Source organism: Capra hircus, chromosome 6 (genome assembly GCF_001704415.2).
Source record: "Capra hircus breed San Clemente chromosome 6, ASM170441v1, whole genome shotgun sequence".
In the NCBI taxonomy this organism is placed as follows: Eukaryota; Metazoa; Chordata; class Mammalia; order Artiodactyla; family Bovidae; genus Capra; species Capra hircus.
In genome coordinates this window covers 103,071,049-103,358,093 of record NC_030813.1, presented here as the reverse complement: position 1 = coordinate 103,358,093, position 287,045 = coordinate 103,071,049, and the positions used below count along the sequence as shown (strand labels likewise).

General features: G+C 50.3%; 4 protein-coding genes across 5 annotated transcripts in view; 3 read left to right on the top strand and 1 right to left on the bottom strand.

The window, feature by feature from the left end:
- LOC102188840 lies at positions 7,967–32,155 on the top strand. The gene is made up of 9 exons (XM_018049711.1): positions 7,967–8,042; positions 9,032–9,155; positions 12,023–12,149; positions 16,879–16,937; positions 20,311–20,419; positions 25,167–25,370; positions 26,395–26,486; positions 28,261–28,390; positions 31,946–32,155. The coding sequence occupies exons 2-9, from the start codon at positions 9,111–9,113 to the stop codon at positions 31,948–31,950; spliced, it is 771 nt and encodes a 256-aa protein (XP_017905200.1). The 5' UTR covers positions 7,967–8,042; positions 9,032–9,110; the 3' UTR covers positions 31,951–32,155.
- On the top strand, positions 58,189–89,805 carry WFS1 (wolframin ER transmembrane glycoprotein). Its single transcript, XM_018049710.1, has 8 exons — positions 58,189–58,365; positions 66,111–66,307; positions 75,511–75,593; positions 76,057–76,201; positions 78,140–78,310; positions 80,045–80,125; positions 81,004–81,149; positions 87,030–89,805. Exons 2-8 carry the CDS (start codon positions 66,112–66,114, stop codon positions 88,836–88,838), a joined length of 2,631 nt encoding a protein of 876 aa, XP_017905199.1. The 5' UTR covers positions 58,189–58,365; position 66,111; the 3' UTR covers positions 88,839–89,805.
- PPP2R2C (protein phosphatase 2 regulatory subunit Bgamma) lies at positions 103,399–268,249 on the bottom strand. 2 transcript variants are annotated; one of them, XM_013964782.2, is made up of 9 exons: positions 267,951–268,249; positions 163,601–163,698; positions 161,087–161,252; positions 156,891–157,003; positions 151,412–151,589; positions 133,040–133,204; positions 122,274–122,443; positions 116,525–116,616; positions 103,399–106,214 (listed from the first exon to the last, which is right to left on the bottom strand). In XM_013964782.2, the coding sequence occupies exons 1-9, from the start codon at positions 268,018–268,020 to the stop codon at positions 105,923–105,925; spliced, it is 1,344 nt and encodes a 447-aa protein (XP_013820236.2). In that variant the 5' UTR covers positions 268,021–268,249; the 3' UTR covers positions 103,399–105,922. The 2 variants fall into 2 exon arrangements, with proteins under 2 accessions (XP_013820236.2, XP_017905198.1); XM_018049709.1 differs by lacking the exon at positions 267,951–268,249 and adding an exon at positions 267,874–267,940.
- The window catches only part of LOC102189848 (epididymis-specific alpha-mannosidase), a 61,578-nt gene continuing 56,061 nt past the window's right edge, over positions 281,529–287,045 (top strand). Inside the window, 1 exon segment of the mRNA XM_018049925.1 lies at positions 281,529–281,595. Coding sequence (XP_017905414.1) covers positions 281,529–281,595 — 67 coding nt within the window.

Genomic DNA, 287,045 nt, shown 5'->3' with positions numbered 1-287,045 from the left:
TGTGAGACTAGTTGAGACATTAGGGCCCAGCCTCCTGGAGCTTTTAATACCAGGCTAAGGGGTCTGGACTTCATGCCAAAGTCAGGAGGAGCCATAAAGAGATGTGAGCAGAGAGGGAGGTGGTGGGATTATCACCTGTGGGTCCAATGGCAGGGATCCTCAAGAGGAAGTTGAGTCCTGCACTGCTGTGGGCGTAAAATGGATCCAGCCCTGTGGAAGGGTATGTGCCATCCAGAGTCTATCTGAATTAGAAACACACATGCCCTTTGACCCAGCAACCCAATTTTCTAGACAGCCCATTGCATACATGAAATGCTATGTGTGCAAGGCCCAGAGGAACATGCATTTCTTACTGGGTCTGCTAACTGCTCTGAGACCCCTCCTCACAGCAGAATTCCAGGCCCCCTTCACCAGAAAATGCAGCAGCTCTAAATGGGCTGGTGCAGAAAGTACTCAAAGACATAGTCAACAAAAGAAGTAAAGTTTCAGTGCACCCAGTTTGCCATTATGCAGGGTACAGAAATGTTTGTAAATGCACAGACTAGCTCTGGAAGGGCCCATGAAGAGCCTCCTAATGTAGCCTCCAGGGAGGGGACTGGGTGCTGGAGGACCAGGGAGAGGTGCTGTCTGACCTTTACCATCACCCATGGGAGGGCCACCCCTAGTTCTGAGTCATATCCACAAGTTATGATTCAAAACAAAAATACCATTAAAAAAAAAAAAAACAAGAATAGTCCTAGTGATGGATTGCAAGACTGGATCAGGCTTGGCCATGTGGATACAAGTCAAGGAAAGTTCTGGAATGCTGGGTTTTGTCATCACTCTGCTGTATTTCCCCTTCCTAGGAAGCTGAGAGGGAAGTCAGTGGACACCTTATTGTCTTTCCTCAACTGCAGACAAGTCAGCATCCAGAACTTCTGGAAGGGTCTGTTTCCTGCATTGTGGTGGTTAAGTAATACTTACCAGGACAGAGGATGAGATGGTTGGATGGCATCACCGAATCAGTGGACATGAGTTTGAGTAAACTCCAAGAGTTGGCAATGCGTAGGGAGGCCTGGCATACTGCAGTCCATGGGGTCACAAAGAGTCAGACATGACTGAGCGGCTGAACTGAACTGAACTGAACCGGGATACCACTTCAGAATGGTAACTTGAAAGCTGTTGCCTTCCCCTCCCCATGAGCAAGCACAGGGGGCGCAGGTTGGAGGGAGAGGACAGACCTCGGACTGGCAGCCAGGACGCTCGGGTTCAGTCACACCTGCCTCTCCCACCTGTGTGATTCTAGGCGTCTTTCAGGAATCAATCTGCTTCCGGGTGCTTCATCTACAGTCACAGCGACAGTCAAGTGTGTGTGTGGGGAGGGAGGATCGTGTATTACATCTAACAGATTTGAGCTATTTGTTGTTCATCTGCTCAGTCTTGTCTGACTCTTTGCGATCCCATGGACGGCAGCACACCAGGCTTCCCTCTCCTTCACCATCTCCCGGAGCTTGCTCAAACTCATGTCCATTGAGTCGATGATGCCATCCAACCATCTCGTCCTCTGTTGTCCCCTTCTCCTCCTGCCCTCAATCTTTCCCAGCATCAGGATCTTTCCCAAGTCAGCTCTTCACATCAGGTGGCCAAAATATTGGAGTTTCAGCCTCAGCTGAAGCTTCAGCCTCAGATCTGAGCTATCAGGTGTCTCATTCCCATCTCCCTCCCATCTGTAAAATAGGATCATAATTACCATTCTTCCTCCTTCACAGGAGGTCAGGAGTTTATTTGACTGCAGACAACATCCTCGACATTCTCAGAGGATAGATTTCTGTAAATGCACTGATTTAAAATGTCAGTAAAATAAGTGACTTTACTGAGAGCCTACTAAGGACCATGTGGTGCTCTGAGGACTCTGTAAGTTTGGGTTTAACCCCCCACCCTCACAATGTAAACTCCAGGGGGACTGTTGGTCAGTTCTACACTGTTGTCTGCCACACCCAGCATACAGTTGGCATCCTGTAAATACCTGTGCTGTGAATAGACCTTTCAACAACTCTGTCAAGTTGGTCTGAAGTTTGTCCTGACTTTGTGAAGAGGAACCCATGGTCCCAGCAGGGGATTGTGTTGCTGATGGTATGAAGCTAACTCAAGGGACTTGGGGGCTGAGCCAAGAGAAATGACCATCAACTCAGGTTGTAGGCATTTGCTGTCACTTGTGGGCATTTGAAACATAAATCACAGAGTCCCTGTGCTGGACAGACTCTAGGTGGGATGGTGATTTCAATATCTCAGACCTTATGTGGCTGTTTCTTGCTGTTTTAGTACCCACAGAATTCCTTTTCCCACCTCCAAATGGGACGGGCAGCCTACTACCTGGGAGCTCTGTGATCCAGACCTACTGCCAGGACCTGGCATCTCTGCCCATGCAGCCCATTAGGCTGACTGACCCGGGGGACCCAAAGGAGCAGGACTCAGAGGAACCAAAGGCAAGTGCAGTCCAGGCCAAGCTCGGAGGGCCTCCCATGCGGCAATGTCGTGGCATCATAACACGAGTGATAACACCTGCATGTTAAACATGTTCTGTGCTCCAGGTTCTGGGCTGGCACTCCTGGGCATTATTTTTTCAAACCTTCACTACACTGCAAAGCACAGAGAAGTCAAGGAACTTGCTCAGGGTCACATAGTAATTGGCAGAGCAGGATTTGATCTTAAAGAATTTGGCTCCTGAGCCTGACTACTCCAGGAAACTTGGGGTTTTGGTGAAGGTTCTGGGGTGATGTGAGCAGTTCTTAGCTGGGGGATGACCTAGTCCATTTTCTGTGTGGGAAAGGCAGTTGGTGAGGCTTGGCATGGAGGGCACCGTGGTGGTTAAGTGGTGGCTAAGTGGGAAGAATGTGGGCTTGGAAGGCAGACAGATGGGTATTGGAAGTGTGGCTTTGCCATCTTCTAGCTGTGACACTTTGCACAAAGTGCGTTAACGCTTCAAGACCCAGTTACTTCTTGGTGAAACAGGGATAACATTATTTGTGTGCACGCTCAGTCATGTCTGACTCTTTGCAGCCCATGGACTGTAACCTGCCCCTCTGTCCATGGGATTCTCCAGGCAAGAATACTGGAGTGGGTTGCCATGCCCTCTTCCAAGGGATCTTCTTGATCCAGGGATTGAACCTGTATCTCCTGCACTGCCGATGGATTCTTTACCCCTGAGCCACTGGGGAAGCCCTATAACATTATCTACTTTAAAGGAATTTCTAAAGACTAAACAACTGTTGCATACTGAAAGGTCTGGTCCGTAATAGGTGCACAAAAAACCTTTTTTTTCTTTTTACTTTATTATTGTGAAAGTACAGCTAGACATAACCAGGTCTGCTGAGAAATACCAAAAAGAAGCAGTACTCTGCACCAGTTAGGATTAGGCTCAGCTTCACATAACTAAAGACTCCCCAGATAATAGTACTTTGGGCTTTCCAGGTAGCTCAGTAGGAAGAATCTGCCTGCCAGTGCAGAAGATACAAAGACATGGGTCCAATCCCTGGGTCAGGAAGCTCCCCTGGAGAAGTAAATGGCAGCCCCACTCCAGTATTCTTGCCTGGAAAATTCCGTGAACAGAAGAGTCTGGTGGGCTATAGTCCATGGGATTGCAGAGGTGGACATGACTGAGTGACTGAGCACACACACACACACACACACACACACACACAAGCACACAGATACCACAGTCAGAAGAGACCCAGACTCAGACCCACCTCACTGCTCCACCATCCTTAGCATAATGCCTCACCATCCTTATCATGATGCCATATGATCCATGGTGGCTGCTTGAGCACTAGCCCTCACATCTGCATTCCAGCCAGCAGGTAGGAGGAAGAGGTTAAAAAAAAAATAGGTTCCTTCCTTGAATGATATGTTTCAGAAGTTCCATACTATACTTCAGTTTACTTTGAATGGACAGAACTTAGTCACATGGCTGCCAGTTGCATGGGAGGCTTTATTCCAGGTGGCCTTGCCCGGCTGAAAATGAAATTTCAATTCCTAACGGAGGAGGGCAGAATAGATGCTAGAAAGATGACTGGCAGCGTCTGTCAGGCCCCCAGAGAAATGTGCAATGAGCTTAACTCAGGACCTGTTCATCTCTTAGAGACAAGGCTTAGTCCCAAACCATGGCACTGATTTGGGAAAGTACTTTCCTTTGCAGAGATCTTCCCCAATGACCTTCTCAACAAGCCAGCTCCACTTACCAGGTGGAGGAGGACTCAGAAAGGACTAATGACTTTCCTGGGGTAAGAGGTGCAGAAGGTGGTAGAGCAGATTTAGAATGCAAGAGGGCTGCCTGTAATAACAATAACAGCTACCCTAACAGCTGGGTGCCTGACCCCACTCATTTAACCTTTGAAGATACTGGGGTAGGAGCTGGTATCTCCATTGCACAGAGGAGGACACTGGTGCACAGAGAGGTTAGGTCATGTGCTCAAGATTTCAGGGCCAGCACATGGAGTCACTGGGACTTGAATCTGGACAGTCTTACTCCTGAATTCATGCTTTCACCACCATGCTCCGCTGTGCTTAGAATCATTACCTCTCTGGCTTTAGTCTGCAAACCTGGTTAAAACTGAGATGAGAAACTAGGCAACAGGATGCTGTAATGTCTAATAATCCTCATTTTAGAAAAACAGAAAAGTATTGGGTTGGCCAAAATGTTTACTTGGGTTTTTCCATAAGAACATAGAAAAAAAAAACCCAAACGAATCTTTGGTCAGCTCAATATTTCGTTTGCAGTGTGTGTATTTCAGAAACAAATGAACTAGAATTTTGTTTTAAGTTAGGACCATGATATCCAAAGGTGGGAAGCCAGCCTTTGATGGTGTCTAAACATGTGATGCAGATAACATCTTGTAATAAACATCTTCAGTATTCAGGTGGGAGTGGGGGATGCTGCATGCCCCTCAACAAAGCTCTGCCCACATGAAAACCACCAGGACTTTTCTGGGTGAGTTGTAAAACCACTGGGGCCAAGATCCTTTTCCTACTGTGATTATAATCATCAATTGAGCTTTGGTCTGGTTCCCAAATGGTTGACACGGTTGTTACATACAGGAAAATGTTCTCCTGGAGACCTGCTCAGTTGCCTTGTAGAATCCAGTTCATTGATGCGTTCTGGAGTTTTTCCTACCTGATCGATAAAGAGAACACGTGCACTGAGCGCTGCTGTGTGCCGAGAGGCCCTGGCCCTTGGCAAACACCAGCTCACCTACTGCACTGCTACCTTTTTCTGTGTCAGTTAGGAGCTGCGAGGTGATGGGGGCTCAGGTTCATGGTGCGTCCAATCCAGGGACTCAGCCCATACCTGTCACTCCAGCCCCCACACTGTACCTTCTGCCTCACCCTGCTGACTCCCAATGGACATTTTCTTTGTAAAAGAAAATTTGGTGTATAAAACCAAATATCCAAAATTCCCTGTCTGTTGCAATCTGAACATGAAAGGTCCGTGCTGGTCAAGAATCCTATTGAGATGGATTTTATTTCCCCCTTGAATTTTGCCCATCCGTTGATCTTCTGCTCTCCTGCTGATTGCACTTTTTTGCAATGTCTTTCCTTGCTCAGCCATGTTCTACTTCTGCTTTTCCTTTTAAACTAACGTACTCAAGTGTGTGGGAAATGTTCTCCCTGTAGTAACACCCAGTGCTAATGATCAGCTCACTGTGGACGTGGCTTTATTTAGGGCAGAGTCAATTTGGTTTAAATCCTGTGTGAGAAATTCAGCGAGAACAAAAAAGCTTCAGAGAAAAACATCCCCACAGCCTTTCCAAGTGTCTTTGTCTCTGTAACTATGGTTTCTGGACAAATGCAGAAAACGCTCAGGAAGGATTTTCTTTGAATAAAGAAGCTGAAACAAAGGGCCAAGGATGGCAGTAAGATGATAAGCACTTTTATTTTGATTTTTGATTTGGGAAACTAGGATATAGAGAAATAACAATAAATATATGAAAGCGTTTCCTGCAGTTAAAAACAAGCAACTTTCCTTGTGTGCTTCAGCAGAGGAGCTGAGCAGGCAGACAGGAGGAGGCTGCTGTGATGCAGGGCACAGGTGACCTGGTGTATCTCCCATGTGACTCCAGGCAGCTGTGGGGTCTCCCTCAGAAGGCACAGCTCTAACAGAAGCTGCGGTGTGCGCTGACTCTCAGCCTGGCCATTCGGTGGCCAAGTCATGTCATCTTTCTGAGTTTCTTCCTGTGTTGTGGGGTGATTGAAAGAGTTCCTTTGAGCAGGGAATGTGAGACTCAAATTCAGGAACGTGTGTGGAAAGTTCTTGGTAAACTGGACGGTAGCAATGGTTTCAGCCTTTATCACCAGAAGTCAGAGCTGACCACAGGACCCGGGAGCTCTCCAGGGTCCTGAAAGGCTTGTCATTCCCTTTCTGACTCCGGGAATCAATCACATGGGAGTGAGCGAAGGCGAGTGTTGTTTATTGTGTACCTAGTACATGCCTGGTGCATTGCTAGGTGCTGTGCAGAATTCTCTGTCTTAACACGTGTGGGTACTAGCCTGGCTCTTTGCCTCTGCATGGCCTGAGCTCTATGTTCTTGTTCCTTAAGTCCCCAGTGCCAGGTGCTGCCCTGACCTCCTCTGTCCTGAGGCCCCCAGCACATGTGGCCTGGCTGTGATGGGATCAGATCCTCTCCCAGCCAGCCTGCTGGGCCGCTGACCAGCTGTGTATCTCCTGCCCCTGGGAAGGCTGAAATGGGCATGTCTGGGAGGGAGTTTTGAAAACTGGAAAGCTGAAACAGCTGAAACAGAGGTTTTTAGGCCACATTTGGATTATTTGGCACCTGTATGTGTTTGATTTAGGAAAAAATTGAAACTGAGCACTGAATGTAAGGGTGTCCAGGCTGTCATTCTGTAACACTTAGTCCCTGAAATGAGTTGTTGCCATTATTTATATGCCCCAGACCTTCTCCATCAGACTGAGCCACTTGAGGGCCAAGCCTGTGTCTTATTCAGCCCTCTAGCCTCCGAGCATGGCCCAGGATCCCAGTGGCAGCAAGGGTGCAGGCACTGTTGATGAAGCAAGAAACACACTCAACAGAAGAGAGAGCTGCAGCTTGGCTCTCCCTCCTGAGAACTGGCTGCCACAGGAGGGGTCTGCATGTCACCATGGCAGGCTGCATTTAGTGAGCACCTACTGCTTGCCTGGCTCTGTTGTAAGAACTACATGATTATTTCCACATTTAATCGTCATCACAACCCACAAGGTTCAGGCTATTATGATTCCCATTTTACAAGTGGGGAAACAGAGGCACAGGGATATTACTAATTTGCCTGCAGTCACATGACAAAGAAGTGGCCGAGCTGAGATGGGAACCTAGGCTGAGCTGGTCAAGCTCAGAGGTTAACGCCCTGCTTCCAGTATCAAGGCCTGGCCCCATCCCCACCCCCTCACCTTGAACCTAGTCACCCAAATCTCATGTTGCTTTCTTGTTTGTGCCCAATCATATGGCCACATGCTTCCTGGTGATTGGGCTTCCCTGGTGGCTCAGATGGTAAAGAATCTGCCTGCAATGTGGGAGACCTGGATTCGATCCCTGGGTTGGACAGATCCCCCGAAAGAGGGCATGGAAACTCACTCCAGTATTCTTGCCTGGAGAATCCCCATGGGCAGAGGAGCCTGGTGGGTCCATGCGGTCACAAGGAATTGGGCATGACTAAGTGACTAAGCACATACGGTAATAACATGATGGGAGGGAACATCCCTGGCTCTCGCACCTGCTGGGGACACCCAGGCAGTGATTGCATTCCTCCAAGCCTTGGTTCCCTCATCTTCAGGTCACGACTGTCTTTACCCTGCAGAGCTGCCAGGAGGTCAGAGGTCACGTGGGTAGAGTGTGGCGAGGACTCTTTAGTGTGTTGCCGTATTATGGGCTGTGACTCAAATATGGTCAATCATTGTTGACAATCCTGAGGTCTTCCTGCATATTACTCTTTCAGAAAAGGAAAGGAGGCTGGCCTAAAGGCAAGAAAAGGAAGCCCCCGAGGGATCTTGCTATTCCCCGTGCTCCTACAACAGGGTAAGATGGGGAGATCACCTGACCCACCGCTAAGGTCGCATCACCACATGGCCTGTGCTATGTGCTGAGCCTGGATGGCCTCTGTCGCATCGCAGCCTTTATCTGTTGTTCAGGATTGTTACAGAGTCTCACACCACGGGGAGTGAGAGAGGGTTGTTTAGTTCTTTAAGCTGGAATAAGGTTCTGATACACAAAGGAGAGCTGGGCTTGAGTCACAGACAGGAAAGTGGGTGGCCATGGGGCCAGTGTGTCTGGTTTCCCTTCCAGGCTTGTGATACCTGGGGCTCCACGGCCTTGGGTGATCTAGTGAACCTTCCTCAAGGCTCAAAATGCAACCCCCGGGTGCCCTGAGACCTGTGCCTCATCCCCTGGCATCTTGGGCTGCAGAAAAGAGGCCCCAGGCCAGTCACTTCCCACTGCTCTGAGGGTCACCTGACTCTTCTGGAAGCTTGAGTGGTTTTCTCTTTATCCTCAAGGTTCACACGTTTCTCAGGGTGAAGGTCTTTTCTCGGTTTTCCCATAACTCCAGTGCACATGGCCTTTGGTCCAAAGACTGGTTTGTCTTACTCCAACACCTGCAGACTTTCTCCCTGTGCCTTGACACAAATCCTCCGTCAGGAGGGTGGGAGGGCTTGTACCTGGAGCATTTGAGCCACAGAACAACCCCGTGAACAGGTGATATTATGTCCATAACACAGAAGGGGAAACCGAAGCTCAAGTAGGCTTGGGCAAGTTGCCCACCCAGTCTTCATGCCCGTCCTGTGGGAGGGGAGAAATCCCTCTTAAGTCTTCCATCAGTCTCTGGATAAGTCAGCCATTCATGTATTTCCCCATCTTCAAATAGCCCCCATTTCACTGGTTAGATTGAAAATTACGGGCAGACTCATGGCTGCTGGTTTTCATGAAACCCTGAACGCAGGAGTGGCTGCAGCAGGCCTCCCCTCCAGCAGCAGCTCAGCACCGCTCTGTGTGTTCCATTCCTGGCGCAGTTACGCGATTTTCCTGAACGAACAGAGGAGCCGGCTGAGGGCCCAGCACCCCAATCTGCCTTTCCCGGAAATCACGAAGATGCTGGCCGCTCAGTGGGCTCAGCTGCCACAAGAGAAAAAGCAAGTAAGTCTTCTTCTGCGTGGAGTGAACAGAGAACTGGGTCTGGCTGTCTGCAGCCTTGATTAGGGGCTGCTCCCCCCCCTCCCTGGGCCATCTTTTCATACCAGAGCCAGAGGGAATGTTCCAGAAGACAGGCACGAGGTGCCTCCCACCTCACCCCTTAAAAGCAATTACTGGTCTCTGCAGCTTTGGCATCCACTATCTCCCAAACTGTCAGGCAGAATGGTGAATCCATGAAAAATGGCTAAATTGTCCAATAAGTTTAGGAAATTCTGGAGCAGACCAAGGGAAATAGATTTTTTCCCTCTGCGGGGCTTTTTGGGAGCCTTTTGGTATAATTTGATTCACTTAAAATAGTTCAGATGAAGTCCATGCTCTCCTGGAATGAGGTGTGAAGGGCGAGATGGAGCACAGCACTCTAGGGCATGAAAATCTCTGCCACCTCTCGAGAAAGGCTTTCTCAAAGTAATCAACCATGGAACCCCTTATGCAGAGCTCCTGTTAACCTCCTATGGAAGTATGTTCTGGGGTCACAGAAGAAGCAACACTAAGTTAGAGGATAGAGTCATGCTTTTATCATGGCATTTATGTCCAATGTCAACTTCTGCCACCTCGTCCCCCACTGCATTTCAGTCACCCTGATCAAGCCCTGCCTGCTGTGGCATCACCTCCTACAAGAAGCCCTCCCAAACTCCTTCTAAGTATGTCTGACCCCAAAGCCTGTACTATTCCCAGAAAAGCCTGCTGCCTCCAAAGTGTCATTTCTTTGGGTCAAATGCAAAAACTCTGAGATAAGCTTCTTTAACCCCTGCACTTCCAACTTTTTTTGCCATAGAAAACCTTTGGTTCAAGTGAACTATTACAGAGAAATCCTAATCTGAGAGCATGGTGTCAATTAATAGCGTCCCTCCCTTTGCTACTCAGATCTTCAACCACTCAGGAAGTAGATCCAATAGCCAGTCAGACAATTGGACAAACCCTGGCCATCACAGTCAGGGCATGCCCCTGACTCTGGCCAAGAGCAGCCTGGGACCCTGGCTGTCTGTCTCCGTCAGGTCTCAGGGGAGGAGACAGGAGGGGCCTCACGGAGCATCTCTGGTTCTGGCTCCCAATTTACCCTTCGATAAGCCCCTCCTCGCACGTGGAGGGGAGGGTGATCCTGGAGAGGCCAGCAGGATCAAGCTCCCCCCCCTTACAGAAGGAAACATCAGGAGTGGGAAAGAAATGTTCCCACCACACACCCCTGCTAACGTGTAAAAGAGATCAAGGCAAAACTACCGTGACTAAGTTGGGTGAAGATGGTTAGGGTTAGTCCCCACCTGTCACAGTGGCTTAAGCTGCCAACATTCCAGTCTGAGCAGCTGAGACAAAAATGACAATTGTCTTTGGAATAAGCATGGTGATTGCAAAGCACAGGACAGCTCTTATGGGTCAGGGAGAGGCAGAACCTCTGATCCAAGATTTTAAGGAGTCTCTGAGCTACTTTCACGATTTCAGAAATCCCTCCCTCTCTCCCTGCCCCAGCCGCTGTGTCTGGAGCTCTTCCAAGTCATAGTTTCAAAAGCCCTGCTACAGCATTGTCAGCTGTCTCCTTGGCAGAGTCAAGTCCCTGCAGGAATGGGACAGAGGCCGTGCACCACGTGCCCGGTGGAAAGAGGCTCCAGAAGCCCAGGGAAAGAGGCCATGCTCAGCTCCTTACTTTGTTAGGACCAGTTCAACACATGCATGCTAAGTCGCTTCAGTCATGCCCAGCTCTTTGTGACCCTATGGACCATAGCCTGCCAGGCTCCTCTGTGCATGGGATTCCCCAGGCAAGAATATTGGAGTGGGTTGCCATGCCCTCCCTGAAGGGATCTTCCCGACCCAGGGATTGAACCCACATCTCTTGCATCTCCTGCACTGGCAGGTGGGTTCTTTACCACTAGTGCCACCTGGGAACCCCCCAGTTCAACACATCAGTGCTTTAAAAGTTTTTTTGCTTAACATGATAATTTATTTCAAATTACCAGGTGCATAAAATAGTCACTGTGAATAATAACTACTTGACAAGCATTCTTAGAGCAAATTTTGGCTACACTCACACACACACCAGTCCCTGGGTTACACCAGTTGGTGCCAGCCTCTGTGACTGAAGGTGAGTCCAAGTCCCTGCTTTGAAGGAGTTCATAGTGTAGGGGGTCGGGACCTCCAAAGTGAACACATATAATCCAGTTTGAGGAGTGCCTGGGACAGACGTTTCTACCCGGGCCAGGGGGTGGTATCCAGGAGGTATCTAATCCAGTGTGGGACTGCCCGAGCCAACCTGGGGGCATCAGATAAATTCCCCAGGAGGTGAATGTTCTGTGATAGATCTTGAAGGATAAGTAAGATTTGGCCAGGGGAGGAAAGCTGAGACAAGTGTTCTAGATGGAGGGAAAACAATAGCAGATGAGGTAGCCTGGGGCTGGATCTGATTCATCTCTTTATCACCTGTTCTCCACCCAGCACCCTGCACAAAGTTAAGCGCTGATGTCTTAAGCACTGCCATAATTGAATAGAAGTGTAAGGTCCCACAGTGGGGGTGGAGCCACTGATAGTGCTACCCTCCTCTGCAGTCATCAGACCACACCTGACAGTTGTGGTGAAAGCCAGAGGGAGGCAGTTTCTAGCTGATTGGAAGGAAGACCTTCCCTATGGTCTGCATCATTCGAACAATGAGTGAGCTTGCTCTTAGGTACTGAGGTTTCCATCCCTGGAGGTATGCAAGTAGAAGATGAGCAATAGCTTCTTGGTAGCATCCTAGAGAGACTGAGGCAAGTTGGACAAGGGGACCCCACCAGCCCCCTCCAAATGAGGGAAGTCTCACAGGATCTCTGTGCTCCTTCTTCCAGAGGTATGTTTGTGAGGCGGATGAAGACAAGCAGCGCTACATCCGCGAGCTGCAGGCCTACCAGAACTCTGAGGCTTACCGAGCCTTCCTGCGCAGGCGGGCAGCGCAAAAGGTGCAGGCGCGGTGCGGTGAGTGAGCCTGGCCAGGGTGGGCTGCAGCTGCTGTCTCCCAGGCTTGGGGCTATGCGATGCTCTACAGCAGATGGAGGGTTTGGAGAGCTCCCTGTTAGTCTCAGCCTCTGTCAACACTCACATCTTTATGTATCTGGGGTGTTAACCCCTTGTGAGATGTACAGTTTGCAGGTGCCTTCTCCCATTTAGTAGGTTGCCTTTTCATTGTAGTTTGCAGCGCAGAAGCTTTTTCGTTTGATATAGTCCTACTTGTTTATTTTTTGCTTTTGTCGCTGAGCTTTTGGTGTGCTATCCAAAACACCATTGCCAAGACTTATGTCTGGGAGCTTTTTCCTGATGTTTTCCGCTAGGAGTGTTTTTCAGTTTCAGCTCTTACATTTAAGTCTTTAATCCATTTCAAGTTCATTTTTGTGTGTGGTGTTGTGTCCAATTTCATTCTTTTGCATGTGGTTATCCAGTTTTCCCAACATCATTTATTGAAGAGACTGTCCTTTCCCCATTGTGTATTGGATTTGCTGAGAGTAGATCATAAGTACCCACTCAGGAGACACACGTTTGATCCCCGGATCAGGAAGATGCCCTGGAGGAGGAAATGGGAACCCACTCCAGTATTCTTGCCTGGAGAATTCCATGGACAGAGGAGCCTGGTGGGCTACAGTCCATGGGGTCACAAAAGAGACTTGACTTAGTGATTAAACAACAAGATCACAAGTGCTCTCACCACAGATACAGAAAAGACTATATAAAATGTAACTTGATTGTGGTAAGGTATGCTATAGCCAGTCATCGGAACACTTGAAGTATGCGCAATTTTTAATTTGTCAATTATACCTGAGCAAAACTGGAGGAGGGGAAGGAGCCACGCCCCCACACAAAGCAGCTGGCGTCATCCCTTTGTGGCTCTTTTTTTGGGGGGGTTGAGACACCTTGTGCCTGATTATGGAGGAGGCACCCCACTCCCTCCCCCTCCTGGAGAATGTCAGAGTGGTGCTGGGCCAGCGATTCCATTTTAATCCTTAGAAGGAGAAAAGCAACCGGCAGTTATGGAACTCAGTTATGCAAAGTGCCCTGGATCACCCCGAGGCCTTTTAAAATGCAGGTTCTGACCCAGCAGGTCTGGGGTCTGCATTTCCAACACACCCCTGATTCAGTCCATGCTGCTAGTGTAGGGACTCAGCCTTGCCCAGCCTGAGTCATGCCTGATGTGCCAGGAAGTAAGACACTGAACATCCCTAAACCAGTGCACACAAGAAGGGCAACAATGGCGGATAGACCTCAAGTCGCCCCTACCCGCCTGGCTGAAGTGTGTCCCATGCGCCCTCTAGAGGCTTCTGGTGGGACTGCGCCCTGTTGACTGCTGGCCTCTGCTCAGCGAGGGCCAGCCCCACCCCACCCCTGCACTATTGGCTTTCCCCTCTCCCTTGACTCACTTCCCCACTCCTCTACCAGCATTTCCTGGGATCACTGTGCAAAACAAAAACAAAAAAAAACAATGCTTTCAACAAAGTCCTTGTAGTGTGCCTCTGGGGGATGCAGGCCTAAGGCAGAGACAGGAACTCCACCCTACTTGCTGCCTGTTCCCCACCAAGGTGCACATGACCTAGAACAGCGCTGGGCATTCTCACCAGGGCTCATCCTAAGGGTTCTTCCTCATCCCGCATGCTGGGGCTGACCAGCTTCCCAACAGAGCCCGTCAGTTCTCCACTTTCTACTTCCCACCTGAGCCTGGCGGAAAACCGTCTCCATAGAGGTCAGGTGTGGGCTCAGTGGGCCAAATGCCTGGGGTCAAATCCTGGCTCTGTCACCTTGCACAAATCATTAAAGCATTGAGGGCCTCAGTTTCCTCATATGGAAAGTGGGGCTGTAATAGGACCCCCTGCATTGGCTCTGGTGCTGATGGAGCAAGTTAAACCATAAGAGCAGCTTGGTACTCAGTGCCTGGCATATAGCGAGTTCAGCAGATATTAATACTTTGTACCCTTAGTTCTGGGGCATGAACCCCCCACCAGCTTCATCCAGATCAGGGATCTGTGAAAGGACTAGGTAGTAAATGCTTTACTCTTTATGGGTACCGTGGTCTCTGTTGCAACCACTGAACTCTGTGGTTGTAGCAGGAAAGCAATCATAGACAATATGTTAACAAATGGGTGAGACTGTGTGCCAATAAAACTTTATTTACAAAAACAAGCAGAGGGACGGGTTGGTCCACAGACAGTTCCACTCTGGTCCATTGTACTTCTTGGGTTTCCACTTAATATTTGTTTTCAGTGAAGCACCTCCAGATAAAAATAATCCTCTGAAAACTGCTGGTCTAGGCACCCTACTCCAGTACTCTTGCCTGGAAAATCCCATGGATGGAGGAGCCTGGTAGGCTGCAGTCCATAGGGTCGCGAAGAGTCGGACAAGACTGAGTGACTTCACTTTCACTTTTCACTTTCATGCATTGGAGAAGGAAATGGCAACCCACTCCAGTGTTCTTGCCTGGAGAATCCCAGGGACGGGGGAGCCTGGTGGGCTGCCGTCTTTGGGGTCGCACAGAGTTGGACACAACTGAAGTGATTTAGCAGCAGCAGCAGCTTATAATTGGCATTAACAAAGTGGACTGTCAGATGGCTCCGAGGGAGTTGTGAGGCCTCTGGTCCTCATGTGCAAAGTTAAGCAGATCATGCCGAGACCTCTAGCTAAGATCCCCAGAGAGCAGTTGTCATTTTCTGTTCATGTATTTCTCCCTAAAAATGCCATTTGTCAGACTTAGCAGAGAACACCTCAGTTCAGTTCAGTTCAGTTCAGTTCAGTCGCTCAGTCATGTCTGACTCTTTGCGACCCCATGTATCGCAGCACACCAGGCCTCCCTGTTCATCACCATCTCCCGGAGTTCACTCAGACCCACATCCATCGAGTCCGTGATGCCATCCAGCCATCTTATCCTCTGTCGTCCCCTTCTCCTCCTGCCCCCAGTCCCTCCCAGCATCAGAGTCTTTTCCAATGAGTCAGCTCTTCTCATGAGGTGGCCAAAGTACTGGAGTTTCAGCTTCAGCATCAGTCCTTCCAAAGAACACCCAGGGCTGATCTCCTTCAGAATGGACTGGTTGGATCTCCTTGCGGTCTACAGGACTCTCAAGAGTCTTCTCCAACACCACAGTTCAAAAGCATCAATTCTTCGGTGCTCAGCCTTCTTCACAGTCCAACTCTCACATCCATACATGACCACAGGAAAAACCATAGCCTTGACTAGACGGACCTTAGTCAGCAAAGTAATGTCTCTGCTTTTGAATATACTATCTAGGTTGGTCATAACTTTTCTTCCAAGGAGTAAGCGTCTTTTAATTTCATGGCTGCAGTCACCATGTGCAGTGATTTTGGAGCCCCCAAAAATAAAGTATTTCACTGTTTCCACTGTTTCCCCATCTATTTGTCATGAAGTAATGGGACTGGATGCCATGATCTTCGTTTTCTGAATGTTGAGCTTTAAGCCAACTTTTTCACTCTCCTCTTTCACTTTCATCAAGAGGCTTTTGAGTTCCTCTTCACTTTCTGCCATAAGGGTGGTGTCATCTGCATATCTGAGGTTATTGATATTTCTCCTGGCAATCTTGATTCCAGCTTGTGTTTCTTCCAGTCCAGCGTTTCTCATGATATACTCTGCATAGAAGTTAAATAAGCAGGGTGACAATATACAGCCTTGACGTACTCCTTTTCCTATTTGGAAGCAGTCTGTTGTTCCATGTCCAGTTCTAACTGTTGCTTCCTGACCTGCATACAGATTTCTCAAGAGGCAGGTTAGGTGCTCTGGTATTCCCATCTCTTTCAGAATTTTCCACAGTTTATTGTGATCCACACAGTCAAAGGCTTTGGCATAGTCAATAAAGCAGAAATAGATGTGTTTCTGGAACTCTCTTGCTTTTTCCATGATCCAGCGGATATTGGCAATTTGATCTCTGGTTCCTCTGCCTTTTCTAAAACCAGCTTGAACATCAGGGAGTTCACGGTTCACGTATTGCTGAAGCCTTGCTTGGAGAATTTTGAGCACTACTTTACTAGCGTGTGAGAACACCTCATCTTGTTTAATTCTTCAGCCATGTTAGTCTCCTATTGCCTTCTTATTTTTGTGATTATTTGTAGATTGTCATCACACAACAAGTTGCCATATTACAAGGAACAGGTACTCCAAAGAACTTGGTTTTTAAACAAGATGTATTTCTGCCTTATTGAAAACAGTAAATTTTAAAAGCTTACCATATAAATATAATCATAATGAATATTTTTAAAAAGACAACCTAGATTCTGCCATGCTAATAAAAACTGAATTGTTTATATTTTTCCTTGTTTCTCTCTAATCTTCATTTCATACCTGGCTAGATGTTTATTATAAATTGAAGTCAGAGGTATGTGGTGTTTCTTCTTGGTTTATAATAAGGGATTTTAAGACTTCTTTTAAAAAAAAATTTATGCATTTTCCCTGAGGTTTTTAATTAATTGATTTTTAATTGAAGGGTAATTGCTTTACAATATTGCCTTGGTTTCTGCCATACATCAACACGAATCAGCCAGAAATTGAGCAACTGAAGTCAAGTACTGATCCTCCAGCAGGAAACATGGAGACCTCTTAGGATAAGTGTTTTCGTCCTCAGGAGGCACCTCTGACCCTTGAATTGATTCTCTCCTGACACGGCTGAGGCCTTTTCTGACACAGGTGCTTTGTAAAATGATGCTGTTTGTCTATCAGGAACAGGTGCAGCAGGACATGAATTTGAGGGCAAGGACCTTGACTTCTCGGCAGTTGATGTAAGTACTGGGGGAGTGTGGTTTTAAACTAATCAGCCTCATTTGGTGTGGGCGCCTGAGAAGTGGTACCTCTCAAAGGAGAGCTGAATTCTAATCCCTGGGGCCTGTGAATGTTACCTTATATAGCAAAAACCGGGGAAGTCCTTGAAGTTGTGATTAAGTTAAGGATCTTAAGAGAGGGGCATTAGTCAGAAGATAAGATGGTTAGATAGCATCACTGACTCAATGGACATGAATTTGAGCAAACTCCAGAAGATCATGAAGGACAGGGAAGCCTGGCATGCCACAGTCGGACATGACTTAGCGACTGAAAAACAACAATTTTATAGTCATAAATGTCCTTACAAGAAGGAGATGGAAGGAGATTTGACACCAAAGAGGAGGAGGCCACGTGACCACTGGCAGAGACTGGAGTGATGTGGCCCCAAGGTAAGGAAGGCATCAGCCACCCCAAGAGGCTGGAAGAGGTAAGAACAGCTTCTCCCAGAACCTCCAGAGGGAACTAGGCCCTGCCCACATCATAATATTGGACTAGTCAGGTTGATTTGAGACTGCTGGCCTCTGGAACTGTGAGAGAGTGAACTTCTGTTATTCTAAGCCACTCATTTGGTGGCACTTGGTTATGGCAGCCCAGGAAACAGAACGTCTGGGCACAGGGGTTCATGCATCGCTGGAGCGTGGCTCACACATCAGTCCCTTATGGAGGCCTTTCTTTGCGGGTTCCTTGGGCAAGTATGTATGAAATCCAGCTCAACGGGAGGAGGGGCACCAGACTCAGGTTGCAAAAGTGGGTGAAGTGAAGCGCAGCCCCACGGCTCCTGTCCAGGCAAACTGGCAAGTGTGCAACACTACGATCTGCTGTGATAGAGACGCGTGCACAATGAGATGGAGCCCACCCGAGGCTGTCCGGGCCAGTCTCAGGGCAGGGGGTTCCGAGATGATGCTCGTGAAGAAGAAATGGGAAATTCCTGGAGAAAATGCTAGCCAGATGGAAATGAAGCAAAGAGGGAGCGCTAGGCTAGGGAACAGGACGTGCAAAGGCCTGGGGGTGGGAGGCAGCACAGGGTGTGTGGGGGCCGTGAACAGTTCTGGACGCCTGGAGCAGACAGTGTGCATATAGGGTCAAGGACAGGGTGGTGGGGACCTGGGTTTTCAGATGTCCAAGCTAAGTTGTAATTCATAGGTGCTTCCCCTTAGAGTTTTGAGTAATGATGAAATAGATATTTAACAAGTGAAGAAGAACTGAAAGTAAATCTTAGGGGCCAGACAGATGCATTTATGGGGCTTCCCAGGTAGGGCCGTGGTAAAGAACCTGCCTGCCCATGCAGAAGACGCAAGAGATGTGGGTGGGTTCCGTCCCTGGGTCAGGAAGATCCCCTGGAGTAGGAACTGGCAACCCACTCCAGTATTCTTGCCTGGAAAATTCCTTGGACAGGGGAGCTTGGTGGGCTACAGTCCATAGCGTCACAAAGAGTCAGACATGACTGAGCAGCTAATCACACACACACACAAATGTGTTTATATCAAAACATTCTGGAAGGCTACACAAGAAGCTCTTGCCTACAGAGAGTAGAAATGGGATGTTGGATACCTTTTACTTTTTACGCATCCCTTTTCTATTACTTTCAACATGTATTCATAATAACTTTAAACATTAAGTATAACATTCTTTATCGTTAGACAATGATTCGAGACTTAGAAGGTGAAGGACTTCCTGAGTTAATTGTCCACCTGGAATGGTCAGCCCCTCTGTGACCCAGGCTGGAGCCACGTGAGTGGAGTTTGCCCCCCAGCAGCCCCTCCCCCTGGAGGGGCCTGCTCTGTGCATCCAGCTACTCTCCCACCAGCCCAACCATCCTCTCCCTGGAGCCTGCACTGGCTCCCAGTGCCTGCCGTGACTTGGTCTCCATCTCCCTGCCGGGCTCACATCTTCACCATTTTCCCCACCTGCCATGGATGAATACCAGCAGGGACTATGCTGTTCCAGAACCTCATTTTTTCTCCTTCCCCACCCTATGACCTTAGTCCAGCACCTGTAGTCTGAGGCTGGCCTTCCTCATAACTTTATGTAGCTCAAAGCTTGATTATGAGAGGATATTAAGAGCCGAAACTTCAGGCCTGTGCTAGGACCCATCTCTTGTCAGATCTTGGCAAGTTTTTATATCTCTGAATTAATACGTTAATCAAATATGTATACCTCTTTTAGTTTTCAGTTAAAAATAATACATGTGCCTGGTTTTAGAAATGCAAACAGTGCACAGAGGTTTACAGTGCGAGGTGGGTTCGGCTCAGCCAGAGACCCAGTCCCTCCCTCACCCGCCCTGTCCCTGCATCCCCGGGTGTCCACTATGACCAGTTTCTGGTGCATCTTCCAGAAGTGGCCCATGGATAGGCAAGCACCTACAGGTTGGTGCATATGTGTTTTGATAAGAAGACACATCTTTGTCATTTAGTCATAGTTTGTTCAGCATTGCAAAGCAAACCCTTTGAATGTATGAAAAACTCAGAATTGGTCATGGACTCAGATAATACCACTGTCTCACTAATCGATGAACCCAGGGTAGGCAAGACGCGTGCAGGGAAGTGGGAAGACAATTCAAGGAACTGTGGGACCTGCAGACATGCTCTGTTCTCTCAAGGCTGGTGCAACAGCAAGGGACGTTTCAGGTGGTGCTTATATAAGTATGCATGAACAAAGGTGGTGCGTGGCCAAGCAATTGTATCATGTTGCATGTGTACAGTCCTGTGGATGGTCTCAGCCGTTACATAACCCTGAAGAGTCATTGTTTACATGATGTAGGGTGAAAGGGAAAGGACATGGGGCGAGAGAGCCTGGCCACCACTGTCCTGGCTAATTGCTATCCCTCTATAACTGCCAATTCTCAAACACTCCCTGTTGTACCCTGTTTGCCGCATGCCTAATATTCTCTCCCACCCAGTGACACAGACCTTGGGATGAACTGAAATTCTCAGCTGTGCTCGGAAAAGCCTCAAACCGGCTGGTGATTTCACAGGTGGAAAAGGGACTAGCTGGACCCGGTTGGACCCCTTGAAGCCCATGTGCCATTTTAAGCTAATTTTATATTCAAAGAGGGGGCTTCCCTAGTGGTTCAGATGATAGAGAGTCTGTTTCCAATGCAGGAGACCTGGATTCAATGCCTGGGTTGGGAAGATCCCCTGGGAAGGGATTAGCAACCCACTCCAGTATTCTTGCCTGGAGAATCCCATGGACAGAGGAACCTGGCGGGCTACAGTCCACAGGGTCCCAGAGAGTCAGACACAACTGAGCAACGAACACTTTAACACTTATGTTTGGAGAAGGCAGGATCCCTGTGCCGCCTCCCTGCTCACCAGGAGCTCTCTCTGTCCACAGGGCGATGAGAACGATGACCTGTACTGTCGGACCTGCCGGCAGTTCTTCAGTTCCCTGCATAACAAGAGGGAGCACCTGCTGGGGAAGCAGCACCTGCAGACCCTCACAGGTAACCAGCTCAGCTGTTGTTGTTTAGTTGCTCAGCTGTGGCCAGCTCTTTGCCACCCCATGGACTGTAGCCTGCCAGGCTCTTCTGTCCATGGGATTTCCCAGCCAAGAATACTGGAGTGGGTAGCCATTTCTTTGGCCACCTGATGCCAATACTTTGGCCACCTGATGCGAAGAGCTCATTTGAAAAGACCCTGATGCTGGGAAAGATTGAGGGCAGGAGGAGAAGGGGACGACAGAGGATGAGATGGTTGGATGGCATCATGAGTTTGAGTAAGCTCAGGGAGTTGGTGATGGACAGGGAAGCCTGGTGTGCTGCAGTCCATGGTGTCGCAAAGAGTCGGATACGACTGAGCAACTGAACTGAAGCCATTTCCTTCTGCAGGGGATCTTCCCAACCCGGGGATCGAACCCACATCTCCTGCACTGGCAGGCAGATTCTTTACCGCTGAGTCACTAAGGAAGCTCAGCCAGCTTGATGTGGCAAGGCAAACGCACACCTTGACTCCATCTACGCTGGGAGTTCACCAACCCACAGCCCAGAGACTCCTTGTCATTTAAATTTAATTTTAAGGCAGGCTCTGTTCAAACACTCTTAATGCTAGGTGGGTATGTGGGAGGGGAGTGGGTCTTCCAAGGAAGCGCAAATAGACTTGCCTCGTAATTGACAAGGGCCCTTCTGCTCTGGCCCCGCCCCTCAGGACCCTTAGAACCTCCTGGAGCCCCGCTGCCTCCTTAATGGCTCCCAGACCTTGCCACCGTCCTGTGCGGCCTCCAGGCCTGAGCACAGCATCCTCTCTGCCTGTAGCACTCAGCCTGTCCCTCTCGCCTCCCCACTTCACCTTCGTCTTGTTTAACTGACCTCTTCCCCAGGAGGCCAGCCCTGGCCATGCTGCACACATCCTGCCCCTCCCAGGGCCCCTCTCCAGCTTTCTCTGTCTCCCTGATTCCATCATCTCCTGTTGACCTCTTTTATTTGTCCATCTTTGCTATTGTTTGCTGTCTCCCACCAGCATACAAGCCCCTCGTGTTTGGGGATTTATTGCCCGTTTCAGTCACTGCATCATCCCCCGGATCTAGAGCCATGCCTGACACTCATAGTCAGTACTCACTGTGTATCTGTAGAATGAATGAATGAATATGTTCAACAAGCAACTCCTGGGCACTTATTCCTTCCTGGCACTGAGCCAGGTGCTAGGGACACAGCAAGAATAAGGCAGAGCTCTGTCCCAAAGACATGGAAGTATATGGATTAATACAACATCTTTCCATTAAAACATCTTGCACTGAAGTGAAAGGAGACCCACAGAAGACAGAGACCCTGTAATGACTGGAACTGCGCAAGTCAGAGGTGCGCTCTGGGACTAGGGAAGATGCTCAAAGAAGGAAAACCGTCGTGTCAGGTGCAGAACTAGGGGGTGACATTCTTTCCCACCTATTTAATGTTGTTAAAACAGAAATAGATCTGACTTAAGCCTGTCTTCTGCACCTTGCTTGCTGAGTGGCCTGGGGCCAATTGCTTAACCTCTCTCTGCTTCCACTACCGCCTCTGTAACAGAAAGATGAACTGCTCGCCTCACAGGGCTCTTCCGAGGATGGGCATCAGAGCCTTGTGCCCGCTTGGTGCAGCTGAGATGCCACCTCTCCTAGAAGGTTGTTCCTGGTCCCAAACTTGGGGGGAGGGGGTACTCCTGAGCCTCCAGCGTGTACCCTTTGGTTAGAAATTATCTTCCTCTTCTACTGTTACCATCGCCCTGTGACACATATGTGCACGTGCATGCAGAGACACAAGACACGCTTACACACAGACATGCCAACACACACAGACACACCCTCATAGACACACCCACACGTCTACTGTCCTGGAAGGACGGAGCCTATGGTTTAGGACATATCTCTTGCTAGATTCTCGATAGACATTTGATGAAGGAATGTACAGATCTGCAGGAAGCTGACCTTCGTCTGGGGTTTGTAAGGCAATAAACCGTCTTCAGTAATGTCTTGTTGAAGGTGAATAATGGCAGTGAAGGTGAGAAGGCATCTCATTACTTGCAATTGAGTATAACGCATGAGCTCAGATACCTAGAGTTATACCGTGTAAATTACCCACTGGAGAGGTTTACGGCTCATTTCAAAATCTATAAAATCATGTGCTGGGAGACGTGAGGCTGTACATACATGTGGCTCTGATTCCGAGTAACTCTCCAAGGACCTCTAAAGCTATTTATAGGGAAACGGACATGGGCACACCTCGCTTAGTGTTCCCCCTAAACAGCCTGCAAGTTCTATGTTGACGGTCAAGCTCTTGAGAGCGTTTCCACACCTGCCTTTACTGCTGTGATATTGCGGGAAAGCAGGGCCTTGGGCAGCCGCACTGTCTGAGTCTCTGGGTCTCTGAGTCTCAGTGCTGATGGGAGGGGGTGTTAGCCATGTGTCCCTTTGGAGCTGGATCTCACATGGTTCACAGTACCCTTCGAGGCAAGTGTGAGCCCAGGGATCGCCTGCTCCAGCCCTAGAAGAAGCTGTCTCTTGCCCAGCTCTCTGTTTCCGCTCACCAAAACCAGGACGTGGCACAGATGGGAAGCCAGGGCCCAGAGCTCGTTTTAACCGTGTTGCTGGAATCTAAGTCACACACCATAAAACACACCCACTGAGAGTGGTTTTCCGTATATTCCCAGATATGTGCAACGACTACTGCAGTTCAGTTTAGAACGTTTCCATCAGCCCAGACAGCACCGTACCCGTGAGCAGTCACGCCCCATTTCTGGGCAACTGCTAGGGTGCCTTCTGCCTCCACACGGGGCTCTGGGGGTTTAATACTTGGTGTTTCCTTTCTGTGATGATAGTAGGCATCCCCGCCTTTGTGATATCTTAGGTGGGCAGAGCCCTGTCACCACGAATGACCTGAGTTTGCCTCCCTCCTCCACCACTTACTGCCTTTATCACCTTGGTTGAATTTTCTACCCACTGCCTTCTCTTTTTTGAGTGCAAAATTGGGACTAATGATAATAATACTGACCTCACGGGCTGCTGTAAGGAAACAAAATAATTCTGTGATGCTTGGCACACTCTGGGGTCTACTATTATTATGATGAGCTTGGGGGCTGTAGCAGATAAGCGGACCAGTTCCCTACCCCGCTTACCTTCCAGGAATCTCACACTGCTAAAGGTCCCCATAGCTCTGTACTCTGCAGTTTCTTTGTCTCTCCCCTCAAGTTGTCCTTCTCTAGGAATGGCTTTCCCACCTCTGTGCACCTGGTCTCCCTCCTGTTCATCCTCCAAAGTCCTAACAAAAAGGTGAATAATAGCATGTTTGGAGAAGATGGAGAGGAATCGTAGCCCTGATTCACTGCCAGTGGGAATGTCAAGTGGGGCAGCCACTTTGGAATATAGTCTGCTGCTGCTGCTAAGTTGCTTCAGTCGTGTCTGACTCTATGCGACCCCATAGACAGCAGCCCACCAGGCTCCCCCGTCCCTGGGATTCTCCAGGCAAGAACACTGGAGTGGGTTGCCAAGTGAAAAGTGAAAGTGAAGTCACTCAGTCGTGTCCGACTCTTAGCGACCCCATGGACTGCAGCCCACCAGGCTCCTCCGTCCATGGGCTTTTCCAGGCAAGAGTGCTGGAGTGAGGTGCCATTGCCTTCTCCAGGAATGTAGTCTGATAGTTCCTCAAAAGGTTAAGCATAAAGTTACTATTGAGTTGGCAAAAAAGTTTGTTCAATTTTTTCCATAAGATGTTACTGAAAAACCCGAATGAACTTTTGGCGCACCCAATATAGGATCCAGCAATTCCACTCCTAGGTATGTACCTAAGAGAACTGAAAATGTATGTTCGCACAACACTATGAATGTGCGTAACAACATTATTCATAGTAGCCCCAAGGGGGAAGCAACCCAAACATCCATCAGCTGATGAATGAAGAAACAAAATGTGGTCCCTCCACGCAGTGGAATATCATTCAGCCGTGAAAAGGAGTTAGGTACTGATATGTGCCGTAATGTAGATGAACCTTGAAGACATGGTAAGTTAAAAATCCAGTCGCAAAGGACCACTTGTAGGATTTCCTGTATATGAGTTGTCCAGAATAGGGAAATTTGTAGAGGCAGAAAGCAGATAAGTGGCTGCCTAGGGTTGGGGCTTCCCAGGTGATGCTAGTGGTAAAGAACCCACCTGCTGAATGAAGGAAAAAGAGATGCGGATTCGATTCCTGGGTCGGGAAGATCCCCTAGAGGAAAGCAAGGCAACCCACTCCAGCATTCTTGCCTGGAAAATTCCATGGACAGAGGAGCCTGGCGGGCTACGGTCCACGGGTCACAAAGAGTCAGACACAAGTGACTTAGCACGCAGGGTTGAGGGAGTGGTTGGGGATGGGAGGTCATGGTTAAAAGGAACCAGGATTTTCTTGGGGTGGTGATGAATATATTCTAAAAATGATTGTTAAAACCCATTGAATTATACCCTTTTAATGGGTAAATTGCATGGTACGTGAATTAGATCTCAAAACTGTTTGGAAAAAAGATACCGATCTCTGTCTAGGACCCCCTTCTCCAGGAAGCGTCCCCTGCTGGCCTCCACTCGGCACCAGTCCCAGTGCATTCTTCTTTTACATCTGGGGACCTGGCACTCAGGGATGGGGGCTCAGGCTGGACGGGCTTGCCCACATCTGAAGAGAGGGCCAGGTCCAGAAGAGCTGCTCATCTTGTGCTCAGGGGCGGACCTTTGACATGGAGTTTCTTTGCTTTTTTAGGGGAATTTGAAAAAGACTCTGCTGAGTGCTTGAAACATCTGGAGCTTCTGGAGGGAGAGGAAGGTCAAAATTTGAACAAAGGGGACTCAGAGGAGGAAGCTGAGTATCCTGACCCGCTTCTTCTTGGAGGCCTGATTCCAGAGAATGGTTTTGCTTCATTTGACTTGTGTTTCTTGCAAGAGTTCATCTTTAAACTTCTGCAAAGTGAGTAATCAAGTTCTACCATTTGCTAGTAACTTTGGTGACTAAAGATTTTATAATCCCAGTAAAAGTAACCTACCTAATAGGTTATATTATAATATTAAGTGGGAAAAATGAAAGGTTGTTATTAATATTAGGAGAATAACAATAAATAAAGATAATCAGATGGAAAATAGCTGAGACCTTCCAACGAATCAGGCACAGGTCTAAGAAGTTTACATTAACTACCTTTTAATTGTCATAAAGGTACTGTGAGGTCGGTTATAGTATCACCTCCTTTTAAAGATGAGACAAGTGCAGCACAGAGAGGTTAAGTAACTTCCCATGGTTGCACAGATAGTGAGCTGATATTTAAACCCAAGTCCTTGGGTTCCAAGACCCATGCTCTTCATAACTTCCTTATGATCTCAACTATATAAAACTACGCATATGTGAATCCATGCAAATGTTAACCATGGTTATCTCTGGCAGGCAAGAGGAGGATGTTTTTCTTTATTCCTTTTTATATCGGCCACATTTCCCCCAATGAATTGATGTCCTTTCTGTTATCAAAGGACAAAATTAACTCTATTTAAAAGGGTTTTGAGGTCACCTGCACATATCAGGGTCTCAAATGTTGCCTATGTGAAGTAAATGAAAGTCACTCAGTCGTGTCTGACTCTTTGAGACCCCCGTGGTCTATACAGTTCATGGAATTCTCCAGGCCAGAATACTGGAGGCCTTTCCCTTCTCCAGGGGATCTTCCCAACCCAGGCATTGAACTCAGGTCTCCTACATTGCAGGCAGATTCTTTATCAGCTGAGCCACAAGGGAAGCCCAAGAATACCTGAATAGGTAGCCTATCCCTTCTCCAGGAGATCCCCCTGACCCAGGAATCGAACCATGGTCTCCCGCATTGCAGGCGGATTCTTTACCAACTGAGCTGTCGGCGAAGCCTCCGCCCATGTGAGGTGTGGTTCAAAGAGAAGGGAAGGTTTTGGATGGAAAGGAACAGATAAAGACGGCCTTCTCTCTTTCTTCCTTCCAGTCAAAGAATCTGAGCTCAGAGAGCTCAGGAAGACTCTAGAAAGGGCGCAAGCAGAGCAGGAGGCCCTGCAGAGGCAGCTGCTGGAGTTCCAGGTGAGGCGTTCCAGAGGGAAGCAGCCAGTCCCCATCCCTGTAGCCCCCTGCTCAGCTCAGGGCCCGGCCTGGTGGGTCAGGAAGCTGGAGAGGAAGACCACGTGGTCCGATTAAAAGAACTCTTTGCAAGCTGCAGTGCCGCTTCCCTCCACACGGTTCCTGCTAGAGCACTCTTGTTGCATATTCTTGTAAAATACGGAGTGTCTGTCTGTAAAATACAGACTGTTTCCGAGGTACAGAAATCATGCCATTGAAAGGTTGTTGTTGAATCATGACGCCGGGCTTCTAGGCCCCCGGAGGAGAAGAATTCAATCCGGGGCCAGAGACAAGGCTTGATCGCTCAGAGCTTTTGTGTAATAAAGTTTTATTAAAGTATAAAGGAGATAGAGAAAGCTTCTGACATAGGCATCAGAAGGGGGCAGAAAGAGTACCCCCTTGTTAGTGTTAGCAATGAAGTTATATACTCTCCAATGAATCCAAAGGTTGTTAAGACCTCACCAGACCTACTCCATTTTAAGATAACAGAATTAGCCAGAAGGTTTAATCCAGAGACTGTCCTCAGGCAGAATACATTATTGTTATATAATCCTAAGGAATGTAGAGAAGGAAAAAAAAGCTTGTCCTTTCTTCCTCCTTGAGAATTCCAGACCCCTCTCTCCTTGGGGACCCCTAGACTTCTTATCAACCTGCCTAGGAAATGACTCTCTCACCTGCTGGCTTCACTCAAGGCTCTGTGGTCATCCACCCTGCCCCGTGGCATTTGGCCTGCTATTTCTGCATATCCTTGGCCCGCTACCCATGTTGTGGCCCCTGGTTTGCCGCACTCCTTTGAGTGTAGTTTATTAAAGAACAGTGAGTATTTAAAACAAACAAAAAAATAAAAAGAAACACCCCAGTTATTGTGCAATGGTCCACCTGACACAGGTCCCTGGATGTCAGCCCAGCCAGGTCCCCTGACTCAGCAGCCTGGCTGGTGGGGAGGGTGTGAACCGTGGGGCCGGGAGGGGGTGTCCCTTACTGTCTGGGACCTTCTTAGCAAAGTGGCTCACTGAGCTCCCAGCCCACATCTTAGAGGACAGCCACGTCTGCCTCGCCAGGAATGTTGGGAGGGGCCGAGGGCCTGGCACACAGTCACACTTTATCTGCAAATCCTGCCCTCGCCCTGGGGCTGCCCCATCCTGGGGCATCCTGGCTGGGGGCCCTGCAGATGGGAGCCCGAGAAAGACCGACTTGGAAATCAGGCCCAGCTGTGGGTCTGGGCTCCTCTCCCTGGCTGTGGGCCTGGGGCAGCTCCCTGACCCTTAGGGAGCTTACGCCCCAGGCCTATTTATATACAGGAGGCAGGGACACCACCTGGGCAGGAGGGCAGGTGAAATGCTGAGAGATATAAAGAGTCCGGCACCAAGTGGTACTTTTAACAAGAGGAGAGGGTGGTGCTCTGTCAGTGGGACAGCTGTTTTATTCCTCGGACTCAGGGAGGGGAGATTGACTATGTTCATGGCCTCTGTGTGTGCCCTACAAGAGCAGCTGCAAGACCCTTTTTGTCTAATTGTTTGCTTATTTGATTACTTATTCACTTGGCGCCTATTTATTTACATGTATCCTTACTTCCTTATAATTATGTACTTATTTACTGGTTCACTTATTTACTTCCTCACTTATATACATAGTTATGTATTTATTTATTCACTGCTTATTTACTCATTCATTCAGCTATTCATTCATTCGGAAAGTTTTGGGGCTAGCCACATGAACACCTTGGTGTTCCTTTCAGAACCGACAGCAGTGGCTGGAGGTGGAGCTGGCCAGCCTGAAGACCTATGGGGTCGTCCTGGAGAAGGAGTTTGAGAGCCTGAACATGGTCATCATGCTGCCCCACTTTGGCCTGCGAGTAATGGACACAGGTGAGTCCCTCAGCCCCTCCTCTGGCCTCACACATGCTTCCTCCAAGTCCTCACTGGTCGGTGAAACTGAGGCCTAGAAATTCCTGTGCATTCACTTAGCCATGCCTGCATCCCTCACTTCTTCACTTAGCCTACTTCTTGCACAGCCAGCGAATCCGAGCTTGGTGCTAGGTGTGAGGGATGTGGAGATGAATGGTGACGCTGTCACCCTAAATCCAGCATCCACTGGGCATCAGTCCCTGATCTGGGTGCTTCCAGGGGATGAAGATATGGAGAAGCCCCTGGCCTCAAACTCTAACTGCCTGGACAGACCCTCGGTCACTAGACTGTTGGGGTGCAGTGTGTCCCAGAGGAGAGCTGCCCCCCATGGACAAGATGCTGTGGCACTCAGGTGTGAGGCAGTTCCCTATCTCTGCGAGGTGGGCTTCTAGAAAGACTTGACAGAGGAAGGACCCAAGAGGACAGTCCCAAACTCCTGAGACAAAGAGGGCCCGGAGGTCCTCCTGGTGGGGAGAGGTGAGCGAAGGCACAGAGCATGTTCATGCTGCGTCTCACGCAGGCCTGGTGCCAACACCCTTCTCTGAAGAAAATGTCACGAGTACCACTTCATTGTAAATATTTGAACATGACTGTTCGGGGGAACATGAAATGTGAACATTCCTCTTCACTCCCCACGCCCCTGCCCAATCCCTTCCCTGGAAGTTTTTACTGTTCACATCTTGCCGTTTCCTGTTTATGAATGAGGTGGTGGTGAGTGCCTGTGTCCTAAGTCACTTAAGTCGTGTCCAGCTCTGCAACCCCATGGACTGTAGCCCGCCAGGCTCCTCTGTCCCTGGGGTTCTCCAGGCAAGAACACTGGAGTGGGTTGCCATGCCCTCCTCCAGGGGGTCTTCTGGACCCAGGGATTGAACCTGCATCTCTTATGTCTCCTGCATTGGCAAGTGGGTTCTTTACCACTAGCACCACCTGGGAAGCCCGAGGTGGTGGCAAAAGTCATTAACAAGGGGGAACTTCTCCGGACATGGCTGCCATGTTGCTATATTGAGGCAAGGGGAAGGGGGCAGTTCCGAGGCAGTTAGGGGCCCTAGGAGAGTGTCTGTGTACCAATCCGTCTGGCAGATTTCAATACTTTCAGACCTGGTACCACCTCACTGGTGCATTACTGGCTAGCTATCAGCACGGTGCCAGCGAGAAACAGCTGGACTTATTCATTAACAGCTTATCTGTTTCCTACAGATGGGATGGCACCCCAGTCCCCTGCTAATTCACGCTGAGGTGGGGGACCCCTGGGGTTTCACCATCACGGTGGAGCAGTGACTCCAGTCCCTGCTCTATAAATAGCTGAGCCTCAAGGCCAAGGGCAATGAGAGAAATGGAGCAGGTCCTGCTGCTTCAGGAGCTTGGAGGCCCCTCCCCTTCTTCCTTCCGTTCTCCTCTCCTCCCCATCCTTGCCTGAGAGCATTTGCCCCGGCCTGCAGAGTCAGACACGACTGAGCAACTGAACAACAATAACACGTAAGTATCAAAATTCACATGGATTCAGTCCGGGGCAAATGCTCTCAAGCAAGGATGGGGAGGAGAGGAAGAGAGAAGGAAGAAGAGGTGAACAGCCACTGTCCCAGAGCCCCTCACTGCCTAGAAACTGCCCCACTCTCCTCGTCCCAAGCCAGCAACCTGGCAGCCATGTCCAAAGAACTGATTATATAAGTGAGATTTAGGGAGAGGTGCCAGGGGTGAGCGTGCCACCTGGTACCCGATGTGGTATGCTCTGGAATCACAGGTTCACCGTGATGGTCAAACCCCAGGTGTCCCCTACTTTGGGGTGAATTAGCAGGGGACTGGGGTGCCGTCCCATTCGTAGGAAATAGACAAGCTGTCAGTGAACAAGTCCATCTGTTTCTCGCCGGCACCGTGCTGGTGGTTAGCCAGTAATGTACCAGTGAGGCGGTACCAGGTCTCAAAGTGTTGAAATCTGCCAGACTGATTGGTACACAGCCACTGTCCTAGGGCCCCTAACTGCTTAGGACCTGCCTCACTCTCCTTGCCCCAATCCAGCAACCTAGCAGCCATGTCCAAAGAACTGATTATATAAGTGAGATTTAGGGAGAGGTGCCAGGGGTGAGCGCTCCATCCAGTGCCTGATGTGGTGTGTTCTGGAGTCACAGGTTCACCATGATGGTGAAGTCCCACTTCAGTGTGAATTAGCAGGGGACTGGGGTGTCGTCCCATACATAGGAAATAGACAAGCTGTCAGTGAACAAGTCCAGCTGTTTCTCACTGGCACCATGCTGATGGTTAGCCAGTAATGCACCAGTGAGGTGGTACCAGATCTGGAAATATTGAAATCTGCAGACTGATTGGTACACAGCCACTGTCCAAAGGTCCTTAACTGCCTAGGACCTGCCTCACTCTCCTCGCCCCAGTCCAGCAACCTGGCAGCCATATGTCCCAAGAATCAATTAGACAAGTGAGATTTAGGGAGAGGTGCCAGGTGGTGAGTGCTCCTAAGGGAGAAGGGTTACCCAGGCTCAGGTTCCTGTTGGATGAGGGAAGCAGGTGGGAGGCGTGTTCTCCAGTCTTGATAAGCCCATGGGCCCCTACTCTTTCTCCCTCCCTGTGGCCTCTTCCTTACCTTGTGAATCGGATCCTTTTACTGCAGTCACGACACCAGCAACTCTGGGGAACAGACAAAAGATGCTGTGGGGTTTGGTTAATGCCCAGGTGTGTTCGTGTGGGTGTCCTTCCGAGGGAAGGCATGGTGGAAGTCATGGGACGTGGTGCCTGTGTAATGTGTGTGCAGGATACAGTATAATGTGAAAGAAGGTCGGCTTTCAGAAAGCGTTTCTTGATCATTGGCTCCAAATTTGTAATGTCAGGTAATGTCCAGGAAGCCGTTTTGCAGGTTCAGCAGCTTCTCTGCTCCTGCCACTCACTCTCTGCTTCCTGAAGTTCCCCTCGGCCCACTCAGTTCACTCCATCCCGAGATGTCCTTCGAGCCCAGGGCTCAGTGCTGGGAAGCCAGAAATTCAAGATGTTTTATGACCTCACAGAACTCTGGGTCTCAGAGGGTGACACTGGGGAGTAAATCAAGGCTCATGGTGTGACCTGCTTCCCAGGTGGCACAGTGGGAAAAGAATCCGCCTGCCAGTACAGGAGACATGGGGGATAGGGGTTCGATCCCTGGGTCAGGATGATCCCCTGGAGAAGGAAATGGCAACCCACTCCAGTAGATTCTTGTTTGGAAAATTCCATGGACAGAGGAGCCTGGCAGGCTAAGTCCATGGGTTCACAAAGAGTTGGACATGACTAAGCGCACACACACACCATGATGTGACTCAGCCATCCTATCTGAACCTGAGCTGTGTGCATGGGGTACCAAGCAGGCCCCTCTGTCCAGGACCCTGTCCCACTTCTCCATCTAGGACACAGTTGTCTGTCTAGGAGCATCTGGGATAAGCAGAGCAGACGTGGATTGGGCTCCATCTGAAGCAGCCCTTGGGCTCCACAACTTTTTCCTGATACTAAATGGTCTTCTCTCCCTTCCCAACTCTGCAGCATAAAGCAGTGCCCACCTTTCACCAGTGGGGACCCCAGGATGCATCCTGGGCGCACAGAGGTCAGCTTCCAAAGGGCCATCTCCCTCAGTGGAAGAAGAGTGGAGGATCCTGGGCCCCTGAGGATGGGGCAGCAAGGATGAGTCAGGAGAGCCATCTGCTCTACTGACCCAGGAGAAAATAAATCATGTGAGTGTGTGTGTTTGTACAACAGACTCAGTCTATCTTTTGTCTCGGGCTTGGCAGTGTCTGCCCTGTAAGTACTGCTCTCAGGAACTGTAAGCCGAGCGGCTTTGATCTGAGAAGATGTTGGTGGAGTGTGTCTGCCTCTGCAAGCACCGAGAGTGAGTGCCGCACACACCTGCTCTTGGAGCCTCGTGCCCAGCGTCCCTGAGCCTGTGCCCGCCCCTCCCTCTCATGGTCAGTCTCCGTGGTACAGGAGCACTTCGGTTTCCTCTCCTGAATGATAAGGACACCAGCGCTGCCCACCAACCACAAGGGGTGGGGTGAAGACGAAGTAATACAGCCAGACCCCAGAAGCTGACTTACAGGCAAGCAGGTTGTTTGGGAGGTAACCCCAGGTAGATGAGTAGGGAAGTGAAACAGGGAGGGGAGGACAGATGTGAGAGGGTACGTTGTCCAAGCAAGATACTGTGGCTGAGCCCCTGGGGAAATTCTGGGAGCCAGGGTGGGACACATACCTATAAGCATCCCACTCTGTGGCCTGGGAAATGGGGGAGTTATCCAACAACTCCCTTCAGACTCTGCTAGAGGATGACTTCTGGGAGGGGTTAATTCCTTTTTCCTTCCTGCCAGCTATGCAGATGACATGGGGAACACAAGAGACCAGAAGAGCCTTGGGCAGGGAAGGCTAAGGTTAGAAGGCTGGCCCTTGGGGTGGCAAGGACAAGGGGTGAAAGTGGGACCCAACAGTGTTTGTTATGGGGCTGCTGTTGGGCTTTATAGGCTATTAATCAATATACAGCCACAAAATAGGGGCAATCACGGTGGTTCCTGCACACAGGGGTATAGACATCAGGGATTAGGTCTGCCTACCTGCAACAAAGATGTGACCACAATGGCCTTACCACATAAGAAATGGTCCAGTGGTGAGCAGTGGAGACTAAGACAGCAGTTCTTGTGTGTACATGTACTGCCCACAAGGTAGCTCCCCAACCTCCAGCACTGCTTCTGTGCTCCAGGCAGGATGGAGGCAAAGGGAAGGACAAAGAGGGGAGGGTGACAGCTGGTCTGCCTCTTTTTACAAAGAGCTTCCAGAAAGTCCCAATAAGAGTTTCCAGAAAGCAACTTCTATTTGCATCTCAGGGACCAAGGTGGCAGCATTTGGTCAAGATAGCTGCAAGGGAGTCTGGAAAAATGTAGTTTTAGCTGAAAACAGGGGTGTCCAGAGCAAAGCTGGGTTGGGTTAGTGAGGAAGAAGTGGATAGAGAAAAACTGGTGGGGGGTACAGAGGGCAGTATCTGCCCCAGTGGACACTGTTTCTAGAGGAGAAAGCCAGCTTGTGACCCTGCAGAGGTCTGTGTGCAGTCTGGCTGGAGTCCTGGCAGAGGATCCCAGTGTCTTTCTCTCTGCTCAGCAAACATTGATGGGGTGTCTCTGAGCATTTTTATGGCAGGTGTTCAGCCAGAGTGATAGCTACTACAGTAGTGCTGCTGAAGGCCTGCTCTGTACACACGTGATGTTTGGCAACTCACTCCAATATTCTTGCCTGGGAAATGCTATGGACAGAGAAGCCTGGTGGGCTACAGTCCATGGGGTGGCAAGAATCAGACACAACTTGACAACTAAGCTAGCACTACCACACACATTCAATCAAGTTGTGAGGCAGGTCCGCTTGAGCCACTCACAGATGGAAAGAGAGAAGCCCAGTGATTGGCCAGAGGTGCCATCAGCAAGGAGATCAGATTTGGTTTCCATGACAACTGTATCCTATGGAGATTCAGCTCTTTGCTTTGACCACATGGGCCTACAGGATGGGTAGCTGCTTTGCAGGAGGACAGTTGTCTTTCTCTTTCAAACCAATCAGCCTCTCCCTCCCTTTAATGACCCTGTCCTGCACTAACCTACGGCCAAGGTTACACTTAACAAAGTTTGCTGAATAAGAATACCTGGATTATCCAAATTAGACCATGAAGAGGCCTTCCAGATTTAGCAAATTAAAATACAGAACACTAGTTAAATTTGAATCCAGGTAAATAAGAACTTTTAGTATAAGCATGTCCCATGCAGTATTTAAGAAACACTGAAAAATGGTTTAAAAAATTTTAACCAGACACCCCATATTTTATCTGGCAGCCCTAAACACGAATGCCTCAATGGTTGTGTAACTCATCAAGCTCAGCCCTTTATTTCATCACAGGAAAATCTGGATTTCTCCTGGAAGGGTGTACAGCACACTGATAGTGACCCCTAAGCTATATCCAGGTCCCAGGGTCTCAGGCCCTGACCTTTGGACGAAACAAACCAGAGAAGCAGGTAGTGGCAGGTTCTCAGTGAGGCAGAGTAGGCCCAGGTGTCTCGGGGTGAGGACGACTCTTCTCGGGTGCGGGTGGAAGGCTTCACCATGGATGGTGAGCAGGGTTGATCCTCGCCTCAGCTTTGCTTCCGAAAACCTGCAGGGCCTGGAATCCATCCCTTCATCTCCGTTTCCTCACTTGCCGCAAGAGAGCTGGACGAGCCTGCATCTAATAAAGTGAAGTTGCTCAGTCGTGTCCAATACTTAGCGACCCTGTGGACTGTGTCCATGGGATTTTCCAGGCAAGAGTACTGGAGTGGGTTGCCATTTTCTGCATCTAATAAGTCGAGTCCAAATGCCCAAACATACTTAGACGTGTTATCTCCACTTAGCAGCTGTGGGACTCTGAGCAAAGCACTGCCTCCATGAGCCTCAATTTTCTGCTCTGTAAAATGGGGATGTTGACACCTAGTGGGGTCACTGTCGGGACTGAGGAGTTGTGCCTTCTAAGTCACCCTGCACAGGACTGCGTGCTGCGGGGACACTGGATGTGGGTGTGCCTGTTGTCCCTGACAGCTGTCCTGCCAGGATCCGTCCTGTAGCCACAATAACACCTGGATCGCCTGACAGGTGCTGAGCGGATGCCTGTCTCATGCTCATCCCCACGGCCGAGCCTCTTTGCTGGAGTGACTCCATTCCCCAGGCACCGTGGGGACCGGCTTGGGTTTAGGTTTCTCATGCCCCTCATGGAAGCTGAACTCCATGCCACTGTCCTAGATGGAATGTGGAACTGGGGTGGGAGATGATGCTGTTGGGGTGGTCCTGATGCAGAGAGGCCAGGTCTCAGAGCTCGGTGATGCCTCCTTTAAGAAGCCCTGCCCTCCACAGCCAAAGCCTCATCTGTGAAATCTGACTCCCTCCAGATCCAGTTACCTATGCTTCTGGGCAGTGCCTCCACCGTTCAGGCCCAGCCTTTGCACGACGTACCCCAGGGAAACCAAATCGCTGGGGGTGCTGGGGCTCACAAGGGGGCCACGGTGCCCTCAGATGGCAGGAGTGGCCTTTGCACTTCTGTAGCGTGCCTGGGTGGATCCCTGGGCCAGGGGAGCTGAAACATAATTATCTGAGATGGGCTTACATTCAAGGAAGCACAGAAAGAAAGAGAATTGCTGTGTGACCCAGCACATACAAACAGAATTAAAACCAAACTCTTGCAAAGCAATAGTCACCCTACTTCAGAGGTGTACTCTGACACTTTGTCTTCTATTTCGTGTTTTAAAACTACTGGGCACAGCCCCCTAAATTGATTTCAGGGCTTTCTAATAGGTGATGACTATTATAGTTGAATAGATGACTATTAATAGTTGAATAAATCTGGGGCATCCTCATTACAGACCCCTTACATTTGATTACCAGAGTCTGTGACTGAGCAGGTTGGAGTTCTGGCCTGAACGGCTTCCTCTCTTCATGCTGGGAGATAAGAAACCTGGGCATCTAGCTCTGCCTGCCTGCTGGGATGGGCCAGAGTGGGTGAGAGGCTGAGGACTCTGAGAGTAGAAATGGTGGATAATCCTCCTGCCCTAGAGTGAAGTAGAGTAAACTGTACAGCTGATGTGTTAGGAGCACTGGCTCTGGGGCCAGACTAGGTGCCCGGACAACTGCCGCTTGCTAGCTCTGTGACCCTGCATAAATTGCTTTACCTCTAGGATGCTCAGTTTCCCCGTCTGTAAAATGGGGATGATAGCAAGACCTCATCAGGAACTACATGGGTTCCTAGACCAGGTCTGGCATGTGGGGAGTTCAGTTAATATTGGCCAGGATGGTCAGCAGAGCTGGCTTCACAGATATGCATCTTCTCAAGTCTCACAGAGCCCTGCTCCCAGAAAGACTGAGTTTAATGCTTTGCGGTCTCCATCTTGAAAGTCTTAATCAGTTTTTCTTTGAACCTGTGCTTTATAATTGACATCTGACAGGACGATAGAGCATGCTCAGGGGATGTGCCAGGTGGCAGTGCTGCGCTCCAAGCAGTCAGCTTGGTTGCTGGGCTACAAACATACACACACGCCTGGGGAGGCCTGGGGCACTGTGGGGTCCTGGGGAGGTTGTGACCGGGGCTGGGACCTAAGCTGCTGGTGGTGATCATGGTGGCCAGTGAGACCCTGGAAGAGAGGAGGAACTTCATGCCAGGAGTCTGTCCTGGGGGGAACCTATATAAATATTGACTCTCAGGCCTGAGGGCTGGAGTAGGAATTGCTAGGGCTCCAGCAGGAAACTTTGTCAGTAAATTATTACAAAATTGTACACAGGGACACTGCAATATAGCATGCCAAGAGTTATTAGAAGTCTTTAGTGAGCTTAGAATCTCTGGTTTTGAAAGCTATTGCAATACTTCAAATGTTCAAGGGCTTATAAATAGAAATTAAATGTAAAGATTGTCACTTTTGATGGGAAAAAAAAACCATTATCTCCATATCAAGCTTTGATGAACCAGTGATTAAAGAGGAAGACAATTTTAAAATAAATTTTCCTTGTAATTAAGATATAGTGAAAGAATGCATAAATAGGTGATCGAACTATATACAAGTCATGAAGTCACTTTTGCTTTCTGTTATAACCTCCACAAATCGGGAAATGAGTATGTCAAGACTAGATTGTCACCCTGCTTATTTAACTTATATGCAGAGTACATCATGTGAAATGCCGGGCTGGATGAGGCACAAGCTGGAATCAAGATTTCAGGGAGAAATATCAATAACCTCACATATGCAGATGACACCACCCTTATGGCAGAAAGTGAAGAGGAACTAAAGAGCCTCTTGATGAAAGTGAAAGAGGAGAGTGAAAGAGTTGGGTTAAAGCTCAACACTCAGAAAACTAAGATCATGGCATCTGGTCCCATCACTTCATGGCAAATAGATGGGGAAACAATGGAAACAGTGACAGACTTTACTTTCTTGGGCTCCAAAACCACTGCAGATGGTGACTGCAGTCATGAAATTAAAAGATGCTTGCTCCTTGGAAGAAAAGCTATGACCAACCTAGACAGCATATTAAAAAGCAGAGACATTAGTTTGTCAACAAAGATCTGTCTAGTCAAAGCCATGGTTTTTCCAGTGGTCATGTATGGATGTGAGAGTTGGACTATAAAGAAAGCTGAGTGCTGAATTGATGCTTTTGAACTGTGGTGTTGGAGAGGACTCTTCAGAGTCACTTGGACAACAAGGAGATCCAACCAGTCCATCCTAAAGGAAATCAGTCTTGAATATTCATTGGAAGGACTGATGCTGAGGTTGAAACTCCAATACTTTGGCCACTTGATGCGAAGAACTGATTCATTTGGGAAAGACCCTGATGATGGAAAAGATTGAAGGTGGGAGGATAAGGGGACAACAGAGGATGAGATGGCTGAATGGCATCACCGACTCAATGGACATGAGTTTGAGTAAGCTCTGGGAGTTGGTGATGGACAGGAAGGCCTGGCATGCTGCAGTCCATGAGGCCACAAAGAGTCGGACATGGCTGAGCGACTGAACTGAACTGAACTGAAATGAACTCCACAAGTTACAGGAAATGTCAGACAGTAAACATCAAAATACCACTGTATACAATTACATTCAAAACTAGATTCAGGCTTACAACAAACCGATGGATGTGGGGGCCACTGGCTTTCCAAGGTCCTCAGTGTAAGTCCCACGCTCACCAGCTGTGTGTCCTCAGGGGAATCACATCTCTGCCTTTTCTCTGGTATCAGGGTGGTGAGGTAGCACATGGAAGCACCTCTGTACTCAAAGGTGGGTAAATCAAAGTTCCCCATCTCTTCCCTCCTCAAAATTCTGCCTTAGGCACCAGCTGCATAAACATCACCGGAGAGCTTGTCATAAACGCAGAATCTACAGGCATGTGAGAGTCTTAGTGTCACAGCCTTAGATAAACTGCTTGGGGAAGTTGTCTGAGTTCTTTGTCTCCTGAGTTTAGTCCTTTTGTTTTTGTTGACTTATACTGAGGACCTTGGAAAGCCAGCAGCCCCCACATCCATAGCAACATGTTAGAAAATACTAACTAAGCCCACTACAGTTTACCTGCATTCCCATCACTTGGCTAAAAATTTTGGACCCAGTGAAAAATAAAAATGTTCCCAAAGCAGGGGAAAAGTGCAGTTGTTGCTGTTTTTGTTGTTCAGTCACTCAGTCGTGTCCAGCTCTTTGTGACCCCCTGGACTGCGGCACGCCAGGCTTCCTTGTCCCTCACCGTATCTCAGAGTTTACTCAAACTCATGTCCATTGAGTCAGTTGGTTTCCATCCAGCCATCTCGCCTTCTGTGGCCCCTTTCTCCACCTGCCTTCAATCTTTCCCAACAACAGCTTTTGGGAATTTAGTCCCCAAAATGGCAACCCACTCCAGTATCCTTGCCTGGAGAATCCCATGGACGGAGGAGCCTGGTGGGCTACAGTCCACGAGGTCGCAAAGAGTCAGACACGAGTGAGCGACTTCACTTATTGCTATTAAAAGTGTGTCCAGTAGAGGTCACCAGAATCAAGTGGTTAGTTGATTTGCCTACCATCTGCTGGCAAAGACTGATGGCAAAAGAAGAAGGGGGCAACAGAGGATGAGATGATTAGATAGCATCACCAACTCAGTAGACATGAATTTGAGCAAACTCCAGGAGATAGTAGAGGACAAAAGGGCCTGGTGTGCTGCAGTCCATGGGGTCACAAAGAGTTGGACACGACTTCACAACAGAACAACAGCAACCATTTCCTTGGAAAAAGAAAAAAAAAAATGTCAGTAACAAGGCTGGGAGTAACCAAGAAGAGTCAAATCCTCCTGCACTCCCACCTCCCTCATACAGAAACTTTCTGCCCACCTCCTCATAGGCAAGTTTAATCAGAAATCTGCATTTGTAGAGAGCCTGCCATCAGAGGTCAGAGCACTGGTCTTCAGGTGAAAACATCTCAGGAGGGGCTGGCCTGGTGGGATGGTGGGGTCCAGGGCTGGGGTGCTGAGTGCTTATGCTGCCCCCACTGCCATGGGGTGACCTCAGGCAAGTTACTTCCGCTCTCAGCCCACAGGACTCCATCCATAAAGTGTAGGCCGTCAGACTACAGATTCCCAGGGCCCCCTGAGCTTGGATGATGTGGGTCTCTTCCTGATGCAGCTTTCCATATTGTGCCCCAGAATTTTCCAAGGAAATAGAGCCCATCTCCAAACTCCTGTGTCTACCCCTAAGCTGCCTTTCTGGCTGCCACAGCCATGCCATCCAGGTTATCTGGCCGGCCTGGAGGCTTAAGGCACCCAGCATTCTAGAGGTAAAGACACATTCTTCTCTGTGATGAGTGGAGTGGATTCTGAGTGTTGGGAGAGACGTGTAAGATGATGGAGGGACAGAGCTGGACGCTCCAACCATTTCACAGATGGGGACTCTGAGGTCCAGGGAAGCATGTGACTCTATCCCAGGTCCCAAGAGCTCAGAGTCAGTGGCGGAGCTGGGACTGGAATACAGGAATTGCTGGTTGAGAGGGCTGGAGGATGCTTATTTTCATGGCTCACTTCCGTCTTTCTGGTATTCTCTCAATGACTATAAGCACTCCTTTTGGTTTGTTTTCAGAGGTTTAGTTACTCAAGTAATATCCTAGGCTGCCCAGGAAAACCCCTATGAGGGCATGTGTAGTCTTGTCTGGCCCAGTGCATGAATGTGACAAAGATTTGTTAGGTGACCTGAGAAAGGTATTGGGTTTGGCAGGGGAGGGAGTTGACTTTGGTTAAGGCAACTTAATGGCTGCCAGGTTTTGTGCAAATCACTTGGCATGGTTTAGTAACCTTTTACACTCTTCACAACGACCTCTGAAGGCACGTGTTACTCCTGTGTCATAACCAAGGCTAGAAAAACAAGAGATACTTGTGCAAGGCTAGGTGGCCAGTGGAGCTGTAGACTCAGGTTTGTCTGTATGTCAGTTAAACAGTGCTGACTGCTGTAGCAAATAATCCCCAGACCTCAGTAGTTTAACCAGTAGAAGGTAGTTTTTGTTTTCTGACAGTGCTATCTGGTGATCCTGATTGGTGGACACCCTTCCTCCACAGGGACCCAGGCTCTCCCAGTCAGTGGCTTCACTGTTTCCCTGGCTTCAGGGACCTCCTGCCTGGCTGGCAGTTGGAGAATGAGTGTGTAGAGAAGGCACATGCTTCTTTATACCCACAGCCTGGAAGTGACATCACTTCTCATGCATTTCATTGGTGAGAAGTAGTCATATGACCACACAGAGAACCGGGGGTGCTGGGAAATACAGTCCTTGCCTGAGCGGTGGCACTATGGAAAGAGGGGTACACGTTTTCGGAGGATAGTTTATCATCACTGCCAGAGTGTGATACCAAAGGCCATGCCCCACCCCTGCCTCTCCAGGCCACCATGCACTGGGCTGGAAGGAGTGTGGGCACTGCCCTCTGGGTGTGACTGGCCCTGCAATGTTGGTTGTGATAATAAATCACACAGCCTCAGGATTAGAAAGGCTCTTAGATTCTGCTCATCCATCTGAAGCTCCTCGACAGAGTCCCTGGCAAGATGGTGACACAGCTGTTGCTGGGCACGAGGCACAGATGCCCAGTGACCTGGAGCTCCCTGCTGATGAGGCAGCCACCCATGACCAATGTCCCTGGGACACTCCTGTCCTCTCTCCACCAGCTGAACCGAGGCCTGACTGCCAAGCCCACTGGGTCAGTGAAATAAGGAGATGTGGGAGCACGCTGGCCCCTCTTAGTCACCACTAGTCCTTCTTCCTTTTGAGTTGAAATCTTCCTCCTTGACTCTTGCCCCATGTCCTGTCCTCTAGAACATTCCAGAACATACATGCTCACTCTCCATCTGGAGAAAATGGTCATCTGGATAATTCATTAATTGAGTCATTCATTTAACAAACACAGTGGACTGCTTGCCAGGGATAGTGGGTGTAGAGGGTTGAATTAGCATTGCCCCCTTCAAAAGTTATGTCCACTTGGAACCTCAGAATGTGACCTTATTCGGAAACAGAGTCTTTGCAGATGTAATCCAGTTAAATTGAGGTCATCCTGGAATAGGATGGGCCCTAATCCAAGGATTTATGTTCTCTTATAAGGAGGGAGAAACCTGGACACAGACACACAGAAAGGAACGCCAGGTGAAGATAGAGACTCCCGGGGAGAAGGTCATGTGATAACAGAGGCGAGGACTGGGTGATGTCACCACAAGCCATGGTCACCGAGGACTGCAGGCCACCCCCAGAAACTGGGGGAGGGGAGGGTGGGTGGACAGTGCCTGGAAGGATCCTCCCACTGAGCGCCCAGGAAAGCACCTTCCTGCCAATACCTTGATTTTAAACTTCTGGCCTCCAGAACTGTGAAAGAAGAAAATTCTGTGTTTCAAGCCCCCTTGCCCCAGCCTTTTGAGGGACTTTATTAGGCAGATACAGTGGAGTAACTAAAGTTCGGCTCTGACCATCAATCTACCTGCAGGCTAGTAAAGAAGAAAGATTAAAAATACAGTTCACAAACAAATAAGGGATACTTAGAAGAGCCTGCAGCAGGGTCAGTAATGCATGGTGTTGGTGGAAGAAGCATGCTGTGAATATAATGGTCTGAGAGGAAGAAAGGCATGGAGCATGAAGAGTGACTGGTCAGGGAGGGGAGTGTGGGCAGAGGGAACAGCGTGGGCAAAGGCCCTGGGGTGGGAAGAGCTTGGTACCCTCTCAGAACAGAGGAGAAGTCAGAGTGGCTGAACAGGTGGGAACAAGGGAGATGGGTGTGAATTCAGTGGGGCAGTACCACTTCAGGGGCCAGGACAAGGAGTGAGTTTTTTCTTCTAAGTGCAGGGGTGAGGAGGTCTTTGGACAATTTTTAAGAAAGAGAATGATATGACCAAACATGTCACTTTGACTGCTCTGTGGAGGATTTGAAAACATTTTGCACTCCATTCATTTATTCATTAAATGATTAATAATACAAATAAACAATCTGGAACCATTTCATCTTCAGTCTTGCAGATGAAATGAAATGGCCAAGAGAGTACCCCGGGTGGTCAAGGTGGCCAGAGATTTCCACCATGGTGTAGATTTAAAAAAATATTCACAACCTAAAAGTTGAGAGTGGTATTTTATTCATTGGGAATTTTGGGGACTTCAAGCTGGACAGGCAGCATCTCAAGTAACTCTGAGAGAACTGCTCCAAGGAAGGGAGGGGAGGAACCAGGTTATACAGAAGTTTTGTAACAAAGGACAGGTAATCTGAACATCAAAAGATTATTGTGAATTAAAGGAAAACCAGATATCTCAAGTTAAGGAATTTAGTGCTTTTTTATTATGGGAAGATGCACATGGGCTCAAAGAAATCATTCCTTCGCTATGCACCTCAGCTACCTAGGGCCAGTATCTGGTGTTTTCACATCCTCAGTTTCCTTAGCGCTCTCTGTGTGGAGTGGCTGCAGTCTGATGGCTGCTAGACAGCAGGTGTTATCTTCCTTCCTGGGTTTCCTCCGAGCTCAGCGGCTCACATGGAAGGCTGCAATTGTCGATGACTGTGACATCCTTTGTTACTGATATGGCAGGAAAGATTCCATTTCTTGATGGCGAGATGAGCTTCAAGCAGAGACCTGCTCTGCCAGGAGAGGGTCAGGGGACGGTGGCCCTGGAAGCAGGCAGAGTGGATGCAAAGTCTGAACCTGCTCTTGCTTCCACAAGCCATCTCTTCTCCAGGCTGGATGTGGCAATTCTTGCAATTATTTCTCATAATACTTTTTTCATGTTGTAATAAATTCCTGAAATGACACTGTCAGCTTGCTATCCAAGAGCTCAATTGTTCCACAGGCCTTACTAATCAGAAAGTTTATCATAACAAGTTTTTATAAACACTTTAATTTGCAGAGCCCTTTTGCAATTCTGATCAACACATCCTCCTGTGGCCTAAGGTGTGGGGAGAAGGAAGACATGCAGACAGATCTTATTTCACCTCCAGAGAAATCTCATTCCATTCGGTCATGCAAGATAACTACCTGCAAGCTCCAGAGAGAGGCATAGATAAAGACACACATCCAGGGGCTCCAACATGAGGGTTCAATTGTCTTTGAGTGGTAACAGCCATAGTGCCTAGAAGGCAGCAGTCTTTGAAGACCATAAAATCTGGCAGGCTTGATAAAGAGCTGGCTATCAGGGTGTGGACTCAGGCACAGAGCCCCCAGCCAGGAGGAAAAGACAAGGTCTGGTCCCTGGCTCAGTGGCCTGGAGCAAATCTCTTAACCTTTCTGAGCTTCTGCTGTAAAAGCAGGATGTCATTTGAATTGCACAGAAGGACTGAGAGGAAAGCACCGAGTGGTTGAGAGTGAGTCAGGCTTGCCTCTGCCACCAGGATCTACATGACCCAGGACATATTACTTAAAGACTCTCTTCCTCCGATCGTAAAATGGGGGAGGGGATAACAGCACTTGTTCCATGAGGCTGTTGAGAGGATCAAATGAGACAGTAGATAGTAAGTGCTCAGTGACTACTAACTAGCACTATCCTGGTTTCAAGATGAGGAAGAGAGGTGAAGTCCCTAAGTTACTTGGGTATGTTTCTGCTCAATTTCCTTGTTGATGATAATGGTGATGATAATGATGGGATGGTGGTGATGATGGGATGGTGGTGATGATGGGATGGTTGTGGAGATGGTGGTGATGGCAGGATGGTGGTGGTGATGGTGAGATGGTGGTGGTCATGGTAGTGATGGGATGGTGGTGATGGTGTGATGGTGGTGGTGATGGTGATAGAGATGGTGGTGATAGTGGGGGTGGTGATGGTGATGGTGGGATGGTGGTGGTGATGGCGGGATGGTGGTGGTGATGGTAATGATGGGATGGTGGTGGTCATGGTGGTGGTGGTGATGGTGGGATGGTGGTAATGTTGATGGTGGTGGTGGTGATGGTAGTAATGGGATGGTGGTGATGGTAGTGATGGGATGGTGGTGATGATGGGATGGTTATGTAGATGGTTGTGGTGATGATGGGTTGGTGACAGTCATAGAGATGGTGGTGATAGTGGGGGTGATGGTGAGATGGTGGTGGTGATGGCGGGATGGTGGGCTGGTAATGATGATAGTGGTGGTGATAGAGACGGTGGTGATGGTGGTGATAGTGGTGATGACGATGGTTGTACTGGTGATGGTGGTAATGACAGTGATAACAAATGGGTTCCTGTGTGCTGGAATAGTGATTTCCTCAGCACTAGGATCCACTACTGCCTGGGATGCCTGGAGCCTTTGGGTCGAGTGAGCTCCTTATAGGAGCAGCCTCACCCCTTTTCTCTAATCTGCATAAGTACCATTTTCTCTGTGAGCTGTGACTTCACAAAGGCTGGGAAGCCCTGTTTAATTTGATGCTGTTCATATCATTCTGCCTTATATTTGTTGCTTGGTAACACTGACTCCCACTTCTTTTCTTTTCTTTTTTTTCTCCAAAGACAAAGGCTTCCCACTTTGCTCTTTTAAATAATTTCTGCAGACTCTTTAAAAGGTCTCTGGACACTTGGTGGAAGGAGAAAATCAAAGCCCTGATCCCAATAACTTGTCTCTTTAGATGAAATATCTTCCTTTTTTGATAAGTGGCTTTGAAGCCTGTGTATTGAGGAAAGACCTCTGGCCAGGAGCCAAGGACTTGAACCTGAGTTCTGATTCTCCACTATGTCAGCCTGACACTGAACTGGTTACTTAACTTCCTGGGGGGTCCCATGACTGCAAACTCTTCATCACCCATCGTGTAGAATGTGGGCTGACTCCTTGTGAATCATTTTGAACAATAGCTTGTGAACATATGATGCAAAGAGATGTTCATTTCTGAGGCTGGGTCTTAAGGAATGTTCAGCTTTCGTCCCCCTCTTGGACCTTCCTTCATGTAACCAGCTGCCACATAAGAAGCCTGACTGCCCTTGGCCACCATGCCAGGAGGAAGCCCAAGCAGCCACACGGAGAGACAGAGGCCATGTGCAGGAGCCCAGTGTCCACTTTATGTGAGTGAAGCTGAGGTAGGAGATCAATGGGTTCCAGGTTAGACATTTACAACTGGGCCTCCTGTTTGCATTTCATGGTGCACGAAAAGTTGGCTTCAGGCTGGATCCTTAAAATTGTTAGCATTTCCTGAGACAGTGTTCTCCAGTTAAGGCATTTACAATCAGCCTCCTGCTTGCCCTCTGAAATGGAAGTAACAACAGAAACAGGGTGAATAGCCATTCTTTATCTCTTATAAGTACCTTAAGGTAATAATCTTGGCAAGGACAAAGAGGGGCAAGATCCTGTCTGAGTAAAGGATTAAGGGACCTCTGCTTCCCCTCTTTTTGAAACAAGGAAGACACTATACATGTGCAGAAAGGGAGTCAAAACGTAGTGGCTAATGCCAGGCCATAATGAGTCTTGCTCCTCCCAGAAGCCTTCCCTTTGAGATCTATCTTGGCTGGGCATGCAGGCACAGCCAGGGAACGGTCCCAGGATAGGTCAGGTGTGGAGAAAGAAACCAGATAACTGGCTAAAGGTAAACAAAGACCCGGAAGAACTGACCTGTATCAATGACTTAACTGCCCGTTTCCTGCTCTCCTCCTCACTGCGGGGACACCCACACCCTTTCTCTCTGGGGTGCATCTCTGCCTTCCATCGTAACTAAGCGAACCATTTCACTGTGTGTTCTCCCACTTGTTGCTGTGCTGTATCTCTGATAAACTTTGTAGCTGCGTTCACAGTTTTGGCCTCCATGATAAATCCATTATCACCAGGGGCAAAGAGCTTCTAACCTCTAGCCCTTGCTGGTCGGGTGACTAGGATTCCTGGTTTTCATCCAGGCCCCCCAGGTTCACTTCCTGGGCAGAGAATGAAGATCTTGCTTCACGTCATGGCTCACTACTGCCTTGCCGAGATCAAAGCCTTCTTGGACCTTCCAGCCCTGCTCAGCCGCCAGCAGAATCCTGCCAAATGGAGGACCCCAGCTGACCCCTCACTGCCCCCTGCAGTGAAAGAACCACCCAGCTGATTCCTGCCCAAATTCCTGACCCAAAATGAAGGGCAGGTGAACTGGTTGTTTTCGGCCACTGAGTCTGGGCATAGATTCTTACCTCTTAGTAGTTAACTGATTATCATGAAACATGCCTTCTTCCTCTCCAGGGGACCACTTTGGGACATCGGGAGTTGGGGAAGGGGTTGCTATTCCTTCACCAATTGGGTGATCTGCAAACTCCTCTGAACTCTTCACCATCCAGCCCTCTACGGCCTCCTGGGCTGCTGCTCCCACCCCCTTGGCTCTCATCAGCCGGGATCTCTGCCTGGCTCAACCCTGCTCTGTCTCTTCTCCATGCCTTTGCATCCATCCTGACTTCTTCCTGAAGAGCCTTTTCCTCCTCCTCTCCTACAGCAAAACTCTGTCCCTCCTTCGGGATCTAACTCAAATGTCACCCTTTCTCCAGCTGCCCCCAGGCTTCCTCTGGACCCCACAGGCCCTCATGAAGACGTCTGAACCTTATTCTGAAAATAACACTGCTGCCCTTGGTGGGGCACATCCTGGATCCTGGTGTTTCTCCAGGCAGACTGTACGTGCAGACATCAGGCCAGACTGTCCCTCTTGGCTCAGGGATCAAGTTGGATGTGCTCTGGGATGGCAGCTCGTGGTCCCTGTATCAGGGCAACACAAAGACCACCTGAACCATGGCTAACCACCGATACTCTTATTTCCTACAGGAAAGAAATTTCAATTCAACACATTCGTGCAGCATTTCGGGTGCCACACAGTCTCAAAGAGCCAAGAGGATCTCCTGTACCCAGGCTCCTTTCTTGTTCTCAAAGTTCTTTTGCAAGTCACAGAGCAAGTCGCAACCACAGTCTGACAGCTTCCATTGTGTCAAAAACTTCGGGAAAACAATTATATGCGATCACAGTAAGCTCTCTGGGTAACTTATATTTCTAACAATTGTTAAAAACAATATCTCTTTTTCTAAACTGTCCAAATTGCTCCCACAAATATCAAAAGTGCTTTTTTTTCCCACCCAGCTTTCTCTGCCAATCTCCGCGTTGACACATACCTATGGTGTTCCTATCACTGCTAAGTGGGTGTCTGGAAAGTTTTGGGGAGGATTTCGAATTGGGTAATGTTCAGCACTTCTTGACATTGTTTGAGTGCTGTGTGCCTAAGTTTTCTTCTATTGTTTCGTGCTAAAGTGAGTGATAAGTTCCCTCTCCCACTAACTCTGGGTTTTGTAAAGATGACAGCAGGGACTCAGACTGAGCGCTTGTCACTTCGGAAGGGAGGGAGGAAAAGCCACACTCCCTCCCCCAGGAAGGCACATGAGGAAGTTGGGAACTTACAGACTGGGGGTGTTTGTTTAAAAGGGCACTTTTGGTGACACGTCTTATCTTCCCTAAAGCCACCTGACCCTCTGCCCAGGTGAGCTTGTTAGGGTTCAGACAGGGGGTCTGGGGGTAGTGTGGCATCATAGCAGGGATTGGGGACAATCAGACCAAAGAGGTGTCATGGCGTGACCTTGGTGGAGGTCCCTCCACCTCTCAGAGCTTCTGACTCTCTGTCTATAGCCTGGGGATAATACACACTCTCAGGGTCAAGTGTGGATTTAATGAGCCACCAGGTGTAGTGATCCTTTGCAAGGGGTACTAATTATTTCTGTGATGATGTGCAGGGGGCCAGAACCCATTGGTCCTTCTGTGCACTGGCCCTGTACTGGCTACTTCCCACAGGTTAGTTCGTGGACCTTCCCAGCAACCTGTGGGGTAAAGTGTGCTCAGAGAGATCCCTGAATCTCCTGGGCCAGGCTTACCTAAGGACCCTCTCTGCTCTGTTCTCCTATGTCAGGCCTGCACCTCTTGGGAGCAGCCATGATGTCTTTCAGTAGGTGATGGACAGGTCAACTGACACATCCTCACCTAGAATACCATGCAGTGCTAAAAAGAGATGAGCTATCAGGGGAGGAAAGAACATGGAGGGACCTTATATGCATATTACTAAGTGAAAGAAACCAATCTTATAAAAACTCCCTACTATGTGTTTCCAATTATATGACATTCTGGAAAAGGCAAAACTATGGAAAGAGTGAAAAATCAGTGGTTGCCAGGCTGATGACGGGGGCTGGGGATGAATGGATGGGGTACAGAGGATTCTGAAGGCAGTGAAACTGCTCTGTGTGATGTTATAATGGTGGATACATGTATTTTAAATTTGTCTAAACCCACATAAGGTCTAAGACCAAGAGTGAACCCTCATTAAACTATAGACTTTAAACAATATAATGACATCATACTACAGGTTCCCATGTGGCACTAGTGGTAAAGAACCCACCTACCAAAGCAGGAGATACTAGAGACATGGGTTGGAGCCCTGGGTTGGGAAAATCCCCTGGAGAAGGGCATGGCTACCCATTCCAGTATTCTTGCCTGGAGAATTCCTTAGACAGAGAAACCTAGGTCGCAAAGAGGCGGATATGACTGAAGTGACTTAGTACAATGCAAGTTCATTGATTATAACAAGTGTACCACTCTGCGGGGTAGGGGTGAGGGGGCTGTTGACAGTGGAGGGGGCTCTGGGTGTTGAGGAGTAGGGGGTATATGTTAAAAGTATCTGTACTTTCCGTTCAGTTTTACTGTGAACCTGAAATGGCTTTAAAAAATAGAGTCTGCTTTTTAGAAAAAACAACAATAACTAAAGTAAAGTCAGCACCTCCTCCAGGAAGCCTTCCCTGACTGCTGCAACTAGTGGCAATTTCTTCACGTGCTGGGAATCTGTAAGCCAGCACCACTTCTCCCTAGTTATCTCTTCATTCCTGTTCTCTAACAAGTAGCTGGTATTTTCCAGCTTCTTGACCAAACCAGTCCATAAGCCCCTCCAGAACAAGGAAGTGGATACACCTTAGACTCTTCCATCTCTTGCCGCTGTGCCCAGGAAGGGAACAAGCAGGAGGTTCTTGGCAAATGTGGCCACTGCTGCTGGTGACACAGAGCCCTGTGGCTTGTTGACTGAACCATCTGTGGCCCTTGAGCTGCCTTCAGTGATGCCATGGGCAGGCCCCATGTTGGTGGCTTTTGCGGTCACCTCTCCCCACCCATCCCAGGGCAGCAGGCTGGGCCCATTTCTCAAGTGAAGGAGCCAACGCTGGGGGAGTGGGTGCCCCTCCCCCCACCCCCCCCCCGCCCCGGCACTGCAGTGGCTGTGATGGTTAAGTTTATGTGCCGACTTGCCTGGACCAAGGGGTGTGCAGAGAGCTGGTAAGGCCTTCTTTCTGAAGGTGTACATGAGAGTGCTTGAGTTGGGACTGAGAAAGGCAGATCACCCTCCTCATTGTGGGCGGACACCCTCCATCTGTTCAGGGCCTGAATAGAACAGAAAAGGCAGAGGAAGGGCAAACCCACACTGCCTGAGCTGGGCTGTCTATCTTCTCCTGTCCTTGGACCTTGGCTCAGGCGCTCTGACTTCAGTTGGAACCACCAGCCTTCCTGGGCCTCCAGCTTTACAAAAGGCAAACAGTGGGGCTTCCCAACCTCCATAGTTGCATGAGAACCTCTCTAAGGCATTTCTCTCTATATATCCACATAGGTCCTATTGGTTCCATCCCTCTAGAGAACACTCCTAATGACCTAGTTGGGTGATGGGGACCTGGGGGGAGGGGGCCTGGGCCTTGCTTCTCCCCTGAGCAGGCATTTGTCTGTCTTCTGCCTCAGAGCTGCCTCAGCATGTTGGGAGGTCTTTTTTCCAGTATGAAACTTCTTGATGTGTTCGGTGACTCATCCATCGGAAGGCCCTTAAGAGTGGCAGTCACACTGCCTTCAGAGATGAGTAAATCACGACTCAGACTCATGGGGGCTCAGAGCTCCCCAGCAACAATGAAGTGTAGGGGGGTGGAAGTGCAGGTCGGCGTGGGTAGGTGAGGTGTGGGGGGGTGGCCCTCATGTAGCACCCGGCCCTGGTGACACAGAGCCATGTGACCGGTGCCAGGCCCTCTGTCACAACTCTGGACACTTCTGTTGCAGTTCTAAGGATTCTGCAGAGTGGACTGTGAGCTCGGGCTGATAAAGGCACATAAGAAAGGAGGGTGGTGGGGGATGGTTAGAGAGGTGGGGATAGAGGAAGCGGGGCTTGGGAGCCCAGAGATTCTGCCACCGACCCGCCCTGTGATGTGTGATCTGGGGAACCTCCATCTGCTTGGGGACAGAGGGAAGCCACCCGGTCGTGGTGTCAGGAAGATCCAAGGAGATGTAACACCAAGAGAATTTCCTGTCTTAGACGTGGTCAAGGGCAGGGAGAATGGCCTCCAGCTGGGAGACTGGGAAGGGGTTGGGGGGAGCACGGCTGGAGTGCGCTCCTGAACTTGCTGAATGCCGAGCACACCCCCTCTGCTCTCAGCTATCCAGGACTCCCCATAAATCCAAATTTCTGACTCCTTTGGCCTGGGCAAGGTGGGCTTTCCAGGTGGTTCTTTGATGCATGCAACCTGGGCTGGGAACCTGCAGCCCAGAGCAGGGCACCTCCTACTTTACCATCCACACGAATCACAGGGGTGTCTCTCTGAAATGAAGACTCTGATTCAGGAGGTCTCAGGTGGAGTGGGTTTCTGCATCTCTAATAGGCGCCCAGCTGAAGGATGAAGACCACACTTTCAATGACGCACCTTTACAGTCATGGGTCTCAAATTTCCCTGCACATCAGAATCCCTTATGGGAGTCTGTGAAGCAGGGCACTCAAAGCTGGTCCTCTGGGGCAACCAGAGTGGGGAGGAAGGTGGGAACTGGGTTCAGGATGGGGGAACACGTGTGCCCGCGGCTGATTCATGTCAATGTATGGCAAAAACCACCACAATTATTAGTAAAGGAATTATCCTCCAATTAAAGTAAATTAATTAATTAAAAGAAATGTGGATACATGAGTGGTCCTAGGGTCTCACAGTCCTAGACACCCAGTGTGTGGCTGACATGCCCCAATGTTGTTCTGATCTCACTAGCTTAGGGGGCTACACACTTAGTACCTAGGTCACTGGGTCTGTGGAACTCAGCCTGATCATTCAAAGGCACTACCCAGCCCTCAATACGGCTTCTTTATCTTCCTGGTCCCTTGATTCCTTGATTTTGATGAGTACGGATTTGAATGCCAAGGGGTTGGTTCAGTGCTCTGGTTATGTTTATCCCAAGGTTGTGCTTGCAAAAGTTGGAATTTCCATGCCTCACTCCAGCTCATCTGCAAGACCCCGGTGAACAGCAGGTGACAGCAAGACCATAGAGACAACATAACATCAGGGTTACCATAGTTTCCTGAGGCTGCTGTGAAAAACTGCCACAAACTCAGTGGCTTTAAACAACAGTTCTGGAGCCAAAGGCCTGAAATCAGTGTTGTTGCACCGAAATCAAGGAAAATCCATTTCTTGCTTCTTCCAGCATCAGTGGCTGCTGGCATTCCTTGGCTTCTAGCTGAATCACTCCAATCTGACTGCTCCATCTCCATATCACTTTCTGTGTGTGTGTGTGTGTGTGTGCGTGCATGTGTGCGTGCATGCGTGCGTGTGTGTGTGTGTGTGTGTAACCTCTCTTTGCCTCTCTCCTTCAAGGGTATCTGCAAGTCTTTGGTGCCCACCTGGACAATCCAGGATAATCACCCCATTTCATGTAAAGACATTATGTGTCATTTAGTCACATCTGCAAAGACATCTTTTTTCCAGATAAGGTAACATTCACAGATTCCAGGAGGTAGGGCCTGATATCTAGGGAACCATTCATGGCCTAATAATGATCTGAAAAAGGCCCAAACTCTGTTGCCTTTCAGATGATAGCTCACCAATGGCCTTCCTCATTTTTCCTGGTATGCTTGGCATGTAGCCCAAGGCCTGGAGCTGGTAGGACATCACTGAATGTTTGTGGAGTAAACTAAACTGGTCTTCCCTGGTGGCTCATCAGTAAAGAATCCGCCTGCCTGCAGGAGACCTGAGTTTGCTCCCTGGGTCGGTAAGATCCCCTGGAGCAGGGAGTGGCAACCCACTCTAGTATTCTTGCCTGGAAAATTCCATGGACAGAGGAGCCTGGCAGGCTACAGTGCAGGGGGTCACAAAGTCAGACATGATTGAACAACCAACAGTATCTTAATATCTTAAATAGGAAGGAAGTGGGCAAGCACATGAATTCAGAATCTGAAAACAGTGAGGCATTAGAGAACTGCAGTGGGAAAGTAAGAATGAAGTGTGGGAGGCAATTTTTTTTTTTGGCCGCACCGTGTGGCATGTGGGATCTTAGTTCCCTAACCAGGGATCAAACCCACGCCCCATGCAGCGGAAGCATGGACTCTTAACCACTGGATCACCAGGGAAGTCTGTGGGAGGCTTTTTTAGATGTTCCATTAAAGAGTCTGGACACTGACCTGAATGCAAGAAAGAGCTCCTTATGAAGCCATTCATTCATTCAATACTCAACAACAAAGCACAGGGTTATTTTGACTTTGTGGGGAAGTAAAGACAGGCCTCCTAGAGAGATGGCACTGAATTAGGACAAGAGCTGTGTTTCAGTAGGTTCTCTTACTAGGTCTAAGTTAGTGTCCTATGAGTTTGGGTGTTGCATCAGTCAAGGTTCACTAGAAAAACAGAACCAATGGGAGATATCTGTACTTATATCTGTATCAACATCTGCATCTGTGTCTAATATATGTATGTTGTTTAGTCACTAAGTGACTAAGTCAGTCACTTAGTCTGACTCTTTGTGATCCATGGACTGCAGCACACCAGGCCTCCCTGTCCCTTACTATCTCCTGGAATTTGCTCAAATGTATTTCCATCGAATTGGTGACGCTCTCCAACCATCTCATCTTCTGCCACCCTCTTCTCCTTTTGCCTTCAATCTTTCCCAGCACTAAGTTCATTTCCAGTGAATTGGCTGTTTGCATCAGGTGGTCAAAGCATTTGAGCTTCACTTCAGCATCGATCCTTCCAATGAGTATTCAGGGTTGATTTCCTTTAGGATTGACTGGTTTGATCTCCTTACTGTCCAAGGGACTTGCAAGAGTCTTCTCCAGCACCACAATTCGAAAGCAGCTATATATATATATATATATATGGAGAGAGAGAGAGAGACAGAGAGAGAGACAGAGACAAAGACAGAGAGACAGAGATTTCAAGGAATTGGCTTATGTGATTGTGGGGGCTGACAGGTCCAAAATAAGTAGGGAAGACTGGAGACCCAGTGAAAGGTTGATGTTGCAACTCAAATCTGAAGGCCATCTGCTGCCAGAGTTCGCTTTTCCTCAGGGGACCTCAGTCATTACCTCTTAATATCTTCAACTGATTGGGTGAGACCCACCCACATTACAGAGGGTCGTCTTCTTTCCTCAGAGTCTACTGATATAAAATGTTACTCTCATCTAAAAACTATCTTCCCAACAACACCTAGACTGATGTCTGACCAAATCTCGGCCCTGTCAAATTGATGCAAAAATGTAACCATCACAGCTGCTATATTTCCTGGTGAATTAAGATTTATAACCATTGAATCTCTGCAGATTGTATCTTGCTCCATTACATAATAGCCCTCTTTGTTCCTGTGAATGCTTTATGCCTTGAATTCTTTATGCAACATTAATTTGTCACTCTTGTTACATTTTAAATTTCAGTTTTCAAATATAGTCCACTTTGGACCTCTGTTTGTCAGCATTTCGGGTGCAGTTCTTGGAAATAGCACTTAACCTGGCTTTGTATCCATCTCCCCAGTCTAATGGACTTTAAATAGGAAATGCAGCCCATTCATATTTCTTATGAAAGTTGATGTCCATGGTTTTAATTTTTCATCTTTTATTATGTTTTATTGTTACTGCTGTTTCTTTTTTCCCCTTTCTTTTTGTCTCTTTATGCATACTCTCCCAATCCTCCCAACGTCCACCCTTTAAGTCAGAAATTCTACTTAGCTCCTTGAACTTTTCCACTCCATCCCTTGCTCCCTCTTCTCCTGGGTTTTGCTAAGATCAATTCTATGTTTTTACTTCCAGGCTACACAGATTTCCCTTACAGGATGTGGCTTATGTTTCAAGAATCCCTACTTAGCAATTATGGTACAGAATCCCAGGCATATTTAGATTAAACCATCAATTCTGCAAGGGTCACTGCTCACCACCATTTTCTGAGTTCTATCTTGGGATATCAACTCTGACTGAACTGTGTTGATGAGAAACAAACTGCTGTGGGTAAAAGGGACCTTCTCTGCATCTGGCCATGTCAGATATTTCCCTTCTTTTGCCCTGACACATGAATTTTAGCACAGGAGGGGAAAGTCTCAGTGCCCAACATTCAGAATCCGTAGATATTGTCCCAGAGTCACCGAGGAATATGACTCTGCTCTGATTCTCCTTCTCTTGGATGTGACTGGCTCTTTCTGGAACTCTGCAAGACTTTCTCCTTATCCTTGGAGTTGGAGACTTTATGGCATAGCTTCAGCCCCCAAGACATTTTCTACTAGCATTTCTTTCATTTCTGCTTCCCCTCAAGCTCCTTTTGGAGTGCCTGTTCTTTAAATGCTGTACCTCTTAGAACTGCCTGCTGCTGCTAAGTCGCTTCAGTTGTGTCTGACTCTGTGCGACCCCATAGACGGCAGCCCACCAGGCTCCCCCGTCCCTGGGATTCTCCAGGCAAGAACACTGGAGTGGGCTGCCATTTCCTTCTCCAATGCATGAAGGTGAAAAGAGAAAGTGAAGTCGCTCAGTCGTGTCTGACTCTTAGCGACCCCATGGACTGTAGCCTACTAGGCTCCACCATCCATGGGATTTTCCAGGCAAGAGTACTGGAGTGGGGTGAACTGCCTGCAAGCCTCCCATTTTCTCCCTGATGATTTTCATGTATTTTTCCTCCACATTATCTCCCAGGTTTTCACTTTTTCCCACCTTGACTGTTTTCTTTCTGAATTTACCTATGACTTTTAAAGCTTTTTCATTCCATGCACTGTGCTGTGCTTAGTTGCTCAGTCGTGTCCAACTCTTTGTGACCCCATAGACTGTAGCCTGCCAGACTCTTCTGTCCATGGGGATCCCCATGCCAGAATGCTGGAGTGGGTTGCCATGCCTTTCTCCAGGGAATCTTCCCAAACCAGGGATTGAACTCAGGTCTCCCGCATTACAGGCATATCCTTTACCATCTGAGCCACCAAGGAAGCCCATGGTGTATGTTAAATGTTTCTGTGCTCTGACTGTAATTCATTTTCTCTCTTCCTTTCCCAGGAGGAACTGTTTACTCTGTCTTCTTCCCTCGATTTATTGGGTCCTTTCAAAGGTTTTGTCCTCTACTTGATGGTGGTCTCCTAGGCAGTGGCCAGCCAGTGGGAGTGGATGACAAGCCTCTTATGTTCTTGTAGACAGTGACAAATGAACTGGAAAAGTCCTGTCGAGATGCTGGAGGAGGCGTCTCTGCTCCCAGGTTTGCAGGTGCAAGGAGGGCTGCTGGTTCTCAAGGGTGGGCTGCAGGAGCCATTCGGGTCAGCCACCAGCCCTCTGAGCTGAAGGAGAGGGTGGGCAGTAAGGATGAAGGCATGTGTGTGTGCGTGCTCAGCTGTTTCCGACTCTTTACAACCCCACAGGGAGCAGCCCGCCAGGCTCCTCTGCCCATGGCATATTCCCGGCAAGAATTCCAAAGTGGCTTGCCTTTTCCTCCTTCAAAGATACCCATCTTTGGGTTAGAAATAAAAGAAATTCATCTGATTCATTTTCAAAGAGCCTCTAAGCTCCCAATATATAAACGAGAGAGTGAATGCTTCTCAAAATTAAGAAATATATAATGTCCAGCCTCTGAGTTACCATGGAAATGCTGATTGCAATTGCAAAGAGACCATTTTCCACTTACCATATTAGGCAAGAGCAAAACATAAAGTAATTGCCCAAGCTAGTGTGTGCCCCTTGGAGATACACTGGAAGTAACTTTGAGAAGCCTGTTTTAGAAAAATGTATCTATAGATGTGAAGAATCCTCTCAGAATCTAGTGATTCTGCTTCTAGGGTTTTGCCCTAGTCCCTTGGCCCCCAGCCTTTTTGGAACCAGGGACCAGTTTCTTAGAAGACAATTTTTCCATGGATGGGTGGTTGGGGGGATAGTTCAGGCAGTAACATGAATGATGGGGAGCAATGATAGGTGGCAGATGAAGCTTTGCTTGGTCGCCCACCACTCACCTCCTGTTGTGGAACCTGATTCCTAACAGGCCGTTGACTGGTATTGGTCCACGGCCTGGGGGCTGGGAACCCCTGCCCTAAGGTACACACACATGCACCAACACGTGCAGTGTAATCACAGTGATTTCTGGAAACCCTTCCTTAAATATGCATAAACCATTACACAATGTGAACAGTAATAGCCTGTGTGGTTTTTTTTTTTCTTTTTCCTATTTTGTGTAATCCTCCAAGTTTTCTGTAATTAGTATATTGTATGGGGGTAAGAATTCTGTGTGACTCTGGACAAATAAACCATCTATGCCTAGAGCCTCAATCTTCTCATCAAGAAAGATGAAGCCAATGCTACCTGCCTCACAGGGTTATTGGCGGTAAAATGAAAACCATGTGAAAGCCCCCAAACTGAGCCTGGAGCAAAGCAAGTGCTGCTGGATGCTGGTTCCTTCGTTCTTCTGTGGGCCTCACAGGGTCGCACGAGAAGATGGCGATGGGATAGAGGTGGGGCACCTGGGAATAAACGGAGGAAACTGATGTGAATCACGAGGCTTTAAAAATTCCCTGAGGTAGTGCGTTCAGTAGATAGACCTCATCTCCGGAACCATCTGGAATCTTTGCTCCCAACCTGTTGGTAACATGTTTCCAGCGGTCATTCTGAGCCGCAGTCTGCAATGATAACCCAGGACAGGCATCTCAGGTTGGCTGTGAGGATCAGACATAGAGCAGACACAGCCCAAGGGGTGCCCCTGCTGCCAACCCGGGCCTCTCAGCCCCAAGGCCTGGCTTAAGAATAGACCTTTGCCCTCATCTCCAAACCACCCCTCTCAGACCCCAGGGGTAGTGTCAGTCGCTCAGTTCAGTCCATCTCTTTACAGTCCCATAGACTGTAACTCACCAGGCTCCTTTGTCCATGGAATTTTCCTGGCAAGAATACTGAAGTGGGTTATCATTTCCTTCTTCAGGCTCAGACTCCAGAGCAGGACCGAAAGAAGAGGGTTTCCAGACTGCCTCATCCTTACACCCCTTCTTGGGCTGGTAATAGATATTTTTAAACGAATTTTACAATTACTCTGTGAACGCATGCTATATTGCTTTTGATCTTGTGCTTTTAAAGCAGTCCTTGGTTAAATGAGTCACATTTAATGGGATTTCCAATTCATGCTCCTCCATTAGAGCAGCCCTCTCCATCTTTGATGGGGCCGAAAATTAAGGCGTCTGGTGCATAGTAGGCCCTCAACGTGTCAGTTAATATTGTAAAAGCAATGATAATAAATCTGAAGTTGGGGAGCCTGGGGCCAGAGTAGTGGGTGAAAGGTCGTCTGGAGCCTCGCCCGTGGGCTTGCAGCCGGGCATAGCAACCCGGACGCCCTGTGGGTGTGGCGTGGCGTGCAAGGGTTCGGTCTGGGCCGCACCGCCCGAGTTAGCTCGGAAACTTTCGCAGTGGGCGGGCCGGACCCGCGACCTCGAGCTTGGCCGCGCCGTAGGCCCGTAGGCTGTAGCCGCCGAGGCGCTCTGTGATTGGCGAAGGTGCAGAGTGATTGGCAGGCAGACCGGCCGCTCAGCGGGCAGAGTCGGCGCCGCGTCCTCCGGGCCGCGTCGGGAGTGGAGGACGGCCTGCGGCCCCTCCCCTCCCCGCGCTGCTGCTTGCGCTCACGGGCTTCCACTGAAACCGGCACAGTCCGCTTGGTCCCGGCTGCTTTCCTTCGGCCCTGGTCCTTCCAGCTGCTGCCGATCAACTTTGTGGCGAGCTCGGAGGCCCAAGGGCGTCGCAGCGCCGCGTGAGGCCCACTCACGGGCCGGTGAGTACTTCGGGGCGAGGGGCGGTTGCAGCGGGACCTGGAAAGTGAACCGAGAGCACCTGGACTGGCCGCCCGCCTCGGCCTCAGTTTCCCCATCTGAGCGGTGGGCGGCTGGTACCAGTGTTCCCTGCAAGTTCCCCAGAAGTTGGAGGGCCAGGGCCCGTCCTCTCCGCGACACTCAGGGCTCCCCCTGCCCGGGCCTGGATTGCGGCTTCCTCCCGGGGATGCGCGCCCCCTCAACCCCAAGCCTGGGCTCCCCGGGCATCGTGGGGGCACCGCGCGCTCTGAGCACCGTCACGCCCACGAGCCTGGCTTCGAACCCTCCCCGCGCCCCGTCCCCCTCCCCGCCCCCGCCCCCGCCAGCGGGAAAACCGGCCTCAGAGGAAGGCAGCTCTTGGCGCTGGGGACCCGGTGGGTGGAAGGGGGCGCCCCTGCCCCCTGCGTCCCACAGCGTGGATCTCGAGTTGCCCCGTCACGATGGCCCTTCCCCCGCGGCTCTCGGCCTGCTCGATGAGACCCTGAGCTCCCCTCAGTGCCCCTGGGGCCGCTGGAAGGCGCTTGTCACCCCCGACCCCGCCATGAGGGCTGCTGATGGTGTGTGTGTGTTGAGGGTTCAGGTGATCCCAGCCCTCGGGGGAACATCAGTTTCTGCTTTGACAGATGGAAACTTTCTGGAAAATCTGACCCATCTCTTCTGAGTGTGATGGATCTGGGACCTCTCACACCAGTGGTTGTAGTTGATGTTAAGAAATTCCGAGGAACTAACACACAGTATTTGACTCTCCCAGTAGTCTTAGGGGTATGGGATTATGGGCCCATTTGACAAATGAGGAAACCAAGGCTCATTAAGGTTTGATGACCTGCCCAAGACCCCACAGTGGATGGGGCAGAGCCTGGTGGAAATCAGTGCCCCTCCTGGGCAGTCGCTGAGAACAAATGCCTGCCTCTCCTCACCTTGGATAGTGACCCCTGGCACAGGGTCCATTTGTAAAGGGCTTTCCCTTCTTCCGGGATCCATCACTCAGGAAGCAGTGCCCGGGATACCTGGTGTGCTGGCTGTCTCCCTCACTACAGCCCCAGTGAGGAAGCCGCGTTGAGAAGCCCAGAGGTCACTCTTCCCTGCTGCCCGTCTCCAAGGGGCTGTGATTCTCACCGGTGCCCCCTTGGCATCTGATGGGGATTTGGAGGAAGGTTCCTTTATATTCTTGCTCCCCCTAGCAGCTGGGCCTTGACTAGACACGGGAAAGGTTGCCCGGAGACCACATCTCATCTTCTTTCCCAGGACAGAAGGAATCTGGAGGGCTCCCCACTCAGGCCACCCCTGCCCCTCCCAGGCCAAGGCTGGATAGGCCTTTGGGGGCTGGTCACAGAGGGGATCCTAGTTCAGTCCCCAAAATGCCTGGACAGAGACCAAACCCTGGTCCACGATGCTGGTGATGAGAGGGTTCTGGTAGAGAGGTTGCTCCATGCTTCAAATGACTCTGTCCCCTCCCTCAGATCCCCTCCCCACAAAGTGGCACCACCACCATGGCCCTGCCCCATCAGTCAGACCACATTCTGCTTCCACACCCTCTCGTTCAGTTGGGGATGCTCTTGTCTCTCCTGGCCCAGAAGTTGTCCTCAGATGCCTGCCCCAGGCCAGGCCTCCTCACTTTCCCTGGCAGGCTGCCCGGCTCCCTCCTCGGTCTCCCTGGCCTGTCCCCACGCAGCCTGGATGGGTCTCAAACTGCCGCTGCCCTGCAGCTCAGCCCTCAATTTTCCTTCTGCCCAGGGCTCAGCCCCAGCACCAAGCCTGGCACTTGTTTAGGGCCTGCCCCAGCTTCCTGGCTGTCCACTCAGCCTCTGTTCTCCTCCCTGTGTCCTCTGCCCAGTCTCAGTTCTGTGCCACTTGCACCTTCCCCACCACGTTGCCATCTCCTTCTCTGTCCACTGCCTTTTCTCCTGGGCAGTCCCCCACTGAAATGCCCAAACACCTCTGTTCTTCCCCCTCCTTCACCCTTGCCTGGCTTGTCCTGAAGGCTTGGTCCAGGCCTCTCGTGGAGAATCCCCGCCCTGCTCCTTTCCCACGGCTGAGGTTGGACCCCTTCTGTGCCTGCTGTCCCCCCCCACCCCCCGCCAAGTAGGCCATCCTGGTGGTGGTTTGTTTAGGTGTCATCCTTCCCATCTGGACTGAGTTTGCGAAGGCCGGCCCTGTGGGATCCTCAGTGGGGTGGGGAGGCCCAGCACAGGCCAGGCACAGAATCAGCCCACAGTCCATGCCCACTGACCCACCCTGGCCAGGTGGGGGCATCCCCAGCCTGATTCCCCCTTAGTCCTGTGAACTTGGCACATTGGTAGAGCTGGAATGTTCCTTGGTTTGGCCCTTAAGACTCTGGGACAAAAATAGATACCTGGGAATCTCCAAGGGCTTTGTGCCCTTGTCTTGACCAGCCTTGTGCCAGGCGGCTGGGCTGTCCAAGCCAGAGCAGACATCCCAGACCCTGAGAACCCCGGAACCCTCTAGCTTTGGGCTCAGTCACAGATGGGTTTCAGAATTAACATTTTGTTGTAATTCCAGAAACCTTCACATTCATTATAGAAAATTAGGGGGACATATTTAGAAAAAAGAATAAAATAAAACTACCTCAGTGGCTCAGTGGTATAAAGAATCTGCCTGCCAATGCAGGAGACGCAGGAGACAGGTTCGATCCCTGGGTTGGGAAGATTCCCAGGAGGAAGAAATGACAACCCACTCCAGTATTCTTGCCTGGGATATCCCATGGACAAAGGAGCAGGGCAAGCTGCAGTCCATGGGATCACAAAGAGCTGGACATGACTGAGGACTGAGCACACACCTAGCCTCTTCACCCAGACGTAAACACTATTGCTATCTGTTGGAGGGGGTGCATTTTATTCCATCTTTTTCTACAGATGCATTTTGTTTTCATCTAAATAGACTCAGGGCAGTATCTCATGCTGCTTTAAATCCTGCTCAACAGAGTTATACAAACATGTCCTTACCTTTAAATAGTCTTACACAAGTCGTGGCTAACGGCTGTATAGTGTAGCAGCATCTAGAGGGGCTGTGAGTTTCACATCTGCCCTCTCTGGATGGCGCTGGAATATATGATGGACACACCTGAGAGGTGTTCTGTAAGAGCAGAGACGTGGAGGTCCACAGTTGGGTGTGATTGTGGGGTGGGTGTGAAACAGTGGGCATCCCAGGTTATTCCCTAGCAGCTAGCTTCAGAGCTCGTGAACGTCTTTGAGTCTTCCCCTGAGGGCATGTTTCAGAGGTGGGGTGGTCCCCTGGGGGTCGAAAGCCGAGTGGGCGTGGCCCTTATAAGCAAGGGTTAGAGAGCTTGGGAGAGGGCAGTGGCAACCCACTCCCCCTACTCTTGCCTGGAAAATCCCATGGACAGAGGAGCCTGGTGGGCTGCCGTCTGTGGGGTCGCACAGAGCCAGACATGACTGAAGTGACTTAGCAGCAGCAGCAGAGAGCGTGCGCTGAAGTCCACATGCTGCCCTTCTCCCCTGGTCGGTAGTTGTGTGGTCCCAGCAGCCCCCTTCCAGGGGTGGCAGACCCTCAACTGAGCTCTGTGGTTGCTGGCGTTTTTGTGTTTTGCTGGGGTAAAATTATGCCTGGGTGCTCATGTGGAAACAATGCCGGCCACTCTGGATCTGACACAATGACAGGTTCCAAGCCACTGCCCTGACCCTGGGGTGGCAGTCGGGGTTGACCACCCCGCCTCGTAGGCATTGGAGGAGCCCTGGAGGCGATGCTGATGCTCTCATTCCGTGGTTGGGATTCAGGATGCCGGTAGGGCCGGAGGGAGGGACCTGCTTTCTCTGGTCACAGAGTAAGATGGGGCCGGCTCTTCTCCAGCCAGGGCTCCTCCCCCCAGGCCAGACTACCTCAGATGTACCTTGCAAAGCACGGAGGCAGGTATTCTGAGTGAATGAGATGCCGGAAAGAAGACTGTCAGAGAAGGAAGACCAGACACCACTGTGGGTCCCTCCACCAGGAGAGCATCTGTGGTCTTCTCTGTGACCTATCCATGGCAATGGGTCATTTTGTTTGTTTTTAAGTAATAAGGCGTTTGATCCATAAAAGGTTTGGCCGACTCTCAGGAAATTTGAAAATTAATCCTCCTCCGTTCGTCCATTTTCACTAACTAGAGATTTCACTTTAAAAGTTTCATTGTGATTATAATGTGACATGCACGATGCTTGGCCCAAGAGGCCAGCCAGAAGCTACCTGTTCTCCTGAAATTTCTATTATAAGGTGGCTCTCAACCGAATGTGCCTTTGTTTTGCACTTGGGAGAAATGGCGCTTTTTTAAATGGTTGGTAGTTTGCAGACTGCTTTCTCTTTCTTCACACCCTTGTGCCCCAGAGCACCCCTTCATTGGAGGCATTATTCCTTCTGCACAGATGGGGAAACTGAGGCCTTGTGAGGTTATGTGCTCAGTCGCTCAGTTGTCCGCCTCTCTTTAACCCCATGCACTGTAGCCCGATAAGCTCCTCTTTTCTATCGGATTTTCCAGGCAAGAATACTGGAGTGGGTTTTCATCTTCTGTTCCAGGGGATCTTCCCAAACCAGGGATTGAACGGGTGTCTCTTGCGTCTCCCGCATTGGCAGGTGGGTTCTTTAACACTAAGCCACCAGGGAAGCCCTAAGTAGCTAATGAAAGGTAGAACTGACATGCACTCCCTGTGTTGGCTATTGGTGGAAAAATTGTGTCCTGATGGTGAAGGATGGTGCTGTCCCTCCTGACCCGTCCTTCCTTGTAGATGGGGAGACAGACAGGTGTGAGTTCTTCTTGTCCACCTGGCAGAGAGAGGGCTTTCCAGGAGACATGCCCTGGGTGCTGTGTGGTTACCTGAGAGCAGGTGATGGAGACAGGACTCGGGGCAGAGGCAGCTGGGAAACTCCCAGAAGGGGGCGAGTTGGGCCCTTGATTTGAACGACGTGTCGGAGCGACATGTCGGATTGGTCCTGGCGGAGAGGACACTTCCAGGTCTGGGGGGCGCTTCGAGAGCTAAGGCGTGGGGGTCACAGAACTGTAGGTTTGGAAGTGAGTGGTGGGGGAAGGGAAGGCACGGTGGGGCTGGATCGCAGAGGCAGGTGGGCAGATTTTGAGAGGCCTCTTTTTCAGAAATGAGGTCTTTCTGAATGAGAGGCTCTGTGGTTTTGAATTCTAGCTCCAAGACTCTGAGCTGCGAGGCCTTGGGAAGGGATCTCACCTTTCTGGAGCCAAGGTTGCTGTCTGTGAAAGGGGGTGAGCGTGGAAGGACAGGTTATCTCACCATCCACCACAGCCGGGTAACAGCAGGATGCTCCTCCCAGGCCAGCCACCCCGACCCGCACCCCCAGGAGAAATCGATGGGAATTGCTAAGAAGGGCACATTCCAGACATGCTTGTTGCGTTGTTAGTAGTGACAGAGGATCCCTGATGTAAGTCAGCTCTCTGAAGGCCCGCTGCCCTCTGCCACTCCAGGAAGGTAGCACTTGATTCCGGGGCAGTGGGAGCCACAGGAGATGGTGAGGTCAGACGTGACTCCGCGTGGTTTGTCTCCGATCGGCCGGGGACCTGCACAGCTGGGTTCTGTCTGCAGAATTCACGGCTGACTTTCCCCGCCCCCCTGCAGCTGGCCGCCCGCCCACGGGGCCTGCCTGCCCGTCTACCCAGATGATGGATTTCACAAAAGTTGCCTCTTTGTTTGGTTCCCGGAAGCCTGGCGTTCGGGAACAGCACCGAGCACCGCATTGGTTTCCAAGCAGAGATCCCTGTGGCTTGACACGCTTTTGGTTCGCAGCCAAGGGGATGTTTTAAAATAAGGGCTCGGCCCCTCCAAGGGAGTCGTGCCCAGATAGAAATCTCCAGGGTCCTTTGGAGAATGAAGGTCTGATCTCTGGGGCCTCCTCTGACTCTTCCAGTGACAGCAGTCTCCAGGCACGCTTCAGGTACCGACTTCTGCAGGCTTGAGGGAGCTGGAGCTGGACACTTTGGATACCTGGGAGTCTGGCCCTTCCGGTCTGTGACCTCATATAGTCCTCACAGTACCCCCATTTGCAGTCGAGGAAACTGAGGGTCAGAGAGGAATGTGACCCACTCAGGACCCCAGAACTGGCAGCACAGTGGCCGTGGTGGGTTGGTCTGGGAGCCGGATTCCTCACCCCCAGCCTTTCCCTGCTCTGCTCTCATTTCCTCACCTCTGCTGTCATTTCCTCACGGGTGAACGTGGCCTTGAGCCTGGGGTGGGGGCCATGGGATCCTTGGGGATACCCCGCTCAGTGTACGTGGTCCTATCTGCTTCAGTGTCTGTGTCCACGGAAGCCCGTCCTCGCTCCCCAGGGCCCTGGTCTGGGGTCCTGGGGCTGGGGAAGGCCTGGAGCTCTCAGCCCCATAGTCTGGGGCTCATGGTCACCCTCAGTTGTGTCAGTGGTGATTTTCGCCTTGTTGCTAAACAGCAGCATTGACTAATCGAGCCCTTTGCCCCTGTTTGTCATCAGATTTCTTTGCTTGCCAGTCTGTTCCAGTCATCGGTTCCGACACACCAGCCCCCCGGTTTCCATCACCCACGTCTAGCATGGGCTCGTATCTGGTGCCGTCAGGCTCGCTGAGTTGTGTCCTGGGTGTCGAGCCTGGTGTGGGGGCTTTGGAATTGGCCAGGCCTGACCACATCCTGCTCCAGGGGCTGTTCCCCCCACACCTGTCTTCCACCCCTCTTCCTCTCCCCCTTTCCCTCCCTCCCTCTGCTTCTCATGTTTACTTCTTAAAAATGTTTTATTATTCATTTATTTGGCTGTACCAGGTCTTCACTGAGGCATGCAGGATAATTTTGTTGCAGCATGTAGGATCGAATTCCCTGATCAGGGATCAAACCTGGGCCCCCTGCATTGGAAGCTTGGAGTTTTAGCCGCTGGACCACCAGGGAATCCCCTCTCAAGTTTATTTTAAACTTCCACTTTGTGCCAGTGTATTCCTTTCGTAGGGCTCTAAGGAGAAATTGACAGAAACTTGGTGGCTTTAAACAACAGAAATTTTTCGTCTCACAGCTCTGGAGGCAGAAGTCCGCGATCAGGATGTCGGTGGGGTTGGTTGTCCTGGGGGACTCTGCGGGAGAGTCCTTCCTTGTCTTTCCTGACTCCGGGTGTTGTTGGTGTCTCTGGGCCTGCAGCCGTGTCTCCTCCTCCACGTGGCATCCTCTCTGTCTCTGTGTTACCCTTTTATAAGGACCCCAGTCCTTGGATTAGGGCCCACCCTAAGCCAGGATGCTCTCTTGCCAAGATCCTTGATTACATCTGCAAAGACCCCCGTCTTCCAAATAAGGTCCCTGCACAGATTTTGGGTGGACAGACTGGGAGACCAGCTTCATTCCAGCGCAGCCAGATGCTGTGCCCAGGGCTCCATGTGGACCATCTCACTGAAGCCTCCCAACCTGCCACATCCCCATTTCTCAGATGAGCACACCTGAGGCCCGGGACTCAAGTCCTGGAGACTAAGGGCCCAGCTCATGGCTGCTGTGGGACCTGCCAGGCCAGCGGACCTTGAGCGAGTTTCCTCCCTCAATTTCCTCATCTGTAAAATGGGAGTGTCTTTGCGGGGGCTGTTGTGAGATTGAATGAGATCACGTGGAATGCTGGGCAGCGCCCTTCCATTTCCCTTTGCCATCCTGTCTCTCTACCAAAAGCTAGAGGCCAGGGCAGCCTGGGCTTGGCCGGCCTTGTGTGTTTGATCCCCCGGTTTTTCTCACATCAGAATGGCTTCCGGCGCCCAGCCTCCGCTGCCACCACAGCCACAAGCCCGCTCACGGCTCAACGCCACCACCTCGGTGGAGCAGGAGCTCAGCGGGGCGCCCCCCACTCCTGGACCCCAAGTTGGACCTGGATCGGATGCCGCTCCAGCCATGCCCCAGGCCTCGCGGGCCAGGAGCCGAGAGAGGATGGACAGAACAGGTAAGGGGCGGGGCCGGGGATGCCGGACTGTCCTCCCTGGGGGGTGTTCTGTGGGTACCGTGGACACCTGGGTCCTGGCACGTGGGCCCCTGCGAGGTTCCTTCCGCGGGCGGGCTTCCCCTGACGTCAGGCCCAACCGCTCCACCAGGCCTGTCGACTCCCACCTCCCAGCAGGGTTTGCTCCCAAGTTCATAGACTTGGGCTGCAGCAGATGTCATGTTTCCTTCCTTTTTTTATCATCTAATGCACCAGCTCCCACCTGCTCAGCGACTCGGCAGGTGGTCTGCACCAGGCACTGTGTGGTGGGAGGTGGCGGGAGCCAGGCTCCCCTCTGGTCCCCCCCAGCACTTAGGGTGGCCCACGTCATCATCCCTTGTCCACCACGGCCACTTCTCAGGTGACCGTTCGGTCAGGTCTCTCTGCCTGGTCTGGGGGCCCCCCGTGGCCACTGCCCTTTGAGGCCAGCTGACACCCTGGAATTCCTGGCCCCTGGCCCAGGTCCCTGCTGTCCTCTGGACCACCATCCTCCATGCCCAGGCCCAGCGGCCAAGGATGGCCCCAAACCCCAGTCCACTCTTGGGCCCCCCACTCAGGTTTCCAGTCTGTCCCAGGAAGCACTTCTCAGGGGCCGAGATGAGACGGTGTGAGGCCCCGGGTGGGCTGGGACCACTGGTTGTCATGCCATTGACATTGGGGGAGGGTCGCCAGGGTTTGGTCAGTCCACCTGCTGTTCACTGAGCACGGCCTGGTGCCAGCCCTGAGTGGCCATCACCTGGTGGCACAGGTGAGCCCTGCCTCTGAGGGGTCCACAGTCTCCCGAAACATGGGGCCTGGGGATCACAGAGGTGGCCCTGGTGCTGGGCTGGGGAGGGAGCCGGAGGCCTGCCTTGGGAAGAGAGGATGCCTGAGCAAGTTGGAGCCTGCAGCGGGGAGAGAGCACAGCACGGGCAAGGGCCGGAGGGAAGAACTGACCTCGCCTTGGGTGGGCTTGGCCTGGAGAGAGCCCTGGACCTCCTGGGTGACGGGGTGGAAAGAAGGTTGGAAGGATCGGATGTGTGATGCTCGTGTGTCAGGCTTGAGGTTGAGCTACAGGAGTGAGCAGGACCGGGCAGCGGGCTATAACAGGAGCTGTTGTGAAAGGCTCCTTTGCGCTTCGGGGGCTGTTGTAGGTAAAAAAAGCCTCAAGCCTTGCTGTCAGTTTCATAAAAGCAAGGATCCTTGGGTGTCCGGCTGTGATGTTTGGAGAAAATATAGCTGGCATCAACATTACTTTTTCTAATAACTCACTCAGTGCTTCTCAGTATTTCTGTCTTGTACTCACAGTGACCAACCCCGTGAAATAGGGGCCTTGGCTTTCACTGTAGGTACAGTGATCAAAACAGAGCCCACTGGGGACACGAGCTCCAGGAATGGTGAAAGCCCCGCGGCTTCTCTTCATGGCTCACTGCCTGTTAGACTTTCTGACCTCTGCCCACAGTAAGAAATACATGTACCGTAGTCATAACCTGGTGCCCACGCCCACGTGCTTGCATGCACACAACACACGCGCACGCACACGCAGTGGGAATGGAAATTTCCAAAGCAATACTTGCCTTTACTGTGTGCCTGGCTGTCTGGTAGGTCTCCATGCTCTTGCTTTTATGTGCAAACAAATGCTGCTTTGGGCAGTTCAGTTGGTTCTGTGACCTTCTGGGTCGACGTCTGCAGTTTGAAAACTGCTGTCTGGTTTGGCGCCAGTGCTGATTTCCTGCCCACCCCGGCCGGGACGCCGGAGCACGCGTCTCTCCATACGAGCTGTTTATGTATGGAGCATCTGGAGCCACGAGGTGGTGCAGGAAGGGTACAGACAGCCGGGGTGGGACGCTTGGCTGGGCTATCGACCTTGAGCTGTGTGCCGTCTCCTGGGAGTTGGGAGGCCTCTCTGAGACTGTTTCTGTGAAGTCAGAGCAGCCACGTGGAGCCCGCATGCTGGGACCTCATGCTCATCAGCCTGGTGCGTGGGACGCGGTGCTGAGTCAAGGCCCCTGGTCCCTTAGGTGCCTGTGTGGTGGTGTGGGGGAAGGGGTCCGTGCCTCGAGCTGCAGAACCCGATGTGCTGCGTGGGTGTCATCAAGCCTTTCCCCCCCCAACCCCTCTCCAGGCCTCTCCTGGGACATCACCATATGCATTGAGGCATCCGTCCAGTTTTAGGGCCCCACCCAGTCCCTCTTGGGTGACCGGCCTTAACCTCGGCTTCGGGCCCTGTGTGTCTGCATGCAGCAGCTTCGTGTGAGTGTCAGCCTCTTCTCTCCCCCTGGGAGGCTTGTGCTGCAGACTGTGTGTGTGTGCGCACGCGCACACGTGTGTGTGTGTGTGCACGTGTGCGTGTGCTTTCTCGTGATTTGCACCAGCACAAAGGCAAGATGTCGTGACCTTTGTGGTCACAGGGTCCTCCTCTCCCCCAGGTGCTCCGTGTAAGTTAAGGGGGTCCCAGCCCCCACCCCACCCTTCTCCTGCTCAGCCAGCCTTGTCGTTTCGTTTTCCCCCTTGAGAAGCCGGCTGCCTGAGGTGACCACCCCCAGCTCAGTACCACCCCTACTCCATGCAGAGGCACCAGACGCATTGTGGCAACACCTGCCAGGTGCCCTGTGGACCCGGAGGCTTTACGTGACCCCTTATGGCAGCCCGAGAGGAAGGCTTTGTCCGTGTCCCCATTTAGAGACCAGGAAACTGAGCCCCTGCCTTGCCAGAGTGGCCAGCACTGAGTGATGGTGGGTGCAGAGGTGACGTCAGTCTCCTGTCCCTTAAGGCCCCCTGCCCCAGGCAGAGCTGCAGGGACCTCCAGACTCTGGAGGTTGAACCAAGCCTGAGCTCCCCTGTGTAATCGTGCTGGACTAATGCCCAGCTTACCCCAGAAACACACCCACTGGGCCCTTCTGAGCTCCACATCTCCTTCAGAGATCTGTGTTTTGTCTCCAAGTCCTTTGGGCAGACCCGGGCCTGATCCGGAATCGGTCTAGCCACAAACACCACCCTGCAGACGCAGGGCGTGGAGACCAGGGCTGGAAACATGCTTGGTTTCAATCTGGTTGAAGTGAAACAGCCTCTGAGGACAGACCGAGTCAAGACTGCCAGTTTCAGATAAGGAGAGTCAGGAAACAGATGTGGTCTCAATTGGCTTCTGTCCCCAAGGGGAGGGGCAGAGAGTACTGAGTGAGTTCTGGGCAGGTTGGCAGCCTCGGGCTCCCGACCCCACACTTCTGGGCTGTGCGGCGTCCCTTTCCTTAGTGCCGTCACCATCACTGAATTGAACACAGCAGACCCTGCCCTGCCAGCCCTGCACAGCTCAGAGATCATCCACCCAGGGAGGGACTGGGGTTAGTTTTCATTAACTCCCCTGTCCATCTAGCAAAGTTCTGAGCATCAGTCAAGTACCAGTAAGTAACAGCAAGAGGAAGATTGCATCACACCTCCCAGGTTAGGCCTTGCTTGTGGTCCTTGTCTGCGTTAACTCGCTTCTCCAGCCACGTCCAGTTCAGTTCAGTTCAGTCGCTCAATTGTGTCCAACTCTTTGTGAGCCCACAGACTGCAGCACGCCAGGCTTCCCTGTCCATCACCAACTCCTGGAGTCTCAAACTCATGTCCATTGAGTCGGTGATGCCATCCAACCATCTCATCCTCTGTTGTCCCCTTCTCCTCCTGCCTTCAATCTTTCCTAGCATTAGGGTCTTTTCAAATGAGTCAGTTCTTCACATCAGGTGGCCAAAGTATTGGAGTTTCAGATTCATCATCAGTCCTGATGAACGTTTGGGACTGATCTCCTTTAGGATGGACTGGTTGGATCTCCTTGCAGTCCAAGAGACTCTCAGGAGTCTTCTCCAACACCACAATTCAAAAGCATCAATTCTTCATCACTCAGCTTTCTTTATAGTCCAACTCTCACATCCATACATGACTACTGGAAAAACCAGAGCTTTGACTAGACGGACCTTTGTTGGCAAAGTAATGTCTCTGCTTTTTAATATACTGTCTAGGTTGGTCGTAGCTTTTCTTCCAAGGAGCACGCATCAGGGGTTAAGTAGAGGGCCCCAGGCCACCAGCTGGTAAGGGGTCAAGTCGAGATGGAATACAGTCTGCGAGTCTGTGCTCAGCCACCGTGATGGCCTCCGGTGGTGGCAGTGACCACAGATGGAGCTCTGGAGTGCCCGGGGCCCTGGGCCTGCCTCCTGCATCGCGGCTCTGAGCAGCGCCCGGTGTACCAGCACAGCAGGGATGGCCAGGGTCGGAGCCCAGGCTGGTCTTCAGACTCAGGGGGGTGAAGGCTTAAGGGAAGGGAGAGACAGAAGAACCAAGTAACTCTGTCCTCTGTGGGGGCACCAGGCAGGGGCCATGGAGGACGAGGCGCCCTCTCTGCCAACCTCGGTGGGTTGCAGGGTTCACAGGCCCTCAGGAGTGCCAAGTCCACAAGGCCTCCAGTTCTGAGTGTGGGGCTGGCACTCGCTGAGGTGGCCAGAGGGCTGCAGACAGGAATGGTGTCTGGAACCCCTGGTGAGGGTTCCGTTTGCCAGGAAACATACACCCCAGTGTTAACTGAGGGCCTGCCCGGCGGGTGCAGGAGATGGTGGGCAGGGCAGGCAGGGCCTGCCTCTAGGAGGGAGACCCTGGGTCAGTGAAGGGTGGCCCAAACGATGCAAGACACACAGGACGTGAGGGCTCCAAGGTTGATGGCTCTGGGCAGCGGTTGGATGTGGGGTCAAGAGGTCAGACAGTCTAAATTAGGGCCTTGAGGTTCAGGGTATGGGGAATGGATGTTCTGGGGAGCATTAAAGCCTTTAAATGAGAGGAGCAGCGTGATTTCTGTTACATGGAGATGACCGTGGACAACCGTGGGAGCTGAGGCCAGTGGCGATGCAGGGCTGTGGGTGGACTGGGCTTCAGGGGAGCTAGACTGAGTCTAGGCCTCTGGCTGGAGTCATCAGGTGGGCCTGGGGGTTGGGCAGGCGGTTTCGCAGTGGGGTTCAGAGCTGGACAGCAGGAATGGGCCCTGAGGAAGGCCAGGAGGTGAGAGGAAGGCTGGGATGTGATGGGGTGAGGGGCTGGATGCAAAGCGCTGAGTCCCTGCTTCCCTGGGGACAAGTCACAGCCATAAAAACTCAGTTTCTCCTTGTCCGGTGGAGGTGCTGTCGTGATGATCTCAGGAGCTCTGTATCTGGATTATTTATCCTGACTCTGATGGAAGCCCTGATCTGTCTGGTTGCCGTAGCATCCCTGTGATCCCCTCATTCTAGGATGACCTGTCGTGAGGACAGATGGCTGGGGCAGTGAGGCTCTCTTGGGTCTGGTGGCTTCCTCAGATCTCAGGAAACTGGACAATATGCCCTTCATCCCTTACCTTTCCCCTCCTCTTTGAATTCCGAGTCTTGGGTGTCACCTCCTCCGAAAAGCCTCTCTCATTAGGATTGATGACTCCTGGCACCTCCATAGATTCCACTGTTGGACTGTGGCTGTCCTCGCTGGCACCCTGGGTGGGCAGGGAAAGCTGGCGCTCCTACCTCTTTTGGCTCAGTGCCCTTGGCTCCCGGCATCTAGACCGGTCCAGGGCAGGTGCTTGGCAAATGTCTGCTGGGTGAGTGATGAGGGGCAAGGTCCATGACCCCTGCTCGGGCCTGTGGGAAGCTGGGACCTCCTGGCTGGGACCCTCGCCTTAGAACTCAGCCAGGCCCCTGGGAGAGACAGGGTCGCAAGGCTTTGTCCTTCCTGTGTGTTCATGAGAGCCAGCATCTCGAAGGCTGATGGCGCACCCCCGGGTGCAGGGTGACCCAGCTGCTCACACTGATGAAAAGGACACGTGGGATGCCCTAGGGTTCTTGTCACCTTTCCCTCAGTTCAGCCCACGCAGCGGGCATCAGGAGAGGACCAGGGACTCTGGGAGGCCAAGGCCTTGCCCCGGGGCCAGTGAGTAAGGATGTAGAAGGGCAGCAGCCCCGAGAGACAGGAGCAACACAGTTGCTCACTGCGTGTTTCAGATTGTGCTCTTCTTTTCAGAGCCTTTGGCGTGCATTCAGCAATTTAAACAATGCGCTCCAGCCAATCTAGATTGCAGCGGCCGGGTGAAACTGGAAGCCAGCTTCTCTCTCTAGCTCCCAGCTGACTCCAGGAGAACTTGGTGGACATCAAGGGGCTGGCAGAGCCCTCAGGGCTGCTGAGGAGGGTGCCTGAGGCTTCCCAGCCCACGGACCTGGGGTGGTCCTGAAGAGTGGGAGCGTTTGACTTGCTCAGTACTCATCCTTGTCCATTTCTGCTTAGAACCTGCTCAGATCAGGAAGTTGAGCTTGGCAGTTCAATCTCTGGGCCACACGTGTCCCAGGCGCTGTGCGAGGATTTGGGGAGACAGAGCTGGAGACCCTTCCGTGTCGGTCCCCCATCCATTCACCCCTCTGTCTGTTCAGCATTTGCTGATCTGTGTCCTGCCCCAGAGGATGGAGATGGGCCAGACCTGCTGGACACAGACCATCTCCGTTAAAGGCCTGTGGGACCGTGGGAGATGCAGGAACGGAGATGGGCTGTGCCGGGGGAGGGGACAGTTTCCAGGGCCCTCGTTTCATTTCATGACAAAATGTCAGGCTATGAATAACTTCGGTGGAAAATTAATCATGGACAGAATAATCTTTTTAGCCAATAGATCTACGCTTGAATCTTCCATGACCTTGGACTTGTGAATTCAGTCGGTCAGGAAAAGAGCTGTGAACTCGCAGGAGGTACCTGGTGTTGAACTAGGACACGTGGCCTCAGTGAGCCAGGGAGGCCCTGGGGTCAGCAGAGAGAGGTAGGGCATGGAGGAAGGAAGGGGACGCACCCTGAGAACACCCAACTCTGGACCAGGCACCTAATCCCAAGTGTCCCATTCATTAACAGTCCTGCCGGCTGGATATGACGATGGGATTGGAAATGAGTCTTGCACGGTCACACAACACTTTGATACTGTCAACTGAAAAAAAAAAAAAGCACAACCTAAAAGCTGAGAATTATGTTTTATTTGGTGGACAAAATCGAAGACTTAACCCTGGAACACAGCCTCTCAGATCTCAGATTGCTCTGAAATACTGCTCTCAAGAGACAAGGGAGGAGCCAGGATACACAGGAGTTTTCGCAACAAAGATCAGGTGGTCGGAACATCAGTAGATTACTGTTAATTAAAGAAAACCAGATATGTTGAGTCAGGGAATTGAGTGCTTTTCTGTGTACGGGGAAGATGCAAGAGTCTGGGCTCACGGAAATCATTCCTTTGATCTGCCCCTCAGCTCTCTGAGGTCAGTATCCTGTGCTTTCTCATCCTGTGTCTCCCCAGAGTGCATGGTAGGAGGGGCTGCCGCGTCCTTTGTTTACCGATAGCTGCTCCATCACTCAGTCGTATCTGACTCTTTGGGACCCCATGGACTGTAGTCTGCCGGGCTCCTCTGTCCATGGAATTTTCCAGGCAAGAATACTGAAGTGGTTTGCCATTCCGTTCTCCAGTTTACCGATAGGGTAGCAATGTTCTTTCACTCCTAAGGCTCAGAGTGCTAAAGGCAGATTCACACTCGGGTCGGATTTCTCTAACCCCGCACACCCTCCTTCCCTGCCCTCCTCTTTGTTCTCTCAGTCTGAGCCGTTGGCTGGAAAGTGCATTCCAGGGCCGGCAGAGTGTGACAGCAGCCAGAAGGGAGAGCTGACCTTGATGACTTAAGAAGCACCGAGGTCTGGGGCCGGGGCTGGGGTGGACATCCTGGGCCCAGGCCAGGTGAGGTCCCAGGACCTCAGTGCGGGAGCTCAGCACGGGGAGCTCCACAGCGGGACGGGTATCATCATGTTTGCAAGCCATCCACCAAGAGGGGCACAGCGCAGGGGCCTGACCTGTGAGTCTCAGGAAGACTCTTCCCCTTTGAGCCATCCCCAGCCCACCTGTTTCCACCCCTGTGTGCCCCAAACTGGACGCGGCTGCTCTGCCTTTGAACTTCAGAGCTGTGTCACCGTAGGCCCCTGCCCTGCTGCCTCCTGACCGGGCACCCTGCACAAAGGGGCTAACTCTGAGCCTGGTGGACGGAGCCGGTCCTGGGAAAGGTCTGGAGGAATGGATCGGGATAGCTAGACATCCAGCACTGTTCCTAGGGACTGCTCTTATTTCCCTGAATTCTGCCTTCCGTTTCCAGAAGTGTCTAGAGATCGAGAGTCTGTTAACCCCAGATAAGCACCTGCTAAGATGGGAGGTGACCATGGGTGAAGGCAGGGTGTGGTGTCGGGCATAGGCCCCCTGTATTGATTGCTTAAACCAGAAAAAGGGATTGGTGAAAAGTGATTAAAAAAAAAAAACCTTTTTGTTATGCTACACACTGCAGGAGAGGTTGTAGTGAAATCAGTGAAGTTACATGATGCTTTCGTAACTTCAGATAACATTTTGCAAAGTAAATATTGCACGAGGTATGTGATATTTGGACCCTTGGATCAAGTAATTCACCTGAAGAACCCATGCCAGGAGAATGCCTCTCGAATAAAAATACACGCACAGACTGGTTTGTGGCATCGTTTTATAAAATTACGGAGTCTGGGAGTAATCTAAAGGCCCAATGGAGAGGAGAGGCCCAGAGGCCCTGAGTGTCCCCTCGGTGGGATTTCTGAGCCACTGACGTGGTACATTTAACTGCAGAGCCGCATGCAAAGTTGGTTGTGATTCAATATTACAAATATATATGTGTATATTTCAAAATGTATGTACTGTGATTGTGACCTCCCAAAGTCAATCGTGTGTAGATGACTGTCTTGGAAAACATACATTTGGTTTGTTTATTGGGGTGCTTGGCATTGGGGTGCAGGTTCTTTAAATCATTAAATAAAGAACCTCAGGGACTTTCATTCCATCTCTTGCATCTTTCTAGAGCCCTGTTAAGCCTGAGACCAGCCGCTCTGGCTGCAGTGAACCCCGGGGGCGACAGTGGTTATTGGTCTGTGCCCTGCTCTGTCCCTGTGCCTGGAACAGGGGTTCCTTCCTGGAACCCCTCAGCAGCTTTGCGGTCCCTGCTCCCTGGCTGTGTGGCAATGGAGGGAGCGTCCTGGCAGGTCCTCTCCACACCTGCTCTCATGCTCCTGACTTGGGGCTGAAGCCTGTTTCTGCCAGCCCCTCTCGTCCTCCAACAAGCGACAAGGACCAGCATGGTGATAGTCTGTCTGCTTGCTTTCCTGTGTTAAAGGGCCTGCCAAGGGAGAGGTGGACATGCCCTTTGAGGAAGTCCTGGAGAAGGCCAAGGCTGGGGACCCCAAGGCACAGACGGAGGTGAGGACCAGTGTCCACGGGGAGGCTCAGGGGGCCCGGGACAGGCTGGTGCTGAGCATGCTAGCTGGGCGTGGGTGTAGCCTGCCTGCACCTGCCACGCGCGGGCCCTCGTGTGTGGGGTTTCCGTGTTTGTGGTGTGTTGCTTTTCTTCCCACCACCCTCCGGGGAGCACGTGCATGTTCACCTCTGTCCAGCTCACACCTGAACTTGGGCATCACCTCCTCTGATGCCAGCCCTGCCTCCTGCCTGTCTGCATGACCCCACCCCCTCTCTCATCTCATCAGTGGAGGGGTGGGGTCCCCACACCCTGCTCTGGCTTGGGAGCACCGGGTGGACTGGACCAGGTGAGGGAGCCCGAAGCTGCCTGGTTTGGGGGAGGGGCGAGGCAGGACATGGACTGGGGGCCCGCGCGCTGCACGGGGAGGCTGCCGCAGTGTGTGGTGTGATCAGATCGCGCTTGCAGGTGGGGAAGCACTACCTACAGCTGGCTGGCGATGGGGACGAAGAGCTCAACAACTGCACCGCCGTGGACTGGCTGACCCTCGCTGCCAAGCAGGGCCGGCGCGAGGCCGTCAAGCTTCTCCGCCGATGCCTGGCGGACAGAAGAGGTAGGTGAGGTGGCTCGGAGGGACCCACGAGGGATGCTGTACTACTCTGCTAAATTAACAACCGAAATAGCAACGGGGGAACCTGGTGCTGGTGACGCCGTGGGGAAAAGTAAGTGTGGTTTCTGCTGCCCTCGTGGCTTTGCCACGTAGATGGTTTGGGAGTATAACATGGGCTATTTAGGGAACAAAGCCGTTTTCATCCTCTTTAACTTGTGGTGGGGTCTACAAGGAGATATACCATCTGGATTCTCATCCTAATTGAGGAATAGCCCAGGGAGCCAAGTTGGAGGGCGTGACAGGCCTGAGGTAGGAGTAGCGCTTTCTGAACTGACTTTCCATCCGGTCTAAGCGGAGCAGCTGGGGACTGGGGGCCAGCGAAGGGCCCACCCAGGCAGGCACTCGCTGCCAGGACGGGCGTGGGTGCGGGGGGGCAGTGATGTGTAGCCTGGCCACTTGGGGATACTTACTGTGTTATCCTGCCCAAGGGAAATGGTTCATTCCTGGTGTCAGGGAAAAGTATTCCTGAAGGTTCAAACCTCAGAAGAAAGGTGAAAGTGTGTGTGTCATAAAGGGGGCCTTTTTTATCCCACTCAGGTTGCAGAAGTGTTTATGGTTGTTACAGAAAACTTGAACTACATAGAGAACATAAAGATAGAAATTATCTCTAAAAATTATCTTGAAACTCAGAGAGAAGTGCTCCGTAGTTTACTATTTTTCCTTCTGGTTTTATATTGGAATTTTTTTTTTTTAACATTAAGGTTATCATATACATATATATAAAACAAAATTTATATACATTATTTCATGTATATATATTTATTATGTATGTATAGATAATGTATAGAAATGATATTTATTAACATTATTTATTATTGTATAGAATCTCCTTTCTCTGGACATTAGGCTGATGGCTTTGATGACTTAGAACGGTCATGTTCTGTTGGCCAGAATTTCTTACCAAGCCAGCCTCCCTTGCTTTAGGGCAGGTGGGATGGGCTTGCCTTGGCCAGTCGAGTCAGTGTGGCCCCCAGAGTTCACGGTTGGAGCCAGTGGTCTTCCCAGAGGCCCTGAGGGGGTCAGGGCAGGCCTGAGCACTGGCCGGTGTGTGAGGGACGGGGCCAGGTCTCATGTGGCCCGCACCCTCCACCTTCTCACACTGAACGCATCCTAATCGTAAAAGAAACATGGACTCCCATGGAAGGTTAGGGAGATGCTCCAAAGGAGAGAAGAAATATCAGTCCTCCACCCCCATTCTCACTGTCCCCTGGGGTGGGGGTGGCCGGGCTGATGTCCCTGGTAGTCCACGTGCAGGGGGAAAGGCAGCCTCTAAATGGCCCATGAAACCTGCTCCCCATCTTTCTGTGGGCTAGTCTTGCCCCCTGGGAAAGGGCCATCTACACGGGGACACTGCTTCCGGCTGCCCTTGGAAAGGCTGATGCTGTGAGTGTTGGGGTGCCCCCCGTCTTGCAGCCTGGCCACTCACTGCAGTGAGACTGACCGGGGTTTGAGACCAGCTCAGCCTCTCTGACTCTGTGGCCTTGGCACCAAGACCAAGACCACCACCCCTGGGTGCCTCAGTTTCTCCATCTGTGAGATGGGAAGAGTAGCACCCCACCAGAGAGGTCCTTGTGAGGGGGAACCTGAGAGGGGAAGGAGCCAGGAAGGTGGGGAGGCCTTGCCCAGCGCCAGCCTTCCACGGCCACTCGGCGAGCATCTGCTGAAAGGCTGGGCTGAGCCTCCCACCCTCGGGGACTCAGGCCAGACACTTGTCTGGCTGGACCCTCGTTTCCGCCCTGGTGACGAAGATGCCTGCAAAGCCACTCATGGGAATCACTTCCCAAGCCCCTTCAGGTGGGGCTAGCCAGGGCTGGGGCGTCCCTGCCAGCTTCCAGGCGGGCGGGTGGGCGACCCCAGGCCTCTGACGCCTCCCTCTCTCAGGCATCACCTCCGAGAATGAGCAGGAAGTGAGGCAGCTCTCCTCTGAGACCGACCTGGAGCGGGCCGTGCGCAAGGCAGCCCTCGTCATGTACTGGAAGCTCAACCCCAAGAAGAAGAAGCAGGTGGCTGTGGCGGAGCTGCTGGAGAACGTGGGGCAGGTCAACGAGCACGGTATGCACTCTGCTCGTGGGGCCTCCTGGGCTTCTGTGCCAGGATCCTGGGGGCTCTATGGGAGCTGGCGTGGGGGGCTCCAGGGAGCTTCTCGTGGGGATCTCGCAGGTGTCCTGTAAGGCTCTGGAGCATCCTTCCTGGGTGTCCTGTTCCTGGCGCCCCTCAGGGCACCCCCCAGCTCTGGTTCTACCTGACTCACTCCACCCCTAGGGTTCTCTCACCTGCTGCCCATGGGTGGAGCTGCCGGCCTTGGCGTGTCCAGGGTGTCCTCCTCCTCCTCCTGAAGGGGACAGGGCGTGGGGAGGGTGAGAGTTGCCAGCAGCGACCTGGGTCCCCGAATCCCGGACAGCCTCTCCAGGGCTGGCCCCATTGCCAGCCTCTTCAGTGCCCCCACCTCCTGCTAACCCAGCTTTGCGAGAAGGGCACGGGCAGCCGGAAGGACAGATGGACCAGGAGAATGGGCGTCCCTGACTGGGTGTGGTCTCTCCGTTTCCAGGGTCGGGGCTGACTTCTGTCTCTTGGTAACCTTGATAAGCACCTGCCAAAGGCTCCACCCAGCTTCCTTCTGCCCCAAGGGGGAGATGCTGGGGTTGGGGGTGGGGCTGGGGCCACCTGCCACGCATCAGAGAAGATGAGTGGGTGGGCACCTCTGCCCCTTCCCCGGGCAGGACTCTTGTCTGATCTCTGATCCTCTGGGGCCTGACAGAGGCAGCCATGAGGCCTGGGGCTCCAGTGGCAGGACCCCCGAGAGGCATGCTCCACCTGAAAGGCCCGGCCGCCCCTCGTGGGGCCCCAGCGACCTTGTGGGGCCACGTCCCCACCCCGTTCCTGCTGCTCCCTCACCTGCTCTGGGCTCACCTGTGATCCCATGACCCCTCTCAGTCACGGCGCCCCTCCCCTTGTGTTGTCTCGCCCTGTAGTCCAGCCCCTACCTGACCCAGCCCTGCCAAGGCCACCTGGAGCCTGACACGGGAGATCCCAGTGAACGCCTGCCTGGGTGTGGGTGTTGCAGGGGGAAGGTGTCGACAGAGGGCAGGATATCTCAGTCCTGGCTCAGTGTTCACCCACTGAACTAACTTCTGCACCAGGGCTGGGGACACAGGAAGGCCTGCCTAGTTGCCCTGGGGAGCTTGGTCTCTTCCAGGGAAAGATCACACCAAGGGACAATGCCAGCAAAGATGTCCAGGGGCAGGCTGTGCTGATCAGAGAGTGGTGTGTCCAGGGCTCAGATTGTGCCCAATGGGGCCTGGGTCACCTTGTGATGGAGGTTGAGCAGTGGGGGTTCCAAGGGTTGCCCTTGCATAGCCCTCCAGGGCTGCATGGGGAACACTGACAAGTTTCTGGGGGCTTGCAGGGGATGGGGGCTTCCCTCATAGCTCAGTTGGTAAAGAATCTGCCTGCAATGCAGGAGACCCCAGTTTGATTCCTGGGTCGGGAAGATCCGCTGGAGAAGGGATAGGCTACCCACTCCAGTATTCTTGGTCTTCCCTGATAGCTCAGCTGGTAAAGAATCTGCCTGCAATGCAGGAGACCTGGGTTCGATCCCTGAGTTGGGAAGATCTCCTGGAGAAAGGAAAAGGCTACCCACTCCAGTATTCGGGCCTGGAGAATTCCATGGACTGTATAGTCTGTGGGGTCACAGAGAGTCGGACATGACTGAGCGACTTTCACTCACTCACTGCAGGGGATGGGGCAGTCAGCCAGCCTTGACTCTCCCCCATTCTGTCTGTGCAGATGGCGGGGTGCAGCCCGGGCCCGTCCCCAAGTCCCTGCAGAAGCAGAGGCGGGTGCTGGAGCGCTTGGTCAGCAGCGAATGTGAGTACGGCCGGTCCTGTGCTAGCGACACCTTTGGCCATGGTGTCGCCCCCAGCACCCGGGCCATCGTGTCTGTGCACCCCCCAGCCCCCATCAGTCCAGGCCTGGCCCCCCGGGTCTCAGAGGCTGACGGATCTTCCGTCCAGTCCCTTCAGGGCTATTGGTTGGGCATCAGTGTTCTGGGCTCTGGGATTTGGACCCCACCCACTGGGAGCACATACACACTGGAGGGACGAGAGGGCAGTGTAACTGTCCCTGATGGAGAAGGATGCCGGGGCCTGTGATGGCTGTGAGCCCGCAGTGGTGGGGAGGTGGGTAGCCCGCGAGGGGCAAGGACGTGGATGTTCCAGGCTGAGTGAGCGAACCTCATTGGCAAAGGCCTGGGAGCACCCAGCAGGCAGTGGGGGCTGCCCCCAGCATGGGCTGTGGGGAGATGGGGATGTTGGGCTGAACTTAGGGGTGGGGGGTAATGAAGGTTTGGGCACATGCCTGGCACATACTAGGCCCTTGGAGGATGCGTGTTGGCTGGAGGGGCTAGTAGGTGGCTGGGCTGCAGGGGTCAGGGCCGAGGGAGTAAGGGGATCTGAGCAGCATGGGCGGAAAATGTTCTGAAGAAGGGTCCGCATGGAGCCTGGCTCAGGCAGCCCCCCGGACTTGAAGGGCAGGGGACGCTTTGGGGGAGGGACGGCGGGTCCCCAAGGCCAGGAGGCCTCGGCAGGCCTGCCTGCCTCTCTCTCCTTTCATCATCCGGGTCTGAGAGGGGTCACCCATCTCTGGCCTGACCCTGGCACAGCCGCTGCCCACCACGTGCCCATCTCCATCGGGTAGCAGTGCTTGTGGTCTCACCAACCCCGTGTGTGTCCTCTTCTGTGCTTCAGCCAAGAGCTACATAGCCCTGGATGACTTCGTGGAGATCACTAAGAAGTATGCCAAGGGCATCATCCCTGCCGACCTGTTCCTGCAGGATGATGATGACGACGAGGTGGCGGGCAAGAGTCCCGAGGACTTACCCCTGCGCCTGAAGGTGAGTCCTTGGCCTGGGCCACCTGCCCGCCTGGGTGCCCCCCAGGAAGCTGTAGGTGGGAGACCTCACCCAGCAGGGAACCTCCAGGGCTGTGTCGCTTGTCCTAGGGAGGCCCGTGCCGCCAGGTCGTCCACGTAGCTGCATAAGGACGCGTCCTTGTGAAAGGAGGCCTCCCGCACATGCTCAGGCTTTGGAGGCAGGGGCGCTGTTGGGGTTGGGCGGGCCCAGTGGTTGCTGGACGTGCACGGGCATCTTTGCATCTTTCCCTGCAAAATGCCTTGTGGGGAGCAGGGTGCTGTGCGCTGGAGACCGCCTTTCACGTAGACTCCATCCTTCGGAAAAATTGTCCATTTATGGCCCAGAGGGGAGGTCAGTTCCTCGAAGGTGCCTCCCCCAGAAGCAAAGTGCGGTCTTGTGTTCAGGAGGGCTCTGCGGTGGTGCCTGTTTATCTGGATCTTCAAGGATTTGGGGAGCAAGCAGATGTGGAGAGGGTGGCAGGGAAGGTGACCGAGGGCAACCTGAAGGTGGACGGGGGTGGTGGGAGGAAGCTTGTGTTCGCCACCGTCTCCTTCCAGCGAGCAGCCGTGATGACAAGGGATGAGTGCGGTGCGTCCAGATCTGTGCCGACAGCCAGGAGTGGCCGCTCACGCCCCTGGAGTCACAGCTTTTGTTTTCCTGGCCATGTAGTTTGTGACTAAAAAGGGCAGATATAAGCCTTGGTGAAGTGTGACCACGCCCTCCCTTCACCAGTTTCTCCAAGTTCAGCTCAGGGGGTTGAATTCGTCTTCTGTATCTCCCTTTGCTGAGAGCACCAGGATTTTCAGAAGTCTGGCCACGTGGCCCCAGACAGGTCCATCCCCACGAGTGGCCAAGGGGACCCGGCCAGCACAGGGGGTCTCTGGGCAGACAGAGTATCACAGAGCCCCTGGCGTTGGTCCCCAAGAGTCCGTAGGGTTCTGTGCTTCCTCAGCTCCTGGGCCTGTGTGTGACCTGCCCACTGCGGTTGGAGTGTGAGCAGGATTGGGGCTGGTGATGGGAAGTGTGCTGGTGTGTCCTCATCCCAGACACGGCCTCAGTGTAAGCCCCGTGCTAGGGGCTGAATATGGAGGCTCAGAAAGCCACCCTCGTGGGTGGGGAGGCCGCCTCTGGGAAGCAAGTTCCTCAGAGAAGCTGCAGCCCAGAGGGTGGTTGTGAAGGCCACGCTCCGGACCAGCAAGCTTCCTGAGAGCCCCTGAGGGCAGGTAGGGTGTCGGGGTGAAGGTTCTGAGGCGCAGGGTCAGGACAGCCCAGGAACTGGACCAGGGAGGTCACCGCCTTTATTGAGGGCCCACCTGGGGGCAGGCCTGGGCTAAGTGTGTTTCAAATGCCATGAGAGAGGCATGTTCTTACTAACATGAGGGAGGAAAGGTGGAGCGTTTGCCATGGTTCTTGGCTAAAGAGGAGGTGCTCCCCACATGCCAGTGAGGGTCAAAGGTGAGGGAAGAAGCCCTGTGGGCCAGGCGGTCCCGGCCTGGACATCCTAGTTTGCGTTGTCCTGGCATAATTACTAATATTGCCTGCTTTCAAAAACATCTCAGTTTGGACAGCAAGTTATGTCACATTCCTTACGGGTGACAAACTCGGTGCTGTAAGATGTCTGAAACTCCTTTTTGTGAAAAAGAGATTTAAAGTATCCTGACAAGAAATAAGCCTATTTAAAATTTTTTTTTCATTTTTTGCAATTGTTGTCAGAGCACTTTTGATTGCTTTACAATTTATCTCATTATAAGTGTTTTGGAAGGCTTCCCTGGTGGCTCAGTGGTAAAGAACCTGCCTGCCAACGCAGAGGACACAGGTTCGATCTCTGATCCGGGAAGATCCCACATGCGGTGGAGCAACTGAAGCCGCAAGTGCTACTACTGAAGCTTGTGCACTTAAAAGCCTGTGTTTCACAGCGAGAGAGGCCGCTGCAATGAGAAACCCACGAACTGCAACAAAGAGTAGCCCCTGCTGTCTGCAACGAGAGAAGAAAGCCTGCGCAGAAACAAAGACCCATCTCAGCCGAAAAAAAATGTTTTGGAAAAGAGAGAATGAATCGGAGCAGAATGAATTTCCTGGAACTCGAAGCTGTCCTGGCTTTTATTAACCACTCCCTGGGAACAGAGAAGGCACACGTGCCTGGGGAGGGCCTGGCACCCTCAGTGGAAAGTGCCAGACACCTCTCTGCAAGCTGACGTGACCCCCAGGGACATTCTAGGCTCCAGGCTTCTCCAGCCTTTGTGACAGATGAAACCTTCTTAAAGATAGATTCAGAAATGTCTTAAAATCATAACAGTGTTTGCATCACATTATTGAAAATCCAGCATGTGGACGTGCGCTCGGGTCTGAGCAGGGTCTCGATGAACCAGCCGGGACCCTCTGGGCAAGTGGTGGCCTCCTTGGTTGGCTGCCCAGGTCGGTACCAGGCAGTTCTCTTCAGGTTTTCACGTCAGCCAGGCGTGTCCAGGGTGAAGGCTGCTGGTGACCGCAGCCCCTGGTCAGGGTGCCCTTTCCCGTCCTGTCATGAACTGACTCCCTACTCGTTTTTTAAAAAAACTTCTTTCTTGCTCAAAGTGAAGTTCATTTTAATTTATTTGGACTGCCTCTACAGAAAAGGTTTCTACTGTCACAATTTGGTGGGGTCCCAAGCAGTAGGGCTTGGGTAGAAGCGACAGGGGGCAGAACAGGGACCTTAAAGGACAGCTCTGGTCACGGCGGCCACAGGGGCTCACTGTGTCAGCAGAGGCCAGCACTGTTGGATTGCAGGTTCTAGAAGCTTCGTTGTCTTTTAAATGTTCTCTCAACCATGTGATTGTGTGGTCTCAGTAGGCCAAAAAAAAAAAACAACAAACCAACAACAACAATAGATAATGTGAATGGTTTTGAGCATTAGGAGTTTCAGGTTAATTTTAAGGTGTCAGCTACTTGGCTGCCTCCAGGCCAGCTCCCCCAAAGCTGTTCACCACTGACTGCAGAGTGAGAATGGAGGTGAGAACAGGGACACTGGGCGCCTCTGGCCTGTCTGGTTAGAGAGGCCCCATCGACAGGGATTAGCAGAGCAGACAGCGGCTGATGCATGCATGGGTTCTTTCCGTTGTTGGTGTGTCTGACTTTTGGTCAAAGGGGCTCCTGCAGAGCTGGAGCAGGTTCTTTTTGGAGATACTGGTTTGCTGTCTGGCAAGTGTCAGATATGTGGGTGATACCACTCTAATGGCAGAAAGTTAAAATAAACTAAAGAGCCTCTTAATGAAGGTAGAAGAGGAGAGTGAAAAAGCTGGGTTGAAACTCATTATTTAAAAAACAGGGGATCATGGCATTTGGTCCCATCATTTCATGGCAAATAGAAGAGGAAAAAGTGGAAAGAGTGACAGATTTTACTTCTTGGGCTCCAAAATCATTGTGGATGGTGAGTGCAGCCATGAAATTAAAAGACACTTGCTCCTTGGAAAGAAAGCTATGACAAACCTTGACAGCGTATTAAAAAGCAGATGCATCACTTTGCTGACAAAGGTCTGGATAGTCAAATCTATGGTTTTTCCAGTAGTCATGTGTAGGTGTGAGAGTTGGATCATAAAGAAGGCTGAGAAGTGAAGAATTGATGCTTTCGAATTGTGGTGTTAGAGAAGACTCTTGAGAGTCTCTTGGACTGCAAGGAGATCAAACCAGTCTATCCTAAAGGAAATCAACCCTGAATATTCATTGGAAGGACTGTTGCTGAAGCTCTAATACTTTGACTACCTGATGTGAAGAGCCGACTCATTGGAAAAGAGCCTGATGCTGGGAAAGACTGAGGGCAAAAGGAGAAGGGAACCACAGAGGATGAGACGGATGGCATCACCGACTCAATGGACATGAATTTGAGCAAACTCCAGGAGATAGTGGAGGACAGAGGAGCCTGGTGTGCTGCAGTCCATGGGGTTGCAAAGAGTCAGACCTGACTTAGCAACTGACCAACAACAAGTGTCAGAAATCCCCACCAAGGCTGACTTTATGGTATCCGAAGTTCCTTGGTACCCTCCTCCAGACAGGGTGAGCACTGGGTCTCCTCCTGGGGAAGCTGGCCCCAGTGAGCTGGGGGAGCCCTGAGCTGGTTTGTTGGTTTCGTCATTTTCTTGCTTGTTCTGAAACAGAGGGTAACTGTTAGTTAAATGAAGAATTCAGCTCTTTGAACATATACAAGTGGGGTTTCCCAGGTGGCTCAGTGGTAAAAGAACCCGCCTGCCAATGCAAGAGACTCGAGAGATACTGATTCAATCCCTGGGTCAGGAAGATCCCCTGGAGCAACCCCCTCCAGTGTTCTTGCCGAGAGAATCCCTTGGACAGAGGAGCCCGGCGGGCTACAGTCCATGGGGTCTCACAGAGTCAGACACAGCTGAGCATGCATGCACTCCCCCATGTGGGTGTCTATAGAAGTGTGCGCACACACACACACACACACACATTGTTTAACACTCCTGTTTCCCCTGTAAGCCCAGGTCCCTCTTACCTGGAAAACTCACTCTGCCAGCTTCTCCCGGGTGTCCTGGTCATCCAGAGTTGACACCCCAGCCTCTTGGGCAGATGACGGCCACACCCCAATGTTGCCACTCAGTCATGCTCCCCCAGGATCCCAGCTCCTCCTCTGCCCTTATGTTCATGGGGCAGAAGGAGCATGTCCCCAGGATGTAGATGGAGGCAGTGCCACTCACCTCACCCGGCTACTGACCGGGCTTCCATCACATTGCCCCTCAAATGGGCTGTGGGCTCCACTGGGCTTCCCTGCCCCAACGTGGGTGTTCCTCACAAGGACCACCCCTCTCCAGTGTGGTCCAGTCCACGCCCCTGACCTCCTTGCGTGAGCCCTAGCACGGTCATGGACACATTCTTTTCTCAGCTCCTTCAGCTTCTTTTCCGTCTCCCCGGAGCCCTGGTAGAGCTGAGAGCCTCAGGACCAGGCAGGTGTGGGGGCCACCCTGGGTGGCGGGACCGTCCCTGCCTCCTGCCCGAGGCTGATCCCCTACTTGCCTCCCTGCCAGCCCCTCATTCCTCTTCTCTTGTGGGAAAGGACAAGGGTTTCCGCTGCCCTTGGCTCTGTGTACAGTCTGGGGTTGGGGAGGTGGGACGCGATGCAGGGAGCACCCCCCGGGGGCTGTGTGTCTGTTTTGAGCACACGGGTATGCAGGGGTGGGTGGTGCAGGCGGCGGGTGTTGAGGCTCCTGCTGCAGTGAAAATGTCACATTAGCCCTGTTACAGCTGAATCATTTCCATTCACGTGGCATGAACTCTCCTTTCTGGAGTCCCCGCTCCTGGGATGGGCAGGGCCCAGGGTAGGCTGGTAAAGCAGACTTCCTCTCCCCCTGGGTGGATCACCCACCCCACCCCCAATCCACCAGAGACAGAGGCTCAGGAGGTGAAGTCCTCATCACAGGGGTGGCTGAGATGCAAGTAACCTGGTCCTCTGTTGTCTTTGCAAGTGTGAGGCCCCATGGGGAAGGAAGAGGGGGCCAGGTGGGCTCCCTGAGGCACCCAAGATCTCACAGGGGAGACCGGCACTCATGAGCCTGGAGACCCTTGTGGACTGTAGGGTACAGTCAGGGACTAAGGTTCGGCAGGAGGTAGAGGGCAGACCCTGCAAAACTGGGTAGAATCAAGGGCAGGTTTGTGGGGACCATGTGGAGCATCACCGCCTAGAGAGAGAGCTACAGGTGGAAGGACTTTGCAGACCGAGGGACCCGCCATTGGTTGAAACAGTGGGTGAGTTCACTTTGCCCAGGGCCAGGCCCCGGTTTCAGGGAGACTGGAAGGGCCAACCAGGGAGCAGTGACGCGGCACAGAGCGGTCCAGGTTCTAACGCCCCTCCTTCGTCTCCACCCCTCCTCCCAGGTGGTCAAGTACCCCTTGCACGTCATCATGGAGCTCAAGGAGTACCTGATTGACCTGGCGTCCCGGGCGGGTGTGCACTGGCTGTCCACCCTCGTGCCCACCCACCACATCAATGCCCTGGTCTTCTTCTTCATCATCAGCAACCTCACCATCGACTTCTTCGCCTTCTTCGTGCCCCTGGTCATTTTCTACCTGTCCTTCGTCTCCATGGTCATCTGCACCCTCAAGGTTTTCCAGGACAGCAAGGCCTGGGAGAGCTTCCGCGCGCTCACCAGCCTGCTCCTGCGCTTCGAGCCCAACCTGGATGTGGAGCAGGCCGAGGGTAACTTCGGCTGGAACCACCTGGAGCCCTACGTTCACTTCCTGCTGTCCGTCTTCTTCGTCATCGTCTCCTTCCCCATCGCCAGCAAGGACTGCATGCCCTGCTCGGAGCTGGCCGTCGTGTCGGTCTTCTTCACGGCCACCAGCTACATGAGCCTGAGCACCTCGGCCGAGCCCTACACCAGGAGGGCCCTGGTGACCGAGGTGGCGGCTGGCCTGCTCTCCCTGCTGCCCACCATGCCCGTCGACTGGCGCTACCTGAAGCTCCTGGGCCAGACCTTCTTCACGGTGCCCGTGGGCCACTTGGTCGTGCTGAACGTGAGCGTGCCCTGCCTGCTGTACGTCTACCTGCTCTATCTGTTCTTCCGCATGGCCCAGCTGAGGAACTTCAAAGGCACCTACTGCTATCTGGTCCCCTACCTGGTCTGCTTCATGTGGTGCGAGCTGTCAGTGGTCATCCTGCTCGAGTCCACCGGCCTGGGGCTGGTGCGGGCGTCCGTGGGCTACTTCCTCTTCCTCTTCGCTCTCCCCATCCTGGTGTTCGGCCTGGCGCTGATGGGCGTGGTGCAGCTGGCCCGCTGGTTCGTGTCCCTGGAGCTCACCAAGATCGCCGTCAGCCTGGTGCTCTGCAGCGTCCCCCTGCTGGTCCGCTGGTGGACCAAGGCCAACTTCTCCGTGGTGGGGATGGTCAAGTCCCTGACTCGGAGCTCCATCGTCAAGCTCATCCTGGTGTGGCTCACGGCCATCGTGCTCTTCTGCTGGTTCTACCTGTATCGCTCAGAGGGCATGAAGGTCTACAACTCCACGCTGACCTGGCCGCAGTATGGCTTCCTGTGTGGGCCACGGGCCTGGAAGGAGACCAACATGGCCCGCACCCAGATCCTGTGCAGCCACCTGGAGGGCCACCGGGTCACGTGGACCGGCCGCTTCAAGTACGTGCGGGTGACGGAGATCGACAACAGCGCCGAGTCGGCCGTCCACATGCTGCCGCTCTTCCTGGGCGACTGGCTGCGCTGCCTGTACGGCGAGGCCTACCCGTCCTGCAGCCCGGGCAACGTCTCCACGGCCGAGGAGGAGCTCTGCCGCCTCAAGCTCCTGGCCAAACACCCGTGCCACATGAAGAGGTTCGACCGCTACAAGTTCGAGATCACAGTGGGCATGCCCTATAGCGGCGCCAATGGCAGCCGCGGGCCTGAGGAGGACGACGTCACCAAGGACATCGTGCTGCGGGCCAGCAGCGAGTTCAAGGACGTGCTCCTTCACCTGCGCCAGGGCAGTGTCATCGAGTTCAGCACCGTCCTGGAGGGCCGCCTGGGCAGCAAGTGGCCCGTCTTCGAGCTCAAGGCCATCAGCTGCCTCAATTGCATGGCGCACCTTGCGCCCGCCCGGCGGCATGTGAAGATAGAGCAGGACTGGCGGAGCGTCGTGCACAGCACCGTCAAGTTCGCCTTCGACTTCTTCTTCTTCCCCTTCCTGTCGGCGGCCTGAAGACGCGTCCCCTGCAGGAGCGGCGGTTGCGTGTGGCTGCCAGGACCTCCCCCGTGTGCACCCCCCTCCCCCCCACCCAGCTGGACGGCACAACACTCATCTGTGTGTGTGTGTGTGTGTGTGTGTGTGCGCAAACGCAGGGCTTCGGAGATCCTCAGTCGCTCACAGCCGGCTCACACCTCGGTGAACAGGCTGACCGCTGTAGCTCTCTCCACCCTGAGCGCCCGGCGTGGTTGGAAATTGCATGCACGGCCTCCACCCGGAGCCCTGACTGACCTCTCCACGTGCAGCTGGTATGCCAGCCAGGCTAGGATTCCGGTGCCCGGAAAGCACTTTACAGACACTTGTTCTCCCTCCTGCACCTCCCCCACGCACGACCCCCACCCCCCTACCCCCTCATTTACTTTCGTTTGAGTTTGTTCTTTGAATAACCAGTAGTGCTGCTGTGTAAACTTGATAGCCTTTCTTATTTATTTGATCCCTGCTAAGCCTTGACAGCTGTTTGCCGAGCCCAGGGGTGGGGGGGTGGGGGCTGCAGAGCTGCTCTGTCATGTGCCTGGGGCCCCTCCTGACTCAGATGGAGGCCACGCGGGCAGAAGCCCTGAGCTCTGCTTTAAGCAGCCTACCCACCTGGAGGCTCTCCTGCCTGGTGGGTTGTGGGTGAGTTTGCCAGGGTCTTGCCCAGATTTATAGGGACCATCCCTGGGTAGATGCGGGTTTGATCCCTGGGCCAGGAAGAGCCCCTGGAGAAGGAAATGGCTACCCACTCCAGTATTCTTGCCTGGAGAATTCCATGGACAGAGGACCCTGGCAGGCTACAGTCCATGGGGTCACAAAGAGTTGGAAATCATGGAATCTGGATTGCAAACCCTTCCCAGTGCTCCGAAAAGCTAGACCATGTTCAGAACCAGAAAGCAGAAAGTCAAGGTCCTGAAGCAGCTGAAATAAAAACCTTTGGTGAAATTTGCTATCCTTTAAGTCATTTTTTTTTTAAGTGCATGCTAGAGAATCAACAGGTGTCTACACTTGCACTGAATTACACACAAGTACAGTTTGAGTTACAGAGAGCGGAATTCTCAATAAGCAACCCCAGCCCCACTGGGCCAGGGACCCCACCACCCAGCTGTCCACTCAGGCCTTACTAGGTGTGAAATGCACATGGTTTCAATGATTTGAGAAACTCAACGCTGCTGAGAGGTTCATTACATGGTCGTTCGTGACTCAGTAGCTGCTGCCTTGTTCGGGAGTATGCTTTTTGAAACCATATCTTGTGTTCAGAAATGAACGATGATAATCCCATAGCATTATCATCAGACTTGAGCCATGCTGGGGGCTCGAGCAGCTTGGGGTCCCTCAGAAGCCTTAGCGCCCTGGGTGGGGGTGCCTGTCTGTCCGGGTCTCTTGGGCAGGAGGACATGTCCGCCTGGGTCCCTCTAGTCCCTGGCGACCTCTGCTTTCCCCTAGTGGGCCATGCCCCCACCCAGTGAGCAGCAGGTCCAGTTTGTTGTGTGGTCAGGAAACCTGGAGTTGTTCACACATTGGTCTGTGGTCGGGACTTGGTTCAGGGAGCGGCTGCTTCTGTTTTGAACATGCATCTCAGCGTGGTGGCCGGCAGCTGTGTCCCTGTACAGCTGACCCTTCCAGTGTTGTCCTCCAGCCTGGTCAGTTCTGCCTGACATCCCACATGTTGGAAAGTGCTCAGAGCTGTGTGTTTGCTCCCAGGTTTCTCCCCAGGCAGTGAGATGAGGTTAAAGGTCAGCCCCACCCCGCTTCTGATCTGGAGGTTTGTGAGGCCCTGAAATGGGTTCATAGTTCAGCTCTGCCTCCCAGACTCCCCACGGATGGTCCAGTTGCGAGAGCGGGGCGGGCGGAGCTGCCTGGTTTTCTGAGTGAATGCAGATGACCTCATCTCATCCTCCTGGGCCTGGAGGAGGTGCCGTGACAACACTGATCCGCAGAAAACAGTTTCGGGAGAGGAGGTCACACTGAAAAATGGGGCCAGAATTAGACCGTGGTCCCCTGGGCCATGCTGTTACTCTGCTCCCCAGCAGAGCTGCCCCCTAGGAGCAGAAGGTAGGGTGGTCTCATGGGAGGATTGCCCTGGATCTGCCGTTCAGCCCCTGTCCCCAGGTTCCAGCATCCTGATCTATAAAATGGTGAGTCTGGGTTAGATCAGTGGTTTGCAAAAACTACTGGGTTGGCCAAAATATTCTCTTGGGTTTTTCCATAGGAGGGGATGGAAAAATCTGAACAGACTTTTTGGCCAACCCAATACCTAGCAATGAAACCTTTTTTAAAAGTTAGATGTACAGAACTCCAAGTGAAAACAGTGTTATTTGTAAGTTTCAATGTAACCTACACAGCAGACGAGAAAGGAGGCCACCCGGCTGGTTCGAACCCCTCGTCCCAGCTGTGTGACCTCAGACAGCTTCACCCTTTCCAGGCCTCCGGTGCCTCTTCTATGACAGGAATGTAAGAGGGCTGGCCTCATTGGTTGTTTTTAGGGACTAGACTAGTTAATTTTATTGCAGGGTGGTTACAACGGTGTCAGGCACTAGTAAATACTCATTTGTGAATGTTTTAAACATAGTTAAACATTCATGGAACTTCAGAACCGATTAAGAACCTTATACAGGCCCTTGGGCTTCCCAGGGGGCTCAGAGGTAAAGAACCCACCTGCAATGCAGGAGATGCAGGTTCAATCCTGGAGATGTGGGTTCAATCCTGGGTCGACCCCCTGGAGAAGGAAATGGCAGCCCACTCCAGTATTCTTGCCTGGAAGGTTCCATGGACAGAGGATCCTGGCAGGCTACAGTCCATGGGGTTGCAAAGAGTCAGGTACGACTGCGCACACACATACACACGTATAAGCCCTCACCAGAAGAATGTCCCTTCTAGCTTTTTAAAAACTTAACCTTTGTGAAAATAATTCCTGTTTGGGTGAACAGAACTTACCGGAGTGGCTGAATCCCAACAGGAGCCTCGTGTTGGATGGTGCTCTTGTCTATACCCTCTTCCTCAACACTATACCCCCTGGGACCCACCGTCTTGCCTTTCTCTCTGCATCACGACTTTAATTCCTCATGACTACATATCCAGAAAAGGTTGGCTGGTATGTGTGGCTTATGGTCTCAAACATTCCTTATTTAACCTAACTAATGAGCTTTGGATGCGTTCGCTGCCGCCCTCGAACAAATATTTATGGCACTGTGATGCTGAGCAGATGCTGTAATTCCATGTTTGAGTCAAACCCAAGTCCCACCCTCGGGAAAATCACCCAAGTCAGATGTGAGTGGGCCCCTGATTCAGACAGAAGTGACTCCCTGCCTTCATACACAGGAAGTGCTGTGGGGGCTCAGAGAGGGTGGAACCCAGCCTGGGGTGGGAGACAGGGCCGGAAGGCTCCTAGGAGGCTGTGGGGTCTACCCTGTTTTGATAACAAGGGGAAGGGTGGGATTTGGCGAGGTCAGAGGAAGACTTTTCAACCTTCAGGGCACCCATCGAGCCTCAGGCATCGCCCGGGACGCAGGGGGTCCCAGAGGATAGAGCCTGGGGTCCAAGGGCCAGGGTGGGATTGAGTCTTGGTCTTGCAGGCAGCTGCAGCCCCTCTCTTGGCTCTGAAGCCAGGGCCCTGGTAAGGTCAGGAAAATGGACCTGAGGGCACTTTAAGGCACAGTGTGGAGGAGGAAATGGACAGTGGAAAGACCATCCCCGCTTTCCCAGCAGACCTGGCTGGCTGGCCCTTCAGAGGCAGATGCTGCTGCTTTGAACAGTTTCCACGGGACTGTAAACATCAAAAGGCCCTTAGCCCCTGTGGTCCTGAAGATCCCTGGCCAGTTCGCCTTCCTCCTTTCCTGTTGATAAACAGGCCACGCCTGAAGGGCCCAGGACCAGATGGTAGACGCATGGAGGGATTTACAGAGGTCAGGCTGTTGGGAGCAAAGGCTCCTGCTTCCGGGAGCTGATCCCCACTCCCTGCGAGGAGGGGAGGGGACCTAGGTCTCTGAGCATCACTGTGGGCCTCGCACTTTGTGAGGCCATTTGATCCTGATAACTAGGTCCCATGACCTGCCACCTGCCCTCCCAAACATACACACGTGAGAATTAAAGGTTCATGTCTGTGTTGTGTGGGCTTGGCCAAAGTCACACGGCCAGGAGGTGGCAGAGCTGGACAGAACCAAAGCCTGTTCTTTTTACAGAGCCGTGAAGAAACCACCACTTATCTGGGCCATAAAATCCCTCTTCAGAACAGAAGGGTCACCCTCAGACCTGCCAGGAAAGAACGGTGCTGACCGCAGGGGCCACCAGCAGATTACCCTGTGTTTGAGCACCCGCAGGGGCCTTCACCTTCTCTGGGTCTGCAATGTGGTGGGGTAGGGAGTGGGGTCTCATGATGCTACCATGAAACCATCACAGCCTTTGCACTGCACAGGGAAGACCCTGTTGAGACCTGGAGAGGGTTTGGTACCAATTTCCCATACAGTGCGTTGATACCGCCAAACGCCAGGACTCGGAGGGGCATCCTTCATGGAAACTTCCCTGTCCATCTTCTCTGGGGGTGGAGAGCAGTATTGGAAAGACTGCCCTCAAAAAAATAAAAATTAAAAATAAATAAAAATTTTTAAAAAAGGAAAGAAAGACTGCCCTCCCCTTGTGGACATGCCTCAGAAGACCAATTCTTCAGGACTTCCCAGGTGGTCCAGTGGTTAAGAATTCGCCTTCCAATGCAGGGGAATATGAGTCTGATCCCTGGTCAGGAGACCAAGATCCCGCATGAGAAAGTTAAAGAAGCAGAGACAGTCCTTAGTCGTGTCCGACTCTGCAGCCCTATGGACAGTAGCCTGCCAGGCTCCTCTGTCCATGCGGATTCTCCAGGCAAAATACTGTGCTGCAGTGCAAATTAAGCCTGTGCCCCGAACTATTGAGCCTGCGTGCTCTACAGCCCATGCACCCCAGCATGGAAAGCCTGTGTTCCACAGCGAAGACCCAGTGCAGCCAAAAAAAAAAAAAAAAATATATCAATTTTTCAACAGTCCCTTATTCAAATGCTCTTTTCCTTTTTTTTTTTCATTTCCTTCCTATATCCTGAACACACCTCATGTACCTGCAAAAACTCAAATTTCTCCAAGTACCTATTTCAAAGTTGTCCATAAAGCAGGACCTTGTCATTCCTGAACATGCTGTGAGACCACAGAATCCTTTAACCCTCCCAATTCCCGATCCGCACGTCTGGGTATCAGGGTTGAATCCACACCAGTCTGCTGTGCACACATGAACCTCCCTGTGAAGCTCTGGGAGAGCGTACTTCGGCTGGCTGGGTCTCCACCTGGGGACCAATGCCACTCGGTCATCATGAAAAGAAAGAGTATTCATTTGTTCAACAAATTGGTGAAGAGTAGTTTGAAGTTCTTCTGTCGCTGAAACTGAAGCACACACTAAAGGCAGTGGTGATGGAGCAGGAGAGTGGCTGTCCTCCTGGTACACGGAGGACAGAAAGGCTCGGCGTTATGACGACAGTGCCCTTGACAGATGAAAATTTCCAGGGGCCTCAAACCCTTACAGCAGATAGGGGAAGAAGGGGTTATAAATCATATATGAAATGCATGGATGAAAAAATAAAATATACACGGTAGCTACTTTTAGAAAGTAGCAGGAGGAAGAGATTAGGATAGTCTTCAAAGGGTATATAGCTAACATTTTTATAATAAGATGTTGGGATGAAAAGTTCCCCCATGATCTAACTATTTGTGCACCCAACCACTCGTATTTTGATGTGTTCTTGGGAACTCGCTTATGTCACTTTCTTAAACGTGGTGTGAGGAACTTCCCAGATGGTCCGGTGGTTGCAACCTCACCTTCCATTGCAGGGGGTGTGGGGGTCCCATTCCTGGTCGGGAGTTAAGATCCCACGTGCCTCACAGCCAAAAGAGAAAAAAAAAAAAAACAACCCAAAACATAAAACAGAAGCAGCAAATTCAATAAAAGCTTTAAAAAACCCCCACATTAAAAAAATCTGTAAAAAAAATAATTGATATGAACCTAAAATTCACCACTAGTGTGGGAAAGATCTCTAGGTGGGTCTGAGGGCCCCATTCTATACCCTTCTTCACTTCGGTTGGCCCCATTTGCCGAGTTTTCTTGGGGGACTTCTATCCCCTCTCATGCTCTGGCCCACGCCTGGGTCAAAACCCTCCCCCTGGGTTCCCTGTCACTGATGTGAGGCTGGACCAGGGTGGCACACAGCATCGTGAGTCCGGCTGGCTTATGAGGAGGTAACACTCCCTGGGCCCCTGCACGGCTCGCTCTGCAGGATCCTGGGAGGAGAGGGCTCGCCCCAGCGCCCCTAGACAGATTCCCACCACACGCTGCCCTGTGTATCCCTGCTGGACAGGAGCACCTTCCTCGACACCCAGAGGATATCTCAGGCTCCTCCCTGTTCCACTTCCTCTTCCTTCTCGGCTCCTTCCCATCCGGCTTCCGTGTAGAAGCCCTTGTCCACTCCCTAAGAGCTAAACACCCTAGAGTCGCTATCCCTGGGTAAGCCCAGCATTTATATTCTGCTCAGTCTCAGCCCTCCTCTCCTAGCCTCTCTGCAGCCCTGGTCCCAGCACTGAGCTTCCCACCAGCCCCACAGCAGGGCTGCAGACCACCCCCTGAAGCCAGGGCTTGAGGACAGGGGACGCCATGGATGGGGTCTCGCTCCTGGGCTTGGGACCCTTCTCAGGCCTGGGACACTGTCCCAGTCTCTGTGTTTCTCCCTAAATCTGGGACCTGGGTACTTGTCTCCTTTTCTTTTCACTTCCCGGCTGCCTCCCCCATTCTGCCCTTGGGGATTCTGCCCCCCCAAGGTGGTGCCCGGTTGCCCCAGACCCCCCTTGAATGCTGCTCTGGGGAGGACAGGACAGGCCCTTTGATGGTGACCAGTCCCCCCAGGCAAGAGTGACAGGGACTTGCATGTGGGCCAGTGGTAGGGTCCAAGTCCCCGAATCCCAGCACCAGCACCCACAGGCCCTTGACATGGGTCCTGGGACTCCACTCTCACCCGGAGGTGCCCCCCGGAAACCCTTGGATTCCAGCTGTCTGCCTGTTATCCCCTAAAGTGAGGCTTTTTTGTTTGTTTTGTTTTGATTAAAACTCCCCATCTCCCTGCTTGGCCTCCTTGAGGGTCTCTGTCCCCACCATGGGGTCTGAAGGCCCTGCCCAGGCATGTAATTGACTCCCATTGGACCTAGAAACTCTCAGAGGTTCTCAGTGCTCTGGCTAAAGCTGGATACCTATAGGACCCTCCACCCAGGGGTGTCTTCACCTCTCCTCACAGACTCACCTGTCTGCCTGCCCTCAGCCTGGATCCTCATCCCAGCTGCCCCTTCTCCTGAGTTTTCTATCCTTTTCTGGACTTGCCTCACCGAGTTCATTGTCAGTACATTTGTTGAGTCATTTCCTGTCCTGGGTGTGTGGATGTTTGAGGGCGAGTCATTGCCACCACCACAGAATCAGACCCTGATCCCACTGTAATTGGCACGCTGAGTGGGCATCTATCTTTTCCATCATTAGGACTGTTTGCTGGTAGCTCACAGAAATGAACTGGCTGACTCTGGCTGAAAAGTGCTACTGGAACTGAAAACAAGGGCTTCTCAGGGAGTTGTCCGATCACAAGCATTGCTACTGAACTTAGGTCTGGCTGCTTGCTGCTCAAAATCAAAACACGAGTGGCAAATATTGTTAGAAATGGAAAACCCTGCTTTTAATCAGAAAGCCAACAGTTTGGGGAGATGAGGCTCAGTGTCCGCAGAAAATCAACTCTGAAGGTTTTTCTTGGTGATGGAAGTTTTTAAAAGATAAAAAGGGATGTAATCTTAGTTAATCATTGAGATGGCAGAGGGGTAGGGTCATCACCATCTCCCCGATACAGCCTCCTTTGCAGCCTTGTTGAGTCCTTGTGATCTTTCTTTAGAAACTGTCTTTCTTGTTCACACGGTTTGTCTATGAGATCACTGAAGGAGAAGCCAGGGAAGAGATCTGGTCATCTGTTAATTACTTATTCTTTATTTCTACTCTTTAGAACTACAGAAGGGACCAACACATTAGGCAAGGTATTCTACGATTAAAAGATTTGAAGGGTGAATTTGGGCCGGAGGTGAGTAGACCATGGCGGGGAGGGGGGCGGTGGCCTGGTTTAAAAATTAGTCTCAATGTAGCTTTGCTAAAGTGACAGGACAAAAGGGGTTTCCTGCTGAGGGCTGTTTCCTGTAAAGAGCTGCTTACAAACCCCCCTCTGTCAGATAATCATTTCATTTCTAGGGGATTATGGATGAAGGTCCGTTTTCTGTAACCGCATCATGCTGAGATTGGGGGCCGAGGTCTCAGCTGAAAGATATCAACATGAGTTTGAAGCATCTCTCTGCGGACAGTTTTAGTTGCCCATTTACGTATACAGGCAGAACAAGCATCTACTATTATTTTGATGCTCATAAAGATATAGATGATGAGCAATAGTGTTTGTCTCATTCTCTTGAGGCCAGTTCTTGGAATTGTTCTAGCCCGAGATTCAGTGCTGCTCAGAATGGAGCATCTTAGGTCATGGCTGCAGCCTGGTCATCACGCATTTAGCTGTTCCCTCTGCGGCAGCCATAGAGCATCTGTAAAACAACTCAGGAATATCAGATATTGAATCTAAATCTGTGACTGTAGGGTCCTAATCTTTGACTGATTGAGCCTGCTCGAGCTTGCTCTTCTGTGATTCAGGGAGGCCCGAGAGACTTCACTATCTCTACGAACAAGAGGCATGGGACACAGAGGGGCCTTAGTACTTGGGAGGGCCTGCAGAGATCTGCTCAGTTCCAGCATTAGAAGGAAGCATCATCACTCTGTTTTCCTTTATCCCTCGGAGGTCCCCTTCTTCTCTGGTAGTAAACCCTGGTCTTGAGCTGGACCTTTGAAACAGCCCTGTTTCCAGCCTCCTCTGCCATGTTTCTAATTTCTGGCTACTGGGAGCAATTAGAAGGCATACAACATTCTCTTCCTGGCCTGAGAGTCAGGGGAGAGGTTGGGTTGGCCTTGCTTGGGTCATCCACTGACCCCATGACTAAATAGGGCAAGACATCTGGGCCAACCCTGCTCTCAGCCTGCACACATGAGGGAGAAGAAATTTCTCCCAAGCCAGTTCATAGCCGAATTACCAGTAGAAGGGAAAGTGGCTGGTGCTGGTGATGAACAACACTGTTGCCATGCCCTCCCAGGTTGCAGGCAACCCAGGCTCTGGCCAGCAGTGCCAGGGGTCCCAGGGATGCATGCAGACCTCAGACCATCCTCCTGGGGGGTGTTGGTGGTCCCGTTCAGCCTCCTGCAGCAGCCTCTCTTCCTCCCCTATCTCCGCTTCCCCCAGCCCCCTCCTCCCTCCTACAAGCTGTCCTCCCATCCTTCTCACAAGGTCTCTTCATTCTCAGCACGGACACACGCTATCCTGATTTCTCCCAGGGGACCAAGCTGCAGGGTTTAGCAAGACTTCCCTGAAGCTTGGTCCCAGTGTGAGGGAAGAGTGATGATGTTATTAAACAGGCTTCCAGGGGGCCCATGCTCTGTGCTGACCACTTATGCAAGGATCTTCTTGTTTAATCTGCACTACCCCATGAGATAGGTACTAACATTCTCCATGCTTTGCGGATGAGAAAACTGAGGTGTGGCAAAGGTTGGTAACATCCCCAAGATCCAGAGCTGCCATCAGGGCCAGGATTTGAATCCCTGAGCTGGACACCAGTGTCCCCACCCTGAACCACTTAGCGTCTGTGCTGCTCACCTAGTGGGTGCCCAGAAAATATTTGTTGAATGAACAAATGAGTGATTAAGCAAAGACAAATGGTGAAGTCAGTTCTTATTTGGCACATCTATAAATAATGCTATCATTTGCACCTCTCACAGGCATTACATGTGCATGAAAATGAGTAAGTCACTTCTCCAAACATCCATCTCCATTTTGCATGTTTGGACGTCTTTTTGCTTAATTTTGCTAATGGATTCCTTTCCATTTTTATTTTCACTTCTGCCCTTCCAATATTGCTGCTTTTTGTGGATGTCAGTTCTTCTCTGAAATCCAGCATGTCACTTGACTGTGTGGGCCCAATGTGGAAATCTAACAGCATCCAGGTAGAGACAATGGGGCTTTGTTTTTTAAAAAGGACATGGCTGTTTGAAATGAATCACTCACAACTGGGGCAATTATCTGGAGCTCTGAAAGCTTCTCGGTTGCTAGGAAACCACCTCTCCAAACTGGTAAGCCTTTGCTAAACTTTTCATCAAGCGGTTGAACTTCTGCAGGTCCTGACCTAGCCTGCCATTCTAAGCTGTGTTCCTGGCAGAGGACAAGCAGGAATAGTGGCCCCAAAACATCCCTCAGACACTACCTGTGGTTCAGTGGTCCAGGACCCAAAGTGATTCAGTCCAGGACAGAGTTTGGAGACACACTGCCTGGGGTCAGATCCCGGCTCCAGCACCCACACGTTTGTGGCCTTGTGAGAGGTACTCCTTCTCTCCTGGTGCCTTAGTTTCCATCTCTGTAAGATGAGCATCCTCTTTCACGGTGAGCTGCTGATGAAATGAAATGAGGCATACGGTGCTCTCAGCACAGTGCCTGGGGCAGCCCACACCTCAGAAGTATCTGCTGTTAATACAATAACGACTAATGACCTGACCTGTGCTGGGTAAGAAAGCTGACGGGGCAGCTGGGCAGATCACTGAGAGGCAAGCATTCCAGGTCAAGCCTCAAAGAGTGGCCGGTGGGCATCAGGAGCCTCAGAGCCTTCAGGGCTCAGGGAAGACAGGTAACAGCTAGGCTTTCATCTGAGCAGAGGCTGGTCTGTAGTTGGGAGAGATTGGGGAGGGAAACAGAGTTTAGGCCTTATTCCATGCACCTTTGAAGAAAAGTTATGACCAACCTAGAGAGTATATTAAAAAGCAGACATTGCTTTGCCAACAAAGGTCCGTCTAGTCAAAGCTCTGGTTTTTCCAGTAGTCATATATGAATGTGAGAGTTGGACTATAAAGAAAGCTGAGCACTGAAGAATTGATGCTTTTGAACTGTGCTGTTGGAGAAAACTCTTGAGAGTCCCTCACACTGCAAGGAGATCCAACCAGTCCATCCTAAAGGAAATCAGTCCTGAATATTCATTGGAAGGACTGTTGCTGAAGCTGAAACTCCAATACTTTGGCCACCTGATGCGAAGTGCTGACTCATTTGAAAAAACCCCGATAAAGATTGAAGGCGGGAGGATAGAGGGGCGACAGAGGATGAGATGGTTACATGGCATCACCAACTCAATGGACATGAATTTGAGTAAACTCCAGGAGTTGGTGATGGACAGGGAGGCCTGGCGTGCTGCAGTCCATGGGGTCGGCAAGAGTCGGACACAACTGAGCGATTGATCTGAACTGAACTGAACTGAACTGAACTGGATTGCTCACCCTGTGGCCCGCTCACAGCTCAGCCCAGGGCCTGGCTTGGAGGAGGGGGCCCATCCACACATGCAGCTCCCCATGGGTACCTGGCCTTCTAGGAGCCCCACCCACCCCTCTGTGCCACCATCTGGCTGCCAGCCCCCAAGTATTGCCCAGAGTACCTTGACAGGGCCCTCCACCCTGGCTGCCCTCAAGAAAGGCAATGTGGAGGCTGGTCCCACCTTTACTGCTGGGGTTTAGGCAGGTATTTGGATCTTTCTGGGATCCTCATCTGTGAAAGAGGGCAGGAATCTGCTGAAAAAGTTGACTGTGAGATCAGAATGAAGGTACCTGAGTGTGTTCGTTTCCCAGGGCTACTGTGACAAAGGACCACAAACTGAGGGGTTTAAAACAACACACGTCTTCTCCTACAGTTGGGGGTTCAGAAGTCCCACGTGGTCTTATGAAATGAAAATGTCTCCTGCCATATTAATAAATAAGAAATGTCATAGCCATCCGCGATCTCTGGCCTCCAAACGTGAATGAGGGCTCCCCAAACTGGAATCCAACGGATGCTGCCCCTCCCCAGTGGTGATGGCTGAGGAGCTGGGGGAATGAATGCAAGAAGCAGCCACCTGCCACTCCTTCAGGTAAACAAGGAAACAAGATGGGCCCCAGACAGCTGAGGTGCACAGGAAAAGAATGAATTCAGTGGGCCCAGAAGCTTGCATCTCTGCATACATAGAGTGCTTAGTTCTTTGACACCTGATCTTTGATGTTTAGACTGCTTGCTCTCTCTGTTGCAAACCTGAGTCTGATTTCCCCTCCTACCTCATTGGAGCAGTTTTCTCAGAGATAACCGAGATGCTGTCTTCTGGGTTCGGAGTCCTAAACATTCCCACCAAACAAAATAACTGTCAGCTTTCAGGTTGTGACTATATTTTCTAGTCGACAGTCTCACTGGGCTAAAATCCAGGCGTCGGCAGAACTGTGCTCCTTCCGGAAGTTTTAGGGGAGAATCCATTTTCTTGTCTTTTCTGGCTTCTGGAGGCCACTCATGTTCCTTGGCCTGTGGCCCCTTCTTCCATCTTCAGAGGCAGCAGTGGAAGGGGGAGTCCTCATTGCTTGGTGCCTCTCCCTATGAGTACAGTCAACAGAGGTCCTCTACCTTCTGGAACTCATCGGAGAGACTGTTCTCCACTGGATAACAGAGGATATGCTCTGCATTGTGGAGCCTTGTGCCAAGGTCACAGGTGTGGAGCTCTGTACCAAGGTCACAGGATAAGAATCTCTGAAACTGACCAAGCCGCATAGCAACTGTTGCCATGAGCTTCCAGATCTAGATCGGCCAGTTCCCTGACCCCATATTATGTAAAATACCCACCCTACTATCCACCTTATAGCATCCTAACCAACCACCTAATGCCACCATTCCAGTAGGAATTTTCTCTGTCTTGAGGCTTTAAAAATTGGCTGCTAGCCTGCAAAACGGTTCAGCTCTCCCTTGAGCCAGCCCGCTGTGTCTCCCATTCTAATCAACTTTATTCTCCTCTCATTCTGCCTCATGTCTGAATATTCTTTCCCAACCCACGCATGGACCACGAAACCCATCTCAGGTCCATAACCTTAATCACACCTGTGAAGTCCCAGAACTGGTGCTCAAGTCAGCGCTGGGTGGGGCTAAGATCACGGTGTCATCACTATCGTCTAGGCATCCACCTATGCTTTCATCATCTGAGTTTGAATCCAAGATCCTCCACTTACGTTCAAGTTCTATGAATTTCGGCACAAGTTAAATCTTAATCTAAGCCTTAGTTTTTTCACGTATAAAATGGGTTTAACAATAGTACTGCCCCTTCTGCCACAAAAGGCATAACATGAAACCTAAATGAGCTACTATGTATAAAATCCCCATATGGTGGGGCCATAGAGCTTAACAAGGCATTTTTTCACTACCTCACTAGTTTTCCCTCATGAAGAAATGGCATCACCCTCTATTTTTAATCTTCCCTACTTGCTCAGATGGTAAAGAGTCGCCCTCAATGTGGGTCAAGAAGATCCCCTGGAGGAGGAAATGGCAACCCACTCCAATATTCTTGCCTGGGAAATCCCATGGACAGAGGAGCCTGGCAGGCTACAGTCCGTGGGATTGCAAAGAGTCAGACATGATTGAGTGACTAACACACACACACCCCTTCTATTCACACATGGAGTTCAGAGGTTAGCCCCATGTCCAAGGTCACACAGCCCAGAAGTGGCTTTTCCTCCTTTCTCCTCTGTCCTGAAGTGGAGAGGTTGATGGAGAACTAAGTCAATCAAAATCCTGCCAGCAGACCCACCAGGGCAGCCGCTGACTTCCTCCCGCTGGGCCTGAAGTTAAAACCTCTTCTTAAAAGTGAAGAGGTGAGGCCTGGGCTCCCAGAGGGGTGCAGAGGAACCATGGGGGACGTGAAGGGCTTCCCCACACATCCTCCGGCTTATCTCAGCCATCGCAGCAGGCGGGGCTGAGCCCCTCTGGCTTCTAGAACTAATTCAGATGCCCTATAGCCTGGCTCCTCCCAGCTCTTGTTCCCTGGGACACGGAGGCACGTGTGTAGCGGTACCGTTGGGTGAGCACTATATTAGGAGTTAACTGGGCCCAACTAGAAACTTGGCTCCAGCATCTCCTAGCTGTGTGATTCTGAGCCGGTTCCCTAACTTCTCTGAACCCCAATTTCCTCATCTGTACCATATTCTCAAGTTGGATGTGAGGGTTAGAAATGATCATGGGAGAATCTGGCAATATTTGGAAATCACAGTAGGCTATGCTCACTTGCTCCAAAACATAACAAGACAAAAAAACGAAACAAAATAAAACAATTGTCATTTATTGAGCGCTTATGTGCCTGGCACTGTTAAATTTGTCCAATTTAATCTTGCCCTTCCCCCCACAACCCCCAAACCACAAGGTTGGTATTATTATTAGCTCCATTTCCTTGGTGATGAAATAAGAGCTGAGGAAGGTTAAAAGTTGCATTGGGAGCTGGAGGCCGGAAAGCCTGGAGGTGAACCCCACTTTGCATGTGTGTTCCCACCTGCCATGTGCCTCTTGCTGGGAGCCCATTAAAAACAAACAGCATTCCGAGCCTCATTTTCGATGTAACATTTGTTATTTTATTGGAAAAAGCTGGTATTAACATATTTATAATTTTATTCAACAGGTGGATAGTTTGTGAGACACCCAAGAAAACGAGAATGCACCTATGAGTTACAGAGTCCAAAATGGTCAGGCCTGTCTAATCTACCACCACGTATCCGAAGCCACCGAGCAGTCAGTCCTCAGAGAGTATTGAAATGAAAATGAAAACAACCCAACAACTTCACAATGACTATGTGAACACGCGTACATTCAAAAAGAGCAGGAAGTTTAAACAGGAAGGAAGCAAAGTTTGTGACTATGTTACTGGCCCTTCTGCCATGTCTACTGTTACATCTTCCCTCGTCAACATCTTTTCTCAACACACATTTTACTCACAATGCTTTTATTCATTACGCTTCGGACATCATTATTTTCCAGGGATCCAAAGACATGCTTTTTCTTCTGAGAAGATCTTTTCCTTTCTTCTCCCTTTTTGGTTTGGTGTCCACAGTTTAAAACAGAGTAAGGAACCAGGAACTGTATTGAGACCTCCTTTTGAATGCAGTGTAAGCTTTGAGCTTTGTAGAAATGGTCCGTGTTAAATCTATGATCTGATCAGTAACCTCCATCTGCAAATGCAAATTGCCTCTCAGCATCTGAATCACAAAGGGAAATGATCGGTGCCAAATATCCGAATAATTGTATAAGGCCCTCAGAGCTGGATTTTGGCTTCAACAAGATTTCTATACAATTTATCACATTCTTGAACCTCTTTACAAAGGGAAAAAAAGGAATCCAATCCTGTGATTGTTAGTTTTAATTAGAATAGATATGTACATATAATACTGTCCAGGTCACCTGGATTTTACAGTGATATATAAACAAACATTCTTCATTCATGTTGATTAAAAAAAAATCAATGGACCCATTTCCTTGTGTAATTATTGTATGGCTGGAAGTGAGTGCACATGCGTTCTGTGCTTTGACACACACAAAAGTAGACCATTATCGCTGAGAAAAATCTTGAGTTGGGTCTATTTCCTGGGTTAGGTTACATCTTGTTAAAAACAAACAAAAAAAAAGATTCAGTCGGGCCTCTGCACTCTGCTTTCTGAATCAAAATGCAAGCCACGTGGTTCCGCTGGGAGTTCCAAGGGCAAAGACAGGTTGGCGTGGTTGGCGGGTGGGCCAAACCGATCCTGACAAAGTAGGAGGGACCCGTCCTGGAAACACCGCATTCTCACTGGCCCACGAGGAGTCAGAAAAGAAAAGGTATCTTAAAATGGTCATAACATGCAATTTTCTTTTGGAGACAGTTCAGTGCATCTGGAAAAGGAGCTGGGGTCCACATCTGAGGTGGAGAGAGGGCAGAGTTCCTTATCACCAAACAAGCGAGGAGACCTGGGGGGGGGGTCTTCTCCTTTCTGCGTCTCAGTTCTCCCCGACCCTCATCATCATCCTACCTCCTCTGTCTTGCTTCACAAGATGAAGAGATGTTTCCAGAACCTTCCAGGCTGGAATGTTGCTTTAACATGAGCCACCAACATGGTGGGAGGGAAAGGGTCTTGTGGGAAGGCCTGGACGGAATTCCTGGCCCCTCCTTGGTTGATGCAGGCCTTGGGCCTCAGTTTTCCCATGCGCACAGTGGGGAATGACAAGTTATTCACCTTTAATCCCTGGCATGCAGCCTGGCACTCGGTGTGCAGTTGGCACGTATGGAGGAAATGAATAGGCCCTCGCTTCTCAGGGTCATGACAAAGATTCAGGAAGATCACAGAGGGAGCCAGGACGAGTTCCTGGATCTCCTGCATCCAGGAGATGCAGAGGACAGCTGCAGAATGAAAGGCGAGCCGGCACAGAGGCCATGCGGGTTACACCCGCGGGCCTGGAGGGCCGGCACCACGCCTAGCACTGGGCAAATGCTCTGAGAAGGGTGGTTAAGTGGTGAGGAAAACACGCACCCACTGTAGGGGGATTCCGCTCCCCTTCCTCTTGAGAAACTGTAAGGGACCTGGGATATTCTGAAAGACATTAAAATAACCTAAAAGAGGAACTCGCAAATTCTCAGCATGGATTCACGATCCAAAATGCAAAAAGGTGAGACCCTCGGCTCTGAAGACAGTGGCAACTGCTCCATTCAGCATCAGAAGAATCCCTGGCTGGCTTGTTTGAGCTTCGTTATCTGTCCCCGGAGCCCTGAACTGGGGCCAGTGAGGCGCGAAAGACACATCACTCCGGGGCTCCCGAGGCCCGCAGAAAGGAAACCGCTGGCGTGAAAAATGAACGCGCAGACGGAAAACATCCTAAGGCGGCGGGAAAGACTGCACGCGATTAAAGTACGGGATGCAAGAAGTGAACTTCCAGGCCGACGATCCCGTCGGTTTACTGTGACTCCTTGTTTGTCCTGTGTTCCAATAGAAATCATCCGCAAAGGTGGGTCCTGTCCTGGGATGCTTGGAGGGATGGGGCCAGGCACTCCCCCCCCCGCGTCCCCGCCCCTGCCAGTGGCCGCTGCGGCGCGTGGCCGCCGGGACACCTAGTGCATGTCGGAGTTCACCTTGTCCTGGAAGATGTACAGGTTGTTGGTGGCCGCGATGGCGATGATGTTCTCGGCCGGGTGCCAGGCCGTGTGCAGGATCTTCTTGGTGAAGTCCAAGCTGTCCACGCTGATGTCGTCGCGTCGCCGCTTGCCGCCCACGCACACCCGCCGCGGCTTGAGCACCGCCCGGGGCTTGCTGCTCTCCCGCGACGCCTCCAGGGTCACATCCCGCTTGGTGTTCCGGTCAAACATGCGGAAGAAGTTGTTGTAGGCTCCAGTCATGATGACGCTGGCGGGAGAAGGAGAGGCAGGCGTCAGCTGGGGCCCCGGAGGAGGAGGAAGGAAGCCAGCCGCTCCTTCCCGGGGCTGCAGAGCTATCACTGCAGGAATGGGGACCCCGTGGGAGCAGACGGGGACAGGCCTGCCTCCTCCCACCTTCTCTGGGGTGGGGAGGTCCTCTTGTCCGCACCCCATATCTGGGCTGCATCAGCACACAGACATAGAGCCGGGAGCTGAGACCGTTGAAAGCTCGCCCCAAGCATCATAAAAACATTCCCTTGTACTTTGCCCTGTATCCCAGGCGAGAGAGCCCTAGACTTTCAATGAGACTAGGCAACAGCAGAAGGAGGGCAAAGGAAAACAAACAGTAGACACAGGGCTATAAACTCAGCACCAAAAAAGGGCAGGCCCCCCTGAATCAGCCAGACATATCCTTCTGGTAGAAACCTAGGACCCTCCTGCTGTCTGAGCAGTTGCGTGACTAACCGATCACTCCGCACACCATCCACGTGCAGGCATTCACAGACACAACCCCCGCCCACGTCCAGCTAAAGTGCATTCTCCATTTGTCTATTCACTGCCCACCTCTTCTTCCCCACCTCCCCTAAGGAGAAGGCATTCCTGTTGAATCAGAGAAAGGATGTTAATCTACACAGTAAGAGCTGGGAGAGAAATAATAGCAGCTACATGGATCTGGGCCTGGAGAAAGAAGGGGGTTAAGGATTTGGAGCATCTGGGGGTAGAGCATACAAAGTCACTGGGGAGGTGGGAACAGATTCTGGAAGGCAATACTGAGGGTACAGAAGTGATCCCCTTCAGTGTTCTTCAGGAGAGATGTGGGTTGATTGGAACCCCTCCTCCCTTCTGGAGATGAACTGTGCTTCCTGATGGTGTCATTGCTCTCAGAGGAGCCACGAGGACCCCTAGGTTTACAAGGGTTACGCATGTGAGCCATGGCTTCAATATCATCCGAGCTACAGGAATAATCCCATGTGGAGGAGACGCAAGAGGGCAGGGGTCCACCTGGGTGGACCAGGAGAGTGTGGGAGCTGAGGCTCCGGCCTGTAGCATCTTTATGGGAGACCTGGGCAAGCCCATGTCCCTGGGGCCCACCTGAGAATGGACAAGTTGTGATTAAGTCACCTCACCAAGGCTATGGTTTTTCCAGTAGTCATGTATGGATGTGAGAGTTGGACCATAAAGAAAGCTGAGCACTGAAGAATTGATGCTTTTGAACTGTGGTGCTGGAGAAGACTCTTGAGAGTCCCTTGGACTGCAAGGAACTCCAACCAGTCCGTCCTAAAGGAGATCAGTCCTGGGTGTTCATTGGAAGGACTGATTTTGAAGCTGAAACTCCAATACTTTGGCCACCTGATGCAAAGAGCTAACTCATTAGAAAAGACCCGGATGCTGGGAAAGATAGAAGGCAGGAGGAGAAGGGAACGACAGAAGATGAGATGGTTGGATGGCATCACTGACTCAATGGACATGAATTTGGGTAAACTCTGGGAGTTGGTGATGGACAGGGAGGCCTGGCATGCTGTGGTTCATGGGGTCACAAAGAGTCAGACACGACTGAGCGACTGAACTGAACTGAACTGAACTGGACTGAACTCACCTGTGGACCATCTCTTACTTCGGTCTCTGCTGGATGGGGGTGGCCTGGATGTGGGTTGGGGAGGGAGGCCCCTGCCTGGTCACTAATGCTGCTCAGGGAGAGGGGGCTCCCCCAGAGGGCTGAGGGGAGGGTGACCTCTGTCTCTCCGTCTGAGAACACAGCTCTGTGTCTCCTTTCTCACTGATCAGTCTTGCCCTCTGAGTTCTGATTCTTCACAGAAAGGACATTTTCCTTGGCTTGGGGCCTGGTGCGTCTGGGCCAGGAGCTCTCTTTTGGTTCTAGCCCACGAGTGGCTCCCTGCCCAGGCTGCATGTTTCCTGGAGACGTCGTGCACCCATGACCTGCTGCCAGAGCCGCCAACTGCAGTGTTAGTGATCGGCGCCACCTCCTCTTGACACCCAAACTCTCTCTGACCTCGTGTTCAGAGACGGGTGGGTGGGTGTTTGGGGGCCATGAGGATGCAACTCCCCTTGCATAAAGTGGCTCTTCCGAATCTGTTCTGGGGGCATCCAGGCAGAAGGGGGCGAGGCTCACTACAGCCCCAGTAGGGGGCAGAGGGCACATGCCAACTGGGTGGTTGGAGAGGAGCTCCATAAAAGGACTGTTCACACATGTTCTGGAAGGTTCTAAGGGAATCCAGGGAAAGTGTTGTGCCCAGGGACTGGTATATTTGTAGGTTTTGAAACCCACCCCCACCCCCCACCCCCAGGCCTGAGACATAAAGGGAGGGAGGAGTCATAGGAAAGAGAGAGAGAAAGAACCAGAGACAGAGAAATCTGTGTGAAGGGGGCGTCCTCTGAAGGAGGCTGTGTCCTAAGGGACACGGTTAGCCAAGATGACAGGGAATAGAGGGGATGAACGCTCCAGCCTCTCTCGCCACCCTCAGGCTCCTTCTAGTGTGCCCCATGGTTAAACCCAGCCAGAGGCCAGTGGGCACGCAGGCCTGTGGATGCCCCACAGGGTCATTCAGGCACAGTCTCTTAGGAGGAAGAGGGTGGAGACGGGAGCTGGAGGGGTCAGGGGTGGGGGACACTTCTGGGCTCACCTCAAAACACTAATTCATCATCCACAGGCAAGTATCCACCTGTGCTTCTGTCTCCATACCAGGCGGGGGCTCCGGGGGCATGTGTGTCTTGTTTGAGTCTCCAGGGCCTGGCTTGGCCCTCCTAGGGGTAAATGGTCCTTGAAGGAAAGACAACCCCAGCAACAGCCAACAGGAGCTGACCAAGCAGAGGACAACTCCCTCCTCCCAACCCGTGAAGATTAAGGATGCATCAATGCTTCGTAAACCAAATGGACTGAAGGGCCAGAAGCTTCTCTTAGTCACAGCCAGACCTGCAGGTTCAGAACGTACCTGCCCCTCGTAGGTCTCGTAGGTATCGTGCAATCAGTATCTGCCGAATGAATGAATGAATGAACAAATGACTGACCGAGTGAATAAGCGAATGCCGTGGAAGGGTCACTCACAGCTACAGCCACGCTTGGAAGGAAAGCTATGACCAACCTGCTGCTGCTGCTGCTGCTGCCGCCAAGCCGCTTCAGTCGTGTCCAACTCTGTGCGACCCCATAGACGGCAGCCCACCAGGCTCCGCCATCCCTGGGATTCTCCAGGCAAGAACACTGGAGTGGGTTGCCATTTCAAAAGCAGAGACATTACTTTGCCAACAAAGGTCAGGCTAGTCAAAAGTTCTGGTTTTTCCAGGAGTCATGTATGGATGTGAGAGTTGGACCCTAAAGAAAGCTGAGCACTGAAGAATTGCTACTTTTGAACTGTGGTGTCAGAGAAGACTCTTGAGAGTCCCTCGGACTGCAAGAAGATCCAACCAGTCCATTCTAAAGGAAATCAGTCCTCAATATTCATTGGAAGGACTGATGCTGAAGCTGAAACTCTAATACTTTGGCCACCTGGTGTGAAGAACTGACTCATTTTAAAAGACCCTGATGCTGGGAGATTGAAGGCAGGAGGAGAAGCGGACGACAGAGGATGAGATGGTTGGATACCATCACTGACTCAACGTACGTGAGTTTGAGCAAACTCTGGGAGTTGGTGATGGACAGGGAAGCCTGGCGTGCTGCAGTCCACGGGGTTGCAAAGGGTCGACCACAACTGAGCAACTGAACTGAAGTCTTAGAAAGGCATGAAATGCCCTGCTCAGTCCCCCTTCTCCCCCCACCCCCAACGGACAGGGGACAGACCAGGGGTGGGTGCGGCAGCTTCTCTGACACTATATGGGGGAGCAATGGGGGTAGGGTGGGGCTGGCAGTCAAATGATTCTCCTTTTAAAGAGACTCATCTAATCCCTGGAGGTGAAGGGAGGGTGGGTGGAGAATTCTAATGTACTTTCTGGCTCTATTCTTTTCTGTTTTAAAATCTTAATCGGTGTGAATAGATCTGAGTGTTGTTGAGACAATGAAATGACAAGCCTCTGGAGGTGCTGAGTGGGCGTAAGGAACCCACCCCTTCCAGGCCCGCTGGCTGCTGTTCGGTTGGTGGAGAGGGTGCCCTCGGCGCCCTCCTTCCCAAAGTGGCCCCTCTTCTCTCCCTTGATGTCAGCTCACCCCGGAGAAGGCTGGGTGGGCTCCTATGTCACCTAAGTTATGACCCATGAGGCTTCCTGACAGTGTGACCCCCCCTCCCCCCTGCAGTGTGGGACAGGGAGTGGGCTGAGCCTGAAAGTGAAAGTGAAGTCGCTTAGTCGTGTCCGACTCTTTGCGACCCCATGGATGGTAGCCTACCCGGCTTCTCCGTCCATGGGATTCTCCAGGCAAGAATACTGGAGTGGGTTACCATTTCCTTCTCCAGGGGATCTTCCTGACCCCAGGATCGAACCCGGGTCTCCCACATTGGAGGCAGACACTTTAACCTCTGAGCCACCAAGACTCCCCCAAATCAGAGAGGATCTGGCACCTGAAAGTCACTGAAGCCGGAGTCCGGGTCTCTGGGGCTGACCTAGGGATCCTTGGTGTGCCAGTGGCTGCCCCTTGGGGTCCTGGCATGTGACCCTTGGCCAGGTCATCACCAAACGTTATTGCTGTTCAAGTCGCTAAATTGTGTCCGACTCTTTGTGACACCATGGACTGTAGCCCAACAGGCTCCTCTGTCCTCCACTGTCTCCCGCAGTTTGTTCAGATTCCTGTCCACTGCGTCAGTGATGCCATCTGACCAGCTCATCCTCTGCTGCTGAAATGCATTCATCACCGCCGTGCCTACCCCTTAACCAGTGGCTCTGCCAGCCGTGGCATGCCCGTGTTCAGGCTGGAGGACAGGGAGGAGGGTGGGGTGAAGTCAGCAGAGGGACCATCCTACCACCCAGTGCCCAAGAGTCCCAAGGCCAGGGGATGGGACAGGGGAGCAGGGGGGGGCATGGACAGGTTGACCCTTGCCACCACAAGCAGATGCTTAGGGGCGACCCCACAGAGCTCGGGAGGGTACCGCTGCCCAGGTTGCACCCTCCGTTGCCCCTTCTTCCCGCCTCTCAGACACAGCAGGGCTATGGATGAGGAGAGCTGGGCAGGGGAGTGGGTGGCAGTGACCTGGGTCCCCTGTGGGTATGAGGAAGCCGGGCCAGAATCTCCATGTGCAGGACAGACAGCAGGGCAGTGAGCATGGCCGTGGGGGCTTGCAGGACTGGGGAGAGGCCCAGACCCCCACCCAGGCAGCGCCTTCTGCCAGTAGCAGGAGGCAGAGGCAGGGAGGAGGGAGGGCGAGGTGGGCGAGGTGCCAATGTGCATGTGTGTATGTGTGTGGGGGGGGGGCGTGGGGGTGGGTATGCCTGTGCACACCTGCAGAGAGAATCCTCAGGCCTAGGGGTTACCAGCCAGGATGAACTCTGACCTCCATACCCCAGGGCAGCAATCCCACCAGGCCTGTCTGGCTCTGCAGACAAGAGTGGGCCTGCCCGGGACCCTGGCAGACGCCCTGTCACTGCCCCAGCTGGTGTGCATTGGTGTAGGGCTCTGCAAGCTGGGTCACAGGGCTGGCCTGTGCAGTTTTCCCATCTATAAAATGGGGGTAACAAGGGACCCCAGCCCCTGGTGAGAATAGCCCCAGGAATGGATTAGATAATATGCTAAAACGCTTAGAACAGTGCGGGGGGGGGGGGGTCAGGAAATTCCACCTCCTCTTATGTATTGAATGCCAACAGGTATTCATGCTGCTAGAGGAGACTCTTGAGAGTCCCTTGGGCAGCAAGGAGATCAAACCAGTCAATCCTTAAGGAAGTCAACCCTGAATATTCATTGGAAGGGCTGATGTTGAAGTCACAGAGGATGAGGTGGTCATGGCGTCACTGACTCAATGGACGTGAGTTTGAGCCAACGCTGGGAGATAGCAAAGGACAGGGAAGCCCAGCGTGCTGCCATCCGTGGGGTCACAAAGAGCTGGACATGACTAAGTGACGGAGCGATGAACAACATTTATGGATTCTAACCATCCCCGTGGCCCACCTGTCTGACTAGGCGCCCAAGACTATGGAAGCAGAAGGAGGGAGTGGGTGACGGATCCCAGAGAAGGGTGCTGCCTGCTGAGGGGCTGGACTGGGGGCCTCTCCCTTCCCTCTGTGCCTGCAGGGGCAAGAGAAGGGAGAAGGCAGCCCCCTGGTTCTCCAGTGAACACTTCATGGAACCCAGTGGGCACTGTCGCACCACACCCACCCTTCCCCTGAGCCACCAGGGAAGGGAGAGTGAGATCATTAAAGTCATTTGCAACCCACTCAGCTGCTAATCCTCCTTCCATTCAGGTGTGGGATCCAGAGGACACCCCTGGGGAGGAAGGAGACCCCCCCCACACACACACACACCTGCAGAGGGAGGGGTCTCTTCCACCTCAGAACACCAGGTCCCAGCATCCTGCAAACCACGCCAGGTCAGACTGACCCATTGCTCCCCTTCTTAGGCATGCTCTAACACCCCAGAAGGTTCCTTTAACAGGGAAAAGGGGAGTCCCTGCCCTGGCTTGCATCTAAGCAAGTTGCTTCATCTCTTCCAGTCTCATTTTCCTTGTCTGCACCTGAAGATCACAGCCTTGGCGGCCCTGGTCGTCAGCCTCTCTTATTTCCACTGGGAAAGACTCCTGCCCCATCCCTGTGGGGCTGGAGGGTCTGTCAATCATGATGCTCTACTGCTCCCTTCTGGCCAACTGTGGTATGCAACAGATCCTGTCCATGCTAAAATGGTGCAAAAGTGAGCATGTGACCCCAACAAAGCCAATCAGATCCTTCTCTGAGAATTCTTCCATATACCTAGAAGGGGAATTGTGGTCTAGAAGGACAAAGGAAGGGGGACTATTTGGGGTCACCATCCCCAACTGCAAAGGGGAGCCAGCCATAGTCAGGGAGGAATAACCTAGTGTGTAAGAAGCAGGGAGGCTCTGAAATGGGCGTGGACAGAGAAGAAATGGCCCCAAAGGTACAGCATGAGCTCTGAGATAGTCTTGCTGGAACTTATCAGAACAAACTTAGGCTTGCTTGTCTGATTCCTGCAATTGGAAGATGCTTAAAGTATTAGTCTCTCAGTCTTGTCCAACTCTTTGAGACTCTGTGGACTGTAGCCTGCCAGGCTCCTCTCTCCATGGGATTCTCCAGGCAAGAATACTGGAGTGGGTTGCAATTCCCTTATCCAGGGATCTTCCCAGCCCAGGAATTGAACCTGGGTCTCCTGCATTGCAAGGAGATTCTTTACCATCTGAGCCACCGGGGAAGCTGGAAGATGCTTAGTTGACACAAATCCTTTTTTCCCAGGCAGAACGAATCAAGGAGAACGTCCTAGAAGAGATGGTATTTTTGGTGGGTCTTGAAGACTCAGCAGGGTCTTAAGACAAGACAGACAATAGACCCATGTGTGTCAATCATTGGACCACCCGCTGCCAATACAGAGCATGGCCTTGCCAGGAGCATCACACACAAGGTCTTATCCTCAAAGCAGCCCTTGGAAGATGTGGTTTATTTGAACCACTTTCCATGTGAGCAGACTCAGAGAGATCAGACTGCTTCGGAAAGATTGAAGGCAGGAGGAGAAGGAGGTGAAAGAGGATAAGACAGTTGAATGGCATCATTGACTCAATGGACATGAGTTTGAGCAAACTCTGGCAGATAGCGAAGGACAGGGGAGCCTAGAGTGCTGCAGTTCATGGGGTCGCAAAAGTCAGATACGACTGAGTGACTGAACAACAGCAACAATTAAGCAAGTAGCTGGAGACTGGTAGAGGGTGGTCTGGGAATGCAGGGTGTCGGACCCAAAAACCTCTGCTCTTTCTTGTCCCCCAGGCTGCTGGAAGACCCATTCAGGTTTTGCTGGAGTTGGGTAAGAGGCGCTGTGAGCGTTATCAGATGTCCACTAGCTCTTTGCTGCCACATATACAATCGGGATGCTGGAAGTTTCCCATTAACATAAGAAGGACAGGAAATGCTGAGCTATGGGATTCAGAAGGTTGGCTTTGGTCTGCAAGGGTGGGGGCCCTGAGGGGCAGTACTTGCTTCTCCCCTTAGCCTCTGAGCTCTTGGAAGGCAGGGATCAGGCTTTATTTATCTTGGGATCCTCCTCTATGGGCTTTCCTGGAGGCTCAGACAGTAAAGAATCTGTCTGCAATGCAGGAGACCCAGGTTCAATCCCTGGGTCAGGGAGATCCCCTGGAGAAGGGAATGGCAACCCACTCCAGTATTCTTGCCTGGAGAATTCCACGGACAAAGGAGCCTGATGGGCTACAGTCCTGGGTTGAAAAGAGTCAGATGCAACGGAGTGACTAACACACACACACACACACACCTCCTCTATGGGGCTTGCTGGGCTCATAGGATGCTTTTGATGAAGTGGAAGGAAGCTGCACATCCCTTTACCTTCCAGGAGGTCAACAGTCATTGACTGGACACTCTTGAGGCTTCAACTCAGGGGCTTAGAATGGGCTGAGGTACAGTCCCACTTCCAGGGGCACTCCAACCAGTGGGAAAGAGGCAAGGTGAAAATGTGTAATAAATGCAAAGACACAGAAGGAAAACCCAGGAGGCTGGGGGTGTCTAGATGGAGAGGAACGCCCTGAGGGCTTCCTGGGGGAGGTGGCCTTGGGTTGAGTCAGTCATTTGAAGTGACAGCAGGAGTGAGCCAGGTATAATGCGGTCAGGGTTCCAGAGGGGTAGGAGCAGAGTCGGCTGTGGAGGTGGGTGGCAGGGACTGCCAGGGCTGGGGTGGCTGGCATGGCAGGAAGAGGTGGGTGAGAAGCAGGACAGCTGAGCTGCAGGCTGGGCCCCGGAAAGACAGGAAAGAGAAGGCGGCTCCCATCTCTGGAAGCCGGGCATTCACTGTTCATGGCTGCCCCCTGGTGGTGACATGGAGGAAGGGCGGGCAATGGTCATGATCAGGAGGGAGCCCAACACCGGCAGACAGACAGACACACACGCACGGACCAGTGTTGGGATCCCCTTTTCCAGCAGCAAGTCTGTCTTCTGAGACTCTAATAGACTCCCAGACCTGCTGCCAGTGTTCACTGGGGGACCCCCAATGTGTCAGCCTGGGTGCAGGCCCCCTGAGGGAGCGCCGTGTCCCTCGGACCCAGCAGCATCAGCCCAGTCCCAGGCCAGGGCCTCCACCTGCTTTTCTAAGCATCCTTCAGTGAACCCCCTGTGCCCACCATTCCAGTCTGTATGAGAGCACTGTCCACGTGGAGACCCCTCAGCCAGGTGAGCCCCAGGATGTTGGCAGCAGCTCTAGGGGGTCCTCCACCCCTGGATACAGCAGGTTGGTCCCACTTGGGGCCAGCCTGCTCCAAGGGTGCCCTTCAAGTCTTGTCCCTGTGGTTCTGCCACTCCCCCCACCTGCCTTCCCTGACAGTCCCAAGGGGCCTGTGCTCATAGCCACGCAGCATCACAGCACAGAGGTTCTCACAGGACCATGGCGATGCCAGCCACACTTAGGGCCCAGCCTTCTTATGGCCAGATGCTTGGGACTGATGGAGTCCACACCCCTGGATGCACCCGAGTGGAGGGCTGCTGGCTTGCACCCTGTCCCTTCTCACCCATCACAGCCCTGCTCCGGTTGTGAAGTGTGATGGGTGACGTGCTGACGTCCCAGCCCAGTGTGGTTTTCATCCCCGTGTGGTCTGGTTACCCGAGTCCCTGCCCTGGACCTTCCCTGTCCACGCTTGCCCTGGGCTGAGCCAGGTGATAGGGAAACAGGAACTCAAGTCAGGCTCAGGTCCATTTCCCAGGTGGGCAGGGCTGTGAGGGGCGGGTACACCTGTGGAAGCCCCCTTGTCCCAGAAGATACAGGAGCTGGAAGCGCCCTCTGGAGCCCCTGTGGGCTGGAAGCAGAAGCCATAATAGCTGGAGGTGGGTGTAGACCAGTGGCGAAAGCCTTCTGCCCCACAGGGGACGTGGCACTAATATACCCCTCACCCTTGACAACCTGGGGAAGAGGCTGCGTGGTGAGGCACCCAGAATTGTCTGAAGATGCTTCTACTACTGTTCAGGAGAATGGGGCTCCAAATGGATGTAGTTTTATAATGTGAAGTTTCATTTCCATCCTCGAACTTGAGAGCCCAGAGCTTGAGCCTGTCTACAAGAAAGGCTGGGGCTCCTTGGAACACGTTGATTCCTTTGGCTGGATAACAGGGAATTCTGGCCCCACCTACCCTCCACCCACCCACCCCTCCCCGCCCCCCCGCCAGATCAGCAACTGGGCCCACAGGGTGAAGGTCCAAGGTCTGAGGTTACCTGTCACTCCCATTCCAGGCACATTCGAACTTGTCAAAAATGCAGTCGTTCTCATACAGGGAGCAGAGTTTGCTCCGAAGGTAGTCATGGACCTGGCGGGAGAAGGGAACGACGGGGTGAGTCAAGGGGGTGCCTGGAGAGTCCTGGTCCCCTCTCCATGAGGAGGGTCTCAGTGAGCAGGGCTGTGCCCTCTGGGGTCTGGATGGCACTCCTGACTCAGCCCTGATCACTGGGAAGGGTCCACAGCCTGGCACACGGCCAACCCCTGAGCTGTGGCCAGACGGGGACAGTCACAGTGACGAAGGGAACCACTTCCCGGCTCTGCCCCTCCCTGGCTGTGTGACCCTAGACAGTGACTTTACCCCTCTGAGCTGTGGTCTGTTCCTCCTTAAAGTGATAAGAGCACACACCTCATGTGCTGTTCTGGGATCAAATGTAAGTGATGGGAGTCGGGTCTTGTCCTCTGGGGACAATAGTCACCGTGAGCACACTGGTGACCATCATGGAGAAAAAGAGGACGCTCACACAGGCCTCTCAAGTGTGATCTCAGTAGGTGTTATCTGTCCTGTTTATAGATGAGGCACTGAAGCTCAGAGAGAATAAGTAACTGGCCTGAAGTCACACAGCTTACAAGGGGAAGACCAGGATGCTCTCCCAGGGTAACCTGACACCACAGGAGAGTTGGTGACCCGATCGTGCAAGCTCTGTGCCCACGGGGCCTCCTGCTTGTCAGCTCTCTTCAGGGACATGGTCCTGGCCTCTGGGTGGGGGGAGTGCACGCATGCTCAGTCAAGTCCGACTCTTGGCAGCCCCATAGACTGTAGCCCACCAGGCTCCTCTGTCCATGGAATCTTCCAGGCAAGAATACTGGAGGGGGTTCCATTTCCTACTGCAGGGGATCTTCCCCATCCAGGGATTGAACCCACGTCTTTTGTGTTCTCTACATTGGCAGGCGGGTTCTTTTACCACTGAGTCACCTGGGTGGGGGAGGGGCAGGTAAATGGGTAACATGAAGCCTGAACGCCTGGCTCTGTGTGTCTTCATGACCCAGGAGAGTCACTTAGCTGCCTGGAGCCTCAGGTTTCCTGTCTGAAAAGGGGGTCATGAGATCCCTCCCCTGGAGAAGAGTGTGAGGATTCTAGAAGACGGATGCAGGGCAAAGCACCAGGGAGCTATCTGTGACCCCAGTTACCTACAGGGGGATGGAGAGAAAGAAATGTCCAACTCCTGCTAGGCAGTGACGGTGGAGGGGGGAGGAAAAAGCAGGTTTTCATCCTCTTCTGTCTGGGAATCTCTTATTCATCTTTAAAAACTGGGCTTTAGAGGAGGTGCCCTTCTCTAGCAGAGCTTCCCGGGTGGCGCTAGTGGTAAAGAACCCACCCCCCCCCCACCACCCCGCCAATGCAGGAGACGCTAGAGGCATGGGTTCAATCTCTGGGTCTTAGAAGACCCCCTGGAGAAGGGAATGGCTACCCACTCCAGTTATTCTTGCCTGGAGAATCCCATGGACAGAGAAGCCGGGTGGGCTACAGTCCATGGGGTTGCAGAGAGTTGGACACAACTGAGCGGCTGAGTACACTGAATGCCTCCTCCGACAGCCTCCCTGGATTTCCCCAGGCTACACATCTCTGTCTGACTCTTTCCTTGGGGCACTGGAGGCTCTTGACCTGACTTTGTGTTTATGTTGACCCCACAGCCTAGAAGTTTCTTTCTTTTTTTTTGTCTCAGAATCAATTTTAATTATTTTTATTTTTTCATGATTGTGATTTTGTTGTTGTTTCCAGGCAGCTTTTCTTTATTTATTTTAAACTGAAGGATAATTACTTTACAATATTGGCTTGATTTCTGCCAGACTGGAAGGTTCTTAACCCAGGACTTCCTCAAGCCTTGGCCAACACACCCCTCCCCAGAGAAGGTTCTCTGCCCGCCCCGCCCACAAAGCTTGCTCTCCCGTCCTTATCTTCCCATCTGACCTGCGCTCTTGTTTTAAATTCTGTCCATAGGCTGACATCACCCAGATGTTTCTCTCCAGCCAGGATCTCTCTCCCAGAAGCCCACACTGGACCGTCTAGCTGTCTACAAGGGTGGGCCAGAGAGCCCTTAAGGCCGAGCACGGCTGAGCCCTGGTCGTCCTTCTATCCCTCATCCTTCCACTGGTACAAAGGCTACAAATGACCATGTTTTTCCTTATCTCTCACAGCGACATTCAGCTTGTCCAGGATTCACAGTGATCCGGAGCCAGTCCCTCTCACCACATCTGTCCTACGCTGCCAGCCTGCTCCAAGCACCCCCACCCAGCTTATTGCAAAAGCCCTCCTGGTAGCTCTGTGTCTGCTCCCCACGCCCCCCAGCCTCGGTCTATCTTATAGGCAGCAAGAGGGATTCCTTGGAAACTAAGCTGGACCATGTCATGCCTCTACTCAAAACCCTCCAGGGCACACAAGTCCCCCTGGTCACCTCTCTGGCCTCAGGCTTTTCTTCCCTCCCATAGGCTAACTCTGCTCCAGCCGGCTCCTCACCATTCCTCGCGTGCACTAACCGTGTTCCTGCCTCAGGGCCTTGGCACTTGCTGTTCCCGCCCCTGGGAACACCCTCCCTGCGGAAAGCTCATGCCCTTACTTCTCCTAGGCTCCAGCATGCCTGTTTCCTCTGCCGCAGCCTCTGGTTTATTTGCCATCCTTTGGGAAGCCTGTGACTATTTCACCTGCTTGTTTGCTTGATTTCTGGGCATCTTTCCTGCTGGAATGGATGTCCCTCCGGCAAGACCTATTTGTCTCGTTCCCCAACAACTTCCCAGTGCGGTGCAGAGGGCCTGGCACATCACAGGGCCTCAATACAGTTTTTAAAAAGTGAACGAGTGGTATCAGAGGCAACTGGAGACGGCGTGGCTGGGCTCCCCAGGTGGGCCACTTGTCTGAAAGAAGGAGCGGGGTCCCTCCCCAAGCCTTTCCCCTTCCTCCACTCTGCTTCCGTAACAGCCCTCGGTGACTCTCCTACGGTGTGTGTCTGTGGCCTGAGGTCTCCTGACCCACGGGCACACCAAGCTCAGGTTCACTGTGTTCCTGTCGGCTGGGACCCTGGAGGGTGAGGTGGTGGCTCCTACCCTCCCTCTGAGCCCAGGGTCTATTGGGGCACGGAACGCCGGCCCGGGGTGTGGAGCGACTAAGATGAATGGGATAAACGGTGCCTGGCCTCATCCCTGGCCGCAGACTGTGGGGTGCTCACGTTTGCCCGCCAGGCTGGCATGTGTGTGTGCTCCATGCAGTCACGGCAGCCTCACTGATGCACTCGTCCAAACACACGTGCTCTTGTCTCCTGCACACTGAGTGCCTCCCGCCCTCTGGTGGCAGGGTAAGGAAGGGCGTGGGCTCTGGTGTAAGGAAGATGTGAGCACGGATCTAAGGTCCACTGCTTGCAACTCTACCACCACAGATATGCCATTTAGCTCAGTTTTCTCCAAATAAAATGGGATCGAGAGAACACCGTCTCCACCTCTCAGGGCAGCAGGGAGGCTTAGAAGAGGAAAGTGTGCCAAGGTCTTTGATCAATGCAGCATGTGCTGAGGGCTGGCTGACTCAACACCCCTTTCTCCCTGCCTTCTTCAACCACAGAGGCCATAAAGCTACTAATTTTCCCAGTTTGGTCATGGGCTCATCCTAGCCAATGAGTTGAAAGAGGTCTTCTGAGGAGTATTCTGGGAAAGCTTTTGTGTTCCTGATAAAATATGCCACAGATCCAACCAGCACAGCCTTTCACATGTCCTCTTATTTTCCTGCCTGGAAGGTTGCCATCATTCCTGGAGTTGTGGCAGCCGTTTTCCCACCATGAGGTATCACTCAGGAAGGTAGAAAACCAACATGATGCAAATGATGGGGAATTAAATCACCAAAGCAGCTGCTGGGACACTGAATGGGGCAGGAAGCCACTCACTCTTTTGGGACACTCCAACTTCTCTAAAGAGAGAAAGGCTCTTATCTAGTCAGTGCTGCAAGTCAGCCAAACACAAATCTGCAATACACAATTTCCAGTGCACAGCAACTAAAGACATTAGGCACTATGTTGGTTTTATGTAGCTATTACTATTTCAGAATCAAGAGGTCAGTGGGGCCAGAAGCCAAGCAACCAGCTTTGGGCTTTGTCCTCGAGAGCAGTGATTCTCCTGCTTTATTGGGTCCTCATGTGCTTTGAGAATCTGAAGGCTCTGGACCGCCCCCCCCGCCCGCCCCCCGGCCAAAATGCTCATATTCAACATCTAGTTTCAGGGTCTGTGGGCCTTTGCTGCCTCTAAGGACATGAAAGGTTGGTGGTGGGGGAGGTGCTAAGGGAGTTGGAACACTCATGTCCCTGGACAAGCTCTAGGAAGGCATCAGAGTGGTCATCCCCATAGGCCTGAGCAGGGGTTATGTCATTCCTGCCCCAGTCTCTGACCCTTGCACTCCTGAGGGTCGGAGGAGGAGCTGATCTATTCCTGGTTGTGCCATGGGAGCCGGAGGCCTGCCTGGGTCAGAACTGGAGGGAGTGGCAGCACTTCTGGTAAACATATGTGGCCAACAAAGGAGCCCTTTCATGAATCCATTGTCCTGAGGAAGCTGGGGGTGCTGGCGGGGGGAGGGTGCACCAGAACCTTCTGAGACATTGTTGTGAGCACAAGGCTGCCAGAAGCATACGTGTCCAAGGTCAGACTCTGAACCCCAATCCTCCCCTCTCAGCTCTGTGCCCCTTCCCAGTGGGGCCCCTCCCTCTCCTGGGACATGCTGCACCCCTGGCCTTGGCATGATGGAGGACAGGGAAGGGGGCTGTAGGGCTCCCATCGGGGCTCTGGGTCTGTCACTGCCCAGCTGTGAGGCAGCTCCCCATATCATCACCTCTCAGTACCCCAGGTTCCTTCTTGCCAAATGGGGCCCATGGTGCCCTCTTCAGAGGGGCAGTAAGGAATAGAGGTGACAAGTGTAGGTGGCACCCTGTGTGCACCTGATGCTTGGTGACACTAAGAATTGGGCTGGGTCTTCTGATGAGGTCTTTTCCCACTCTTATCTGCATGACTGAGTCCTACAAGGTTCAGAACAAATGTCACCTCCTCCAAGAAGCCTTCCAGATTGCCCCAGCTAGAAACATAACTGGAGCAGCTATAAACCAGTCCTATATTTTTACCAAATTGTAATATCACATGAATTTTGTCTTTCATTCCCTCATATATATGGATGAATCACAGCAGAAAAAGAACAAACAACTTTCCAGGCAGGTGTCCCAGGCTTCATCCTATAGGCCTGGATGAAAAAGCCGGCCCCGAAGATTTAGAAATGTACCAAGCTCCCATTTCACCACTGCATCACCAGCTAAGGATGCTCCCTGGGAAAAGGCAGTGCTTAACCTGCCTTAATGGTAGGACTGCAGACACTGGCTACAGGGGAGGGAAGCCATCGTCTGCACCCTCAAATTGAGCCCAGTGTGAGGTTCATCTTTGTCCTCTGGGGCCTGAACTGAAGGTCTAGTCACAGCCCTGCTTCTGAGCAGGAGCCAGTAAGCAGAGGATCCTCAGCACCCTGTGAGGCGAGGCTGAGCTTGCCCCTGGGCTGAGCTATGTGAGATGAGCTGCCTGATTTCTTGAGCCTCAGTGTCTTCACCTGCAAAATGGGCTGATGAAAGCCACTGATAGCTGGGAAAGCCCCTCCGTGCAAAAGCACAGGGAAGGGCTGGAAGTCTCCCACCCACAGAAGGGCTCCCAGGTTTTCCAGGTCGCGGCGCCCACCTGGTAGGTCTCTATGGGCCGCGCCTCCATGTTCAGGTCCCAGACCTTGACCGTGAGGTAATCGCGGGTGAGCATGTACCGGCCGCTGTGACTGAACTTCACATCTGACACGGAGGAAATGATTTCCGAGAAGAAGGAGCGGTTACTGGGGTCCTCAGGCTCTTCAAATACTGCGGAGACAGAAACAACCAGGTCACTGGGCTGCTCCCGCCTGTGAGGATTCCAACAACAGACGGCTCCGTTTCCGCCCTGGGCTCATGCAGTCGTTTATTCATTCACCAAACCTATAACTAAATACTGGCAGGCACAGGCCCAAATGAATCCTCCAAGTGGGGAAGAACTAGCTCTTGGAACAGTATTTATGGAGATTTACTCTGATCCAGATTCTGCGCTGAACTTTCCCAAACATGAGCTTATCTAATCCCCCAACATTTTGGCCACCTGATGCGAAGAACTGACTCATTGGAAAAGGTCCTGATGCTGAGAAAGATCGAAGGCAGGAGGAGAAGGGGACGACAGAGGATGAGATGGTTGGATGGCATTACCAACAAGAGGGACATGAGCTTGAGTAAACTCCAGGAGTTGGTGATGGACAGGGAAGCCTGGCGTGCTGCAGTCCATGGGGTCGCAAAGAGTCACACACGACTGAGCGACTGAACTGAACTGAATCCCCCAATAAAAATGTCAGGTCGGTACCATTAATATTCCCGTCTTATAGCCAAAGAAACAGGCATGGATGGTTAAAAGAAATGCCGGAGGTCTCAGAGCCGGAGTAGCGGTGCTCACTGTGCTGCTCTCTGCTGCCTCCTGCTGGCGAGGACTGTGAGGCGTCCGAGCATCCTGGAAGGGGCTGGGCCACGCTCTGGACCAGGCGGGGCACCCTGTGCGGTTCTAACTGGCTCAGGGGCCTCTGTTCCTGGTGTGCTGGGCACACATGGCCGAATCCCACTCTAAGGTGTGCTGTTTGGCTGCCACAGGGGTTGCAGCAAAATCAGATCTTGCCGCCACAAGTACAACCTGTGAGTCCCGTTGGCCTCCCACCTCCCATATTACTGCAGGCCCGCTGCTCCACACAGGACGTTGCTTTCCTGGCCTCTGAAGGCGAGAGCTTCCTGCCCCTACCAGACATCCCAGAGCTGGGTCCCCAAGCAGTGTCCCCTCCCTGCCATCTCTGTAACCAGGCCTTCCTGACACACAGAGGTCCCTGTGCAGCGGGATGAGCTCTTCCAGGCTCAGATCTGTTGCTGGCTGTCGCACCAGTTTGCCGACCAACACCCTCACTGGCCAATCAGACCCTACAGTGGCCCTGGTCCTGTGGCAGGATGGACCTTACGGTCCCTGATGACCAAGTAGGACCTGGGCTGTGGATGGCCCTGGACTCAGGGAAGAGGATGGGGTGGTGGGTGGGCAGCCATATCCAGCCAGTCTAGAAGGACTCAAACGTTTGATGACCTGTCCAGCTGTCCCCACGGGGCACCAGCTGGATGAATGTTCTGCCTGCTGGCCTGCTATGAGCCTCCAGGCTTCAAACAGGGAGCACAAGGTTGACCACGTGTCCCCAGAGGCTCACCAGAGTGCCCCATTTACTGGTGCCTCTTCTCTGGGGACGTCCCATACGCCACTTGCCAGGTCCGTCCCAGCCCCTTACACCCCATCTGGGAACCCAGTTTCCCACTTGTCCAAGGCCGACACTGCTCCTGCCTTTCCCAGAAATACAGCCCCTGCCCAGATTCCCCTCTGCAGGGTGGCAGGGAACGTCTCCAGGCCAATCTGATGGCCTCGTGTGCTCACGTCTGCAGGCATGCATTCGTTCTCTCAGTTAGCCAGTCCATGCTGAGCACCCACCATAACCAGGCACTGCGTGAGGGCCTGGGGTGCTGCACTGAGCAAGGCCCCCACTCTACTGGGGCCCCCATTCTCCTCCCAAAGACAGACAGTGAAGCTCAGTGACATGCAATACTGTGGGAGCAGTGGTGAGTGCTGGGAGGAAAGACAAAGCAAGTGAGGATACAGGGAGAATGACGGGCTGGTGATTTGAATGCACAGGGCCTCTATGGGAGAGAGCATCTGAGCAGAGATGTGAATGAAGTGAGATACCAGGGAGGAGGACTCCAGGCAGAAGTCATATCATATGCAAAGGCCCTGGGGCAGCGATGAGCTGAAGGCCAGGGAAATTGAGAAAGGTGTGAGCCTGGAACTGTAAAGCAGGGGAAGGGCATCATCCCACGGGCAATGGGAAGACACAGCAGGGCTTGGAGAGAGGGTGGGCAAGGCGAGCTGTGGGTTTCTCCAGGATTTTGCTCCCTGCGGTGGTGAGGAGACCTCCTGGTGGGTCACCTTTAGCCTCTAAAACCTCTGGATTTTGACTGATCATCTCACATAATTGTGTTTTGTACCTGGTAATAGTAATTAAACTGACACCTTTATTTCTGCAGATATCAACATTCATAATGTTTCTTTGTTAAGCCCCAAATTAAATCAATGACATTTCCCTCTTCTCTCAGATGCATGGAGTAAAGAAAAAAAAAATTCAATACTGATTCCCTACTTAGACTAAAGCAGTGAGATTCTGTATTGTCTTTAAATGAACAGGGATATGGACCTAATATTTGGGGGCAAGGGGGCAGATGGATTTAAAGAAGTGTACCCCTAACTCTCAGCAGGGACCACTCTCTCAGGGTGGTGCCCTGTACTTCCCCAGGTATGTGGCAGGAATTCTCTCTCGATTGAATCAGCATCTCTGCTGTGAGGGGTCAGACAGAAGGTAAGATATAAAAGCATGGATAGTACTATTGAAACATAGCCATTGGGCTTCCCAGGTGGTGCTAGTGGTAAAGAACCCATCTGCCAATGCAGGAGACATAAAGAGACCCAGGTTCGATCCCTGGGTCAAGAAGACCCCCTGGAGGAGGAAATGGCAACCCACTCCAGTATTCTTGCCTGGAGAATCCCTTGGGCAGAGGAGCCTGGCAGGCTATGGTGCATAGGGCTTCAAAGAGTCAGATGTGACTGAGGCAACTTAGCATGCACGCTACCATATGTAAAACAGATAGCCGGCGGAAGTTTGCTGTGTGATGCCAGGAACCCAAATCCAGTGCCCTGGTGCAACCTAGAGGGGTGGGGTCAGGAGGGAGGTGAGAGGGAGGTTTAAGAGGAGGAAGTGTATGTATGCCTGCGGCTCGTTCACATTGATGTATGACAGGAACCATTACAATATTGTAAAGTAACTATCATTACCCTCCAATTAAAAGTAAAATAAAAATTTTTTTTAAAATATAAAAAGCATAAAGTGGGGTCTGTCTCTTGCCCCCCGACTTTGTACCCCTTGCCTGCCTCACTGGTTCCCTCTGGCCTCCACCCAAACCACGAGGTCTGGTCCAGCTCACTGCACTCTCACCTCCCAGAGCTCCCACGCCTTGTGGGAGTTTGGTGACCTACGGGGGCCAGAATCACAGAGGAGCATCCATATGGGATGTCACAGGGCCATGGCTGTGTCTTCTGCCAGCTTTAAGGAGCATGGAGCCACAAAAGTCAAAGGCTGAGAGGATGATCGAATCCATAGTTGAAAACAGAAGCTCCCAACAGCCCACGGCAACCTCAATTCTGGCTGTCCGTGGGCATTTCTGATGGTTTGTTTTAAGCACAAAAGCACCAGAACTGAAAAAGATTAGTGGGAAGGGGTATTAACAAGCCTGAGAAAAGTTATACAGATAAGCTCTCAGCTTTCTTTTCAAACATTTCTATGACATTGTTTTGTTGCTGTTATTTTAATGTGTTTTCAAAATTTATTCTTATTGGAGTACAGTTGCTTTTCAATGCTGTGTGAGTTTCTACCGTACTGCAAGGTGAATCAGCTATACGTACACATATAGCCCCTCTTTTTTGGATTTCCTTCCCATTTACGTCACTACAGAGCACCAATAGGGTTGAAATTTTCAATACAACTATTTTTGTTGTTGTTGTTGTTGAAAGACTGCAGAATCTTCTGTATCAATCGCCACCCCTACCCCCACAGCCTGAACGTCCCCAGAGCATTAATAAGAGACAAGGGGATCTCCCTTCTGATTGACAGAATCACTGAGGGCATTTTACAGTAATTATCGCCAACAAGAGTTTAAAGAAGTGCATCCCCAGAGCGTGGCGGGCTCCATCACACCTTCTCTCCCCTGCCCTGATTATTTTAAAGTTGAGAGGCTCTGGAACAGCAGATACCCATGTCTCATCCTTTTTTAAAAACTAATGTTGCATAATGAAGGCTCCTGTGGCCCTAGCTGGTTCCCTGACAAACACGCCCTCCCCTCTGGGTGTCGCTGCTGTCACACATTGGAGAGGTGTGAGGCACCCCCTGCCTGTCACGCTCGCCTGAGTGAAGAAAGGGACCCTGGGGAGGTTCTGAAGCACCTGGGATGCAAGAAAAGGGAAGTGAAACCTGAGGTGGGGGCCGGCCTCATACACAACTCCGATGTGTCCTTCTGCTTAAAGCCCTCTGTGGCTCCCAGTGCCCATAGGTCCAAGGTGCAAGCTCCCACATGTAGCCGACAAAGCTCCTTCCTAATTGGGCCCTGCTGCTCCAGTCTCATAAACCCAAATTCCCCTCCTGCAGCCACATGCGGACCCCCTTTCCCACCAGGGTCCCAGGACCTTGAATAGGGTGAGGCAAGCAGAACCCGAGGGCAGGCACCACATTGAACAGCTCACTCTTGGGGTCGCCTGAAATGAATGTCTCCTTCCATGGCACGACTTAGGCATCTCACTCGCCTTATCCTAGCCCTTGCCCTGCCATATACTAGGCAGCAGAGTGGCCAAGCTCTGTGTGACTTCAGGCAAGCCCCTTAACCTCTCTGAGCCCAAGTTTCCTCACCTGGGGGGCAAGCATGGTGAGACCTCCAGAGGTAACACCTGGAAGCACCTGGCTCAGTGAGGTGCTTGAGTAGCTGCTCAGTAAAAGAGTTGTTTTTCCCATTGTTTTTGCTCCTTTTTTCTTTCCTACCTGTCTTTCCTACCAACTCCTATAAACCCTTCAGAACCCCAACTCAAATATCCTGTTCTCTGTGCAGCTTGTCCAGCTGTTCGCCAAAGAAATCAAATGCTCCTCCCTGTTGCCTGCACAGCCCAGGGGTGCCCTCTTGTATGGCATCAGTGAGGATAACCTGGTTACCCTGTGGGGCTGTGAGCTCTTGTCAGCCTGTGGATGGTCTTCTCTGGGCACGGATGGGGAGGTGGGGGGTTAACTGAGCAGGCAGAACTGACCAAGTGGGACTGGGAGGAAGGGAGGTTCAGGGCTGATGGAAGAATGGCCCTGGCTTGAGCCACATGCTCAGGGACAATGGTGCAGGGCAGCGAGACCCTGGAAAGAAACATGGACGGACAGAGGTGGGGCTGCAGGGCTGCGGAGGTGGAGAGCCGAGATCGGCCTGAAGGAACAGATGGGTCCTGCCTGGTCCATGCTCCTGCTGCCCTAGCAACGGGTCCCTCTTCTGCTCTGACGTTACGAGAACATCCACTTGAAAGATGAACACGTGTGTCCAGGCAAGTCCCACCTTGGGCTCCAGGATTAGCAAGGGGGTGGGCCATGGATCCTGTTAAAACACAGCCAGGCCAAAGCGCCCCGTGGTTTCCTGTGCTTTCAGAGTAAACCCAGAGCACCCACCAAGGTCTGTAAAGCCCTCGTCACGTGGATTCTCCTCTCCATGCACTTCTGACCTCACCCCCCACCTTGCCTGACTCTGCTCCTGCCACATGGGCCTCGGGATTCAGCTGCAGGGCCTTTGCACTGGCTGTGCCCTCAGCTGGGGGCTCTGCCCTGACTCATCCCCAGACATCAGGAGCCTCCCCAGCAGAGAGAGGGCTGGGTCTGGTCTTTCCACCCCAGATCCATTAGCAGGGGTGAGTTCTGAGAATCTACCCCATCCAGCTCCTTTAAATGAACCTGGTTCACCCCTAACTCCCATGAGTATTCTTTGTTCTCAAGGATGCTGTGAAGAGCAAGTGATAAAGAGCACAGGTGGATAGGCATGAGACTTCTGGAGCCTCTAATAGGCTCTGCTTAGCTGTGTGACCTGAGGGGGATGTCCTAACCTCTCTGGGCCTCTGTGTGATAAACAATAACAGCTCCCAAAGATGGCCACATCCTCATCCCTGGGACCTGTGCGTGTGTTACCTAACATGACAGAAGGCTTTGCATATGCAAGTTTAGGATCTGGAGCTGCAGAGATTATCCTGGACTCTCTTGGGTGGGCCAGCCCACTGGTAATCATGAGGAAAGGAGGACAGTCAAAGGCAGAAGAAGAGACAACAGCATGGAAGCAGGGGTTGGAGTGATGTATTTGAAGACAGAAGAGGCAACAAGCCAAGGATCACAGGTGACCTCTAGAAGCTGGAAAAGATAGAGACCGATTCTTCCCTGAAGCCTCTGGAAGGAATGCAGGCCTGACAACACTGAATTTTGGACCTCTGCCCTCTAGAACTGTCAAAGAATACATTCATGCTGTTTTAAGCCACTGAGTTCATGGCAATTCGTTACAGCAGCCATGGGAAAACAATACACTCGGTTTCCTCATCTATAAAATGAATAATCGAGGACTTGCATCATAGCACAGCTCTCAGGACTTGATGAGATGTAAACTTTGAGCAGCACCTGGTGTGTAGCAAGCCCTGGACCAACGTCATCTGTGGTTCCTGCTTCACCCAGCATGGGGCTGGCACGGAGTAGGGGGCCCACCAGGGGTAGCGACTATCATTCCCACCTATTCTAGGGAATCTTCATGTCTCTTGGCACGGCCCTTCCTTTTGGCAGACTCTGTGCTGTGAAAAGCAGAAGTGTCTGTCTATTTTGAGGATTCAAGCACAGTTGTTTCCATGGTTACACTGCCATTACGACTAGCAGACAAAAGACCCAGCTTTCTGCTGCTTTGGAGGACAGGAATCTGTGGGTTGGGGAGCAGCCTATGCCCCTTGGCTCTGCCCCTGATGATGGGGAGGGGCCTGGGGAAGCCACTGTTTCTCTGAGCCTCGGTTTCCTCATCTGCCCAAGGACAGAGGTCAACATGTGATCCACTTGTGATCTGGGATGCCCTTCCTTCAGTGAACAGAAAATCACAGACTTACCCATTGGAAAAATGATGCCTGGACCATTCATCTCTGGGATATCACTATCAGCCATCCCCTGAGTTCTGAGTAGTAACTAAATGGGTAGAAGTGAGATATAAAGAACAGGTCCTAGCCTCCAAGTCTCTTTAAAACAAGATCTGGCTCCAATAACAGCCATTTGTTTTGATTAAAAATAGCAGCCTAATTGGCAATTGTCTGCTTGCTTAATTTCTCAGGAGAACTAAGAACAAACGCCATCTGGAGAACGCAGACAGGAGGGCAGGTATTTCCCCTACTCATGACTTGTGGCAAATGAGACGAAGAAAGGAAAACAGAAGCTGCAAAGTATTTTGCAGAGCCTGGTGAACAATCCTGTCACTGGCATTAATGAGAAAGTTTCTGTGCAGAATATTAAGTTTGAGAATGAAAAGAAAATTCTAGAAAAATGCATTTTAATACAAAATTAATTCCCTTAGAAAACCCATATAAACCAATAATCAAAAAGGATCTATATGTGAGTTTTACTAAGACTTCAAGGAGAAGATATATTATACTAACTGTTCTAGGGAAAAGTAGAGACAAGGCAGCCAGCTCATTTTATAAGAGAACAATCCTCTTAATAAAACTGGACAAAGATTGTAGGCAAAGAAAATTAAAGGCCAACTTCATCTCTGATCATTTATGCCTAAAGCAGAATTTTTGTATCCATACAAAAACGTCCTCAGGAAGGAAATTTCCTGCCCTCAGTGTCACCAGGCACTGAAAAAGCCCCCTGGGGATCAGGAGGTGCCATGTCCCTCCCTTCATACCTTGGCCCTGTCAAAGCCTTCCAGAACCTGCTGAAGATGCAGAATCCTCCGTGGCCCTAATGAATGCTCACTGCAGCCCCCAGAGAAGGGGGTGAGAAATTCAATGGAGCTGAGTCACTGAAATAAAGTTACAGCTCTTGCACTTGACTTTGCGGGCTGAGTCACATGCAAATCTACACCACCAGGCGTGTGACAACGACGTGCCCAGAATCTGTGTGTGCCTGGGCTCAGGAAACGGATGACTGATGGCTGTCTTGGTGGGCGGCTGCTTGTTCAGATCCCAGGGAACCAGCTGATACAGTTCCAGAAGCCAAGAGGCTCTCTGACTCCCACGTCCAGCCCACAGAGACCATCGTTCAAGCAGCGTGGGGGGCACAAAATCATCCCTATTCTCCCTAAATTCCTGAACCCACATTCAGAAACAATTTCTGGGCGTATTTCTTTCCATGATTTTCTGTTTCCATTCTTTTGGTGAAGTAGTCATTATCCTGCTTTTCGCCCCCATAGAATCTTCCAACATAATCATTTCCCCATGTCATTAAACCCCTCCTAAGTCAGTTTTTTAAATGTCTGAACAATATTCTATTACACAGACGGCAGCATCCGGCCACACAGGTGCCTTTGCATCTCAAAGCCTTTGACCCTGCTGTGTCCTTCTAGAAGATTCTGCATGGTGCACCGGCTCAGGGCCTCAGACTGTTCCACTGTAACTGCCTCTAGCAGTGCCACTCACATGACCCTCCCTGCGCGCTGCTTTCCTGGCGGCTGTTTCTACCACTCACTGCCTCTCGGCATCAGATCGCCTGGGTAGGAGTTTATTGTCGGTCCATTGGTTCCTGCTGCACCCCAGGGACAGTGTCTGGAGCATGGCAGCTCACCGTGTGACACCGACTGTCCTGGTGGCCCCGGCTCCACCCAGAGAAGGAGATCTGCCCTCCCCATCCTGCGTGCCAACAGCTCAGCCCCTAGAAGGTGCGGTACCCAGGGAGGGGGCTTTCCCAGGACCATGCATGAGCTCCGCTGGAGGAGCCCTGGGGTTTGTGGATGGGGGTCAGTGGCTCCAGTGCTAAGTACAGACCCAGACAGTGGACATCCCACCCAGCTGTGAATGTAAGGAAGGCTGGGAGAGTGTGTGCAATGTGGATGAACCCAGAGAAGGGTGACGGGGTGAGACGAGGGGACAGAACTTGGCCAAGGAGGGAGGAGGAGCTGGCAGCTACAGTGAGTCCCGAGTCTGAGTCCCTGGGAGCTGGGGCAGCACTGTCCTCTCTGGCTGCCCAGGGAAACCAGCCCCCAGGGGAAGAGAATAACCCTGTCCCTCCCAACAGCCCTCTGCCTCCTTCACCGAGACATCGATAGAGCCCTGCAGTGGCCAGCTGGTCACCATTCATGCATTGTTCGTTCGTTCATTCAATATTTCCAATCCTGCTGGAGGCACTGGGATGGATCCAGAGATGAACTAGATTCCCGGCCCTCCCGACTGGGTCCACGTCTGCTTCCGCCCCCACTGCTGCTCCTGCAAGGTCATCCAGGGAGGACGTCATGGGCTGGTCCTCTGCCTTCAGGTGCCTCTGGGGAGCACCGCGCTGGTGGACAGCTGCCACCTCAATCCAGCACCAAGCAGCCCAGACCGGGGGTGAGGTGCACCAGTCAGGGTATCCCAGGGCCCCAGGTTCAAGCCCCACCCTGCCACTGTTTCAGTGTGAGTGACCTTGGGCCCATCTCTGGAGCCCATTTCACCTACTGTGCAGGGCCTCGGGACAGCTCATGTGACAAGACGAGCTAATGCCAGCAGACAGTGTGGCTGGGCACCCGGCTCAGTGTCCAGTGTGAGCTGTTCTGTGGTGGTTGGTTATCATATGAAGTTCCCTTGCACCTCATCCATCCCTGAATCCCCTGACACCTCTGTGGCAACCCCGAGGCTGCTCTCTGGGGGGTTCCAGTATGAAGTGACCGAGCCTGCTGGGGGAGGTAGAACAGCACAGAAAGTTCTGCACAGTGTGTAGTCGTGAGCAGAAAGCAGAAGAGGGAGCTGGCCCAATGTAGGGATCAAGGAAGGCTTCCTGGAGGAGGTGACAGTTGGGTGTGGTCCCTCTTTGACTTCCAGTGCCCAGCTCACTCCCTGGCCCTCATCTCTGCTGGGACTTAGGGTGGGGGCGGTGGGTGGCAGGACTGGGTATCTCCTGCTAGCAGTACTAAAGAGGCACTGAATCCACCCCACTCCCCGTCCCCCCCGCGCCCCCCTAGCCCATTCAGAACACCTCCATGCCCCGCCCACCCACACACAGGAGGCCCCGCCCACATTACTCAGCCATTAAAAAGAATACATTTGAATCAGTTCTGATGAGGTGGATGAAACTGGAGCCGATTATACAGAGTGAAGTAAGCCAGAAAGAAAAACACTAATACAGTATACTAACACAGATCTTTGGAATTTAGAAAGATGGTAACGATAACGCTGTATGTGAGACAGCAAAAGAGACACAGATGTATAGAACAGGCTTTTCGACACATGGGAGAGGGAGAGGGTGGGATGATTTGGGAGAATGGCATTGAAACATGTATACTATCATGTAAGAAACGAATCGCCAGTCTAGGTTCGATACAGGATACAAGATGCTTGGGGCTGGTGCACTGGGATGACCCAGAGAGATATGGGGAGGGTGGTGGGAGGGGGGTTCAGGGTTGGGAACTCATGTACACCTGTGGCGGATTCATGTCAATGTATGGCAAAACCAATACAGTATTGTAAAGTAAAAAAAAAAAAAAAAAAAAAAAAAAGAACACCTCCATGCCCCGCCCACCCACACCAGGAGGCCCCGCCCACATCCATGCCCGGCTGGGGTGCTGGCGGGCATGCGCACTTACATTTGGAGTGCTTGTCACACAGGGCGGCTGCACGCATGTCACAGAGGCGCAGGGAGCCCTTGCTGCTGCTGTAGACGAAGAGGTTGCAGTGATGCGGGTGGAACTCAGACGCAGTGATCACCTCCGTGAGGTCCTCCATGTTAGCTGGTTTGATGTCCACGATGTCTGGGCGGCTGGGTCAAGGAAGGGGCTGCAAAGGGAGGGTGTCCTCGTGGCTCTGCCTTCCCCACCTCCCCTGGGCACATCTGCTAACCCCGAGTCTGAGCTGTCTCCCCATTACCGAGACTCCTGGACAAACAGCTGACCCCAGAGAGTCCCCAGGCTGCAGACCTGCCTGTCCAACACCCCTTGTGGGTGCCCATCCACTGTCCCCATAAGGCGGGACCTCTGTCTCCTTCCTGACTGGCACTGTCTCTCCAGCCGGTGCCCATCAGCTGCCCAGCCTCCACACAGGGCAACCCGTGAGGTGTCTCCCTTCTGCCCCTCCTCTTCCAGTTGCCAATCAGAAGGCCAGGAGCCTTTATTGAGCGCAGGGCCATGGACACTATAGGTGAAGAACTTCAGTTCTCTCGCATCACTCTGGGCATTGTGTCTGATCTGAGTGGACGCTCCCAGACCCAGGCCCTTCAGCCCACAACATCAAGACTCTGCCCTGGGGAGGAGGTTCTCTGCCCTCCTGGATTTTCAGCTCTGACCTGCGTCTTCCATTCCCACTCACGTCACCATGAAGGATGAGCATAAGGCACAAGGTGTGCCAGTAGAGGACTCCAGACTCGAATACGGGGAATGCTGGATGCAGCTGTCATCTCTGCAGGGCTGGGTGGTGTGGACAGGAAAGAACTGTGTCTGCTGCCATGACAAGGGGAAACCAAGCCTGGGGGTGGGGCAGACAGCCCCAGAGACAGAGTGGATGGAAAGAGAGATCTGCAGTGTCTTTAGAATCCTAGATCAGGATCTACCTGCAGCCTTGACCCCTGGGTGGTTAAATATGTGAGCCAATAAATAAATCCATATTCTGTTTCATTGTTCAGTCGCTCAGTCGTGTCCAACTCTTTGTGACCCCTGGACTGCAGCACGCCAGGCTTCCCTGTCCTTCAGCATCTCCTGGAGCTTGCTCAAACTCATGTCCATTGAGTTGGTGATGCCATCCAGCCATCTCATCCTCTGTCGTCCCCTTCTCCTCCTGCCTTCAGTCTTTCCCAGCATCAGGGTCTTTTCCAGTGAGTCAGCTCTTCGCATCAGGTAGCCAAAGTACTGGAGCTTAAGTTTCAGCATCAGTCTTTCCAATGAATATTTAGGACTGATTTCCTTTAGGATTGACTGGTTGGGTTTCCTTGCAGCCCAAGGGACTCTCAAGAGTCTTCTCTAACACCACAGTTTAAAACCATCAATTCTTCGGCAGTCAGCCTTTTTATGGTCCAGCTCTCACATTCATACATGACTACTGGAAAACCATAGCTTTGACTGTACGGAGCTTTGTCAGCAAAGTAATGTCTCTGCTTTTTAATATGCTCTCTAGGTTGGTCATTGCTTTGTTATTATAGGCATACACAATGGCCTGCCTCAGGGAGCCCTGTGTGGCCCCCTCTGCCTAACTCTTGGGCTAGGGTGCCTTTGTTTGGCTCACAGAGAGATAGCCTGGCCCTGCTTACCTGTGAAGGGCTGTAAGGAAGTGAAACTAGCATTTTCTGTTTAGGACCAAGAATTTTGTTGCTTGAAAAGGAAGTATCCTTGGCTGATACTTCTGGAGCCAGGTATGATATGCTGGAGCCCAGACAGAGTAAACAACCAGTCCATGGCGACTCAGCAGTAAGTGGTGAGGCTGGATTCCTGTCCATCCCCCACTGCCTACAACAGTGAATTGGAACCCCTGGACGTAGCATCCAAGGCCTAGCATACCCAGGCCCCTCTTTATCTCTCCTGCTTCAGATCTATAAGTTACTGTGCCCTGAAGGCACTTTCCTCTCAGACAGTGAAACCCTTGGTCTCTGTTCTCCCTAGCCCTGTGGGAGCTCTGCAGCCCCTTCCGAAAAGCCCTCTGAAAAGCCCCCTCCTCCCTCTTCTTTGCATGTGGGCTCTGGATTCACAGAATTCCAGCTCTGCCACCTCCTGGCTGCGTGATCCTGGGTGAGTTTCTCAGCTCCTGATGCCTCAGTTTCCTCATCTGTAAAATGGGCTAACAGTTCTAACATCATAGATTTGCTGTGAAAATGAGAAGAGGCAAAGCCCTTGACAACTGCCTGATGCATTGTCAGTTGCTCTTATTATTTTTATTATCTGGAAAATACCAACTGAAACTCTGAGATTCATCTGCTCTCAGCCCTGTCTCTTTCACCTGCCCCAGGCTGCTTCCTCTCTCAGTAAGAAAGAGGTATTTTCTGACTTCTATAAACAGCAGAGTTTATAAAACATCAGAAAAGATGGTTGAATCTGTTGCAATCAGAGGCACCAAGGAGGGTCTATGTGCAAACGCTCAAATTTTGCCTGCTAGAAGCACACCATTAACCAGAAACTTAGAATCACATCAAAACAGAGGGAAAAAAGGAGGCAGCTGTCAGTTCCTGAACTGGTTTCCCAGGAAACTGTGGTTTCTGGTTTAATAAGAAGCAGAGGTTAAATCGTGAAAAAGTGAGACTAAAGTTTCACAGAGAAAAAGAGCCAAGACATCTAGGATGCGAATTCCATCAACATCAACCTGCAGCCCTGTCCTTACGGGTCTGAGCACCCACTGACGACTTTCCACGGGACTGTGCCTCCTCATGACTGCTTTAATTCCCTCTTGAACTTCAAGTGGTGTCTGGAGAAAAAGTGCTGTTGTTTACGAAATGTCATGCACATCAGTATAGCACCTGTCAAATGTTCTGTAAACGGAGCAGATTCTCCTGCAGGACCCAGGACAAAAAAGCCAGAGAGGGGCTGGGAGAAACAAATGCAGTCCTCAGGGCATGCAGGTTGTGTCAGCTGTCAAGGGACACAGGTTTTCACCGTGTTTCCCAGGGTTACACCCTCCTCGGAAGTGAAGATGCTTGCCTTGCAGGTGGTCCTCTGAGCACCCCAGGGAGAGCTGTCCCTCCACCCGAGGGAACTCAGGTCATCATGACTTGTTGCTTTCGTCAATGAATGGAGGACAGAGGTGACAAGTGACACATATCACTTCCAGGCCGAAGCTCTGGGAGCTAGCACATGCTGTGACCCTCAGGTGACCTGCGGTGGACTCGTAGCGTGAGGGGGCTGCTGTCATTTCTGAGACTTTCTGATTGTTAATTCAGGGTCACATGACCCCATTGATTGAATCAGCATCCAAATTCTCTCTCCTTTCCAGATGTCCTAAATGTTCTAGAACTGAGCTCAACAGAGAGGGAGCAGAGATATGTCTGAAGTCTCTGGAGAACTTCCGTGGAGAAAGTTTATGAACCACTTTCTAACCTGGGAGGCCGTGGAAGCTGGTGGCCAGAGAGAAGGGAGTGTGGTATGTTGAAGTCTCCTCTCCCAGGTTCCCAGATCCTGGCCCCAGACTCACACAGGGGCCAAGGCCAAGCAAAGGAGTGTGGCCTTTTGCTTGATCACAGAGTCCCTGCTCCCTGCTTTGTTTCCCATGACCTACCTCTCTCTAACAGCGCTTCTGACAGCCTCATGACAACCATGTTCAGCTTTGGCCAGCCTTCTGAAGACACTCATGATGGCTTGAGTCCACAGGGCTTGATCAGGTGTGCAGGCTCTACAGTGAACATGCCTGAACCGGAGCTACCTAGAGCCAGCTGAGGGGGAACCCACATGGACCGGGGCCCTGTGGGCTGAAGGGGCGGAGTCCCTGATGCCTGGGTCCCACCAGCAGCCATGAACCACAGCTCTTACGACTCATGCGTCACTCCGGGAATCTCTTGTTGTTTCAAACAAGACCTGGATGCAGTCGGTGCCTGGGAAAGATGATATGAAGCATAGGACCCATTTCCACGTGATGCTGGTGGAGGAAGACAAGAACACGGTCACGGCCAACCTGTGCCTCTGAATCCTAGGGGCCACAGCCATCCCTGCCACCTCGGACAGCACAGTGTCCTTCAGGGCGTGGCCATCCAGTCGGGTCCACCATCACCTGGCTCTGCTCGAGGACAAGGCTCTCCCTATGGGTGTCCAGCTCCTTGCTGGCCACTGGGTGTGTGCGGGGTGAATGACTGAGTATGTCTGTCCCTGCTAAATCTGTGGGAAGTAGTTGGGGAGAAGCCTCTGTGTGTATGCTTAGTCACTCAGTCGTGTCTGACTCTGTGACCCCATGGACTGTAGCCCACCAGGCTCCTCTGTCCATGGGATTCTCCAGGCAGGAATACTGGAGTGGTCTGCCGTTTTCCTCCTCCAGGGGATCTTCCCAGCCCAGGGATTGAACCTGCATCTCTTGTCTCCTGCACTGCAGATGGATTCTTTACCACTGTGCCACCTGGGAAGCCCTGGGGAGGCCTCTGTATCTCTGTAATTAACGTCCCAAACAGACACTGCAAACACTCCTCTGGGACTCCCACCTGAGTGGCCACATGCCTGTGGACTTTGAGACACTCGACCATATGCGGTGGCCTCGACGTTGGCAAGACCAGTGTTGGGTTGGAAGCCGGGGGTCTTGGGCCAGGTGTCTGGTCTTAGCTCTCTCTGGAATGTTCAGTTCCATATGCAAAAATCATTCCCATCCGTAAACCTTGTTTTCCCCTATTTGCAAAATGAGGGGTTGAGTATGACCCTGGAACACCATTTCTTTTTGAGGATTAACCCCCAAAGTGCTGCCCTCAGCCCCGTTTTGGAATCAGCTGCAAGAATCCCATGTGTAGGCGGTGCTTCTTCCATAGCAGGACTGACCTCTCTTGGGAAGATGTATAATTAGACTCATTTACGAGCCCCCCTCCCCCTGACAAAGCTGGATGAATTATTCATGTTCTGTTTTTCCATTTAATTGTACTCCAAGTGTCTGATGGCTTTTGTTTCACTTTCAATCACACTTTGGCAGCTACGAATGATTTTTCCCTACAAGGGAAGTTTGTCAGACACAGGTAGGTGGAGAGAGGAGCAGGTCACGCGGAGAGAAGGGCAGAGGTGGACTAGTTCTGGTCTCCACCCTTTGGCTGAGTGCAAGGTAATTTTCTCCAGTGCAGGAAGTTGAATGGTTCCCCACCGCACCAATACATATCCATGTCCTAAGCCCCAGAGACTGTGAATGTAAACTTACTTAGAAAAGGGGTTTTGTGCACATGATCAAGTTCAAGATCTCAAAATGTGTGTGGGGGGGTCTTCCTAGATTACCTGGGTGGGCCCTAAATCTGATCACAAGTTCCTTATAAGAGGACTTCCCTGGTGGCTCAGAGGTTAAAGTGTCTGCCTGGAATGCAGGAGACGAGGGTTCGATCCCTGGGTTGGGAAGATCCCCTGGAGAAGGAAATGGCAACCCACTCCAGTACTCTTGCCTGGAGAATCCCATGGAGGGAGGAGCCTGGTAGGCTACAGTCCATGGGGTCGCAAAGAGTCGGACACGACTGAGCGATTTCACTTTCACTTTCCTTATAAGAGGCACAGAAGGAGAAGCAGACACACCCAGAGGAGAAGGCCATCTCAGAGGCAGACGCTGGAGCAATGCCTGGGGCCACAGGAGCTGGGAGAAGCACGGAAGGACCCTCCCCAGAAGCCCTCGGAGGAACACAGCCCTGACAACACCTTAATTTTGCAAACTCCAGACCTCTGAAACTGTGAGCCAATAGATTTTTATTGTTTTGAACCAAATGATGTGTGAAAAGTTATGCCATCTATAGGAAACTCAGACACCCAGGTTGCTTCCTGGAAGCTGGGAAATAAAGACATGGGCATTATGCCGGGATCATAGACATCTTCCTCGACATCCATTCCAGACCGCTTCCTTCCCTGCAGGTCCCTGTTGTAGCAGCTCCAGCCCTGAAATGCTGAGCCAGGAATCAGGGCAGCTTCGGAACCCCCTGCTCCACTCCTTCCTTCATCACCTCCAGCCTGCCTCCATGTCCTGGCTCCTCCATTTGGAGGTCTCCCTGCTCTGGCCCTCAGCCCAGGCTGCCTCTGCCTCAGGGGGGCTCCCTGCCCCTGATCAGCCCCCCAACCTCAGCCAGAGTGAACTTCCTAAAATGGGGTTGGGTTCCCCCTTTCACTGCCCTGCTCCATAGGTGCCCTTCTCCTCCTGCCCCCAGCCACAAGAGAAGGCCTTCTTTTCAGGCCGCAAACATTGGCTGACCATTTTCACTCATTCTAGTGCAGGCAAAATCATTTACACCCCAGACTTCAGTCTATACCAACTTGGTACCCGTGCCCACCTGAGATGCCCTGTGGCCTGGCTCTGAGCAGATGGCATCACATGTGTCTGTTGTAGCCTCTCCACCTGTGGGTGAGATGCCCCCCTCCTGTAGATGAGTAAACAGGGGCTCAGCAAGGAGAAGCCTCTTGCTCAGGGCCAGGCAGAGGGCGGCCAGCTGAGGACAGCAACAGAATTGAGCTCCAGCATCTACAATAGGCAATATGCTGTGACTTGGGAGACAGAGAAGAATGGGGTGAGAACAACCTGACAACCTGGGGCTGAATCCAGGCTCTCTCTGCTCGCTAGCTGCATGTGCAAGTTTCTAGACCTCTCTGTGCTTCAGTTTCCCCAAGTTCAAAATGACAATGGTATACCTTACCCCTGTTTTCTGTCCATGGGATTTCCCAGGAAAGAAGACTGGAGTGGGCTGCCATTTCCTTCTTCAGGGGATCTTCCCGACCTAGGGACTGACCCTTCTCTTGCACTGCAGGCAGATTCTTTATTGATTGAGCCACCAGGGAAACCATCACCACCACACCTTACCTCCTAGGGTAGTGTGTGCTTAGTCATTTGGTCATGACCAACTCTCTGTGGTCCCATGGACTGTAGCCCATCAGGCTCCTCTGTCCATGGAATTTTCCAGGCGAGAATACTGGAGTGGGTTGCCATTTCCTACTCCAGGGGATCTTCCTGACTCGATTGAACTCACGTCTCCTGCATTGGCAGGTGGATTCTTTACCACTGAGCCACCACAGAAGGCAATTATTCAGTTACAAGACTTCTTATGATAAACCATTGCTTCTCCTTGTAAATCCTCAGTCTGCCTCCTATAATTAAGATGATGCATGTGATGACGCGCTGAGGACAGGGCTGGGTGTGGAGTAGGTGCATTGTAAGTGAACGAGGAAGAAGGAACATGCCCTGACACTGCAGGCAAGTGCAGAACTGGCTGCCAGGGAGCCTGGATTCCACGCTCAACTCTGCCTTTAATCCATGTGGAGACTCCCTTGGGCCAGTCACTCAGCTTCTCTGGACCAGTGTGGGCGGAGGCTCCAGGAGCAGGAGAGGAAAGGCCCAGCCATGGGAGTGTGGGCCGGTGGGCAGGAGGGGGCCTGGGAAGTTGGCACTGATCCTAGCAGCTGCCTGGCCCCAGCCCCTTTTCCTTCGGTGCTTGTGTGAACAAGCACAAGTGCAACCCTCCACACCACGGTCAGCAGACAATTTCTGTAAAGGGCCAGAGAGGAAATATTTCAGGCTTAGCAGGCCACAAGATCTCCTCCTGCTACCCAACTCTGCTTCTGTGATGCAAAAACAGCCACAGATAATATGTAAATGAATGGGCGTGGCAGTGTTCCCATCAAGCTTTATAAAATTCTTGGGCCCACCTCCCCTTGCTGGGCTACTCTTTGCTGACCATGGGGTTTAGAAGAGGAGTTGCAATCTTGCTGTTGCAACAGAAGCCTCCCTTTACTGCCAGTCTGTAAAATGCCTGGAAGTCAGTAAAGCTCAGAAACACGGATTTATTCCAGCCCAGAGTGAAGTCTGTGGTTCTTCTCGCCAAGGACACAGGAATGTAATTCATGTGGGTCTTCTGCAGAGTCATCAAGTTTGCAGGGATTTTTATAGAAACACCTTCATCTCCTGCTGCCAAGGGCATCTCCTGATGTCCTGAAACCGCGGTTGGACACAGGCCCCTGGCACCTTGGCCGATCATTGGTCTGAAGCCACACCGCTGTGTGGGATCTCACTTGGAGGGTCCTGAAACATCAGAGAGAAGGTGGCTGCGCTTCTGTGGCCCTCGTTCTCTGAGCTGCAGCTCTCTGAACCTCGGTCTCCCTTCCCTGTCCCAGGATCACAGGCACAAGCGCTGTCACTCATTCCCCGGGCAGATCTCCGCTCACCATAAAATGAGTCCGGCACGTGAAATGAATAAATGTCATTGGTTTGTTTCAGGGAGGAGCTCCAATGAGAAATGAGTATAGAAAGCGCTCCACGGACACCCAGGAATCACACAAGTATCAATTAATGTCATGAAGAGCTTTAGTGGCTATGCTGTGACAAGTGACTCTGAAGATACAGCAAGTAACTAAGCCTGGAGACACTATCAGACACTTGGAGAGTTGGTGAGGGCAGCCCCCTGCAGGCCAGGTACCTGAGTGTCCCTGCAGAAAGGGACCACCCACCCTCCAATCCCATGAAGGAGGAGAGGGAAGCAAGGGCGGAGGTGAGTGGCCCAGGGCCAGAGGCAGAAGCAGAGCAAGGATGAATCTTGGCTTCCTAACTTCCAGCCTACTTAACTGTTGCTCCCACTGTCCGCTCTATTCCAGAGTGATTGTACATCTATATACCATGGAGTTCTGCCATGGGGTCAATACCCCCAAAGACCTTGCTGGTGGGGCTTGCTGGACTGGCTGCGTCCTGAGCAAGCTGGATGTTGAGAGTGGGCAAGGGCTCCATGATGAGAAGGATGTAGCTTTGGGCTCCACTGACTGAACACAGCAAAGCATGGTTTATCTAGATGTCCTCGCAGGAGCACACTCTTAGGAAGGGGAGGCTGTTACCACGGTGACCAGGCAGGAGTAAGGATGGAGGCAGCTCTCCCAAGGGTCACACCACAAAAGACCCCCCCACACACGCTCCCCAAGGATGCTGGTATGGAGGGGCCTGGAAGGCCTCCTGCATGTGGACGCAGTTTCACTGGGGCATGGCCAGCAAAGCTGCTTTTTTTCTGCAAATTTTCTCCAAAAGATGACCTGGCTACAAGCATGAGGTACGAGCACTCCACTAACCAAGCGAGATTCTATAGGAGGTTCCTGGTGACCCATGTCTCTATATCAGTTTGCTCAGGTTGCCATGGTGAAATGCCACAATTGGGTGACTTAAATAATAGAAAATTATTCTCTCGTGGAGGCTGGAAGTCCAAGATTAGGGTGTTGGCAGGGTTGGTTCCTTCTGAGGCCTCTGTCCTGGGCTTGCGGATAGCTGTCTCCTCCCTGTGTCCTCACAAGATCATCCCCTCTGGGTGTGTCTGTGTGCCAGGCTCCTCCTCTTATAAATACACCAGTCACATTGGATTGGGACCCACCCTAGTGACCTCACTTTACTTTAATCACCTCTTTAAAGACCCATTTCCAGATATAGTCATATCCTGAGGCACTGGGGGATAGAGCTTCAATATACAGCTTTTTTTTTTTTTTTTTGTGGGGTGGGGGACAAAATTCAGCCCATAACAGCCTCCTTCTGTTCTCTGCTCAGAACCTTATGAACTATGATGGAGCAATCTCATTCTGAGAAAATGCTGGGGCTATGCACGTCCATGAAAGAGGAGCCATTCTGAGTAACTGCTCACTGCGCAAGCTCACTGAAACCCTGGAGTGTTTTCTCTTTGTGATGAGTAGTTTGTGCACCTCTACCACAGGCTAGATTATGTGATTCCCAAATGCTTAGACAGGCAAGAAAGGTCTGACTTCTGAGTCACAAAAATCAGGGCTGGACAGTCCAGGCCCCATCAAATAACAGCTGTGTGACCTCTGGAAAGCTTCTCAGCCTCTCTGTGACCTGCTTGTTTGCAAAACTCTGTAGAATGAGTAGATACCATCTGCTTTTCATGGCTGTAGCGAAGAGTTGAAGGAGATAACAACTCCATCAAGGAGATAAGAACCTAGCACATCGCTGGTACTTTGAGCAACAATTAAAGGTAGTTAGAATCAGTGGAATTCTCTTCTTCTGAAACAGACATGAAATTAAGCAGGTTGCAAATGGTATAATGTTCATTGCACTCTAGATGGACAGTGAGGGTTTGTGCTGGATTACATGCCTGGGTTTGCATCCAACTCAGGGTTGGGAGGGGAAACCCAAGGTGGGACACAGCTGGGATGCACACCTAGGTGGCTCCCTTCCATGGCACTGAGAAGGGGCAAACTAGATCTTGTCTCGATCTTTCAGGGCTCCTAGCCCAGCAGTGAAACCAGATACTAGCCCCATGATGGATGCTCGAGGAGACACATAAAGGGCACCTGTGATGAGATTTTTAACAATGCCCTGAGCTGGTCTGGAAAGTCAGTGAAGGGTCCTCTGAGGCAAAGGCATTCAGCTGAGGCCAGAGTGTGAGTAGGAGTTATCCAGGCAGAGGGTCGAGCTGGTAGAAGTATTCCAGGTGAGGGGGAAGTATAAGGGTGAGGAGTTGAAAGAGGACAGGTTGCTTGAGCCCTAAGAGGGAGGCAGAGAGGGTGGGTGACAGGGTTCTAGCCTGGGGTCAAAGTGGAGGTTAATCAGGAGTGTGTTACACAAGTGCCATGGAGGCCTTTCAGGAAGGGACAGGAAGCATGATAGAGTTGTATGTCCCACCACCCAGAGGAAATGTTAGAAACATCATACAGCTGCCAAAGCCGACACATCTGGTCACCTATGTAATGAATTAATCCCCACTCTGTCCTGCAACACTGTGAAAAGCACCTTAGGATCTAAAACGAGAGCCTGAAACTACTGCATGGATGGAAATGGAAAGGCAATCTGAGTGACCAGGGCCAGGAGGAGCCATGGGCAAGTGCCCTCACTTCTCAGAACTCATCTCCACAGCTGCATACTGGAATGACAGCACTACCTACGCAGCTGCCATGAGGATTAAGGGTAGCAAGTGCAGTGCGTTCACCTCAGTGCCTGCAAGAAAAGCGTGCAACATGGCGTCATGGGGAATGTTAATATCATGACTGAGAAGCAGTGTGGCATGATGGTGACATGCACAGTTCTGTGTCCAGATGCCCCAAGTCTGATCCCACCCACTTGCCAGCTGGGTGACTCTGGGTAGATTGCCTAACCTTTCTGTGGCTTAGTTGTTCTTGTTCAGTGGCTAAGTCATGTCTGACTCTGCAACCCCATGGACTGTAGCCACCAGGCTCCTCTGTCCATGGCAATTACCTTCCCTGTAAAGGGGGGATGTTAATCATGCCTACTCCACAGTGATGTGGGAGAATTAGGTAGGTGGGTGTGTGCACAGTGATTGAGCACTGCCTGGCACAGAGCAAGTCCTCAGTAAGAGGTGAAGGTGGTGTGCGGGGTGGTGAGGGTGATGATGGGAGGCGGCACTGGCGCCTATGGAGTCAGCACCATGGACAGCGTGCACGCCCCATCCACTGGAGTGGAAGCTGACAAACCCAAGCCCCCAAAGCAGTGGTGCTGATAACAGCTTAACAGTGTGTTTTCTGGGTGGAAAGCGACCTGGGGGATTCAGACTCGGGGCATTTCTGTGCAGACACACCCCACTTTCCTTTTGTGGGGCAGGATGAGAAGAGGCAGCCTGTAAGGCTCTTATCAGTGGTCATGGGCCTGTATGGATCCTACCTACTGCACAGCAGGCTCTATATTCTCCAGCCATTCTGCTGTCACAGCCCCTGGCACAGGAGGCACACCTTATCAAATGGGAGAGAAAAGCGAGGCTCAGAAAGCCTGAGTGACAGGCAGTGTCACAGGGCAAGGGAGTGTCAAAGGCAGGGTTGAACCCCAGGCTTTAGGGTTTCAGCATGAGAGGAGCCTTGGTCGGTCCCATCCCTGGCTCTCTGTGCAGAGAACAATCACAGCCCACAGGTGGCTGGGTGCTGACTAAGAATTTGGATTTGCTTCACCATCCAGCTGAGCTTTAGCACCTGCTCCATACATGAGAATTAGAAATTTGTTCCAGGTTGTGGCTTGGTGCGGTGCCAGCTTCCACCATGAGAGATCGTTCAGGGGGGAGAAAAATCAACTGAACCATCTATACAAGTCTCCGGATGCTAAAAATAAAGCTGGGGTCCGTCAGCTGAGGCCTCCTGTGCAATCTGTTACCTCTAAGATGTTTCAGACTCAAGAAAACTCACCCAGCACTGCCTCAGAGCCTCAAAATGTTGGTATTAAAGGACATAAGAGGCTGTTTAAACAGATGTGGTGATGGCACTGGGCTTCAACTATTCCAGAAAATGCAGGGATTTTATGAAAAGCAGCCTTAAGTATTTGAGGAGCCTAAGGAGTGGTCTAAGGGGGCTTTAATGCCAGCCAACTGCCAGACTCCTTTATGCGAATGATCCTTTTATTCCTTACAAATATCCACATGATAAGAAAATTGGCCCATTTTGCAATAACTGAAATTGATGGCAAAGGAGATAAGGCAATGAATCTGAGCCCAATTCTGCCAGACGCCAGAGCCCAGCTGCTTCTCTTTAGTGTCTGCGGTCCCAGAGCCCTCATGCTGGAGCCCAGACTTACAAGGAGGCATCTACATCCAAAGACCTGTGAACTGTGGAAACTGGGAACTTCCTCCCTCCAAAATCACCACCTGCAACCATTCATAAGCCCTTACCATGCGCCAGGCCCTCCATTATGTGTGGGGACACAGAGAGGGCTCAGCCTGGGTTCCTAATCACAGCAGTTTCATCAGAAAATGGACAAGATGTTCCTACTAACAGATGACAAAATCCCAGTGTGACCTGGGAGTGGAGGACCAGAGGGGCCCAGAGCAGCCTGAGAGGGGCCCAGAGTGGACAGAGGAGAAGTGACTGGGCAAAGAGGGCTGTGAGTGATGCTTGTAGGCAAATAGGAGCCAACCAGGTGACTGGAGGGAGAAAGGGTGATCCAGGGAAGGATGAGCACCGCCCTCATTCACCAGCATGAAGGGAAACCCAATTACCCAAAGGTGTGGGGAAGCCTGATACACGAGACCCAGGGGAGGTAAGTGAGGGGTGGGGGGCGGGTGAGGGTAATCATGAGCTGCAAGGCACTGTGGAGGATTTGGACATTCTCCAGAAGCTGATGGCTTTACCACAAGATGGCTTTGCCACTGACAGCTTTACCAAGAGGACTGATGTGGTCAGACCAGAGATGGTGATGAACCATTCTCGCAGCTTCTGTAGAGGGCTGACTGCTGGGCAAAGTGGGCAAGGTGGAATTCAGGCAACAGTGCAGGAAGGAATGGTGCAGCCTGAGCTGAGCCTTGGGCAGGGTGAGGAGGGCAGGATTCCAGAGCCATCGGGGGAGAATGGAAAGGGCTTGGCGTTTCTTTCCATGTTGTGGGTGAAAGAGGGGAAGGAGGCTGGGGCCTTGGTGACAGATGAAGGCACAGCACCCTGTATGCGCCTGGCACACAGCGGAGGCTCAGCAAGTACCAGTCTCCCCTCCCTCTGTTCAGAGCAGCCAATTCTAGAATTATAAAAGGAAAGGTCCTCTGAATCCACTCTATCACTGTTCTTACTGGTCAAAATAATGCCCACTTTTCTCCTTTATTAAAAAGATTTCCTTTTCTCTTAAAACCTTTGCTGAAAATCAATTCTACCTAAATAGAAAGTGTTACGACCCAGACTCCCAGTGCAGGAGACCTGAGATGTGGGTTCTATCCCAAGGTCAGGAAGATCCCCTGGAGGAGGAAATAGCAACCCACTCCAGTATTCTGGCTTGGAGAATCCCACGGACAGAGGAGCCTGGCAGGCTATAGTCCATGGGGTCACAAACAGGCAGATGTGACTGAAGTGCCTAGCACACATGCACAGAAAGTGTTACTGTTTGGACACAAGGAGATGGTAACATAGCAGAAAGCTCCCAATGGCCTGGGGGACTGAACAGCAGTATCAGAGCAAATCAAGACACTGAAGAGTAAGAGTTGAAGGAATGTGAGCCCCCAGGTCCCGAGTCTGCCAGGAAGTACTCGCTCAAAAGGTATTTCAAAATTCAGAGCAATTCCCCAGCTCAGCGTGGAGTCACAGCAGCTTTTCTGGCCTCCTCCTACGTTGGAAATGAAACGCCTTTTCTAATTACTCAGCTACTATCAGACTCGTCATCACACCTACAAGCCACAGTTCTGACACCTTTCTTGCCAGGGGGGAGGCTGGACGCCATGGGATGGTGCCAGGCCTCTCTGCTCTGGGTCCCTGTGTCTTGTCACTTTAGTAGCAAAGCAGCAGCAGGCCATGGGGAGTGCCTCATGCAACCTGGGTCCCCGATGAGCTGATCTAATCAAGGGACGTTTCCACAGCCACCACACGCCCTGGAGATTCCACTCAGCTCCTCCTGTCTGCCTAACTGGTATTTAGGTCCTACAGATTGAGCCCGGCCCTGGCATCACCAGCATGCTATAATGCTCATACTCCCCTAAGGGCCAAAACACTTGTATATTTCGATCAACTAACAATTCATTTTCACAAAATTAGGGTTTACACACAGGTCTAACAGAATCACGTGGCAGGATCTGCAGCCAAGGAAGCCTCTCTGGGCGCCCATGGGGACCCCCCAATCCACTGATGCTCCAGCCCTCACCTCCTCCACTGGCTGAGATTCTGGGACCAACCACTATTTTCACTCCCTTGCATATACCATCAGCCCCCATCTGCATTTTCATTTTGCAAACCCACCACCCTGGCACCCTCTCCATCCACTCTGCATCTGCAGACATGAAGGAAAATGGGGCTGGAGAAAAACCGACACTGCCATGCTCTCTGGTCCCTCTCATTCCTCATAGCACTTATCACCTGCTCATGTACTGGATATTTGCTTGTTTATTGTATTAATGGTTTATCAACATTAAATTATATGTCCATTCCAAGAGGACATGGATCTTTATCTCTTTAAGCAATGGGTACAGAGCCTAGCCTGTACCTTTATTTTTGGGGGCTCCAAAATCACAGCAGATGGTGACTGCAGCCAGGAAATTAAAAGACCCTTGCTCCTTGGAAGAAAAGCTTTGACAAACCTAGACAGCATATTAAAAAGCAGAGACATCACTTTGCCAACAGGGGTCCGTCTAGTCAAAGCTACGGTTTTTCCAGTAGTCATGTATGGATGTTGGATCATAAAGAAGGCTGAGTGCTGAAGAATTGATGCTTTCAAACTGTGGTGCTGGAGAAGACTCGAGAGTCCTTCAGACAGTAAGGAGATCAAGCCATCAGTCCAAAAGGAAATCAACCCTGAATATTCACTGGAAGGACTGATGCTGAAGCTAAAGCTCCAATTCTTTGGCCACCTGATGAGAAGAGCCAACTCATTGGAAAAGACCCTGATGTTGGGAAAGATTGAGGGCAGGAGGAGAAGGGGACAAAAGAGGATGACATGGTTGGATGGCATCACTGACTCAGTGGACATAAATCTGAGCAAACTCCAGGAGCTGGTGAAGGACAGGGAAGCCTGGTGTGCTGCAGATTCATGGGGTTGCAAAGAGCCAGACACGACTGAGCAACTGAACAACAACACAGGGCCTAGCACACAGTAGGGGCTCAATTAGTATACTAGTGAATGGCATGCTCTCCAATGAGTGGATATGGCACACAAAGCTGACAGTAATGACTGGGGAGGTCTGCCTGCGGTCCTGGGATGGATCAGTCCTCTTTTCTTAATAACAACTAACCTGTTCCAATGTCCTGTGGCCACCATGGTCTAAAAGACAGTTCTGATACAGGCCCATATCTACAAATACCATTTTAACTATCGATCTGTCTCAGGGCTTCATGCCCATGGCCGCACTCTACCCTACCCAGGTCCGTGTCTCCCTGGCCTACTCAGCTTCCTGGCTTCCGGACGAATCTGCTAGAATCCAGTCCATCCACAACATACACCCACAGCCTGAGGGACCCCTCTGCAAGCTGACCAGTACTAATGCCCTGCTTGAAGTGAAAAGTGATGTGAAAGTGTCAGTCGCTCAGTTGTGTCTGACTCTTTGTGACCCCATGGACTGTAGCCCACCAGGCTCCTCTGTCCATGGGATTTCCCAGGCAAGAATACTGGAATGGGTTGCCATTCCCTTCTCCAGCGGATCTTTCTGGCCCAGGGATCAAACCCAGATCTCCTGCATTGCAGGCGGATTCTTTACCATCTGAGCCACCAGGGAAGCCCATTCCTCTCCTTAGGGTACATCAGTGGCTTCTTATCACCTGATAGCAGTTAGGAGGTGGACAGTTTTCACAACACAGATCCAGACACCAAGTAAGGCTTTCAATTACTTTCCAGTCTTTTCACTGAATGAGGGAGAAGGTATCTACTTGTGCAATCATATCTCTAACACCTGAATCACTTCCTCATCCCAGGTCCGACAGAAAGAACCAGCCTCGTCTAACGCACACATTTATAAAGTCTGCACATGTGACTATTTAACTCAAAGTATGAATCCTTTCAAACTAAATTAAATAAGAAATTCTGCTCTTTAGTCACCCTAGCCACATTTTAGGTACTCCACACTCCACAGGCATGCGTGACTTGCAGCTACCAACCTACAAATGCAAATTGAGAACTTTTCCGTCATCACGGAAAGATCTACCAGACAGGGTGGAGGATGGATTTTATTCCCCTTGTTTTGTTTTCATGGCATTTATCTCTATGAGTCCCTCCAACTTATGTGTGTTGATACATTTTATTTTCATTTGTGGTAGTAAAATTAATGTTCCTTTCCAAATGCACTGATTTAGGTGAAATTAAAGCCACTTAATTTAAAGAAAATTAATAAAAATTAGAAAAAGTAGAAAAGAAAATGAAATAATGCACCATGTACAGACAGAGTCATAGTTGCAAAAGGGGTTTGCAAATGACCAGTGTTTGGAGACCGTGGTTCCCAGGAGGATGTCCCCTACCCACACCGTCAACCAGGCCTGCTGCAGCTGTCCTGACCTCCCGCTTTCCTGTTTCATCATGCGCACCCACAACCCCCCACCCACCCTGGAACCTTCAGCAGCCTCCTCAAGCCGCTGGAAGCATCCTAACCCTGCCTCCTCCTCAGTCCTCCCTGGTAGCCCAGGAAGAGAGTGCTGACCTGAGTTACAAGCAAGGCTTGCATCTCTGATACCACCCCGGTCAGGGTTGTGTCCCCTCAGTGGTGCCCTTGAGGAAGAAGCTGAGTTTCTTTCATTCGCCCTTGTGTCCCTAGACCTCAGTATGGGGCCTGGGACAGAAGAGGAACTGATGGTTAAATGAATGAAATGAAACATAACCCCTTACACAGCTGCAGGGCTTTGTAATTTTTAAAGGGCCTTGGCATTCACAGTGTCATCAAATCCTTACAACAGCGCAGCAAGATGGATCAGGCAGAGGTTACCGTCCCCACCCTAGTCCTAGGATAAGGAAACCTGGGCTCTAGGAGGTGGGAGTCACTGTCCCAACACTGAAGCCCGAGGGTAGGGCAAAGAGCACTAGGCCAGGCCACGGGACTCTGTCCCTGCCGGGGGTTGGGGTGGGGGGGTCTATCCAAGCATGCATTTCTTCATGTATAAAATGGGCTATGATATCACTGCCGCTGCTTTGCAGCTTTCATGTCCACCATGAATACCAAGTGAGGTTGTGGATGACAAGCCACTTTGTAAATTGTAGAGTGCTGCGCAGAGAGCTGGGGACGGCCAGCTGCAGTCCTGTGAGTCCCACACCTGCCCCATTCGCAGACCTGGAGCTCCTGTGTGGCACCTCACCTTTTTCTGCTGGGAAGCAGGTCAGGCATGGCAGTAGACTTCTGTCCCTGCTACCTATCTCAGGGGCCCCCAATTCCTGGAACAGTGCCTGTTTTTCCCCAGAAGACCACCTCTTCCCACATTCAGACACTGTCCTGGGGTGGCGCTGACCCGTCCAGCACGAGGGAGGGGCCTGGCCATGCAGAGCATTGCATCCCCAACAGGAATGGGTTCAGGGGTGTCCCTGAGGCCCCATCAGAGCCCGTGGGGTGCCACCTGGGAGCTCGGTGGCACAGTTCAGGGAGAGCCAGTCTCTTTTCTCCTGGACTTAACTCTGGGCACACGAGGCCTGATGCGCTGGTGGTTCAGCTCACCACCACTGTGGAGGCCTACCCAGGTCTCCATCTCCTTCTCGGTCCCCTGTGAGGCCCCCAGATGATGGGAGTCACCCCTAGAGGAGGTGAAGGGTCAAAGGTAACCCTCAGAGGCCGCAGTTTTAAAGTTTTCATAAATAAACTCATCGTGATTCCAAACCTGGGCCTCGCTCACATTGTGAGCCAGGAGGCACCCCACTGAAGAGGCGGAAAACGCAGTAGCCCCCCGAGCCAGCTCCTTACAACAGGCCAACTGATGCCTGACCCGCAGGCTCCCAGCCCGCGGACTCAGCGGCAGGGCCGCGGCAGGAAAGGATACTGAAGCTCCGGTCGGTGATGGCCAGGTGCCAGAGGTTGATGCGCAGGTCGTCCGCGGACATGTACGTCTCACAGTCGCTGTTGACAGAGATGGAGTTGATGTGGTAGGTGTGGCCATTGGCGAAGACCCTCCGCGGGCTCACCTCCACCATCAGGTCCATGGGCTTCAGCACGGGCACCTGTGGGAGAGGAGGGGCAGTGAGAGCTGGGGGTGGGGGCGGGGTGGGGGGAGGGGAAGGCGATGGGGGAGGGGTGCTGGCAGGAAACATCCAGGGCCGCGTGATCAAAACACCAGAAGTGCCCCCAGTGAGTGTCCATCCTGCGTGGGTCAGAAGTAAGCAGTGCCCCATGGCTACGTCCATGTTGTCAGCCCTGCAGAAATGCCTACCTCCTTTGCACTGCCTGCTCCGACTGGTTCTGAGCCTGCTGTGTGACTTTGAATGAATGGTTAAACCCTCCTGCACCCCCAATTTCCTCATTTCTAAAAGAGAATGAGAAGAGCCTGTGGCAGAGCCAGACTGTCCACCAAACATTTGTGTTCCCTTATTATTTTTTTGCGGGGGGCAGCCTCCAAAATCACTGCAGATGGTGACTGCAGGCATGAAATTAAAAGATGCTTGCTCCTTGGAAGAGAAGTTATGACCAACCTAGAAACTTTATTAAAAGGCAGAGACATTACTTTTCCAACAAAGGTCCCTCTAGTCAAAGCTATGGTTTTTCCAGTAGTCATGTATGGATGTGAGAGTTGGACTATTAAGAAAGCTGAGCGCCGAAGAATTGATGCTTTTGAACTATGGTGTTGGAAAAGACTCTTGAGAGTCCCTTGGACTGCAACGAGATCCAACTAGTCCATCCTAAAGGAAATCAGTCCTGAATATTCATTGGAAGGACTGATGCTGAGGCTGAAACTCCAATACTTGGGCCATCTGATGTGAAGAACTGACTCATTTGGAAAGACTCTGATGCTGGGAAAGATTGAAGGTGGGAGGAGAAGGGGATGACAGAGGATGAATGGCATCACCGACTTGATGGACATGAGTCTGAGTAAACTCCAGGAGTTGGTGATGGACAGGGAAGCTTGGTATGCTGTAGGCCATGGGGTTACAAAGAGTTGGACATGACTGAACAACTAAACTCATATTGAACTGATCATAGGGAACAGTCTGCCCAGGCAGGGACTACATTTCCCAGCTGCCCTTGGAGCTGGGTGTGGCCACATGACTGTTCTGACCAATGGGGTGTGAATACAGTGATGCCAGGCACTTGGTTGCCAAGGCAGTTAAGAGGCAGCTGTACCTTCTCTGCCCCTTTCCCCTTTCACAGCCGGAAGGAGAGGATCCAAGCTTTAGGGATGGAGGCACAGAGGATGGAAGGAACCTGTGTCCCTGTAAGAAAGTGGTATGCCATCCAGCATGCCCAACCAGAGCTTACCATGAGTGAGAAATACATCCCTGTGTGCTCTGCCCTGGAATGCTGCGGCTGTGACAGCCAATAGTGCTAGCTGAACACTATTGCTAGCTGGTATGAGCTCCCAGAGACACCATCAGATAGCATGCCTTTGCTTCCCTCCATGCCCTTTGTCTGGAATGCTCACCCCCTTGGGACACCTGTGCATGCTAAGTCACTTCAGTGGTGTCTGACTCTGCGACCCTATGGACTTTAGCCCACCAGGCTCCCCTGTCCATGGGATTCTCCCAGTGAACCCCAAATCCTCCTGCAAGATCTGGAGTTTATAGCCCCTTGGATGTGCAGCCTCCCTGCTGGGGTGTCACACCCTTGCTCATTCCTAGAACGCTGCACACACCACCCCATTCTCAGGGCTCTCAGTGTGCACTGTGGGGTGTGTTGGGCAGCACTCCCAGTTCCAGTAAACCGTGAGGACTTCAGAGGTGCAGACAGACAGGCACGGCCTCGTTGATGTCTCCCAGTCCTGGCCCAGACCCGATGTCCAGGAATTGGACATTGCCATCCCCACATCACCGATGAGAAAACTAGATGCCAAGATGAACCAGACTTCCTAAGCCACAGAGGAAGAAAATGACAGAGCCAGGACCAGAAGTCAGGTGTGACTGCCCCCAAGGGTATCACCGTGCAAAGGTGTAGACCTGAAGCCTGACTGCCGCTTCAACCCTGCCTGGCCCGCCTACTGGTGTCACCGCCGCTGCAGGTTTCACTTCTCTGGGCCTCCCTTTCCTTATCTGTAACCAGGGTGATGCTGGTGTCTGTTCAGGGCATCCAGGAACTAATGCAGGTCAAGTGTGCCTGGAACATCACTCAGTACACAGTGCCCTCCTCCCCCTTCCTCGGGGGGCGGCCAGGGGTGGCCAGGCCAGGGCTCACACAGCCACAGTTTCCAGAGTGGGTCCTGGGTAGTGCCGGGGCGGGGGGCGGCGGGGTGCTGCTGTAGGGGTGATGGAAATTGTGTCCAAGAGAGAGGCAGCAAGGCCAGGCTTGGAGTGAGGAAGACAGCAGATTTCAGTGAAGGGCAAGGCAGACCTTTGGCAGCTAACTGCAGGGCTCCTGAGCTCCAGGAGCAAGCACTAGGTGTTAATAGAAAGGCATGACTCCAATCAGAAGTGGGAGGGGTCAGGCGACGGGGGGGCCCGCTGCTTGCATTCATGTGGGAGAAAAGACAATAGACTGAGTATGTGTGTATGTGTGTGGGGGGTGGTTTCAGGTAGCAGTAGGTGCTCCAAAGAAGAATAAAACAGGTAAGGGGACAGGGTGACAGGGTAGAAGGGGCTGATGCTAGTTTGGAAGGGTGACCAGGAAGTGATGCATGGGATCGGGTTGAGACACGCTGTGGGGATTGAACTCGGGCTTATGTGGGACCCAAGAGAATCTCCTTGGCCCAGGGGACCTTCTCTGACCCCGCCTACTCTTGAACTGGGCCTGGGGCTCCCTGGGGCTCCCACAGCCTGTAATCCCTCATCCCAGCAACAGTGTTTCCCCCTGACAACCTCAGAACAGGTCACCCAGTGCTCTAGCCAGACACTACCACCCTCAGACCAAATTTCAAAGTTGTTAAGAAAGGAGAAGAAGAGGGAAGAGATAACTGCTGTGAAGGTCTGAAGGTTTCATGAATAAAACTTTCTTCCCTACCCCTACTCTGTCAGAGGGACAGTCTAGTCAAGATGAGGGGCAGGAAGACAGACACATGATCAGTAAGGACAAAGCAGTGTTGGACACAAAAGGCCAGAGTGGACAGAGGAGGATAAGGATTTATCTGGCTTGTGTAAAAAAGGCTTTACAAAGGTGGAGGCTAATAGGGTTTTAAAGGATGAATAGGAGTTCACCAAATAAGGTAGAGAAAGGCCTCTCTGTGTGTCCCTGTGTCACGGAGCTGACCTCCAGCAGGGGGGTGACTACATGTCTATTTCCTTGGAAGGCTGGGTACACTTAGGATAGGCACTCAGTCTCACCTTGCTCAGCTCTGGGACCCCGGAGCACAGGGGTTAGCACAGAGCAGGTTCTCAGTAAATAATAGCTGCCTCCAGCATGAATGGTCCAGGTTAGGTAGAGGGCTGTACAGGGTTGGGGAGACTTGGGTGAAATGGGGAGGAGACAAGGTGAGAGGCTGGATAAGGAGAGACCCAGGCACCCAGGTTCTTTCCCTCTTTCTTCTCCTCCAGGCTTAGTTTAGAGTCGAGTGCCAGCTTGGGATATGTGTGACATGCAGAGAAAAATCTCAGACGGTGGGAGAGAAATAAACAAGATTCCCATGGGCCACTGGCTTCGCCACAAATGCCAGGCCAATCAAGAGGTGATAATTGCATCCTCCCACCAGATGAAGCCCTCATAAACTTTCTTGGGGTTGGGAGGTGAGGGGGGCAGGGGGCACCCTCACTCCTGTTATTCAGCATCAAAGCTAATTGGCTTCCCCTCTTTCTCAGAATTTATGTGTGCAATTTGCCCATCATTTAGAGACCAGCGTGTTTAAGCATTTATTCCTCCTTCTGGGGATAACATTGATTACCATTTCATATTTATGAATCTGCTGGGCAGACGGCTGCTAAGTCGTGGCAGAAAAAATGGGCCAGCATCTCCAGTTTGCTGGTGAGGAAACTGAGTCCCAGAGCAGGGGAGTGCCCACAGCCACTGGAGCAGCAGTGGGCAGCACCGCCCTGGTGCCAGGCTGCACCACTGCCCCTTGGAGCATCACACACACAGAGGGAAGGTAAGAATCCAGGGAGAAAGTGTTCTGTGAGATGTGAACTTAGCATATCTCAAATCGGCCGAGGAGAGCAGTCACCTCCTGATGCTGAGCCTCACCCAGTCTTGCGGCTCTGAGGTCCCCTCCCTGAGCAGGACCTGCCCCAAACTTAGACCAGATCTGAACTCAGGTCCTTCACTGCATGGCCAGGCACACGGCAGGTACTCAGTAAGTATGATCGCATGAATGCATCTGGCATCACTTCCAGCAAACACAAGAGTGACTGAAAGCATCCATTCTGTTCCTGGCACGGTTCTGGAAATCAGGGAGCGACAAGGTGGCCTCCGTGTACTTCCTGCAGGAAGCCGATAACTGTGCCTGTGACTCCGCCATGAGGCAGGGACCTAACTTCCCTTTCACAGGAGGAGACTGCGATGCCGACTCTGGAGCCAGACTTCCCTGGGTTTGGACCCAGCTCTCAGTTTGCTCATCTGTGAAATGGGGATGACAACCATGTACCCACTCTATAGGAGTTTGCTGAGAACTGAATGGGTTTTTATAGCCAGAGTGCCTGGGAGACACATGCTCTGTTTGTTTGTCCTTGTTTGTTTTTGTTCCAGATGGAGAATCAGAGGCCCGTGGAGGCTGAGAGCCCTGCCCAGGGTCACCCCAGCAGGAGGTGGTGGAGGCAGGACTTAAACCCAGCTCCTGCGACTCCAGAACTCTTTCATATCTCACAGCCTCTCTGCTGGAGAAAGATGAGTCCTTTTGCTTTTAGTCGAGTTGGGAGCAAGAGTTAGCCATTGCATGGCTCTACCACCTGACCTTCCTGGCTGCTCTCACATCAAAGGCAATATTTGCAGCTGATCCTTTGTAAAGGCTGCAAGAATCATAGGTTCCAGGTGCCACTCTGCCCCTTGGCAAAGGGCTTGGAACCCGTAAAGCTCTGCTCACGGGTTCTCCTGGCTCTGCCCCTTGCTCTGCTGAGTGGCTCTGGGTGAGTTGCTGCCTGTCTCTGGGCCTCTGTTTCCCTCCCTGGTTAATAAGGAATTAGAGGACGTGCTCTCCACCTCGGGTGAAACTGAGAGTACTTCCTGGAGACTCATCACCTCCCCTTATTGTCACATGATTTCTAGAAGAAAGATGATCTTTGCTGGGGAGGAAACCAAGGACACCCAGCAAGTGAGCAGCATAGCTGAGGTTCGAGATAGGAACTTGACGGTGATTTGGATCTCAAAGGCCCTTCTGGTTCTGAGATCCTCACTGTGTAATACACAAAGCACAGACTGCTCCCTGCTGTGGGAACCCGCCATGTATGACATCTTACCTGCAGTGACGTCACCGTGGACAGGTCCTTAAGCTTCCCCTCCTCGTCTTTCAGGTTATAACCCTCGGGCCTCTTATCGCGTTCGGTAATCTTCCATAGTTTGATAGTTTTATCTTTAACAACAGAACAAATAGGACACATGATGAGCACCGGCATGGAGAATGAAGGACCCACTGAGCCCACTAGATAAGGATGCATCAACCCGCAAGTGGCTTAACCTTATCCTGTTCTTGGATGTATTGGTGTTTTTGTTTAGTGGCTAAGTTGAGTTTGACTCTTTTGCGACCCCATGGACTGCAGCCCACCAGGCTTCTCTGTCCATGGGACTGTCCTGGCGAGAATACTGGAATGGGTTGTCATTTCCTTCTCCAGGCAATCTTCCTGACTCAGGGGTCGAACTTGCGTCTCCTGCGCTGGCAGATGGATTCTTTACTGCTCTTGTATGTGTAGGTTCTTTCTAATTTAACTCCTTCTCTAAACTGATGTAATGGACATCTTTGCTAAGGGAACATTTGTAGTAACCATGTTCTCAGTCCAGTTCAGTCGCTCAGTCGTGTCCGACTCTTTGCGACCCCATGAATCGCAGCACACCAGGCCTCCCTGTCCATCACCAACTCCCGGAGTTCACTCAGACTCACATCCGTCAGGTCGGTAATGCCATCCAGCCATCTTATCCTCTGTCGTCCCCTTCTCCTCCTGCCCCCAATCCCTCCCAGCATCAGAGTCTTTTCCAGTGAGTCAACTCTTCACATGAGGTGGCCAAAGTACTGGAGTTTCAGCTTTAGCATCATTCCTTCCAAAGAAATCCCAGGGCTGATCTCCTTCAGAATGGACTGGTTGGATCTCCTTGCAGTCCAAGGGACTCTTAAGAGTCTTCTCCAACACCACAGTTCAAAAGCATCAATTCTTCAGCGCTCAGCCTTCTTCACAGTCCAACTCTCACATCCATACATGACCACTGGAAAAACCACAGCCTTGACTAGACGGACCTTTGCTGGCAAAGTAATGTCTCTGCTTTGGAATATGCTATCTAGGTTGCTCATAACTTTCCTTCCAAGGAGTAATGTGAAAGTGAAGTGAAGTCTCTCAGTCGTGTCCGACTCTTTGCGACCCGTGGACTGTAGCCCACCAAGCTCCTCCGTCCATGGGATTCTCCAGGCAAGAATACTGGAGTGGGTTGCTATTTCCTTCTCCAGGGGATCTTCCTGACCCAGGGATCGAACCCAGGTCTCCCACATTGCAGGCAGACGCTTTAACCTCTGTACCACCAGGGAAGCCCCTAAGCATCTTTTAATTTCATGGCTGCAGTCACTATCTGCAGTGATTTTGGAGCCCAAAAACATGAAGTCTGACACTGTTTCCACTGTTTCCCCATCTAGTTCCCATGAAGTGATGGGACTGGATGCCATGATCTTCGTTTTCTGAATGTTCTAGTTCCTCACAATTGATCACAAAGGTGATACTGCTGGGTCAAAGGGCATGGCCCTTTCAAGGGTAGTTATCAGCCTCTCAACTGATTTCCACAAAGACCATCCTAATGAAGCTCCCTGCTCTTCACCCTTCATGGGCAGACCAAAGAGGGTAAGTGGTTTCCTATTTCTGAGCAGCATCTCACCCATGCAGGAACTCAGCTCTCCAGAAGCCTCACTTCTCTGGAATCCTGCCAAGCACATCAAAAGAGTCATCTTCACCAGCTGTGATGGTTCACAGTAGGCATCAACATGGCTAAGCCACGCTCCCCAGATATGTGGTCAAATGTGTGGCTGTTGCCCTGAAGGTATTTTTAAGATGAGGTTAACATTTAAATCCATAGAGTAAATTATCCTCAACAGTGTGGGTGGTCCTCCTCCAAACAACTGAAGGCTTTAGCGGAAAACGAAACAAACCAAACCAAGGTCCTGGGAGGAAGAGGAAGCTCTGCCAGCAGACGGCCTTCAGATTTGGGCTGCAGCATCGGCTCTACCCTGGTCTCCAGCCCACCCGGCAGACTGGGGACCTGCCCGCCCCCACAGTCGTGTGCACCAGTTCCTGAAGATAAACGTCTCCTTATATATATGTGGGCTTCCTTGGTGGCTCAGATGGTAAAGAATCTGCCTGCAATGCAGGACGCCCGGGTTTGATCCCTGCGTTGGGAAGATCCCCTGGAGAAGGAAATGGCAACCCATTCCAGTATTCTTGCCTGGAGAATTTCATGGACAGAGGAGCCTGGCAGGCTACAGTTCATGGACTCTCAGAGTTGGGCACAACTGAGCAAATAACACCATGTAACACCATCTACATCTGTATCTACATCTATATCCATATCTCTGTCTACATTCATACACACACACACACACTCACACACACACTCACACACACACTCATCCTGTTGGTTCTGTTTCTCCAGGAACCCTGACAAGCACGGCAGCCCAAACAATCACTGCCATGGTGGTGAGAAGCCAGGGGAGAAAACTGGTATCAACTGAACACTTGACAGGTACCCAGGGATGGGCTAGGGAGGAAAGGATGAAGCTGGGATTCCGAACCAGGGGCGGGACGCGTGCAGGGCGGAGGTGTGAGGGAATTCCTGGAGCCGACCTTTCCTCCAAAGAGGCAGGAAGAGAATGCCACTCACTGTTAAATAATGTAAAAGAAAAAAGCAGCACCTGAAGGAGGCTCTGTTGCCGGCCCAGTTTGAACCTTGTTATGATCTAATTTCCTTTTATTCTCCCAATAACCCCATGAGTCAAGAACAGCCACTGACTTTAGAAAGGGAAGCGGCAGGGCCAGGGTGTGAACCACATTAGAGGCCCCTGCCCCAGGTGACCTGTCCCCGTGGTGGGGGACCTCCCACTGCCTCTATTCCAGCACCTGGGAAGGGCCCCTCTGGCTCTGAGACAGGGGTTTGCTGAACTTGACCCCAGGCCAGGCACCCCTCAGGGCACACAGACAATCAGAATGGCAGGAGCCCTAGAGAGCAAGTCCTGGGGGCTCTGCAGGAGTGGGAAAGCCCATGAGAGGGACACCTGGCTCAGCTGAGAGGTCATGGAAGGCTCAGTGGGAGGTGACACCCAGCAGAGGCCAGAGGGATGAGAAGGGGGTGGGCCGGGGGGTGCGGAGAGGACCAGTGTTTGAGCACAGAGGTGGGCTGGTGGCTTGAGATTGATGGGTTTCAGGAAGGCTGTAAATGCTGCCCCAAGAAGTCTGACTCCTTCGGGGAAGCAGATGACATCATCTTGTAAGACTCACACACTCTGGAGCAGTACTAGCTGGTCTTGGGGTGCTGGGTGGGCGACACCTCCTTCCACCCTCATTGTAACCCCAGAGGGAGTCCAGGTGAGCAAACTGAGGATCAGAAAAGCGAGGCCACTCAGCAATGTCCCCAGGCTGGGACAGAGCCAGGCCTGTCTTAACCCCCACCACAGGCAACTTTGAGTATGGTGAGGTGAAGGAAGATTAACAGGGGGACGTGAATGTGGGAAGTGGTGCCTCTGGCCCCGGGCCCACCACTGGGCAAGGCAAGATGGCACCAGGAGCCACACCTCCGAATGGACCACAGTGAAGCAGGGGTCTGGCCTGGAGCATCCTCAAGGGCCTGGCGAGGGCACGGGCCATCTCCCAGAGGCAGATGTCGAGTGGCCAGGACACCAGTGCTCCTCCTGCACCCTCATGTGAGGACCCCCACCATCTAGTGAGACCCTCTGCTCTGGGGTGACCTGGGATTCTGGGTGGGGTGTGCAAACGAAGAAGTAAGTTTGTATCAGGTGTTTATTCTTCATCCTGACCTGGCCTCCTTCGTCCACCCCCAGATTATTCACAGAGATGTTCAAGGCGCTGCTATTTACAGCTGCAGAAATAAGCCCACGTCCAGCCACGGAAAGAGGCTGAGCAACCATATTCACTGCATGAAACTCACCCGCTGCTCAAAATATTATTTTTTTAAGGAGTTCTAAAGACCTAGGAAAATGCTCACAATATAAAGTGAGGTGAAAAGTGACCCTTGATGACAAATGTACAAGGGCAGGCATGCATACGCACGCACGCACACACACACACGCACGCACACACACACACGCACACACATGCACACATACAAGCCCAGACCGCAATATAAGTGAGGTGAAAGACGGCATTTGATGACAGGAGCAGGCGTACATACGCACGCACGCACGCACACACGTGCACACGCACACACCCAGACGGCCCAGCCGCCTCACCGTTGGTGGACAGCAGGGAGTGGGCGGCATTCTGCTGCGGGAGCCACTTGATCTTGTTGATTTTCTCCTCTATCTCCAGACTCTTGAGATAATCGAACTCTGGCTCGTGGCTCTGGAAGGTGCTGTAGACGTCATACTCGCCCTGGCTGTGTGGCGCAGTTTTGCTCTGCAAGGAAACCAGACCCTGAGCTCCGGGATGGGGTTGAGGGGGCGACGGGAGCTGGCCAAACCCGCACAGGGCCCGGCACAGCCATGGCCAAGGCCAAGGCCAAGGAAACTCCGTTTTTAAAATGTCCAAAACTTTGCTGTGTGGCCCTGGCCCAGACCCATTGCCCGCTCAGGGCAACAAGTAAGAAGAAGGGCAACCATGGGAGCCCGCATTTACTGAGCACCTACTATGCACGGGACACCAAGTGCTCCTCACGCTCTATCCTCTTGCTCTATCCTTGATGCCCCTCCATGATGGGCACAACTCCTCCCACTTTACAGATGAGCAAGTGGAGGCTCAGAGGTGAATCGACCCTCTCCCCCAAGGCCAGGTGTCCACAAAGTGGTGTCACTCACTCCACTGAGGTCTGTCTGGCACCAAGACAGAGTTGAGGTCTGACCTGGTCCTTACATCCTTGGGTCTAACTCAGGCCTGGCTTGAGGAATGAATGAATTTTGGAGCAGAATTAACATTAGGGCAGAACATCCTGCAATGTCAGGCATAGGGATAGACTGGGATAAGGTATTCTCTCCCCCTGCCACACACACCGACTTTCCTGAGAGGGTCCCCTCCCGGTTTAGGCAGCCAAACTCATTAGAATAAGGACCAAATAGTGGGCTGGTGAGTCTATCGCAGGCACTAGGGACCACTTCTTGGTAGACAATTCGGGCTTATATGACAACCTGGAACTACAACTCCTTGGGAGCAAAGTAAAGAAACTCAACCAAGCACAACTTCAAGCTTCCTGTTGGCCTTTCGAGAGTATCTATTTATATTTCTTTTCCTCTTTTACTTTTGGAAAGCTTCAACCTTCTTCAACATTTTTGCCTCTCATTCACTTCATCTCCTATCAGCACTGGCTATGGCAAAGGCCAGTGGGACCGGAATTAAGAAAAAAATTAAAGGAGAAATATTAAAAACTGAGAAACCTGCCTCTGTCAGTTTAATTTCTTTCTGCAGTTTGTCAAAAACAAGATGACTCTGCAATCCCCAGTGGGGGCCTCTGATCCTTCTCATGAATCAAAAATGCTCGAGCCACAGGACTGGGCTTAGATAACCAAGTCCCGGCTACCTGCCTTCTGGCTATGTGTTCTTGGTCAGCTACTGCAAACCCTCTGAGCTCTGGTCTCCTCATCTGTAAACTGAGGATGGTAATAGCACCAAATGGCACCTCTAGGGTGGTGGTGAGGGAGGATTATGGGAATGAATGTGGGCGAAGGCAAAACTCAGGACACCTCGGTGTAGGGATGATGCTGAGGAACTGGAGGAAGGAGAGTGATCCTTCAGCCCCTCTGCCGTCACCCCTTCATCCTTCCCTCTGGCCCCCTCGTCTCCTCCTCCTTGTCCGGCTTCTCCTCTTCTCCCTCCCCCTCCCCTCATTGCCTTGGTGTTGCACCAGCCTGTCTTCAGCATCTAATCCCAGCCCCCTCTGGGAAGCAGGGTGCTGTGTGTGACTGACAGGCCACACCCAGTCTTGCTTTCTATCCCTGGACTTTGCTTACTGGCTGGGTGACTCTGTAAAGGTCCTCATTTATGAAATGGGGTTTCGGTCCCCACCCTTGGAGGTGGGCAGTGAAGAGTAAATGGGAGACGCATCTGTAGTGTCTGCACGTAGTAGGTGCTCAACAAATACGGCCTTTGAACCACCAGGTTTTTCCAGTGGTTCAGAAACATGCCTCCAGGCAGGCTGTTCCAGACAACAGAACTCACTGGGGCAAGGCCCCGCACTGAGTCAAATCATCAACCCTAGACGGAGGGCCGGCCCACAGCTGTGGAAGGTCCCTCCTCCACTCCACCCAGCTCTGGCTGAGACAGCTCCAGCTCACACAGGCAGTGCTGTAATTATTCGCTCAGGCATGTCTGACTCTTTGCAATCCCATGGACTGTAGCCCGCCAGGGTCCTCTGTCCATGGCGATTTCTCCAGGCAAGAATACTGGAGTGGGTTGCCATGCCCTCCTCCAGGGGATCTTCCCAACCCAGGGACTGGACCCAGGTCTCCTGCATTGCAGGTGGATTCTTTACTGTCTGAGGCACCAGGGAAGCACACACAGGCAGAGGGCAGCTTATTCAGGAGTCTGTTTGTCCAGGGTCTAGGACACAGTGACCACTCAGCAGAGGGGGCTCAGAATATGGTGCTCTGAGCGGAGCAGGTGGATTCCCTCCCTGAGACCTGCCGGGTCCCATCCCTGCATGCCAGGGCACCCTTTCCTTCCGGCCCAGGGATCCCAGTGGGGTGCTGCGCGTGGCACCCGGGGGGTTAAAGCCCAGGCTGAGTAGCCCTCCCTCCCACCAGGCCCCGCCGCACCTCCGGTTCCCGCTGGAAGATGACAACTCGGCCACCCTTGTCGCCTGTGGCCAGCAGCTCCCCAGTGTGGTTGAACTCGACAGTAGAGATGATATCAGCTGTGGGGTGGGGGGACAGAGACAGGAGGGCGTGGCTCATTAGGACCCAGTGATGTGCAGGTGGATGGAACTGCTCCCTCCCACCCCCCAGGGTCCCCATCGGGCAGTAGGAGCCCTGCCTGCGGCCCCCTCCCCCTCCGCAATGGCTGTAGGACCTAGACCTGTTCACGGGAGACTTTATTTCCTTCCTCCTCCCCTTCCTTTCAGAAACAGTTGAGAGGGGGTTGCTTTATGTGCATCCAGGTGACCCGGATGCAAATCTGAAACTCACTAGCCTGATTCTGGGGGCCACAGAGACTAACTGTAGCCCTCCCCGCTCCCTACTGAGGTCCCCAGGAATGGGACTCCCATCATCTTCACATTCTTGGTCTAGACTCTGCACGCACCCAAAGCGTTGGTCGGGCTTCAGCACAGTGGACCTACTTTCAAACAAACTGCAGAACTGACCACTCCTCCTGGCAGTGGCCCCAGGTGGGCACTTGACCAGTCCCTCGGCTGGTATCCCTCCTCCCCGCCTCTTGCCCATGTTGTGTTCTCCTTAGAGCGGCCAGGAAGAGGGTCAACCTTAAGGCTCCCAAATCATGGGTTGCTTCTGCTCAAATCGCCTCCTTGCATCTTTTCCTACCCCAGCGACAGCAGTTCCATTCTCCCTCTGGCTCGGGCCTGAGCTTTGGGATCGCCCTGACTCCTCTCTCTCACCCTCCACGTCCAATCCCATTGGCTCAGCCTTCGAGATACACCCATATTCCATCACTTCTCCTGCCTCTTGCCTCCAGGACGTGACAGTCTCCTAGTGGGGCTCCTCTATTTCTCCCAGCCGGACACAAGTTGGTCTCGACAGAGCAGCCAGAGGGAGCCTTCTCAGAACTTTCTAGAGGCTCCCCACTGACAGAAAACAAAAGTATCAGAATGTCTAAAGCCTTGAGTGGCCTGCAGCCCCCAGAGGCAGGCCATATCAGGAGCCCAAATCTTCACCCTGTCCTGTTCCTAATCCTGGCACTTGACAGGGTACCACCCCTTGTGACTGGCTTTGGCCTGCAGGATGCCAGCAGACAAGCAGTTGTCCTGAGTCTCTGCTGCTTCCTGGAGCAGGACCTGCCCAGGCCTGCAGCACAGCTGTCCTGCTCACCCAGCCCAAGCAAGCCAGGGGACTGCACAACGAGGCTGACTCTCACCTTTACCAGGCACATTTATGAACTGACCACTGTGGTTTCTGTGGAGGCCAGAAGCAAAGATGAGAAAGAACTTTGACTTCCTGCATAAATTTTGGTCATTCAACATTCCTTCATGTTACAGTCCCAAACCCTCGGCAGATGTGTGATAACCAGTGTTTATTGTTGAATGCTCCGTGTTTTAACTCAGCAAAAGGTAAGGAACCCCCGCATCCTCCACTACTCTCAGCCTAGCTCTTCCATCCCAACTCTGGGTTCCTTGCTGATTCTCAAAATACTAGCTACCTTTTGTCTCAAGACCTGCTCTCTAACCTCTAGTGGTTTTCCCACTCCTATTTCCAATTCCATACACACCTTTTCCTTTTCCAGTCAAGTGCCTGACCCACATTGGCCTCTGAGCCACAGGGAAAGGCCCGCTCTCATGGTGAAAGGACATCACAGTGGGGACACAGGGAAGCTAGTTCAGAGGCAGAGTGCTGGGCTGGGTGTACTCACTGATTAGGATAAGAGCACATGTCATTCAACTTAAGGACGTGCGTGCGTGTGCTAAGTCGTTTCAGTCATGTCTGACTTTTTGTGACCCTATGGACTGCAGCCTGCCAGGCTCCGGGGTCCCTGCTCTGTCCACGGGGTTTTCCAGGCAAGAACAGTGGAAAGGGTCGCGATGCAACTTAAAGGGGGATAAAAAGCGAGGAGACCAGCTCTTGGGAATCACGGAGAGGCTTGTTGAATGTGGAACCGGAAAGAGCATCAGGCCCCAGCTGCCCAGCACTGTCCCTGTGTGGACAGCCTGCCTGGCTCAGGCACACAGGAAGGCCACAGCTGGAGCCACAGCCCAGCATGGCCCGCTTCCCACACGTGGTGCTGGTTCTCACTATTTCATGTCAACACTCCCTTAGGGGAAAGAGCAGGATATAGAACTGTGTATAAAATGTTTTTAATTATATAGCCCAGTGATCACAGCCATGTTAGATAGCAAACAGAGGGCAAACAAGCTGGAAGAGAATTTTCTACCACCCTAAACACAGGCTGCTTTAGGGTAACTGAAAGAATTTTTTTCCCCTCTTCTTTCTATGTTTCCATGTTTTCCAGATTTTCTGTAATGAATGAGTATATTTTTAATAGCTTTTGAAAGTCACTCAGTTGTGTCTGACTCTATGATACCATGGACTATACAGTCCATGGAATTCTCCAGGCCAGAATACTGGAGTGGGTAGCCATTCCCTTCTGCAGGGGATCTTCCCAACCCAGGGATCGAACCCAGGTCTCCCACATTGCAGGTGGATTCTTTACCAGCTGAGCTGCCACATTAAACAGAGGCTGCTTTAGGGTGCTGAAAGAAAAAATTGTTTCTTCTTCCATGTTTCTATGCTTTCTAGATTTTCTGTAATGAATGAGTACATTTTTAATAGCTTTACTGAGGTTGTAATTGATATACACAAAATGCATATTGTTAATGTATGCAATTTAATGAGCTAGGACACATGCATAATATATATTATTTTTATGATGGAAAAAACGCTATTAAACTAAAATGCCAATGTAACCACTGGTATCCAGAGCAAATGTGGTCATATAAATGCTGGGCAGTTACCACAGTAACAGACACTAACGTCTGCAGGAAATTTACAATTTATATGTCAGTTTTATATCCATTGCCTCCTTTGAACCTCATGCCAGCCCCTGAGGGAGATATGACTATTATTTCTGTTGGCAGCTGAGGAGATGGATGGGGGCCCACTGACAGTGACAACCCCCTGAGCTGTGCACGGACTAGTCAGAAGTCCTGGGTTGGAGTCCTGGCTTCAACACATGGGCTATGTGGCTTGGGTGGGCTACATCACTTCTTGGAGACTCTGTTTTGCCATCTGTAGCATGGCTATCACAGAGTCTGCCCAGGATTAGAGACTCAGGAGAGATGGTGGAGATGAGAGCCTTTGGAAAGGAGGAAGAATTACGAAGAACCTTTTGATGAAGGTGAAAGAAAAGAGTAGAAGAGCTGGCTTGAAACTCAACATTAAAAAACCAAGATCATGGCATCTGGTCCCATCATTTCATGGCAAATAAAAGGGGGAAAAGTGGAAGCAGTGACAAATTTTATTTTCTTGGGCTCCAAAATCACTGCAGACAGTCACTGCAGCCATGAAGTTCAAAGATGTTTGCTCCTTGGAAGGAAAGCTATGACAAAGACAAACCTAGACAGCGTAGTAAAAAGCAGAGACATCACTTTGCCACCAAAGAGTCATATAGTCAAAGCTATGGTTTTTCCAGTAGTCATGTGTGGATATGAGAGTTGGTCCATAAGGAAGGCTGAGCACAAAAGAATTGATGCTTTCAAACCGTGTTGCTGGAGGAGACTCTTGAGAGTCCCTTGGATTGCAAGGAAATCAAGCCAGTCAGTCCTAAAGGAAATCAACCTTGAGTATTCATTGGAAGGCCTGATGCTGAAGCTGCAGTGCCAATACTTTGGCCACCTGATTCGAAGAGCTGCCTCATTGGAAAAGATCCTGATGCTGGGAAAGATTGAAAGCAAAAGGAGAAGGGAGTGACAGAGGATTAGATGGTTAGACAGCATCACTGATTCAATGGACATGAATTTGAGCAAACTTTGGGAGACAGTGGAGGACAGAGGAGCCTGACGTGCTATGGTCCTCGGGGCTGCAAAGAGTCTTACATGACTTAGCCACTGAACAACAACAAAGGACTATAACACCAAAGAATGATGAATGACCAAAATTCACTGGACAGAAAGTCAAAGCTCTCTCTTATCTTTGCTTCTGGCCTCCTTAGAAATCACAGTGGCTAGTTCAGAAACGTGCTGGATAAAGGTGAGATTCAACCTCACTGTGCAGACCTGGGAGTCTTGACAGCGGGACATGCCCTCCAGTCCCCTTCTGCAAACATTGGCAGAGCAGCTACAGACCTCAGGCCAGGGCAGTGCCTCCCCAGGCCCAGGAAGGGGCTGGTGCGTGTTTAACATCTACTCATTGTTACAGTTCAGTGTCTTCTAGGCTTTGCCTTTGGAAAAGTTGCCTCCCCTGAGAGGGGGAGGTTCTCATCCGAGAAAGTCCATCCTTTCATCTTGGAATGTTCGGCACATCTCCAACCTCAATACCACCTCCCCCAGGAAGGCTTCCTGGAGAGCCCTCCTGTTCCCCTGTACAGTATAGTCCCTCCTACATCTACGGTCTCATGACCACTGTGTGCCCCTCCCTGAATGGTAGATCCTGCAGAGGAGATAGCAATTGGAATAAGAGGCAGCACTTGGGTGAGTTTCTCATTTTCATGACTGAAGCGACTTAGCAGCAGCAGCAGCAGCCTTAGGACAGGTCCTGGTCTTTGGCTACTGAAACTCAGATAGAAAGTCATACTCATTGACTCAATAAGACAGAATCTGGGGAAAACCTAGTAGCTGGAAAATGAGGTACTTAATCCTGGAAAAGGGATCTACAGAGGAGTCCCCAAATGCAACACATAAACTCTGGTCCAGTGTTTAGCTGGTTGCAAACTGCACACATACAGCAGACTGTATGCAGAGATGTTAAGCCTAAAAGAAGTGAACTGGGATTTGTGCTGGGACTGAGTTTCAAGTTGAGTTCAACCAAGTTATGTGTGTGTGTGTGTGCGTGTGCGTGCACGCGCGTTAGTCAATCAGTCGTGTCTGACTCTTTGCAATTCTAAGGACTGTAGCTCAAGCCAGGCTCCTCTGTCCATGGAATTCTCCAGGCAAGAATACTGGAGTGGGTAGCCATTCCCTTCTCCAAGGGATCTTCCTAACCCAGGGATCAAAATCAGGGTCTCCTGCATTACAGGCAGATTCTTTACCATCTGAGCCATCCAGGAAGTCCTCAACCAAGTGAACTGTTTGCAAATGCAAAACAAAACAAAAACACTCTTTGGAGGGACATACCAAACATCTGGTATCTCTATAGTACCGTCATTCTCAACACCGAGGATATTCTCCAAAGTTATACGAAGATATACAAAGAAATAGGAAAATATCACCCAAACTGAATATAAAGACAACAGAGGAAACAGACCCTGAAGTTTCCTGGATATCAGGATTAGCGAATGAAATAGTTATTATAACTATGTCCAAGCATATAAAGGAAAATTTGCTCTCACTGCATGAAAAGGAAGATAATTTCAACAGAGGAATACAAACTATTTTAAAAAGAACTAAACAAACAATCTATAACTAAAAATGCCATATAGGTAAATCACTGAACTGCCTAACAGGAAATCTGAGATGACAGGAGAGTCAGGGAACTTGGAGATATATTAATAGAAATTACCCAATCTGAAGAACAGAGAGAAAATAAATCAAAAAGGAAAACACACAGATTCTCAGGAATCTGTGGGACAACATCAATAAGTCTTTGTATATATACTTGGAGTTCCAGAAGGAAAGGAGAGAATAGAGTAGACGACTTGAAATAGTGACTGAAAAATGCCTCAATATGTTGAAAGTCTTTCATTTACAAATATAGGAAGCTCAGCTAACTCCACGTAGGATAAATATCAATAAATCACAACTAACCTTCAAACTGCTGTAAACCAAAACAAAGATGAAATTTTGTTAGAAGCAAGAACAAAAATCACATATATTCAGAGGCACCAAGAATCAGATAACTTCCCATCAGCCAACTTCTCATCAGAAATAATGGAGTCCAGAGGCTTTTAGGAAAATGTGAAAACCTGTAAACCCAGGCTTCTGTATCCATGGAAATACTTTTCAACGATAAAGGGAAAATAAAGACACTTTGGTGAGAGCTCTCCATGGACCAATGATTTAATCTCAGGACAAGCCCACTGACCTATTACCACTCTCTTTTTAGAGATAACAAAATTTGATCGAGAGGTGACACAGTTGCCTGAAGTCCCATATGGTGCAGAGCTTTTGCAGTGTACTCCCCTGGAAGGAACCTGTTCCCACACTGCAGGGCCCAGGTGCCAACAGCTGATGCCTCAGGCTCAAGGTGCCAACTCAGCCGCTGGGAGAGGTCTGCCAAGCCCACCCATGACTGGCGGGTGCTCCAAGCCTCCCTGCTGTGAGTGATGGCAGCCACATGAAAACCCATGGCGCCCTTCTACTTGTGTGGTCCCCTCTTCCTTCTGCTGCAGCTCTGGGAGTCCCCCAGATGGCGAGGCAGAGGGGGAAGGGGCAGCTTGGACCACTGGACAAAGAGCCATCAGTCAATCTTCTGGGACTGGGTGCAACGCAGCCCTATCGGTGCAAGCCCAGAGCCACCTGGTCTGGGAGTCAGAAAGCCACCCTGTGGTCCAGAATGGGCTCAGGGAGAAGTCAGAGGTGGTGTCCCAAGTAACCAGCCCAGTGACAGGTCCACACGGAGAGCCAGAGCCAGAGATGGGCAGTCAAAGCCCGTGCTGTGGGTTGAATTGGGTCCCCCAAACATATGTAGATGTTCCTAACCCCTGGTACCTGTGAAAATGTTATTCCATTAGTCGTGTCCGATTCTTTGTGACCCCATGGACTGTAGCCCACCAGGCTCCTCTGTCCACGGGACTTCCCAGGCAAGAATACTGGAGTGGGTTGCCATGCCTTTCTCTAGGGGATCTTCCCAACTCAGAGATGGAACCCAGGTCTCCCATCTTGCAGGCAGATAGTTTACCATCAGAGCCACCAGGGAACTGTGACCTTATTTGAAAATAGAGTCTTTGCAGATGATTCAGTTAAGATAAGGTCCTCCTGGATGATGTGGGCCCTACACCACTGACTCGTGTCCTGAGAAGAACAAGGCCAAGTAGAGACAGACACAGACCTACAGGGGGAAGGCTCTGTGACAACGCAGGCAGGGACTGCAGTATGGCATCTACTAGCTGAGGAATTCTGGCCCCATGGGGAGCTGGAAGAGGCCTGCGCCAGATTCTTCCCTGGAGCCTTCAGAGCGAGCACGACCCTACGGTTACCCCGACTTCAGTCTCGCAGCCTCCTGAATTGTGAGGAAAGAAGCCTCTGTTGATTCAAGCCACTGAGTGTGCAGTAGTTTGTCACAGAAGCTCCAACCAACATGCAGAGAGAACAGAGAGGAAGCAGGAGGCTGTGTGGGCAATGGCCTGGAGCACCCAGGCCCCGGCCTGGGCTTCGGTTTCTCCTGGCACCGCGTGGGGGAAGATCAGCCCTTGGAGCTCAAAGACGCCCGCTGTGACCTTTTCATCAAGAGGAAGGTATTCCAGTCCCAGCCTCAGTACATACCCTGCGTGTGTGCTAAGTCATTTCAGTCGTGTCTGACTCTTTGCAACCCTATGGACTACCCACCAGGCTCCTCTGTCCATGGGATTTCCCAGGAAAGAGTACTGGAGTGGGCTGTCATTTCCTCCTCCAGGGGATCTTCCGGACCCAGGGATGGAACCCACATCTCTTATGTGTCCTGCACTGGCAGGAGGGTTCTTTACCACCAGCGCCACCTGGGGAGCCTCACCCAAATCACGCCCTCTCTGAGCCCTGGCTGTCTCCTCCATAAAACAAGAGCTGTCATCCTCGCCTGCTCACAGTTCTTCTAGGGTTTCTGTGAAATTCACACCGCTCTGTGGACCAGAAAGCTCCCTGGAAATCCTGGCCGAGGGCTGCAAACTGGAGGAGGAGATTAAGCTGCTCATCAGGGGAACTCCTCCCCTGTTCGTCCCTCACCATCCATCACTGTAAGTGCTGTCGACACTATTAATGATCCATCAGCGTCAGAGCTCACGGCAGAGAGGGGGCCCTTGGAAAGCCCAGCTTGATCCTTCTGATGGGATTGCTGCATTTAATTAGTATTGTTGGAGTTATCAGGGCTGCTGTGGGGAGAGACAGGTGGGAAAGGAAACAGGTTCTGTCCGCTATTGATGAGAGTGTTCGGTGAGAGGAAGGAGGCTCCGTGTGTCCGGCGTCAGTCAAGGATGGGACTCCATGAGCACAGCTTACCCAGCATCTTCGTATGGGTTTGCATGGGAGGAGGGGCCAGGCTGAACCCTGGGGATAAGGACCCAGAGAGAAGCCCAGCAGGTTCTCAAGGGCTGCTCCAGATCCAGGGAGATGTGCGGGAGGTGAAGAGGTGGCCAGGGGAAGTGATGACTTCAGGATGGTGGGGGGTAGGATGCAGGAACGCCTCATGGAACAGCAGTCACACAGGAGTGGTGTCTTGATGAACAGGAAGGGTGGCAGACTAATGATGCCAATGCCCCCTCCGAGGCTTCCTCTATTCACATCCTCTACAATTTGATTTCTGGGCTCCTCCTATCCAGAGATGGGGACCGTTCCCCGATCCTGGACTCTGGCCTGTGACTTGCTTTGGCCAACAGAATGCAGAGGAAGGTAGGGGGTGCTGGTCCAAGCCTGGCCCTCAAGCGGTTTTCAGTTTCCGCTCTCTCTGGAGCCTCTGCTACACCTCGGAAGCAACCCCAGGCTATCGTGCTGGACAACGGTGAGAGACCATGCGGACGAGCTGGTGCAGCTGAAGCCATCCATCCTAGGTCAGCCCACAACTGGTCCATCACCAAACACGGCAGCAAGCCCAGCAGGGACAGCAGAGATGCCTCCTGACCCGCAGCTACAGTCCACACGAGAATTCATGTGTGCACATGCTCAGTCGTGTCCGACTCTGCAAATCCACGGACTGTGGCCCACTGGCTCCTCTTTTCATGGAAGTCTCCAGGCAAGAATACTGGGCTGGGGTGCCATGCCCTCCTCCAGGGGATCCTCCCAACCCAGGGATCTAACCCACGTCTCCTGCATTGGCAGGCCGATTCTTTACCAGTGAGCTACCTGGGAAGCCCACACTAGAGAATGAGCACCACCAATACGCAAGGAGACACCCAGCTGACCCAGAGACTCAGCGGCGAAAGTGCAGGCTTGTGGTTTGAAGCCACAGAGCTGTGTCTGTTACGCAGCAGCAGCTGACTGAGACCAAAGGGCTGCTGGCAGAGCATGGCCATCCGTCCCCGGTCTGCTTTTGGAGATCACCTTTATTTTTAGAGGTGGGGAAATCATTCAAAAGGAAAGACTTTCCTGATCAGCAAAAGCTCTTAGCTCTAGCCTACTTTTCCAGTAGGACTCGCACCCACCAGCCCACGCCATCCCCACCCCCGCAGGGTGCCTGTTTCCTCTGTGCTCTGATGGCCAAGCTGCCCCTTCACAGCTCAGCCAGCAACTCTACTCACTCCCCTGGTCTCAGCTCATATTGCTAAAGCCACCTGAGTCCTGTGTGCCGCCCTCTGGGTCCCTTTGTTCATATCACAGCCTCTCACAGGAGCCCTGTGACTGCCCCAGGGGTGGCCACAGGAGGGCAGAAGCCTGAAACTGGCTCCAGCTCAAGGTCTCACTTCCTGCTCACTGGGTTGTAGCCTGGAGTGAGTCTCACCTCTCTCCTCCTATAAGATAGGGTGCTCTCACTGACTCCTGCAGGTGGGAATAGGATGCTGACACGGGGCTGCTCCTACCTCAGCTCCAGCACAGGCACCAGCCAGATGGGCATCAGGACTGCAGGGCAAGGTGAGTCCTGAGAACCCGCTCCATGGCGCTGGGACCCGATGGACCAGAAGGCGTTATACAAACACTAACCCCCGTGCTACTTCCTGGGAACTGTTCTAGCATGTTACACGTGTCATGAATGATCTTTCCTCCATGAAGTTGCTGGAGGGATACTCTTGTTCCCATTGTACAGATGAAGAAACTGAGGCACAGAGAGGATTAATAAGTGACCAAAAGCTGCCCAGCTGGTGGGATTGACGCCAAGGCTGGCTCTAGAACTTGACTCTCTGACCTGGTGCTTCCAAAGATATTTAAAGGGATCAGAGATGGTGGGCAGGAAGATTGGTGAAGACATTTCTTGGGAGTAGCAGGTCCCAAGGGGTGAGTTCTCCCTCACACCTCCCCTCCCCAAGCCTAGGGAGATCCCCATAGAGCTCTAAAGTATGCTTCCTAAAGGTAGGAGACTCTGGCCTAAGACTCTGAGAGCAAAAGGGATCTGGGGTCTGGACTCTGACTCTGCTGGCGATATGGAAGACCAATTGCTTTCACCTGTGTGCTTCCTGGGGACAGAGGACAGCTGGCATAGGTCCTCTTAGCCCTGCCTGCTCGCTCCCCAGGGATCAAGGAGAATGCATCAGAGGGAGACCACTGCGTCCAGGAGGTGAGGAAAACCACTAGACGTATAGCTGGGACTGTCCAGGTCCAGGGCTCTGCAAAAGGTTGCTTGGCAGAAAACCTCCAGACCACCAGCGCAGGACCCATGAGAGAAGCAGGCAGCTGCGTCCACCCTCCAGGCCCTCCCAGAGCAGGCAAAAGCACCAGCAGCCTCACAGCCAATGGGGGGTTGTGGGCAGAAGCTGGAGGACCCCAGCCCTTTTCCCATTGCACTAACAGGCCCTGCTGTGGGGACACAAGAGAAATGCCATGTCTGGACCGTCAGCTGGGACTGGACATTCATTACTGGGTGTGGGATGAGAGGTCACTTAGCCCTCTGAGGGTGATCAGGAAGGCGTGGACCTGCCTGGGCCCCCGTTTCACAAGCAGATCTGGTGAGAAGATTACCCCTGCATCCTGAGCTTGCTGGAGGGTGAGGGCCGGGGTCAGAGGTGGGGTGGAAACAGCTGGGATGCCATGCCTGGGCCAAGGCAGGCCTTCCTGGACAAGTCACCTGCATGGAGATAGGTGGGAAGGGGCTTGTGGGAGGTTTGAGGCAGGTTTGTGTGGAGCGGGTACCTGCTCCTACCTCCCACCTATGCAGCCAGAGGCCAGAACCCCGGATCTGTCTGTGAGGGGCTGGCCCTCTCACGTTAGGGCAGGAAGGAGGCATTCCTCCCCAGGGGTCCACAGGTGGGAGAGTCACTCGGGAGCCGTGGTCCTGGCCCACAGTTGGGACATCCACCCTGCACCCAGGATCTAGTTCCTATTTCACTTCTTTTTATCTGGTGACCCTGCACACCCTCCTTTTCTGAGAACGAGAGGCATTGGGAACTACAAAGACCCAGAGCCCTGATGGCTGTGCTGGGAACTGCCCATGATGCCTCATCTTGTCTCTCCATGTCCCGAACGGGGCCATGTGGGTGAGTCCTGGACCCAACACACCTCCATCAAGCTAGCTTTGCAAAAGGAAAGTACACCCAAATAGAAGACCCAGAGCGAACATTTAAACTGGGCCTAGTGTTAATTAATTTTAAAGGCTAAAATAATAATAATAATTCAATTATCTCAGGACCTGCTCAGAGAGCTCCAGGTGAAATGGAAGGTTGAAACCTCAAACTATGGTCCACAAATGTGCCTACTGGTCCTCAGCCAGTCAGAGCTGAGGATGGTGGGGATATTTGGCTCAGATAATGGCCTTTGGAGACAGGGGCTGCAGAGGGAAGCCTGGGTGAGGAGAAGCTGGATGGCCTGCGGCTGGCTGATGTTATTATGTCCTTAAAGTGTAGTTATGCCATGGTGCTGGTAACCGCCTGGTACAGGGGAAGATCTGTGTTCAAATCCCACTCTTAATGGCCGTGTGACCTTGGATAAGGCACTTCACCTCTCTGCACTGATTTGGTTGTCTGTGAAACAGAGATGGCCTTCCACACCCTCCAAGGCTGCTGGAAGGTTTACCCTGCATATGGCAGGCACCCAGAAAGCCTGTCCATTGCTAACTGACTCAAAAGAAGATTAATGGGGAGTCGTGGTTTACATCATCCTTTAAAGGGAATTGTTGACTAGAGTTTCATGTTTTTAATGTGGACTGTTCGATAAAAGACTAAAAGAAAAAAAAGAACAGTTTCTGTTTGGGATAATGAAAAAGTTCTGGGAATGGATAGTGGTGATGGTTGCATAGCACTGTGAGTGGAATTAATGTCGCTAAACTGTATCCTTGAAAATAACGTGGTAAACTTTATCTTCTGTATGTGTTATCACAAGAAGTTAAAAAAATTGAGTACTTACTGTATCCCAAGCAGTGTTGTAAACACTGGGAACCCAGAGTGTTCATGCCCCACAGAAGCTCACTCTCTAGTGCAGAAAACAGACGCTAAGCACATTGTCATAAACATATGATTTTTTCTGTGGAGAAGATAAGAGCTGAACATGGAACAGATAGGAAAAGGAGTACGTAAAGGCTGTATATTGTCACCCTGTTTATTTAACTTCTATGCAGAGTACATCATGAGAAACGCTGGGCTGGAGGAAGCACAAGCTGGAATCAAGATTGCCAGGAGAAATATCAATAACCTCAGATATGCAGATGACACCACCCTTATGGCAGAAAGTGAAGAGGAACTAAAAAGCCTCTTGATGAAAGTGAAAGAGGAGAGTGAAAAACTTGGCTTAAAGCTCAACATTCAGAAAACGAAGATCATGGCATCTGGTCCCATCACTTCATGGGAAATAGATGGGGAAACAGTGGAAACAGTGACAGACTTTATTTTGGGGGCTCCAAAATCACAGCAGATGGTGACTGCAGCCATGAAATTGAAAGATGCTTACTCCTTGGAAGAAAAGATATGACCAACCTAGAGAGCATATTCAAAAGCAGAGACATTACTTTGCCAACAAATGTCCGTCTAGTCAAGGCTATGGTTTTTCCAGTAGTCAGGTATGGATGTGAGAGTTGGACTGTGAAGAAAGCTGAGCGCCGAAGAATTGATGCTTTTGAACTGTGGTGTTGGAGAAGACTCTTGAGAGTCCCTTGGACTGCAAGGAGATCCAACCAGTCCATTCTGAAGGAGATCAGCCCTGGGTGTTCTTTGGAAGGAATGATGCTAAAGCTGAAACTCCAATACTTTGGCCACCTCATGTGAAGAGTTGATTCATTGGAAAAGATTCTGATGCTGGGAGGGATTGGGGGCAGGAGGAAAAGGGGACGATAGAGGATGAGATGGTTGGATGGCATCACGGACTCGATGGATGTGAGTTTGAGTGAACTCTGGGAGTTGGTGATGGACAGGGAGGCCTGGCGTGCTGCGATTCATGGGGTCGCAAAGAGTCGGACACGACTGAGTGACTGAACTGAACTGAACTGAACTAAGAGCTAAGATAAAAACTAAAGTCTGATAAGGAATGGGAGGGTTGGAGGTACTGTTTTAGTTAGAAAGTCAGGGGAGACTTCCTGGAGGAGGGGGCATTTAAACAGACCCCCCTCTACCTGAAGGGAGCAAGAGAGGGAGCCACATGGATATCTGGGGGCATGGCACATGCAAAGGCCCTGAGGCAGCAGATAGCTTGGTGTGCTGCAGGTCAGCAAGGAGGGCCATGCGTGAAGATGACAGGGGCAGAACATGAGCTCAGAGATCCGGGACAACTCCCAGATTCGACTGCAGCATGGACCTCCAGGTCCCTGGACCTTGCAAAGACAGGCTTGGGGCTTTCCTTAAGTGAAAGAGAAACCACAGAGCACTCTGAGCCAGGAAGTCATGATCTGACTTGGGTTTAACAACACTCCTATCCTCATGTGTGTCTCTTGCTAACATAGCTGGGCTCTTCCCTTCTGTGCCCTGTCCAGGGTCTGGCACGTTGGCATCTGTGGGGAAGGGTTTTTTAAGTAAATGCCGCAGAAGCAGAAGCTCACCAGGCAGGTGGGATGTGGGAGGGGCCTCTGTCTCATCCCTGTCACTCACTTCTCACTTGCCTGATTCAGTTCCCCTTGTGGGTCCTCACTCTGGTTCCTCATCTCTTAGGAAAGGCACTGGCAACACGATGCTTTTTATCATTGTTGCTTTAATTTTAGCAATTAAAATTAAATTGCTTTTAATCAAAAAGCAATTTAGCTTTTTAATTTTAGCATTAAAAAAAGTTGAGATGCAAGTCAGGTAACACAAAATTCACGATTTCAAAAAGTGTACCTAGGGGGTTCTTAGTATATTCACTCTGTTATGCAGCCATCACCACTATCCATTCCAGAACATTCCCAGCACCCCAAACAGAAACCCCAAACCTCTTAGCAGCAGTCTTTCCCCATTCCCTCCTCCCCTCTCCCCTGGTGACCACTCATTTGCTTTCTGTCTCTAAGGATTTGCCACCCAGGATGTTCACATAAATGGAGTCATACAGTGTGCGGCCTTCTGTGTCTGGCTTCTTTCACTCAGCATTGTGTTTTAAAGGCCCATCTGTGTTGCAGCACCAATCAGGATGTCACGCCTTTTCATGGCTGAATAATATTCCATCATGGTCATGACAGTTTTAAAGGCAGGTCCTATTCTCTTCAATCAGAAAACAAGGCCACAACAGGGCTTGGAGGGAGCTGAGAACTTATGAATGGCCTTGGATCCTTGGATCCCGGACCCCAGTTTGCTCACAGCTCTGCAGGCTGAGGGGCTGTTGTGGGAGCCACAGTAAGGATAAGACAGCTCTATCCCTACGGTGAGTGCTCCAGGAGAGCCAGCATATGAGGGAGGCCATGAGCTGTGGCTGCCAGCTCCTCCCTGCCAGCCCAGATGGGCCCCTGCCGAGTAGCTGTTGGCTTGGCTGGTGCAGAGGCAGATGGGCTTGGGGCAGGGGGGACAGGGCAGCTGTGGACTGGCCTGTGGTCAGCAGACCCGGTCAGCCTGTTGGGTTTGACATGAGGCCAAGTCGGATGGGCTCACAGCACGGATGACTCCCAGATCTCTCTGCAGCACGGCCCTCCAGGCATCATCCCTTAATCAGAGCCCCGTGGGCCCTTACATTGGTCAGGTGGCCTGAGGCCAGGGTCAAGATGAAAGGGACCAAGAGAAGACTTGTGCTTGGAGCATAAGCTCCTGAAAGTCCCACAGTGCCATGACCTGGGTTTCTCTCCTAAAGATGAACATTTCCAGGGCCCTGCTCAGACCCACTGGATCAGAACCACTGGCACCTAGAATCTGCATTTTGACAGGTTCTTCAGTGACACACTGTTTGAGAGCCACTGGTAACGTTTTAAGTGTTTTGGGAGTGAGATTGCTCCACCTTAGTTGGGCTGCCTGGTTCTCAGCAAGATATAGACATTCTCTGAGCCTCAGTTTTCTGATCTCTGATCTCTACAATGGGTATCATACAATCATCTCAGGATTGACTGAGAGGATTTAGTGAGGCAACAAGAAACTGCTCAAAAACTGTTAACTGCAATTGCGTGCGTGCTCAGGTGCTTTGGTCATGTCTGACTCTTTGCAACCCTGTGGACTATAGCCTACCAGGTTCCTTGGTACATGGGATTCTCCAGGAAAGAATACTGAAGTGGGTTGCCATGCCCTCTTCCAGGGGATCTTCCCAACCCAGGGATCAAACCTGTGTCTCCTGCATTGCAGGCAGATTCTTTACCTACTGAGCCACCTAGGAAGCCCCTAGCTGCAATTAGTAGTATGCTATTATTATATATGAAAACCAAGTCAGAGGTCTGCCTGGATATTAAAAGAAAATGGGGCAGGGAGAATTAATAAATGAGAAAGAGAAAGACAGAGGGTTTATGATATGGAGAATTTGCTGCTGGGGGACTTGGCTCTGGCTTCCACCCTGTTCTGGCTATTGTTTCATGCCTCAGTTTCCCCATTTGTGTAACGGTGATAGTAAGAGTGACCCTTGCTGCAAGGCTCTACAAACTGCAATGTGTTGTCCAGTGCCAGGCGAGGAACCCATCATGAGGAGAAGAACGGAGGCCTGAAGCTGATCCAGACTGACTGCTTGAGTCTGGGCCAGGCCAGCTGGCTGAGGCTGGCTCCCGTCCTCCCAAGGCCTGGCTCCTGAAAACCCATCCTCTCTGGGGCTATCTCAGTTCCTCGGGCCCGAGCCAGCAGGCAGGCAAGTGTGGCCAAATGGCCCTGTGACAAGAACACCCTTCGGGCCCCATCACATCAGTGTGTCCATCTGACCTCTTGCCAGACCTGTGTCGTACTGGGTAGGAGGGCGGGACTCAGGCACTGAGCTGGGTGCTGAGGTCACGCTTGGCAGAGCTGCTGGGCCCTCTGACTGTGTCTCCAGCCTCTGCCATGGCCTAGCCTATCGTGCTTTTTCTCCTGGACAGCTATGCTACCTCCTCTTGGGGTTTTCTGCCTTCATCCTGGCCTGAGCCACCCGGTGGCTGCAGGGGCATTGCTCATCATACACAACCTTCCCTAGAGCCTCTGCGGCTCTCCATGGCCATCGCCAGCCCTCTGTCCACTCACAAAACAGCCATCACCTTGCAGGCATCTCGATGGGGCCGTTTGTTTATTTGAGAAGTATTTACTGAGCCCTAATGCTACTTGCCTGGTGGCTCAGATGGTAAAGCACCTGACTACAATGGGTTCAATCCCCGGGTTGGGAAGATCTTCTGGAGAAGGCAACCCTCTCCAGTATTCTTCCCTGGAAAATCCCATGGACAGAGAAGCCTAGTAGGCTACAGTCCATGGGGTCGCAAAGAGTCAGACACGACTTCACTTTTCACTTTAGTTTCAATGCTAGGCAACAGGAATTGAGAGGTGGGCCAAATGGGCACCTTGAAGCCCCTCCCACTCCCACCAGGCTGTCCCGTGGGGGAGAGCAAATGCAGAGCCAGTCTACTCTCCCTTCCCCTTCTTTTTTATAAAAAATTGTTGAAATAGAGTTGATTTACAATGTTGTGTTAGTTTCAGCTGTACAGCAAAATGATTCAGTTATCAGTTCAGTTCAGTTGTTCAGTCGTGTCTGATTCTTTGTGACCCCATGAACTGCAGCATGCCAGGCTTCCCTCCCACTCCCAGAGTCTGCTAAAACTCATGTCCATTGAGTCAGTGATGCCATCCAATCATCTTATCCTCTGTCATCCCCTTCTCCTGCCCTCAATCTTTGCCAGCATCAGGGTCTTTTCAAATGAGTCAGCTCTTTGCATCAGGTGGCCAAAGTACTGGAGTTTCAGCTTCAACATCAGATCTTTCAAGGAACCCCCAGGACTGATCTTTAGGATGGACTGGTTGGATCTCCTTGCAGTCCAAGGGACTCACAAGAGTCTTCTCCAACACCACAGTTCAAAAGCATCAATTCTTCGGCACTCAGCCTTCTTTATAGTTCAACTCTCACATCCATACATGACTACTGGAAAAACCATAGCCTTGACTAGACAGACTTTTGTTGGCAAAGTAGTATCTCTGCTTTTTAATATGCTATTTAGGTTGGTCATAACTTTCCTTTCAAGGAATAAGCATCCTTTAATTTCATGGCTGCAATCACCCTCTGCAGTGATTTTGGAGCCCCCCCAAATAAAGTCTCTCACTGTTTCCCCATCTATTTGCCATGAAGTGATGGGACCAGATGCCATGATCTTCATTTTCTGAATGTTGAGCTTTAAGCCAACTTTTTCACTCTCCTCTTTCACTTTCATCAAGAGGCTTTTGAGTTCCTCTTCACTTTCTGCCATATGCAGGTGGTGTCATCTGCATATCTGAGGTTACTGAGATTTCTCCGGGCAATCTTGATTCCAGCTTGTGCTTCCTCCAGCCCAGCGTTTCTCATGATGTGCTCTGCATAGAAGTTAAATAAGCAGGGTGACAATATACAGCTTTGACGTACCCCTTTCCCTATTTGGAACCAGTCTGTTGTTCCATGTCCAGTTCTAACTGTTGCTTCCTGACCTGCATATAGGTTTCTCAAGAGGCAGGTCAGATGGTCTGGTATTCCGATCTCTTTCAGAATTTTCCACAGTTTATTGTGATCCACATAGTCAAAGGATTTGGCATAGTCAATAAAGCAGAAATAGATGTTTTTCTGGAACTCTCTTGCTTTTTCCATGATCCAGTGGATGTTGGCAATTTGATCTCTGGTTCCTTTGCCTTTTCTAAAACCAGCTTGAACGTCAGGGAGTTCACGGATCACGTATTGCTGAAGCCTGGCTTGGAAAATTTTGAGCACTACTTTACTAGAGTGTGAGATGACTGCAATTGTGTGGTAGTTTGAGCATTCTTTGGCATTTCCTTTCTTTGGAATTGGAATGAAAATTGACCTTTTCCAGTCTTGTGGCCACTGCTGAGTTTTCCAAATTTGCTGGCATATTGAGTGCAGCACTTTCACAGCATCATCTTTCAGGATTTCAGATGGATATATCTTTCCTTTTCTCCTTTCCCTTCTGCTTCTCTTTTCTCAGCTATTTTTAAGGCCTCCTCAGACAACCATTTTGCCTTTTTGCATTTCTTTTTCTTGGGGATGGTTTTGATTGCCACCTCCTGTACAGTGTTATGAACCTCCGTCCATAGTTCTTCAGGCACTCTGTCTATCAGATCTAATCCCTTGAATCTATCTGTTACTTTCACTATATAATAGTAAGGGATTTGACGTAGGTCATACCTGAATAGTTTAGTGGTCTCTATTTTCTTCAATTCAAGTCTGAATTTTGCAATGAGGATTTCATGATCTGAGCCACAATCAGCTCCTGGTCTTGTTTTTGCTGACTAAATAGAACTTCTCCATCTTCAGCTGCAAATAATATAATTAGTCTGATTTCGGTATTGACCATCTGGTGATGTCCATGTGTAGAGCTGTCTCTTTGATATCACAGTCCAAGTCTATGCCCCACCACTAATGCTGAAGATGTTGGACAGTTCTATGAAGACCTACAGGACATTCTAGAACTAACACCAAAAAAAGATGTCCTTTTCTTCACAGGGGTGCTGTGTTTAGTCACTCAGTCCTGTTCAACTCTTTGCAACACCATGGATTGTAGCCCACCAGGCTCCTCCGTCCATGGGTATTCTTCAGGTAAGAATACTGGCATGGATTGCCATGCCCTCCTCCAGGGGATCTTCCCAACCCAGGGATCAAACCGAGGTCTCCCGCATTGCAGGCGATTCTCTACCATCTGAGACACCAGGGAAGCCCTCATCATAGGGGCCTGGAATGCAAAAGGAGGAAGTCAAGAGATACCTGGAGTAACAGGCAGGTTTGGCCTTGGAGTACAAAATGATTCAGTTATACATATATATAAAGATATATATATATACATTTATAAATACATCTAAAGAATACATATATATGTATTCTTTCTTTTCACATTCTCTTCCATTATAGGTTATTATGAGATATTGAATATAGTTCCCTGTGCCACACAGTGGGCTTCCCACATGGCGCAGTGGTAAAGAATCTGCCTGCTAATGCCGGAGACCCAGGAGACTCGGGTTCAAGCCCTGGGTCAGGAAGGTTCCCTGGAGGAGGAAATGGCAACCCACTCCAGTGTTCTCTCCTGGAGAATTCCAAGGACAGAGCAGGCTGGTGGGCTACAGTCCATTGGGTCGCACAGAGTCAGACATGGCTGAGCGCGCATACATGCCGCCTAATTGTAGTGCCACACAGAAGGACCTTGTCATTTATCTCTTTAATATGTAACAGTTTGTACCTGCTAATTCTAAACTCCTAATTTATCCTCCTACTCTCATTCTCCTTCGGTAGCCATAAGTTTGTTTTCTATGTCTGTGAGTCTTTTTTGGTTTTATAAACAGGTTCATTTTTATCTTTTTTTTTTTAGATTCCACATATAAGTGATGTCATACGATACTTTTCTTTCTCTGTCTGACTTACTTAGTATGATAATCTCTAGGTCTATCCATACTGCGGTAAACCCTCCCTCTTCCTCTTGAAAGGCCTAGTGTCCCAGCCTCTGGGTGACATTCTGGTACAGATGACAGTCCATCCTGTTAAGGTGTCCTGGGCCATCCCCTGAGAGGGGCTGAAACACTGGGATGGATTTGGGAGGCAGGGGGTGGGGTTGCTCCAGCTCTGCACTGGCTGCAGACCATTATCAGCTCTACTTCTGGAGGCTCAGTTTGCTCACCTGTAAATGGGCACTATGGTGCCTGTGCGATGAGCTGCTGTGTGGGTGGAGGCTCAGCATGGAGCCGGCACACAGCAGGCCCATTTGTTTTCTTGCTGGCATCTCATGTGTGCGTGCTCAGTTGCCTCAGTCCTGTCTAACTCTGCGATCCTATGGACTGTAGCCCGCCAGGCTCCTCTGTCCATGGGATTGTCCAAGCAAGAATACTAGAGTGGGTTGCCATGCCCTCCTCCAGGGGATCTTCCAGACCCAGGGATCGAACCACATCTACCTACATTGCAGGCAGATTCTTTACCACTGAGTCACCATCTCAGGGCACCCACTTTGCTGGCAGAGGCTTCTTGGGCCACTGGGATCGCTGGCAGAATGAGACCTGACTTCCCTGTGGCTCCCTTTTCCAGCAGCTGCTGGCACAGCTGCTCCACTTGGATCACAGGGCAGTGGACAAGGAGTGACTTTGGAGGTGGTCTCCAACCTGGTTACACACTCACCGCCCAGGTGGGAGCTGGGTCCTGGGGGACTCACGCTCACTGGGCACTAGCTAGGACCCTGCTAGGACAATCACCCATATCTCCTGCTTGGCAGGTGGATTCTTTACCACTGAACCACCTGGGAAGCCCTAAATGGGTTTAATACCCATTAAATAATACTACTTCAGAGAGTTGTAAGGATTAAGTGAGCGAATATGTGTGCATACTTGAACAGGATATAGATTAGCCGAAACAGTTTTACAGGAAAAAAACTCCAAAGTTGGAGGCCTTAGCCAACCTGATTCAAAGATTTACTATGAAGCTATATGAATCAAGCCAGTGTAGTATGGGTGAAAGGACAGACACATGGATCAATATAACACAGAATCTAGAAATAGATCCCCCCAATCCATGGTCAGCTGGTTTCTGTTAAAAGCACCAGGCAATTCAATGAGGAAAGGATAGTATTTCCAATAAATAAATTAATTTATGAGAAAAAAATTTAATATCAACCCTTCCCTTACATCGTATACAAAATTATGCTGAAAAGGGTCACAATATAAATGTTGAAATAAGACCTAAATGTGGAAAAGCTAAAGCAAAAAAACTTCTAGAAAAATATATCTAAGAAAATCTTTGTAACTTCGATTTTTTAGATACGACATAAAGAGCATGAACAACAAAAGAAAAATGGATAAACCGAACTTTATCAAAATTTAAAAGTCTTGCTCACTGAAAGAACCTGTTGTGAAAGTAAAAAGACACAGCACAGAATGAGAGACAATATTTGTAATCCATACAAGTGACAGATGATTTGTATCTGGACCTCACACAACTCAATCATAAGAACATAAACCATCCAGTTAAAAATGGGTGAGAGATTTGAACAGACAACTCTCAAAGCAAAATACATGAATGACCAAGAGGCACATGAAAAGATGCTCAACATCATCAGCTACCAGGGAAACCCAAATTAAAATCTCAATGAGATACCAATGTACGCCCATCGAAATGGCTGAAGCTTAAAAGACTGATAGCAAGTGGTGATGTGGTACAATCAGAAATCTCCACTGCTGGTGGGGGCACGCAACTGTGTCATCCCTTTGGGAAACAGCTTGGCAGCTTCTTACAGAGCTAAGCATGCTGTGCTGCGCTTAGTTGCTCACTCATGTCCGACTCTTTGTGACCCCATGGATTTAGCCCACCAGGCTCCTCTGTCCACGGGATTCTCCAGGCAAGAATACTGGAATGGGTTGCCGTGCCCTCTTCCAGGGGATCTTCCCAACCCAGGGACTGAACCCGGTCTCCCACACTGCAGGCAGATTCTTTATCATCTAAGCCACCAGGGAAACCCAAGAATACTGGAATAGGTAGCCTATCCCTTCTCCAGGGGATCTTCCCGAGCCAGGAATCTAACTGGGGTCTCCTGCATTCCAGGCAGATTCTTTACCAGCTGAGCTACCAGGGAAGCTCCAGAGTTAGGCATATGCCTATCATATATCCCAGCCATTTCTCCTCACTGAGAGTAACAAGAGCCCAAGAACACAAAAAGACTTGTACACACCTGTTCCCAGCAGCTTTGCCCACAGTAGCTCAAAACTGAAAACCATCCAAATATCCATCAACAGGGCAAAGGACAAATTGTTACAGGTCCATACAGTGGAAGACTACTCAGGAATAAAAATGAACAAACTATTGATACATACAACAATTGGATGAATGTCAAAATGATTCCATGGAGTAAAAGAAGCCAGGCAGAGTGTGTCCCGTATTATTCCACTTACAGGAAATTCTAGAGAGTGCAAACTAATATATACTGTCAGACAGCAAATCAGTGGTCACCATGACACAGAACAGTCAGGGGTGCACCACACAACGGAACAAGGAAATTTTGGGGGTGATGGAAATGTTCCAATTCTTAATTCTGGGGGTGGCCTCATAAGCATACACAGCTGTCAAAACTACGGGACTCTACACTTGAAGTAGATGCAGTTTATTGTAGATAATAACATTTTTTTTAAAGTCTTTGTTTGCAGTAAAAGAGAAAAGCTCCAGCGGCAGGCACCTACCCTCTTCGGAAGCCTCCAGCAAACTGCTGATTTAACACCCTGAAGACTCCACAGGCGAGCCGACCACCCGAGTAATTACATTAAGGGAAACAATCAGTTGGTGCATTTTTCATCAACTGGGATCATTCATATTTATCAAACTGCTAATTCATCTCGATTTGTCCCAGGAGATCTGATCCACCCTGGCCTGGGCATGAGAAATGGGTTATGCCAGGCACATGGAAGAACCTCATTAATTGCATGCTGAATGAATTAATAACGGCCCCGTCTTCCTGGGTACACTCAGCTTTTATCAGTGGCCAATGGGAAGCCAGAAGTCAGTGTGGGCGGCCTGAGCTGACCCTGGGAGAAGCCCAAGGCTATACTCTCCTGTACCAACAAAGCTCTTTCCAGGACACTCTCAGATGCCAAGGCTCGGAACAGTGAGAAAAGGCAAAATCAGGACCATGTTGGTATGGCATTAAGGATGGGCAACACAGCAGAGAAGCTCGAAAACCAATGGCAGCTGATATCAGGTCAGATCCAGGCTTCTTCCAGAAACGTCTAGCCCACCAGGATGATAGAAGTTTGAAGCAGGATAAAACTGCTGTGGACAGTTAAGCCAAAGGGTCTTCGCTGGGGGGTTTGTAAAGTCAAGCCAGTCGCTGCTGGTATTTCTCTTTTGCTCCAGCTCCAGGTTGGACACCCTCAGAGCTCTAAGATGCTGAGTTTCCTTGGCCATGCAGGAAGTGGCCTGGGGACCACAGCTTTCTCTTCCACCTTCTTCTTGAGTCTTATCAATCACTTAAGTCAGCAGTTCCTAGACTGTGGTCCAAGGACCCTGGGCATTCTTGGGGTCCTTCCTTTCCCAGCTGTGTGAGTCAGGATGTTTTACCACATTTCTGCCAAACAAAATATCACAACCGACTGAATACAGAAGTGATGTGAGAATCCAGCTGTCCTCTATTAAGCCAGACATTAAAGAGATTTACAAAAGTGCCACTCTTCTCAGTAATTTTTTTGTTTAAGAAAATAGTTATTTTTCAGAAAAATGTTATTTATGTTAACATGTGATGGATTTGCTATTTCTATTTTTAATGAATGAATATATATGTGTGGGCTTCCTAGGCAGTACTAGGGGTAAGGAACCCTCCTGCTGGTGCAGGGGACAGAAGAGACATGGATTCGATCCCTGGGTTGGGAAGATCCCCTGGAGGAGGGCATGACAGCCCACTCTACTATTCTTGCCTGGAGAATCCCATGGAGAGAGGAGCCTGGTGGGCTACGGTCCATGGGGTCGCAAAGAGTTGGACACGACTGAAGTGACTTAGCATGCATATACCTATCTAAATGTTTCAGTTTTAATATCTTTTTTTAAATTTTGTTTATTCCAAAAATTTATTCAAGTATAGTAGATACACAATATTGTGTTATTAATAGTTTCAGGTGTACAGTAAAGTGAATCAGTTATACATATATCCACTCTTTTTCAGATTATTTTCCATTTAGGCCATTACAGAGTACTGAGCAGAGTTTCCTGTGCTGTCCTATTGTATTGTCCTTTTCAGTTATTTGTTTTATATACAGTAGTGTGTATATGTCAATCCCAGTCTTCCAGTTTATCCCTCCTCCCCTTACCCCCTGGTAATCATGTTTGTTTTTTACATCTGACATCTTATTTCTGTTTTGTAAATAAGTTCAAATGTACCTTTTTAAAAAAAATACTCTACATACAAGTGGAATCATATGATAGTCATCTTTTTCTGTTTTACTTTATTCAGTCTGAGAATTTCAAGGGGCATCCATATTGCTGCAAATAAACACTGACAGATACAGCCCACACATGCAGCAGCTTTTTGGGATAAGAAATCATTTTTAAGAGTGGAAGAGGGTCTTAACATCAAAACATTTGATAAACACTGCCCTAAAAGTATTAATAGCTGGGTAATTTGGGCGTTTGATCTATTAATGTATCTATTGATCCAAGCAATGTTCCTTACTTCTTAGAGCTCCTGGCCCATGGAGGACTTGTCCAAGTTCCTAGGCTGGTGCCATTTGTTACAAGATGCCCAGAGCTTAAAGGAGATGTTAAGGTGAGTCAGTGAGACATGATGATGAGCAAACGTTCCATTGGTGGCTTGTGGCTGCCAAGTCTTGGATAAGGGACGGCCTCCGCTCATGGGGTTGTTACAGTCAAGAAGATGTGGGAAGGAGGCTGAGCTGGGAGGGGCCAAGAGAACATTTCAAGGGGAGAAAGGATCTCAACTCACACAGACAACTCACACAGTCAAAAGGAGAAGCATGTCCAATGCACATTTTGGCCAAATGGTGCATGACCAGTGCAAAGATCAATATTTGCCCAAAGATAAATATCACCCTCACAGAGACAACTTCTGCGTTATGGGAATAAGTGTGAAATTGTACTCAGCATTTGCATTACTAACCCTGTTAGGAGTTATTCAGCTCGCCTGCCCTTCTAGGAAACTCTGACCCATGATGAAGTCTTTTCTCTCCATCTCCTGGACTTAGGTGATGGAGAGGACGCAGTTTCGTGAAGCAACCCTACAAATGGACACAAAGGTGCTTCTGAGCCCCTCCAGGAGTGGAACTAGTCTGCCTCCCTCACCTCTACGTTTGTTTTAAGTATTTTTACTTATCCTGTAAACTGGGCTTCCCAGGCGGCTCTAGCGGTAAAGAACCTGCCTGCCAAAGCAGGAGACATAAGAGATGTGGGTTCAGTCCCTGGGCTGGGAAGATTCCCTGGAGGCGTGGATGGCGACCCACTCCTGTATTCTTGCCTAGAAAATCCTATGGACAGAGGAGCTGGGCAGGCTACAGTCCATAGGGTCACAAAGAGTAGGAGATGACTGAAGCAACTTAGCATGCACACACACATCCTATAAGTTGTTTCATGCATTGGCTACGAGAGTGATCTTCATAACCTAGGACTTTGACCCCAGACAGCTCAAGGATGAAAAGATGCAGCTATCTGACCTCTCAGAGACTAAGAGCAAGGTCAAAGTGTGGATCAGCAAGCGTGGGGCTCAACACGTGCCAAGCCCTAAGATTTGGTGCATTCTGGCCTGAGGTTCCCTTGGAGCTGGACTCAAGGACTTCCATCTTCCTCTTCAGGATCATGAACCTGGGAACCCTCCACCATCCTCACTTTACCCAAGTGGCTCTGGGGGCCACAACCATGAAGCCATGATCACGGATCAGCTCCAGGTGCCCTGGCTGCAAACTCACAGAGGAAAGTCAAAAGCTCAAATGGCAAGATCTGTGTGTGGGGGGCATCTCCCATTTGGACACCATGCTGGTGCTGAAGGGTGATGAGAGCTGGCTGCCACTTACATACCTACTAGACACCCAGTGTGGGTACTAGACGCTTGGATGGACCAGCCCATCAGGCAGTGGAGCAGAACAGTCAATGCCACCAACATCAGAGCCTAGGGATCCAGGTTCCAAGCCTGGTGCTGACACGCACTAGCTGTGTGATTTGGGGCTGGTTACTTAATCTTTCTGTGCTTGGCGTCCTCTTCCACACATTGGGATTCATGATATGAGGGTTATCAGGTAACTCACAGGGCTGCTGGAGGGTAAACAGTAACAGATGAGAAGTAGATGCTGTTGCTTTTATCATGTCCTCTGGTCCACCCAGCAGCCAGGGAGGTGAGGCTTACGGTCTTTACTTTATGGCTGAGGAGACCCACGCTGGGAGCTTTGTATCCACACCTGCCTCACTTCAAACCTCTGCGGTTTCTGCTTTACCTATGGCTCCTCATAAAAGCTGTTCCTGTTTCACCAAATGAAAAAGAAGCTCATCGTTGCTACTTTAGACCCAAGATGGAAGGCATGATGAGCTAGAAGGTGGGGTGCTTGGCTCTGCCACTTCCTGGTCACACGTCCTTAGTCTTCTCCTCTGCAGAATGGGGACAGTGCAGCCTGCCCTCCTTCCCTTCCTTCTTTCTCTCCTTTTCTTTTCCTTGTTTCCTTCCTCCCTCTTTCCATCTTAGCAGACACGTGCTGTGTTACCACACCAGGCCAAGGGTGAATCAGACAAGGAAGCCCCTGCCCTCAAGAGCTCCTAGTCTTGTAGGAAAGTTAGAGCTATAAAGAAGCACCATGTGGCATGGCTGGTGCATCCATGGAGGGAGACGCAGGGACTATGGGGATCCAGCCAGGGGATCAGGGGATGGCTTCCTAGAGGAGGAAGCACCAAAGCTGAATCCTATAAGGTCACTGCTGATGGGGAGGCATGTGGGTGGGAAGGGGCATGCATGGGCATGGCTGGAGTGCCCATCCCATGGAGGATGGTAGTGGTCAGAGGGAGGCAGACGGGGCCTCAAACAACACTCGTCTGCAAGGCCTTGAAGGACCCACTGAGAAAGACAGGTCCATCATGGAAATCTGTGTGTGTCCTCTTGCTGTCTATTGACTAACGTGCGTTTTCTAGGACCAGCTGGTAAATCAGGAGGTGGAGGCGCTGTAAATCCTACCGAGGCCAGAAGGAGCCACTTTGGGCTAATTAGAACCACAGAGCAGTTTGAGGACTTCAATTACCGCTCTCGGCAGGAAGGCGCATCCCCACATCTGTGGGGGTGATTAAATCCACGGGGATGTCGCTCATGGTGCAAGGTATTAAAACGAGGTAGGGTCCCGGAGCACACGCCTGTCTTCCTCATGCAAGATTGTTCATCTCAGGGGTCAGAGTGCACGTCAGGAAATGGCTTGGAGACAAGAAAAAATAAGAACGTCCATCCTTCCTCCTTCTCCTCTGCTTTCTTCCCTGTCCCCAATGTTTTATTTGATTTAAAAGGAAGAAGGAAATGAGATTGCACTTAAGTCATAACTCTGTTGCCAAGTGTGTGAAGTTTATGGGAAACGCTGGACCGGGGTGAGGCTGTTGGAGGCCCGGTTCTTGGAAAAGCCACAGTCATCACTCAACCAGCAGCTGACGCTCTCTCAATCTTTTCCCCTGGTTCCAGGGGCTTAAAAATATACAAACACCTCATTGGTTATCTATTTTAAATATAACAGTGACTTACTGTATAGCACAAGAGGCACTGCTCAATATTTTATGGTAACCTAAATGAGAAAAGAATTTGAAAAAGGATAGATACACGTATATATAAACTAACACAATACTGGTAATCAACTATGCTTCAATATAAAATAAAAATTAAAAATACATTAAAAAAACTTTGAAAATATATTATTTGAGGGGCTACACTCTGCCACTCAACCTTGAGCACTCTCACAGCAGGAGAGGAGCACTGGGGTGGGAGTCAGGGACACAGCTCCCTCCTAGCGGGCTGCCAACTCGTTCTTTGACCCTGGCTCTGGTGCTTGGTCATCTGTAAAGGGGACAGTGGTGGCTGGATCAGGAAAGCAGAAATTCTGCAGTTCTACAGCTTGCTCGTGTATTTAGGGACTCAAGTTGCCAGAAAAGCTCAGGACACCCAGTTAAAATTGAATTTTAGGTAGTCATTTTTCAGTATAATCTTATCTCACATATTGTATGGGACATACTTATCCTAAAGAATCATTTCCTGAAATCAAGTTTAAGTGGGGCGCCTGTCTTTTCTTTTCGGCCATGTTTTCACCTGGGCATATGGACTCTTAGTTCCCCAACCAAGGATCAAACCCAACGCCCCTGCATTGAATGCGCTGAGTCTTAACCACTGGACTGCCAGGGAAGTCCCAGGCAACCTGTCTTTTAATTTGCTGAATCTGGCGTCCCTATCAGGGATACAACCTATTCTAACTAAGATTTAGATTCCAAATGGGTAGGAGGGGAGATAGGAGAAGGAGGTGAGGATGGACTCCATTAGAATCTGTCCTGATCAGTCAGTCCTCTTTGTCGAGCATCACTGAGCCTGGAAGAGCAGAACTCAGAATGCACAGGTGGAAACTGCACTTACTGGGGGTGCATTTTGAGACTCAAGTATGTGGCCCCCCCAAACCATGTGTTTCTCATGACAGTCTGAGAAGGGATGGTGCGGGGGCGGGGAGGGGCGGCACTGAGGCTTCTATTGTAAAGATGAGGAAAGAGAGACCCAGAGTGTGGAGGGACTTGCCCAGGTTCACACAGCTGGTCCAAGCTCAGAGATGCCCTGGGAGCTGGTCCCCTAGGCCCACCCGTCAGATCAAGTGTCCAGTGCAGACCCTGGTCTGAGCTTCAGCTTCTACAGCTGACCCCACCCAGTCCTCACAGTACTTCCCTTCCAACCTGCCCGTCCTCATCCCTTTCCGCTGAATTGTGGTCAGTGATGGTCACTGACTACCGTTACACACCGGAAGTGGGACGGGCCTGCTGCTGCCTTCCCGGAAGTTAGTCTCATTTCTCACAGCCGTACATTCTCTCAGTTAACATGGTTACTAAGGTTAATCAGCTCTCAGTGCATGCCGGCGTTGCCTCACCGACCCTCCCACACCTCCTATAAGGCAGATTATTATTATACCCATTTCTCAGATGGGGAATCTGGGGCTCAGAGAAGTGAAGTAACTCATACGTGGCGGAGCAGGGACTAGAAACCACCTGAGGTGTCCTGGGTCCTGCTCCCTTTCGGAGGCCATCAGAGTTTGTCCACTCTGCGGAATTAGTGTCCCTGAGGGGACCTGTGAGGTTTCCTTCCTTAACCAAGAGGTCGACTTGCTAGTGGGGAAGGGCTGAGCACCATAATGAGCCTCTGTAAGGCTCCTGAGGGACTTTGACGGGTTACCGGGGGGTGGGGGTGGGGGTGGGGGTGGGGGGGGGTGGGGGTGGGTGGGGGGAGGCGGCGGGGGCGTTCCCATCCAAGATTTGGTTGAAGGTGCCTTGATCTCCCAGAAGTTCAAGTTCTTCCTAGGCATCAAGGCCTCTCAGGCCCAGCGAGGAGCTGGTACACAGAAGGCGCCCTGTAAGTGCGTGTAGAACTTGTTCTTCCACAACCAGGAAAGCAGCTACGTGTAGATCCTTCCACCACATCCTACCAGAGCCGCCAGCCCACGGAAAGTGGATGCCTCTGACCTTGCCCTTCTGCACTTTCCAGATTCAAGGTGCATTCATATCCAACACACGGTTGAATAGATGGGACATCAACTGAGATAACCAAGCTGCTGGCTTGTCATCCGTAGAGACAAAGGAGTTGAGACTTGGAGGGATGGAGACCTTTCTGAGATGGAGCGGGGACTGGGGTAGAGCCCAGCAATCAGGATTTAACAGGCTCCCTGGAGAAGGCAGGAGTACTCTGGGGGCAGGGGTCTGCTGCAGGCATGAAGGCAGGGAATATGGAAAAGCAAGGTGGATTCAGAGCCAATTGCAATGGAGATTCTGATGTGCAGTGTGTAGCCCAGATGAAAGGGGTCCTATGCAAGCTGAGAGACGAACAGAAAAGTGCTCCTTGGAAAATGAGATGAGTTCATAGATGAACTCTATGGGAAAAACTGGTGGCTCAGAGGTTAAAGCATCTGCCCGCAATGCGGGAGACCTGGGTTCGATCCTTGGGTTGGGAAGATCCCCTGGAGAAGGAAATGGCACCCCACTCCAGTAGTCTTGCCTGGAGAATCCCATGGACAGAGGAGCCTGGTGGGCTACAATCCACGGGGTCGCAAAGAGTTGGACACGACTGAGTGACTTCACTTTCATAGATGAAAAGGGCTTCCCTGGTGGATCAGTGGTAAAGAATCCCCCGGCCAATGTAGGAGATGCGGGTTCAGTTCCTGGGTCTGGAAGATTCCCCTGGAGAATGAAAATGGCAATCCACTCCAGTATGCTTGCTTGGGAAAACCTATGGACAGAGGAGCCTGGCAGGCGACAGTCCATGGGGTTGCAGAAGAATTGGACACGACTTAGTGACTAACCAACAGCAATGGATGAAAAGGGCTCAGAAGAGTGGCACAAAATCAGTGTTATGTGACTGTTAGGGATTCTTCTGGCTGTCACTGCCCTGTGCCAGTCAGCACATCACATCCACTACCTTCTCTAACCCTCTCAACCACAGCTAGCTAGGTAGTTCAGTTCAGTTCAGTCGCTCAGTCGTGTCTGATTCTTTGTGACCCCATGAATTGCAGCACGCCAGGCCTCCCTGTCCATCACCATCTCCCGGAGTTCACTCAGACTCACGTCCATCGAGTCCGTGATGCCATCCAGCCATCTCATCCTCGGTCGTCCCCTTCTCCTCCTGCCCTCAGTCCCTCCCAGCATCAGAGTCTTTTCCAATGAGTCAACTCTTCGCATGAGGTGGCCAAAGTACTGGAGCTTCAGCTTTAGCATCATTCCTTCCAAAGAAATCCCAGGGCTGATCTCCTTCAGAATGGACTCCTTGCAGTCCAAGGGACTCTCAAGAGTCTTCTCCAACACCACAGTTCAAAAGCATCAATTTTTCGGCACTCAGCCTTCTTCACAGTCCAACTCTCACATTCATACATGACCACAGGAAAAACCATAGCCTTGACTAGACGGACCTTAGTCGGCAAAGTAATGTCTCTGCTTTTGAATATACTATCTAGGTTGGTCATATCTTTTCTTCCAAGGAGTAAGTGTCTTTTAATTTCATGGCTGCAGTCACCATCTGCAGTGATTTGGGAGCCCCCAAAAATAAAGCCTGACACTGTTTCCACTGTTTCCCCATCTATTTCCCATGAAGTGATGGGACCGGATGCCATGATCTTCGTTTTCTGAATGTTGAGCTTTAAGCCAACTTTTTCGCTCTCCTCTTTCACTTTCATCAAGAGGCTTTTTAGTTCCTCTTCACTTTCTGCCATAAGGGTGGTATCATCTGCATATCTGGGGTTATTGATATTTCTCCCGGCAATCTTGATTCAAGCTTGTGTTTCTTCCAGTGTTTCTCATGATGTACTCTCCATATCATATACATCTATATTATTAATGAGGCTGACAATAGGTAAAATAAGCGGGGAAGAGACCCCTGCCAGCATGCAAAACAACAAATTGAACTGAATCCTTGTCACTAAATGGGTGTTGTATTCTGCAGAGAAGTTAAATAAGCAGGGTGACAATATACAGCCTTGACGTACTCCTTTTCCTATTTGGAACCATTCTGTTGTTCCATGTCCAGTTCTAACTGTTGCTTCTTGACCTGCATACAGATTTCTCAAGAGGCAGGTTAGGTGGTTTGGTATTCCCATCTCTTTCAGAATTTTCTACTAGCCTCTCTATTTTAAGGATGTGGAAGTCAAGAAAGAAGGGTTAAAGGAATTTCCCATGGTCACAGGGCTCCTGAGTAGAAGAACTGGGTCAGGTCACCCCCACAAACCACCCTGCCTCCTCCCGCCGCAGCCTGGCCACCTCCCACCCTGCCTCTGGGGAATGGGAGCGCAGTGCTCCAAGCTGGCTCTAAACAGACACTGATTTTCTGAACAAATGAATGGATGGACACATGAATGAACAAATGAAGGGGCAGGAAGGGGAATGAAGAGATGAATGAATGCCACAGGGAAGATAAACGTCTTCAAGCTCAAATATAAAAGGAGGATTCCCAACTTAACGATGAGGAAGGAACCCCTAGGGCAACCCCATGCGAGCAGTCATATTAACACTTTCATTACCATTTATGGCTTCCTGGACCCATTAGCAAATCCTCCAGGCTCCTGGGAGTGGGTGGGGGCTGGTGATTAGAAAAGGGAAGGGGCTGGGCTTGCTTCAGGGGCCACACCAGAGGGTCTGGGTCTGGGAAGCAGCCCATCTTGAATCCAGATGCTGACATGACAACATCCAGAAAACCTCATTTGCAAACCCAAATTACTGCCATCCTGATGATCATATAAAAGAAGGATGGGCGTATAAAGCAAGCCATGAACAAGCACGATCACGGGTAACAATGGTGTCAGTGAGGAGGTGGGAGAGCTCGTAAACAAAGGTTTTTGTCATCAACACCCATTTAGTGACAAGGATTCAGTTCAATTTGTTGTTTAGCATGCTGGCAGGGGTCTCTTCCCCACTTATTTTACCTATTGTCAGCCTCATTAATAATATAGATGTATATGATATGGAGATAAATATACAGCAATAATAATTATAGTTACAATGATGACATTTAGCATTTATAAAGTGCTGATGCTGAGCATGGCCCTATTCAGAGCATGTTACAAGCATCACTGTATCTACTTTCGAATGATTTAAGACATTCTTGCTTTTCTGCTGTCTTTCGATTCGCCTTCCTGAATGCACATGACATACGTGTTCATCAAATTAACCCCCGTCCAATCCTGGCTAAAGTGATCTAAACCCCAGACAGTGTGGACCAGCACATCCTGTTACATGGGAAATAATGCCAAGTAGAGCTGGCCTTTCATAACCCACTATGACAGCATGTATTTCATGGTTTAGAAAATAAAATGCTATCTTGTTCTCCTTGCTTCTTCATTCTCACTGTCACACATGAGTGTTTCACTTTGGGGGGCTGAAAGGTGGCACCGCAAAAGACGTGTCCATGTTTTAATTCCTGGAACCTGTCAGTGTGAACTTATTTGTCACAGTCTTTGCAGATGTAATAAAGAATTTCAACATGAGATCATCCAGGACCACCTGAATGGACCCTAATACTGGTGACAAGTGTCCTTATCAGAGACACACAGAGGAGAGAAAAGAGAAGGGGCGTAAGTGATAAGAGAAGCAGAAATTGGAGCAACGTGGCCATAAGCTGAGTTATGCGGGTGGACTCCAGAAGCTGGAAAAGCAAGAAAGACTTCTTCCCTAGAGGGTAGGAAAGAATACAGCCTTCCCAACACCCTGATCTCAGACTTCCAATCTGCTGAACTGTGAGAAATGAATTCTTGGTGTTTTAAGCCCCTGAGTTTGCAGCAGCTCCAGAAAACAAATACACTCGCTGGTCAGAAATGGACATTGATGATGGGCTACCTGACCGGGTCAGCAAGGACTCAGCAAAAACAGGACACAATGAGTCAGGATGAATGGACTCAATCCTTCAAAACTCTAGCAGATTTTATGAGCATGTATTGTTGGCAAGCCAATATTTTAAAGTCAAATACTCTTAACTAATGGGCTGTAAAATCCCTAAACTATTTTTAACTGTTCAAAAGTGGGTGAAAATACAGTCAAAAGGATACAGAGCAAGGTCATCATTCAGAGTTGCACTGCACTGCACAGTGGCCACCAGCCACATATAGTCACTGAGTCCTTGAAATGTGTCCAGCCTAAACTGAGATGTGATGTCAGTGTAAAATACACACCAGATTTCAAAGATTTAGTATGAAAAACAATGTGAAATATCTCATTAACAATGTCTAGGTTGATTACATATTGGCAGTATTTTGGATATGTAGGTAAATTATTAAAACTAATTGCACCTATTCTTTTTTACTTGTGTAATGTGGCTACTAGAAAATTTAAAATTACACATGTGGCTCACATTACATTTCTATTGCCCAGTGTTGATTTAGAGAGTGCTGAAAATTTAATAGTTATTGGCAATTTAAGAGATGGGTGTGCCATTAGGTTGGTTACAAGAAAAGACTTGAATGGCAGAAAAGACTAGGCATCCCCAAAGGGTTAAATGTTAGATAAACTGCGGCAGTGACTTATTATTGCCCCTAAACCACTGTTGCCCAACCAGCATCAGCAGAAACAGAGTTCTTTTTTATATGACCACGCCCCCAGGCTTCCCTCAGCTGATTGGATCAAGAGGTAGACACCTCCTTTAGAGGCAGCCAATCACTAGGCTGCCCAGAGAGCTGAGCCAATCAGCTCCACAGCCGGATGGAGACAAGGTCTGAGTAGTAAGCTCCGAAACTGTGAAGGATTTCTAGGGGTTGCGGGCCTGCAGGCTGAGGCCACAGAGAAACACAAATAAAACTGATCTTCCATATCACTGGGTTCTGCATACTCGAATCAAAGAAGGTTCCCAAAAGCAAGACTTGAATTTTCCCCAAGTCTGGGAACTATTTACATAGTATTTACACTGTATTTACAACTATTTACATAGTATTTACATTCTATTAGGTATTCAAGTAATCTAGACATGTTTAAAATATACAGGAGGATGTGCACAGATTATAAGCAAATATTATGCCATTTTATATAAACGACCATCAGCGGAGTTTGGACCTTGGGCGTCCTGGAACAACAACCCTCCACCCTCTGCAGCCCCCACCCCTGCTCCGCAGATACCAAGGGATGGCTATAATCCAGAGAAGGGCATGGCAATTACAGCAGTGCTGAAGAATTCAGATTTCCTGGTCTTGCCCTAGAAAGTCTGAGGGGGGCCTGGGGATCTGTGTTTTACACAAGCCTCTGAGTGCACCTGCTAAAGAGGTCTGTGGGTTCACACTGTGAGATCCGACCCCCTCGCCCCCCAAGGACAGAGCTTTCGGAGGCCAGTGAGTAGAGGGGGAGGCTGGAGCATGAGAAGCAAACCAGGGGCCGCTGCCTTGAGTCCAGTTCTGGGGGCCAGAACCAGCCAGGGGTATCACTGTCTGAGAGACCCCAAGAGGATCCCCAGAGCATCCTCACTAGGGGCCCCATCCAATGTGGCCTCAGTGAGCTCCCTGGAAAACTGGCCAGTGGGTGCCAGGCACTCGGTCCACTAGAATGGAGCAGATGGACCTAGAATGCCCTTCCTGTCTTCCATTTGACAGATGTCTGATGAAAGCTCTGTTTTCATCACTACCTGAAGCCTTCCCTGGTTTCAGAGTCTGGGGACATCTCTCAAGGAAGCAGAGTTTACAGTAATGAGCCAGCCTTGCATCACCATCAAAACACGTGTCCCTTGAGTGGCCTAAATAAATAGAGGGCCCCAGCTTCGCACCACAAGCAAGCTGGCAAGAGATGGACACACCTGCTTAGAATTCAGCTGCTGAGCCTCAGGGCCACTTTCCTTGGGACCCAAAAGCAGGGAACCCCCACCGGCAGCCTCGAGTTGCTAGTGAAGCCGTGTATAAGCTGTAATTACAGCTGCTCATGAGCCGGGAGTGGGCTGGGCGTGCTTGATCACGCAGAGCCTAATGAAGCATCCTGTGTTCTACAAACCTCACTGCATGATTTAATTAACCCTCTGCGCCCTCGCCACCCACTGTGAAGGAGGAGACCCCCACCCCAACTTGAGAAGCAGTGACTCAGTAATTGGGGGTGTTCACTAGAGGGAGATTTGGTGGGGGAGAGAGCTCACTTGCCCAATAGGGGGGTTTGGGATTTGAATTCAGATTTAGGTGGAAGATAAAATATCAAAAAGATAATGTGTGTGGGGGGGCATGCTGGTGACATACACCCTGTGGTGCAGTGGCAAGAATGTCTGGTTTGGGAAGGAGGGACCATGGAATGTGTCATTCTGGCTGGCGTGTGCACAGGTGAAGATGAAACCCGGCCCTGCCACTTAGTAAGGCTGGACAAGCTCTTCTTTTTCAGAAACATTTATGCAGGATCAGAGTCATTTACATATGCTGATTATTTCATCCTCACCACAGTCCTCTGGAGTCGGCACTGTTATTTGTTGTTGTTGTTGTTTAGTCGCTCCATTGTGTCCGACTCTTTTGCCACCCAGTGGACTCTAGCCCACCAGGCTCCTCTGTCCATTGGATTCTCCAGGCAAGAATACTGGAGTGGGTTGCCATTTCCTTCTCCAGGGTATCTTCCCCACCCAGGGGTCAAACCTGCGTCTCCCACATTGGCAGGGGGATTCTTAACCACTGAGCCACTAGCAAAGCCCACCTGACTATTATTATTCCCATTTTAATGATGAGGCAGAAAGCGAAGAAGAACTAAAGAGCTGCTTGATGAACGTGAAAGAGGGGAGTGAAAAAGTTGACTTAAAACTCAACATTCCGAAAACTAAGATCATGGCATCTTGTCCCATCACTTCAAGGAAAATAGATGGGGAAACAATGGAAACAGTGAGAGACTTTACTTGCGGGGGCTCCAAAATCACTGCAGATGGTGACCGCAGCCATGAAATTAAAAGACGCTTGCTCCTTGGAAGAAAAGCTATGGATCAACCTAGACAGTATATTAAAAAGCAGAGACATTACTTTGCCAACAAAGTCTGTTTAGTCAAACCTCTGGTTTTTCCAGTGGTCATGTATGGATGTGAGAGTTAGACTATAAAGAAAGCTGAGTGCCGAAGAATTGATGCTTTTGAACTGTGGTGTTGGAGAAGACTCTTGAGAGTCCCTTGGACTGCAAGGAGATCCAACCAATCTATCCTAAAGGAAATCAGTCCTATATATTCATTGGAAGGACTGATGCTGAGGCTGAAACTCTAATACATCCAGCCTGATGTGAAGAACTAACTCACTGGAAAAGACCCTGATGCTGGGAAAGATCGAAGGCCAGAGGAAAAGGGGATGACAGAGGATGAGATGGTTGGATGGCATCACCGACAGGATGGACATGAGTTTGAGTAAGCTTCAGGAGTTGGTGATGGACAGGGTGGCCTGGTGTGCTGCAGCCCATGGGGTTGCAAGGAGTCGGATATGACCAAGTGACTGAACCTAACTGAATGATGAGGAGACTGAGGGTCAGAGAGGGCCAGTAAGGTGATACACACACAGCCAGAAAGTGGTAGGGCCCGGATTCCAGCCTGGCTGCCTGTGCCGACCTCCAGTGCTGGTATGAAGATTAGTGGTGGGGATATGATGCTCTGGGCATGCAGCAAGGAGGAGCAGGAAGGAGGTTTCCTTCTCCCGCCCCCTTTCAACTTTCCTCCCATCATTCTTCCTTAGTCTCCCCCTGCTCCACACAAACAATGTTTCTCCCCAAACCAACCACACTCTTGTAACTTTTTAAATTTAGATCTCTTCTCCATCTGGACTCTTCCATCAGCCTTTTAACCTGCTGGTTCTGCTACCCACTGTGATTACTTACTATTCATGTGCCTCAGCTTCTTCATCTGGGAAATGGGCATAATAATCCCTCAAGGATTGTTCTGAGGATTAAATGAGTCAGGAGTTGAAAATGACTTACTGCCTGGCAAACAGTAAGGGCTATTTATTTATTTTTAAAAATTTTACTGAAGTATAGTTGATTCACAAAGTTGTGTTCATTTCTGCTATACAGCAAAGTGATTCAGTTATTATATACATATATAAAAGTGAAAGAGGAGAGAGAAAAAGGCTATGGTTTTTCCAGTAGTCATGTATGGATGTGAGAGTTGGACTATAAAGAAAGATGAACACGGAAGAATTGATGCTTTTGAACTGTGGTGTTGGAGAAGACTCTTGAGAGTCCCTTGGACTGCAAGGAGATCCAACCAGTCCATTCTAAAGGAAATCAGTCCTGAATATTCATTGGAAGGACTGATGCTGAAGTTGAAACTCCAATATTCTGGCTACCTGATGCGAAGAGCTGACTCATTTTGGAACACATGTAAGAATTAAAGATTTTAAAATTTAGAAAAAAAAAAAAGATACAACAGCAAAGGAACATTAATTGTATCTAAAATAAATAAATAAATAAAAGTCTGCAGAACTAAAAAAAAAAAAAAATAAAAGACCCTGATGCTGGGAAAGATTGAAGTCAGGAGGAGAAGGGGACGACAGAGGATGAGATGGTTGGATGGCATCACTGACTCAATGGACATGGGTTTGAGTAAACTCTGGGAGTTCGTGATGGACAAGGAGGCCTGGTATACTGCAGTCCATGGGCTCGCAAAGAGTTGGACACAACTGAGCGACTGAACTGAACTGAACTATTTTTTTCCTTTACGGTTTATAACAGGATATTGAATATAGTTCCCCATGCTATAACAGTAGGGCCTTGCTGTTTATCCATCATACATATATTTATTTATTATTTTTGCCTGTGCTAGGTTTTCACTGCTGCACAGGCTTTTCTCTAGTTGTGGGGAGCATGGGCTACTCTCTAGCTGCAGCGCGTGGCCTTCTCATTGCAGGGGCTTCTCTTGTTGCGGAGCACGGGCCCTAGGGCACAGGTTCAGTAGTTGTGGCGCACAGACCTCACTGCTTCGCAGCATGTGAGATTCTCCTGGACCAAGGATCGAACCTGTGTCTCCTGCATTGGCTGGCAGATTCTTTAACACTGAGCCACCAGGGAAGCCCCCATCCTGTGTACAATAGTTTGCATCTCCTAATCCTAAACTCCTGATCCTACCCTCTTCCACTCCCTCCCCCTTGGCAGCCACAAGACTGTTCTCGAGTAAGGGCTATTTAAGCGATAAATATGAAGTCAGTTGCTGGTTCCCATTTTTCCCTTAGCCCTTCTTGCTGGTGGGAGTGGGTGTGATAGGCCCTTCCTCCATCAGGCTGATGAGAACAGACTTGGGGTTGGGCCACACCTGCCAGCCCAGCTCAGTAAAGGAGCTCTCCAGGGGTCCAGGCCAATAATAAATAAATGATCACGGCAGTCACAGAGATGGAGCATCTCCACGCATTGCACACCTGCTGTTCCTCTTGCAATCACCATGGCAACGCCAGGAAGCATTCACTGGATTCGCATTTTAGAGATGAAGAAACTGAGGTGCAGGGCGTTTGAGCGACTTTTCCAGTGTTACTTTGGACAGTGCCACGAGGACCGGGGCAGAGGCGGTCTGAGCTGTTGTGTGCTGGGGAGCTGGGTTCAATCATAGCCAAGCTGCTTTGGGGGAACAGAGACAAACCCAAGTGCATTCTGAGCTGAGTGCTCAGGGGGCACAAGGAGTCCAAACCCCATTCTGAAAGGTGCCCTTGAAGAAATGTGGGATGTTTAGCCAGAAGACGAAACTCAGGAAGACAAGGCTTGCTGTGAAGTCTCCAGGAGGTTCTCATGGTAAAGAGTGTGATGGCTTGGTCTGTGGGGCCCAAGGGACCAAATAAGTCCAGTGAGTAGAAACTCAGGAAGATAAACTCAACTCAGTTTATGGATGAACTTATCAATTGAAGCTGAAAGTAGAATGATAGAGAGGTGGTAAGCTCCCCGTCACTGGCGGTATGCAAACAGAAGGGGCAGGTTCCCTTGTAGAAAATGCTATGGAGGGAAACTGAAGCATCCTTTGGGCACTGGGTTTCCTCTGGCCCTGACCCTGACCCCAAGGAGCTGAATAAACAGGTGGCCCAAGTCCACCCTGGAAGGGAGCTCCTCAGAGCAGTTGCCAACACTTCCCAGTGATGGCTCACCCTGGGCCTGTGTCCAGGGAGGAGCACACAGAGTAAGCCCTCACTGGACAACTTTAAAAAGCTACATTGGATAAAAGGTCAGTTTTGATTATGAAAGTGAAAATGTCAGTCGCTCAGTCGTGTCTGACTCTTTGCGACCCCATGGACTGTAGCCTGCCAGGCTCCTCTGTCCATGGAATTCTCCAGGCAAGAATACTGGAGTGGGTTGCCGTGCCCTCCTCCAGGGGATCTTCCTGACCCAGGGATCAAACGTGGGTCTCCTGCATTGCAGGCAGATTCTTTACTGCCTGAGAGTTATTTTTAAAAAGCCATTCTGTTAATGACTTCAGAAGCTGACAATTATTTGCCAGTCAAAAGCAGAGAGGCGTCAAACCTGGACTGGTGATTAGTTTCTTATTTGATATTATACATGTTTCAATGCCATTCTCCCAGAGGGATGGTACAGGGAGGGAGGTGAGAGGGGGGTTCAGGATGGGGAACACATGTACACCCGTGGCAGATTCATGTCGATGTATGGCAAAATGAATACAATATCGTAAAGTAAAAAATAAAATAAAATATCACTTAAAAAAAAAAGCAGAGAGGCAGAGGACACAATATTTATTTGTAAACAATGTGCTGGGTATCATGCTAGAGGTTGCCATTGTTCATCTTACTGTTCCCTCAAAATAACTCTCACGGTGGATGGTATTACCCATTTTACAGGGGAGGAAGATGAGGCTTAGGGAGGCTAAGTTCCTGACAAATGTAATGAGGATTTGCATCTTTATTTTTTTTTTCAGCTTTATCAGTTTATTTCATCCTTGGTTTAGCAGGTAATTTAAATGTCTTGAAAAACATCATCAGGTAAGAAAGAATAAAATCATAATCATTTCCATAATGTTTCCCTCTAGTTTTAAAAGTGAGTATCAGTTTATTATTATTATTATTATTTTACTTTACAATATTGTATTGGTTTTGCCACAGTGGGAGGGGGATTCGGGATTGGGAACATGTGCATCTTTGCTTTTATGTCCCCAGACACACAGCAGGTGCTCCTTAGATGCTGGCTGTGTGCTTGAACAAAAAATGAGGAAATCTCCAAGCAGCACAACTTCTGAGCAGAGTCAGGATCGAACCCCAACCTGAGGGTCTCAAAAGACTGCACCTAGTGCTTTTGTGCCCCTGGAACTTAACAGTTTTATCTTCTCTCCAAGTCTGACAGCATTCTCATCTAGAGCCCTGCACCAGAAAGGTGGGCCAAGTACCAAAGATGAGTCTAACAGAGTCACAGACCTACCTGCTCCACTCATGGGACTGATACACAGTCATTTCTTAAAGATTTCCTGCTCTTTCCTCTGAGAATAAACAGCGAACACACACACACACACACACACACACACACACACACACACTCACTCACTGACACACACACTCCCCACCAGCTGAAGCCAAACCCTGTTTATTCAGCTACTTGGGGTCAAAGTCAGAGTCTTCATACTTTGCCCGATTCTATCGCTGATGAAGCACCATTGGTGACTCCAGCCCAACCCAACTCAACCCGTAATTAAATTTGCCAGGAGGGTGGGGCTGGGTGGCCGTCTAGGAGGCCATGACTCTTTGTCTTTGGGAGGTCATCGGAGTCAGGGTCTGATCCCTGCTGGGTGAGAAGAACCTGGCTGCCTTCTCTGCCTACACAAGAGCACGTGCCTTGTTTTCTGTGATGATAGCAGTGAAAGCAGGCTCAGATCCCCACTGCAAGCTGGTGCACGAGCCCCGTTTTTATATTTCAACACCCCCAAAACCATCTTGTTGGCAAGGAGAAAAACTGAAACCCTGAGATGTGGAGTGACTAGCCCGGGGTCATAGCTGGTAAGTGGCAGAGCTGGAGTCCCTACCCAGGACCGGCCAGCTCCCGCCACCTCGCCATCCCCTGAAGCCCCTGCTCACTCCCTCCTCTTCCCCCTGGGGCTTCATCCTCCACCTGCAGCCCCCACCCCCAGTGCCAGTCCCTTCATTATACTCACTTCCTCAGAATCAGTGGCTCTGAGATCAACACCATGCTGCCAGTCAGTTGCCAAACAAGAAGCCCAAACCCACCAGTGCCAGAGGGGCCACTGTGACAGCCCACATGGGGGCTCAGAGCCCCGCTGGAACCACCAATGACACGTCTCAAGGCGAGGTTTCCAGCTGTTTAAATCCATTAGACTTTGGCAGATGCTCAGCATCTTATTTTAAAGGCAAATCTGCGCCTGTTTTACTGTTTCTGCCCAACCCAGTGTGTCTGGTGTGTGTCTGGGCCTTGGTGACAGTGACGCTTCCCAAACGCTTCTCTATGTCGCAAATGCTGTGCAGAGGCTGAGTGGGGGCCAAGGGCTTTGAAGAGCTGCGGATGTTCAGGCGGGGCCCTGAAGGTCATCCATGGGCCCCCAAGGAGATCTCCAGCCAAGACCCTCATTCCTCCCTTGATGGGGAACTCACTACCTCCCTACACAGCCCATTCCAGTTTTAAGGGAGCTGCAGTGGTGAGAACACAACCCTCCAAGTCTGCCCTTACTAGTTTCCTTCTTTGTTCCAGGTCTGCCAGCTGTGCCCACACAGAGCATTCAACCCCAGCATCCACAGGATAAGGACCAGGTCCAATTTTTAGTTCCCATCCCTGCTTGTCAAACTGGGTCTTTCTATTTGGGTTTTCACCAGCAGTTTAAATATAAGATGTCTAGAACTGAACCCGTGCGTGCTAACTCACTTCAGTTGTGTCTGCCTCTTTTGTGACCTCCCATCAGGCTCCTCTGTCCATGGAACTCTCCAGGCAAGAATACTGGAGTGGGTTGCCACACCCTCCTCCAGGGGATCTTACCCACCCAGGGATCGAACCTGCACCTCCTATGTCTCGGGCATTGGCAGGCAGGTTCTTTACCACTAGTGCCACCTGGGAAGCCCCAGAACTGAGTCCATCATCTTCCAAAACAAATCCACTCCTCCACTTCTCCACCCATCAGCCCACTTTAAAGCTGGCGTCAGCTTAATGCCCCTCCCACTGCCTTCTCCATAAAATGTCCTCCCGGCAGTACACTGGGAAGAACACCAGGCTTCTGGAATCCCAAGGGTAACTCAGGTGGACTCATCTCCAGGGCCCAGCCTGACTGGTTCCCTCTGGATGCTGCTCTAGCTTCAGGGTAAACACATTCTCCTGCAGTGCCTCTCAGGTGTGTGGGGGGCGCCCAGAGACCCCACTCCATGGCCTCAGCCTTGCAGCAATAACTCAAAGATGCCTCCTAGTCAAGGGCAAGCAACAAGGTTTCTCAGGACTGAGTCTGATTAAGGCAGGAGAATCTAATTACGGATGGGATCTGGGCTGTGTGTGCACACAGGGAGGGAAGGACTAGTGCTTGGAGAAGCCACCATGGGGTGCTCAGTGGGGTCACCATGCCTCAAATGGCAGCCTTCCTGGCAGACTTCTGCCATTCAATCCAATGATCTGAGATGATGGAGGTTTTCCTTGGCTCAAGCCCATGTGCCTGACAAAGCCCTGAGCAGGTAGCTCAGGAGAGGTGGGGAGAGGGTAGCAGGAAGGCTCGACTGGGTCCCCATCCTGCCACTTGTCTTGCCTTGTAGCCTTGGGTCAGGCACCTCCCTCGCTGAGCCTCTGTTGCTTCATTTGTACAATGAGGTGGCCATGGTAACCCCTGGACAGAGCCGGGATGGGAAAGATCCAAAGGGGTAGGGGATGTGGACCCACTCTGGAGGGAGAGCGGGCTGCAAAAATGCGAGGTTTTGCCATTCAGAGCCACCTAACACAGAGCCGTTAGTAAGAGCGCACACCCTGTCTTCCAGGCTCCTTTTGCTGGCCACACCTCACTGTGTCCTTGAGCTGGGCGTGACAGGGAGGGCCTACTGGGCTCTCCTGCAGAGGAAGCAACGTTAAGACATTCACTGAGGGTCACACAGCTGCCAGACAGCAGAGCTAGCATCCAAATTCGGGTCTGCCTGACTCCAAACTCTGAGCTCCCAACACCAGCATCATGCGGCTTTTAGAGAGATTGCCCTCTTCTCTAGATTCTTCATCTCCAGGACCGAACTTCTGGCTGCACTAGGGTTGTGATTTTAGATGCTCAGCTGTGTCTGACTCTTGGCAACCCCATGGACTGTAGCCCACCAAGCTCCTTTATTCATGGAATTCTTCAGGCCAGAATACTGGAGTGGGTAGCCTTTCCCTTTTCCAGGGGATCTTCCCAAGCCAGGGATCAGGCCCGGGTCTCCCGCACGGCAGGCGGATTCACACTAGGTTTGGTCAGGGCTCAAATCATGCCACTGGCCTGGACACCCATCAGGTGTCCCTCACGTTGGCTGACTTTACCCTCTGCCATCGAACACTGCACAGAGGTGACTCAGCCAGAGCACCTGCCTCCCAACAGGACAATGACACCGGGAAGTCTCTGTCATGGAAGTGGGAACTCAGACGAGGGCCCAGACCAGAGAGGGCTTCCAGAAGCTTCCTTCAAACAAATCTCCCCTGAGCTCTTAGTGAGCCAGGCTCTGTGCTCAGCACCAGGGAGCGGAGTTGAACCAGAGAGACAAGCCCTGGGATGGACACAGGATGTGCCGGTCCCCTGCAGCCTTCCTTTGGGAAAACCAGTCATCATTCCCATTGACAGTTCTGAAAACTGACCCTTGGGGGCTCCAGACTGGCTCCTCCATTAGCACGTGGCACAACAGCAGAATATGACCACGTAGCCTGATGACAAACTGGGTCTCCCTACAAGTGGAATTAAAGCCTTGAGTCCAGGCTGGCAAACTGCAGCCGGTGGACCAAATCCAGCCCAGGATCAAGGATGAGTTTTGCATTTTTAAAAAACTGTAAAATAAACGATGACAACAAAGCAAAGAAAAAATATGCAACAGATACTGTATTTTAGGCCTGCAAAGTCTAAAATATTTACCCTGACCATTTACAGAAAAGGTGCGTCGCCCCTGCTTTCAGTTCAAAACCCCACTTAGCAGATGAATACAACTGGGGTCAGAAACTTAGGGGCTGGCTTTGTGCCTTCGTTTCCTTTCCCACTGCAAACAGGGAAACCAGAAATGCATTGTCTCCCAGTCTGGAGGCTAGAAGTTCAAGGTCAAGATGTCAGCGGGGCTGCCTCGCTCTGGAGGCTCTGCGGGAAAGCCACGCTTTGCCGCTCCCAGCTTTCAGTGCTGGCCAGCCACACTTGGGATTCCTTGGTTTATAGACGCGTCACTCCAGACTCTTCCTCTGTCTTCATGTGACATTCTCCTCGTACGTCTCTCTTCACACAAAGACACCAGACACTGGATTTACCGCTGGTGGATCAGTGGTAGAAGAATCCGCCTGCCAATGCAGGAGATGTGGGTTTGATCCCTGGGTTGGAAAAATCCCTTGGAGAAGGGAACGGCAACCCACACCAGTATTCTTGCCAGAAAAATTCCGTGGACAGAGGAGCTTGGCAGGCTATCATCCATACGGTCACAGAGTCTGACACAACTGAGCATGAACACATGCACACACGCTATTCCAGTATGATCTCATCTTAAGTAGTTATGTCTGCAAAGATTATTTCCAAGTAAGGTCATATGCTGAGATTCTAGGTGACCATGAACTTGGTGGGGGGGACAATATTCAACCTCCCATAGTCTGGAGCCTCTAATTTTTTCCACCCATTAATGCTGCCTCCTCTGGGGAACGTATCATCAGAGGTGAGGACACTTTTCTCTTACACACACACACACACGCATGCACACAGATGCTCTACTCCACACGACAAGAGAGCAAGACTTCCCAAGGACAGGCTGTGGGACAACACGCAGGCTGGCACGCGGCCATGACAAATGGCTTGTTTCTTGCCAAGTCCCACTGCCAATGTCTCCTTCCATGAAAACTAACCGCCGGCAATAAAGGCGAGGATAAGCTCGTTCGTTATGCATGAATCAAAAGCAGCCCCCTCTCTCCCATCCACCTAGCAGGCAGCAAGCCTCTCACGAGGGCCGGCCAGGATTTGGAGCTGCCCGTGTGGCTTCTGGTCTCAGGGACCCCGTGCACTTTTTTCTACAAAGCATCAGCCACATCTCCTGCCTGTGAGCCCCAGGGGCAGGCCCCTCACTGCTTCCCTACGCCCAGCTCTTGCTCCCACCTGCTCAGGTCTGGAAAGGGATCTGCTGCTGGCTGGTGACCTGCTGGGGACACTGTCACCCTTGACTGCTTCACTGTGCTCTTCAGCTACTGCACAGCATGCTGACAGAAGCAATGGATTCTGGGGACTTGCAGGTGGTATTAAACAGAGTAAACACAGAAACCTAATGCCCAAGCCAAAAAAAAAAAAAAAAAAAAAGAGTTGGTAAATGTGAGATGGCATGGCCATACAGTGCAACCCCTGACAGTGAAGGCCCAGATGAGCATCTGACATAAAAAGACGGTCAAGACACTCCTGGTGCCAGGACTGTGCTTGCACTCTCAAACGCTCACCAATATGTGCTGAATGTTACTCACAGGATGGATATTTGAAGAGGATACTGCGGCCCGCAGTGAGGGGGACAGTCGGTTCTCTTTGGTGGGCTTGCTGAGGGCTTCTGGGAGAATGGGCACAGGAGCTGGGCTCCCAGATGGGTGAAGAGTCTTCCAGGCAGAGGGATCACTGTGATCAAAGGCAGGAGGCACAACCCCACGTGGGAAGCACGTAACAGAGCATAGCTCTGACCTTCTCCTGTCTCCTCCACCTTGAGGGCACTGGGGGCGGCGGGGGGGGGGGCACACAGAGGAAGCAGTGGGCTTCTACTGTCCTTTGACTGGTCCATGGGAATCTCCTTCCTATTTGGGGTGAACCTTCACTGCAGACAGTCCATAGAATTGGAGCGGCCAGACCCTTCTCTCTGCCTCACTTCCTTTTGGGGCATGTGACCTGGGATCAGCCAGTCACATGTGTCCTGACTAACACGGGCCAATCAGATGCTCCCCTGGAGTCAGGCAGGGGGCTGCCCAAGGAGCATCAGTCTTCAACCCAATCCTGGTCTCAGTGGCCTTGGAAGGCAACCCTGGGGTCAGACAGCTGATCGGCTCCACAGAAAGGCAAGCCGTGTGCTTCCTGCTTCTTCGATTCCCAGGCTGCCATTTAAAATCCTGGTCTTCCAGTTCTTGAGAATCTGCAAGGCCCTGATGGAGCCCAGGCGGGACTCATTCCTGGCAGTTCAGAGCACTCTGATTGGCACGTAAGTGCTTAGTAAGGGTTTGTGCATCACCTTGACAAACAGCTCCGGGTAGCGTCACCCTCTCTGTGCCAGGTCCCCACGGGCTGCCCCAGACCTGCCTGTCATGGCTTACAGGAGATAGTCCCTGAACTGCGAACCAGCGAGGGGACTTCCAAGGTGAGGGTGCTGAGAATACAGAGGAGAGGGCACAGGGCTGCCCAGGGAGGGAGCGTCCTGGCTCAAGAGCAGTTCTCCACATCTGCTGAGACCCGGATGATGAGAAATTATAGTCCTGCCCCGCCCACTTACAGGGATCATGGCATCAAATGAAAGATGGGGGTGTAAAAGGGTGTGGTGAACAGGCCAGGTACAGTCTACAAAAGGACCATCACTTTACTTCTCCTTGTCATCAAATGCCTTTTATGTGCTGAGCAGAATACAAGGTGCTGAGTCAACCTGAAGAAAAAAACCCAGAATTCCTCATAATGTGTCACCAACAGCTTCTGGCTACATAATTGGGTCTTGCCTTTGAGCCTGCAGCCCCAATGGGACATTGGTGGAATTTTTTTTTTAAACTAAGTAGAGTCTTAAGTGGTTAAATCTTGTGTCTTACAAGTATTCTACAACCCTAAAGAGGCACAGGCCCAAAGGGGAAGCTGAAACCCAAGTCTGGGAGGTTGATGGGGCTCCTACACACTCACATTGTTGTGAATTTGCAACCAGCCAGTAATAACACTGAAATTTCAACAGCCGCCTCTGAGCTTAGCACCCACTTGGCCTGAACCAGGCTTGGAGAAAGACAAGAGGACCAGGGTTCAAATATCAGCACCTACCAGCATATAGAGCTTAAGCATACTTTTCGTTAAAAAAAAAAAAAAAATTACTCCCCTCACAGGGGCGTCCCTGATGGCTTAGTAAAGAATCAGCCCACAGTGCAGGAGACCAGGGTTCGATCCCTGGGTTGGGAAGATTCCCTGGAGAAGGGAATGTCAACCCACTGCAGGATTCTTCCCTGGAGAATTCCATGGACAGAGGAGGCTGGCAGGCTATAGTCCATGGGGTCACAAAGAGTCATGACTGAGCGACTAACACTCCTCCTCCCCTAATAGAAGCTAGAGAATTAAACGAGTCCCTTCTCCTCTCACAGGTCTAGATGTTAGAAATCCAACATGAAAGTGTCGGCAAGGCTGATTTCTCCTGAGGCCTCTCTCCTCGGCTGGTAGATAACCACCTTCTCCCTCTGTCCTTACAGGGTGGTTGCTCCGTGTGTGTGTGTGTGTGTGTGTGTGTGTGTGTGTGTGATAATCTCCTCTTCTTATAAGGACCCAAGTCAGACTGGATCAGGGCCCACCCTAGTGACCTCAAATTCTACCTTAATCACTTCTCTAAAGGGCCATCTCCAAATGCAGTCACTTTCTGAGGTGCTGGGAGTTAGGGCTTTGTCATGTGAATTTGGGAGAACACACTGCTGTTTTAACACAGTAACAGATGCAAAGACTCCAGCACACTGTAGGACCTCAAAATGTCACAGCTGTTTGACTGCAGTTTTTCAAATAATAACTATGACTGACAGAGGACCTACCAAGTGCCAGCCACACAACGTGCATTTTACATGCACCATCTCTAACCCGAGTGAGACGGGTTCATCATCTGTCCTAGGCCTCCCTCCCGCCCTGCCATAGCCCCACATGGAGGGGACAGCCTCACCCTCACCCGGCACTGACTCAGTCCTTCCACAGATATCCATGGAGCCCCACTGCATGCCAGGCCCCGTGCTATCACCTGGGGGTAGTTTAGTAACATGCGGTCCCTGCCCTCGGGAGGTTTCACTCTAGTGGGGGAGACAGACCCTGAACAGGTAGATGGCATTGGCGAGGTGCACCAGCACGAGACCAGGGAGGACCTTCTCGGCCCTGGTGTGGGTTCCTCACTGTTGATGGGGTTTGACAGTGTGGATAAAGGGCATACTCAACAGAGGGGAAAGGTGCAAAGGTGTGGGGTTGGGACCACGTCCCTGTGTTTGGAACTATTGGGACCATCTCCCACACTTCCCAGAGACCTGGCACAAGAACCTCCCCTTGGAGAGTCTATTTCTTTACCTCTAAACAGTTAACCTCACACCTTGGAGCCAAACTTTCAGATTCAGATCCAGCCTCCACCACTGCCTAGCTGTGTGGCTATGGGAAAGTCAGGTGGCCTCTCTATGTCCCAGTTCCCTCCTCTATAAAATGTGGATAACAGAGTCTCCACCTTTAGGATTGTCTTGAGGAATAAATGGTTTATATGGACAAAGGATTCAGCCTGAGTCTGGTGCCCAAAAACTACCAAGAAAGCATTGTGACTTGTATTCTCATTTGTGCAGGATTGTTGTAGGGATGGGAGCAAGAAAGTGGCAGTGCTGAGCGCCCCGTGGCAGAGGCTGCCTGAGGGTCAAGGGCCTTCTCTGCTGGGTCCCTGCAGCAGCCCAAGTTGCTCCCTAAATGACAGCTTCACCATCTGCCTCTCCCAGGAGACAGTGAGTCCCCAGGGCTGGTGCTCAGTGACATCCATCCCACACATTAAGAACAGGCTCAGGAGCTTGGTGCTGGCCACACTTCCCCTGGTGTGTGCTGGCCATAAGCTTCCCTGGTGGCTCAGTTGGTAAGGAGTCTGCCTGCAATGTGGAAGACCTACCTTTGAACCCTGGGTGGGGAAGATCCCCTGGAGAAGGAAATGGCAACCCACTCCAATATTCTTGCCTGGAAAATCCCATGGACAGAGGAGCCTGGTGGGCTACAGTCCATGGGTTGCAAAGAGTTGGACATGACTTATCAACTAAACAACAGCAACGTTGGTATATTAGTCAGAAAAAACAAAACTGATGTTTCTATTTTTGTTTCTCCAAAGAAACAGGATCAATGGGATGTTTATATGGAGAGAGGGATTTATTTTAAGGAATTAGCTCACACGACTAAGAGGCTGAAGAGTCCAAGCAGGGTCACCCAGCACACTGAACACCCAGAAGGAGTTAAGACTCCAGTCTGCACCCAGATGCATTTGTTACAGAGCTCCCCTCTGCCTGGAAGAGAGCAACCGATTGGATGAGGCCACAATATGAAGGATAATTTGCTTTACTAAAAGTCTACTGATTTAAATGATACTCTCATCCAAAAACACTCTCACAGAAACATCCAGAATTATGTTTCAGCACATATCTGGACACTACAGCCTGGCCAAGTTGACAGATAAAATTAACCATCACAGTTGGCAAAGTCTTTCTACAAAGGCCAGGGGTGGATGCATAAGGTTTGCAGGCGACACAGCCTCTATTTCAATTTCTCAGCCCTGCTCTTGTAATGAAAAAAGAGTCGCAGACAATATTTAAATGAACAGATACGTCTGCATTTCAATAAAACTTTATTTACAAAAACAGGCAGTGGGCCTGATGTGGTTCATGGGCTGCTGCTGCCACACCCTTGTTTTAAACCACAGGACGGTGCAGAAGCAGCCTTAAATTTCTGACCACATCACTGCCTTTTTCTAACCTACACACCCCATTTTAATTTTCTTTTCTAAGCTGATTTTTCACATCCCTTAAAATAATTAATGTATGGCTTAGATCAGATAGTCAATAATCAATTAACAGTAAATCGCAAGCCCTAGTACCTGAGAAGACAAGAACAAAAGATCGAAAGCCTCACTAAGATGTGTTTTCACTGAAGACAGCAAAGAAGAAAAACCATTAAAGAAATCAACGACACATTTTCAAAAGAAACTTAAAAGTAATCGGCTGAGCACGATGATAAATCCGCGCACCATCGATCAGAGTTATAGCTGAGAGTCCACGGTGCAAACAGTCTGAGGTGCCCAGCAGGCCTGACCGCTGCTCTAAATCAAACAGACTGCAGAATACACCTCCCTGCTCCCTCTGGCTTCTCACTCTCTGTAATAAGAAAGCTCTGAAGGGATGAAAAGCCAAATTTATGACCTGCCTCATACTGTTTAACCAGCTCCTTGAAGCTTTATTGTGTGCTAACACCACAGACATTAATTCTTGATCGAACGGAGTTCACTGTCGGGGGATAAACAGATGCCTAGTCACATCCGAGAAGAAAGGGTCTGAGTGCAGGCTGGACCCCGAGGAGCCAGGGTGGAATGAGGGCCAGCTGTGCCCCCTGCGGCATCCAACAATGTCTGAGGACCCTACATGGAGGTGGCCAGCTCCACCTGGAGGCTCAGAGAGGTCAAATGCCTTGCCCAGGGTCATATATCATATCCACAGGGACCTGATCCCTGCCTGTAGGCTCAAATTTCATAATCTTAGGATGCTACCCAGGGCTTAAGTGGTTGTAGCGCCACATATCTGGGCCAAGAGCAAACCTGGACATGTGGATACCCATTTAAGAAGTGGTCATGGGCTTCCCTCATAGCTAAGCTGGTAAAGAATCCGCCTGCAATGCAGGAGACCCTGGTTTGATTCCTGGGTTGGGAAGATCTGCTGGAGAAGGGATAGGCTACCCACTCCAGTATTCTTGGGCTTCCTTTATGGCTCAGCTGGTAAAGAATCCACCTGCAATGGGGGAGACCTGGGTTCACTCCCAGGGTTGGGAAGATCCCCTGGAGAAGGTAAAGGCTACCCACTCCAGTATTCTGGCCTGGACAATTCCATGGACTGTACAGTCGGACAGGACTGAGCGACTTTCACTTCATATGAATCTATGTCATTTTCCATGATGAGCTACATTCTCGCCAGTACCAAAATCAGTCAAAGTTGCCACAACTGCATCCATGATGGCTATGGTGCCTCATGGCAGCCAATTACACTGTCTCCCCTGACCCTTTAGCGGTCCTAAAGGGGTCCATGAAGGTCACCCAGACTTCCCAGAAGGAAACCAAAGCTCAGAGAGGTGAAGCAAGTCCCCTGAGGTCACACAGCCTGCACCAGTGCTCTGCTGCTGATGCTGCTGTCTCTGCTCCACCCCTACTGCCTTGTAACAGAGAAATTCCAAAGGGGCCACAGGTCCAGGAAGAGACAGGTGACTCCTCTATGTGAAAATTCCTGCCAGGGTGTTGGGGCGAATTGGTTTTCAGAGTTTCAGTGTGAGAAGAGGCCCCCAAACCAGAGGTTCGCTATTATACCGAACACTCTCAACTTCACAGTAAACCTCCTGCAGGTAGGGATAGAAAAAAAGTGGCCATTGGTCATTATAAAATGTCTTTGATATGTTCATTTAGAAACTTCAGGTCAATTTTGTGATCTATTCATTCCTTCTTTTGTCAAATTATAATTTCACAGATACTTATCACTGTTTTTTTTTTTTTTTAATGTAAATATTAGAAGAGGAGGATGCTATAGCCGGGCACCCAGCCATTTGCCCCTCTTTGAGAAGCGTGGCCTTAAAGAAACCCACTCTTGGGAGGAGAGTGCCTGAGATCCTAGATGATGATACCATTGGGTTTTCAAGGCCCAGGAATCAGCATAACCCAGGAAAGGGGGAGAGGAATTTCGAGGGAGGGGAAGGCAGTTGCTGGCAAATGTTTAACAACTGGCTGGACCCTGAATTGTAGCATCTGCCCACATCCATGGTGTGAATACTCCTATCACGACCAATTCTAAACTACCCATAAGATAATGACCAGCTCACAGATCCAAAATGAAGTTTGCAGTTGACTCTCACCAACCAGTGTGAGCCGCCCACAACACCAGTGGATGAGGCCCGCCTCCCGGGTAAAATAAGACAGGGCCTCAGGGGCTTGCAGAGGCCTCCACACCCCAGGCCCATAGCAGTGTGGCTGCCTGAACCCCAGTGTAGACAAGCTCAGGGCACATCCGCGGGGATCAGGCTGAAACTTTCTTCTCCTGCAGCCACACCTTCCCTGCTCCCAGCCTGATCTACACTGAGGACACTTCCTTAGCAAATAACTTGTACTCCTTTCCTCATCTCAGCTTTGGGGGAGCTGCTGAGAGGGCCTGGAGCCCTACAATCTCAAGCCTGTCCCTGACACTGTCCAGCTATGCCATTCTGGGGTGGAGGCTGGGCCAGTGCTTAACCAACCCTTCTGGTCTCCTGGCTCCCTTTCCATACTTGTCTGCTCTGAGCCATCCCCGGGGACCCTGCCCAACACAAGTCAGACCAGGTCCCAGCCCTGCCTTCTGTATACCACATATCACCCCCGGGAGGATCTGGGGCATGCCAGCACCCCCTACTCAAACACACTTCTATTTCTGTAGCAAAACATATGAAAATTTACACTAAACAGATAAATAAAAACTCTAAATCAATTTAAGACATCAGTTTAAGTCAGGTTATACTGCCAAGCAAGTTATAAAATATCTTTTGGCGCTTTTTGGATTTTGGAATACTGTTGAATGGATTTCTATGTGTGTAGATGCAAGAGTTTTTCTATCCTATTTACTCAGAAAAGGAATAGCTGGGCTGTCACCCTGGCACATCATTCACATTTCTCCAAGCTGGCAAACTCCTTTCCAGGTGGTTTGCTCTCATTTGGAAACAGCAACCCACTCCAGTATTCTTGCCTGGGGAAATCCCAAGGACAGAGGAGTCTGGTGGGCTACAGTCCCCGGGGCTGCAAAGAGTGAGATAGAACTGAGCATGCATGCAATGCAAAAAAGTGCTTCTTATGGTGGAGCACCTGAGAGAGGTGTGCTTGTGTGTTTCTCCACCCCATCCAACACCTGGGATCACGTGACTTCAAGATCTCTTTGTGGATCTGCGGGGTGTAATATGGTACTGGCCCCTTTCCCCATTCATTCATTAAGAACTCAGCAAGAGGGCCTCCCTGAGCCCCAGGATGAGTTGGTTGTCCCCTCCCTACCAACCCACTCCAGACCTCTTATCGCCTGACTGTGGCTGGTCTGTTGCCAGGTTAGCCACCCACATTGGGCCAAGAGGCATATGGGCTCTAAATCCAGACACTGGGTTCAACCACAGACACAGTAATTATAGTAGCTAATTTGACTATTAGTGCCAGGCTCTGTCCTGATTATATCATTTGAATAAACTCAGTTGCTTTCGAATTGTGGTGCTGGAGAAGACTCTTGAGAGTCCCTTGGACTGCAAGGAGATCAAACCAGTCAATCCTAAAGGAAATCAATGCTGAGTACTCATTGGAAGGACTGACACTGAAGCTGAAGCTCCAATACTTTGGCCACCTGATACAAAGAGCCAACTCATTGGAAAAGACCCTGATGCTGGCAAAGATTGAGGGCAAGAGGAGAAGGAGACGACAGAGGATGAGATGGTAGGATAGCATCACCAACATAATGGACATGAATTTGAGAAAACTTCAGGAAACAGTGGAGGACAGAAGAGCCAGGCATGCCACGGTCCATGGGGTCACAAGGAGTCAGACACATCTAAGTGACTGAACCACAACAATCCTCAAAAACCTGATGAGGTAGTGCCTTGGCCCTCTTGGGATGCTATAACAAAAATAACTTAGACTGAGTGGCTTCTAAACAACAAACATTTATTTCTTTCATTTCTAAAGGCTAGGAGGTCCAAGACCATGGTGCCAGCACATTCAACGTGTGACGAGGACCCATATCCTGAGAGATAGTTGTCTTTTCACTAGAATCTCACACAGCAGGAAGGACAAGCTGGCTCTATGGGGTCTCTTGGATAAGACACTGTTCCCAACCATCAGGGTTCTATGCCCTCATGACCTCACCACCCCCCAAAGGGCCTACCTCCTAATATCAACACTTTAGGGGTTAGGGGTTACATACATACAACATATGTATTTTGGGAGGACACAAACATTCAGCCCATAGTGGTAGGTACCATCAGTAACTCCAATACATGCCTGAGATTCTCAGATGGGAGGTAACTTGCTCAGGGTCACATCTAGTATGTGGAAACTGAAACTGAGAGTCACTCAGTAGTGTCTGACTCTTTGTGACCCCATGGACTATACAGTCCATGGAATTCTCCAGGCCAGAATGCTGGAGTGGGTAGCCTTTCCCTTCTTCAGGGGATTTTCCCAACCTGGAGATTGAGCCCAGGTCTCCCGCATTGCAGGCAGATTCTTTACTAGTTGAGCCACCAGGGAAGCCCGAGAATACTGGAATAGGTAGCCTATCCCTTTTCCAGCGGATCTTCCTGACCTAGGAATCAGATCAGGGTCTCCTGCATTGTAGGCAGATTCTTTAAACTGAGCTATCAGGAAAGCTCTATAATTTGGACCAGCCAGCAACTGGACTCAAACAGCTTAGGTTCCGAATGTCTCTAAGCTGTGTAGTCTTTGGTTTTGCAAAGGGCACAACAAACTCTGGAGCAAACTGCAGGAGACAGTGGGGGACTGGGAAGTCTGGCACCCTGCAATCCATGGGATCACAAAGAGTTGGACACGACTGACCAACTAAACAACAACAATAACAACAACAACACAACAAAACCAATAGTGAAAACGAGTCCCCCTAGCACCCTTCTCCCTCTGCACCCAGCTCTCCCACCTAATGGCAACCTCTGTTGGCAACCTCTCCCAACTGTGGCAAACCACAGTTTCAAATGTGTTGTACTATTAGGAATACTCCATGCATAAGCAATCAGAAGACAGCATATTTAATCATAAACAGTGTCACAAATCACCCACATTTCTGCACCTTGCCCAACTCACCTAAAAAGTCTTAAACGTTCTAGATGAGCATACATCAAGCTCCCTCATTCTTTTCATTTCTGTACATTATCACCAGTTCAGTTCAGTCACTCTGTCATATCCAACTCTTTGCGACCCCATGAACCGCAGTACGCCAGACCTCCCTGTCCATCACCAACTCCCGGAGTCCACCCAAACCCATGTCCACTGAGTCAGTGATGCCATCCAACCATCTCATCCTCTGTTGTCCCCTTCTCCTCCTGCCCTCAATCTTTCCCAGCATCAGGGTCTTTTAAAATGAGTCAGCTCTTTGCATCAGGTGGCCAAAGTATTGGAGTTTCAGCTTCAGCATCAGTCCTTCCAAGGAATATTCAGGACTGATCTCCTTTAGGATGGACTGGTTGGATCTCCTTGCAGTCCAAGGGACTCTCAAAAGTCTTCTCCAACACCACAGTTCAAAAGCATCAATTCTTCGGCACTCAGCTTTCTTTATAGTCCAACTCTCACATCCATACATGGCTACTGGAAAAACCAGAGCTTTGACTAGATGGACTTTGTTGGCAAAGTAATGTCTCTGCTTTGTAATATGCTGTCTAGGTTGGTCACAGATTTTCTTCCAAGGAGCAAGTGTCTTTTAATTTCCTGGCCACAGTCACCATCTGCAGTGATTTTGGAGCCCCCCCCCCAAAATAGTCTTTCACTGTTTCCATTGTTTCCCCATATATTTGACAATGGATTAGCTATGAAATCTTTTAAAATATTTAATCATTTTTGGCTGTGTTGGGTCTTAGTTGTGAAATACAGGCTCTTTCGTTGCTGCATGTGAGATCTCTAGTTGTGGCGTATGGACTAAGTTGCCCTACAGCATGTGGGATCTTAGTTCCCCTGTTAGGGATCAAACCTGTGTCTCCTGCACTGGAAGGTGAATTATTAACCACTGGACCATCAGGGAAATCCCTAGAAGTGCAATTTTTGAGTCAAGAGTTCCTGAGAGTTCCTGCTTCCCTTATATCCTCACCACCATGGTATACTAACAGACATCTTGAAACTTGTCTATATGCTAGATGAAATTGGCATCTCATTTTAACTTGCCATTTGCGTATGATGTGTGAGACTGACTACACCTTTTCATATATGTAAAAGATATCTATATTTCCTTTTGTTTGAATTGTCATCTCATGTTGCCTTTCTATTGAATTCTTGAGAGCCGTTCTTTTTGCATTATAAGAAAATTAGTCCTTTTTCTGTGACATGTCTTTGTGTTAACCTTACCATACCAACATTTCCTAGGACACTCACTATATATTTTTTTCAATCCATAAATTCAAATTTTACATTTGGGGAATGTTATGGCCAAAGAAAAGAATGGAATATTGCTATTTGCTGCAACATGGATGAAACTAGAGTTGATCATTCTGAGTGAAGTAAGTCAGACAGACAAAGACAAATATTGTATGATATCACTTATATGTGGAATCTAAAATATAATGCAAAATAACTTATTTATGAAACTGAAACAGACTCATAAACAGCAAGCAGACTTATGGTGACCAAAGGAGAAAGAAAGAAGAGAGGAATAAATTAGAATACAAGATTAATAGATACACACCATTATATATAAAATAGAGGAAAAATGAGGATTCACTATGCAGCCCAGGGAACCAACTATATTCAATATCTTATAATAACCTATAATGGAAAAGAATATGTGAAAGAATATATATAGGGATAAAGAAAATGTGATATATGTCTCTGTGTGTGTGTGTGTGTGTGTGTGTGTGCGTGCACGCAAGTGCACACTCAGTCACTGAGTCATGTCTAACTCTTTGCAGCCCCTCTGTAGCCCAGGACTATAGCCCACGGTAGCCTTGGCTCCTCTGTGGAATTTTCCAGGCAAGAATACTAGAGTGACCTGCCATTTCCTACTCCAGGGTATCTTCCTGACCCAGGGGTCAAATTCATGTTTCTTGTGTGTCTCCTGGACTGGCAAGTGTGTTCTTTACCAATAGCACCACCTGGGATATATACACCTATATATATACATAGGGCAGATAGAGGTGATGGAATATTCAGCCACAAAAAGAACGAAATCTTGTCATTTTTGACAACATGGATAGACTTTAAGGGGAGAAGCGAATGACAAGCCACTTCAGTATTCTTGCCTTGAGAACCCCATGAACAGTATGAAAAGGCAAATGATAGGATACCAAAAGAGGAACTCCCCAGGTCATTAGGTGCCCAATATGCTACTGGAGACCAGTGGAGAAATAACTCCAGAAAGAATGAAGGGATGGAGCCAAAGCAAAAACAATACCCAGTTGTGGATGTGACTGGTGATAGAAGCAAGATCCGATGCTGTAGAGAGCAATATTGCATAGGAACCTGGAATGTCAGGTCCATGAATCAAGGCAAATTGGAAGTGGTCAAACAAGAGATGGCAAGGGTGAATGTCGACATTCTAGGAATCAGCGAACTAAAATGGACTGGAATGGGTGAATTTAACTCAGATAACCATTATATCTACTACTGCGGGCAGGAATCCCTCAGAAGAAATGGAGTAGCCACCATGGTCAACAAAAGAGTCCGAAATGCAGTACTTGGATGCAATCTCAAAAACGACAGAATGATCTCTGTTCGTCTCCAAGGCAAACCATTCAATATCACAGTGATCCAAGTCTATGCCCCAACCAGTAACGCTAAAGAAACTGAAGTTGAACAGTTTTATGAAGACCTATAAGACCTTTTAGAACTAACACCCAAAAAAGATGTCCTTTTCATTCTAGGGGACTGGAATGCAAAAGTAGGAAGTCAAGAAACAGCTGGAGTAACAGGCAAATTTGGCCTTGGAATGCGGAATGAAGCAGGGCAAAGACTAATAGAGTTTTGCCAAGAAAATGCACTGGTCATAGCAAACACCCTCTTCCAACAACACAAGAGAAGACTCTACACATGGACATCACCAGATGGTCAACACCAAAATCAGATTGATTATATTCTTTGCAGCCAAAGATGGAGAAGCTCTATACAGTCAACAAAAACAAGACCAGGAGCTGACTGTGGCTCAGATCATGAACTCCTTACTGCCAAATTCAGACTTAAATTGAAGAAAGTAGGGAAAACTGCTAGACCATTCAGGTATGACCTAAATCAAATCCCTTATGATTATACAGTGGAAGTGAGAAATAGATTTAAGGGCCTAGATCTGATAGATAGAGTGCCTGATGAACTATGGAATGAGGTTCGTGACACTGTACAGGACACAGGGATCAAGACCATCCCCATGGAAAAGAAATGCAAAAAAGCAAAATGGCTGTCTGGGGAGGCCTTACAAATAGCTGTGAAAAGAAGAGAGGCGAAAAGCCAAGGAGAAAAAGAAAGATATAAGCATCTGAATGCAGAGTTCCAAAGAATAGCAAGAAGAGATAAGAAAGCCTTCTTCAGTGATCAATGCAAAGAAATAGAGGAGAAGAACAGAATGGGAAAGACTAGAGATCTCTTCAAGAAAATTAGAGACACCAAGGGAACATTTTATGCAAAGATGGGCTCGAAAAAGGACAGAAATGGTCTGGACCTAACAGAAGCAGAAGATGTTAAGAAGAGGTGGCAAGAATACACGGAAGAACTGTATAAAAAAGATCTTCATGACCCAGATAATCATGATGATGTGATCACTAATCTAGAGCCAGACATCTTGGAATGTGAAGTCAAGTGGGCCTTAGAAAGCATCACTACAAACAAAGCTAGTGGAGGTGATGGAATTCCAGTGGAGCTGTTTCAATCCTGAAAGATGATGTTGTGAAAGTGCTGCACTCAATATGCCAGCCAATTTGGAAAACTCAGCAGTGGCCACAGGACTGGAAAAGGTCAGTTTTCATTCCAATCCCAAAGAAAGGCAATGCCAAAGAATGCTCAAACTACCACATAATTGCATTCATCTCACATGCTAGTAAAGTAATGCTCAAAATTCTCCAAGCCAGGCTTCAGCAATACATGAACCGTGAACTCCCTGATGTTCAAGCTCGTTTTAGAAAAGGCAGAGGAACCAGAGATCAAATTGCCAACATCTGCTGGATCATGGAAAAAGCAAGAGAGTTCCAGAAAAACATCTCTTTCTGCTTTATTGACTATGCCAAAGCCTTTGACTCTGTGGGTCACAATAAACTGTGGAAAATTCTGAGAGAGATGGGAATACCAGAGCACCTAACCTGCCTCTTGAGAAATGTGTATGCAGGTCAGGAAGCAACTGTTAGAACTGGACATGGAACAACAGACTGCTTCCAAATAGGAAAAGGAGGACGTCAAGGCTGTATATTGTCACCCTGATTATTTAACTTATATGCAGAGTACATCATGAGAAACACTGGACTGGAAGAAACATAAGCTGGAATCAAGATTGCCAGGAGAAATATCAATAACCTCAGATATGCAGATGACACCACCCTTATGGCAGAAAGTGAAGAGGAGCTAAAAAGCCTCTTGATGAAAGTGAAAGAGGAGAGCGAAAAAGTTGGCTTAAAGCTCAACATTCAGAAAACGAAGATCATGGCATCCGGTCCCATCACTTCATGGGAAATAGATGGGGAAACAGTAGAAACAGTGTCAGACTTTGTTTTTTGGGGCTCCAAAATCACTGCGGATGGTGACTGCAGCCATGAAATTAAAAGATGCTTATTCCTTGGAAGAAAAGTTGTGAGTAACCTAGATAGTATATTCAAAAGCAGAGATATTACTTTGCCGACTAAGGTCCATATAGTCAAGGCTATGGTTTTTCCTGTGGTCATGTATGGATGTGAGAGTTGGACTGTGAAGAAGGCTGAGTGCCGAAGAATTTGATGCTTTTGAAGTGTGGTGTTGGAGAAGACTCTTGAGAGTCCCTTGGACTGCAAGGAGATCCAACCAGTCCATTCTGAAGGAGATCAACCCTGGGATTTCTTTGGAAGGAATGATGCTGAAGCTGAAGCTCCAGTACTTTGGCCACCTCATGCGAAGAGTTGACTCATTGGAAAAGACTCTGATGCTGGGAGGGATTGGGGGCAGGAGGCGAAGGGGACGACAGAGGATGAGATGGCTGGATGGCATCACGGACTCAATGGACGTGAGTCTGAGTGAACTCCGGGAGATGGTGATGGACAGGGAGGCCTGGCGTGCTGTGATTCATGGGGTTGCAAAGAGTCGGACATGACTGAGCAACTGAACTGAACTGTAAGCTAAGTGAAATAAATCAGACAAAGACAAATACCTTATGATCTCACTTACATGTGGGATCTAAAAACAAACAAAAAAACAGCCGTGAGAACATATTCGTGGTTGCCAGAGACAGAGGGCTGCTGCTGCTGCTGCTAAGTCGTGTCAGTCGTGTCCGACTCTGTGCGACCCCATAGAGGTCAGCCCACCAGGCTCCACCGTCCCTGGGATTCTCCAGGCAAGAACACTGGAGTGGGTTGCCATCACTCCCTAGGGCCTGGATATCTTCTTGCTACTCCTAGCATGACACTGCACTGTTTTCCTTAAACATTTTTCTGTTGACAGTCAGTTCCTAAGTTGTATGTGACTCTTTGCAACCCCATGAGCAGTGGCATACCAGGCTCTTTTGTCCTCCACTATCTCCTGGAGTTTGCTCAAAGTCATGTCCATTGAGGCAATGATGTTATTTCTAACGATCTCATCCTCTGCCAGCTCCTTCTCCTTTTGCCTTCAACCATTCCCAGCATCAGGGTCTTTACCAATGAGTCAGCTCTTTGCATTGAGTGGCCAAAGTACTAGAGCTTCAGCTTCAGCATCAATCCTTGCAATGAATATTTAGGACTGATTTCCTTTAGAGTGACTGGTTTGATCTCCTTGCTGTCCAAGGGACTCTTAAGAGTTTTCTCCAGCACCACAAATCAAAAACATCAATTCCTTGGTGCCCAACCTTCTTAATGGCCCAACTCCCACAGGCAAGCAGGACTAGGGGAAAAATCATAGTTTTGACTATACAAACTTTGTTGGCCAAGTGATATCTCTGCTTTTTAATATGCTGTCTAGGTTTGTCATAGCTTTCCTTCCAAGGAGCAAGTGTCTTTTAATTTCATGGCTGCAGTCACCATCCACAGAGATTTTGTACTTTACTCATTGACACGTCCTGTCTGATTTCTTTGGGTATCCCAGTTTAACAGTCACCAAGGTGAAGGACAAGCACCTTGCCCCATTTCCTCAAAAAAGCCAGTAAAGTGTTAGACTTAGCTGTCAAGAAATACAACTGGAATTGCTTAGAAATAAATTACATCTCTAGCTTAAGCCATCCATCTATTCTGCTGGCAACAGGAGAGCTGAGACATAAGGCCTGAAGAAACCTCTTGTGCCCATCTGGCACAACCCCTTCCTCTTACTGATGCATATCTGGGGCTCAGAGAGGAGTACTCAGGCTTGATCAGAGCCAGAGGAAGCTGGGAACAGAGCTCTCATCAAATGCCTCCTCAACCAGGTTTTTGTCATTTATAGATCCTCTGGGCTTCTTATTTTCAAAACTGAACTCAACTGCACCAAAGAGGAGAAGCAGAAGGAGTTGTGTCCCTGCCATCTGTCTTCTGTGTTTACTGAAATGTACTTGTAAAGACTCATAAAGAAGCCCTGTTAGTTCAATGCACAGAGAAAGGCATGGTGGCCAGTGATGTGTGCCATCCTTTTCCCAACTCCTATGGAAATGACAGGTGGTGTCAGCCAAGTCATCTGAGAGCATCTCCTTTATCACTTCAATGCTATCCCCACCTCCACTGTCTGCTGCTTCACACCGTGTTCACTGAATCCTCACAAGCCCATGCAGACAAACTGCCTTTGCTTTTGTGTAAGTGAACCAGGGTCTCCTACTCTACAAGTAAATTTCCCATCAGAACAGAACCATGGACCCGTGGCAGGGAGGAGATAGAAATATTTTGGCTCATTTTTCATCTTTCAAACTTCTGAACCAAATAGTTCTGCTGTTGGCTTAGCTGCAGTTTCACTAGTTTTTCTGAAAGGCAAACAGACTGCATTTCTTGAGTCTGCGCTGGAATTCTCGTAAAACCTCTTTCCTACCCTTTTTCATCCTCAGCAACTGGATTAACAGTCCTGAGTCACAGCCCTGTCACAGCCCTACCTCTCCTGCATTTAATCATGCTGCTTGCCGTTGTACGGCCAGTACTGCTACAATCACTGCTTTTGCAAAGCAAATTAGGTCTTACACAATTCGCAAGCAGGAGAACGATGTCGGTTTAATGTGAAAGTCGGATTGGTTCAAACACAATTTGTCTTGGTGTGTTAACGTTTTATGCCAGCCAGTAAAGCAGCTGAACATGAAATACACAAGGGCTGAGCCCAGCAGCTGCAGAGGAGCTCAGGACAGGAAATCATGCCCTTTACTGTACTTCTTTCTCATGGTTCAGTCTGAAAGTGTTTGGTGGGCAATTGTGAACTTGGGGCTTGTTTCCATCTATACTTCAGCTTCCCTTTTCATCAAATGACCTTTGCCTTTTTTTTTTCCTCCAAGATAGACTTGTATAATTGCTAGAATATTTATTTATTAGGAACTTAATGTGTTTTTATTTTTTAGAACCGTGCTGGATGTTTATGGGATTCCCAGGTGTTGCTAGTGGTAAAGGACCTGCCTGCCAATGCAGGAGACATCAGAGATGCTGGTTCGATCCCTGGGTCTGGAAGAGCCCCTGAAGGAGGGCATGCCAACCCACTTCAGTATTCTTGCCTGGAGAATCCCATGGACGGAAGAGCCTGGTGGGCTACAGTCCATAAGGTCACAAAGAGTCGGACCCAACTGAGGTTACTTAGCATGCACACACGCACAGATGTTTATAGGACTGCTACTATTTTGTTCGTGTTCTGGTTAGAAGCTACATGAGTTTCCAGTGGTCTGCCCCAGCCTTATTCTGTCCATCAGCCTGGATGTTGGTAAGCATGCAATTTTGCAAATTAAAAGGATTCTCAGGGATGTATATATATCCTTCTTGAGCAGGAACACCCACACTTATCTTCATAGTTACTTCTTGCTTTTGGCCTGATTTTCTGGTTTCCATGTATGAGACAGGGTCAGTTTTTAAAGAAGAATATTAAGTGAATATATGAGTGGTATGTGGGCTTCCATTGTCGCTCAGGCAGTGAAAAATCTGCCTGTAATGCAAGACACCTGGGTTCAATCCCTGGGTTGGGAAGATCCCCTGGAGAAGGGAGTGGCTACCCACTCCAGTATTCTTGCCTGGAGAAGTCCATGGCCAAAGCAACCTGGCAGGCTATAGTCCATAGGGTTGCAAAGAGTTGGACAAGACTGAGTGACAAGCACACGTGAGTGGTATACAGTGGTCCCTAACTCACTATTGTTTAGGGTGTGGAAGTCCGCCATAGTGTGGTGGGCACAGAGAAAACGTAGTATGTGATGAGCTCAGTCAGAGGACCTCAGAACACATAAGCCAGGTCACACGTGAACAAGGGATGCATTCACACTGAATCCTTGAGCAGTCCCAGAGATGTGGTAAGAACTCGATACATGGTATTTGCTACTATGATCACCAAACCAATTTCTAGGAAAAGCAAGAATGAAATAAACAGGATGCTTTCTCTCTAGAAACAGGCAGAAGAGCCCATGGTGCCATTCATGGCGACAGCAAAAGCAGTTCAAACAAATTTTCTTTCCATTAACCCTGCACAAGCGTTGGTTTGCCAGGATCAACAGAAATGACTAATTACTCTAGTCCAAGGCTTTAGAAAGATAGAGAATTAGATTTATTATAAATGCAAGGATGCTCACTCTTGTCGAACTGACTTATTCTGCAGTTTGTGACGAGCACTGATTTATAGCATTACATTCATACAGGGCTGCTTTTCTAGTTTCTAATGCTCTAAATGAGACATGGATTAAAAGGAAAATTAGAAATCTAACTTTAGCATGGTTCAAAATAGCTCATTTTCATCCCAGAAGAGCAGAGATGAAAAGTATCTTTCCTCTTATTTTTGCTTAAATTAGGGAGACATGATCTGGGCTGATGGGCACTTCTGGTCACAACTAGTCCTTGGGTCCACTCCCTTCCCCTGGAAAATCTGTAAGTCTCCCCACTGCCCCCTTGCCTCCAGGCTCCCCTATCTTGTTCATTCTTCCCTCCAGGTCCAGAGAGATACGCCTAAAATGAAAATCTGACTCTTACACTCCAGCTTCAATATCTCTTTAGGATGGCTATACCTTCATGGTCAGGCATCCAGGCTTACGTCTCAGAATCCTTACTGTCCATATCCACAGTTCCAGCCCCATCCTCTAACCCGAGCCTAAACCGCACCTTGCTATCTCCCATTCCTGTGCCATCTCACACTTTTTAGTGGCCAACACCCCCATCCAGTATGCCCTCTATTTTCAATTCACTGATTGGAAAATTATCTTGAGACTAGTTGAAAGACCACTGCCCCATCATTATCCATCCCTCCATCACTATCCAGAGTTCTCAGAGCCCAATGGCCCCTCTTTCCTAGAAATTTCCAAAATGACAATGTAGTTGTCTCTTTGTCCAATGTCCTTCCCTCCACAGATACTTCACCAGGGCATGGCCATGGGGACCTAGCCATCTGTAAGTGCCCAGTGCCTAGCAGGGGGTTAGTGAACAACCGGAAAGCAACATAAGTTGGATGGTGGACAGATGAACTGGTGAGCAAATGCCCCATGGATTCATTTTCTGGGAAGATCTCAGAAAAGGGTATCTACCTTCAGAGCTTCATGCCTAAACAATTAGTCCTGTGTCCTGGCAAGGTCAAGCCAGAATCCTAATCCTATAAAGCAGGAAAGCAGAAACAGGGAAACACAGAGTCCTGTTAGATCCTGTCCTCTGGGTCAAGGATTTGCAGCATGGGTGTCAGAGGTTCGAAGCTGAAACTCCAATACTTTGGCCACCTGATGCGAAGAGCTGACTCATTGGAAAAGACCCTGATGCTGGGAAAGATTGAAGGCAGGAGGAGAAGGGGACGACAGAGGATGAGATGGTTGGATGGCATCACCGACTCAATGGAGATGAGTTTGAGTAGACTCCAGGAGTTGGTGATGGACAGGGAGGCCTGGTGTGCTGTGGTCCATGGACACGACTGAGTGACTGAACTGAACTGAACTGAACTGTCAGAGGGTGGATCAGCAACTCCCTAAGGGAGGCCCAAGGTCCTGGGGACCCTGGTACTGACCAAATGATGACCTGGCTTTCAGGGGTGGGAAAACAGGCAGGGTGTAATATGCTGGGGAAGACCCAAGGTAGCACCCAGGGGGCTTCCCCCAAGCACCAGCCCCACCCCCCCCCGATGCTGTCCATGGTGCTGAGCAACATCCAGGTGCTTTCCTGGCGTTGACCATGGTGCTGACTCCCCGCCTCAGGTTCAGCCCATGGCCTCAGCACTTCCTCCCCATCTGGCATTGCCTCAGAGCCTCCTGGCACAGCCATTTCCAGGGTCCTATCCTTGATACTTGACTGAACTTCTTGCTGAATGAGTGCTTTGGTCTTTTCCTGTATTAGCTTGGGTCTAGAAGCAGACCTTGAGGCAAGGATTTGAGAGCAAGTGATTAGGAAATGTTTCCAGGAAAAGCCAGGAAGGGTGTGGAAGTGTGACGTGAATGGAAAGGAGACCACGAGTGGAGTGAGATCATGAAAAGTGCCAAGGAGTGTGATTTTCGCTCAATCTATTGGGGGGGGTGGGGGTGGGTAGGTTCTGGGGACTGTGTAGGTCACTCATCAGAGTGTCCCAATCAGGAGTGAGGAAGCTGGGGTATTTGTGCCACCACACCTATCAGGCAATGGGTGAAGGCTGCCCCTTAGAGGCCAGAGGTCCCCAGAACCTTCTGGCTCCCCAGTGCATAGGCAAAGGAGGCTCCAGCAGCCTGAGGGAGACTGGGGTGCAGGCTCTTGGAAGAGAAAGCACTTTGGAGGCCCTTTGCATGAAAACAGCACAGGGGTCTGAGGGAATGTGGGCAGAGTCTGGACACTCTCAGCCACAATCCCACCTCCAGTCTCCTAGCTCCACACTCATTCCTGCAGGGGTCCTTCTCAACCCAACTCTAGTAGACTCTTGCTAAGCTCAGAGTCCTGCCTGAACAACCCCCACCCCTCTGACTGCAGAGGAAATCCAGTTTCCTCAGCCTGCCCCTCGAGGTTTCCACATCCTGCATCCCAACTCCCACCCTGCACTTTATAGCCCTGTTTACTGAATGGTCTTCAGTCCCCGCACACACTCTTTCTCACTGCCTGGACTTTGTTAAGGTTGTGACCTTCTGCTGGAGAGCCCTCCCAGGTGTACCTTCCTAGCTCGTGGTCCTGGCATCACCTTCCACTCTGCAGCTGCGTTACCCACTCAGCATCCCCGGGTCCCTGTCCCTCGCCCATGCCTAGATCTCCATGCCTCAGCCTGAGCCTCTGCTCCCCTCGTTACCATCCCAGACAGGAGGAAAGGGACCTCAGAGGTGAACTGGATACGTATACAAGACATGTAACAAAGGGTGGTGTTGTGAAAAGAGAGGGGATGGGACCCCCCACATCCACAAGAGATCATGACACCTCCTGGCATCATGTGTCTGTGCAAGGATCCCGCCCCTGAGTCTCAGGACCTTTAACTTGGGAACACAGAGCCACCAGGCACTGCCAGAAATAAATGCCTGGTGCTCACAGCTCTCAGCCAAACATGGTTCCTTCCCACTCCACCCTGCTTTCACTCTGCACATCTCACAGGCCATGGCAGAAACCGCCTGACCACCTGGTCAGACCCAGCACACAGTCCATCTAAGCCAAACCTTGACTGTGGGTGGGAGAAGCCAGTTGGCCAAGATGACCACCTCCCTCCCAGATCCATTCTGTTCCTCGAGCTGCTGAGCTCAGGCTGTCACATTCTGATTTGACTCAGAAGACTGTGACATGTGGCATCTTGGCAAGTGATGAAACTTGCCAGCGGCTTGGGTGGACCCAGGGCAAGGAGACCACCAGACTGTCTAGCATGCCATCTCCCTTGCTGGTTTCCAGCACCTGGCCTGCCCCTCCTGGCCATCTGCCCCCCTCCTGCCCCCAGCAGAAGGCTTGCACTCCCCTCTGACTCTCACACTGCAGAAGAGTCTCCTGCCTGGGGAGGGGGGCAGTGGGAGGGGGAAGCGTTAGCTCCTGCCTGCTCTTGCCAGGAAAGGAGGGGAGCAAGTGGGCAGTGACTGAGGCTCAGGACCAGCCCACTTGGACACTCTGGGACCCCCACCAGGAAGCCAAAACTGCCCTTGGCCACCTGCTTCAGCCTCTGGGACCCCCAATCCATGATCGTCATGCTCTGCTGACCATTCAGTTTGATTTGATTCAGGCAGCATTAGGCCCCCCTGGGCACCACAAACAGCATGACCGCGATGGGCCAGGGAGAGGATGCAAGGACAACAAAAATGATCAGAGCCGCCCAGATAAACTAAGCACTGCTGTGTCCCAGGCACTCACTAAGTATCTTGTATGAATTAGCTCCTTTAAGCTTCCATTGCCCAAGAATCTGGTACAGTTTTAGTATCTCCATTTTACAGATGAAGAAATGAAGGCACAGAGAGCTTCAGGGCTCACTCCAGGCCACACAGCTGCAAGAGGGTGGGGCCTCGACTGCGTGCAGTCTGTCTGACCCGTGTCTAGGCTCTGACTGCTGTCCTGGCACGGAGCAGCTGCTGGCTGCACAGCTGGGTCCAGGGCTCTTTCAGTGATGTGTTCTGGGTCCCCAGAACTCACCCACGGGAGGCATCTGTATTATTTCTACCCAGCAAGGAGATGGAGGCTCAGAGAATTTGCATGACTTGCCCAGAGCTACACTGAAGATTTGACCTTGAGTCTTCTGAGCCCTGAAAGGCTACATCCTGAATTGCACTGTGCTCCCTGCTTGGTGGCCATCAGCCACCATCTCCACACATTGTGGGAGGCCCTGTTCTCCCCACCACCATCACCCTCTGGCCCAGGGATCCTGGAGAACAAAGCCCTACAGTGGCTCCAACTTTTTAAACTTCTAGGAGAGATGAGGGCCCTCCCTCTCTCTTCCTCAGCCCCGCTCTCATGAGGATCCCAGTACATACCTGGCAGCCGCCAGGTCTAAACCTGTACTCCAGCCTGATCAGCCTTAACAGAACCATGTGCTAAGTCACTTCAGTCATGTCCGACTCTTTGCAACCCCATGGACCGTAGCCCACCAGGCTCCTCTGTCCATGGGATTCTCCAGGCAAGAATACTGGAGTGGATTGCCATGCCCTCCTCCAGGGGATCTTCCCAACCCAGGCATCGAACCCGCATCTCTTACGTCTCCTGCGTTGGCAGGTGGGTTCTTTACCATGAGTGCCACCTGGGAAACCCATGTCATCTCTCAAAAAGAGTTTGGCTTCTCCATCTTCTACTAATTTTATTACAAAGGTTTTGATAGGCAAAGACGTCCCGTGGCATACATGGGGTGCCCTTCAGATCAAACCTGTCCTCTGGCTGTCTAATACTGCTGCAGGAAGCAGTCTACCCTGGCGTGCAAAAACCCCAGGGCACCCTGGGGACCTGGGGGTCACCAGGCACCTTGAGAGGAGCCACCTTACTCCTGTGTGAGTCATCCCTGCTTATGAATATTTCCCACAAGTCACTGCCGCAGCACTTACTTAGCTGGAACAGTGATCGCAAGCCTTAGCAGCCAGGTGGAAAGAACATGAGCGAAAAGGTCAGGAAGCCCTGAGTTCATATCCCACCTGGCCACCTCCAAGCTCTGTGACCTTCACCAGTGACTCAACCACTCTGGGCCTCATGTTCCTGATCTGTATTAACAGCATGGCAATGCTCATCTTGGAGGAGTATAAAGAGGCTTTGGAAGATGCTGGGTGCTCAGTAAATGCATTCCCTCCCTACTCCACCCCTCCTCCCCAGGAGTCCTTGCAGACCATCTGGTCCAAGGGCTGCAAACAGATGGCTCCTGGGTGCATCCTACCCGGCAGCCTAGCCCAGCCCACGCAGGCTTGACAGCAGCATGAAGAGGCTGGTATTGAGTTGGCCCAATCCAACAGCAGCTCAAGCCACTGTTCCTGGTCACATACTTCAACTGCCTGTGCCCTGTGCCAGTGACGGAGTTTGGGATCCAAACATCTGATTGGAAAAGACAGTGATTCTTCACTTCAGAGTCTACTAACAGGGGTGGAGCCTCAGTTGCCTAATTTCTTTGACTACAAGGAAGCTGCAACCCCTTGGAAGGGCTGAAGCTGAAGCTGAAGCTCTAATACTTTGGCCACCTGATGCGGAGAGCTGACTCATTGGAAAACACCCTAATGCTGGGAAAGACTGAAGGCAAAAGGAGAAGGAGGCGGCAGAGGATGAGATGGTTTAGACAGCATTACCACCTCAATGGAGATGAATGTGAGCAAACTCCGGGAGACAGTGAAGGACAGGGCAGCCTGGCATGCTGCAGTCCATAGGGTTGCAGAGAGTGGAACTCGACTGAGAGACTGAACAGCAACAATAAAGCTGCAGGCTTCCTTGGTGGCTCAGCTGCAGAGAACCCACCTGCCAGTGCAGGAGTTGCGGGTTTGATCCCTGGGCTGGGAAGATGCCCTGGAGAAGACAATGGCAACCCACTCCAGTACTCTTGCCTGGGAGATCCCACGGACAGAGGAGCTTGACACGCTACTCTGGGGTCACAAAGAGTCGGACACAACTCAGAGACCGAGCAAGCACACACGCACAAGGAATCGGCACATAAAAGGAGAATCACAGTGCAAAAAGACAAAGCGTTTCCATGTGTCCGAGCAACAATAAGATGGTTTTACACTCAGCAGTTTCTACTGTGACATAGACAACAGTCCTACATAGGTCAGAAAACATCCACCAAGTGCATAAGTAGGCTGCAAGGGTCATTTCTGGGCAGCAACCTCACATCCATTGCCCAGAAGTATCAAAAACCCCTCCCCAAGCCTTTTCAGGGTGACTCCTAGTAATCTCTCTGCAACACCTAAGAATATTCCAGAAATATTCTTGTGTCTGTTCCCCAGGTTAGACAGGACATGCCCAGATCATGTGCATGTCTGCATCAGCAACCGTGCACTTAATTAATCCGACTGGAACCAGTTTAGGGGAATTTAACTAAGTTCTCGAAAGGACAGACTGTCAGAGGAAGTTCAGCCTGTTCACTTGTTAACCAGATATTCAAAGAACAAGCGAAGCGACTGCTCTCATCTCCCACAAAAGCAGAGCTTCGTAAATAGGCTGGGGGTGGGGGATTGTAAAGTTTTAGAAAAACAGAGTTCTAAACATCGCTAATCCAAATGGCACAAGAGGTCTTTCTAAGCACATGTTGAGACTCATATTCCTGCCCCGTGTGTGCACGCTAAGTCACTTCATTCGTGTTCGACTCTTTGCGACCCTATGCACTATAGCCCACAAGACTCCTCTGTCCATGGGACTGTCCAGGCAAGAATGCTGGAGGGGGTTGCCATGCCCTCCTCCAGGGGATCTTCTCGACCTAGGGATCGAACCCACATCTCCGAGGTTTCCTGCGTTGACAGGCAAGTTCTTTACTACTAGCACCACCTGGGAAGTTCCATGTTCCCTGCACTGTGGCCTTAACCCATCTGCCCTACAGGCCTGGCAACCAGGCCTTTGGGAAGCAACTGGACCCTGCAAAGAGCACTGGAGTTGGAGTCAGGCCTGGGCTTGCATCCCAGCTCTGCCTCTTCCCAGGTGTGAGCAAAGATCACGCTGCCTCCCTGAGGCTCAGTTTCCTCATCTGTAAAATGGAAATTAACATCCCCCATCTCACAAGACTAGTGTAAGAATCTATGCAAGCTACAGGCAGGAAGCCTGATACCCACTGTGTCCACTCAGGGACTTGTGAGAGGTGGTGAGTCTCACCATTCTGAGGGCTCTTCTGCAGGTATCTGAGACCCCGAGGCAGTTCCCAGGGGTCTACCTGCCTCGAGGAGCTTGTCCAGCATGAGCCCCATGGCCATGGAAATAGGGATGACACCCGTTACAGCATTCCCTACTTATAGCCAACCTTCCAACTGCCCCTCACCAACCATCTATGAGGCAAGCAGGGCAGGCACCTGTGTTCCCATTGATCAGATGAGAAAAGTGAGGCTCAAATAGGTCATGCCCACACTGGCACTCCTTCACTGAGCAAAGCATTCTCTGGTGACAAAACAAATCTGCTGGATAAAGGAGTGAGTGGATGGATACATGAGGGCTTCAGGAGAAAACTAAGGAGTGGATGGACTTCTCCAGGCAACGGCTGGTTAACGGATTTGAAGCACACAGGCCCTGCCAAGAGAACACTGGGTGGTTGCTGGCTGCAGCTCAAGACCAGCTGGAGAAAAGGGAGCTGCAGGCGAGGGCAGTCCTGAAGTCCCCAGGAGCCAGCCAGGGTCTCACATGAAGGAGTCTTGGGGGCCTGGGTGGGCAGTGCTGGATAGGTTACACTCAGTGGCAGAGGAGAGGGGGGAGCCGGAAACCCCCAGCTTGAGACCCACGAGGTGCAGAAAAGGTCCTGGTAGAGGCCTCCACACCCTCCAGTGGGGGGACACGCCACCAAGGCAACTCCCACTACATTAGCACTCAGAGGAGCCTCCCACTCTCCGTTTCCATGGGAATCCCCTTGAAATAACCCCATCACGGCTGCTGTTCTCTGCGGAGGATGCGCTCAGGATAAATGTAACGGAGGGAGGCAGGCACCCAGGATGCCATGGAAATGTCAGGGTCCAGCCCCGCACCACGCACACACTCTCAGCAATGGAGACGATCAGGTCCTCAGGGCAGACTTAGCCTTCACTCCTGCATCTACGGGGGCAACAAGACCACTCCCTTGGCAACTGAATGACAAGAAGGAACCTGGCAAGGGCATCTAAAACAACGGCCATCTGTCTCCCTTTGAGGAGGCTCTTTTCGGCCCTGGGGAAGCCCAGGTTTGCAGGGACACGGCCTGGGGTCAAACCCAGCAGCAGGATGGGAATAAGCCTGTGAATTGAAGCCCCCTTTTTTCAAGTGTCTTGGGTCAGAATGGAGGAACACAGAAAGCACCACATGCCCCAGAGCTCTGATGTCACTGGTTCCGCCTCCCCACCGTGGAGGCGGTGTGTGTCTGCCTGTGTGTGTTTATAATCCTAAAATATGGAAAAAGCTCTCTGGTTCACACAGCAAATATCCACTGAGCCCTCCTGGAGGCAGGAGAGTGGCCGGCCCGCTGCTCGTCCTCCTGGGATGCGGTGGCCGGGTCACCCGCAGTCACACGAGAAGAGCACGCTCGGCTCCCTGGTCTCTCTGAAGACGTCATTCCTGCAAATGCTTACCTGGGAGCTTTCTTCCAAGCACCTCGGAAGCCCCTTCCTGTTTCCCTTGTAGTTCTCACAGTCACCCTCTGCTGTGAGGCCTGCTACCCCTGCCTTGGTGATGGGAACACTGAGGCCCAGAGGTCACATGGAAAGGGGTGGCTGGCCAGGAACCAGGCCCACGTCTCCCCTTTTTTAAAAAATTAATTAATTTTTTAAATGGAGGGCAATTGCTTGACAATGTTCAGTTGGTTTCTGCCCTGCTGCTGCTGCTGCTGCTAAGTCGCTTCAGTCGTGTCTGACTCTGTGCAACCCCATAGACAGAAGCCCACCAGGCTCCCCCGTCCCTGGGATTCTCCAGGCAAGAACACTGGAGTGGGTTGCCATTTCCTTCTCCAATGCATGAAAGTGAAAAGTGAAAGGGAAGTCATCGCTCAGTCGTGTCCAACTCTTAGCGACCCCATGGACTACAGCCTACCAGGCTCCTCTATCCATGGGATTTTCCAGGCAAGAGTACTGGAGTGGAGTGCCATTGCCTTCTCCTGGTTTCTGCCCTACAACAACTCAAATTGGCCATAACTATATATCTATATCAATATCTATATATATAGATATATCCCCTCCCTCTTGAGCCTCTCCTCCACTCTACCCTCATCCCACCCCTCCAGGTTGTCACAGAGCACCTGGCTGGGCTTGCAGACAGCACTCTTAACAGCCACACTGGGTTGGTCCAGGGGGCCCAGCCCACCAAGCTCCAAGCTGTAGCCAAAAAGCTGGAGCCCTGGTTGCCAAGTCCTCTCCAAACCATCTACTCCTGGAGCAGAACTCCTGGAGAACCTGCCACTTCCAAGCTTTCTTCATCGGTGCCTGACTGGCCCCTCGCCCCAGACAAGCAAAGGACCACAAAGCAATGGCTGTGACCCCAAACGGCTGTGCTTTCCCCCAAAGAGGCACCTGCATGAAGGTCCGGGTAAACCTGGGATGGGCTGGGGGCAGTGCTGATCTTGGCAGACAGAAAAACGTCCTCAACGATGACCCTTTCAGCAGACAGCCCCCACGGGTCCCCCCACACTCAGCCTTCGTGACCAACCAGCCAACCTCCGTCCCTAAGAGGTGTCCTTGCAGAACCCCCGGCCAGCTCTCGTGACCAAGGGCACCTGAGTGGGGGGACAAGGGCACAACGTTCCACTAGTGTCTTCCCACATGGGCTACCGGGGGCACAGAGGAGGGCCTGAGACTGCAGCAGAAAGAAAGGCTTTGTGCCAGTGAGGAGCAGAGAAATAGGCACTGCTAAACTTGGCTACATCAATCAGAATAAAAATGCACATACCCTTTGACCTTCCAGTACTCACTTGTGATAATTAATCCTTGGATATATCACGTGTATACGTGTATGTGCACTAAGTTGCTTCAGTCGTGTCTAACTCTGTGTGACCCTATGGACTGTAGCCCGCCAGGCTCCTCTGTCTGTGGGATTCTCCACACAAGAATACTGGAGTGGGTTGCCATGCCCTCCTCAAGGGGGTCGTCCTGATCCAGGGATTGAACCCACGTCTCTTATGTCTCCTGCATTGGCAGACACGTTCTTTACCACTAGAGCCACTTAGGAAGCCCTCAGATATACTGCATAGGTGTTAATTTGCTGATGCTGAAGCTGAAACTCCAGTCCTTTGGCCACCTGATGCAAAGAACTGACTCACTGGAAAAGACCCTGATGCTGGGAAAGATTGAAGGCAGGAGGAGAAGGGGACAACAGAGGATGAGATGGTTGGATGGCAGCACCAACTCAATGGACATGAGTTTGAGTAAACTCCGGGAGTTGGCAATGGACAGGGAGGCCTGGCATGCTACAGTCCATGGGGTCACAAAGAGTTGGACACGACTGAGCAACTGAACTTAACTGAACTGAAGTGAAATGGGGAAAAAAAAACCAACAAATGAGACACAGCCTAAAGTCTCTCTATAGGTGATTATTTAATCAACTGTGCTCCATTCCCACAATGGAATCTCTGCAGCTGTTAAAGAGAATGGGGCAAGCTCCATGTGCCAATTCAGGAAGAACTGTATTTACATGGCACACCAGTGGGCTGCTTGCTCTAAATGGTTGTTGCCCTATGAATACATGACTTTGATTTTCTTTAAAAAATTTTTTTACAATGCTGTGTTGCTTTCTGCCATATAACATACACATAATATTCACATAATATATGAATCAGTCATAATTATGCATATATCCCCTCCATCTTGAGCCTCCCTTCCCTCCCCCCATCCACACCTCTAGGTCATCACCTGTAATATATAGCAAGTTCTCACCAGTTATCTATTTTGTATGTGATAGTATATATATGGACATGAACTTGGGCAAACTTCTGGAGATGGTGAGGGACAGGGAGGCCTAGCATGCTGCAGTCCATGGGGTCGCAAACAGTCAGACATGACTTGGCAACTTAACAGCAAAAGAAGTGTATGTATGTTAATTCGACTTTCTCTGTTTGTCCCACTGTCTCCTTTTTTTAATAAAAAAAATGAATTTGATTTTTTAATGACTGTAAAAGCAATGGCCAGTGAAATTCCACTAAATAAGTATTTGAGAGAAATGAAAATATAGAGCCATACAGACAGGAGGCATCATGACCCTGCAGCTCCCCCCACTGCCACCCTCTGACGCCCCGTGCCCTTCATCCGGTCCCACCCAGTCTCTGTGGAGAGGGGCTCCAGTGTTAGGACATTTACCCCTCCGTGCACGGCAGGGTCGGACACAACTGAGCGACTTCACTTTCACTTCCATGCATTAGAGAAGGAAATGGCAACCCACTCCAGTGTTCTTGCCTGGAGAATCCCAGGGACGGGGGAGCCTGGTGGGCTGCCGTCTATGGGGTCGCACAGAGTCGGACACGACTGAAGCGACTTAGCAGCAGCAGCAGCAGGGCAGGGTGAGATGCACAGAACAGGCAGGAGAGCAGTCTAGTCCACAGGAAGGTGAACATCTTAAGTCCCGAATACCAGGTCACCCAGGCAATACTCATGGGCTCCCTCCAGCCCCTACCTGAGAGTTCTGGAAATGGACGGTGTCCCCCACAGGCTCTGGTCTAAGAGGCCAGAGTCATCTCTTCCCTTTCTGTGCTAAGTCACTTCAGTCATGTCTATCTCTTTGCGACCCCATAAACTGTAGCCTGCCAGGCTCCTCTGTCCATGGGATTCTTCAGGCAAGAATACTGGAACGGGTTGCCATGCCCTCCTCCAGGGGATCTTCCTGACCCAGGGATCAAATCCCTGTCTCTTATGTCTCCTGTATTGGCAGGTGGGGTTGCCCACTCCCAGTATTCTGGCCTGGAGAATTCCATGGACTATACAGTCCATGGGGTCGCAAGGAGTTGGAAATGACTGAGTGACTTTCACTTTCACTTTCACTTTCACTTTCTTTACCACTAGTGCCACCTGGGAAGCCCCTTTTACCAGATGCCTGATGCGACTCATTGGAAAAGACCCTGATGCTGGGGAAGATTGAGGGCAGGAGGAGAAGTGGACAACAGAGGATGAGATGGTTGGATGGCATCACCGACTCAATGGATATGAGTTTGAGCAAGCTCCGGGAAATGGTGAAGGACAGGGAAGCCTGGCATGCTGCAGCCCATGGGGTCGGGTCGCAAAGAGTCGGACACGACTAAACGACTGACCAACAACGACAAATGCTGGTGAGCTATGATTTCCAGAGAAATATGTGGCTCTGAGGCTCCTGGGGCCAGTGAGGACTGAAAAGAGGCCAACCCCAATCTGCCCACAGAGGCTGCCAGGGGAGCTTCCAAGCTGAGTTTCCGTGGGATTCCCTCCTAATTTTCTTTCATCACACTGCCTGTCCTAGATGACTCTGAAGGGGCGACCCAGAGTAGAGCTAAATGAGCTCTGGGAAGTTGCAGGGTGTGGTGGAAATGGCATTTGCTTTAGAGTCAGGCAAAGGTGAGGATGAATTCTGATTCCACCACCCACTGGGCTGTGCAACCCTGGGTAAGAAGCCTAACCTCTCTGAGCCTGTTATCTACTGGATGGAGGTGGGTGGTACCAGCACCAACTGCAGAGGGCTGTTGAGATAAGCATCAGGGTTCTGCTGGTTCAGTCACTCAGTCATGTCTGATTCTTTGCAACCCCGTGGACTTTAGCAATCTAGACTTCCCTGTCCATCACCAACTGCCGGAGCTTGCTCAAACTCATGTCCATTGTCAGTGATGCCATCCAACCATCTCATCCTCTGTTGTCCTCTTCTCCTTGTGCCTTCAATCAGGGTCTTTTCCAATGAGTCAGTTCTTTGCATCAGGTGGCCAAAGTATTGGAGCTTCAGCTTCAGCATCAGTCCTTCCAATGAATACTCAGGACTGATTCCCTTTAGGATTGACTGGTTGGATCTCCTTGCAGTCCAAGGGACTCTCAAAAGTCTTCTCCAACACCACAGCTCAAAAGCATCAATTTTTTGACACTCAGCTCTCTTTATGGTCCAACTCTCACATCCATACATGACCAATGGAAAAACCATAGCCTTGACTAGACGGACCTTTGTCGGCAAAGTAATGTCTCTGCTTTTGAATATGCTATCTAGGTTGGTCATAACTTTTCTTCCAAGGAGTAAGCGTCTTCTAATTGCCTGGCTGCAGTCACCTTCTGCAGTGATTTTGGGGCCAAAGGAAATAAAGCCAGCCACTGTTTCCATTGTTTCCCCATCTATTTGCCATGAAGTGATGGGACCAGATGCCATGATCTTCATTTTTTGAATGTTGAGTATTAAGCCAGCTTTTTCACTCTCCTCTTTCACCCTCATCAAGAGGCTCTTTAGTTCCTCTTCACTTTCTGCCATAAGGGTGGTGTCATCTGCATATCTGAGGTTATTGATATTTCTCCTGGCAATGTTGATTCCAGCTTGTGTTTATCCAGCCCAGCATTCTGCATGATGTACTCTGCATGTAAGTTAAATAAGCAGGGTGACAATATATAGCCTTGACGTACTCCTTTCCCAATTTGGAACCAGTCTGTTGTTCCATGTCTGGTTCTAACTGTTGCTTCCTGACCTGCATACAGATTTCTTAAGAGGCAGGTAAGGTGGTCTGGTATCCCCATCTCTTGAAGAATTTTCTACAGTTTGTTGTAATCTGCACAGTCAAAGGCTTTGGTGCAGTCAATAAAGCAGAAGTGGAAGTTTTTCTGGAACTCTCTTGCTTTTTCCTATGTTCCAACGTATGTTGCACTGGCCAGTATCCAGCACCTACTCCACAATCACTGGCTTTCCCTTGCCTGTGTTGACACCCCCATTTTAAACCTGAACAAAGGATAGGTGAAAGGCTACCCAGTTCTTCATCTGGGTCAGAAAAAGATTGAGCAATGGGTCAGCTGCACTCTCAACACTCGCCAAGGCTGGAAGAAACGCTAGATGATTTGCACAGTGGTACAGCTCAGGGGACTCCTGCCCTTCAGCAGCCCAGCCAGCAAAGACGGAAGGCGGTGACAGAGCTGGCCAATGAACGCATGTGCCATCCTGGACATGCTACCGGTTCCCGGGTATAAGGAGGTTCGTGCAGACCTGAGTGAGGGCATTTTGGCATCTGCAGATCTGGGGTTCAAATCCCAGCCTACTCACTTAGGAGCTGTGACATCCCTGTCTCCATTTCCTTCTCTGTCAATTAGAGGTAACAATTCTACATCCAGGGATCTTGACCCAGGCCTGTTCCTGCCTTCCCCTTCATTTGACTGACCCTTACTCACCCCTGGAACCCTCTTCTCTCAGCCTGCTCCTGCTTCCCCTCTTAGATCCTAGAACTTTCTCAGAGTCCTGTCTCTCACATACCCTCAACACCAGTCTCAATGCTGGTGCAAAATAGGTGCTGATAAATACATGCTGAGTGAAATCACTTCTTCCAGGAAGCCTTCCCTGACTTCCCACCACCCCAGCCCCACTTGGGACACCCCAGCCTCTAGGCTCCTCCCTGCCACCATCCCATCACTGTCCCCTTGTTCATCTGGTCTGTTCTCGGGACTTATCAGGGCATGAACCTTATCAGTCATGTCCACGGCCATATTCCCCAATCCTGGCAAAATGCCTGATACACAGTATGTTCTCAGTAAACTGCTGGCTGTCTGGGTGAATCCATGCACCAAGATTCCTGCACATCTTCTATAAATTCTCTCAAACCTTTGTAGTAGAGCCTGAAGTCAGGCAAGTTGATTCCTCCAGTTCCATTCTTTCTCAAGATTGCTTTGGCTATTTGAGGTTTTTTGTATTTCCATACAAATCTTGAAATTATTTGTTCTAGTTCTGTGAAAAATATCACTGGTAGCTTGATAGGGATTGCATTGAATTTGTAGATTGCTTTGGGTAGTATACTCATTGTCACTATATTGATTCTTCCAATCCATGAACATGGTATATTTCTCCATCTATTAGTGTCCTCTTTGATTTCTTTCACCAGTGTTTTATAGTTTTCTATATATAGGTCTTTAGTTTCTTTAGGAAGATATATTCCTAAGTATTTTATTCTTTTCATTGCAATGGTGAATAGAATTGTTTCCTTAATTTCTTTTTCTACTTTCTGATTATTAGTGTATAGGAATGCAAGGGATTTCTGTGTGTTGATTTTATATCCTGCAACTTTACTATATTCATTGATTAGCTCTAGTAATTTTCTGGTGGAGTGTTTAGGGTTTTCTATATAGAGGATCATGTCATCTGCAAACGGTGAGAGTTTTACTTCTTGTTTTCCAATTTGGATTCCTTTTATTTCTTTTTCTGCTCTGATTGTTGTGGCCAAAACTTCCAGAACTATGTTGAATAGTAGCGGTGAAAGTGGGCACCCTTGTCTTGTTCCTGACTTTAGGGGAAATGCTTTCAATTTTTCAGGCTCTACTACAAAGCCACAGTCATCAAGACAGTATGGTACTGGCACAAAGACAGAAATATAGATCAATGGAACAAAATAGAAAGCCCAGAGATAAATCCACACACATATGGACACCTTATCTTTGACAAAGGAGGCAAGAACATACAATGGAGAAAAGACAATTTCTTTAACAAATGGTGCTGAGAAAACTGGTCAACCACCTGTAAAAGAATGAAACTAGATCACTTTCTAACACCACACACAAAAATAAACTCAAAATGGATTAAAGATCTAAATGTAAGACCAGAAACTATAAAACTCCTAGAGGAGAACATAGGCAAAACACTCTCCGACATAAATCACAGCAGGATCCTCTATGATCCATCCCCCAGAATTCTGGAAATAAAAGCAAAAATAAACAAATGGGATCTAATTAAAATTAAAAGCTTCTGCACAACAAAGGAAAATATAAGCAAGGTGAAAAGACAGCCTTCTGAATGGGAGAAAATAATAGCAAATGAAGCAACTGACAAACAACTAATCTCAAAAATATACAAACAACTTCTGCAGCTCAATTCCAGAAAAATAAACGACCCAATCAAAAAATGGGCCAAAGAACTAAATAGACATTTCTCCAAAGAAGACATATGGATGGCTAACAAACACATGAAAAGATGCTCAACATCACTCATTATTAGAGAAATGCAAATCAAAACCACAATGAGGTACCACTTCACACCAGTCAGAATGGCTGTGATCCAAAAGTCTGCAAGCAATAAACGCTGGAGAGGGTGTGGAGAAAAGGGAACCCTCCTACACTGTTGGTGGGAATGCAAACTAGTACAGCCACTATGGAGAACAGTGTGGAGATTCCTTAAAAAATTGCAAATAGAACTCCCTTATGACCCAGCAATCCCACTGCTGGGCATACACACTGAGGAAACCAGAATTGAAAGAGACACATGTACCCCAATGTTCATCGCAGCATTGTTTATAATAGCCAGGACATGGAAACAACCTAGATGTCCATCAGCAGATGAATGGATAAGAAAGCTGTGGTACATATACACAATGGAGTATTACTCAGCCATTAAAAATAATACATTTGAACCAGTTCTAATGAGATGGATGAAACTGGAGCCGATTATACAGAGTGAAGTAAGCCAGAAAGAAAAACACCAATACAGTATACTGACACATATATACGGAATTTCGAAAGATGGTAATGATGACCCTGTATGCGAGACAGCAAAAGAGACAAGATGTATAGAACGGACTTTTGGACTCTGAGGGAGAGGGAGAGGGTGGGATGATTTTGGAGAATGGCATTGAAACATGTATACTATCATGTAAGAAATGAATCGCCAGTCTATGTCCGATGCAGGATACAGGATGCTTGAGGCTGGTGCACGGGGATGACCCAGAGAGATGTTATGGGGAGGGAAGTGGGAGGGGGGTTCATATTTGGGAACACATGTACACCCGTGGTGGATTCATGTCAATGTATGGCAAAACTAATACAGTACTGTAAAGTAAAATAAAGTAAAAATAAAAATTAAAAAAAGAAAATTCTCTCAAACCTGTCAGCCTCTTTCTCTTCCTATAGGGTTAGGCTTCTCAGCATGATTAAATTTACCTGTTTTTGGATTTATTCTCTCCTCACCATCCAATGCTTTCCCACTAAATCCAGCTTCTTATAGAGAAGAATTTCACATAAAAAACATTAATGGTGAATATGCCTTCTCTTCCATTTCCTAGATTTCTTGTGCTCTTTGCAATGGACAGTATGTGATCTCTGAGCACTGAGCGGAGGGTCAGGGAGGGGGGCAGCAGGCCAGCTAGGGGGTGGGGTGGGGGGGCATCTTTTGTTCCTTCCCTGTGCACAGCCCTGGAGAAGCAGCCTTGGGTTATAAATCCAGCTGAGCCTGTTTTATGGAAAAGGTGCTCCACTGCTGATAGGTTTTTATAGCTGCCTGTTTACAAAGCTGAAGCATAATTAAATCTTGCCCACCTCTCCATAGTGCCAGCTGTCCCGTGCAGCCAGATTTGGGGTGGCCAGGCATACAGAGGAGAAAGGAAGCTCTCTCTGCTGTGCCCCTCTGACTGTACTAAGTACCCTTCATCATCCACTGCCCACTCCGGCCCCAGTCCTCTGACGGACTGGGTTGGATTGCTTTGGAGACCCAGTGAAATGGGCACCACTGTTCCTGTCCAAGTCTGATACCCCCCCACATGGGAGAAGGGGCTTCCCCAGTGACTCAGTGGTAAAGAATCCGCCTGCAGTGCAGGAGATGCAGGATATGTGGGTTAGATCCCTGAATCAGGAAGATCCCCTGGAGACGGAAATGGCAACCCACTCCAGTATTCTTGCCTGGAGACTCCCATGGACAGAGGAGCCTGGTGGGCTACAGTCCATGGGGTAGTAAAGAGGCAGAGGCGACTGGGCACATATGAATGCTATGCATAGGGGAGAAGAGAGTCAGGTATGTTAAAGTCAAGCTCAGGGGAATCCTAGCTCCAGAGAAGGGCCCAGGGGAGGATGGGGTACATGTGGTAACCCCAGTGGGACTCGCTCTCCCACTCTCTCCACTTGCTTTCCCAGAAACGTCCCCCAATCCCCACCGGCCCGCACCAGGTGCAGGCAGCACCATCCCAACCCAGGCCTGGACTTTATGCAGGTGGATTCTTTAACAGCTGAGCCACAAGGGAAGCCCACTTTATGTCACAACTTGTCACAAACCCACAAATCAGAGTACACTTCCCTCCCCACCACTCAGCAGTGGCCAGTGAAGAGGAAAAAAGGGTCAGGAAGACCCTTCCTCTAGAATGAGGGCTGGGGAGCAAGGGCCCCCAAAAGCCTGGATGGGAGACAGGAGGGACCAACATTGCTTGTGTTGTGCCTTGTGCCTTTCTTAGCGAGAAAAATGGACCCAGCCACCTCCTGCTGGCCCACGGGCCGCCTGTCCCTGCAGAATGACTCGCACGTCCCCGACTGGGTTCCCAATGTGTGAGCAGGGCATTTAACCCTCAGGGTGCAGCTGGCTTTTCCTCACTTCCCAGTTCCTGGGGCACACCCCATTTCGCCCTCCTCTCATCTACGTCTCCTGGATTATTTTCCTGGGTCATCTGGGGACACTGCTCCCAAGCATGTGGGCCTCATTCCCACGTGCCACCTTCTTGGGCACATGCCCCTTCTTCAGGGAACACACTGGCCTGTGTGCCCTCAGGGCAGAGTCTTCATCCCAAAAATGAGGAAACCGAGGCCCAGTGAGGCCAGGCATCTTCCCTAGGGTCACAGAGCTGGCCACCAGCAGAGCTCAGGCCGCACAGTGGTCTCCAGGCCCAGCATCGCCACTTGTCACCATGCCACACAGCCCCTTACCAGGATACAGGTCCAATCTCGTACTTCTCAGCCACTGCCCCAATTTCTCACCTGCCCAGCTCTCCTGTTCCCATATGGACATAAACATGTAGCCAGACAACCGTCCCAGTTTGGACTAAGGAAAACTGGGTCACTATAGGGGAGGGGCCAGAACAAGGCTTGCCTGAGATTCACAGAGTTGACCTACCAGGGCTCCCAGCTCCAACAAACCCTCCCAAGCCTGGGTCAGGGGAGTTGCCTGGAAGCAAAGTGATCAATCAAGTCCTTAGCTCGAGGCCATGTGGGTCCTTGGTGCCTTCCCGAGCTGCCGGATGCCCAACACTCTCCTGAAATACAATTCACCCTCTGGGCCAGCACAGATCAGGATTTTCTCAGAACATCATGGGATTGCAGGAGACCTTGGGGCTGAGTTGGCCATGCTGCCACCCTGGCAGTTTTGCATTCACTGCCTCTATGGGCTGCCACCAATGCCTGGCTCCAGCTCCTGACAGCTGCACCACAGGACATCCTCAGTTGGTCAAAAGGCAGGACTGGGATCATGGTGGGTCAGAGCTGAGAGTCAAGGCCTTTGGAGGTCCCCTGGGGGATCCTTGCTGAGGATGCAGATAAGCATGGATGGGTTGGGTGTGGCTCCTTCCATCTGGGATTCCACTCTCAGCAGAAAGACGAATATCTGATGAGACCTTTCTGCGTATCAGGAGCATGCAATGTGTTATCTCAGTCCGCCCCTCAAGAGACCCCCAAGAGTCCTTTTAGAGCTGAAATTATAGAAGTATGAGGGGGACCAAGGCAGGTCAACTGCATACAGGCCGTGGGTGCAGGAAAAGGCTGACCCCAGGGTGACCTGAGTCCCCCAGTGCCCAGTTGCTCAGCAGATAAAAACACTCCAGGGACAAAGCATGCGGGGAGGGGCCCCCAAAGGGAACGCATGGAGTCAGAAGTCATCGGAAGTGCCCATGGCAACAGGAACCAGCCCCAGGGAACCCCAGTACTGCGTACTCCTGGCCAAGGGAAGTCTTAACTACAGGGATCCTCAGTTTTCTCAGCTGTAAAATGCACAGAACCACCCCCACCTCTAGGGCTCTTCACAACTCAGCGAGATGGGGGGACAACATTGATGCAGGGTTGGCAGGGGTGAATGGTGGATCTGCCTGCCCTGTGCCCCCTGGCTGGGGTAGAGGAGGGCTTTGGGAAGCTGTCCACTCAGGGGCATGCTATGTGTGACAGGCCTGCAGTTGATACAGGCAGGGTCCCTCCCGTAGAACAAGCCACTTTGGTGATTGAGTTTTCTCCCCAGCGAACCTCAGGCTTTCAAAGATCTACCCTTCTTCCCAACTGTACAACATGGATGAATCTAGAAGACATTCTGCTCAGTGGATCAAGCCAGACACACAGGACAGTGTATGACTGCCGTGTTACATGAATCCTTGTTGCTGATTTGTTACTAAGTTGGGTCCAACTCTTTGCAACTCCATGAACTGTAGGCCACCAGGCTCCTCTGTCCATGGGATTTCCTAGGCAAGAAAACTGGAGAGGGTTGTCATTGACTGAACCCACATTTCCTGCATTGGCAGGTGGATTCTTTACAACTGAGCCACCTGGAAAGCCCATATGAATCCTAGAGGAGGCAAATTAATGGACAGAGAACAGCTTAGAGGTTACCAGGGCAGAGGGAGAGGGGTCACTGTTTAAAGGGGCAGGGCTTCCGTTTGAGTAACAAAAGCATTTTGGAGACAGATAGACTGGTGATGGTTGCATGATATTATGGGTGTAATTAGTGCCACTGGATTGTACCCTTAAAATGGCAAATTTTATTCTATGTATGTTTTACCACAATTTAAAAAAAAATTGGGTAATATACAAAAAACTCATTGAGCTGTATACTTTAAATGAGTGAATTGCATGGTATGTGAATTATATCTTAATAAAGTTTTTTTCTGTTTAAATTAGAGATGTGAATCTTGGCTCCTGGGTCTCTGGCTGGCCAGGGTCCAACAGGGGAGGCTGAGCCCATCAACAAAGGCCAAACCAAGGTGCCCACCAAGGTCCTATGACCTGGACCCTGGTGGGCAGAGACTCTTTCCATCAATTTTGTTGATGCTCAGAGGAAAGGGAGACCACCCCCCCCCCCATATACACACACACATACACATACACACTTACTCTGAGGCTGGGGGTCTGAGGAGCCTCTAATATGGCCCAATATCCTCTCCCCACTCCCAGAGGAGAAGGGCCTGGAGGGGCAAGGTCACTGCCTGGGACACACATGGATGATTTTAAGATGAAGCTAGCCCACCTCTCGTTCAAAACAAGACTGGAAGACAGCCCGAGTCTCAGCATGTCCCTTCTCCCTGGGCTTCTGGCTCCCCATCTGTTGAATGCAGACAATGGCAAGGGCTGCCCTGGACAATGCGTGGACATGGCTCACCCAGCCTGGCTCACTGGCATGAAATGGCGGGCAGCTTCCATCCCTTCCATCACATGAACTCAGAAAACGGTCCCCCATCACCCACTGGGTGGATGCCATGTAGGCTGTGTTTGGGACAGGCCACCAGGCTATAATGGTTTCCAATAAAACTGCTTCCTCAAAGCCAGGCATAGAAGATGATCTGGGAGGTCGGAGTGTCCTTAGAGTCAAGCTGAGAAGGAAAACCAGCCAGCTCACCTGTTCCCTTCTGCAGTCATTCCCCCCACCCAAAACCGCCCACCGCCACCACCACCACAGGGGGCTGCCAAGAAAGAAAGCACAGCTTCACCTAAGGCCACCATTCCAGATGTGGGCACAGCCTGCCTGCAGTGGGAGAGGGCTGGGGGGAGTGACTGACAGGCTGCATCCCGACCTGACCCCCATTTGTATTAATAACTTCAGCTTGATGCACAGAGGGAAGCAGGTCTGCGAGTATTGAGTTTACCTCCAAAAAAAGAACTTTTATTCACCTCTTATTTTCCATATTTTCTCTAGCTTTATTGAGATATTGGGCTTCCCTTGTGGCTTGGCTGGTGAAGAATCTACCTGCAATGCAGGAGACCTGGTTTCGATCCTTGGGTTGGGAAGAATCCCTGGAGAAGGGAAAAGCTACCCACTCCAGTATTCTGGCCTGGAGAATTCCATGAACTGTATAGTGCATGGGGTCACAAAGACTCAAGCATGACTGGGTGACTTTCACACACACATTGAGATATGACTGACATATAACACTGATTAAGTTTTGATACACTTATAGGTTATAAAATGATGACCACCATGGCCTTAGCTAGCATCTCCATCTCATCAAGTTATTATCATTTTTTTGTGGTGAGAACTATTTCAGATCTACTTTCTCAGCAACTTTCTAATGTATAATACAGTATTACTAAGTATAATCATTACACTATAGATAATGTGCTGTGCTATGTGCTAAACGCTTCAGTCTTGTTCGATTCTCTGCGACCCTATGGACTGTATCCCACCAGGCTTTTCTGCCCACCAGATTCTCCAGCAAGAATACTCGAGTGGGTTGCCATACCCTCCTCCAGGGGATCTTCCCGACCCAGGGATCGAACCTGCATCTCTTATGTCTCCTGTATTGGCAGGTGGGTTCTTTATCACTAATGCCACCTGGGAAGATTATACATTATATTATATAATGTATAGATTATATATTAGATCTCCAGAATTTATCGGAATATACCTGGACCTTTTGACCAACATCTCCCCATTTCCTCCAGTCCCAGCTCCGGCAACCACCATTCTAGACTCTGTTTCTCTGAGCTTGGCGTTTTTAGATTCCACATTGAAGTGAGATGGTATGGTATGATTCACTTAGCATAATGACCTCAAGGTTCATCCGCATTGTCACAGACTCTAGGCAACAGTACGGAATGCTTTTCGTATTGAACAGAGAAAGGGTGTTGGGGCGAGGCCTCTGCTTCCTCTGAGTGGTCAGGAAGACAGAAGGCGGAGCAGCACCTCCAAGGTCAGGCACTCTGGCCGGCTCTTGGCTCGGCCAGCCACCTGCAGCAGACCACGCTTCTCAAAGGGGGCCCCAACCCTGTCTCCCATCCCATCTGTTCTCCACAGTTGATCTGGCTTTTCCTGAACCCAAAGGTAGAACTTCACTCCCCTTCATCCTGGGCCGGCCTGTGACTTGACTGAAGTCACACAATGGTGATGTGAGACCCTGAGCAGGTCAGCAAGCCAGGTCTCCCACCTGGTTCCTGGGGCACTTGACTTGGGAAAGCTAGCCCCTCCCCACCCTACTCCCCCAGGAGTCTGGGTGCCCTGAGACCACCGTGCTGGAGAGGACAGTTCTACAGTCCCCAGGGAACCAGCCCCACCACACACAGAACACGTGAGCAAAACCATCTGGAGCCCTCCAGATCAGCCTGCCCACCAGTTTAGAAGGGAGACGCAGCGTCGCCATGTACAACAGATTAGCCCAAATTCCTGACCCACAGAATTCTGGGGACATAATAGAATGACTGTTGTTTTAAGACACCACATTTAGAGTGGTTTGTTATGTAGTAATAGTGATCATGGGCTTCCCAGGTGGCACCAGTGGTAAAGAACCCACATGCCAATGCAGGAGACACAAGAGACATGGGTTTGATCCCTAGGCTAGGAAGATCCCCTGGAGGAAGAAATGGCAACCCACTCCAGTATTCTTGCCTGGAGAATCCTATGGACAGAGGAGTCTGGCGGACTGTGGTCCACAGGGTGGCAATGGGTTGGACACAACTGAAGCAAATTAGTACGCGTGCATGCACACAGTTGTGACCATAACAGCACTGTGTGACTTTAGGTGTATGACCTCTCTGGGGCTTCGTTTCCTGTTATACAAAAGGGGGTCGTGGTGGTAAAGAATTCACTGGCAATCCAGGAGACTTGGGTTTGATTCCTAGGTCAGGCAGATCCCCTGGAGAAATGAATGGCAACCCACTCCAATATTCTTGCCTGGAGAATCCTAAGGACAGGACACAACTGAGCTACTAACACTTTTCTCACTTTTTTTTTTTTCATTCCCACCACCTCCTAGAGCAGGTGTAAAGTTCTATTGAGATGATGAACATACGTCTCATGATATCACAGCAGTCAAGAGATGGAAGCTTCCCTCGTCATCACCAACACCATTATTATTTTACCAAGAAGACAACATAGTTGGACACATGGAGAAAGGTCCACAGCATGATTCCTCTCCTGCACAGGCAGAGTCCATCACCCAACAGACACACATCAAGAGACAATGAACACAGCCATAAGTCACGATGCGCTGGAGGTGAATTGATCTTTTTTTTTTTTTTTTAAAGCAAGAGACAGAGACTGATGGGTTTGCTGTAATCTGCAGATTACTCCAGAGCTGCATTATATATGTGGACTTACTCTTTTAAAGATCACCCACATGCAAAATTTTGCTAAATCTGATTTTTAGTTCAGCAGGCATGATATTCAAATCATTATTCAAGCCCTTTAAAGACACTCCTACATTTTCACCCAGAAACTGTATTCCCAGATATCCAGAGACAGGAATAACCTGACATACAGAAAAAGATATAAATTTCAAGGATGCTCATCACATCTTTAAACACCCAAAGTTGGGGTATAAGTGTGCAAGAGTGGGAGGTCTCTCAACCTTCCACCACTGTCATCCACAACTACCATTTTTAGGAACATGCTTGTGTTGACCAAAGACTATGAGAGGAGGCTCAAGCCTTCTTTCTCCACTATGCTTGCTGCTCCAACCTGGCCTGAACAAACTCTCTTTCCCACGACTTTCGCCTCCACCCTCTTCCACTGCTGACTCTGGGCATCTTCCTGGGGTCTTCTTGCCTCTCTTCAAAGTTCTCACATCCCCATCTGGACTTCGCTCCCCCACGTCACTCTCCAAACTTCCAGAGACCTCTGGTCAGTTTTGGTTCTCTCTTCCTTCTCTGCCTGGAGAGGTGGCCATGCCCCATGTCTCACCAGCAGCCTGTTTGGTATGTTCATCCGCCACAGCTGTCCAGGAGCGCCAGGACCAAAAGTTACCAGTCCAGCAACCCTAAGAGTCTCACTGCATCTCACCGCTGAGCTTCTCCCCATAACATCCTTATTGCCTGGGACATCTTCTCCCCGACTCCCTACTTCCCTGCTGGACTTGCAAGCTACTCATCTGCTCTGACCTCAGCCTCTCTGCTCCCAGGCTACACCCTAGCTCCCATCACTCCGTGTTATGATCACCTGTTTATATCTCCTTGGTTCCAGAGGTTCTCACCCTATTCCTCCTCTTTCCTGCATCCTTCCCCACCCACATCCTCACTGTAGATGATGGACCTCAGTCTGATGGATAAATCCATAGGTAGTTATTGAATAAATAACTATATCTTCATGATAGTCATTCATCTCAGTTCAGTTGCTCAGTCATGTTTGACTGTTTGCGACCCCATGGACTGCAGCGTGCCAGGCTTCCCTGTCTATCAGCAACTCCTGGAGTTTACTCAGACTCATGCCCTTTGCAGTGGTGATGCCATCCAACCATCTCATCCTCTGTCATCCCCTTCTCCTCCCGCCTTCAATCTTTCCCAGCATCAGGGTCTTTTCCAATGAGTTCTTCACATCAGGTGGCCAAAGTATTGGAGCTTCAGCTTCAACATCAGTCCTTCCGATGAATATTCAGGACTGATTTCCTTTAGGATTGACTGGTTTGATGGACTGTTAGGCAACCACTAAAAATTTGTTCAGGATTCCCTGGTGGCTCAGTGGTAAAGAACCCACCTACAGTGCAGGAGATGCAGGTTCCATCACTTGGTTGGGAAGACCCCCTGGAGGAGGGCATGGCAACCGACTCCAGTATTCTTACCTGGAGAATCCTATGGACAGAGAAGCCTGGCAGGCTATATATAACCCACAGGGTTGCAAAAAGTCAAACACAACTAAAGCCACTGAGCATGCATATACACAAAAATTATTCACTTGGAGTATATGATAATATATAGGAATGATCCAGCATGTTAAATATTTTAAAAGAAACAAAACTGTATTTATACTACAATCTACAGGGGGCAGTAAGAGAGAAATACAACAATATTGGAACAATGTTTGCCGGGCTATGGAATCAAAGACATTATTTTTTTCCCCCTCTTTATTCTACTTTCTGCATTTTCAAACATTTCTGCAATGAGATAAACAGAGGAAGAAAATTAAAATCTTGCAAGGAGCATCTTAGCATACATGCACCTTAGCTCCCAGAGTATGACAACATGGGGCACATTATGATGATGGATTGTATTTTCACAGCTTCAATAAAGAGCATTACCTCTCCTTGGGGAAAATATTCAGGGTTGGTTTTTTTTTTTTTTTTAATCACCTTTCACACTGAAAGCTGGCGTAAGAATCACTGTTGTTCAGCCCTTGACTCCTTCAGTCAGTTCATTCCATGATGAATTGTTCCTGAAGCAGACAGGCTGGCTAGGAGGTCTGCACAGTGAACACTGTAGACAGGAGGCGTGTGCCCCTCTCCTAGTGACCCATCAGCTGTCTAACCATTTCTGCAGTGAGCAATTTGAGTTATTTAATATTCTCCAGTTGCCACTTGCAACAAAGAGGATGCTGACTCCCGTTCTCGACCCATGGTGCACCATCACCATGCCCTTGACATGTGGAAGGGCCACACAGGATAGACACTGCCCATCTGGCATGAGTTTAGGGAGACCCCACTTTGCACAACTGTGTGGAACCCTAAAATGACCATGCAAGCCAAAATCACTCAAAGTGATCTTAACAATCAAGGTAAAAAATTAGAAGAGTTTTATAATCTTTGAAAAACTTTTAAAAAACCTTTAAAATGCTCTTATTGATGGTTATAAATGTATAGGGAAGTAGAAGAGTAAAACTAGTATTTTATTTAGTACCCAGTCATGTAAAACACTATATACACCGAGAATTCTTGTTTTTTTTTTTTTTTTTAATTGTAACTAGGCTAGTTTCAACAGTGCCGGCTCCCTCTGCTTGTTGGATAACTTATGATGCTGGGCAAGCATCTTTCTATGCCTTGGAGAATTGCATTTCTAAGTTTAGATCAGCTTCCAAGATTCTGTTCTCCGCACCTTCAATGTTGTGAAATATCTTTAAGAGTTCCTTTAACATGAAATATGTTGCCAGTGTCACCTCCCCTAAGACATCTTACTTTTTTTTTTTTTTTTGGTCACAGGCACTGGCCTCATTTATGCCAATTAGTTCAGCTTGACTTAGTTCCCCTGGCTATACAGAATTTCAAGTGGTTGCAACTTCAGCATTCCCAGAGTGGGAGATTTCCTCTATAACTGCATTTTACATTCAATCCAAATTCTTCTTCCAGCATTATCACTTTTCTTTTTTTCTCTCTCTCTCTCTCTTTTCTGAACAGCATCTTTGTGGGCCAAATGCCCTCTTTTGACTACCCATTTTTGGAAAATGTCACGTGGGTTTATCACCTAGAAATAAGAAGGCACCATCACTATATGTTTTGCTGTCTGTGTGTGAATTCACAGACCCACAGGGACCAACCAGCGACAGACACTGGAAGAAATGACTTGGTCACGGATCACGATGCTCATATGTTATTTACTTAGTGATCCTTGGGCTGGAGAGCAACTGGCAAGGTTTGTTCTTGATGCAGTTACTCACAGTTACCATTCAGGGGCAGCTGAAATCTGGGTTGTGTGATTAGGGCACTGGCATTATTGAACTAAACTGCGGTGCTGAAATCTGTACATGCTGGAACAGTGCAAAGTTAAGATTGCCTATACCCAGAGAGTGCAGCCAGGGGGAAGAGTGGCATTTGGGGAAAAAAAAAAATTGGACTGCTCTGGGATCGGATTTGAAGACATGTCATTTGTTCACTCAGTCATTCAAATGCACAAATACCCAGCACCTAGGAAGTGCAGGTGGGTACCAGGTGTTGAGTTGTGTACAGAGGAAGCATGCGTGTCTGAGATATATATCTGCTGATGCTGCACGGGACAGGACTCCAGGTCCTATGTTTCAGAAGGGCCAGGTTCCCATCCTATCTTATGATCTGAGCTCAGTCACCCCTCCTGGCTGGGACTGGGAACTAAGGTTCTTTAGAAATTGACACAGGTTAACATAAGCAGGAAGGAAGTTATTGGAAGGTCCAGAGGGAGTCACAGAATCTAGGAGACACAGAAGCTGGACAAGCGGCCTCAGAAGGAGCCGGGCAGGACTGGGAACTCAATTTCGGGGATCTATGGCCATTCCAGCCACTTATCGCTGTGCAAACTGTCTCAAAACTCAGTGTCTTCACCGAATGAAATGAGCATGAATTCCTTTCGATCTAAATTCTGGCCCATGTCTTCAAACAGAAACCGTTTATTTTGCTCATGTGTCTGTAATGTGAGTAGCTCTTGGTGCCGATGGCGTCACTGCTGAACAATCTGCCCAGGATCTCTCAGCTGATGAGTGGTGAGGAGGGATCCTGGAATCAGAAGGGGCATGCCTGGGGATTCCCACCACCCAGGTGACCACCCATCAGCGTCCAGTCCTGTCAGAATACTGGGGTCCAGCCAAGGATTATGGACAACAGGGTTTAAACTGTAATTCTTTACAAAATAGTAACGACTCTCTTCAGCAAGTCAGGGTGGAGGACTGAGCTCCATCAGAAAAGACTCAGGAGACAGAATAACCAAAAGCAGATGCAGGACTTTAGAACCTGGGTCAAACCAACCAACTATTAAAAAACAAAACAAAACAAAACAAAAAACATTTTTGAGATACCTGGAGACATTGCTAAAATGAGCCAGAATTAATCAATGTTTGTTTATGCTGCACTGAAGTAGAGCTGATTCACTAACATGGACAGAATTTAGATTGAAAGGAATTAGTACCCATTTTGTTCGGTGAGATAGTGATACTTGGTTATGCAAAAAAAAGCCCTCACCTTTCAGAGGTGCCTGCTGATGTAGGGGTAAAATAACAGTCTTGAATTCACTTTAAAAAATAATTTTTTTTGGCCTTACCACACAGCATGCAGAACTTCCCAGACCAGGGATTGAACCCATACTCCCTGGATGCACAGAGTCTTCACCACTGGACCACCATAGAAATCCAGCACTTAAAAATTCTTAAGCCAAGGGACTTCCCTGATGGTCCCGTGGCTAAGGATCCACGCTCCCAAGGCAGGGGTTCGACCCCTGATCCGGGAGTTAGATCTCCCATGCTGCAACCAAATTTGCATGCCTCAACTAAAAAGATTCCGTGTGCTGCAACTAAGACACAATGCAGCCAAATGAATCAATAAATATATATTTTTAAAAATTCTTAAGCCAAAAGAATGGGAAGGTAAATGAAGAAAGTACAGCAAAATCTTGAGAGCAGCTGAAAGACGAGGGGATGGGTGAAAAACAATCAATATACAATTTTCTCTTTTGGTACATATTTGAAAGGTTTTGTTAAGACTTTATTGAAATTGTGAAAAGAAAATCAGAAACTGATAATGACAGTACAAGTAGCTCCCTTTTACTGAGATGTAAGCACAAAATGCACATGATTGCACTTAATACAAAAAGCCCGAATGGCAGGCACTTCTCCCCCTGCTTCAGGGAGGGGGAAACTGGATCGGAGGCTGAAGAACCTGCCAAAGGTGCCCAGCTGTGCCAGGAGCGGAGCCCAGGCCTGGCAGCCCCTGGGGTCACGGCTGCAATCTCAGCAGGGCAAGGGGGCAAGAGGATGCAGGAGGCCAGGCTGGTCCAGAGGAGGCCCAACGGCTGCAGTTGGAGATCCCATCTCTGCTTGGGGCAGCCGGAGCCTCTGAGCAGCCTTTGTTCTGCCTCAATGTGCCATTCAGACCAGGGTTCTTAAGGACAATGGGTCCCACTGTTCAAAGGGGCAATGCCCATCCTGGGCAGCACAGGAGTCCCAGGTGGGTCCTAGTCCCCAGGCAGGCTGGCAACTACAATTGAGGTTCAGGCAGAGAAGTCCAGATTCTGTCAGGGGACAAGCACATGTCACTTTGCACATGTGCTTGGAATGCACTAGAATGTATCTCAATACACCACCACTCCTGACCCAGGAAATGCTGCTCCCTTTGATGCCAAAGCACCTGTTCTTCACAGAGCTGTGATCACCCCCACCACTTACCCTGCAGTGGAGGGGACCCCTTCTCTCATTGACCCATCTGGATTAATTTCACCCCCACATGGCTGGGACAGGTGCAGTGCTGCTGCGTGTCCAGTATAAGCACTGTGCCAGGCAGTCCTGGGTTCAAGTCAAGAGACCCTTCAAAACTGGGTGCAGAACCAGAGCTGAATGGGCCACCTGTCACTGCTCTGTCTGACTAAGCAGTGCGGAGATCAGGAGAGTGGGTTCTATAGGCAGATGGCCAGCATTCACACCCCGGCTTGGCTCTTTACAAACCAAGTGATGCTGGGCAAGTGCCCAAGCCTCACCTTTCTCCTTTGCAAAATGCAGACAACACACACACATACACACATACATTGGGGTTTGTGGGGATCCAATAAGATGAACCATTTAGCATTGCAATTGACACACAGTATGTGCCCAGTAAATGGTCAATCATAATAATGGCTCAAAACCCTTCAAGCTAGGCTTCAGCAGTATGTGAACCAAGAACTTCCAGCTGTGCAAGCTGGGTTTTGAAGAGGCAGAGGAACCAGAGATCAAATTGCCAACATTCACTGGATCATGGAGAAAGCAAGGGAATTCTAGAAAAACATCTGCTTCATTGACTATGCTAAAGGCTTTGACTGTGTGGATCACAACAAACTGTGGAAAAATTCTGAAAGAGATGGGAGTACCAGACCATCTGACCTGTCTCTTGAGAAACCTGTACGCAGGTCAAGAAGCAACAGTTAGAACCAGACATGGAACAACAGACTGGTTCAAAGTTTGGAAACGAATATGATAAAGTAGATATTGTCACCCTGCTTATTTAACTTTTATGAAGACTACATCATGCAAAATGCCTGGCTGGATGAATCACAAGCCGAAATCAAGATTGCCGGGAGAAATATCAACAATTTCAGATATGCAGATGATACCACTCTAAAGGCAGAAAGTGAGGAGGAACTAAAGAGCCTCTTCATGACGGTGAAAGAGGAGAGTGAAAAAGCTGGCTTAAAACTCAGCATTCAAAAAACTAAGATCATGGCATCTGGTCCCATCATTTCATGGCAAATAGAAGGGAAAAAGTGGAGGCAGTGATAGATTTTATTTTCTTGGGCTCCAAAATCATGGTGGACGGTCACTGAAGCCAGGAAATTAAAAGATGCTTGCTCCTTGGAAGGAAAGCCATGACAAATCTAATCAGTGTAATAAAAAGCAGACACATCACTTTGCCAACAAAAGTCCGTGTAGTCAAAGCTATGGTTTTTCCAGTAGTCATGTATGGATGTGAGAGTCGGACCATAAAGAAGGCTGAGCACTGAAGAATTGTCGCTTTCAAATTGTGGTACTGGAGAAGACTCTTGAGGGTCCCTTCGACTGTAAGGAGATCAAACCAGTCAATCCTAAAGGAAATCAACCCTGAATATTCATTGAAGAACTGTTGCTGAGGCTGAAGTGCCAGTACTTCGGCCACCCGATGCGAAGAGCCGACTCATTGGAAAAGACCCTGATGCTGGGAAAGATTGAGGACAGGAGGAGAAGAGGGAGCAGAGGATGAGATGGTGAGGCAACATCACCGACTCAATATACATGAATTTGAGCAAGCTCTGGGAGATAGTGGAGGACAGTAGTCTGGTGTGCTGCAGCCCGCAGGGTCACAAAGAGTCTGACTTAGCAACTGAACAACAATAATAGCTATTATGTTTGTTTCATTATTGTTTAATGATGAAGACCAGGTGAGTAACTCTGCATAAGGGCTAACTGTGCTAAGTAACAGGACTCCCTAGGGCACCATGGGGCTAGTGGAAAGCAAACTATTCTGTAAGCCAACGGGGAGAACTAGGGGTGCAGAGCATAGAGTCTCATGGAAATATGTCATCACCAAATTGAGCCCAAGAAGACCAGGTGCCAGGTGTGTGTGAGCACCTGAGTGATGCTTACCGATACTGTTCTGACCGCTTGGCAGTGTTCAAAGCTGGCTGATCCACCCTTCTTCCTGCCAGCCCTCTCTCCCCCTTCCCTTCCAGGATTCTCCTGGGTCTGTGACTCCAGAGCCTTCTTGTTTTATCTTCTAGCTGGGTGGACAACAAGAATTCTCATTCTCTGTCCCTTAGATGTTGGTGCTCTGGCCTCAGCTCTCTTTCTTTGTTCCTTTCGCCCCCACCTCACTCTCCCTGCCCAGAGATATGGGTATCTTCTGTGCCTAGTGCATAGTGGGCGCTCCAGAAATATTTTGTTGAATGAACGAATGGGTGAATGACCTTGTTCTTCAATGTTGTACATCTGGCATCTCACCTCCCCCTGGCAGGTAAGAGGATCAGTAAATGCCGGTTGTTGAACACAAGGGGAAAAGTGTTCAACCTCACTGGCATTCAGACATGCATTAAAACAAGTATTTTTTTCATCTATGATATCTACAAAGGTCAAATAAATTAGAATACCCAATGCTGATCAGCATGAGATAAAATAGAGAAACTTTCTGGAGAATAATTGGGCAGTGAGTGTCAAGAACATTAAGCACATTCATAATTTCTACATAAAGTTGCACGTGCAGGATTCTCTCTGAGCAAAATTATTTCAGATTTAGGGGGAAGAATGGGAATAGGGTGTCTTCTTACAAACATAGCATTCTTTCCCTCAGTGTTAGTTATAAAGGAAAATAGGCAGCCTAATTATCCAGCAGTCGGAGGTGATGAGTTGAACTATGACATCTCTCAGGGGAAGAGTGTGCAGCCAATAAAATGATGGTATTTGGAGGCAGGGCTGAGGGAACCTGTTACACACCCCTCATCCCTGAAAATACACAAGGAAGATGGACCAAAGGGAAAAACATATCTTTCTTAATAGTAAGTTTGGGGTGGGGGGGGGAAATGAGCTAGGGACCCCCGCTCCACTGCCCCACCTCCTAGGCCTGTGGGGAGAGACAGATCTAAAGGCTGGTCTCTGAAATGCGGGAAACAGGCTTCTTGTTGGAGCAGAGACCTTAATACTATAGCTCCGCCCAGCAGAGAAAAATGGTCCAGTGAGTGACAGGCTCTCACCAGTTCCACCAATCACAAAAGCCAAGGGAGGCGGGGTCAAGAATTCTGCCCTCCTCACTACAGCACAATAGGACTATTTGCAGAGGAGCCTGGTGGGCTACAGTCCACGGGGTTGCAAAGAGTCACACATGACTTAACGACTAAACGACAACAACTCATAGGGTATCGAATAATTGATCCTTTGAGATTTTCCCCTTTGGCGCAGTGGTAAAGAATCCACCTGCCAATGCGGGAAACATAGGTTCGATCCCTGTGTCAGGAAGACCCTCTGGATCTTGGCAACCCACTCCAGTATTCTTGCCTGGAAAACTCCATGGACAGAGGAGCCTGGCCAGTGGACTACATTTCATGGGCTTGCAGAGTCGGACATGACTGAGTGTCTGAGCATACTGCATTTGTGGGGTCTAGTGCAAAGAAAATGCAGAGGATAAAAAGCAGGGAGAAGTATCACTAAAGGTACAAAAATATAATGCTTTCCATTTTTACCCATGACTGGTCCTAGTTATTTGCTATTTAATGACAGTTGAAAAAAAAAGTTTAAATTATTAACATGGATTTTATCAGCCAGTGTATTGTGTAAAAACAGCTTTAAATGCAAATGGAAGAGCATTGAACTAGAATGCAGAATCACTGAATTACACAATTTGTATCTGGGAGCTCCTGCAGGTATACGTAGCTTGTTCGTATAAGAGCAGTGAGAACACTGCACGTTTTTATTTCACTCTTTGACGCTTGAGGGTTTTAGGCACATATCTTCACTCTCAGTGATGAATGAGGGTTGATGGGAACGGAATTATGGTCCGCCTTTCCCTTTCTTTTGATGCCATCATTTTCAGAAGTAATGACTAGCTAGACCAGAGATGTTCTCACGAGTAACAAAGGTTATGTTAGGGTTCCTTGGTCCATGTGCTTCTTAGAATGCCACTGCCTCCTTCCAGCATTCAAAACAAGTTTTCTGGTTCAAAAAGAAAGCATGGGCTTTCGAGGCTGTCAGTGCCTCTGTTTACACCATCACGGACATGCTGACTGGTGCTGACTCACAGAATTCTGGTGGCCCCAGGATGCTCAGAAGCTCAGTGATATTCCAAGTGACCCCAGGTAAGTGTGATATGGAAGCCGCTTAAGGAACAGTGGAGTCGCTTGTTGCACGTGTCACTTCTGTTCACCATCATGCTCCACTATCCTATCAAAGGTAACTCACAAAACATAGGTTTAAGGACACAATTATTAAAGATTTCAAGGTGAGGACAGTGGAGAATTAAACCAAGAACAGGGTTCTTGGTCCTTCTGAGCATGTGAGCATGGGGCCTACCTGGATTGCATGCCCAGAAAACCAGCCCTTCAGCAAAGGGACTGGAAAATTCTTATAACCTCATGCTTAATGAGAAAAGTACCCTTCAAAATGGTTTATATGGAAAGATTAAGCTTTTATTAAAAACAGACATGGGCATTTGCAAAAGATGGGAAGGAACTATGGCAAGTGGCTAACAATGTTCATCTAGAGGCCATTCTTTTCTCTTTATCTGCATTGTTACTTTATAATCCTTCCTATTAAGCACCAGCCTTTCACACAGCCATGCTTCAGGTCTCAAGACCTAAAACACCTCTCAGCAAAACATCCGTTAGCTATGCTGACTTTAAAGATAAAGACCAAAAGCTGCAGCAGGTAAAAACAACCAGGAGATGATGTGGAAGCATTGTATTAGCATTTGATTTCCATCTTGCAGAAAGAAAATGAGAAAACCTCTACTTTGTGACTGCACCAACCTTTAAGTGAGGGCTGGCCTCCACGACAGTTTGAGGAAACTGATAACAATAATAGCCTCTGCCCAGAGTGGACTGTTGGGAGTCCATGAGGCCTTGTGGAATCCCAGGGCAGGAAGCAGTACAGGGAAACTATAGCTCAGAGAGGTGATGTGACTTTACAGGGGACAGCCCCCGGTGTCCCATTTAAGCCTCCCACCCTGCCCCCACGCCAGAAGTGGAAACAACATCAGCTCATGAAACCCCAGGAAAGCTTATGAAAGGGACAGTTCTAAGTGGAAGCAAAAGGAACCAAGATTTCAAAAATCAAAGGCCGGCTCTCCTGCTTTCCCTCTGGGCTGGCTCAGGTCACTGTCAGACATAACCTCCCCTCTCAGCTCAATTTCCCTAAGGCTGGAGATGAAGTTGGGTCAGCCAGTCTGATATTTCTGTGGGCTCCGGGTGTATTAGTCATTCAGTTGTGTCCTACTCTTTGCAACCCCATGTACTACAAAGCCCGTCTGTCCACGGAATTCTCCAGGCAAGAACACTGGAGTGGACTGCCATCCCCTTCTCCAGGGTTCTTCCCAACCCAGGGATCAAACTCCATCTCCCACATGGCAGGCAGAGTCTTTACCATCTGAACCATCAGGGAATATGCAGCTAAGAGCTAGTCTGACTCCAGCTCCTAAAGAACAGACATTGTTATTCATGGACAATATCTACTAAGTCCTGACTGTGCCCCAGGCCCTGGGCTGGGCATGATCACATGCACCAAGCCATTTAATGCCATGAGTCCACCGAATGTATTCCATTCACAAAGCATGGTGGGGGAGTCCACAGAGAAGGTGCAACAACATCAACACATCCCTCACTTCAAATGACCTGCTGAAAAACCTGGAACAGAAACTAAGGCTCCCGCCCAAGATTACAGACCCAGAGCAGACCTCACCAGGAATGCAGGTCTCCAGACCCCACCAGGAACCTAGGTCTCCTGACAGCAGACCTTGGGATCCCTCATGTGGCTGGAAGTACCAGGAGGGGAAATCAGAACTCTGCAACTTTGACTTGAGTGCGTGAAAGAGACCAAAGAGGATTTCCAAAACAGAACACACACACACACACACACACAAATAGCTACCTCCTGGCTTTAAGTATCTTGTGTTTTGGTCGTGAGTGACAGGGCAGCTTTTCCGTTTTCTCGACAATCAGTAAAGGCTGTATGAGTAGGGGTGCTGCTAGCTGCAAGAAACAGACTTGGCTTCAAGTTTGAAGCAATGAGTAAATATAGCAGCTTATGGAACTGGAAGCCCAGAGGTAGGGTGAACATTAGGCCTGGTTAATTCAGGAGTCACCAACATCTCACTCACTGTCTACTCTGACAGCAACTGTGTTGTCTTAAGACTGGCTTCCACCATGGTCTCAAGGCAGCTGCTGGTGGGGCTTCCGTGTTCCATCACAAGAAAGGGACCAGCTTCCTGCAGCTCTCCCTACTCTCCACTCAACCTCCAGAGAGGACTTCCATGTTCATTTTCGAACCAGTCACTGCAAGGGAGAATGGAAGTACCCTGGTTCATCCCTGCCTGAGCAGAGCCAGATGCAGAAAAGGATGTGTTTGGTAAATGCTACTGCATGAAAGAGGATGAACGTATTTCTTAGATCCAGTCTAGCCTAGAAATGTCTATTTAACTCATGCTAAAGCTGAGTCTGGGTTTCCCTGGGGGCTCAGTGATAAAGAATCCAACTGCTAATGCAGGAGACTTGGGTTCAGTCCCTGAGTCAGGAAGATCCCCTGAAGAAGGAAATGGCAACCCACTCCAGTATTCTTTCCTGGGAAATCCCATGGACACAGGAGCCTGGCAGGCTACAGTCTACAGGGTTGTAAAAAGAGCTGGACATGACTTCAAGACTAATCAAACAAATGAAAACCTGAGTTCTAGGACTGCAGCAAGAGAACATAGCCAGGAAGAGTCCTTCTTAAAGTCATATTTGGCTCTTGAGAAAAGTCTAAACAGAGACACCTTGGCATTCTCTGATCCCTGGGACCCCTTTCTCTAGGGCTCAGGTCCTTCCACTGTCCTGAGAACCTTAACGGTACTGCTCTCCCCCAACACACATCCATTCTGCAAAGTCCTCTGTGCTCCACGGTGACACATGTCCATGGCTAGTGACCACAAGGTGTGAATGAATAACTAACAAAACCGAAACTCTTCCCAAGGTATTTGGGATTTTACAAGAGGAAACTGAGGAACTGGTCTCCCACTGGAAAGGATGACATTTAACTCAAGACCTGAAGGATGAGAAGGAAGAGCAGGAGGTGGGTGTTCCAGGTAGTGGACACAGCCAGTGCAAATACCTTGAGAGAAAGGAAAAAATGCCCTGCTTAAGGAACAGGAAGTAGATCACAGTCACTGGGGTGTTGTGTGTGTTTGCGGCCAAATGACCAGCTGGAACAGGGATTTGTACACTTGGCACTTTTACAAACTCTCAGCATCCATTATTTGCTTGTGAAGCTCCTCCAGGAACAAGACTTTTAAATTCTAACAGTACCATGTATAAAATGCTTCCAATAGGCCAAAAGCACTGTGCCAGATGCTGTCGATATTAGCATAACCACTGATATCCCCAATAATTATTTAAGACAAGTCATTATTACTTCTCTGTTTAGAGGGGGAAAGTGAAGCTCAGAAAGGTTTAGTAACTTGTGCCTGTTGCACAGCACATGAAGATTCAAAAGTAGGACTTGAACGCAAGTCTGTCTGACATCGGAGGCTTCCCTGGTGGCTCAAGTGGTAAAAGAATCCGCTTGCAATGCAAGAGCCACAGGAGACATGGGTTCGATCTCTGGGTTAGGAAGATTTCCTGAAGGAGGGCATGGCAACCCACTCCAGTATTCTTGCCTGGAGAATCCTCATGGACAGAAGAGCCTGGCAGGCAACAGTCCATGGGGTCACAAAGAGTCAACAGGGACTCAGCCGAGCATGCACGTGTGCTGTCTGACACCCAAATCCATGACCTACTCTGTGCTCTGAGCGCAAAATATGGGTAAGATGCAATAGCAGGAAGGTCTGTTTCCATGCAAGGTGGCCAGAAATCTCATATAATTCTAATACTTATTGTTACTGCTTTCTTGGCTAGACCCTGTTCTCTGAGGGCAGGAACTCTGAATCCTGTTTCTTGCTGCACTTCTAGGATCAGAGCCCTATCCCCTGCACACAGTGGCACTCAGTCTGGGATGTGGACAAAGGCTAAGCCTCAGTTTCTTCATCTATGAAATGGGCATGTGCGGTATGCGGAACTCCTGTGAGGTCTCAACACATAATGGGTTCTCCACACACGTAGGCTGCTAGTTCACAATTTGTAGTTCTGAGGTCAGTCCTTCATCCACCATCTCACCTGTGCTGTGCTTAGTCACTCAGTTGTATCCAACTCTTTGCAACCCCACAGACTGTAAACTGCCAGGCCCCTCTGTCCATGGGGATTCTCTAGGCAAGAACACTGGAGTGGGTTGCCATGCCCTCATCCAGGGGATCTTCCTAACCCAGGGATCGAACTCAGGTCTCCCACATTGCAGGTGGATTTTTTACCATCTGAGCCACCAGGGAAGCCCACCATCTCACCTAACCCCCACATAAACCCTAAAACTTTTAGACAGAATGGTATTATTCACTCCCATTTCAAAGATGGGGAAAGAGATTTGTCCACATAATGGGGCTCCCTTCTAGAATACAGGCTGCCTGGGGGCAGGACCTGTGTCCAGTTCCCGGGCTAAAGCACTAGTAGATGGTCAGTAAATATTTGTTGCATGAATGAAGAATTAACAATCATCACCTCCTACTCTGATAACTATGCACGTCTCCCTTGTTCCTCCCTTCTAAGAGCCGGTGAATTCATGAGAAAAACAGGGAGAGACAGGATAAAGAAGGAATTAGGGTTTGCCAATGTCCACCATGAGTCAGGCAGTGCTTTTTACTTTAAGTCACAGAGACCAGCGCCTTGTTCCAGCATCCTCCGTGCACAGATGAGAAAGGAGAGGCTTCTTCCAGAAAGCCAGATCAGGATGACCTGCCAAGATCCCCTCTCCTGGCTCCAGCCAGACCACTGGGGGACCTGCCAGCAACTCAGCAGCCTTTCACCTCTGCCTCTCAGCAGGCTGCCAGCAAAAAGAACACCCAGGAAACACACTGATCCTTCCTCGGCCTCTCCAAGACCGGCGACAAAGGACCCTTTTCAGATGCCCTGGACCCCCGCTTCCCCAGGAAACCCCTAACTTGAGGCAGAGCCCTCAGCTAGCCCGAACAGCCCTGCCCCCTCTCCCTACACACACCTATCAGCAAAGCGTGACTCAGCGCTTCTCCTCCGGGGAGCGGGGAGCGCCACTCTCCACCCTATACTCCGCCCAGGTCACACATCCAGCCTCAGGATCCCGGGGTCGGGACGCCTGGGAGCCCACCCCACGCTGATCCGGCGCTCTCCAGGCCTCCGCAGAGCTCCGACGGGCTCCTCGGCCTCATTTCCGGCGGAGCCTGGCATCGGCGCTGGCTGGACAGCGCCCGGAGTCGAGTCACCACCGCTCGGAGCCCACACGGGTTCCTGACCCGGGTTCTCACGCGCCCCAACCCCGCGGCACGCAAAGCCCTGGGCTCCTCGCACGGAAGCACCCACCAGGGGACCTCTTGCTAAAACCCACCAACACCTCTGCAGCCAGTCCGGCAGCCCCTAGGGAAGACGCAGTCAAGCCCCTTAACCCGGGAAGGTCTCCGGGCACAAGGGGTCCCCACCAATGCATGCCGACACCCCGCGCGGCCGGCCCTTCCCCGTCCCCAATGGAGGCTCCAATCCGCGGGCGCCTGGCTAAGGCCTGGGAGCTTCCCCACCGTTCCCTGGGCAGGGTGGAGCCGGGGTACACTTGAAGTTGCTACTGGCTTATAAGAAGGGGTCGCTGACCCTCTAGATCCCACCAGCCTCGGAGTGGGGAGTAAGGCCAATTTAGGGCATTTCCAATGCAGGGCCTGTTTGGGATAGCAGGTCCCACTTTGGGGTTCACCAGTGTAGGGTCAGCTGTTCCTGTCTCATTTTATTCACCAGGAAGAAAAGATCCACCCCAAACCAGCCACCTTCTCTCACCCCGCTAAGGGACCTTGCTTCTGCCCACAGGGAGGGGCCGAAAACCTCGAGCCTCTGGGGCAATCTGGCCACGGAATATTTTTTTTTCTCCTCCTGGGTCGCTCTTAGTCTCTGGGGAGTGGGCAGCCTAGAAAATTCTGCCGGGCTCTGGACTGGGATGAAAGGGCAAACCCAGGATTTTAAGCCACTAAATTCGCCCGGGATGTCTTCACCAGAGTAGCCGCAGAGGTGGCCTTTACAAAAAATGAGGGCCGGGGACGATTCAGGGTGCCACCAGGCCTGGAGGCGGAAAGCTGCCCGCCGGAGGGCGGCGCGGAGGAGGGCGCTGCCCTGTCCGGCTACCGAGCAGCAGGAGACCGACGCCCTCCGGCTCCCTCCCTCCCGGACCCGGGCGGGGGTGGGGTAGGGTGGGGTGGGGGGACACGACACACAGCGCGCGGTCCAAACCTTCGGAGGGCATTCGGTGCGACGGCATCCCCACGCCGCGGCCGGCCGGAAGGGGCCTCAGACAACACGTACGTTACCTTCAGTCACATAGCTGTGGTCCCGCAGGAAGCTGTGGTTAATTTTCCGCGTGTCCGTGTCCTCGCCCATTGAAGGCCGTGCCCGGTGCCCTGGGCATGCCCCGCCGCCGCACACCGATGCAATCCGCAGAGGTCGCGCCGGGCGCGCGGGCCATGCCGCCGCAGCCTAGCAAGGGCGCGGGCCGCCGGGGCCCCGGAGGGCGGGCATCGCGCGACCAGGGGGCGGCCGGGGAACGGGCGAGGGCGGCCGAGGCGGGCGCCGCGGTCAGGCTTGAGCGCGGCGGGCGGGCGGCGGCCGCGGGTGGGGACGGGCCGGGTCCCGGGCGCGCATCCCGGCCGGCGGTGCGCGCTGCGTCCGTGCGCCCCGGCGGCGGCGGCGGCGGCTGGGTGCCGGTGCGCCTGGCTGCGGCGGCGGCGGCGGCGGGAGGGGACGCGCGCGGCGCTGCGCCGACCGAGCCGGGGCCGAGCCGGGCTGCGCGGACTGGGGCCGCCGCCGCCGCCGCCGCCGCCGCTGTCGCAGGCCCCTCCCTCGCGCCGCCCGCTCCTCCGCCCCCGCGGCCCGCGCCTCCCGCCGCGCGCCCGCCGCCCAGCACCCTGCAGGTGGAGCCGCGCCCCCCGGCAAAAGCTGCCCCTCTGCGCTCTCAGTCTCACGGATGGACACCTTTGGTCCCTGGGTATGCCAGCGGGCGAGGGAGGAAGGAGTTGACCAGCTGGCGGGAGGCACTGGGCAGCTGAGCATTTGGGGGCCACTTTGCGTGCCCGGTGGCTCAGACGATAAAGCGCCTGCCTGCTATGCGGGAGCCCCGGGTTCAATCCCTGGGTCGGGAAGATCCCCTGGAGAAGGAAATGGCAACCCACTCCAGTACTCTTGCCTGGAAAATCCCATGGACGGAGGAGCCTGGCGTTCTATAGTCCATGGGGTCGCAAAGAGGCGGACACGACCGAGCGACTTCACTTTTTTTTTTTTTTTTTGCGTGCCCAGGTACTCCTGGTGGGTGGAGAGCTTAGAAGAGAGGAGGACCTTCAGAGGTGCTGGGGGCGGGTAAATGGATCCACTTCTGCCCAACCGCACAGACACCAGCAGGTCTTCTTAGGTGTTCAGCAACACCTCTTTGGAAAAGGACAGATGGAAAGGTGCAGACTGCCCCCGGCGGGTACCAGAGCTGAAGGGGCCCTTGGCCCGAAATAGGAGGCCAAAACCCAGGTGAGGGTGCAGGTGGTCTCTCGAACCCCTGCAATTTTGTGATGCTCTCCTCCTCTCAATTGTTGGGGGGTGAGGGAGGGGGACTCCAAGCATTCCCCAAACTGCAGTGGAAGCAGTAGAGTCCAGAAGGGGCTAAGGCAGGAGGCTGGGGTTATGGGAAAGGCTGGAGAAGGTGGAAGCCCCCTGAGGTTTCTGGCTGGGGAGTGAGAGGGAGTTTCTGAAGCTAGAGCTGGGGTTTTATTCCTTAGAAACACCCAGAATAAAGTTCCTCCCCACCCCCACAAGCACCCTGCAGGGCATAATTGAAAGGGCAGGACCCAGGAGGGGCTTGGGGCTCTGCCAACATCCCCTGGATGCTGAGTGACCCAGGGCAGGTCCCCTACCTGTCCCCTACCTCAGCTTCCTCAACCACGCCCACCTCTTAGCACAGGTATGCAGATTCAGTGCAAGGACCAGGGAAAAGCAGGGACCCTGTGGATGTAAAAAGTGAAAGTGAAGTTGCTCAGTCTTGTCCGACTCTTTGCGAACCCATGGACTGTAGCCACCAGACTCCTCGGTCCATGGGATTTCGCAGGCAAGGATACTGGAGTGGGTTGCCATTTTCTCCTCTAGGGGATCTTCCCGACCCAGGGATTGAACCCGGGTCTCCCATATTGCAGGCAGACACTTTACCATTTGAGCCACCAGGGAAGTGAAAGAGGCTGATAGTTACACCTTCTCTTACCCACCAGCCTGGGCTGCTCTAGTTCCTTGAATCTAAAACCGGAGTCCCACTCTCTGTCCATTCCCCTCTCCCCTCTCTAACTCAGTACGGAAAGTGGCTGTGACCTCAGACACTGGAAGACGGACAGACTGGGTTCAAGCCCTAACGGTGAGGTAGCCCTGGGCAAGCACACCTCACCTGTTTACTGGATGTGATCACAGGGCTAGTGTGGCCAGTCCATGCTTAGTAGGGGCCTGGCCTCACAGGTGCTCTGGAATGTTCGTTGTTATCATCAGGCTGAGCCTCACTTCTCTGAACTTGGAAAGACCCCTCACCCCATCTGTGAGTGCTGAAACATCCACCCCATCTTCTGGGATACCCTGGATTACCATGAATAGGGGCTTGACCTGGCCCAACACAGTGATCTACCCCTTTCATCAGCCTCTGACCCAGGCTGTGGACCTGGGAATTTATGGTCTTGAACCTTGCTGGGCCCCCAAGGCTCAGTTTCAGCCACTTGCACCCCCGTGAAGTCTCCTCTGACTCCCTCGGGGCTCCTGAGAACTGTCTCCTCCCTTCTGAAGCCCTCCCACACCAGCACCAAGGCTCCTCCCTCAACATCCTGCTCACTCCCACCCCAACCCTGCTCAACCTGACACCATCCATTGCTTCCTCTCTCATATCTGGAGGCATCTCTGTTTCTTGGCACAAAGCTGAGTTCCACATCCTACTGCCTGTGTGTCCTCATGACTCCATCCTCTCTCTCTCTCTATGACCTCCTCCTTATTCTTTCATTTGTGATGAATGTTTGTTGACCATCTACTATGTCAGGGCATGTTTCCAGCACAGTGGTAATGAGAACAGAACAGACCAAACTCTTTGCTCTTATGGGGTTGATCTATTAGTGGAGCAAGATCAGCAAGACAATATACATATATAGCATGGAGGTCATGATGAGTGAGAAGTAAAAGTGGGGTGCAGAGATGGAGGTGGATGGGGGTCTATTTTATAGAGTGGAGAGGACCCTTCTGAGAAGATGTAATTGTGTAATTGCTGTCACCTACATCAGGAAAAAAGACCACAGCTGTCCTCACGAGGTCTGTCTCATCACCCACTCTCTGCCCAGAAGATAACATTCACCTCGACTTCTAACACTGTAATTTTGCTGGTGGGGATGGGGGTCTTTCTGTAAATAGAATCATAGAACATGAATGTTTTTCTACCTGGTTTCTTCTGCTCAACATTGTTTCTGAGCTTCACTCAATTTTTTATACACGTGGTTTGTTCATTTTTCACTGTTGTATAGTATTCCGTTGTACAGCTACACTGTATAATGTACCCTCCTGGTGATGAACATTTCGTTTGTTTTCTGTTGGAGGTTAAGTTCTCTTATTCTCCTCCTGACTTAGGGCCTTGGAAAAGTAAATGTCAAGATAAAGCCTCTATAAGCCAGAGTCCATGCATGATTACAAAGAACATGGACCTGATTAGATGTATAAAATGAGTGAGAAATAAACATGTGCTGTGTTTGGGCACTGAGATTGGTGGATTGTTTTTTCACTGCAACATAACCTCTCCTGTGGAGACCACTGCATCCCTGTGTTCCGGCTGGTGGTGGCTAAACACTTCACATGTGTTATCTTGTACTGTCCTCAAGCACGTGAGGACTCTTGTCTCAGCCAGAATGAAAACTAGGCTGTATTGAAACAATGGATGACCTTTCAGAATTCTGCGCCTTATGGAATCTATTTCTCACTCATGCCACATGCCCTTCACAAGTTGGCTGCAACTCTGACCCTTGTCATATTTATTCTGGGATCCAGGCTGATGGTGCAGCCCTACATTGGGCATTGCTGGGGTCATGGTAGAGGTGAAAGAGAGATCCGGGGCATGAGCTCACTCTTCGAACTTATTGGCCCAAGTAAGTGACATAACCACCACTCATGAGTTCAAAGGGCAGGGAGAAACACTATAGGTCACATGGCCATTAATGACCTTATGACCTATGACCCTAGTGGCACGTACAAGTACAATCCTCTGCCAAGAAGGGAGGATATAGTACAAATGTTTTGCGCTAGAACACAACCCACTACAGTACTCATTTTATAAATAAATAAACAAACACCAAGCCACTTCCTAAGTCACCCAGCTAGTAAGTGGCAGAGCTGAGATTTACCCAGGTCTGTGAGGCTCCAGAGCTTGTACAGTCTGCCCATACAAGCGGATGCTGATGCAACTCTCTCTCTGCCACCTTCCCCTCTGTGATTACCCAGAGGGAGTTCCCACAGGGAGTTCAAGGTGGTCTCTTTTCATTTCTGGAAACCATCTGCCTTGCCCTGGAGTAGCTGCCTGAAACAGTACTTGGATGGATCTTTTCTCCAGGGAAAGGCTAGACAGAAACCCACCCACCCACTTCCAGTCTAGGTCACAGTGCCTCTGGATGGAGACTTGTCTAACAACACTGAGATGCGCTGAGACCCATCAGATAGCAGTGTCATCAGGGAAGGACCCAGGGCTGTCATCTGGTCCCACACTCACAATTTTAGTCATCTCTGCCATTGCAAAAGTGGCACATAATAAAAAATGTGTATATAAAGAAAAATAGACCAGGGATGATCTTGAATTCATTGTACCAGAAACCGTTTGGAGTGTCTTATTCCTAGGCCTTTCAAGATAAAGTTTTTGTTTTTACACAACCATGATCCATGCTTTATATTCTGTATATATTTTAATGTGTCTGTGAGCATGCTAAGTCACTTAGTCGTGTTCAACTCTTTGTGACCCTATGGACCATAGCCCACAAGGCTTCTCTGTCCGTGGGATTCTCCAGGCAAGAATACTGGAGTGGGTTGCCATGCCCTGATCCAGGTGATCTTCTCAACCTAGGCATCCAACCTGCATCTCTTATGTCTCCTGCATTGCCAGGCGGGTTCTTTACCACTAGTGCCACTTGGGAAGCCCCATTTATTTTAATGAGATAGTTCAAATAAACAAGAGACTGGAGTATATTATTATAATCCCCCGCTTTTGAATATTGATTCAAAAGGAATCAATATTAAGATTCTAACATGTTAGCTTCCAATCTTTTAATGTAAGAAATAGAATCAGAGACTTTGAAGCTTTTTTGCATCTCTTTCTAGCCCTAATCCTCCCATTCTCTTTCCAAAGGGGAACACTGTCCCTAAATCTGTTTTCTTCTCATCCACGTTCTATTCTTTAACACATGTACATGCATTATATCATTTCATGTAATTTAAAAATGTATACAAACATTACCATATTGATTGTACCATATTGCAAATTGCTCTTTTTCTAAGCCTTGTTTTTCAGCTCTACCTGGTTTCTTCATTGATCATGAATGCTGGGAGAAAACAATCAATGGTGTGCTGGAGCCTGCCCCGAGAACCTTCTTGCTGATTGCGTTTCTCTTCCAGACTCTGTGTTCAGTAATATCATGGTAGTAACTAGAAATCAGCCCTATTGGGAATATGTATAGCACAGAAATCAGCAAATGCTACAGATTCTGGCTTTGCCACCTTGCTGCATGCATGCATGCAACAGTCGCTTCAGTTTTATCGGACTCTCTGTAACCTTATGGACTATAGCCCAGACTGTAGCCTGCCAGGCTCCTCTGTCCATGGGGTTCTCCAGGCAAGGATACTGGAGTGAGCTGCCATGCCCTCCTCCAGGGGATCTTCTCAACCCAGGGATTGAACCCACGTCTCCTGCATCTCCTGCATTGCAGGCAGATACTTTACCCACTGAGTCCTCTGCGAAGCCCTTCCCTCTAGATCAGTTCAGTTCAGTTCAGTTGCTCAGTCGTGTCCAACTCTTTGCAACCCCATGAACTGCAGCACGCCAGGCCTCCCTGTCCATCACCAACTCCCGGAGTTCACTCAGATTCACGTGCATCGAGTCAGTGATGCCATCCAGCCATCTCATCCTCAGTCGTCCCCTTCTCCTCCTGCCCCCAATTTCTCCCAGCATCAGAGTCTTTTCCAATGAGTCAGCTTTTCTCATGAGGTGGCCAAAGTACTGGAGTTTCAGCTTTAGCATAGTTCCTTCGAAAGAAATCCCAGAGTTGATCTCCTTCAGAATGGACTGGTTGGATGTCCTTGCAGTCCAAGGGACTCTCAAGAGTCTTCTCCAACACCACAGTTCAAAAGCATCAATTCTTTGGCGCTCAGCCTTCTTCACAGTCCAACTCTCACTTCCATACATGACCTCAGGAAAAACCATAGCCTTGACTAGATGGACCTTAGTTGGCAAAGTAATGTCTCTGCTTTTGAATATGCTATCTAGGTTGCTCATAACTTTTCTTCCAAGGAGTAAGCATCTTTTAATTTCATGGCTGCAGTCACCATCTGCAGTGATTTTGGAGCCCCCCAAAATAAAGTCTGACACTGTTTCCACTGTTTCCCCATCTATTTCCCATAAAGTGATGGGACCGGATGCCATGATCTTCGTTTTCTGAATGTTGAGCTTTAAGCCAACTTTTTCGCTCTCCTCTTTCGCTTTCATCAAGAGGCTTTTTAGTTCCTCTTCACTTTCTGCCATAAGGGTGGTGTCATCTGCATATCTGGGGTTATTGATATTTCTCCCTACAATCTTTTTTTTTTTTCTCCCTACAATCTTGATTCCAGCTTGTGTTTCTTCCAGCCCAGCGCTTCTCATGATGTACTCTGCATAGAAGTTAAATGAGCAGGGTGACAATATACAGCCTTGACGTACTCCTTTTCCTATTTGGAACCAGTCTGTTGTTCCATGTCCAGTTCTAACTCTTGCTTCCTAGTTAAACATTGACAAGCATACCAGTGACTACAATTAATTTATTATTTCTCTCATCCTCTCCACCCACTTGGATGGATATTTAGGTTGTTTCCAACCTGTCAGAGTTTCAGACAACAATTCAGTGACATCATTTTACCTGATTCCTCACACCCAAGTGTAACGGTTCTCCAGGAGGGACACCTGGAGGCAGGGTTACACTATATGTACATATTTCACTTCCTATATGTTGCCACATCAAGAAACAATTTATACTCCTGTATGGACTTCCCTGGTGTCTCAGACGGTAAAGAATCTGTTCACAATGCGTGAGACCTAGATTTGATCCCTGGGTTGGGAAGATCCCCTGGAGGAGGGCATGGCAACCCACTCCAGTATTCTTGCCTGGAGAATCCCCATGAACAGAGGAGCCTGGCGGGCTGCAGTCCATGGGGTCACAGAGAGTCAGACACGACTGAGTGATTAAGCACAGCACACATCGAATTCTGAGTGTCACTGGAAACTGATATAAATGCACCTCAAGTTGGTGGGTCAGCTGATAGCCGGTAGTAGTTTAATTTGCATTTCCTGATTGCTAGTGAGGTTGAGAATCTCCATTTTCTCTTCTAAGAATTGCTTGTTATTATTCCCTTTTGGCTTTTTTCTTACTGATTTTCTGGAGCTTCTTATATAGTTTTACTACCTGTTCTCTGTCTGTTCGTGTGTGTTATAAAACATTCTCTGCTAATCTGCTGTTCATCTCTTAACTTTGTAGTACTGTTTTCCTTCAGAAGTTGCTAATTTTGATGTAGTGAAATTTATCAGTATTTTCTCTGATGTATTTTGCCTTTTTGTCTCATTCACTATATCTCTATCTTGTGAGTATGAAGGTAGGCTATAGAATCTCTTTATATTTACATTTCCGCCCCTCTAGAGCATAATGTTCTATTTGGAGGAAAGTAGAGCTCTAACTATATACTTTTTCCATATGAAGAACCTAGTATCCAAATCAATGCTCGACTAGCCTATCTTTCTCTCTCTAATTATAAAGCCAATTCTCTTCTATACCAAGTTCTTGTATATATGTGGGTATGTTTCTGGACTCTATTCTATTCCATTGGTCTTTTTTTATCTGGCCCATGTGTCTTAGATAGTATAGTTTTTTAATAAGTCAATATCAAATAGATCAAATGGTATAGTCTTTGCTTTTCTTCAAAACTGTCTTGACTATTCATGGACCTTTGCATTTCTATATAAAATTTCAGCTTATCAGATCCCTGTTGTCACTTTTCTTGAAACAGCAAAGAATTTATAAATTTAAACTTATAGACCAAATCGAAAATGATATTTTCCACTTGGGAAATGAGAGTTTTCTAATGCTAAGTTGTCCCATTCATGGGCATGATCTGTCTCTATATTGATTTAGATGATCATTCATGTTCTTCAATTAAGCGCTCTAATTTTCTTCCCAACAATAACAGCAAACATTTATATATTTGTATGTGCCAACTACTGTTCTAAACACTTTATATTTAACTCAGATTAATCTTCCCAACTTCCCAAAGATGTAAATATTATTACTGTCTCCCTTTTACAAATGGGGAAACCGGCAGAGTGGTCAAGTAATTTACCCACACCAGTCAGCAGTACAGCTGTAACGTAGAACCAGGCGTTGTGGGTTGGAGGCCCTACTTTGACCCCCTACTGCTATACTGCTTCCATATGGAGCTTGTACATCTGTTCTTAGATTTCATCTTAAGTGCCCTATAGGTTTTACTGCCTTTGTGAATGGAGTTTGCCTCTCTTATATGTTCTAAATGGTATTGCTCTTCAGGAGAAGTGTTACTGACTTTTGTGTGCTGTCTTGTACCCAGCGGTTGTGTTGATCTATCATATGGTTTTAAATAGTTTGAGAGCAGATTATCTTGGATTTTCCGTGTAGACCATCATGTCTGCAGTTAAAGACAGTTTGCGCTTTTTCTTGCCATTCTTTCCCCATTTGCTATCTGGCTCAGTTGGTTCCACTATAACATAGAGTTGAATAGCACTGGCGACAGAAGGCATTTTTGTCTTTGGTCTAGTAATGCTCTTAAAGTTCCATGTGAAAAAAAAAAAAAAAAGTGTTTGCTGTTGGGTTTTCTCATCCCTCCTAATTTTCTGGGAGAATTTATCAAAAATGAATATCAAAACTTGTCTAATGTGGGTGTTTTTTGTTTGGCTAGTTGCTTTGTTTTGCTGTACCTATCCATATGATCATTGGCTTTTTGCCTTTGATCTATTAAAGCAGTGAATTAAATTAATAGTTTATCTTTAAACCATTCTTGCATTTCCAGGATGGACTAGACATAGTCATAAAGTTTTATTGACACAGAGCCATACTCATTCATTTATGCATTTTCTAGGGCCACTTTCACACTATAATTGCAGAGTTGTGTAGTTGCAGGAGAGACCATATGTCCGCAAGCCTAAAATATTTACAATCTGGTTTTTTAAGGAAAGTCTGTTAACTTTTTCTAGAAGTTTTATAATTTTGGATTTTCCATTTTGGTCTATGATCCATTTTGAATTAATTCTTGTGTATGATGTGAGACATGGTTCTTTTTTTTTTTTAAGTTGTTTTAGCACCAATTGTCTGTTTATTCTCCACTGAACTACCTTTTTATTTTTGCTCAAAATCAGTGATATCAGCTGCCATAAACGTGTGGGTCTTTGTCTGGGTTCTCTATTCTATTCCATTGATATACTTGTTTACTTTGACACAATACTATCAATACCAGTGTCAATTACTGAAGCTTTATATTGAGTTCTTGAGATTAGATCGTATTAGTCCTCTCAACAAACTACAAATAGAAGTGAAATTCCTTAATTTGACAAAGGACATTTCTGAAAAACCTATAGATTTAATGGTCTTAAATATGAAATAGTTTCCCCCATAACAAGGGACAAGGCAAAGACAGCCATTTATACCATGACTATTCAGCATTGTACTAGAGGTTACAGCCAGTGCAATAAAGCAAGAAAGAGAAATAAAAGACATTCAAATTAGAAGAAAGGAAGTAAAACTTGTCTTGATTCACAGAAGACATGATTGTCCATATCAAAATCCAATAGGAGCTATAAAAAACTGCCAGAATTAATAATAAATTTAAGTTTTCAGGATATAAGATCAATCAAAATCTAAATTTTAAAGATATCATTTATAATATGAGATATGGAGAAATAAATCTAAAAACAGATGTGAAAAACCTATGCACTGGAAATTAGAAAACATGAGATAAATTAAAGAAGACCTAAATAAGTGGAAAGTGTCCTATATGTTGGAAGACTCAATATTGTTAACATGTCAGTTCTCCTCAAATTGATCTATGAACTTGACACAGTCCAAATTAAAATGCCTCTTTTAAACTGACAAACTGTTTCTAAAATTCATACAGAAATGGAACTATATATATATATTATTTTTTTCTTAAGAGTCTTTTTTATAATAAGTAATTTTTTTTTGGCCAGGAAACTTGTTTATTTCACATTCTCTGGACCAAAGTAAAAACATCACAACAACTCCCAGCACTGCCTTTAAAAGAGGGCATCTCATTTCAGTAAAAACAAATGCACTTCAACAGTCAGGATGAGGAAGCAATCTAAATGTTCATCAATGGATGCCATGGAATATTAGTCAGCTTTAAAAAAAGAACAGAATAATGCCGTTTGCAGCAACATGGATGGATCTAGAGACTATCATCCTAAGTGAAGTAAGTCAGACAAAGACAAATACTACATGAATTGCTTTTATGTGGAAATCAAAAAAAGTATGTTACAAAGGAACCTATTTACAAAACAGAAATAGACTCACAGATTGGGAGATTGGGACTGACATAGACACATTACTATATATAAAATAAATAATAAGGACCTACTGGGTAGCACAGGGGGCTCTACACAATACTGTAATGCCTACACAGGAAAAGAATCCAAAAAAGAATTGATATATGTGTAGCTGATTCATTTTGCTGAACACCGGAAACTAACACAACACTATAAATCAACTATATTCCAATAAAAATTAATTAAAAGCAACAACAACAAAAATAAAGTCACCTCACCACCTCCACTGCAAACCTAGAAGTACTTTGAAAGTATGTAGTGCAGTTTTTATAATGATTCTCATCCACAAAGACACAACACACATTTGGCACAACACTGTGCAATCCAGGGACCCTCAACACTAGGGAATTTTAATACTCGTTTAAAACTTACTCCTTCCCAAAAAAATTGTTTGAGATATTCAGTTCAGTCACTCAGTCGTGTCCAACTGACCCCAGTTGTGTGACCCCAGGGGCTGCAGCAGGCCAGGCTTCCCTGTCCATCACCAACTCCCAGAGCTTGCTCAAACTCAAGTCCATCCAGTCGGTGATGCTATCCAACCATTTCATCCTCTGTTGTCCCCTTCTCCTCCTTCACTCAATCTTTCCCAGCAACGGAGTCTTTTCCAGTGAGTCAGTTTTTCACATCAGGTGGCCAAAGTATTGGAGCTTAATCTTCACCCATCAGTCCATCCAATGAATACTCAGGACTGATTTCCTTTAGGATGGACTTGTTTCATTCTCCTTGCAGTCCAAGGAACTCTCAAGCATCTTCTCTAACATCACAGTTCAAAAGCATCAATTCTTTAGCACTCAACTTTCTTTATGGTCCAAATCTCACATCCATACATGACTACTAGAAAAACCATAGCTTTGACTAGATGGACTTTTGCTGGCAAAGTAATGTCTCTGCTTTTTATAGGTTATTCATAGCTGTTTTTCCAAGGAGCAAGTGTCTTTTAATTTCCTGGCTGCAATCACCATCTGCAGTGATTTTGGAGCCCCCAAAATAAAGTCTATTACTGTTTCCATTGTTTCTCCGTCTATTTTCCACTGAGTGATGGGACTGGATGCCATGATCTTCGTTTAATTAATAATTAACAGCAAAAAAAAAAGGGATGGAAACAAGGATTTATTGATCAAGACATGTTGTATAGACCTTTGATTATTTAATCTTCACAATGTACCTTAAATGCAACAGAGGGTTTCATCCAGCACTGAGGTACACGCCGCTTTCCACGTCTTAGTCTCCAACAGTTTGCACTTCTTTCCCCTATTATAAGTAATGGTTTTACTGGATGTCAGACATCTTTTACCTTGTGGGCCAAAGATGCTGGATATGTTTATAACTCTAGAGGTATTCTTGAGCTTAACTCACAAGCAGTTTGATTCTTTCAAGTCTTACTTTGGTGATTTGCTAGGCACATTTGAACCAATTCTGAATCTCAGACATATTATCTTCCACTACTAAGGCAAGGCTTGCCTGAGCAGGCTGCCCAGTGCCCCTGAGGAATGTGAATTTTTCCAGCAGGCACTATTCCCAACTCTCTCTGTGTGCTCAAAACACTGTGCCCTCTGGGCCTTTTCAATGATCCCTGCCCTAACTTTGGGCAATTTCCTCCTATGCATAGGCTGATCATTTCTGAGTTGAGTGCTCATGCTCAACCTCTCCCTACCTCTGGAACTTTCTCTTTCTCTTTGGAACTCTCTCCTCTTCATTATTCTGCCCCGTGAGCCCCTAGCTTTCTTGCTTTCTCCAGAATCTCAGCTCCATTTCCTCAGCTTGAGGATTTTACCAGACTCAGCTTGGACAACATCTCCCTGAAACCTGGACAGGGAACTCTCAAGGCATCAGCTGGAGCAATCCTGGGGTCTCCTTCTGTTTTTGTTTCTCGCTGATCACTGTCCCCTTTACGGCCTATTGTCCAGCATCTTGAAAACCACTGTTTCACATATTTTGTCTTGACTTTTAGTTGTTTTGAGTGGGAAGGTAAATCTGATTCCTGTTGTTCTTTCCTGGCTGCAAAGCCATCAGGTACATTTTAAACTTTGAGTCATCCATCCATGCTTGAATACAGAGGAGAGGTGGGTACTTCCTCTTCCTCCTGCTTAGCAGTAATTTAGAGCCCCAGCACAGCCCCCTCCAGAGCAACACTCCCCATGACTTCCCATCATTACCCACCACCCTACCCTGTCAGGAAGGGGTGGAAGAATCCTTGCAAACTGCTCTTAACAATTTTCTTTGGAATTGATTTCATCTTGTCCTCCGCATCGTATTACTTGGCCACCTGATGCAAAGAGCTGACTCACAGGAAGAGACCCTACTGCTGGGAAAGATTGGAGGCTAAAGAAGAAGGCAGCAGAGGATGTTATGGTTAGATAGCATCGTTGACTCAATGGACATGAATTTGAGCACACTCTGGGAGACAGCGAATGACAGGGAATCCTGGTGTGCTGCAGTCCATGGGGTCACAAAGAGATGGACACAACATAGCGACTGAACAACAGCAACAACATTTGTTTTATTTGGATGTCTCAGTGAGAACTGAAGGAGATGATATACACAGAGCCTGGTACATCTCAGGTGCTCAGGGAATATAGATTTCCCCTCATTTCTCCAATTTTGCCAGTCCACCACTCAAATAGGTCAAGACTTGAAGGGATGGGGTACTTAGAGCAACACCTCTCTGTAGTACCAGGTAGGGGAAGAGCCTCTCTCCTCCACTTAACCCCTGAATTAATCACGTCCACAGTGTTCAGACCTTAATACCAAAGAGGAATGGATCACATCCTGTTGTACCCTGTAGACTAGATTCAAGCAAAATAAATAGGCTCAGAACTAATCCCCATCCCCAGGCCAGCCCGAGGGAAATTTGGAAAGCAGGCAATTAAGCATGATGGAACAGTTTGACTTAAGGAGGGAAATGACCTTTCCTATACATTACTCTCCGGTGATCAATAATTCACAATGTTGCCGGCCGGGTACACGCCCTCCACACATCTACCCCTCCAACCAGCCCTAGCAAGAGGGCCCTGAAGGCCCCATGCTCATCCCCATGTCCCACCTGGACCTGGTGGTATCAGGGAAAGAAGACTCCAAGTGTCCTGCAGGTAGGCTCCTGGGAGTTGGTGCAGCTTCCCAGAACCAGACTCTCATCTGGGGACACACATTCATCTTTCAAGGGGAGACTCGTTTGTGTTTCTTACCAGCAACTCCAAGCCACCCTTCTCATGACACTTCCTCCATGAAGCCCTCCTTGATTACTTCAGTGCTTGAAGTCATCGCTGAGTCCTTAGAGCATTTATTCACCATCCATTAATTAAATTAGAAATTATTGATCACTATTAGGTATCACACCTACAAGGGACATTGGAGTAGAAACCAATGAATAACATACATTCTTGACTTCAAGAGGAACTTCCCTGGTGGCTCAGATGGTAAAGAATCTGCCTGCAATGTGGGAAACCTGGGTTAGATCCCTGGGTCAGGGAAGATCCCCTGTAGAAAGAAATGGCAACTCACTCCAGTATTCTTGCCTGGAGAATCCCATGGACAGATGAGGCTGGTGGGCTACAGTGCATGGGGTCACACAGAGTCAGATACCACTGAGCGACTAACAACAATCACTGACTTCAAGATCACAAGGAAACTTGAGGGACAGATTCATGGGGAACCAGGTGAGACAAATGGGACAGATGGGACAAAGCCATTGAGAGGACCACAAGCCATATTAACACTAACTCTCAACGAGATCACGCATCTCCAAACAGAGTCTGAGGAAACCTACACATCCCAGGCCCAAGAAGGAATATTAGCCACAGAGAGAAGCTAAGGTTGAGGAACCACTCCCATGCCACATTGTTGTTCAGTCGCCCAGTCTTTGAGACCCCATGGACTGCAGGACGCCAGGCCTCCCAGTCCCCCACCATCTCCCAGAGTTGGCCCAAGTTCATGACTATTGCATCAGTGATGCCATCCAGCCATCTCACCCTCTGATGCCCTCTTCTCCTTCTGCCCTCAATCTTTCTCCGTATCAGGGACTTTTCCAATGAGTCGGCTGTTCGCATCAGATGACCTCTGTTTCCCTCTCCCCCATGGGCCCCAGTGCCTGGCAGGCAGTAGGAGCTCATTTAGTACTTGTCGGATGAATGAATGAATGAAGCCAGTCAGAAACTCAGGTGACCAGCCCTTCTCCTTCCCTCCCAGCACAGCGCCTCCCATAGGGAGTGGTTCAGGCTGACCAACAGAGTTTCTGCAGTGGGCAGATGGTACAGGGCCGGCTCGAGTGGGTGTCTTGGTGGGTCAGCCCAAGGGCCATGCTGGGTAGCAGGACCATCCAAGCTTCCCTCGGGGAACCAGAGAGGGAAGTCCAGTGGGGCTGTCAGAACCCTGAGGACCTTGGAGAGCCAGGGAAAGAGGCAACTGGTTCATACAGGAGGGCAGCTGGGTCTGTCATGGAAAAAGGTTGGAGGGGGTGGGCTGTCCCTGTGGCTGGGCTCTACCTACTAGTCTTGCTGCAGGTCTTGAGAGCTAGTGTCCTTGAGGGCTCCATGTTACCAGGGGACAATGGGGAATGTTGATCAGCACTGTTGAGTTGCAAGTGACAGAAAGGCAATTCAGAAATGGGGCACAAGCCCAAATCTCAGAAAGCAGAGCCAGCCTGGGGGACACACGGCCCTGGAGCTTATATTTACTGGACCCTATCTGCCCCTCCTCTCTGTTTCTCCAGGGGCTGGCCTAGTTTTGCCCACCTGTGGCTTCCCTCATAGCTCAGTTGGTAAAGAATCCGGCTGCAATGCAGGAGACCCCGCTTCAGTTTCTGGGTCGGGAAGATCCAGTGGAGAAGCGATAGGCTACCCACTCCAGTATTCGTGGGCTTCCCTTGTGGCTCAGCTGGTAAAGACTCCACCGTCAATGCAGGAGACCTGGGTTCGGTCCCCAGGTTGGGAAGATCCCCTGGAGAAGGGAAAGGTTATCCACTCCAGTCTTCTGGCCTGGAGAATTCCATGGACTGTATAGTCCATGCAGCCTGGAGTGGGGGTACTCAGTGTCACCTGGGCACTCCTGACTTATTTGGAAGGAGAATCCTGGGAGGATTGCTGATGCTCCTCTCTTTCAGGGATCAGTTCCAAAACCTTCGGTCCATGTCTCAGTGGACGGGGATCCCATATTCCCACAGCAGAGACCAAGAGATGACTCCGGAGATCCCTTTGCAGATAGACTGCCTGCACGCACATGCTTCCCAGGCTCCGACTGCTGGGAGCCCACACTCACTACAGAGAGGGCCCTACGGAGTTGGGAGAGTCTGGAACACAGACGCAAGGAGCAAGATGGCTCTCGGCGGCACAAAGGCCTGTGTGCCGGGCATGGATCCGGGGAGCAAACCCGTGTCTCTTACATCTCCTGCATTGGCAGGCGGGTCCTTTACCACTCGCGCCTCCTAGAAAGCCCACAGGACACACATAGGCCTGCAAAGAGCATGTGTGTGGGAGAGACGCAGCCTACATGGGCCTTCCTCCCAGCTCCTCACCCTCTGTTCCCCACATCACTCATCTCTCCCTCACAGGCTGCTCTGCACACACCTACCTTCCTCACTTCCTCCCTCTCTCCCCATCCCCTTCCCTCCCATTCACTTGTTCAGTAGCCAATTCCAGAGTGAGCTCTAGGGAGTGAATCAGGCTGGGGACAGGACCCGAAGGGTCCATGGTCCAGAGGATAAACCTGAAGCCCTACTGCAAGGAGGGGGAGGTCCCGGGCTGTGGGGCACCAAGTGTAAGGAGTACCGATGAAGTCAGAGGGAGGGGACATTTGAGCTGGGCCTTGCAGGATAAGTAGGAGTTTGTGGGAGGAAAAGGCAGGTAAGGAGCCGGCAGGTAAAGGCCCGAATCCAGGCTTGGTCACTCAACAACTGTTGGATCTCCTGCCGGCCCTTTCCCAGGGGCCTCAGTCTGCTTGTCCCATGAGCTAGACAGCGGAGTCTCACCCCCTGTCAGGTGCCCAAGCCCACAGCACAAGACCTGGCACAGGACGGCCCAGTGAACTGCAGTCGCCCCCAGTACCCCCTCTTCCTTCCATGATGTCCCCCCTGTGGAGGACCTGAGTGGACCTGGGGACCCCCACATGATTTGCTTCCCTCTGCCCCCCACCTCCCCACTCACTCCGCTCTAGACACACTGGCCTCCCCGCTGTTTCTCCAACCTGCCTCAGGGCACCTGCTCCGTATCCCTTTGCCTGGATTGTTCTTCCTTCATCTCTAAGGCTTAGTCCCTCACTTCCTTTAAGACTTTGCTTAGATGAGACTATCCCCCAGTTTATAATTGCAATCAGCACCACCCCGCCCTCCAGGACATTCACCCCTATTCCTGGACCTTTTTACTTGGCTTGGCTTTTTTCTTTGTAGCATAAAATATACTTGGCTTGTTAAACATGACTATTATTTAGTGACTGTCTGCCCACCCCCTCCACACACATAAACTGAATGTCAGCTTCACCACTTGGGGGACTTCTGTCTTGCTCACCTTGGAACCCCGGCAGGGCACCCAGAGGTATCAGTGTGTGCCCAGCCAGAGAACAGTCCTGTTGAGAGGCTGGAGCCCTTGGTAACCTCAGTGAAGACAATGAACCCTGACCATCAAGATGACACACTTCATACGCTTTGCACAGCAGCAGTGCTATGTTAGAAAGTGGACGGCTACTAAATCGATTTTCTGCAAAATAAAAGATAAATTCTCATTGGTGTCTTTCTGAAGGAGAAGCCATGTCAGCAGCTGGCTTTCCATCCTCGCAGCTGAACACACACGTGAAAGATTATAGACACGGAGGGGCTGGATCCCCTTGGCTTTACTCTAATTGCTGCTAACTGTTCCGTCCTCTGGGTTGCATTTACACCCTCCTCCAGCCCCCCAGCCCGATTAATGGTTTCTTTCCTTTGGTCAGAAGCCACAGCTTTAAAATCACACCCACTTCAGTGTACTCTGTTACCTAGCAACAGTCATAAATCAACAGAACGTGCCAGAATGTTAAAGCAAACCTCCCTGTTAGATGCTTTCTTTTTTTTTTTTTTAAATCCAAACATGTTCATTGACCCTCATGCCTCTTCTGCACCCACCTTTCCACCCCTGGCTTCACAGAGCACCCGGCTGTGTGCATTTTTAAACTGTCTTATGGTCTGTCTGATTTTGGAGCAAGAATCTTTTGTGCTTTCTCCAAACTCTGGCCGGCGCCCAGGAACAGGGGCAGGCCTGTCTGTCCAGTCTCCACGCCCCCACTTCAGCCCTGCAGCTGGGAGGCCTGGGTCAGCCCTGCAGGGTGTCTGGACACAGGGGAACCTTGGTTCTTACCACAGGTCCCCAACTAGCCCATCAGCGTGGTACCCCAGGTGGGTCAGTATGGATGGAAAGTCCATACCTGGCTGCCCTCACAGCAGAGTCCATTCTGATTCACTCACTTGTCTGTTCAATTACTCAGTCTTTCCACAAACAGTTACAGAGCACCCCCTGCATGCCAGGCTCCTACAGGCAGAGAGAAATAAAGCTTGCCTTCTGAGATCTCTCATTCCACTGGGGAGGAGCCGACCAAAACACAGCAACACAGAAGCAACACCATTCGCCAGGTTGAGGACAGACTCGGTGCAGGCGCCCAGGCTACGGGAGGCAACAAGACAAAACCAGTCCTGAAAACTTGAGATGCCTGCACCCACAGAGCACGCCAGCGCAGCAAGTGGCACCGTGCACAGAAGTAAACGGGTGAGCCCAGCAGGCTGGAGAGGGGTCACGTGACCAGGCAGGCCAGAGGCCTTCCAGGAGGAGGGGCTGCCCGCCCGGAGGCCTAAGGAGCAGGAAGGCCTCTGCTGGGGCTCCCGGTGCAGGAGACGGGGGAGGATGGCACAGCGGGCCCCTTCCTAGCTGCCCGCCTCTCAGCATGACTGGAGAACCAGAAGCTGAGCTTGCAGTGTGGGCTCCAGCCAAAGAGCTCTGCTGAGCTGCTGCTGCGAGGGTTTGAAGTAAGGGAGAGACAGAGCAGACAGATTTCATCCAGAGAAGGAGCTCCCACAGTGCCGGGGGCGGGGTGGGGGGTGGGGTTTGAAGACAGGGGCAGGTTGCTGGCGTGGAAAGTGATGGTGTTAGTTGCTCAGTTGTATCTGACCCTTTGCGACCCTATGGACTGTAGTCCCCTAGGCTTCTCTGTCCATGGGATTCTCCAGGCAAGAACACTGGAGTGGGTTGTCATGCTTTCCTCCAGGAGATCTTCCTGCCCAACCCAGGGATGGAACCCGAGTTGCAGGCGGATTCTTTACCATCTGAGCCCCCAGGGAAGTCCAGTTTGCTGTCGGGGATGAAGACATCGGGGGGCTGGGGTGGTGTTGGCCTGGCTTGGCGACACGCTGCAGGGAGGAGAAGGGGAGAGACTGAAAGTCCCTGGAGGGAGACTGGATAGGTGCAGGGGCCTAGGGAGGGGCTGGGGAGGAAGGAAGGGAAGACCCTATGCCTGTGTGACCAGGGAAGCTGGGCGAGGACCCTGACTCCAGCTGTTCAGCCAGCCTGCTGAGTGGACTCCATGG

Bases quoted from the DNA above. Each gene is read 5' to 3' on its own strand.
- WFS1 (XM_018049710.1), top strand. From the start codon at position 66,112: ATGGCTTCCGGCGCCCAGCCTCCGCTGCCACCACAGCCACAAGCCCGC. The intron at 75,594-76,056 runs GTGAGGACCAGT...TCGCGCTTGCAG, and splicing joins ACCCCAAGGCACAGACGGAG to GTGGGGAAGCACTACCTACA. The intron at 76,202-78,139 runs GTAGGTGAGGTG...TCCCTCTCTCAG, and splicing joins ATGCCTGGCGGACAGAAGAG to GCATCACCTCCGAGAATGAG.
- LOC102188840 (XM_018049711.1), top strand. From the start codon at position 9,111: ATGCTGGCCGCTCAGTGGGCTCAGCTGCCACAAGAGAAAAAGCAA. The intron at 16,938-20,310 runs GTAAGTACTGGG...CTCTGTCCACAG, and splicing joins TTGACTTCTCGGCAGTTGAT to GGCGATGAGAACGATGACCT. The intron at 26,487-28,260 runs GTGAGGCGTTCC...TGTTCCTTTCAG, and splicing joins GGCAGCTGCTGGAGTTCCAG to AACCGACAGCAGTGGCTGGA.
- PPP2R2C (XM_013964782.2), bottom strand. From the start codon at position 268,020: ATGGGCGAGGACACGGACACGCGGAAAATTAACCACAGCTTCCTGCGG. The intron at 116,617-122,273 runs GTGGGCGCCGCG...TTCTCCCGCCAG, and splicing joins GGCCCATAGAGACCTACCAG to GTCCATGACTACCTTCGGAG. The intron at 106,215-116,524 runs GTAACCTCAGAC...TTCTCCCGCCAG, and splicing joins GCCTGGAATGGGAGTGACAG to CGTCATCATGACTGGAGCCT.